This window comes from Neolamprologus multifasciatus, chromosome 3, assembly GCF_963576455.1.
Source record: "Neolamprologus multifasciatus chromosome 3, fNeoMul1.2, whole genome shotgun sequence".
NCBI classification, from domain to species: Eukaryota; Metazoa; Chordata; class Actinopteri; order Cichliformes; family Cichlidae; genus Neolamprologus; species Neolamprologus multifasciatus.
Window position 1 is genome coordinate 26,866,068 of NC_140441.1, and position 241,917 is coordinate 27,107,984.

The 241,917-nt window shown below is 38.9% G+C and overlaps 17 protein-coding genes and 4 long non-coding RNA genes across 37 annotated transcripts; 13 read left to right on the forward strand and 8 right to left on the reverse strand.

Annotated features, from left to right (window-relative positions):
• The first annotated feature begins 1,905 nt into the window (after positions 1 to 1,905).
• Positions 1,906 to 6,839, forward strand: LOC146522348 (uncharacterized). 3 transcript variants are annotated; one of them, XM_085143531.1, is made up of 7 exons: positions 1,906 to 2,270; positions 2,942 to 3,057; positions 3,255 to 4,394; positions 4,483 to 4,719; positions 4,817 to 5,041; positions 5,296 to 5,359; positions 5,738 to 6,839. In XM_085143531.1, exons 1-7 carry the CDS (start codon positions 2,096 to 2,098, stop codon positions 6,811 to 6,813), a joined length of 3,033 nt encoding a protein of 1,010 aa, XP_084999657.1. In that variant the 5' UTR covers positions 1,906 to 2,095; the 3' UTR covers positions 6,814 to 6,839. The 3 variants fall into 3 exon arrangements, with proteins under 3 accessions (XP_084999657.1, XP_084999672.1, XP_084999666.1); XM_085143540.1 differs by lacking the exon at positions 1,906 to 2,270 and adding an exon at positions 2,279 to 2,715 and having other exon boundaries at positions 3,249 to 4,394; XM_085143546.1 differs by lacking the exon at positions 2,942 to 3,057 and having other exon boundaries at positions 2,150 to 2,270; positions 3,249 to 4,394.
• On the reverse strand, positions 6,551 to 10,951 carry LOC146522349 (uncharacterized). Its single transcript, XR_014871223.1, has 2 exons — positions 10,839 to 10,951; positions 6,551 to 10,703 (listed from the first exon to the last, which is right to left on the reverse strand). It is a non-coding gene; the product is annotated as an uncharacterized LOC146522349 (long non-coding RNA).
• LOC146522350 (E3 ubiquitin/ISG15 ligase TRIM25-like) lies at positions 8,262 to 11,318 on the forward strand. The gene is made up of 7 exons (XM_085143576.1): positions 8,262 to 8,513; positions 8,919 to 9,278; positions 9,434 to 9,529; positions 9,956 to 10,189; positions 10,387 to 10,534; positions 10,632 to 10,691; positions 10,789 to 11,318. Exons 1-7 carry the CDS (start codon positions 8,262 to 8,264, stop codon positions 11,316 to 11,318), a joined length of 1,680 nt encoding a protein of 559 aa, XP_084999702.1.
• Positions 11,319 to 20,712: 9,394 nt separating this feature from the next.
• On the forward strand, positions 20,713 to 34,408 carry LOC146522351 (solute carrier family 12 member 3-like). 2 transcript variants are annotated; one of them, XM_085136976.1, is made up of 28 exons: positions 20,713 to 20,836; positions 21,031 to 21,188; positions 21,391 to 21,547; positions 22,056 to 22,166; positions 22,262 to 22,337; positions 22,802 to 22,897; positions 23,182 to 23,321; positions 23,473 to 23,583; positions 23,720 to 23,831; positions 24,603 to 24,733; positions 24,826 to 24,910; positions 25,096 to 25,253; positions 26,525 to 26,632; positions 27,843 to 27,966; positions 28,057 to 28,158; positions 28,492 to 28,650; positions 28,795 to 28,894; positions 29,173 to 29,284; positions 29,452 to 29,586; positions 30,212 to 30,318; positions 30,707 to 30,789; positions 30,939 to 31,007; positions 31,511 to 31,615; positions 32,020 to 32,131; positions 32,486 to 32,572; positions 32,864 to 32,999; positions 33,102 to 33,169; positions 34,112 to 34,408. In XM_085136976.1, the coding sequence occupies exons 1-28, from the start codon at positions 20,780 to 20,782 to the stop codon at positions 34,248 to 34,250; spliced, it is 3,138 nt and encodes a 1,045-aa protein (XP_084993102.1). In that variant the 5' UTR covers positions 20,713 to 20,779; the 3' UTR covers positions 34,251 to 34,408. The 2 variants fall into 2 exon arrangements, with proteins under 2 accessions (XP_084993102.1, XP_084993109.1); XM_085136983.1 differs by having other exon boundaries at positions 21,031 to 21,125.
• An 8,607-nt stretch (positions 34,409 to 43,015) lies between these two features.
• Positions 43,016 to 50,678, forward strand: LOC146522352 (leukotriene B4 receptor 1-like). Its single transcript, XM_085137163.1, has 5 exons — positions 43,016 to 43,151; positions 47,321 to 47,881; positions 48,024 to 48,224; positions 48,343 to 48,383; positions 49,394 to 50,678. Exons 2-5 carry the CDS (start codon positions 47,330 to 47,332, stop codon positions 49,695 to 49,697), a joined length of 1,098 nt encoding a protein of 365 aa, XP_084993289.1. The 5' UTR covers positions 43,016 to 43,151; positions 47,321 to 47,329; the 3' UTR covers positions 49,698 to 50,678.
• On the reverse strand, positions 43,317 to 162,299 carry LOC146522353 (uncharacterized). Its single transcript, XR_014870100.1, has 2 exons — positions 162,130 to 162,299; positions 43,317 to 46,012 (listed from the first exon to the last, which is right to left on the reverse strand). It is a non-coding gene; the product is annotated as an uncharacterized LOC146522353 (long non-coding RNA).
• ltb4r (leukotriene B4 receptor) lies at positions 53,255 to 58,928 on the forward strand. 3 transcript variants are annotated; one of them, XM_085137072.1, is made up of 4 exons: positions 53,255 to 53,724; positions 54,406 to 54,930; positions 55,609 to 55,876; positions 56,256 to 58,928. In XM_085137072.1, exons 2-4 carry the CDS (start codon positions 54,458 to 54,460, stop codon positions 56,409 to 56,411), a joined length of 897 nt encoding a protein of 298 aa, XP_084993198.1. In that variant the 5' UTR covers positions 53,255 to 53,724; positions 54,406 to 54,457; the 3' UTR covers positions 56,412 to 58,928. The 3 variants fall into 3 exon arrangements, with proteins under 3 accessions (XP_084993198.1, XP_084993179.1, XP_084993189.1); XM_085137063.1 differs by having other exon boundaries at positions 53,294 to 53,724; positions 56,135 to 58,928; XM_085137053.1 differs by having other exon boundaries at positions 53,281 to 54,930; positions 56,135 to 58,928.
• Positions 55,313 to 68,917, reverse strand: LOC146522355 (kelch-like protein 33). Its single transcript, XM_085137024.1, has 7 exons — positions 68,430 to 68,917; positions 67,228 to 67,950; positions 65,621 to 66,063; positions 64,523 to 64,765; positions 64,191 to 64,441; positions 61,216 to 61,386; positions 55,313 to 61,036 (listed from the first exon to the last, which is right to left on the reverse strand). The coding sequence occupies exons 2-7, from the start codon at positions 67,874 to 67,876 to the stop codon at positions 60,508 to 60,510; spliced, it is 2,286 nt and encodes a 761-aa protein (XP_084993150.1). The 5' UTR covers positions 67,877 to 67,950; positions 68,430 to 68,917; the 3' UTR covers positions 55,313 to 60,507.
• On the forward strand, positions 69,263 to 82,386 carry LOC146522356 (solute carrier family 12 member 3-like). The gene is made up of 27 exons (XM_085137239.1): positions 69,263 to 71,023; positions 71,274 to 71,430; positions 73,030 to 73,161; positions 73,290 to 73,365; positions 73,872 to 73,967; positions 74,196 to 74,335; positions 74,481 to 74,591; positions 74,700 to 74,811; positions 74,940 to 75,070; positions 75,164 to 75,248; positions 75,486 to 75,643; positions 75,835 to 75,942; positions 76,411 to 76,534; positions 76,662 to 76,763; positions 77,503 to 77,658; positions 77,826 to 77,925; positions 78,277 to 78,388; positions 78,529 to 78,663; positions 78,813 to 78,919; positions 79,143 to 79,225; positions 79,307 to 79,375; positions 79,838 to 79,942; positions 80,129 to 80,240; positions 80,559 to 80,645; positions 80,738 to 80,873; positions 81,068 to 81,135; positions 81,394 to 82,386. The coding sequence occupies exons 1-27, from the start codon at positions 70,842 to 70,844 to the stop codon at positions 81,530 to 81,532; spliced, it is 3,123 nt and encodes a 1,040-aa protein (XP_084993365.1). The 5' UTR covers positions 69,263 to 70,841; the 3' UTR covers positions 81,533 to 82,386.
• On the forward strand, positions 86,837 to 90,743 carry LOC146522357 (C-type mannose receptor 2-like). Its single transcript, XM_085137111.1, has 6 exons — positions 86,837 to 87,264; positions 88,290 to 88,359; positions 88,774 to 88,814; positions 88,917 to 89,297; positions 89,439 to 89,792; positions 90,252 to 90,743. Coding segments are annotated over exons 2-6 (1,125 nt in total). The 5' UTR covers positions 86,837 to 87,264; positions 88,290 to 88,357; the 3' UTR covers positions 90,599 to 90,743.
• LOC146522358 (uncharacterized) lies at positions 100,571 to 101,417 on the reverse strand. Of its 2 annotated transcripts, XR_014870098.1 has the most exons (4): positions 101,335 to 101,417; positions 101,151 to 101,220; positions 100,988 to 101,060; positions 100,571 to 100,837 (listed from the first exon to the last, which is right to left on the reverse strand). It is a non-coding gene; the product is annotated as an uncharacterized LOC146522358 (long non-coding RNA). The 2 variants fall into 2 exon arrangements; XR_014870095.1 differs by having other exon boundaries at positions 100,572 to 100,837; positions 101,151 to 101,417.
• Positions 110,508 to 114,039, reverse strand: LOC146522359 (uncharacterized). The gene is made up of 3 exons (XR_014870092.1): positions 113,802 to 114,039; positions 113,228 to 113,393; positions 110,508 to 113,103 (listed from the first exon to the last, which is right to left on the reverse strand). It is a non-coding gene; the product is annotated as an uncharacterized LOC146522359 (long non-coding RNA).
• LOC146522360 (macrophage mannose receptor 1-like) lies at positions 121,540 to 137,731 on the forward strand. Of its 4 annotated transcripts, none has more exons than XM_085137142.1 (4): positions 121,540 to 121,665; positions 121,831 to 122,202; positions 135,301 to 135,651; positions 135,771 to 137,731. In XM_085137142.1, exons 1-4 carry the CDS (start codon positions 121,632 to 121,634, stop codon positions 136,118 to 136,120), a joined length of 1,107 nt encoding a protein of 368 aa, XP_084993268.1. In that variant the 5' UTR covers positions 121,540 to 121,631; the 3' UTR covers positions 136,121 to 137,731. The 4 variants fall into 4 exon arrangements, with proteins under 4 accessions (XP_084993268.1, XP_084993278.1, XP_084993258.1 ...); XM_085137152.1 differs by having other exon boundaries at positions 135,774 to 137,731; XM_085137132.1 differs by lacking the exons at positions 121,540 to 121,665; positions 121,831 to 122,202 and adding exons at positions 133,831 to 134,415; positions 134,784 to 135,167 and having other exon boundaries at positions 135,774 to 137,731.
• Positions 149,680 to 155,702, forward strand: LOC146522361 (C-type mannose receptor 2-like). 2 transcript variants are annotated; one of them, XM_085137097.1, is made up of 5 exons: positions 149,680 to 149,847; positions 151,584 to 151,624; positions 152,004 to 152,369; positions 152,507 to 152,854; positions 153,039 to 155,702. In XM_085137097.1, exons 1-5 carry the CDS (start codon positions 149,804 to 149,806, stop codon positions 153,383 to 153,385), a joined length of 1,146 nt encoding a protein of 381 aa, XP_084993223.1. In that variant the 5' UTR covers positions 149,680 to 149,803; the 3' UTR covers positions 153,386 to 155,702. The 2 variants fall into 2 exon arrangements, with proteins under 2 accessions (XP_084993223.1, XP_084993212.1); XM_085137086.1 differs by having other exon boundaries at positions 149,683 to 149,847; positions 151,515 to 151,624.
• Positions 162,300 to 162,375: 76 nt separating the features above from the next.
• On the forward strand, positions 162,376 to 172,269 carry LOC146522362 (protein mono-ADP-ribosyltransferase PARP14-like). 2 transcript variants are annotated; one of them, XM_085136952.1, is made up of 15 exons: positions 162,376 to 162,649; positions 163,663 to 163,826; positions 164,575 to 166,641; positions 167,203 to 167,439; positions 167,522 to 167,746; positions 167,896 to 167,962; positions 168,265 to 168,408; positions 168,531 to 168,590; positions 168,682 to 168,855; positions 169,040 to 169,178; positions 169,281 to 169,336; positions 170,286 to 170,990; positions 171,163 to 171,296; positions 171,392 to 171,569; positions 171,676 to 172,269. In XM_085136952.1, exons 1-15 carry the CDS (start codon positions 162,475 to 162,477, stop codon positions 171,954 to 171,956), a joined length of 4,806 nt encoding a protein of 1,601 aa, XP_084993078.1. In that variant the 5' UTR covers positions 162,376 to 162,474; the 3' UTR covers positions 171,957 to 172,269. The 2 variants fall into 2 exon arrangements, with proteins under 2 accessions (XP_084993078.1, XP_084993088.1); XM_085136962.1 differs by having other exon boundaries at positions 162,377 to 162,649; positions 163,663 to 163,811.
• A 90-nt stretch (positions 172,270 to 172,359) lies between these two features.
• cbln11 (cerebellin 11) lies at positions 172,360 to 174,517 on the reverse strand. Its single transcript, XM_085137214.1, has 3 exons — positions 174,052 to 174,517; positions 173,045 to 173,173; positions 172,360 to 172,901 (listed from the first exon to the last, which is right to left on the reverse strand). The coding sequence occupies exons 1-3, from the start codon at positions 174,425 to 174,427 to the stop codon at positions 172,618 to 172,620; spliced, it is 789 nt and encodes a 262-aa protein (XP_084993340.1). The 5' UTR covers positions 174,428 to 174,517; the 3' UTR covers positions 172,360 to 172,617.
• A 1,272-nt stretch (positions 174,518 to 175,789) lies between these two features.
• On the forward strand, positions 175,790 to 182,884 carry LOC146522364 (kelch-like protein 33). Its single transcript, XM_085137016.1, has 4 exons — positions 175,790 to 176,874; positions 176,954 to 177,902; positions 178,004 to 178,174; positions 178,898 to 182,884. The coding sequence occupies exons 1-4, from the start codon at positions 176,055 to 176,057 to the stop codon at positions 179,415 to 179,417; spliced, it is 2,460 nt and encodes an 819-aa protein (XP_084993142.1). The 5' UTR covers positions 175,790 to 176,054; the 3' UTR covers positions 179,418 to 182,884.
• Positions 182,885 to 183,995: 1,111 nt separating this feature from the next.
• LOC146522365 (kelch-like protein 33) lies at positions 183,996 to 193,051 on the reverse strand. Of its 2 annotated transcripts, XM_085137005.1 has the most exons (5): positions 186,817 to 193,051; positions 185,432 to 186,368; positions 185,176 to 185,343; positions 184,849 to 185,042; positions 183,996 to 184,725 (listed from the first exon to the last, which is right to left on the reverse strand). In XM_085137005.1, the coding sequence occupies exons 1-5, from the start codon at positions 187,889 to 187,891 to the stop codon at positions 184,520 to 184,522; spliced, it is 2,580 nt and encodes an 859-aa protein (XP_084993131.1). In that variant the 5' UTR covers positions 187,892 to 193,051; the 3' UTR covers positions 183,996 to 184,519. The 2 variants fall into 2 exon arrangements, with proteins under 2 accessions (XP_084993131.1, XP_084993123.1); XM_085136997.1 differs by having other exon boundaries at positions 183,996 to 185,042.
• Positions 193,052 to 193,432: 381 nt separating this feature from the next.
• Positions 193,433 to 201,962, reverse strand: LOC146522366 (uncharacterized). The gene is made up of 7 exons (XM_085137226.1): positions 201,707 to 201,962; positions 199,878 to 199,982; positions 199,310 to 199,399; positions 198,978 to 199,052; positions 196,027 to 196,097; positions 195,771 to 195,942; positions 193,433 to 194,632 (listed from the first exon to the last, which is right to left on the reverse strand). The coding sequence occupies exons 2-7, from the start codon at positions 199,944 to 199,946 to the stop codon at positions 194,423 to 194,425; spliced, it is 687 nt and encodes a 228-aa protein (XP_084993352.1). The 5' UTR covers positions 199,947 to 199,982; positions 201,707 to 201,962; the 3' UTR covers positions 193,433 to 194,422.
• Positions 201,963 to 207,206: 5,244 nt separating this feature from the next.
• LOC146522367 (FH1/FH2 domain-containing protein 1) lies at positions 207,207 to 215,258 on the forward strand. Of its 2 annotated transcripts, XR_014870070.1 has the most exons (11): positions 207,207 to 207,855; positions 208,043 to 208,527; positions 208,658 to 208,798; positions 208,935 to 209,117; positions 209,760 to 209,879; positions 209,955 to 210,116; positions 210,241 to 210,491; positions 210,853 to 211,081; positions 211,176 to 211,284; positions 211,472 to 212,289; positions 214,593 to 215,258. XR_014870070.1 is itself a non-coding variant. In XM_085137041.1 (10 exons), the coding sequence occupies exons 1-10, from the start codon at positions 207,849 to 207,851 to the stop codon at positions 211,498 to 211,500; spliced, it is 1,716 nt and encodes a 571-aa protein (XP_084993167.1). In that variant the 5' UTR covers positions 207,207 to 207,848; the 3' UTR covers positions 211,501 to 212,847. The 2 variants fall into 2 exon arrangements, 1 of the variants encoding a protein (XP_084993167.1); XM_085137041.1 differs by lacking the exon at positions 214,593 to 215,258 and having other exon boundaries at positions 211,472 to 212,847.
• Positions 212,185 to 227,028, forward strand: hnrnpcb (heterogeneous nuclear ribonucleoprotein C b). 4 transcript variants are annotated; one of them, XM_085137174.1, is made up of 10 exons: positions 212,996 to 213,012; positions 214,593 to 214,626; positions 217,250 to 217,295; positions 217,942 to 218,213; positions 218,950 to 219,022; positions 219,112 to 219,159; positions 219,289 to 219,461; positions 219,552 to 219,665; positions 220,050 to 220,201; positions 223,238 to 227,028. In XM_085137174.1, exons 1-10 carry the CDS (start codon positions 213,004 to 213,006, stop codon positions 223,331 to 223,333), a joined length of 1,017 nt encoding a protein of 338 aa, XP_084993300.1. In that variant the 5' UTR covers positions 212,996 to 213,003; the 3' UTR covers positions 223,334 to 227,028. The 4 variants fall into 4 exon arrangements, with proteins under 4 accessions (XP_084993320.1, XP_084993329.1, XP_084993310.1 ...); XM_085137194.1 differs by lacking the exons at positions 212,996 to 213,012; positions 217,250 to 217,295 and adding an exon at positions 212,185 to 212,289; XM_085137184.1 differs by lacking the exons at positions 212,996 to 213,012; positions 214,593 to 214,626 and adding an exon at positions 212,220 to 212,289.
• The last annotated feature ends 14,889 nt before the right edge of the window (positions 227,029 to 241,917 follow it).

The following is a 241,917-nucleotide window of genomic DNA, read 5'->3' on the forward strand; positions in this document are numbered from 1 at the left end:
GGGAGCTGCTGATAAGCTTCATGGCTGGTTTGTGTTGGTGTTTACTTAGTATAACTGTGGTTTTACTCACGCATTCATGCTGCATCACAATACAAGCGTCCAAAGTTTGTAGATGAATAAAAAGTTGACTTAAGTCTTGCCTTGATTTTTTTCCTGCTTCCAGTCAAGTTGATTAACTGCCAAGGAGGTTATATTATTGGCAGCATTTGCCTGTGTGTGTGTGTGTGTGTGTGTGTGTGTGTGTGTGTGTGTGTGTGTGTGTGTGTGTGTGTGTGTGTGTTTCATTCCTTCTGTCTGTAAATGCCATACCTTGAAAAGGTTTGAATAAATTCTGATAAATCAGTGTAGGAGTGTAGTATGGGGGGTCATGTTAACCATTAAAATTAGACTTGCATCCGGCCCAGTCTCCAAAGCCAACTTAAGGATTTATTGTTGGAAAATTAAACAAAATTGTTACAAATTAAAAACTATGTAACTAAATGTGGTGTGTATTGTTAACATATCAAAAGCCCTATATAAAGATCTAAAATATCATGTCACATTTGATGTTAGACCTCTTCTTCAGAGTCAATAGACTGATCTGAAGGTCAAAGTGAGTTTATTACTGCCATTGTTTAACAACATATGGGCATACAGGTAATGGGGGTTGTAAATATCACATTACTTTGGATCTCTGACCTCTTCTTCGAGGTCAAATAAGGTCCACCTTCCACAAAACATTAGGGAAATGATAACGATATATGAGGATTTTACATATCAAATTATAATTTGGAGGTCACATTTGACCTCTGACATCATTTTTACATTTCTCACATGCCTTTCTTTCAAGTTGACGCCAAAATGTGTTGCAGCTTTAAAGGCAGTATTGTCAAAATAAAGAGAATGAGGTAGTTAAAAACATTATATAACATTATGTCCACTTATTTACAAATAACTCATTTAATTTAAAGAAGGAGAGATTATTAGAAAGAAATGAAGATGATTTATTGACGTACAGAAGTTAGATAGAGGTATTTGGCGGTTAGAATTCAATGGCCCGTCTCGAAGGAAAGGAATCCCAGCGGTGATAGAGATTACAGCAGGGCACCCTGGAGTCTAGACGCTGGTGGTGGAGATGAGACGTGAATGGAGCCTGAGGGATGAAAGGTGGTGAAAGGAGGAGGTGGAATGCATGAAGGCGTTTGCAAAGGAGAATGACAGAGGTCCAGTGAGATTTAAAGTATGCTGCGTGAATGCTGACTGACCGGAAGAAGGCCAGGAAAAAGATGATTGGACCAGACCAGTGTTATTGCAAACAGCTTGATAGTGTGGGAAAGAGGAAGTGATGTGAAGCTTAGATTTAGCAGGCAACACCTGAGAGCAGACAGATGTTAGAGGATCCTCCTAAGGATCTTCCTTACTGAACTTACCCATAAGCTTCGTTACTAAAAATTTAAGGAAAACATTTTACTGATATAAAGGAACGCCCCACATGAACTATATTCACAAATAAAAATTCATAGAAATAACAAAATTATACTCAAAATGATGGCAGGTATATTAAAATGTGTTCCAGGAGAAATAACAAAAGCATGCACTTTTGCTCTTGTTTTTACTGCATTACAAAGTTTTTAAAGTATCTTTTAAAATCACAAAGAAACGAAAATGAATGTGTGCAAAACCACAATAGCATTTCTTTAAAAGTAAATACTGCGCAGAGACTGAGCTGGTTGGTGAAGGTTTGCGCAGCTGTACAAGGCAGAGAAACAACAGTGTAGGGCACCTGACCTTCAAACAGTTGTTTCTCTTAAGGAAAAAAAGTGAATAGGCTTGAAGAAAGAAAATCAAAGTGAAGTTTAAGAAGGCTTAAAGGGTTTATTATAACTTCCACGGCTTGCCAAAGGCTACGCATTCAGTCCAGCGATGTGCCCTAGAGCTGTTTACTTGCTGCTGTTCTAAATTTATCACGAATTTCATGCAGTTGTTTGGTCACGTGGCGCCCGTGACGTACCAGCACTCGTTTTGCGCCTGTGTCATAACGGAACAACTCATCTCTCAGGATCAGCTGTAGATCTGATGCTTGCTACGCGCTCTACATAGCTTTAGTTACAGCGGGATGATGGGTGATATGTACCATTACCCGGTTTTCTTTGAGTGCTACGGTCTCCGCGAAGAGCATATAAAAGGGATAGAAACATATTTCCGTTGCGCCATCTCGGGCGGAGGAGACTGCGGCCCACTGATAAGACTGGGTGAGGACGTCTGTGGTATTGCTTTCAGATATGAAACGGGTAGGTAAATCATTAATTTTAATATGGGTACATATATTTAAATATATGTTGTATGCTTTTTCACGAGACGTCATATAGTTGTCGAAGTATGCAAACGGCCAGTCATAATTATTTGTTTATTATTTTCCTTTTGCTAAGATTTGCTAAAAACAGTCAGAACAACGAGGTTTAAAATTTTGAGGAAAAACTTAATGATGAGCTGCATGAAAGAAAACCTGAACAGGAAGGGTCTATAAGGGTCTATCGAAAGTGAAAGTTAACCATTCAGTTAAGGCTGTGAGATAGAACTGAAACTACTATGTAACTGGTGGTATTTTACACTTTCTTCTCTATGGATGAGCTGTTAAGGAGAAGACTGGAATATTGCAGTACACGCAAGTACAAATGCAGTTTTTGTTGCATCAGTGGAACAAATGTGGGTTGACAGATGTAGTAAAATCAGCAAGTAAGTAAAATCGGCTGTGAATCCAAGTGCAAGTTGTTGAAACGCATTTGTAACATATGACAGGCATGAGATGTAAAGGATAAAAGGAAGGAGGCTTTAAAGAAAATAATTTACTATATATATATATATATATATATATATATATATATATATATATTTAAATATATAAAATTTTTAAGTAAATGTAAAACAAATCCACTGTGTAACTCCAGATGTCTGTCTACAGATCAGCAGCGAGTCCTTAAAAGATCAGAGCATGTTTTGGAGCTTGGAGATCGTCATTTGGTGATCACAGTCCGAGAAAGTCTGGAAACTTACACCATCCCCACTGCTACAATAGCGGTACATTTTGTATATTAATTTAATCAAAGTTTTTAAATGTGGAATAGCTAATAAATTTATAGCTATAACAACACACACAACACACACACACATCATCAAATCATCAATTTATATATACATATATATATATAAGGTGGTTAGGAGGTCTTTGTTGCAGATTGATACCTCCTCTCATTTGCATGTCTTCCCAGGCACAGACTCCTGAGAACATTCCCGCCTCGTCTCTTCCAACAAGTGATGAAGAGTATGAACTACATGTTGATAATTATCTCCTTCGTTACCTGAAAGAATGTCCACATGCTCAGCAAGAACTTGAGAACATGCTTTCCTGTTTAGCATGCTCTGCTGATCTTTACTGTGAGGAGGGGAGAGTTTTAGTCAGGAGGCTCGCTCAACCTGGTGCTGCAGATGAAGTTAGTGATTGGAAAGCTGAGGTAGACGCTCTCTTTGGTGGCTACTTGTGCCATTATGAGGTAAACCCTGACAAAGTTGAAGCTTTGGTTCAGTCCAGCAGCTCTTGTCAGACTGCAGGTGAGGTGAAGGTGTACACAGATGAGTCTGGGATGGCTGTTGTTGTTGGAGAACTGTCTCTGGTTCATGCCAGGTTGTTAGACATCGAGCAGCCTTCAACTTTACTTGACAATATTGCATCTCTGAGTTTGAGTGAGGAAAGCACAACCATTGCTAGCTACAGCCTTTGTGATGGGCTCCAGGTGTTTGTGTGTCAGGGTGACATCACCAAGCAACACGCTGAAGCTCTGGTAAATGCAGCCAATCAGGACTTGGAGCACTCTGCAGGTGTTGCTGCTGCACTGAGTCGAGCTGGTGGTCCTGAAATACAGAGAGAGAGCGATGAATTAGTGAAGTGTTTGGGGAAAATTCCCATAGGAGAAACTGTAGTGACCACAGGGGGTAACTTAAAGTGCAAGAAACTGCTTCATGCAGTTGTGCCATCAGGTGGAAAAGCAAGTGACAGAGATAAGATGTTACTGGAGAAAACTGTGCATTGTGCTTTAAATTTATCAGAAATAATGGAGTTTCAGTCCATAGCCATTCCTTGTATCAGCTCAGGTGTCTCTGGGGTTCCTCTCACTGTGTGCACTGAGGCAACTGTTGCTGCTGTGAAGGACTTTGGCAGTGTGGGAGGTCGAAGTTTGAGGAAAATCATCCTGATTGATAACAGAGTGGAGGCGGTGAGGGCCATGCAGGAAGCATGTGACAGGCTTCTCCAAGGGATAGAGACACCTGATGAAGATACAGCAAGAGGAGCCACTGCCAGAGCTCCTGGAGGCAGAGTCCACATGGAGGTTATTCAGGGATCGATCGAGAGCCAACAGGTGAGAAACGCTGCTGTAATTAAAATAAACAACACCTTGCAATAAAACACATTTTCTAAGCCCACCAAATCTCCTGCTCTTGTCCTAGGTGGATGCTTTGGTGTCTCCTATGGTTGGCCATGATCCTCTCTCTACCCGTGTTGGAAATGCTTTGTTTGAAGTAGCTGGACCCCAGCTGACCACAAGGTTTAGAAAGGAAGCAGAAGACGAAACAATGCCTGGTGACTCAGTACTGCTGGAGGGCTTACCTGGACTTCAGTCTAATGCAGTCTTCTTCCTCAATCTCGTTCCCTGGGATGGTGACCCAGACGGAGTTGCAGTCCAGGTGAGATAGTAAAGGAGTGATTTTATTATTCTGTCTGTTTGTGAGGACACTTTTAATGAAGCCATCTGTCATAATGCAGTATTCTTATGTGTTATAGGTTCTTCGAATGGGCATCAACACAATACTATCTTCTTGTGCGAAGAAAAGATTCAGATCTGTCGCTCTTCCCGTCCTCGGTGCTGGGATGGCCCTGCAGTTTCCTGTCAGTGAGGTGGTGAGGGCTTTAAAGGAGGAAGTTCATGTATTTGAAGAAGAGCGGGGAGGCATCACACCACTCCTGATCCACATCGTCATTCACCCCGATGACGAGGAGTCACACAAGGTAATGACAAAGCACTTTCCTTAAATATTGGCTCCTAACCATTAGTGTGCTGAGTGTTGAAAAACACTTTGGAAAAGTAAAGTTACGTTCCATATCAATATTTGTTTCATTTTACTTTGTGATGAATCTTTTTTTTTTTCACTCTATTACATGAACTACACAAGATAATAATAATTACTTTTTTCATCTGCATTTGCATCTGATGAGTTTTTACAGGAATTGCTATTGATGTTGATACTTTGTTGTCTTTGCAGGCATTTGATGTTTTCCAAAATGACAATTTCACTCAACATGTTCACCAAAAGGTCCACGATCTAGGTGAGTAGAGAATACTGAGAAAGAATGAAAAATAATAATACCCAAAGTGCTGGAGTAATGCATCTAAATTTACTAAATTAACAGCCTGAGGGCAATAGCTCAACCTCAAATTATTCAGACAGTCCAATATTTCATTATCCTTTCTAATGATTTCCTTTTTTAATTACCAGATACTTCTTCCAGTAAACCCCTTTGGCTCTAACACTAGTTTTTCATTTAGAAGTGTGTTTTTTTTGTAAGTAAAACTATAAACCATGTACTGCTTACTGTTCAAAACCTCAAACCACAAAGAAACGTCTCTCTTTGCAGCAGCAAAAAAAAAGGGGAAAAAAAGAGAGAGAGGCAAATGTACTTAACAAAGTCAATTTTCTCCTGTAGAGTCAACAACGATGAGGTTGGTCCTGCTGGGAAAAACTGGATCAGGAAAAAGTCACCTGGGTAACACCATTCTTGGAGAGGAGCTCTTTGCCACCTACCCCTCTCCAAATTCTGGGACAATGAAATGCAAAACAGAAACCAAAACAGTCAGTGGAAGAAGCATCACTCTGATTGACACCCCTGGTTTCTTTGACACAGGAAGGTCTGAGGAAGATCTGAAGCCTGAGATAATGAGCTGTATGACAGAGTGTGCTCCTGGGCCTCATGCTTTTCTCATTGTGCTTCAAGTGGGTAAATTCACAGAGCACGAGCAGGCTGTCGTCACTAAGATAGTTCAATATTTCTCAGATGAAGCTCTAAAATATGCTGTCGTTGTTTTCACTCACGGTGATCAGCTCCACAAAAAGATGAAAATTGAAGATTTTGTCAGTCAGAACAAAAATCTGAGTGATCTGGTGTCAAAGTGTGGTGGTCGGTGCCACGTCTTTGATAACAAACACTGGAACAACAACCAGCCAAATAACTACAGGGGCAACCAGTTCCAGCTGGAGGAGTTTCTGAAAACAATAGAAAAAATGGTGGTGGAAAAAAAAGGAGGCTACTACACAAATAAAATGCTGGAACATGTGGATACGGCAATACAGAAACGGGTAGAGCACATTTCGTACTCAATGCCAGATAAAACTGCAGAAGAGATCAGAAACCAGGCTAAAACTGATGTGTGCAACAGCTTTCTGACCAAACTGACAGGGATTGCAACAGGAGCTTTGCTCGGTGCTTTTTTTGGTGTAGCAGCAATGGTTGGATTAGCTGTCACAGCCATGAATAACGTAATGTTAATGAACGCTGTAAAAAAGGCTCCAGCATTAATGGGAGTGTCGGCAGCAGCAGCAGGAGAAACAGCATTAGTAGTTGCTGGAGCCACAGGTCTGGCAGCAGCAGCAGCAGGAGGAGGAGTATATGGTGGCTTCATTGGAAATGAAGCAGCTAATGACGCTAAGTCCCCATCAGACGCTGCACAGAGAGCGTGTGAGGCTATAGTGGAGAAAGGAAAGTCTCTTATCAGGTTTAAGTGAGATTTTTATAATTATTATCCAGGTAGTGGAAGGGAAAAAAGCATCTTATTATTTCTTGATATTCTTACACTGCACATAATAACTGCATAACAATACTACATTCATCGAAGAGAACGTGTTAAATTATTTGGAATCAGGTTTGTTGGCAAATTGTTGAATACTTATCTAGCAGTTACCTTTTTTGTGGACTTTTTGCATAATCTTCTGAGGGCCTTAATGCATTGTAGTCATAATTTTTTCCTGTGGACGAATGTCTCAGACCGAGAAGCATCACAGACAAATAAGTCAACAAGTGAGTCAAAATGTCATGGAATATTTAGTCATGTTACATATTTCTAAGATATTGTAAAATAATTATAAATTATATTTGACCCTGTTTTGTCCCTGTTGCTTTAAGCAATAAAAAAAAACTAATTTCTGGGGAGTTTTCCATTTTGTCCAGTTCTTCTTTTGTTTTGAGAATAGGTGCTTTTAGGCAGGATTGTTATACTGCACCTACATGCTCTGATCAATGGGGGGAACTCTAGCAAAGAAATGTATGTGTCATGAGATGCCACTACCAGCAATAAGAAGGTCTATTAAGTACAGTAGTTATGTTTGCATATGTGAAACACCCGCAAAGCGGTGAGAGGTCAAGTTCTGGGACTTAAGAGTAAAGAAAGGCAAGAGCAGTGTGTTAGTAGAACATGAAATGTTGGATGTTTGTGGTTTGTACTCGTAGTCCATATATTTACTGTGCAAGACTTGGATAGTTACCTTGTCCTGGATGTACAGTTTTGGTCACCCCGCATTTACATTGTTTTATTGTATTTTTAGCTTAATCTACCAGCATTTAATCTCATTGCAGATTTAGTTTTTCTCCAAATCTGTTTTGCTAGCTTTTTTCACCCTTACAGACTTGGCAACCGTCAGTCTTTAGAACGACTCCTTTGTGGACTTCAGAAAAAAAAAGAGTGAGTTTGTATTTTTTGCATTTTATTGTTACACATGTTTTAAAAACATGCAGTTGATTCTTGGTTATTTTAAGGTTACTTTGTGGTTAACAGTAATGTGTAGGAGATGACACAACAATGAATGGACAACACAAACACCGTACAAAACAAGGCAACAAACAGTACTACAGTGTAAAACTACAATGTAAGCCTTGTTATTCTTCCCCAAGAGCATTCCTCAGACTCTGAAAGATGCAAATGCAGCAGTGAATTATAGACTCTGCATGCTCACTAGTCTCTATGACTGATAAACTGATTTGTTCTATCTTCCCCTTTAAAATGAATCATTAACGCAAATGTGACGACAATTAAAGTGCGTGGACATTGACTGCACTTCAACACTTGACCTGTTTCCACTTCTCCACTTCTGCTGAAAGCAGACAGTTGCTGCTTTATTTGCCAAGATCTTCAGAGATATATCAACTCAGGGACAGTCTTAATAATACCACAACTAAAATGGCTTGCAAGCAGCAAAGTCAGCAAGATGAGCCACATGGAGTTGACCTGGACTGCATTCAGTTTTCCTGTTCAGTGTGTTTGGATCTTCTGAAAGAACCGGTCACCATTTATTGTGGACACAATTATTGTAAAAGCTGCATTGAGGATTTCTGGGATGGAGAGGAGGAGAAGGGTGAATACAGCTGTCCTCAGTGCAGGGAGACATTCAGCCATCGGCCTGTTCTCAGGAGGAACAACATGCTGGCTGAGGTGAGGGGACAGAAATGAACTTTCTGTCATTGCATGAATAATGTAAACTGTCAGAGCACAGACTCTGTAGTTCACAGATAACGTAACAGTCGTGTTGTTGCATAAGAAATTATGTAACAATACCACTTTTTCCCTGTAACTGTGTAAATAATTAAAGAAGTGGAACTGGTTTTGTACTGATTTATACCACCATATTTATTTGAGCTCCAGAGTTGGGCATTTAAACAATGTTTGTGTGAACACACTTCATTATGAAGCCAGCCTCAATTGGCCATCATAGAAAGATGTACTCTTAGACTGTGCTGCAAAGAGAACAGATTTACATTAGATCAGAAACTCAAAATCTCCAAAAACATTCTATTTCTCTTTACAGCACACCATAACATTTTCTGTCTTTCTGTCTAGGTTGTGAATAAGCTAAAGAGTGCCAAATCAACATGTCCTTCTCTGGTCTATGCCGGTCCAACAGATGTTGCCTGTGACTTTTGCTGTGGGATCAGAATCAAAGCCATTATGTCATGTTTGACCTGCTTGGCATCGTACTGTCCCACTCACCTCGAGCCTCACTACAGCGTTGCTGTGTTGAAGAAGCACGAGCTGGTGGAGGCTACAGTGTCAATACAGGAGAAAATGTGCACTAAGCACAATAAGTTAAAGGAGCTCTACTGTGAGCAAGATGAGCAGCTTGTTTGCTCTTTGTGCACAGTGGATGAACACAAGGGCCACGGATGTGTTTCCGCTTCAGCACTCAAGGATAAGGCAAAGGTGAGGGCAAGGAGTCAAGCACATAATGCTACCTTTCAAAGTCCAAATGCTTCTGTGCTCCCAAATGACATGTGGCCATCAGACTTACTCATTAATAACATTACTGATTACTAATATTTAAATGACTCACTGGATGCAAAACTGCCTTCTTGCAGAATCAACTGGCTTTAAATCAAAGGAAAATCCAGGACAAAGTCCAAAAGAAAGAAAAGGAGCTGAAAGAACTGAGCCAAGCTAAGGAGAGTCTCAAGGTGTGGAAAAGCAATGTTTTCAGATCTGATATGTGCATTTATCTGCTGGGTGAATAAGATAGCTGCTGAAATGAGCTTTAGTGCGTTAACATAGTCCCAGTATTTAGCTCTGATCAAACTTGCAATAAGATTTTTACCGGGCAGCACAAGCAAGCACCGCCTTCAGCACTTGTTTTTGATTTGCTCTTTTTCACCTTTACTTTGAGAAACATGCTGTTGATTTTTCTCATCTGATGACTTCAGTTTAGCATTCTCTCTTTAGATGTGATTTGCGCCCCACAGGTGGTTGTTAACAACATATTTTAATGCTTAACAGATTCTCTACAATTGTCTTGGTCTGTGGGGTTCAAAGATCAAGTCGGGTTGTTGTTTTAACTGAAGAAAGATAAACTTTTAACCAAAAACAGATCTGCGATGTGCCAACAGAGTTCTGCTCTGACTTCCCTGAATGACTGTGACAAGATCTTCGATGAGCTCATCTCTTCCATGCAAAGAAAACAGAGTGAGGTGAAGCAGCTGATTAAAGCCCAGGAAAAAACTGCCACCGCCCAAGCGGAGGACCACCAGTTTCAGTTGAAGGAGGAGATTACAAAGCTGAAGAGAACATACGCTGAACTGGAAAAAGCTTCGGATGCAGATGACCTCATATATCTGATGCAGGTATAGCTGTTCACAACCTAGCAAAGGTTTTCTTGTAAAATACCTGATTTCAAAGGCCTAAAAAACTGAGCACAATTCGATCCAAATGGCGAAAATGAACATTACAGCAGATATCGTAAACCTGTATGAGATCGTTTAGATTTATGATGGGTTGCTTAAAAAAATGACCATTTTTGTCTTCTCCTTATATTTCACAGCATCTCTCCACTTCCTGGGATTCTCCAGATGGCTCACCTGGAGCTCCTCCTCAACGCTCCTTTAAAGACATAACCGAGTGTTTGTCTGAGCTCAAAGATAAACTGGAAATGTCACTGAAAGAAACATGGCCCATGATCTCAGCCACAGGTAACAGTTGGAAAAGAAAAAAAGAAAGCGTTGTGGATAAGTTGCTTCATACATAACCAGTGATTTTTTAAAATAACTCCAGTTTGTTTCTTCACAGTTTCATATGTTGACTTCTCACTACCTCCGGCCCCCAGCAGCAGAGAAGAGTTTTTACGTTGTATGAAATTCACTTGAAACATTATAAAATAATATACTAGTCAGTTACAGTTGAAAATAGTGGTAATATTGATCATACTTGCTGTATTTTTTGCCAGATGTTTATCCCCTCATGCTGGATGGGACCTCAAACTATCGTTATCTCCACCTGATATGTGAGAATCGCAGGATGAGGCCTTCACCCAGCCAGGCTTCAGCTCATCCGGACAGGTTCACTAAATTTCCCCAGGTGCTGTGCAGAGAGGGTTTGGCAGACCGGTGTTACTGGGAGGTAGAGGGACATGCTCGCACTCTGTCTGTAGCAGTGGCTTATAAAAACATCAGCCGGACATCTGATGAGTCACAGTTTGGCAAAAATGACAAGTCCTGGAGTTTAGACTGCACAGCAGACGGCTTTTTATTCTGTCACAATAATGTTGAAACCAAAGTGCCCGGCTCTGGTCTCTGCAAGATTGGAGTCTTCCTGGATTATAAAGCAGGTACTCTGTGTTTCTATCATGTCTCTGACCCAATGGTTCTAATCCATAAAGTCCAGACTGCATTCACCCAACCACTTCATCCTGGTGTTGGGATAAATTATGAATGGTATGATACTGGAGTATTTGCACAGCTAGTTAAGTTATGGTAAATCTTTTCAAAGTGATAGAGATGTTAAACATTTTTAAGACCCCATCTCTAAAGGATCCTCATCCATCACTAAAGCGTGGCAGGCAGAGGTGGGAAGTATAAAAATACAAATTCTTTTACTTTTAGCTTTTACATTTTTAAACAAATATCTGTACTTTCTACTCTTTACATTTTCAGCACAGGCTCATTACTTTAGTTTCATTTATAGTGCTTATACTCAGGGGTTAAAGTGGGCCAGAATGAGTGCCGGTCTGTAAGTTGTGGTTGTGGTACTTCAGCATCTAGTTGGTGCTACTGAAAAGCAGGAAATATAAAGGATTTTTTTTTTGTGGTAGGTCATTTCAAATGCAACATTTCTATCAGCTCAACAAGTGTCAGCAAACACACAAACTGTGTGCAGTTTGACGCGCAGTGTGTTAACGCTAAAGGTTCAGCTGCTGTATCTCACAGTGTGACAAAGTGGGTTAACAGTTGGTATACTCATTACCTGTCTCATAAGTATTAACTTTTTACACATTAAGCACACTACTCTCTACATAATAGTGATGGCCACATGGCACTGATTCAAGCGGCTCTGTATTTTTTTGGCCGCCAGATGGCGCCAAATGGGATGTGTTGAAAAGCTTCTGGTAATGAACCATTTTTTGATACACGCTTCAGTTGTTCAGTAAGCTTCATTTGGTCAACACTATTGCAGTTTCCTTGAACAACTGCTCCACAGCAATAAATAAATAAATAAAGGGTGAAGGATAACGTCCCTTCAGGTTCCTGAGTGAATCACATGACTGGTTGAAACCATCGATGCTGTTATGTAAGAAGACAAACAGAAACAGTGGTAACAGTTCCAAACATAAGTTTACATAATCCACAAGAGCCAAGGTGTGAAAACGGGTCATGTGATTAGAGGATCATTAGGGGGTCCTTTTGTCCCTCTTGGGGGGGATACTCCCACTGGGTTTAAATCTGGGGCTCTCTACTATTTGACCCTAGAACTGAAGAAGCTTCTCGGATGAGAGGTGAAACGTCTTCAAGCAACTTAAAGTCCAGACGCTTTTCTTTCCAAGCTCCTTAGACTACGATGACCTGGATGACTGAGAACCTTCACAGACATACTTTTCCATAGGGATGTTTTCTTTTGTTTGTTTTCAGATAATGAAGTGATTTGACAAGACTATGTTTAACTTTTATAGAGCCATTTAGCTGCATATATGAGTTAATTAGGAGAGTAGTGAGCATTATGTGATTCTCAGCTATTTGCATTGAGTTTTAATGCCTATTGGGTGCCATTTGGTGCTCAAAAATACGAAAGGTTGCTTGAATCCGCAACTTAAAATGAACTGCTTCATTATGATTGTCCAATCTAGTTGAGCCTACAGCTTCTGTTTTTTAATGTTGCTTCAATTTTGTGTGATATTGGGCTACCGTTGTGGTGCTTTGATCATGTATGTTTTGGGGATTGAAAAAATAATGTCATATCTATTTCATAAATAAATCATTTTGATGAGTTAACCTTCCTTGTTTAAACATTGGCCATGATGTGGTTTCCCTCATGCTTGACCTCTTGACGTGTGTGAACATAAAAGTTAAAAATCCATCCATTTTCTTTCACTTATCTAATTCAGGGTACGTTGCATTATATACAATAATGTACAACACACACATGCAATAGGTTGGGAGTAACCCTTGTGCTGTAAGTTCCCTGCTCTCCCAGGGTTATGTTACTGTCCAGCGGACAGAAACCTTTATATATAATATAGTATGGTTTATATGTATAGTCTATTTCTGTTGTGTTTTTTTGACCTGTGGGTAGAATTGCTTTATGAATGCACAGTATTGCCCTATTTCTCACACCAAAATACACAATACTCAAAGAGTGCATTAATGATTTATCTATAACTAACAAAATAAGCTATAACAACATCGAAAGAATAGTAGGTCTCAGTTTTCTTACTGAAGGTCAGGGTTAATGATTAAACAACAAGAAGGAAATCAAACAACCATCCCCTGTCCTGTTGAATAATAACATTAACTGGAAATGCTCATGGCTTTTACATAGAAAGTTCCTACTGGTCAAACAAGTAATAGAGGTGACATTTTTTATTATTATTATCTTTTTTTATTATTATTCATAACTGTTATCCTGTGTATATATTCTTGAACCAAAATACAAAAAGGACTTTTGCACTGTATGCATTGCATAATGAAACAGTGATTCATATTTTCAGGAACTGCACCCACACAACAATCTCCTGGACTGATAGGATGACTTTTTTCATAAAAATGTATTGCCATTTCAGTACAAATTTATCCTATTTTTTATAGAAAGTTATTCTTATTGTCCTTGATACAGTGTGCCTTTTCCCCCTTTATGGAAAATGTCTCATTTATACCATGACGTTTTCACAACAAGGACCAAAGTATTTTTAGTCTTTATATAAATAGCATGAAGGTTAGACGTAATCTCAAAGTAAAGGTAACTCTGGCATTGCTTGTGCTCTTGTTTGTTTGTTGTTGTTGTTGTTGTTGTTTTGTTGCTGAAGGGTTAACTGTCTGCATGAATTGAGCTGCAGAGATGAGATTATAAAACTGCCCAACTGGAATCTTTCTGCAACTCTCTATGCCTAGAAATGCTGTCCATAAAAATTCTGAGCAAAATCAATGACGAAGTGAAGCCCTGGGAGTGTGCAACACCCACCAGGAATGAGTGTGAATTAATGGCAGCTATCCTCACCAATCTCCTGCGTTCCTCAAGTCCACTAAGCACACGTAGAATGGTTGGGCACACACCCATGCACTATTTGCAAATTCAAACCCACCCTTTTGAATTTGTGGTTTGTGCTTACTTACAATAAAAGCAACGGTCTCTATATTTTAAAGTTCTTTCTTTTTAATTCAGACAAAATATACATAAAAACTAATAAAAACGAAACATGCCACTGGGTTGAAACAAAACACTCAGTGGCATGTTGGGGAAACTTTTATTTCCAAGCACAAACCAGCTAGAATTCTGGCACCCAAAATTGCAATCAATTAAGCAATCAATGAAAGAAATGTCATATCTCAACTCATTTTGTATATAAAGCACACCTATCCACAGAGAGAGTCTCTTCCACTCCAACTTCTTCTTCCACAAGACACAAGAGCTTTCAAAGGAAAACAAGGACAAGATTTTAGACCTGCACAAGGCTGGAATGGGCTACAAGACTATCAGCAAGAAGCAGGGTGAGAAGGTCACAACTTTTGGTGGAATTACTCAGAACTGGAAGAAATAAAAAATGGCATTCAGCTGCCCTTGTTCTGGAGCTTTATGCAAAATGGGCCTTATATGTTGAGGATTATCATGAGAAAGATGGCCAATCAGGCTCTTATATAAAGATATTTGCATGAATAATGTAAACTCAATTATACAAACCAATGTACTGCTTGAGATCAGCGTGGTATAACATTTAGTGTAGATTATTAATACATTACTGTTATCATCTCTGTGTATTCCTTCTTTCAATTGATTCTCATTCCTGATTTGTTTTACTTAATTATTTAATTTAATTATTATTATTTAATTTAAAAATAGTGATAATTATTATTATTATTTAATTTATTTAATTTAATTATTTATTTATTTTTTGGGTCATCATTTGTGATTTGTATAATTTCTCTTTTCCCCCTTTAGTAGTGGGATCGGGGGGTAGTGCCAGAAAGGCTGGCAGAGCACTTGGGACTGACTGTGTGATCACTCAGTTTCTCTGTGGGAAACACCTACATTTTTTTTTTTCTTCCCTGTCCCGTTTGGCTCTTTTGCCATCAGAATTATTGCTTAAAGGTGAAGAAAGATGCCCAACGGATTTACTTTACCAAATGGATCATCCCAGCGTTGTCGTAATGGTCTATTTGATTCACCTTTTATTGTTTATTTTATTTTATTTTCACCTGTAAATACGTGACAGATGACTTGACTGAGGAAAAGAAGGGGGAGAAAGAAGAGGAAAAGAAAAACAGCGGGGAAGACGGACGGGGATAAAGGGCAAAAAACAAAACCAACATAATAAGCAGACAACATACATATATCAATCACCTGGATCACCTGTTGAGAAAGAAAAAAGAGAAAACAAGCGAAAGAAAAAAAAAAGGGCAACATAATAAACAACATCACGATGATCTATGGGAATATAACAGTAAATACTAAATATTAAACATTATTGTGCAGCACATAAGATCGACAGCGCACAGTGTGCTTTGAGGTAGGAGCCAAAAAGGGTGTAGTTTGTGTGTGTGAGTCCCCGTGTGTGCGCATGGACGGTGTTGTTTTTAAAAGGTTCCTTCATGTAATGATCTACTAGAGGGTGTGGGAGGGCCATAGCCCCGTCCACCAGGGCATGAAGCAGGTATGGAGGAGATCAAGACTCCAGACATCCAGAGGCCCCCAGAACACAAGAGACCAAGGAAGACCAACAGAGGGGCAGCTGCGCCACTATCCCAGAAAGAGCTGAGGAGAGCCCCAGATGAGGGGTCACTCCGCAGCCGAGGAGCAGAAGCCAGGGGGGGTTGCAGTGACGTGCCCATGAGCTCCGCTGGCAGCCAGCTGCGTCAGAGTGACCGAGCCCCAGGCCGAGAGGCTGAGGGCACCCCACCCCCGAAGTGGCCCGAGCGAGCCCCAGGCCCCGGGCCCCGATAAGCAGCCACCAGGAGTGAGCCGGTGTGTACCTGGATGCCCATCCCCAGACACAAAGAACCACCAACGCACCGATGTCCGCTCCAACAGGCCGCAGAGAACGGGGGTGTGAAGACTCCAAACCTCCCTCCGCCCGCTCATATGTAGTGTTGATGCATGTGTGTTCTAAGGTGCATTTAAGACCTGGAGCTACCTGTCAGAGAGCAGCAGGTAAGAGAGAGAGCAGCTCCTGATAGCCCTCAGTGTCTACGTGTATTTAAAATTGAGAGGTGAGCAACGACGCCAGGGGTGAGGTGTACACCCTGATGGTCTTTTGGACCATCATAATACTACATTTTTAAGTATTATGAAGGCCTGTCTCTCTTCCATTTTTAATTCTACAATTGTTTCCTCTAAACAGATGCTGATAAACCTTTATGAAAAAAGTTCATTCTAACACTCCAGGACATTCTTGCTTGGGTGCAATTCCTGAAATATGACTCACTGTTTCATAATGAATTGTACAAAAGTCATTCAGTTTCCTTCATGTAGTTTTGGTTGAAGAATAGGACAACAGTCCTATAACAACAACAACAACAACAACAATAATAATAATAATAATAATAATAATAATAATAATAAAAAGTGTGGCTTGTGGCCACTCATATTATTTGATAAGAAAGAACGTTCTATATAAAGTCCTGAGCATTTTTAATTAAGGCTTTCAAAAGTATTTTTTAAAGGATGCAGGATGGAGAGGGAACTATATTTCTGTAAGTAAATATCAGGTGTAACTCCAGGTTGTCCACATTTACTTCAAGTAGTATTTCATAAGTTAGATTTGTGACTTGAGAGAGTGCATTAGAGTAGTTATATTTGTTGTTTTGAGAGGTTTTATTGACAGAGTTTTGGTTGCACCGTTGGCAGGCCTGGGAAAAAAAATGAGTGTTGCAAAAAGTTTGCAACGCTCATCAGGTTACTGTTAAAGTATTTGCCTTGTTCCAGATTTCATTTTTTGTCACACTGTTTCAGATCAAACAGACTTATTACACAAAGATAACCAAAGTAAATACACAATGCAGTTTTTAGATAATTAAATTTTTATGGGAAAGAATAAATCTAAACTTACCTGATCCTATGAGGGAAAGTAAATAGTAAGTAGTAAGTGCCCCTTAAGCCAACTAACTTGGAAGTCTTCCTCATGGAAATCTGACATGGATGTCATTTTTGCTTGGTTTCTTTTTTTAAATCATAGGCACAATAGAAATATAGCTTTATCACCAGTGAGAACAAGATAAGTCGATACCAGTTTCATAGGTTTAGCAAGAAAGGGTAGATAACATAAGATGGAAAATCCCCATAAGAGATAACAATTCCACTTTTAAGCACCAGTTAAATTAAATACATGATGTGTGCAGGCTGCTTGCCCACTGCAATTATCTATTTTCCATTGTGTTGCATTTCAGTATTAGTCACTTTTGAAAACACCTGCTGCTAGGCCTTCCAATCCAGGTATGCACCTTTTAAAATATTATTAATATGAGTCACTGTGAACCTTTTCATCAAGAAAGTGTGCAGCTAAAAATATGAAAACTCAGTAATATCCCTAAAACACACTGATGTCCAAATCAGAACGACAAATCATCAAACAGCAATCTCAAACACATGGTGTTGTCTGTAGTATGCAACAGTGTAGAATCATTCTTTTCTTTAAATTTTGATTCCCTGTACCTAACAGAGATTTTTTTGTCTTGCTTTGAAGTCAAACGATATCCTGTGGGTCATAAAGTTTAAAAGCACACTTCACTGTAGGGATGAACAAGTGTTATGTCTACACATAACAGAAAACCCACAGCTACTCTCCCACCCACATCCATTGCTGACTGTTTAAGTGAAATCAAGGTCTGGTTTACTCACAACTTTCTTAAACTTAATGGCAATAAAACAGAATTCATTTTAATAGGCACCAGATCAAAACCGACTACAGTTCCAACCAGTCTTTTGTTATCCATTGATAACTCTGTTGTCACACCCTCCCCTCAGGTTAAGAGTCTTGGTGTCATTCTCGATAGCACTCTGTCCTTCACAGCACATATAAATAATATCACTCGGTCTTCCTACTTTCATCTCCGTAATATTAACCGTCTTCGTCCCTCACTCACACCACACAGTACCGCCATACTTGTCAATGCTCTTGTCACATCTCGTCTGGATTACTGTAATTCTCTTCTCTATGGTCTAAATCCCTCCATAAACTGCAGTTGGTTCAAAATACAGCTGCTCGTATTATTTCCAGAACTAGATCCACTGAACATATAACACCTGTTCCTAAACAGCTCCATTGGCTCCCAATTCACCTCCGTGTCAATTTCAAGATCCTGCTTCTCATTTTCAAAGCGCTATAACCTCGCTCCTCCATATCTATCCGATCTTCTTCATACATACTCACCCCTTCGTACACTCCGCTCTTCTTCAGCTTCCCTTCTGTCAGTTCCACCTGCTCACCTGACTACCATTAGACTCAGCCTTTAGTTGTTCTGCCCCGAGACTTTTGAATGCACTTCCACTTGCTCTACGGACCGCACACTGTCTCACCACTTTTAAATCACTACTCAAAACCCATCTGTTTAAAATTGCATACACCTGATCTGTCTTAGGCCATTTTTACCTTGCTCAGTTTTTATATTTGCTTTTATACTTTTATGACTGTTTATGTCTAAATTTTATCTACCATGTTTGCTATATATACATTTTTCTTATGTTTTTTATGGTATTGTTTACGTGCTACTGTAAGGTGACCTTGAGGGTCTGAAAGGCGCCTATAAATAAAATGTATTATTATTATTATTATTATTATTATTATTATTATTATTATTATTATTATTATTATTAAAACTTAGGAAAGAATCAATTTGAAGTTGTATCTTTAGAAACTTTGTTACTAGCAACTTTCTACAAAACTGTGTAATTCAATTACTTTTTTGTAGCCAAGTCTACATAAAATGCCAAAGATAAAACAGTTTGAGATGCATCAAATAATATGACTTAGATGGGACCTAGCTGAAGACTTGGCATATCTCATCATGGTGTGCAGTTTTTCTTTAAATATAAAAATATGACACAGCGCCATCATTTAATGCACGTGTTGTTTGCTGAAGCTTCACAAGAAATGGTTTAATGGAAGTATGGCAGTCAAGAAGCCATACATAACAAAGGTAAACAGGGAGAAAAAAGTTATGCCGAAGTACAAACAGCATCCATCTAGAAATTAAGATTGGCAACAGCTTAATTTTTCAACATGTCGTTGATCCCAAACATATTGTCAATGCAGTGAAAGCACACCTGGAAATAAATAAAATATGATGAACTACTGCATAAATAATACAAATTTAGTCCAAAGCAAAAGCAAATCAGTGACTCCCTAAATCAGTTGCTCACAAATTGCCTGGAAGAACTAGTCACAGCTGTTTCCCGATCCACTGCTTGAAGTTTCTTGGATCCTGGACTAGTCTGAATGAGTAACACTCCGTAAACAGAGATACAATTAAATTCTAGCGTCTGTAACACTAGATGGTACTTGTCCCCCAAAAATCATATGTTAATAAAGACAGATTAATATGCACAATGTATGAAGATAACAAGATATAAAACTGAAAACAGTTGCAGTGCGATAGAAACACTTTATGTTACTAAAGTGAATTAATAATTAAAAAAACCTGTAAAATTTATGTTAGAAACAATGATGTGATTATCATTTTGACCGTAATTGTGCAACACTATCAGTCACCGACCTCAGTGACCTCTTCAGAGCTTGAATCTGAACATTATTTAAGCAGTGCAGGATCATCTTGAAAAATCCCTGTGAAAAATAAGGCTAGAATAGTGTTTAAAAACATGTCTACCTTCATGCCTTAAAGGTTTTTAAATTTCAGATGTTCATAATGAAACTATTGACATTAGGGTGAAACAAAGTTTATTAATCCCAACAAAAGATATATGAACCCCCGATTTTTCCACTCAAATATAAGATGGTAATGTTTTTTTCTGCTATGTGGAAAATACAGTGTTAATAATGTAATGACAAACGTGCAAATTATAGTACTTACAAAACACCTTTCAGACAATAAAAACATCAACCTTGTGGTTGTATCAAATGACAAGGGCACAGTGACCTTATGAGAATGCTGATTGCAGGGTCAACTATAGCATTGCCCTGCCACAATGAAGGCCATGCTGCCAAAGGTTTGTTTCAATTTTAAAACACTCAGGCAGATCTTACTCAGGCAGACAGTAGTGTATGCAAGAAAATGTTGTATATTTCTGAATTACAGGCAAGGAAAAAATACAAAATGGTTAAAAAAAAAAACCCAAAACAACGTAGGAACTTGCATATTGCTGCCATTTGTAAATAAATTAACCATATTTTTTTCCCCCAAGTTTCAACATTTTACTTTTTTCCAGCCTCAATTTTGATTGAAGCTGGAAACACTGCTTGCTCATGAGGTCCCAACAATTCTGAAAAACATAGGCTGATTCAGGTTGGTCAGGTATTACTCATGTTAAACTTAAATAAAATAAAAATAATCATTCATTTATGTTTATATTTTAAATGTTGGTGAGAAACATGACTACATATTTTTGTTTTGTTTTTTATTTCCTACCAATATTATAAATAGATGTTTTGTTTTTGTTAGATGTCACACTTCCTGTGAAGCATAATGCGTAGATTTCTTTTTCAGAACAGCTACCAAAAATGGGAAGAGATGTCACATATCCCACCCATTTCACTCAGAGTATAAAAGCTGAGCTATGAGATGATCAAAGGGACATTTTTTGAACTGCTGATTCTTTCATCAGGAAAAAAAACCCCAGTAAGTATAGTTTTTTTGCTTGTTTTTTTTTAGATATCTTCATTGGACATTATTACATTACACTTACATGATATGAACAAAAGTCTTTCTCCAAGCTTTCAATTTCATTAAATATTTTGTTCAGTGCAAGAAAATAAATAAATAAAAATGAATAACCCTTTCTCATTCCTCTTTTCTTCCATAATGTCCAACAGGTATTAGTGAGACTAGCAATGGGGCAGTTGAAGTCTAAGATTACTGGGTCAGGCCCAGGTATTCACCAGGCAAATCCTGAAGAAGGACCTCCCAGGTACTCCTCACACCATTTTGATAGCAGTATAAATCCAACCTTCACCATCTCAGGCATGTCAAGGTTTGTTAAATGCTAGATTTTTTTCTACTTCAACTGGTAGAATCTATGATCTGTGAAATTTATAAACAAGAAACAAAGTAAATTAATAAATAAAAAAGAAAGAAAGAAACTTTAGCAATCACTGAAGGAAATACAGTTTCAAGCAGTTATGGTTTCATTATCTAATAACTTTTTCTTTCTTTTTTTTCACTGGAACAAAAAGCGCATCGGGACAGAAGGACTCAAACATGGACCCACGGAAAACTTCTATCTATAACACCATAGACACGGCGCCACAATTAGAGTATTATGCGAATACACTGCCCCACCAAGAGATCAAAATCAGACCTTCTCTTGATGTTCTGCGCAAAACATTTGAGGTGAGTTTTCCAGCTGTGGGGAAAACATCTCATTCTTGTGTTGTTTAACTTTGCAATTTATGAAGGAGACAGTTTAAACTTAGAACTTTTGATTTATTTCATAGACGATATAAATCTAGAACCCATTAAAGCAGGATGAAATTGTCATGTGACCCTCAACCATAAAATTATGCTGCAGCAGGAAATTTGTTCCCTCCTGTCATTGCAATGTCCTTGCTCATCAGAGGAGCAAGCACAACTTCCAGAAAGTTCCTTTCAGTGACTGTTGATAGGATTTCCTAATAAACAAACTTGAATTGAATTAAATTTTATTTTTTTGAGTGTTTTTTTTTTTTTTTGAGTTCCACATTATGGAACGTTGGTTTTTTTTTTTACATCCTTTTATTGCAAAATTGAAGCACAGTATTTTGCACCTTATAGAATTAATAACTAGTTTAATCAAAAACTGACATTTGATTATTTTTCTATTCAGAAAACTTTCTTTCTAAATGATTTATTATTATTTTAGGAAGTGGAAGCTGAAAATGCCGCCGCAGATGATGCCACCGCAGATGATGAAGAACCCCAAGGTCCTGAAGGGAAACCACCTACTAGATTTGGCTGGTTTATTGCAGTCTGGGTGAACAAAGCTTCTGTGTATTTAAGTCTACAACATACAAATGGAAAAAAAAACAATTAAAACCAAAAAATAAACTTTTTTTCTTTTGATCACAGATGCGCTGCATGCTGAATATCTGGGGTGTCATCCTCTTTCTCCGGCTAACATGGATTACCTCTCAGGCAGGCATCGGTAAAACAACATTCATTCATTGTTCAGTATATTGGGTCCTTTTTATTCCTGCTTTCTGTTGCCAGCTCTGGTATATATAACTTTCATTGATTTGGGCTGTTAATTCATGATATTAGATTACTAATCTAACAGGAAATGATAATTTGGGGTTGAATAAAATACTCACCTTGGTTAAAATTTGTTCCATTTCATCCTGCAGAAGGTACTTCATACTATTGACATGAGAAATTAAAAAAATCAATAAATAATACAAATTTATATAAGTTGGGAGTAAATTCCTTACCCATTTCTGTGGATATATGACAAAATAAATGCAAAATGTATCATAATAATGGAATTGTATAAGTTCTATCGATACAGTACATGTAAAACATTCTTATTCAAGCCATTTAAATAGAATTTAGTTAAAAACTTCCATGATCATAATATTATAATACTGAGTCCTAACTTGTTTCTTTCTTCAGTTTTGAGCTTGGTCATTATAGCCATGGCTGTGTCAGTGACCACAACAACTGCCCTGTCAATCTCCGCCATCGCCACCAATGGGAGAGTGAAATCAGGTGAGTAAATTATTTTAAACTGGAATGACACAGTATAAGTATTATTGCCACTTAATCTTGCCTTTTAAAATCATCCACTGAATTCCCATTTTCAAACCTACTATCCTGTCCAATACTCTCTATATCTCTATAACACTTTTAATAAATGCTTCCTTTAAGAGTACTCTTACTACATTTATGATAGAATAGTGCCAATGCTCCCGGCGTTGCTTCCCTTCTTCCTGGTCCCCATTCACACACAATATTTTTAACAGCCTTGTTTCTGCATATTTTTCAATATTTAGGTGGGACATATTTCATGATCTCTCGCACACTCGGTCCTGAACTAGGAGCATCAATTGGACTGATCTTTTCCATTGCCAATGCTTTGGCTGTCGCACTCCATACTGTTGGCTTTTCAGAGGTCGTACGTGATCTGATGAGGGTAAACAAATAATAATAATAATAATAATAATAATAATAATAATAATAATAATAATAATAATAATAAATAGGTAACCACATCTTGTAAAATAATGCATTCTAAATCTTTAAACTTTCATATTCCTGTTAATAACTTGTTGATTTTTTTTTAGAGCTATGGTACCATAATGGTCGATGCACTCAATGATGTCCGTATTATTGGTGTGGTCACGGTGACAATTCTTTTGTTCATTACGTTCGGTGGAATGGATTGGGAAGCCAAGGTAAGCACAACCAAATACATTTCACTTTGTTTGCTGGACATGGGTTACAAATATTGTTGTTTCTTATTAATGTTTACTCTTCATTATACCTATTTTAATTATCTCCCTTCATTCTTTCTCTCTTTTACTCTCGTAGGCTCAGATTTTTTTCTTCATAGTTCTCATGGCTTCCTTCGCTGATTACCTTGTGGGAACACTGATACCTCCAAGCCTCCAGAAGAGGTCACAGGGCTTCTTTGGATATAACAGTAAGTTTATTCTTCTCACAACAATCTAGTTTCCAAAACATACCTTTGAAAAAAAAATCTTTTGATTTAATTCCTTCAGTTATCAGTCCTTCTAATAAGTTCTGCCTAACAGTTCTAATGCATTGATCTCCATTCTCTGATGCCAGTTATTCTGGACTGTCACTGACAATATTGAACACATTATAGGATTGACATGAATTAATTATTGGAAGTAATAGCTGGAAGAGCAAACTTCCAGCTACTTGACAAAATCTTGATGCAACTGAGCATGTCTTGCATATGCTGAAGAAGAAATCTAAAAGGGCAAACATTTGAAACAAGTAGAAGTTGAAGGTAGCTGCAGTTTTAACAAGGCATCACCAAAAAAAGGTTCTCAGCAACTGCTATTTTTTTTTTTAATAAATCGTAGACTTCAAGCAGTCCTTGTTTGTAAGGGATCTGCAAAAAAGTACTAAACACGACTGTTATAACATACATAATATTACTTTTTTTCAAACAATATGGTACCCTGGAAAAATAACTACCATATGTATAAATTGAACCGATATGCTAGTTACTTTGAGTCAAAGTGTGGAATGTACACCTGCACTTGAAGAACACCTTTAGATTGTTCAATTTCAGATTTCACACTGAGGAACATTTGTTACTCACATCACGTGGGGTTACTCAAAGACATTTCTTTGTCCCAAACATCATTGAGGCCACTGTATGTGTTTACAATAGGAATGTGTTTTTTCATAATTTTAAGCTAATATCTCGTATGTTCTACAGGGGATGTATTCATAGAAAACCTCACACCAAACTGGAGAGGTCCTGATGGCAACTTTTTCCGTCAATTTGCAATTTTCTTTCCTGCATGCACTGGCATCCTGTCTGGAGCCAACATCTCTGGAGACCTCAAAGTATGACAAGCATGAAGAAAAAGAGAGTTCTTCTACTAAACCCGCTAAGCTTTATGTGTAAGTGATGACTCTAAAAATATTTTCTTTTGCAGGACCCTTCTACTGCTATCCCGAAGGGCACCCTAATGGCCATTTTTTGCACCACTCTCAGCTACGTTGTGATTGTTGTCACTTCTGGTAATTACTCAGTTTACTTTTTTTTCTCTGCATTAGATATGGCTGGAATCTAAACTTAAAAGCTTCATTCAGATTCTGTGGTATATACACATTTTTTTCTTATTGAAACTGCCTGTGAGAAAAAGGTCAGAGACTATGAATGAAACAGTTTTTTGACTCTGTTTTGAAACTTACATTGACTGCAGGTGCAAGTGTAGTGAGGGATGCCTCTGGAAATATGACTGACCTCATGACTGGAAACAGCACAGATGGCTGTTTGGGACCAGCATGTAAACTGGGCTGGAACTTCACAAAGTGCGTCCAGTCACAGGCTTGTTCAGAGGGTTTGGCAAACTATTCACAGGTACTGGTCAGCTAAGAGAGAAATGGCATTTATGTTCATTGCAATGTGAACCAGATTTTATTTTATCATTGATAAGTGGAGCTCTTCATGCTCTGCTAAAATTTTGGAGTCCTTCATTAGGTTGTACTGGGACCTATTCTTTCTTGGTTATACATGCTACCACTGGGCCACATTCTTAAGATATAAAACATTTAATTGCTCTTCTAGCTGGTTTTACACAGCTCTATGCCCCAGTGAGACCTACTGTAATCTTAAGTAATCTTTCCAACCTTTTAAAATGTCTAATGGCTATTTAGAAATCGATGTGTTCAATTAATCTGAGATTTTACTTACGTAAAATAGAAATTCTTATTGGTTGTGACAGGTTGGATCAAGTCTTAACTTATTTTTTCTCATATTTTTTTTTTATCTTTACATGTAAAATAAACCCAGGGTTTTTTTATTCTGATCTCTCCTTTGAGAAGGATATAAACAATGTGCTCCCAGACTTGCTTCTACCACTTTAAGAATATTGCAAGGATCCATTTAAAGATCTGAGTTGGAAACATATTGAGATTACCACACATGCTTTCTTGACTTCTCAGTTAGATTATTGTAATTGTCTTTTAACAGGTTAATCCAAAAGCATTGAATTGACTATAGATTACATAAAACGATGTATCAAGGCATATTAAAAGAATCAATTAAAATGAACATATTACATTGCTTTTAAAGACTTTGTACTGGCTGTCCACTAATTTTAAGATTTAAAATTGATTTAACAATTTTATGTGTTACTTTTTAATTCTTCATTCCCTGGCCCCGAAATATATAGTGCAACTTTTTTGCCCTTATCAAACAGTGTGCAGCTTTCAGATACTCAGAAACCCGTAAACTGTTCAAAATTCTCACTTAAAGAAAAAAGCCAATCGAGCATTTACTAATTGGGTTCCTTGGTTCTAGAATGAGCTGCCTAAGGAAATCTGACGTGCCTCATTCTAGTTTCAATTTAAGTTATTTTTAACTTAAATCCTTATTCTCATTAAAAAATTGCACTTGACTATTGCATGGTCTTGTTTAATTGTTTTGTAATCTTTTTGAATTCCCTTCTAGTTTGTTCTTTTGTTCAGTGTTTCTTTTCTGGAACTGTCTCTTAAAACTGACTTTATATATAAAAACTGCTTAAGAAATAAACTTTATTATTTAAACTTTTTTTAAGTAATTATATTAAATGTGTTTTTTGAACACATTCTTCCAGTTGTTTACAATTTCATTTTGAAAATTCTCTACAGGTAATGGGCCTGATGTCTGGTTCATATTACCTCATTGTTGCTGGTATTTTTGCAGCTACCTTGTCTTCTGCTCTTGGATTTCTTGTTTCTGCCCCTAAAATTTTTCAGGTGAGAACCACCATATGCATCACAATGACTGAACCATATTTTTTATTTTTACTTTTTAGGCAGTAAAATATGGACAGTCTTAACCAATTATCAAGGTTTATTCATTTCAGCTTGTGCAGCAAAAAGTATTAATTTTGCATAGTAGAACAGTGATAGACAAACATCTGACACTACTCTCACAATTCTGCTATTAATGCCATAGAATTTATAAACATGACCATAGCAATTGTGTTAGACCTCATTTCTTAGCCAAATTCACCTTAGCTTTTATTTTTTAAAAATTGGACCTCAGAATTTAACAGAGACACTAAGGAATACTGCCACCTTGTGGACTTCTGACTTCTCAATCGCATGGGGAAGCAAAAACATATTGGGTCTATGTATATCGTAACAAAGAAGCCATGGGACATTTCTCCACATACTTTTACACAACTGGATGCCTTTTTGTCACAACTGGCAGAGAACTGATGATTATTAGAAAGAAATCAGATTTAAGTCATGTTGAGAAAACGCCGGTCTCTGTGATTCTTTTGGTCCTGGTAGAGATCACGCTGAGATGTTTCCAAGTATCAAGGTATCACTTTATTTCCCAATCCCAATACAAATGCGCATTTAGAGATCAACACTACATCCTGTGCAGTCCTATTCTAAAGTTGATCTGAAGGGTTTTACACAGCAGCTACAGTTATAGTCTCTGGTCTCCTCCTCCTACAGTAAACCCCCCACAGTGGAAAAACACTGGTACAGTGGCCAGGTATGTTGACACCCTACCCCCCATCTCCTTTTAAGGAAATGTCCATCCACCATTGTCTGCCCCTCACCCTCAGTATCTCTTGCTACTGTCCTGGGGGTGGGGGTTAGATGTCCCACTGCCCTGCACTCCAGTTCTTTGTTCCCCCCTTCCAGGACTATTTTTATTGTGTATTCCTACATTCTATCTACAACCAAATCCTACTATGACACCCACTAATAAACTACATTCCCTATGACCTCAATACCTAATAAACAATCTATTATTTCTACAGTCACTTCAGCATTACTTCAGCAAGGTTCTGCAAAAAAGAAAAAAACGTCAGTGTTTTGGTGCAAATTCCTATATCCTAACTAAAATAAGCAGAAAAACAATGAAAAATGTGATATATGCATCTGTAAATGTAGTAAAGTTATTATTGTTAAAGAACTTATGTTTGTATTTTATTTCATCTCTCAGTGTCTGTGCAAAGACAATGTATACCCGTACATTATATTCTTTGCAAAGGGTTATGGCAAAAACAATGAACCACTCCGGGGCTATATCCTTACATACCTCATTGCTGTGGCCATCATTCTTGTTGGTGAGTGTAATCCAGCACTGTCATTCTACTCTTATTTGAAATATTGTTTCATATATGTGCTGATTGTTTTTTCCTTCTGTATTACTACAGCTCAACTAAATATCATTGCACCCATTATCTCCAATTTCTTCCTGTGTTCCTATGCTCTTATAAACCTAAGCTGCTTTCATGCTTCACTTGTCAACTCCCCTGGTAAGTTATGTACTCAGCTATTGCACTGCACTAAGACTAGAGAAAAGCTCATGTCTATTCACTAAACAAGAAATTAAGCATTTCACCAGGACAAAAGTGATGTCCAAGACAGGTGATACTTAACAAACTGATACAAAATAATGTGAAGCTAAATGTTTTATTCCTTTGAACATCACTTCAATCCTGTATGTGCTTATGCATAGGGAGGGCAAAAAGTGGGTCTTATAATTTAGTTTTTTTGGAGTCTGTACTGGACACAGTACTGGGGATCTAGGATCAGAACTTTTGCATTATGCTCACTTGTAACTGTCCTTCTCTTGTCATCTCTTGAAGGATGGAGGCCAGCATTCAAATACTATAACAAATGGACAGCTTTGTATGGAGCACTGGCATCTATAGCTCTGATGTTTGCGTTTACCTGGTGGGCTGCTCTGATCACCTGGACTGTCATCTCCCTCCTGTTTCTATATATTGCATACCTAAAGAAACCAAGTGAGTCAAAATCAAGCATAAGTTGGAAGTCAATGTTGCTTTGATAAGAACCATGCCTCAGATGGACAAGTGAAATACATTGTATTTTACCAGTCATTTATACTGCATCTGTTCGCATAATGTTTTTTTTTATTAAATCAACAGATGTAAATTGGGGCTCTTCAATACAGGCAAGTTCATACAACATGGCTTTGTCATTCTCTGTGTCTCTTACTGATGTGAACGACCATGTCAAGAATTTTAGGTAAGTGGTCTAAAATGTTAAAAAGCATTTGGGTGGGTTGTTTTTTTTTTCTTGCTTTTTTTTCATGTGTTGTTTTTTCAAAGAGTATTTGTGTGATCACTGTTTTATCTTCAAAAAAACACCCCAAAACTGTCAAAATAAATCTCACTAACATGTGAAGAACGTTGAAAGGAGGACATTCCCCAACAAATGTAGGCCATATATCTCAAACATTAGGATAATTCAAATAGAGAGTAACTCCCAAACATTATCTTTGTTCTCTGATGTCCTTTTATTAGACCACAATGCCTTGTCATGACTGGACCTCCACAACAGCGGCCTGCACTGGTGGATTTTGTTGGCTGCTTCACTAAGCATGTCAGCCTTATGATCTGTGGAAACATTATAATGGTGAGTTTATTTGTTTCATGTTTCTTTGAAAGTTAAAAATGACAATTGATTAACATTTTTTATCCACTAATTAAAAGTTCCCACACTGGCTTTTTGTCAGAGGTTTTTTAATTGGACATGCTCAGTTTCTTCAGCTTTTCATAGAAGGTTGAAATTGCCTTTTCCAGGAGCCAGAAAAGCAGACCCAGTTTCAGGATTCCACAGATCAGTATGTTAAATGGTTAAACAAGAGGAAGGTTCGCTCGTTTTACACTCAGTTTACGGCTGATTCCCTCAGAGATGGAGTTCGATATCTGATACAGGTATGTCCTCTATTTGAGAAGCAATTGTTGCTCACTACTCAAAAGAAACTAGAAACTAAATAATGGCTTCTTACAAGTTATACTGTATGATTCTCATAATGTTTGATAATGCTAAACTGGTTTTCATCACCATGTGAGTGACTCTATTGTATAACTGCTGGAGCCTGACAAATTAAAGGTTCCTTGTTGAGTTGCAGAAGACACAAATACCTTTGGAGGTGTGTCAAAAATGGCATTCTGTTTACAAATGTGCTTTTGGTTTGTAATTATGGCATATCATTCCTTTTTTTTAAAAAAAATATAACATTTTATTATACATTTCAGTACTATAATACAATTGAAGTAAGGAGGTGGCATTTAAATTGCCTGTTTTTAAAAAAATTAAATGCAGTAATTTATATTCTTGTTTAGGGGTGGCTTTGTGTGTTTTTCTTGCATCTTATTTATGGTGTCATTTTACAATTCCATTATCTTGAAAATATCATGAATTTCTTTTGTAAATTTGTAATTGTGGCTCTTTGAATATAAATATCTAAGAGTTTAACAATGTTGAATCCCTAAAATCCCTAAAACATTTGGATGTCTCTGATGGATTGCTATTGTTATTATTATTTTTAAATTCAAGGCTTCTGGTCTTGGCAAGCTGAAGCCTAACACGCTGGTCCTTGGCTTCAAGTCAAACTGGATGGAAAGCTCTCCTAAAAGCATTGAAGATTATATCCACGCTATATAGTAAGCTTATCATTGTTTTCATATGCCGTGTGTGTGAGTGTCATTCTATTGTAAACATCAAAGATTTTTGATGATTAAAGATTTTTTGAATTAATTCTGAAAAAACTTGCAGGGCAGTGGTGGTACATGATGTTGTAGGGTGGGGTCCCGTTGCCATCCATTTAAATTTGGCTTACTTACACTGTAGTCCTAAAGGTCAACTGAATGATTTATTGGTCTAAAATTCATAAAAAGCCTGTTGGCATTCTTAGCATATTGAAAGTACCATACAATATTATGACAGCTTCTACTTAACACTTAATTGAATGCTACACTTTTTTTTTTTTTGCTGACAAGAGTCCTTAAAAGGTTTTTTGTTGCTCACACACTCTCTCTTACTGTTTTTCAGTGATACATTTGACTCCAAGTACTGTTTGTGTATCTTGAGGATGATGGATGGGCTGGACATCACTGACCATTCTGATTTTAAAGGTTGGATGCATGGCTTAGCATGAATTTCTAAAGCATGTGACATTGGCAAAAAAAAAATAATAACAAAGACAAATTATGACAAATTAAAAAAAAAAAAAATCCCAGCTTGCCCCTGCGGTGGTCAATCCTTCCTTTATTTTTTACTTTAGAAAACCAAGGCTTTGAGCCTGATGAAGCCATTGAAAACAATGACCATCAGCTTCCTGAGAAGGAAACAGGTAAACAAGCACTTTCAATGCTTCAGATTTTTTAATTTCAATCTCACCCAAAATGTATATTTTTGACCAATCATTGTCCTGCATTGATGTTAAAAGTTCAATCATCTGATTTAAAAAATATATAGAGAAGTTCACTATTCTCCAAGTAAAAGTCAATATACATATAACCCTGCACTGCACATGGAGGAAATTTGTCAGCTAAAATGTACGTACATTTCTAAATGTATAAATGTCTAATTTATACATGAACAATTTTTGTTGAAAACAGTCTGGGGGACGAATAAGGATTCTCAATTAATTCAAAGATATTTACATGTCGATGAAATAGTGTAAAATAAAGATTTGATCATACCATCTCTTTAATAGTATTTCCATTTACAGATGCTGCTTTTAAAATGCTGCAATGGAGATGGTTGTCATTAATGTACATAGAAAGCATATAGCTTCTTAAGTATGAATATGGAGTAATCCTTATGATAACACATAATTATCGCTTTTTGCAGCTAATGACATTTCTGAAAACATCAACAGCAATCAGATCAAGACTGTGTTTAAGAATGCTGGGGGAAAGAAGACTATTGATATCTACTGGATAGCTGATGATGGAGGTGAAACACTAGGCACACTAGTTATATCACAATTTAATAAGACGTGTGTAACACTTAGTTGATATAAAAGTTGATATAAAAGTGTGTGGATTGGGTATCTGGTCAGAATTCCAAACCAACAGTTTGGGATTCTGACTACTTAACTTTGGTCATCTAACTATGATGTCTCTTGGACACATTGTGGTGGTACGCAAATCCAAGGAAGAGTTGGTCTGTGAGTTTATCTGGAAACACCTAGATCATTCAGTAATCAAAGAGAAGGAGGACTCAGCATCTCAGCTTAGACTAGTGGATGGATAGTTGACAGATGTAATTTTAGTGCCGGTATTGGCTGTAGTCAAAACTGAATCTTCACATATAATTTTGGATATAAAATTAACCACTACTATCTTGCTCTTCTCTAGGACTAATTTTACTGGTGCCTTACCTGCTCACCAGAAGAAAATGTTGGCGCAGTGGTAAGATTAGGGTTTTCATATTGGGAGATGAAGAAAACGTGGAGGAAAGCCGTGATGCGTAGGTTTATTCTATTTTAACCTATGTATTGGTATTCGAATATTTAAAAACCTTTATTCATAGATAAATTGAAATTGAAAGGCGTGCAGGTAAACATTCTTCAATTACATTTTTATTTGTGATGTAATCTTCATTGTTAAATAAAGCACAGATGAAATTAATGTAATTTTTCTTTTAGAAATTTTTAAACCAGGATATTTTAGATGTACAACACACAGTCACCTAAAGAGCATTTCCCTGCATGCTGTTCAGACTGGGGTGAAAACGTTTAGGAATGTTTCAGGTTATATGACAAGGTGTTTGATTTTCAGACACTGAAGTGCTTTAAGACTGCTTTTTTTTGGTTTCTTTCAGAATGATCGCCCTGCTGAAGAGATTCCGCATCGATGTTACTGAAGTTGTTGTCATGACAGACACTGAGAGGAGTCCTCAGTCCAAAAAGTATGAAAAACTTGCCATCTTTTTCACCTAAGTCACAGTATGCACTAAAATCCTTTTACAAAACCCCTGCAAAGCTTTTAACCTCAGAAACAAATGAAAGGCGTGACATTTCACCTAAATGTTTCAATTATGAGTCCCAGTTTCATTTAGTGAAAAAGACATTTTTAAACATGATGTTGAATTAACTGTAATAGAACGCTGAAAGTACAGTTATTTAGAGCATGTTTAATGATAGCAGGTTTTTTCTTTCCTTGACAGCAAACTCATTTGTGTCTTTTTCATGCCTTGCAGTATGAATAGGTTTATGGAGAGTGTTGCGCCCTACAGGCTATGTGATGAACAGCAGGAAGGTGTCTCAGTTCAGGAACTAAAACAGAAGGAACCATGGAAAATATCAGACAAACAGTTGGAGGCCTTTAGACTTAAGGTCTGTCTCTGTACTTCATTTCTAACCAAAAGAAGAAATGACATGCCTATGATCGTCCACCAAATTCATTTAAAATTTTTTTTTTTACAATTTTATTTACAGTCTGAGAGAAAAGTAAGGCTGAACGAAATCATCCGGAAGAATTCACAAAATACCACCCTCGTGCTTGTGTAAGTTGACTTTTTATATTACCGGTGAAATTCAGAACCTTTTGTTAAATTTGTTAAAATCTTTTATATTGCCATTGTTCTGGTGTATCTTTAATCCCAGAATTGAGGCAGTTTTATTATACATCCACCATTTATCATTCCCCAGATGATTTGTACTATAATGTGGTGTATAATATATTATAAGACAAGGCAGGTCAAAAATAAAAGGGGATCAATGTAATGCATACACCAATGCACCCTAATGAATTAAATGACTCTACATCTGTTTACAATCACAGTATATGTTTAAAAATTTTAAAACAGAAATTGAATATTTCAGCTATGACAAACATGGTAACAATAAGAGTGAATATTGAATAAATATTTTTAAATACATGTCAGTATAAGAGACCCAGTGTACAGTATCGGTCAAAAGTAGATTTTTTTTTTTTTTTTTTTTACTGCAGTTGCTGATTTTTACTATGTTTTTATTTCGGAGTGCAAAGACAAATTAAACTACATAATCCTCAATATAAACTGGAAAAACTGTGGTGTTCTAAAAAGTTTGACCGGTAGTGTACAGTTACAATAAAAAGAAAGGGAAAAGAAAAAAAGGATGATTTTATACAAAACCACTATGTTCTTTAGAATGCAAGATTTGAAATACAAAACAAGAACAATCTATTTGTTTTAATAGTACTTCACTTATTTTGATGCAAAACCACAAAATAGAGTGTGTTTTGAAAAAGATTATTGTCTTTTTCAAAACACACTCTATTTTGTGGTATAGAAGAGGTATGTGGTATAGAAGAGGTTCATTTTCTGTAGTTGCTGCAAAAAGAATCCCCAAGCAAGGTTATTTTTTATTTATTTTGCTGTTTTGTTATGTTGATTGTAATTCAATAATCTTTACATATGTGAGATGACTGGCATGTTTTTTTTGTTATGAATGAATTCTATTAGGAGTCTTCCTGTACCACACGGCGACTGCCCTAGTGCTCTGTACATAGCCTGGCTGGATGCTCTGACCTGTGGCCTCCACTGCCCAGTAGTGCTTGTGCGAGGAAACCAAGAGAATGTCCTCACTTTTTACTGCCAGTAAATCTTGAGTTAGTGCAATGAAATTTACAGAAACAATATTTTTGATACTCTAAAATGATGTCCTGACAATAAAGGGGGAAAAAAATCACACAAGACAAATAAGTACGTAATAAAAAGGGTGTAAATGATGTGCTGTTGTGATCAAAGATGATTAACAAATCTGATGAATAATAAAGAATGATCAAAAACAGAAGATAACACAATTGTGGTTATTCACTTTTTTCTGAATAATTTTAAGCTGTGTATTACACTTTGAGGCAAAATATAACATACAGTGCCAAATCACAACAACAGTTGCCTCAAGGCACCTTATGTATGTATGCATATATGTATATATATATATATTAGGGGTGCAACGATACTCGTATCGATATCGAACCGTTCGATACAGTGCTTTCGGTTCGGTACGCATATGTATCGAACGATACAACATTTTTAATTTATTTTATCAACTTTCCTTCTGATGATGCTGTCTGTGTTGAGCGCTCAGTGGATCTGCGCTCGACAGTGCAGCCTAGGCGGAGTAGTCGAACACAGATTCACTGAGCGCAGGGCAAGCTAGCGAGACAGAAGCTAGGCTAGTTGCAACATGGCAAATTGAACCTCCCCCACCCTCATTCAGATCTGGCGTTTGGAACTATTTTGGTTTTCATGTGATGTATGACCCTGAAGGTAAGCCTGTCATGGACAAAAGTAAAACAGTATGTTGGATGTGCCAGCAATGCTCAATTGGTGGGAACTAGTGTGTTAGCGCAGTTAGCTCGTTAATGTGTTGACGTCTTCCAGCCCCACTCATGAGGTGATCCGCGGTAGCTCGTTAACGGAGATTTGCCGTGTTGTGACGTTAATGTCATTTCAGATTTACGCTGACAGCACTAGTGGGAACACAACCAATATGACTGCACATTTACTCCGACATCATCCTAGTGCAAAGACAAGTGGAAGCAGAGAAAAACAACAAGCAGCATGCTACAAACTTTACCCGAGTCATTTAGACAGCCGTTAGCACACGATTCTCCTTATGGGGACCTGATATGTTTAATATGCTGCTGAGAATATAGCCCAGAAGAAGCGTATAGTATAGCTTTTATTTTGGAAAGAGACATTTCTCCATAATAAACTCTCTTTTCCAAAGATGAGTGATTCCTCAATCAGATACAGGGCTCGCAAAATCGCTAGCCCGACGGGGCTTTTTTCCAGTCGGGCTACCAAAATCTATCTCTGCCCTGCCCGTCGGCCTATCCTAGGAAGGAAAAATATATGTCAATGCTTTTGCATTCTTTTGGAAATGTAGCTGGGTAATTATGTCATTGGCATCGGCCACTGTCAATATGTGACATACTGAAATCGCGTTTGAATTTGCGCTTGTTTTTTGCTTTCACTTTGCAATCGCGTGAACTGTGTATAGAGAGCGACAGTACTGATTGGTGAGTGATGATAATTTGCGCACCAATTCCTCTGACATCGTCTTATCAATCGTTAGCTTACTATGCAAACATGACAAGTGAAATCTCCCGCAGCTTAAACATGTGAGAGGTTGATCGCGCAGAGAATCGCTGAGCGTTATGTTAGTGCGTGTGTAAAAGCAGCAGGATATATATTTTAGTTCTGCTGAGCCAAATAAGACAGGTCAGCGTGAAGAAGTGACAGCCAAAGAAAAGCTTACCACAAAACGGAAAGGTTATGACAAATCAGACTATAAGGAAAAAAGAAAGTGCAGCTTTATGGTTTCATGGACAAAAGAATTTCTGTGGCTGCAATATGACGAGCTAAATAACCAGGGCTGCACATAAGTGGTCCGCAGGTGCGCATTCGCTGTCAAAATAAAAACCCGCACAAGATAAGAAGTTGCAACGCGTGTTTGCGTACATAAGATTTTCAGGAGGACAGACATTTGTTTAGAACTCTTAAAGATGTCGAAGAAGCTCCTTTAAGCAGTTACTGTGATGTTCCTCCACCTCCAAAGAAATGTCAGAAGGAGTCCGAACCACAAAAGAAGCGCGTATTCTCTGAAAAGTGGTTGCAGGAGGTGAGCTGGCTTCAAACAAATGATGAACGCACAGAGATGTGGTGCAGAATGTGCCGTGAAAATTTAATAAATGACAAATTAATAAAAAGGCATGAACATTTTTTTTGTATCGAAAAAATATCGAACCGTGACACCAAAGTATCGAACCGAACCGAACCGTGAATTTTGTGTATCGTTGCACCCCTAATATATATATATATATATATATATCGAAGAATCCATAGGGTCCTCATCCTATTCATGTAGCCCCATCCGCCGGGGTTACTTGCGTAGTAGCATTCCAACAACGCCCTGTTTTTGTCTCTTGCCCACCGATGCCTTCTTGTTCCAGTAGCCCACTTCTCATCAGGGTACCCTGGTTCCTCAACACCTGACGCGGACCTTGTTGATCCGGGCGACGTCCGAGCCGGCATGCCTTCATATTTGTCATATTGTCTGGCTCAGGCTCGCTTAGCATAGGGGGTCTAGCCTTAGGACCCTTACTGGATACAGACGTGCCGTGCTCTATCACACCAGATGCCCCAGAGACAATCCAGCACATAACAGCAGGGTGCAAGATGCTAGCAGGCAAGGCATACATGGAACGCCATAACCAAGTGGCCAGCATAGTGTACAGGAACATCTGTGCCGAGTATAACCTGGAAGTCCCGAGGTCAAAATGGGAGATGCCCCCAAGGGTGGTGGAGAATGACCGAGCTAAGATCCTGTGGGACTTCCAGATACAGACGGACAAAATGGTGGTGGCTAACCAACCGGACATAGTGGTGGTAGACAAACAGAAGAAGACGGCCGTAGTGATCGATGTAGCGGTTCCGAATGACAGCAATATCAGAGGCTCCCAGGCCTCTGGTAGAGGACCCGAGCTTGAAGGATAAAACCGCCCGCAGGGGCGTGCTGGGTGTTTTTTTATATGTATGTATATATAGATATATATATGGCCTGGATGCCTCTCCGTTGTGCAATTTCAGACCTATTTCAAAGCTAAAAAAGTAGTGTCTTCATAGCTGTAGCCTTTTAAAAACACTTTTCTAAAGCAGTTCACAGCACAGAGTCTGCACTTTTGAGAGTTTTTAATGATATTTTATTAACAGCTGACTCTGGGGACTGCCTCACTTGTGGTTTTGGATTTCACAGCAGCTTTTGACACAGTAGATCACAACATTTTAATTTCACATCGTGTTGGAATTAGGGGCAATGCCTTGGAGTGCTTCAAGTCATACCTGTCTGACAGAAGTTTCTCCATCTCACTTGGTAAATTCTGTTCTTCCTCTGCCTTCCTCCCATATAGTGTACCTCCAGGATCCATCCTCGGGCCTCTTCTTTTTAGCATTCATTTACTTCCCTTGGCCTTATTATTTAAAAAAAAAACATAATGTCTCGTTTCATTTTTATGCAGATTACTGTCAGATTTACCTACCCCTAAAACATAATGATCCTAGCTCTCTCAGGCCTATTTAAGAATGTCTTAAGGATATCAGAGTATGGCTGGCTCTGAATGTTTTACATTTTAATGAAAACAAAACTGAGGTCATTCTATTTGGCCTCTTTACTTTGTTAATTTTATTTATGGGATATTTTATTGTCTATTTCATTCATATTTTACTATTTAGTTTATTTATTTTTAAATTTTCTAATTGTCTTTGGAAATTACTTTGATTAACCATGTTGTTTTTAAAGTGTTCTATAAATAAAGTTGGATTGGATTGGATATACAGCACAGTTAAAGACCTTCAATCTTTAGAAAGAGCTCCAGAAGTTTTTGAAACGATGAATTGACAACACAGCAACAAGTGAAATAAGGCAACGATTAATATTGCACTACTAAAGTGCAATATGAGCCTTCTTATTCTTCCTCGGAAGATAGCCTTCCTCTAAAAAATCTATATAAAGCAGCAGGGAATTATAGACTGTGTTTGCTCAGTAGGTATTATGGCTGATAAACTTGTTGTTCTTGTGATTTGTTCTATCTGTCTCATTAAAAGGATTCATCAACACAAATGTGAAAGACAATTAAAGTGGATGGACACCGACTGAACCTCACACTTGACCTGTTTAGTCTCTCCTCTTCTGCTGAAAGCAGACAGTTGGGACTTCATTTGCCAAGTGCTGCAGATATATTTCAACCCAGGGACAGTCCAGTTCTGTTAATTAATAATACCATAACTAAAATGGCGAGCAAGCAGCAACATTAGCAAGATGAGCCTCATGGAGTTGACCTGGACTTAGTGCTGTCAGCATTAATATCTTTAAAATGACGTTAACGCCATAACCGCATTAACTCCCTGACGGAGTTATGGCGCTAACGTCATTTTAAAGAGATTAACGCTGACAGCACTACCTGGACTACATTCAGTTTTCCTGTTCAGTGTGTTTGGATCTTCTGAAAGAACCCATCGCCATTTATTGCGGACACAGTTATTGTAAAAGCTGGATTGAATAATTGCTGGGATGGAGAGGAGGAGAAGGGTGAATAGAGCTGTCCTTTCCATGTGGAGCCTCCATGCTCTGGCGATTCTAATCTCTCCAGGGATGTGAGGTAGCTTAAAGCATTTTTAGGGGTAAGACTGGATAACTCCAATATAGATGCCCATCTGTTTCAAAGAAATGAAAATCATTGTTAGAAAAAATGGAAGTTCAGTTCATTTAAACTCATTATTTACAGCTTTGATTTGATTACCAAATGAAAATCCCACTTTCTTGGTCTGTTGAGATTGAAAGATCAGGCCAGAAAAAAAGTTGAACAGATTTGAGCCAGCACATTTGTTCTTAGATTTCATTAACTTTGCTGACTGGGACAAAGTCATCACTGAGCTCATCTTCTTTTAGCAAAGAAAACACAGCTCGATGAAGCAGCTGATTAAAGCCTAGGAAAGGACATAACCAGTGATGTTTAAAAATAAGTCCTTATTACTGTTTGTTTCCTCACAGCCTCATTACCTCCGGCCCCCAGCAGCTCACTTGAAACATTTTAAATCAGAATCACGATCAGAAAACTTTAATAATCTCTAAGGATTTTACGTGGGTTACAGATGCTCCAAGACAGTAATGGAACTAAACTATTAAACTAATTAAATGAACAACTAATTAAATATCACAATATATTACAAAGTTTACAAATTTAAGAAATAGCACTAATATATACAAACTATTAAATTATAAATATCAAGAATATTAGAGAGGTGGAATATATATGATTGACATTTAACTCTAACCTGTGAACTTTGTCCTTATCTTGGACAACATCTACTGTCAATAGAAAATTGTACTTAGTAGTCAGTATAATCTTTTAGTGATATAGGTTTGCATATTATAGAATACTGCATGATGACCCTTTTATGACTGTTGTTGGAATCAAGACTTGCTTTATAAATTATTTCTCACAGTGATAATAGCTGAGCAAGCTGTTATCATTTCACTCCTGCCAGGACGAGGGGAGCTGGATGCTCTTATCTTCAAGAAGAGGGGCAACGTCCTTCAGAATAACACACACACACATACACCTGAACCACTTTTATCTTCACTCCCTACATACTAACATTCCTCTGTTAATGAATAGACGTATTCACTGTTGTATTACTTTTGTATATAAATAAAGGCAAGTGCAGGAACAAAGCGCACATCACAGGGCCCCCACTCTGGTGTGAGCGTTCTGTGATCGCCCTTGCAAGTAAAAACTGCAGCGTCTGTGTGTTTCTACCTTTAGATTCTTAGCTGAAGAAGTGTCTTTAGAATAAATCTCTTGACATCTGCCCCTCATATTCTTCATATAGAAGTCATTTATAGTTGAAAACAGTGGTAATATTGATCATACTCACTGCATTTTTTAGCAGATTTCCATCCCCTCACACTGGATGGGACCTCAAACTATCGTTATCTCCACCTGATATGCGGTCACGCTTCAGCTCATCTATACAGGTTCACTAAATTTCCCCAGGTGCTGTGCAGAGAGGGTTTGGCAGACCTCTGTTACTGGGAGGTAGAGGGACATGCTCGCACTCAGCTGTGGCTTATAAAAACATCAGCCGGACATCTGATGAGTCACAGTTTGGCAAAAATGACAAGTCCTGGAGTTTAGACTGCACAGCAGACGCCTTTTTATTCTGTCACAATAATGTAGAAACCAAAGTGCCCGGCTCTGGTCTCTGCAAGATTGGAGACTTCCTGGATTATAAAGCAGGTACTCTGTGTTTTTATCGCGTCTCTGACCCAATGGTCCTAATCCACAAAGTCCAAAGCAAAATACTACAAATATTTAGCACAATGCTCCATGAGAAATCAAGGGACACATGCTAGATGGGAAAACTTTTCTTTTTTAATATAACTGTCTTAGGCTGTACATTAGACACACGGATTCCAGTCTCTTTTTGCAGACAGATCCCACCTCATTGAACATGTTATTTATTTTCCATATGGAAAAAAAATATTTGTGCTGGCAGTTGAATAAGAGCCAAAGGATTGTCATCACTGGAAAAAAAGAAAGCAAAACATAAAAACATGCAAGTTATTACAGGCCCTAAATCCTTACAGTAACTCTAATTTGGAAACTTTGCCATTTTAAATAACTGGAATTAACAAAATAAAATAAATGAAAAGACACAGTACATATAAAGATTGCATCGTTGTTTTCAAGCAGAAGCTACTACTCCTATTTTGGACATTGTTAAAATTTGGTGTTGGGTCTTCATACCTGCATGTGATTTCTTGGAATGATCAACTTCTGCCTTAATCTCCAACACTGTGAAAGTTTTTCTTCTTTTTTTTTTTTTTTAAATTATTACTGCTACACCATTTTTTAAGCACAGGTTCACTCTCTAATCCCAGTCATTTTTAACATTATGCATTTGCCCTTTAAAATGATGGCAACATGCCCAGTTTTCACCATGCACATCTGGGTTTCTGTAGAAGTTTCTGCAGAAACACTGCTCAGTGAGTTTCACAGAAAAGTGTCAGTGATTTCTCTACCAGAGAAAGTAAGACGGTTATCTTTGTATTTTAATGTTTCATTTCTAAAGGATGTTGTAATCGATGCCCGAGGCGTAGCACAGTACTCTGTGCCCTATAAATAAAAGGCTTCTTTGGGCCTTTCTTCCTTCCTTGATCTATATCTCTCACACATCTTTGGATTTTTTTTTTCATTTGAACTTGAAGCAAACCAGGAACTGTGTAGTGCTAACAATGAATAAATTGTTAATATACCATATTTAAAAAATAAATAATCTATGATATGTCCTCACATTTCAACTCTGATTTCCTAACATACTGCACAGTTATTCCACACCTACTTTGAGTTTTGTTTAAAGTATCAAGCTTAAGAGTGCTTCATTTTCTTCATTTTTATTTAGGTATTTATCTAAGTAGTGCTGGATCCTCACTTTGTATTCCTTCCTCATCCTCATTCTTTCCATTACCCTCAGGACAACCTTAATTTTCTCTGTTTTCTTTACTTGCATTTTTTGTTGCTCACTATCTGCTAGACAAACACATTCTCTACAAAAATAAAGCATAGAGGAATACTTACTTTATAATAGTCATATAATGGTAAATGGACTGATTCTTATATAGCACTTTTCTACTCTCCTGGAGTACTCAAAGCGCTCTATACAACATGCCTCATTCACCCATTCATACAAGAACTTCTAAACTCAAGTGCAAACTAAACTACATTCACACACATTCATACTCTGATGAACGCATCAGAGGGGAACTTGGGGTTAGTATCTTGCCCAAGGATATTTGGCATGCAGACTGGGGAAGCCAAGGATCGAACCACCAACCTTCCGATCAGTAGCTGATCTGCTACCAGCCACAGCCAGGTGGTAGAGCCTTTACTGTATACGTGAAAATTATGCTGTTTCATCTGGCACACCAGATGAAACCCACTGTTCCAACATACAATCAAGCTGTTATTTGAGTGCAGTATTGCTAAGATTTCAGTTATCAATATAAATTATTTCTTGGAATAACTTTTAGTTGCGACATGAGTTCAGCTTAAGCTTGATTTAGACTTCAGCTTGAAAGAGTCCCTTCCATTACTCAGGCTTTGGGTAGCCAGACCAACTTTTTCACCTAACTATGTGGATCACATAACTGATCCAAACATATTTACATGTGCAGTACTAGAAATATATATATTTTTTAAACAACAATGTGCTATAACAGTGGAAGCAATCTTGGAGTTTGCTTTCTTGTGCATAAATACACAGTTCTCTCAGTCAGAATAGCTTAATAGTCTTGGCTTCAACCCCATTAAACCTTATTGGAATAAACTTAAATGTTGAAAATGTTAATTTGGCTGTTAATGTTGACTGCGCAACATTAACAGCCAGCTGGTTGCTGCTGAGTAGGAACAAATCCCTACAGGCCTGAAAATCTTGCATTAATGGCCATAAACCACAAGATAAGTCATATGGGCGCAAGGTGTGTGTCTTTGTAGTAAAGCTGAAATGTTGGTAAAGTTTTGACAAGATATGCCTCTGAAACAACAACTGCTGCTTTGACAGCAAAGATGAAGAAACATGTCATATGCACAAAACTGTGGAAATGAGATGAACAGTGATTTGAATGAAATATCCTTTTACTGGTTTGCTTTTGGGTTTATCTGCTTGAGAATGTTGATGAACTGCTAGGACCGAGGAAAGAGGCGAGGTATAATTGGGACACACCTTCCTCTGCTCCCTGCATGTTACAGCAAGCATGACAAGTCAATGGAGAGAGGGCTCAGAGAGAGAAGCAGAACGAAAGTAGGTAGGGGAACGTGAGGTAGGACTAAAAGGTTAAAAGAAAAAGAAGAAACTACAACATCTTTAACACATTCAGACTCATTTTCAAGCACATGGTGTTTTCTTTTCTGTGTTGGGATTTACAGTTAACTTGGTAAGTCTTTTCTGTCTTTTTTGATCTGGGATTTGTTTGTTGTTTTTAATGATTCTTTACAATAATAGTTCATTTTCTGCAGCCTAGTGAATCATATATATATATTGAGAATGCATGGCATGTTACATGTTTCCATGGGTGATACTGTTCTTATGTATATTAGAGTTTAAGTATGAATATGTCAGGTACAGCTAAATTTGTGGACACTTACGTTCCATGTGTTGTACCATTTCTGCACGCGTACTCTTTCTCTGTGGGTGGAATAGGTATGCATGTGAATCACAGAGCACACAAACACACCCTCTAAGTCAGGCATGTTTTTATTAGTGTTGTGGTTTAACAGGAAGGTCTGTGTATGTAAATGGTAATAAAAATAGAGATTAAGATGACAAAGACCAAAGAAAATAGAAACACTGTAACAACAAGCATAACAGAAACTGGAAAAAAAAAATCTGCCAATTATTCACGACCTGGTTATAGTTGTAGTTGTTGCACAGCTCAACAAGAAAAAACAGTGTCAGCGTCCACTGCTGCTTGGATGCCACTGCCCATGAGGTTTGACCAGCTCTTTGTAAACAACGGTCATGTGGTCACATTACTTCTGCAAAAAGCAGAAATCAACTGAATCTTGTGTGAGCCTGCTTCCCATTAAAACCAACTGCACACTTAATGACTCTGTAATAAACACCAATTACAAGACAGGTTGCTAAGAAATATCAAACAGGTTTGTTCAGCAAGTGTAGGTGTGCGTACCTGATTATACGCAGAGACATACTGACACTGCCTGACTGGAGTGATAGATAATGTAGAGCATGTAATGACACGTTTTTTTGAAAAACATTTTTAGTAATGTGAAAGGACTCTGATTCTTCAAGTTGGGGAAAAAGAAACAGAGAGCATATTCACACATTTAAGTGTTTCTGCTAATGTATAAATGTCTCAAGGGGTGTAAATATTAGATATACATAAACATTAGGGGTGCAACGATACTCGTATCGATATCGAACCGTTCGATACAGTGCTTTCGGTTCGGTACGCATATGTATCGAACGATACAACATTTTTAATTTATTTTATCAACTTTCCTTCTGATGATGCTGTCTGTGTTGAGCGCTCAGTGGATCTGCGCTCGACAGTGCAGCCTAGGCGGAGTAGTCGAACACAGATTCACTGAGCGCAGGGCAAGCTAGCGAGACAGAAGCTAGGCTAGTTGCAACATGGCAAATTGAACCTCCCCCACCCTCATTCAGATCTGGCGTTTGGAACTATTTTGGTTTTCATGTGATGTATGACCCTGAAGGTAAGCCTGTCATGGACAAAAGTAAAACAGTATGTTGGATGTGCCAGCAATGCTCAATTGGTGGGAACTAGTGTGTTAGCGCAGTTAGCTCGTTAATGTGTTGACGTCTTCCAGCCCCACTCATGAGGTGATCCGCGGTAGCTCGTTAACGGAGATTTGCCGTGTTGTGACGTTAATGTCATTTCAGATTTACGCTGACAGCACTAGTGGGAACACAACCAATATGACTGCACATTTACTCCGACATCATCCTAGTGCAAAGACAAGTGGAAGCAGAGAAAAACAACAAGCAGCATGCTACAAACTTTACCCGAGTCATTTAGACAGCCGTTAGCACACGATTCTCCTTATGGGGACCTGATATGTTTAATATGCTGCTGAGAATATAGCCCAGAAGAAGCGTATAGTATAGCTTTTATTTTGGAAAGAGACATTTCTCCATAATAAACTCTCTTTTCCAAAGATGAGTGATTCCTCAATCAGATACAGGGCTCGCAAAATCGCTAGCCCGACGGGGCTTTTTTCCAGTCGGGCTACCAAAATCTATCTCTGCCCTGCCCGTCGGCCTATCCTAGGAAGGAAAAATATATGTCAATGCTTTTGCATTCTTTTGGAAATGTAGCTGGGTAATTATGTCATTGGCATCGGCCACTGTCAATATGTGACATACTGAAATCGCGTTTGAATTTGCGCTTGTTTTTTGCTTTCACTTTGCAATCGCGTGAACTGTGTATAGAGAGCGACAGTACTGATTGGTGAGTGATGATAATTTGCGCACCAATTCCTCTGACATCGTCTTATCAATCGTTAGCTTACTATGCAAACATGACAAGTGAAATCTCCCGCAGCTTAAACATGTGAGAGGTTGATCGCGCAGAGAATCGCTGAGCGTTATGTTAGTGCGTGTGTAAAAGCAGCAGGATATATATTTTAGTTCTGCTGAGCCAAATAAGACAGGTCAGCGTGAAGAAGTGACAGCCAAAGAAAAGCTTACCACAAAACGGAAAGGTTATGACAAATCAGACTATAAGGAAAAAAGAAAGTGCAGCTTTATGGTTTCATGGACAAAAGAATTTCTGTGGCTGCAATATGACGAGCTAAATAACCAGGGCTGCACATAAGTGGTCCGCAGGTGCGCATTCGCTGTCAAAATAAAAACCCGCACAAGATAAGAAGTTGCAACGCGTGTTTGCGTACATAAGATTTTCAGGAGGACAGACATTTGTTTAGAACTCTTAAAGATGTCGAAGAAGCTCCTTTAAGCAGTTACTGTGATGTTCCTCCACCTCCAAAGAAATGTCAGAAGGAGTCCGAACCACAAAAGAAGCGCGTATTCTCTGAAAAGTGGTTGCAGGAGGTGAGCTGGCTTCAAACAAATGATGAACGCACAGAGATGTGGTGCAGAATGTGCCGTGAAAATTTAATAAATGACAAATTAATAAAAAGGCATGAACATTTTTTTTGTATCGAAAAAATATCGAACCGTGACACCAAAGTATCGAACCGAACCGAACCGTGAATTTTGTGTATCGTTGCACCCCTAATAAACATATTTTATTACCTTAGTTTACTTCAACAAATCCTCCCAAAATAAAACTGTCTCAGTACAAAAGGGCCAATTTCTATTGCCCTGCGGTCAGTAACTGCAGAAATTACAAGGTAATTATACTATGAGGGAAGATAGAACTATTAAGAGGTTAAGAGGAAGTAGCAGACAAGGAAATAAAAATGGACCAAGGTATACAGAAGGCATAGAAAGGCACACATAGAAATACTGATGAAACCACTACAAATAATAGACAAGATATGAACGAGAGAGCACAATATCACATAACTGAAATCATAAATAAATGCATAAATAAATAGCAGTCAAGGATCCAATCACCAACTCAATGCGACTTAGGCTTAAATTAACTAACACGGTGTTAAAATGCATTCACTGAAGTTATTATCCTGTTAGCAAATGGAAAAAAAAAAAACTTCCTGGTTTAAGTAAAATTCTGAAAGCTTATTAATACTTATATACTTCACATTTGAACACACCTGTGTGTTAGCACCAAGACATTATATCAACAAGCGACTGTTCATTTCAATGCGATTGCTATGAATATGCTGAGACTGAGTTACTCTCACAGGGCAATGATAAACAATATATTGGACTAATGCATAAATGTTGCAGCTAGTTAAAAAGAGATCATCTCGGTGATTTATTCACCACTTGGCCAGTAGTCTGCGCCACAGCACAGTGCTCTAAAATGAGCATCAGTTTCACATAGTGTTAGACTGTAAACTAATTAATTGTCAGAAAAATTAAAAAGAAAATGATTATCCACATGTATCCACACACTTCTCATACAGTGCATATTATTTTTAGTGTATATTTAATACTATTTAATACTATTTTAATACTTTAATACTATTTTCTCCTGAATGTATTTTGAAGCTTCCCAGTATATTTCTTTTTTTTGTGTTGTGTTTGGGTTTGTTTGCGCAAAAATCATCTTCCGTCAATGACCCTGAAGAGAAGGAGCACAGAAGTCTAAAGTACAATCTCTGCTTAAATACTGACACCAACACACTCACTGGTGCTTTCCACTCATGTCTGGTCTCGTTTGTTGAGGAATTAAGAGTCTCCGTTAAAACCTGTCGCACTTGCGCCACACTCCCACACTTTCCTGCATGAAATCCATGCTTTTAAGCCTGGCACTCGAACCAGATAAAACATGAGGGAGGAGGTGAAGACCTTTACTATTATTTGTTATTTTTTGTTGCCATATTCTTGTTGCAGCCCTGAGATGCTGTCCCTATTTTCTGTATTCTTGTTAAAAGGGAGTAATAAAGTGACCGAATGAATCATTCTCTTTGACAGGAAACAAAGATGGCCCACAGAGATTGTTCAAATTTGATAAACACCACCGGAGGAAATGAAACCATTGTGGATAATCCAGTAGCCACATCTATGGGTGCCTTCATCCTCAGCCTCATCTTTCTCCTGGGCTGCCCTGGAAATTTGTTCGTCATCTGGAGCATCACAGCACGAGCTCGAAAGCAATCTGTCACTACTCTTCTCATCCTTAACTTAGCTATCGCAGATGGCTTTCTAATGGCTTTAACCCCGTTTTTCATTGTCTACCTCGTTAAACAGAACTGGGTGTTTGGGAATATAATGTGTAAGGTCCTCTACTACCTGTGTCTAGCCAACATGTACGCTTCCATCCAGCTCATTATGATGATGAGCCTCTACAGGCTGGTGGCTGTGCTGTGGCCACAACGTGTCAGTGTTATCACCACCCAAAAGACGGTACCCCGTGTGCTGGCAGCGGTGTGGGCACTGGTGATTGCCGCCTCCATTCCTGCACTCCTCTTCAGAGAAGTGAGGGACAAGGGACCTAAGCATGTTTGCGATTCCTTCCACGATTTATGCAGCCATGTGAGTTGAGAAGAATTCTGATAGAGAAATGCTGTTTAAATCTACCTCTCTATCTACCTATCAATCTATGCATACATATATACACATTAGCACCTCCATTCTACACTATTGTTCATCCCTCTTGTGTTTTCTCCCTGTACAGGTGGTCCTACAATACACACTGGAGATCATATTGGGATTTCTAATTCCCTATACTGTCATTGTAGTCAGCTACATATGCATCTTGCGTCGGATCCGACAGACCAAGTTCCGCCGACGCATTCGTAGCGAGAATCTCATCTTGGCCATCGTGGTGACCTTCTGCCTGTTTTGGTTGCCCTACCATTGCATAAACCTGGTGCAAGTATGTCCCACAGTCTTAATTTTATGCATAACACCTTCTTCTAATAATGCCTTTAAAATTCATCATTATGATGATTCTTAACGAAATTATAATTTAACTATTTTTACATTTTGCTCAGGTTGCATGGGCAGTGTATCCAGAGAGTCAAGTAAAAAATATGTAAGTATAATTTAAGATACAAATTTACATTTACTATTGAGAAGAAGTGAGTCAGGTGGTGCTGAAGTCAAAGTGAACTTTTTACGAGATTCCTCATTGAACAGTTTGGAAAATTTCACCTTATATGAGAAAACTGGCAATGCAGCACTAAATGATATGTGTGATGGAACTAAAACTTAATTCCTGTATGCTAAAGTTCCATGACATCTAAAAGCTAAAGTTCATTTACATCATTAGCATTTAAGTATCGCTATAGATATAGGAAAATCAATGTTTGTTTTTTTTACAGAGGCCTAAGAGTCATTTGGGGATTTTTATTTTTTTATATCATTATCTCAAGGGATGTGGTCGTCAACATTTCTGCTTTTACTATCACAGCCTCTGGTCTCTGTCTTTTAAATACCTTGTAAATACTGTAACTATAATCTGCAACAATTCATGTAGCTTATCGAAATGCTGAAATCTTTTTTTTTTGTGAAAGCTTTTTACTCCAAATGCATTTTATTGTTAAAAATACTTCTCATTTTCAAATGTACTTTTACAAAAAAGGATAAAAATGTTCAGTATAGATATATATCTATATAGATATATATGTATTTATTTATGGGTTCCCATTGCAGTTAGTCACACAAATAATTACTGACTATATGCTGACTTTCAATGCAGAAAACACGTTTTTGGCAGATCAGTAAATTACAGCATCCAAGAATCAGTTATTTGAATTTTAAAGTCTCTTTTCAGTGCATGCTTATATCAGTTATTACTGTCAACTTTCAGCTTTTTTAATAATCCAAGGTCACTACCTTTAAGGTCAATCTTTCATCTGTGTCCCAAAAGAAATGCACATGATAAAGAATTCCCCCAAATTTTCTTCCCTTCTAGAAAAATCTCTGCCTGCATTAATCAGCTGTAGGCAAAACCAAGTTATTTTATATTTGATTAATTAATGAATGAATTATTTTTCCCATCATGTTTATGTTTGTATTGTGCTCACCTCTCTTCCCTCACAGACTGCATAAAATATGGACCAGGAGTCGTGCTGTCACCTCTGCCATAGCCTTCATGAGCAGCTGCGCCAACCCCGTGCTGTACTTTTTCGCAGGAAAGTCTTACATCCGACGAGAAGGACTTGCGTTCATGGCTCGCTTGTTTGAGGGCACTGGGTTGGATTCAGTTACAAGGAAGAGTAGACAAAACAGCCAGAATAGTCATGATAGAGACAAAGATGCAGATGCTGTAATGTTAAAAGACAGAGACCCAGATTCTACCACTAACTCAAGTTCTAATATCAAACCAGTGCAGAATGGTAAGTAGACGACATGAGGCAATAGGCCTGATATGGTGCTGTGCCCTTGAAATATTAAAATTATAAATTCTTCATTCATCAAGGGTGAAAGCACATTTTTTAGGAGAAAATTGGAAAGGTTTTAATAACTTGCTAACAGCTGGTTCCTCACTTCTGAAATGAGGATAACAAAGGATACAACTTGACATCGGATTCCTGGAACAGGCTGCACCTGGAAGCATGATACACTGACATATTTTTGAGGTGATTCTTAAAAGAGGAACTGTATACCACACAAATGAGCCTTTCCCAGCTCTGAACTGTCACACAAGAGGAAAAACTGTGAGGAACTATGTAGGATTTTCAGATTCCTACTTACCTCTATTTTCAATTCAACATTTACTCCTTAAAGGAGATAGTGCACTGTACATGTGAATTTTTTTTAAGGTTTGACACTGTTATTTCGTTTATGCAATGATATATTTGTAAAATGCCTAAAAATGGTAAGAATGGTAAAAATACTAAGACAGATCAACTGTTACATTTTATACAGTTGAAAGTTGAGCTGCTGTGACTTAATGGGGTTGACAACTTTAGTTTTGATATTTACTATTAAAATTCACACGTATGTCTCAGGATTCTTTTTTCTCTGTTATTTTTAATTGGACACATGTCATTTTATTAGCAGCTTGAAAAAAGTTTGAAATCTTTTAATTTCTTTTCATTTCATTTATCGCCATCTTTCGGACCCTAGTACCCTGCCAATCCAGAGGTAGAGCCCCTGATATCCATGCAACATTGCAGAAGCATGCCAACCAAGACAGCCCTAAAAGATCCAAAGCCTTCAGGAACTCAGGACGGACCTCATCCACTGCAGGGACCCTGCCACCAAGCAGTTATTTACCCGCCTCAGTAGGGATGGGTATTGATAAGATTTTCACGATTCCGATTCCATTTTCGATTCTGTTTAATGATTCAATTCTTTATCGATTCTCTTATCGATTCTTTTTTTTAAAAAGGAGAACACTAAGGTCGATTAGCTTAGAACTTTGTTTTATATCGTCTCTTTGAACAAGATAGACATTTAGGAGTAACATGGCCTTACAAACCCAACAGTGAGATCTTAAGAGATCCAGCCTACAGCTCTTCAATGGGGTGTCACAGGGTCCCCAAGAAAAAAAATTGTAAATGTAAAATAATAAAATAAATATTCTTCTGTAGCAATAACAAAGTATAACATAAATTATTCTGTAGTAATTACACAAGAATATCCAGTAATGTCCCTGCCTACAATTAAACACATTCACTTACCGAAAATCGGGGGCATCTGCTGTGCAAATGGGTGCAAGCCTTTGACCACAAACTTTGTCACTGCTCGGTGACATTCGTCTATCCTGGCCTGAAAGGAGACACTACCGGTAGACTGCAGTGAGAACTGCCAGCATCTGAGCCAGCCAGACTCTGTCTGTCTCATTATGGTCACCGAAATGCACAGTAATGGCAGGTTTTGTAATAAGGCAGATTGCGCTAACATAATATGCACTGTTAGTTGATTATTTATTGGGACGTGCAAACGTTACCGCTGCTGCTGGGTTGAGATTCACGAGTCCGGAGCGGAATTAAAAACACAACATTCATTTAAGGTCATTGTGTGTTTTTTGAGCAAATGCTTTTGCATATTTGGAGTGTTTCCTCCCTTAAATGAAATATCCACTTTGTATTGCAAGTTGCCCTGTTGTCTTCCGTTCTCGTAAAGTATAATCAAACTTCTGAGCGTTTGAGCTGCCATGTTTCCTGCCAGGTAAATGACGCTCCACAACGTGGTGACGTCCTTCGGGGTGACTGGAATTGATAAGGGAATCATTTGCAAAAATGGCAAACAATTCCAAGGAATTGAAACAGTTCTCAACAAGAACCGGTTTTCTATACCCATCCCTACGCCTCAGTGACCTCACCCCTGGAGATAGGCGACTCATCCCTCTTGTACCCAGACTCTGCTTCCTCCACGGAAAACGTGCCAGTGGGAGTAATTTCTTCTCTAACGGTTAAAATTTTATTTTTGAAGAAGTTCATGAAGTCATTATTTGTCATTATTAATTATTAATTTTGTCAGATTAAAGTTATTTCTGTGACCGTTTCATTGGCCGAAGGGTACCAACAATTTTGTCCACGTCTGTATGAGCTACTTCTTCCATCTGCCGATGGTACATGCCATCCAGGGACCTGTTCTTCCATGATAGTTCCTCTACTTTCTCCTCTTCTTTCTTGGGTTTCTGCTACCTGAGTAGTTAGAAAAACACAAAACAAATAACGTTTGCTCAGATGGGTGGATAGGAGAGAGTCTGTTCTTTATAACAAACAAACAAACAAACAAACAAAGATTTAAAAAAAATGAGAGAGAATGGTAATAGATTAAGTTTCCAAAATTGAATCTGAAAAAACAAGATTACTGGAAGTAAACCAAAGTAGAGATGTTTGACCGTAAAGCACAACACTGCATTTGGCAAAACTCAAACTCAAAGTAAACAACTCATATCAACTGTGAACTGCAGTGGTGAAGGGGTTTTCATTTAGACTTGCCATCACAAGCCCTGAGGACCTTACACTGTTTCACTCAACCATCATCTTTTCTGTACACTAAATTGTTCTAAAGTCAAATGTGAAGCCAGTGTGACCCAAACTATGCTAACATCTTAAATCTGACAAGTAGCTTTGATGCCTAAGTGGGTAAAGATAAAACGATGAGATCATGATAGAGACAATTTATTTGCTTAACAAGCATCCATTATGTCCAAGAATCTAATATTGCCTTGTCTGTTGCATAAAGTCATAGACACCTTATGCACCTCTGTTACACTCCTCTCACTGTAAAAGTCACTAAAGCAGGAAAATAATTTACCTTGATCACTTGATGTCCATTCAATCTAGCACAGATGATCAGAAAATAGGTGAACAGAAAGAAAAGACAAAGTCATAAACAAAAACAGGCATTTCAAGTTGCCAAATTCATCCGCTTCAAGCCTGTGGTCTCACTATCAGGATGAAGGATACATAATAAGCAGCAAGCTGCTACTACTCCATGTAGCCAAGGACTGGTGCCGAGTATGCGATTATTCCTTGTGCATTTTCAGTCCTCCCGATCACATGTAATCATTTCATTGATTTTTAATAGGTAAATCTTTATTACACAACTACAGTTTTACACCTCTTGATTCTTTTAACATTGTAAAATAAATAAATAACAATACAAATTAATCAAAACATGACAAAAACATGACACATAATGCGTGTCATTGTGTAGCTGGATATGTCCTGTTCTCCTAAATAACTTAAGACATTTGGATTATGTGGTAAGAGTTGTTGTACAGGTCTGCCAAAAGGTCTGTTGCAAGAGAAATTGTACAATACACAACTGTGACTTAAAATCGTGTATCAACAAGACACTGAAGGTTTACTGGAATACCCCTCCGTCACGCACCCCACTTACTCACACTTCTGATTTTCCTTCTTTCACAAAAAACACATCATCAATTTCACAATACATTAGGGTACTCTGGCTTTTTCCTTCTTTTTTCTTTCCTTATTTATTTTTAGTTACAGTGAGTTGCTAAATGAATATGTCAATAAACTATGTAAAATTACATAAAAGCTTTAATGTTAGCATTTCATTAACTGTATTCAAGTCTGTTTTCTGAAAGGATGGAGGGCAAACACTGCTCCACAATAGGCAGCAGATGTCATGTCAATATTTCCCATAAAGCCTACCAGTAACACAGCACAGTGCACCAATAAGAATACAGTAACAAAGTGAAAAGTGTAGGAGGAACAGCAGCTACCTCGCAACAGAGTGAGCACAAAGCTGGCTTCCTGTGGTCATTGATTTCCTCTCACATGACACTTCTTACTCAATATATTAAAAAACCTGTTTTCCTCCTCGCACAAGATCTTCAGAGTTAAGAAGGGAACTCTGGAGGTTAGGTGTAAGGTGTTACACAGAGGGATATTATTTTTTTGCTTTTACTTTTCTGACGTTAAGAGAGACACCACCATTTGAAGGTAAGCATGAGAGTTTGATATGCCAAGATTCCCAGCCACTAGATATCACAGAGTTTGGCAAGTTCATTTTTTCCTAATAAAATCTGAATATGGATGTAAAAAGTAACAGAAATCTCAACAGGTTTCCCAGATTATTTATTTATTCATTGTTACACATTCATTTCTAGATTGACATTTTTATTGCTGCTCTTAGGTTTTGATTTGTAACAGAGGAGTTGCAGCTTTCTGTGGAGCACACAGATGTCTGTCTAGCTTCTCAGTGATCTGAACTGGACTTCTTTAATTGCCCAAATGTTTCAGTGTGGTTCAAAAAATAAGTGCATACCGAGTATTTGTTTTCTGTGTTGTCGTGTGCGATGTGTCCAATTTTTCCAATAACCGAAAGTGATTAAACACATATTGTTATCCTTATCATTGTTATGTTAGAGCAAGAAAGAACTAGACTAGGCTAGAACATTTCAGCACATTTTGATGTTCAACATCTCTGGAACTTGTCAAATAATTTCATTTGGTTAAATAAATGTTTGATCATTCAAAGCAGCTCTGGTTTACACACTTTTCTTGTGTTAGATGCAGTTGTGGAAATCAAAATGTTGTGCAATATTTTAAGCACAGATACAAAGTGTACTCACAAATCTTAACGCAACATATCCTGTTTCCTGCCTCTCTATTATTTTTAAGGTTAAGTCAAGTTCACAGCTTTTGGAACTAAACATCTTCAGAAGCTTTCTCAATGGCATCCGACACAAACTCCACCACCTCCACTGCCCCTCTGCCCATCTCAGCTCAGATTGGTATTGGCATCTTGACCCTGGCATTTGTACTGGGCTTTCCGGGGAACCTGTTTGTGGTTTGGTCGGTGGTCTGCCGGGTAAAGAAGCGCTCAGTGACATGTTTGTTGGTGTTGAATCTTGCTGTTGCGGATGCTCTTGTCCTGCTCAGTGCACCTTTTTTCCTGAGATACCTAGCTGGAGGCCAAGGCTGGGAGTTTGGCTCAGCAGCATGCAAGCTGATGCATTACCTAGCAAATGTGAACATGTATGTGTCCATCTACCTTATTTGTCTGATGAGCATGGACCGTTGCCTTGCTGTCACAAGGCCTTTTGTTTCCCAGAAAATAAGAACTAAGCGCTCCCTGCTGTTTCTCCTGCTGGGAGTCTGGATTTTAGCATTCCTGCTGTCACTGCCGATGCCTTTCTATCGCAGGTGAGACCAAAGTTTTTTTTCACATTCAAAGCAATTGTGTATTAATGTGTTTACTGCTGCGGATCAGTGAAGGAAAGTGAAATGATCTTAATGGATATCTGCTCCCATTAGCTTCATGTGGATAATGTAGTTTTTTCCTTTTTTCATATAAAACATATAAAGATAACCTTTTTGTAGTGTATCTCAACTACTCCACTTAGAGACAGCACTACTGGAAAGTAATACACCTATAATAACACGCAATAAAGAAAAAAAAAGAAATTTCGATTTTTAATATCTCCTGCAGATAAATATTTTCAACAATTCATTTCTAAATTTTCTAAAATATTTATTTTTTTCAATCTTTTCATATATAATTTATGATATATATATATATATATCATATATTTTTCCACTTTTTTTAGTGTTTTCTTTTAAAATTATTATTTTATTATTACTGTAAGGGCGTATTGAGTAAACTGTAAAACAGATTTGACTGTAGTCTAACATCTAACCCAAACTACTTTAAAAAGGTCCTACAAATTTATGCCTGTACTCAAACTGTCACAGTTATTTTTTATTTTGCTTTGTTGTCGACTCATAGTTTAGTTCCTACAGCCACACAGAGTCATGTCTCTCATTTTCTTACGTAGTATCTTTTGGTGAATTCATAATCTTTTCCCTTTAATTCTCTGACAGCGTTCTCAAGAGTCCCAAAAACAACATGAGCGATTGTATACTTTACCACTGGGGGAGTGTGGCTCATTCTGTTTTCCAGTACATTTTTGAGACCATTATGGGATGCCTGGTGCCCTTCACTCTCATCAACACCTGCTACTCCTCTGTCATCTGCCGCCTGCGAAGTGCCATGTTCCAACGTAAAGCACAAAGCAGTCGCCTGATTCTGCTCATCATCTCGGCTTTTGCAGTCTTTTGGCTCCCCTACCACATTGTCAACATCATAGAGGTGTGTTATCTATTTAACGCTGGGTTGACGGCATCAAAACTCTCTCTTACTGTGAGACCCAGACGTAAACACTTCAGGCATATGTTGCACTTCTCCAGTTACTCTAGCAAAATTTTTGTCATGCTACCACAGGAGTGACATTAATAGCTCTGTCTGATAACGGAATAAATTCATAAACAATTTACTTTCTTTTTGTGTGTTATTTTGTTTTGTTTTCCCCCAATAATATTTACGCCTCTTTTCTTCTTCCTCATTCAGGTGATTGGTTTATTGATGGGAAGTGAGACAGTGAGCCGTGCTGCTAAAACAGCCCGTCCAAACGTTACAGCCTTTGCCTACTTCAGCAGTGCTGTCAACCCCATCCTCTATGTGTTTGCAGGCAGCTCACACATCCGCCAGGCTGGGTTCAGCTTCATGGGCAAGCTCTTTGAGGGCACCAATTCAGAGAGCAGGACCACATCTTTTTCCCGTAGCGGCCGCAGCAACTCTTCACCAGATGAGAGCTCTGTCCTGCACACACTCTCTGTCAAAATAGGGAAGCCTTTCAAAGGCAAGAACAGAGGCGAGAGCAGGAGTGCAGTGGAGCAGGAGATTGATGCGCCTGAACTAAAGACTCTGGCCACCATTGAGCAGTAACTGTAGCATTTAAAATAATGTGAATTGAGTTAACCCAAACTCGCATATACTAACAATGTAAGCTAACTGGAGTAGTCCAGAAAGTAAATACTGTAAATATAATATTTTTTTATTGCTGAAGCAAATCATTGCAGAGTATCATATATTTTTGCATGTATGTCTGTGTGTGTGTGTTCATATTCTATCCAGTTGTACAGAAATGGACAATTTAATCAGTATTTTTGATGTAATTTTTAATTCTAATCAGAATTTTTCTATAGCGCACAACACACAGTCTGACTGTGAGCTCAAATTCAGTTAGTTAAAATAATGAAAGTTTCTTAATGTTTGCCAATCTCTTATTGTGCAAACATGGCTTGTTTAAGATGTGAGACTGTACTGGTTGCTTTGTTGGACAAACAGAACATTGCATAAAAAACACAAAAGCATCCTTTTTTGTCACGGTTTCGTGCGTTGCTGCCTTCTCTTTCACAACATCTAACTGAACTGCATTACAACACTGTATGTGGTTATTATGCTGTTGAGCTACCATCAAAAGTCCCAAAAAAATAGGTGAGCAAAAAACGAAAAGTGCTCACCTTTGCAGGAAACGAGTTGCAGTCATAGTGACATCAAAGAGTGACACATCAGTGGTTACCGCCATTGTAGGGTCCTGGAAACACAAAACTGTTTACTGTTACTCAACTGGTAACTTATGTAGGGCCTTCGAATAATGTCAAACAGATTGTTTTTGTCCTCTAACTGTATGGTTCTGTTACAACTTATTCATTTTCCTTTATTAATAATCATTTCTCTCTGAGTAAAAACATATAGGTGACAAGTTTGAACTGAAATATATTTGAATTGTGCTGTAGATTTTGTTCAGACTTCTCAGGAGCATGATTATGTTTATGATTTTACATATGGGCTATACAATTCTGATTGAAAACCAAGAAAGCAAGCATTTTTTTCTTGGGTAGTGAGGTTAAATCCTTCTATAAAGCAAATATAAAGCATATATATATATAAAGTAAGAGCAAAAATATGCATAATATGAATGTGAATAATAGAAACAAACACATTTTCTATATGTATTACAAAGATGTTCGTTTCCCTACTTAAAAAAGTAGGAGAATGTGTTACGTTTTAAATACTTGCTATGTTGAGTTAGAGTATGTTGTTTCCTGTTCACCCTGAGCACGTGTACGTGATTTTAGCAGTACAGTTACAGGAAAAGAAAAAAAAAATGGTCACATGAACTTAATCCAGAGTAGTATAGGAAATGAGTTTCACTTAGATTTAAGAAATTTACACAACAACAGAGCAAACTGGATTAACTCAGAACATCTGATTCTGAAAGGTATTTTATGAGACAATAAAGAACACTTGCTGGTGCTGGGTTCGACTTCCCAAAGGTGCTCTAATGGATTGTGATCTGATGACCGTGAAGGCCACTTGAGTACAGTGAAGTGTTTGTGGTGTTCAATAAACCAGTTTGAGATGTTTTGAGCTTTGTGATGTGCTGAAAGCAACCATCAGAAGACAGTAACACTCTGATCATAAAGAGATAGAAATGGTCAGCAACAATATTTAGGTTTAGAAGACGCACACTTGCGATTAAGGGGCCCAAAGTGTGTGGAGGAAATTACAAGACTATCACCAGCAGCCTAAACCACTAAGACATGGATCTGTGCTGTTTTGTTGCTGCCAAGTTCTGACCCTGCTATGCGAATGCTCCAGGAGAAACGTTCCTCACTTTTGTTGACCTATGTGATCTTGAACTTACAATGTAAAAGCGGCTTGAGGCAACTGTTGTTGTGATTTGGTGTTGTATAAATAAAATTTATTAAATTGTAGCTTCAATTGTGAATTTGTACAATAAAACAAAAACAAATAGTCACATCACACTGGGAAGCTGTTTAAATGGAAATTGCTTTACTACATGTACTTTTCTTTTTGTTGCTGTCATCTTGGGTTTTTTTTTCTTCTTCATTACTTAGTCAATATTCATTTGTGACTAAGAAGCTGAAACATAGAATTCAGGTCACAGCGGTGTTCAGTAATACCACTTTAATTCACTTCAAAGACGACAAAAACACAGAAACCTCCTTTTTGCAAAAGTGCATGCCTCAAACAGTACATTTCCAGATGCAAAAAACAGCTTGCGATACAGAAAATTTATCAATAGTAAACAGAAAATAAGCATGAAAAGAAAAAAAGAGTCACAAAGATAGCATGATTAGAACAGACTACAAAGAAATGGAGCTATTCATTGTTTGTTTTTGCAACCTAATTCTGTTACTCAAGATGTGAAGCTGCATATGAAGAAGATGTGTGAAACATCAGATAAATAGGCCAATTCTGTATCGCAATGCAGAAAACTGACTGTTCTGTGACCTCATTTAGTGTAATTTGGACTATTGAAATTTTAATGTAGTTAGCATTTTAACTAAAATGTCAAGTTACTTTTGGATGTCTGGTTTTTTTATGTGTATTTTTAGCATTTGAATGAAAGTTAAAGATTAAAATGTCATTAATCCAATTAAACTGAACATAAATAGAAATCACATTTGAAATAGCACCCGTCCACAATTGTGCAGGATTTTGCATAATATACAGTCATTAGAAATGGGAGACAAAACTCTCTGCAAACTGGCTGAATTAGTTGGGTACAACAGTAAATTCACATGAATATTTCATTGCATCTTTAGGCGGAGGTGGAGCACAGACATCTGGACCATATACAGATGCATTCTCTGTGATCTTAATTCCTTTGTTGAGTCATTTCTCTTGTACATGTTACGGCCTTAGCAGGGCCTGCTGTGATTTTGACCTGTATGGGTGTGTCCTACCATCACAAGTGGGGGCTCATCTGGGCCTCAGATCAATATGTTAAAAAGCATTACATTAAATTAGAATTAGTTTATACATGTGCAATGCCACAACATTTTTATTAGTTACTTCTTGTGATGTTATTAAACAGAAAAGTTAGTGCATTCATATACTACAGTATACTTTGATATAATGACATGTATTAATACCTCAAAATATTTGCAAAAGCATACAAAAATATGTTAGTGTGCTTGTGCTGCCAGAGGGTGTTTGATTCAAACTAGCAAAAGGTAAATAATCACATCCATTGCCTACAAAAATTTGTTTTTATTTGTGTGTCTGTGTGTATTTTAAATGAAGCAGTGTCACTGTGGTATTTGAAAATGCTTTTTCATGCACCTGAAATGCACTGGCTGCTACTTTATGGCAGCATTGATAAGCTTTCTGTTGAAACTGCTCAAGATACAAAATGATTACTTGGAAAACTAGTTTAGTGAGCTTAGATTCACATCTAATCTGAGCTCAACTTCACGTGTTTTGCGCTCGCATTTTCACTCTTGACTCATTAGTTTCAATGATTAATTTTATGGTGTTAGGTTATGCAAGCACATTTTCAGATAGTGTAAATGGCAAATGGAAGGGTTCTTATATAGCACTTTTCTACTGTAACTGAGTACTCTAAGCTTAGATAGAAAGCACTTTACACAACTTGCCTCATACAAGCAACTTTTTTTCTATGGTTTTTCTATGCAAGTGCTTTCTAGCAAACATACACACCCATTCATGGAGAGAACAATGTTTAGAGTTAACAGTTAGTATCTTGAACAAAGATATTTGGCATGCTGGAGCAGCCAGGGATCGAACCACCAACCTTCTGATTACTTCTACCAGTTAAGCTAGCGCCAACCTGTGTCAGAATTTAAAAAAAATGACAAAAGGCAAAAAAATATCTGATGGGCTTCAAGAGCCTTTATGGTTCATGGAAGGAATTAGTATCAAAATCTGCTTGACTTGACTAATGTGGTCCACACCTAACCTATTGTCTGCTTGCAAATGTAATCATTGTTGGATCAGTTTAAATTGTTCTACTATGCAATAGTCTGTTATCAGACTCCTGAGTTTCAGAGCAGATTTGCATGTAACACTCTGAACCACTATAGAGAATCAACTACTACTTAAAGATTTTATTGATGATTAACCACGTCTGGGCATGGCAGTGAACAAGCTGCCAGATCAGTATATGGGTAGGGCATAGCACCCAGGTTTTCCCAACATTGCTCTTTAGGGTTATAGCAATGCACCCACTTGGTATCCCTTGCTGTGTTTGCTGAAGAACCTCCTACTACATACAATTTACCATCAAGTACAGTTCCTCCTGGTGATAGATGAGCTCGAGGCAGAGTGGGAAACGAGGACCAGGAGTCCTGAGTAGGGTCATACAGCTCACACAAGAGCTGATCTCCAAAGCCTATCCAGAGAGGCTGTAGCCCTCCAGCTACTACCAACCGCCTTCCTAATGCTAACATTGTATGGCCTGCACGTCCTGCTCCCACGGTCATGGGTGATCTGGGAAAACAGCCACGGGAAGGATGGTAGCGCCACATAGATGAGAGGCAATGGTGATGGGAGTCAGAACCACCAGAAATATAGATCTGCCCATCCAGAACAGCTGCAGCATGGCCACAAACAGCTGTGTCCAGAGGATGAGCCAGCCTGCAGGACAACAACAGCCAAGTGAAAAGGATCTTTTTTTATTTTTTTTGGGGGGGAGGGGGTTAGTCCCAGTAAGATAGACACAGAACTCTTAAACTAACCTTTTCATAGTGCTTCAAATACATTCTTCCTACAAGAGCTCAATGAATAAAAAAAATGCCATAACTTAATGTATTCACCTCCAGGTGTTCTCCTCAGGACTGTAACATTCCACAGCATCGTGGTATTGATGGTCATTGCGATTTCCCCCAAGAGCAAAAACCTTCCCATCTAGGCACAGTGCGGAGAAGTAGTCCCGTTGATGCAACATATCAGGGAGCTGTTCCCATTTGCACTGTGTCAGGTCAAACCTAAGGGAAATGGGATTGTGCTTGTCATCAGTTAGGACCGAGCCAGCTGATACTAATTTGCACTAAGTGGCAGGATTGCTTTCTGATTGCCAGAGATGGAAAAAGTACAGATATTCTGTACTTAGAAATTAGATAGATACTAACTGCCACAGTCCTGGGTCGGTGACACAGTGTTTTGAGTTTTGCATTCTTATTGAACTTTGATTTTGTCTCTGTCTCCCCTGTCAGCTGTATCCCCTTGTCAAATCCGCATCTATGTGATATGTTTCCTGTTTTACTTTGTCTGTGTCTCATGTCAGTGGGTCTAGTTTGGCCTCCCCTGTTCTTGCTGTGTTTGATTACTCCCAGCTGTGCTCTCCTCCTGTGTCCCATTCCCCTGTTATCCCCCTGTGTATTTTAGCCCTGTGTTTCACTCAGTAGGTGTCGTGTTGTCCCCTCATACTGTGTGTGTTTCCCTCCATGCGCCTCGTCCCTAGTCTCTTGCCTCCAGGTTTCTTAGCGTTTAGTTTTAGTCTCTAATTTTGGTTTGTTTTTGGAGTTCTGTCCTGTAACTGCAATAAAGCAGCCTCTTTGAGTTTACTCCTCTGAGTGTCCTGCATTTTGGGTCCTACATCCTGCTTGCCACAGCCGTTTCATGACACTAATAAATACGCCAGTAAAATTTGAAGTAATGAATCAACCTCTTTATTCTAGTAATAAAAGGGAGAAAGTACAGGCTATGAAATGTATTTAAAGTAGGAAAATACAGCAAAAGTCGTTTCTTATAGAAAAATTCTATCATCTGATTTTATGCAAAGGCAACTGAACCATATTAAAATTGCAATAAAATAATATTAGTAAAAGCGAATGTAACTATTATTCAAATCTAAACTCAAATTAATGTACTCATGTTTAATCTGTAATGTATGACACCAGCAGAAAGAAAGTAAAAAAAACCAACTATTTTTCTGTTGCCTTCATTGTACGTGTACTTTCCCTCCACACCTACACAGGAACATAGTACAATCAGTACAATCAGGGGTAAAATTGAGATCTAGCATGTGGGGTAACCACAGTTTGTGGTGTAGTAGCTCAGCATGGGGAAAAGAATCGCAATACACAAGAGGTTTTAAGAGGACAACACCCAAATTAAAAGGAAATTGAGGCGGGGCAAGACAGCAGTTTTACAAGATATCTTGACCTATTTCTATTTCCTATACTGACACTATACTGTACATTACCTTTATACAAGACTCTATAAAGCTGGTATAATGGTGTAATTCAGTGACTTAATCTAAGCATTATCAGTGTAAATACAAATTAGTCTACTACACTTGATGTAACCTAATACTGACCAGCCACTGTGCACCAATAAAAATAAAGTGAATTCATAATAAATTCACCATATTGCTGGAAACTAACCCATTTATTGTGGACAACACCACCCAGTATTTTCATGCAACATTTGCATAACACAAAGTAACTATAGCTTAGTTTGTTTTGCAGGACATTTTGCAATATAAAAATACAAGATCTATTAAAGCAAATCTTATATAGATCCAGTATGTGATTTGAAATTAATATTAATTCAGTGTCCTTCTTTTCTGTATTGCTAGCTAAATGCTCTGAAGTATTGAAGCCACAACAACACACCTGCACTCCTTCCAGCCCACTTTGAGTTCCCAGTATAAATGCTATGTTATACCACTGAACCTAAAGTAACCAGCCTGTTTTGAAAATGTAAGGAGTAGAAAGTAAAGTTCCTCATTATTACACAAACTAATTTATGAAAATCTGTGGTTTCTTGCATGTATGGATTGGATGGCTTGTTATTGACATCTGGTGAGAATTTCATCTCAATGGTAACGTGTAAAACACTTATTTTACCCACTCTCATGGTGCTGCATATATTCCATAAAAATTTTGGTTCACTGTGAAATGATAGCGATAGTACTGAGGTAGGCCGTGATGTTTAAACAATGCCCAAAGTGTGGAAAGAAATCTCAATCGTACCATTACACCACCCCTACTACCTGGCCAGCATGCAATGGACAATTAGGTCTGCAGAATGGATCATAGGTACTGATTTTCCCTCTATCCAGATCCTTTGAAGGTCCAGGGTTAGATAATGGGCATAAAACATCTTTGCTGAGCGCAAACATCACATCACATCCCTGAAGAACATTTATGCCCCTAGACTTCCCTCACTCTGATGAAATAATCCACTCATGTCATTCAGTCATATGCATATTGCACTACTCAGTTTTGCACTATAGTTTGTATAATTTCTAATTTCTTACTTGTTTTTTTTTCTCACTTTTTATCTCTCTCTCTCTTTCTTTAAACTTGGGCAATTAAGAATGATTTTGATTCAATACAGATCTGCCCAGACAACGGGACCTCACTGGATATTTCCTTTTTTGGGGGGTCTTTTCTGTAAACTCTAGATGTGAATGTGCAGGGAAATCCCACTAGATCAGAAGGTTCTGAGAGTAAAAGACATGTAGTTGTAGTTACAGATTAAAAAGCTAAATTTAACTAAATTTACACAGCAGTTACACAAACATGCACACACATTTCTGCAATTCATTCAAGGAGGAAGTTGCATAATGTATCAGTTCAGTGTTTGTGTGAGCCACTTTAAAAAAAAATCTCTTCTGCCAACGACTGTGCTGTTGATGAGCTCTGAACTCAAACAAAGCTGTTAATATCTTGACAGTTTATATATCAAGCACGTGTATAATGTACAAGAAGAACTCTTTTGCAAAATCAACCACAAACACCTCTGATGTCTGTATGACATTTGTGACCCACACAACACTAACCTCACTGCTGACTTGAGGATGTCCAGTGCTCCGTAGTATTTGCGTCCTCCCAACACATACAGTTTGTTGTTCAAGAGACAGACACAGTGTCTGAATCGCGCAGGTTCAGGAAACTTTGCAAATGGTTTCCATTCTATGCTCCTTCTTAAACCGGGCCCACGGTGGAACTGTTGAGCAAACCACAGGGTCTGGCTGGGAACCCTCTTCATGAATTTATCATCAACAGTGTCCCCACCTACCAAAACCAGGACCTAAAGAAAAGTGGTAATATTGCTTAAACGGACATAGCTTTAATTGAATTCCAAACATCAGTGAAGTAAAAGAGTATCAACCTGGTTTTTGGTGCGAGGATGATATTTAGGCCCTCTGTAATCCCCTTCAATGAGACTTTGGAGGGCTCCCAGTGTTTTCCTTGCACCAGGGCTCCTGAGTAAGATGCTGCAACTAAGGGCCTCCTGAAGTTCAGTATAGCTGAAGAGTGTAATCCGAACATGAAGGAGCAGGCTGGACAGGCATTGGAGTCTCTCTTTAGGGTTGTCCTCCACCCAGCTCACTACTGCCTTGAACACCACAATCTAATTATAAAGAAGAGAAATGCTTTAGAAATATTATTTTACAAAATAAACAATAAATTGCATAAATAGCCTGTGATTACTACTCCAACTGTCCTTAAGAAAATCTATTCATTTTAAATTTGAGTTAATAATTTATATTTTTTTTCACATATACAAACTGAATATTTTCAGTTACAACTACTGAATGCTGCACTTTGGATGGTGTACAATTGTGAGCAATGTCACCTACACAACATTTTGTGAGCAATACATTAGGCTAATTGTATTTTCTCTTCCATTTGTAAATACAAATAATTAATATTTTAATGGTCAAACTTTGCAGTTATAAAGTATGTAAAGACCCCCAAAACAGCACTGAATATAAATGTGTCTTATTTCAATTTTTTGTTCTTTTATATAAGGCTGTTGAACTGTAAGCAGAAGTAACACATTAGTTGTGAAGCTAAAAGCCTATAAGCTACTGCATGTTTCTGGTTCTGCCACAGGTTTCTTCCTTTTAAAAAGTAGTTTTTCCTTCACACTGTCTCCAAGCACTTGCTCAAAGGAGACCGTTTCATTGTTGTTATCTCCCTTTTGTTATTACTATAACAGGATCTTTACCTTACAGTATAAATTGCTTTGAAGTGATTGTTACTGTGCTTTTATGCTATATAAATAAAAATGAAATGAATTACAAACCCATTGCATTGCACATGGATAACAGCTGTTATCCCTGGCATTACTTTTGGAACAGATAAAATGATTGAGAAATTTAAAAACAAAAGTTAGATATGATAGACGAAAGGAGGAACACATGATGAGAAATTTAAGCTAAACACAAAAAGAATGACTGACCACCAGAAATAAAAATACTACCTCACTCTCTACAGACAAGGAGTCCTTCTTAAGAAGCTTGTCAAGGAGGTGAAAGGGAATATCCTTGAACTTTTCCCCATAAGAGACGCACTGGAAGTGGGCTGCAATATACTCGTCGGCTGCCTGCCCTAGCTGGACAAGCCCGTAGGTCTCAGCCAGGACCAGCACATCTAGACATGTGCTTTCATCCATTCTGTCCTGCAGGAACTCAATGCACAGCGACAGCGCCCCCTCCAGCTGGAACTGAAGCATTGCACATGTAAGCTCCCAAATCCGACTCCAGTTCAGTCTGAGCTGACCGGTGTAGATGAAATAGAGCATGGATTCAATCACCCAAGACGACACACCTCGCAGGCACACGACTTCCTGGCAAGACTCCCGTAACCCTCCGCACAGCAATGCCCGGAAATAGTCTCCAGCTGCTGCTAACATCACACGATGTGCTGAGAAAAGTCAGAAGATGATAAAAAAGTCACAGAGAAAGATGCGGATAAAGTAGAAAAAGACACAAGGTAAGCAAACGTTTCTAACTCCACCTAGTGTTAGCATACTGGAAATGCATTTCCAGTTTACTTTCTCCCTCAAAACAATAGCGAAGGATTATTTTCTGTCATGCTTTTTTTTTGTCTTTTTTTTTCTTGTTACAGCAGCACACACATGTCTGGTCAGCATGTGTCACCAAGAAATGACACATTTTTAGCTAAAAAAAATTCCTATATTTGTAAATGACATGATTTTGTGTATATATTTACTTTGTGTTGACATTATTGACATTCCATTTCTCTTACCTGCATAAACAACAACTGACTGTCACACTATGAACTCTCAAACCAACTAATTTGATTGAAGTCTACCACTTCTGTTGAGAAGAGTGGTCAAATATCCAAAAAGAATTATGCCAGAAACATAAAATAAAATCCAAAATAATTTAATTTAATTCATGACAGACATATGATATACCATGATTCCACTCTGGGAAAAGATCAGTTCAAAGAAATCATTAAAAACTCCCAAATTATCATGACATTCAAAACCATAATGAGTTCATGGAAACTTTTGACCACAATTGTATGAAATGTGACCAGATCTAAGAACAGTATTTGTTTCTCTTTTAATGATCACAATAAAAATGAAGGCCAGTATGCATTTGCAGATCTGAAATAAATGCTTTGGGAATTTTCTTGTAACTATTTATTTAAAACAATCTAAATCTTTTCAAAGCACTATAATTGAAAACTGTTTAAAATAAAAGCTTTAATGCCAGTATGAACGTATGGAACTTAAGTTGAAAAATAACATACTCTAGTTTCTGGGGATTTTCCTTTTGAGCATGTGACTAAAACAGTCCCAGCTCTATTTCTAATTCTAGATGTTTCATTGTTGTGTGTTAAGAGATTAAACCCTGTTCCGGTCATATTACCCTGCATCATAATCTCAAAAGCTACACTGGTCAGCTAGTGGACATTCCTCATAGATTACTTTTCATTTGTCACCACTGTAATACCATCCAAGTATTGCTGTGTCGTTATTTATATAGCTATGGTCATATGCCATTTTAGCCTTTTTTTCTAATTGGGATGTCCAAGAGCACTGTGTTTGGGCCTCACCTGAATATTTCTCTCCAGTCTCTGCTTGTATTGTGACATCACATCCTTCTCCTCTCTTCCACATGTCTCTGATGATAGCCAAGCTCTTCTCTCTCTCTTTTGCAGCAGAAGTTTTGATCTTTGATATGCAACTTTCTTTCAGCCTCTCCATCTGGAGACATTGAGAAGCATTTAAAACCTCCTCATTCACCCGCTCTTTACTCAAGTCCATGGCCACATGTCCACAATATGCAAACTCCATGATAGCCCTTAACCCAACTGGTGTCAAACATTGTGCAATTTCTCCCACTCCAAGCCCTGGCATTTCTTTTGAACCTAAAAATGCATTTGGGGTTTGACTGATAGCTGCTAGAACAAGCCGGTGAGCTTGGAAGGATTTTCCTTGAACGATAAAGGTGCAGTCCAGGAGTAATTCTTCCTTGCAAAGGTTGTGTAAGTGAGTGAAGAGTCTGTCTGAGTGTGAAGAGAAGTTGTAAGAGATAAGACCAGAATTCTCTGAGAAACATGAAGAAAAGCCGTGAGGAGTTTCTTGAGCTTTAGAGTCTGGTATATCCTTTGGTGTTTGAAGAATAGTTTTTGAACTTTCTTTTATGCCACCATTGTCCACATGTGTTCCACTTTCTCTTCCGCTTTCTCCACTTCTTCTCATAATGTCTTTCTGTGTGCACCTTATAGACTTGCTTGTGTCAGAACAGACCGCCAGATGTTTACATTCAACGTGCACTCTACAAAGAGAGAAAAGGCAGAACAGCGAGAGTCAGGATAAGTCAGTAATAAAGACACTAGAAAAGTGTGACTACTCTATTCCTGGAAATGTTACTGTACTTATTCACTTTAACATTAGACATGCATCAATAGTCGTCATGACCTCTCAAGTGTCTTTTACACAAAGAAATATTGTCATCATGACAAACTTTTAAGTTCAGGAGGTCAAAAACATGTGAGCCACTTATTAGCAATGCTGTAACACACGAATGTGTCAAGACACAAACATCTGTCTGTTGCACCTGTTCACAGAGTTCAACATGTAACAACTTACAGTTCATTTTGACAGTAAACGTCCTCGTAAGAACAATTTCCCACGAGATATTAGAAATACCAGCAGCATACGACTTATTGTAATTTTGTACTAAGACGAGTCTTGCTTGATTACAATTGGTTAATATCTTATTTTAGATAAAAGACTCTGCATAGGCACCTACCTTGCTTTTCCTTTAGCAGTGTGGGTGGAACAAGTGACTTTGACCAGTGGCATTGTGAGCATGTGGGGTGCACAAGGCACTAGAGCAGGTTTAATTATAGCATGGCACTGACACTATAAAGACTACACTACAAGAAGTTTCCAGTACGCTCAGGAACTGCCTGCTTAAAAAAGTTCAACATGAAGTGAAGTATTTTGAAGTATTACATGAAGGGACTGAAGGTGAAAACGAAGACTGAGAAGATATTATTGCCCAAATACCTTAAATAACAACAATAACACAGCCATTACTGCTGTGTCTAAAGTCTGACAAAGCATTAATGAGTATAAATAAAATACTCTCTCACTATGTCCAGCATACGTTTTTTAAATTGTGCTCAAAGTAACATCAGGAGAATCTATTAACCCAAAAAACAATAATATTTGTTTCATTATGTGTTTAATTCAGTTTTTAACATCCATGTTGAAAAGTTGTTACACAACAGAATGAGAGAGAAGAAGAGTTCCTGAAAACGTTTAGTGCAGTCATTGTGAAAGTTCCTTCCTGTGCATTATTGACACTGATAGCTGATGAAAAGCATGTAGGCTGAGTCACAGATCAGCTGTGTTACTCATCTTGAAACGTATTAACTTTGTTATGTTAGTTCTACAGTTATTATTTTAAATAACACAGTTATTTCTAACTTTTTTGCAAACAAAATTAAAATCGGGTTTTTAGCTCTTTGTTTTTGGAAATAAAGATTTTTATTGGAAATAAAAAAAAAAATTTCCTGTAGAAAAGATCATTGGTAGGGTACTTTGTTACCTAATGTTTTGCTTTTTTTAAAAAAAATTCTTTCTTTTTTCTCTACTTCTGATTAGATAAAAGCCAGAAGATCATTCAAAAAGTATTCTACGAAAAATATTTCGATTTTTCATCTTTAGTTGCTTCAGCAGAACCCAATCACTCTTCTGTTACTCCACACTCTGCTTCTGCATGAAACACAGGTTTCTTATGCTGTATAACCAAGTGTTTTCTAAGAGGACAGGTACTAGAACCTGATATTGAAAATGGATAACAGTAGAGGTTAAGGTATTGAGAAGTATTGGAAAAACAAATATTATTATAATAACAACAATCTGTTAATTTTTATCCAAAACCCAATATAATAACTTATTTGTGTTTCAGATAACACAACTCAGATAAACATTTATGGTGTGTGTGTGTGTGTGTGTGTGTGCGTGTGTGTGTGTGTGTGTGTGTGTAGGCAAGAAAATTAGTGTATGTGTGTGAGTTTTTGCCTGTAAGGAGGGGGATGAGGTAAATGGGAGGGGATGTCACCTACCTCACTGACAGTATAAATTCCAATTATTTCACTGTGAAATGAACAAAGGCTGATTTTCCCTCTTCATTCAACAAGCAAAGAAAGGCACTGTAAGTACTGCTTTTGGTTTAACATTTTCTATAAAGGAGTTAATTTTTTTTAGATGTAAAAGTTATTATGTCAAAGGTTTAACAACATGTAATATTTATACTAATGTGTACTTTTGTGAGTTTTAATACTAAACTAAACATCATTGCAAACAACTATTTTCTCCTTTGACACATAATCCATCAGTCGAAATGATTTCTGCACATATGATCTGTAATTTACACGATACTTTTACCAGTACTTCATTGTAATATATTGTAGCTAGTGTAGTATTTCAACCACATTTGAGAATATATTATATGGGATATGAATTCCAATAATAATGACAAAATACTAACATGAGTTAAGAATATTCTGCTTTGGTGAAGGTTATTTCTTATCCAGGTTCATGTCCTTTAGAAATAAGACATTAGCACACACTGATGTTGCATTTATAACTGAACTATTATGAGAGTAATTACTCAAATGAGCTTCTTTTGTAAGGGTGAATCATTATCTGTACTCACCCACTGCACAAAATTACATCTAATCCTGCTGAATTTTTCTTACAAGCTTTTTTATATTCACAATAAGATAACTTTCATTTCTCAGTTTTCAGTATTTTCATTAAGATGTTTGTTCAGGGATAAATAAAATGACTATAGCATGTGTTGCTTTTTCTACCAAAACGACAGAGAATTAATACCTTATTCTACCCTGCATGCCATATATGCCTAGAATAAGACAATTGGTACAAAGTGCTAAGCTGAAAAGGTTAATATAGTTTTTCAATTTTCTTTATTGAACACAAAGCTAAAGGTAAAATCATATGATTAAATATAAATGTTGATAATATTATTAATATTATACAAAATAATATTAGCAATTATAAACTCCCATTTTGAATGTCTGTTGAAAAATAGAAAACAGAAAATCACACACATTTAAATCTTGTTAACAAATATGAATCAGCACTTCTAACTGCTCTCCATATTGTTCCAAAGGATTTAATTGGTCTTTTAATGGGGCAGTTCACATCCAAAAGTCCCATAGTGGGTCAAGGTACTCGCCACCATGTCCAGTTCTCAGTTGGTGAAGAAGGACCTCCCAGGTACTCTTCACACCATTTTGAGACCAACAACAGAAGAGAAGGTGCAAGCCACCAAATTCCTCCAGCGATCATTATCTCTGAGGAGGGTTCAAGGTTTGTGTTATCAACTTGTGTCTATTTTTATTTTCCACCTCAGCATAATTTCCATTCTGCTGTTTGAAAAAAATGGAACTTGCAAAATTATAATAATAATAAAAAAAACATTTTCAGGAAGGAAGGAAGGAAGAAATTAATAGAATCAAATGTCCATTAAAGGAACTAAAACCTACCATCATAGATATGTTTTCCGCATTTACTAATCTTTGCTATAGTTTCTCAGTTCACATGTTTTTCCCTCTAACAGTACATCAGAGCAGCGGGACTCAAGAATAGAGTTGCGGAGATCTTCCTTCTATAGCACCATAGACCTGCTGCCACAGCTGGAGCACTATGCCAGCACGCTGCCACACCAGCAGGCAAGGAGCAGACCTTCCCTGGAGGTTCTCCGCAAAGCATTCGATGTGAGTTTTCCACTTCTGGGAGCATTTTCTCATTGCTGCTGTCTTTTAAGAATCACGTATTGACAGTAACACCACCTGGGGGGAATTAACCCCCCTAGGAAATGAAATGTTTGGCCTCTACAAACAGTGAAATGATTCTCACAGGTCTAAAAAAAACACAGTAGGCAAGGGATATAATTTTACAGTAAAGTTGTTAATGCAAAAACTTATTTATTTATTTATTTTATTCATTTATTTTGTGACGATTATTAATGAGAAATAAGCGAAACTTTTAACAAAACTGGACATACACGTTCAACAGGGCTTTGGACTAAGCCCTGCCTCTGAGGCAAGTTAGTAAAGAATTGTTATAGTGTTTACCAGTCCTGCAGGGACTGTGGAAATAGTATTAGTCAACACACATGCCTTCTGCAAACAAAAGGTAAATGACCAAAAACCTGTACAATAAACATTTTGTGAATGGGTGGGCACCATAAGGGAGGCCACGCTACTACCCAACTAAAACATTGTCTGCAAAAAGCAGAGACGAGATCCTGAGACCAACAAAGCAGATGTCTTTTGCCTCATAACCTAGAAAATCTGTCCAATAAAATTATGCTCAGAATTGATGATAAAGGACAGCCCTGAGGATGTCCAAAACCCTCCGAGTTACTGCTGGCAATACAACAGGCCAAATGCCCCACACTCCCAAAGCACTTCCCAGAGAATCCCGTGAGTGACATGGTCAAATGGAACCAACACACCTCATTCAAATGCCACAGAGCAAACACTTTTCTATGCTTAAGTGCTTTCTATCTAAGACTCAGACACATTCATATAGAACTTGGGGTTCAGTATTTTCCCCAAGGATACTTTGGCTTGTAGGCTGGAGCAGCCAGGGATTGAACATCAACCTTTCCAATTAGCAGTAAAAACTGGGCTTTCTGAACTGTTCAGCGTATAATCACAAGCGATGTGGTAATACAATTAAAAAATCCATCATCAACCCTGCAACGTAGGGTGTCCTAATGACATGTGCATGCATGAACACCCTTATGGGTGACATAACAATAACAGCAACAGAACATCACTTGGAGTCAGATCAGGCAATCTGTTCTTCCCAATCATGGCACTTCAGGTCCCCCTTTCATTAACAATGTAAGCGTACAAGCCTCCCAGTAGAACAATGGAGTCCCCAGTTGGGGCACCCTTCAGCATCTCACCAGTGAATGCTGAGACTGTCCTTCACCACATAAGCACAAATGACATCCAGGAGCTATGGAGAAACAACTCCCACTGTCCACTGGGGAAAGCCCCAACATACAAGCAGCACACCAGGGTGTACCTACCCCTGCCTGCCATATATTACTGAGGCAACTACAGATTGGAAAAGAGTTCAGCCCCACTCCACCAGAGTGGCACCAGAGTCCAAGATGTACATTGAGGTGAGTCTGAATATGTCTAGCCAGTATCTCTCAACCTCACACGCTACCTCAGACTCTTTACCCATTTAAGAGGCGATGTTCCATGTCCCATGAGCCAGCCTTAATAGGAATACCACGGCCTCTGCCCTCAACTTCTGGTTGATTCACAATGTATTATTTTCTATACTATTTTCAGGAAGTGGAGGGAGGAAACACCAACACAGATCCAGGAGCTTGTGACATTTCGGCCACAGATGCTGGAAGTGAAGAGGCTCAAGGTTCTGAGGAGAAAGCTCCTGCTAGATTTGGCTGGGTTGTTGGAGTTATGGTAAGTAAAACTTCTGGGTCTTTGCATCCACTGGTCCTGCAGAAAGTTTAAAAATACACAAAATCATTGATCTTGATCACTCTTAAGATCTGTTAATTAAAAACATATTACTTTCATTTTGGTCACAGGTTCGTTGTATGCTTAATATTTGGGGAGTAATCCTGTTCCTCCGCCTGTCCTGGATCACTTCTCAGGCAGGCATTTGTGAGTAATCAGTTCATTTGCTCCTCCATTTGTTCAGTTCTTTTCCTTTTGCTTTCATTTTCTTGTAAAAAATTCCCCACGCCTGTTCATATAGTCTTATCTCTGGGTCATGTTGATTTAGTTAGTTTCTTAATCATATCAACATGAGCACATTGTTCGTAGAGCTTTATCATAGGAAAGCGTGAAAGTTTGAAAAGAAGGGAAAAAAATGATATCTAAATATTGACAAATGAAGTCAAGTATAGTAACTTCACCAGGAAATGAAAATATGGGATTGGGAGAAGTGCTAGTTTCCTTGTTTGAAAAGTGAGCTGTTTTTTAAAGTGCTGACTATGTATGAGTCTGGTTGTTTTTTTAGCACACAGTTACTACATTTATTCATTGGGATGAATAAATGTAAGTAAGTATTAAAGTACATATTCTAAAATATATACACTCAGATATGGATTTGCATGTAAGGTAAATGTGATTTTTAATGAGTCCTAACTTTATTCTTCTTACGTTAGTGTTGACCTGGCTTATTATCCTGATATCTGTGACGGTGACCTCAGTAACTGCCCTCTCCATCTCTGCCATTGCCACTAATGGGAGGGTGATCTCAGGTTAGTCACACTTCAAAATAGGAAATCAGACAAATAAACCTCATATACAGTTTGAATCTGAAAATATGAGAATACTTGGGACACCTTTAAAAAATGGTTGGGCCTCTTAATCTGCATAACAATTCTGCAGCTGAGCTCAGAATTGTAATTTTTCAAATGTGTATGTAGGATCTAGCATTGTATTTAGGATATGTTCTAACAATCTTGTTTGTCTGAAATAATTTGCAGGTGGGGCATACTTCATGATCTCCCGCACTCTGGGTCCAGAAATTGGAGGACCAATTGGGGTGGTTTTTTCCTTTGCCAATGCTTTGGCTTGTGCACTCAATACTGTTGGTTTTGCAGAGGTGGCCCGTGATCTAATGCAGGTAAAATGTATTGAAAGTGCTTTGTGGTATTAAATGGATGGTAGATTTGTTTTTGTAATAGAAGATGTCATATTATATATAATGTAAATAATATTTCATACTAAAATGCTATGCAACAGAACCTAAATTTGGTTAATTGATGTAGGAGTTTGGTGTTGTCATGGTTGATTCAATCAACGATGTCCGTATTGTGGGCGTGATCACTGTTACGGTTCTTCTGCTGATTTCATTGGCTGGAATGGAGTGGGAGTCTAAGGTGAGCAGCACATTTTGATATTCAACATGACAGCTGTACTTGGACAAAGTTTTGGCTCTTAACAACTTCTCTTCCTTTTTGATTTCTTTATTTGTCTTTTTCTCTCAGACCCAGATTTTGTTCTTCTTAGTTCTTCTGGTTTCATTATCCAACTACTTTGTGGGCACATTTATTCCTCCCAATATAGAAAAGCAGGCACAGGGTATCTTTGGATACCGCAGTAAGTTTAGGTTTCTCTCAACAATCTATAGTCTTAAAAACCACATCGAATAATTGATTTGTTTGATTCTTCCATCTTTCTTTCCTTCTTTCATAACTTCCTAATATTGTACCTGGTATGTTTTCCAGCTGAGATCTTCTTAGAAAACCTGACACCAAACTGGAGAGGAAATGAAGCCAACTTTTTCCAGATGTTTGCCATTTTCTTTCCCTCTGCTATTGGCATCCTGTCTGGTGCCAACATCTCTGGAGACCTTAAAGTATGAGGGAAATAAAAGAGAAATGCTCCTTAAAGGAAATATATGAATGCATCGTTTCATAATGTTTTATATTAATTGTATTTCCTATCTCAGGACCCTGCTACTGCTATCCCCAAAGGCACCCTCATGGCTATTTTTTGGACTACTATTAGCTATTTAATGATCTCTGTCACAGTCGGTAAGTTACCCAGTTCATACATATTTGATCTAAATAGGTATAAATAATTTAATTAATACAAGACAGAGGCTGAAGGTGTTTAACCTGGCACTCTATAAGTTATAAAGCTGGGGACTTGTTATCTGAAACAGGTTTCCGGTAGTAGCACAAACTGAGATCAATACAGCCTTTTTGGGAGTGAATAAATTTTCATGGTTATCCATGAAAATTATATTAAAATCTGTACTTTTCCTCTAGCATCATGTGTAGTGAGAGATGCTTCTGGAAATATGACTGATATCCTGACCGGAAATCTCACTGATGGTTGTGTGGGGCTTGGATGTAAAATGGGCTGGAACTTCACAGATTGTATACAGCAAAAGAATTGCAAATATGGTCTGGACAACAATTCAAAGGTACTAGTTTATTCAGTTAGCCACATTTTTTTTCTTTTTTTTCTCCTTTTTGTTATTGGGAAGAAAGACACTAAACCAAACAAAAGCACATTTTGGTTAAATCTTTAACTCTTTGTCAATATTCCTGCTATATTCATTGTATTTAAAACTTTATTCTGGTTTGTCTTATACTTAATGATGACTCAAACCAGGTCTTGGGCCAGGCTTCTGGTTTCTACTACCTCATCACTGCTGGGGTATTTGCAGCCAGCTTGTCCTCTGCTCTTGGATTTCTTGTCTCTGCCCCTAAAGTCTTTCAGGTGAGAAATCCATTAACTTTTTTCCTATTGCATTCATTATGCATTCATTTGTACTTTTATTGGTGAACAAAATATGAATCCATTATTATAATTTCAATGTACCTAATATTGCTGTATTAGAGACCAGTTTACCTGGACTTTACAAACAAAACCGCTCTCTTTTTGACACAATAATGGGCACATTTTGAATCTGCTAATGATTTAGTTATAATTAATGATTTTTAAAGTCACCTGCAGTATAAAGGAAACGATTAATAAGGTAAACTAAAGTGGAACAAGCAAACAGCATGATCTCATGTAGCTTTAAAATCATTGCTCAAGTGTATTCACATTTTAAAGGAGCAAAAACATGGAGGACAGTTAAAAAGTCAGCTATCATCTTATAGCTCAAATGTTTGATTAATGAAAGTTTGTGTAAATATAGTAAAGTCTCACTTTTTTGTTTATGTTTTATGTTCTCTCTATCAGTGTCTGTGCAAAGACAACTTATACCCATACATTGGGTTCTTTGCAAAGGGTTATGGGAAAAATGATGAGCCGCTCCGGGCTTATGTGCTATGCTACATCATTGCTGTGGCCTTCATTCTAATTGGTGGGTGTGATCAACATGGCTAACACATTTTCACCTCTTACTAATGTTGTGATTCCCATATAAAATGTCTTGTCAGCTCTAAATTTGTAGTGTGGTTTTAAATACTCTCTTCTCTGTGTCATTACAGCGGAGCTGAACACCATTGCAGCTCTCATCTCCAACTTCTTCCTGTGTTCCTACAGCCTTATAAACTTTAGCTGCTTTCATGCTTCAATCACCAACTCCCCAGGTGAGTAACATATTCAGTAATTAAGCTATACTCAATATTAAACACATTCACATTAAACCATTAGTTTTGGTCATTTCTAAGGTTTAGTACATTTTGTTCAGTCACACTAATAAGAGAGTTTGCTACTCTATAAAAGCATGTGACAGCCAGATTTTCCACAGTTTAGCATGCGCACAAATGCCCACATACACAACCACCACTCACCAGTTTATTCCTGCTTGGCCCCAAAATTAAACAGACCCCCATTATGAGGTCGGAAGAAAAAACAAATTGTTTATATGCAGCTTAGTGTGGAAAAGAGTCATCCATCTGACTTCAGTGAAAACTCATATTGCTCCTACAACCAGTGATGGTAAGACAAGGTTTTATGTAACATTCAAATCAATTCTACCAAAATTGTATTTATCATACCAAGTTATATTGGAGAAATCTCCGTACACAGAGGTCCACATAGATCTAACCCGCTGTGAGATTAAGTGCATGACAGTTCTCTAGTTAAAATTTTGGCAAGAGAGTCAATGTGTTTCTATTTTAACAAAATCAACTACGTACAATTCAAAGCTCTATAACATTTAACAGCAGGTTGCTGGTAATGCCTAAAAAACAAACACAAGAAATCATACATAATGTAAATGTAGGCCATAATGGGTGGACATTGGGATCAGAGTTCTGGCCATGTAGCATTACAAAGTCTCCCTGTGCCACTTCATAATCCTTTTCTCACCGACTCCTCCTGTAGGTTGGAGGCCCTCATTTCACTACTACAGTAAATGGACGGCTCTGTTTGGAGCAGTGATATCTGTGGTTCTGATGTTCCTGTTTACCTGGTGGGCTGCTCTAATCACCTTCTGTATAATCTTCTTTTTGTTTGGATACATCAACTACAATAAACCAAGTGAGTCAAAAACCATAAGTTTTTGAGCGTAAGTTGGAACTGAGCAGTACTTTGGTTAGAATAACATGCCTCAGATTCATAAATAGAATACAATGCATCTAAGTGTACTTTACACTTCTTTTTCTGTATTTTGCATTTCTCATATAAGTGTCTTTTGAAATTAACAGAGGTAAATTGGGGTTCGTCAGTCCAAGCAGGCACATACAACATGGCTTTGTCATACTCTGTCTCACTTACTGGTGTGGAGGATCACGTTAAGAATTTTAGGTGAGTGATCTAAAATTTCAGTTTAACAAGTCAAAGCTTTTCATGAAACATGAACGAGTGCTGAAGTCTATAAGTGTACTCGTTAGTGCTCTCTTTTCTAATTGTATTAATAGATTTATATTTACTGACCTTCATCCATCCAACAGTTTTATTCCATTTACATCTTAGAAAATATCTGTATATTTACCTGTTGTCTCAAGGGGTAAGGAGAGTACATACATATACATATGTATGCGCATATATATATATATATATATATATATATATATATATATATATATATATATATATATATATATACATACAGTGGGCAGGGAGCTTCCTCTTTGATCCCTAATGTCTTTTTTTCAGACCACAGTGTCTAGTCCTCACTGGACCTCCAAACCAGCGACCTGCACTGGTGGATTTTGTTGGCTCATTCACAAAACATATAAGTCTTATGATCTGTGGCGATATTATTATGGTGAGACATCCACTCAGCTTTTTCTACAAGAAAACAAAATAAATTATTAGTATTCTTGTGGTAAAATAGCCACACCAAACACTTTTTAGAGTTATCCTTTGTTGTAATTGGATATGTGAGTTCCTGAGTTCCTTTTCCAGGAGTCTGAGAGGCAGACGCGACCACAAGATGCTACAGATCAGCTAGTTAAATGGATGAACAAGAGGAAAGTGCGTTCATTTTATACTCCATTTACAGCTGAGAGCCTCAGAACTGGAGCTCGATACTTAATGCAGGTATCTAGTTAATATTGTTGTGGTGTAATGTGACTTTAGATGCCCCAAAAGTTACCAACAAATTATTAATATTACTATTAGCATGTTTCTGCCATTAGAACTAGTTTGTATACTTACCTGTACCTGGCTTTTATGCTTTTTGTTCAAAGGCCTCTGGTCTTGGCAAGCTGAAGCCCAACACTCTGGTCCTTGGCTTCAAGTCAAACTGGAGGGAGAGTTCACCTGAAAGCATTGAAGATTACATTAACACCATATAGTAAGATGGTCCTTTAATGGTGCATTTAATAGATATGAAAAAATCATGTATTTTCTTGTGGATTTTTAATTAGTATTTCTATTCTATTTATTTTATATTATGTGTATATTTTTACTGTCTTTGTAAGGCAGTGTAAAATATATTATTTATAAAATAGCCTAAAGAATAGTTGCAATAGAACAAAGTCTTCTCAACTTACTCATCTTCTCTTGCTTTTCTTCAGTGATACATTTGACGCCAACTTCTGTTTGTGTATCTTGAGGATGATGGACGGGCTGGACATCTCTGACCAGTTTGATTGTGAAGGTCTGATGAGTATAAATAAGTAGAACATTCTCTAAGTGCTTAACAGTGGTTGACAACATATTTTTCTTTTCTTTTTTTTAGTAAACCAGGGCTTTGAGCTTGATGAATCTGCTGAAAATTATGACCATCAGTCTCCAGACAGGGAATCGGGTAAGAGCTACAAGTGTGCATAAGTACATATTAGATTACTGTACCAGGTCACGTTAAATTTTAAGTCAGAATCTGTAAATCATAACTACTGTGATTGCAACTAAAGTACGGGAAGGGATTTTTCTTAGAACTGAAAAGGATATCGGATTTAAATAAGATTTCCAGTCTGTAATTTCCAAACTGACCCTAATAAAGTGAGTGGTCTATTTATGATTACATTTCTTAAAGTTCAAGATTAAAGTTTTAAATTGATTTAATTTGACTAAAGTACCTCTAATGGATTGTTCCCTTCCTAAATTAATATGCACTGCAATGGTGCTTAGGATAATATATGAGATGATGAGGACAGTGAACAAGAAATCATTATTGCACTGGCACACCTTAGATTGCATTATAACTTTCTAATTATTAAGTCAGTAGTCACTGCCCACACATAACACACACTTTCTCTTGTGTTTGCAGCTGATGACGTGTCCGACAACAGCAACAGTGATCAAATCAAAACAGTGTTTCAGAACACCCAGGGGAAAAAGTCTATCGATGTCTACTGGATAGCAGATGATGGAGGTGAGCCCACAGAAGTGCTTTTCTTTCTTTTTTCCCCCTGTCCTGCCTGGCAGTGTAGCAATAAATAAACAAACAAACAACGAGGAGTCTCTTTAGTTTATTCTTCTAATAAATAAACAAAAAAATAAATAAATTTGAGTTGGCCTGGTTTTCTTAGCTGCTGTCATGCTCTTCTTCTATTTTCAGGACTGACTTTACTAGTACCTTACCTGATCACCAGGAGAAAGCATTGGCGTAACTGTAAGATCAGGGTTTTCATCGTCGGAGATGAACAAAACATGGACGAAGGCCGTAATGAGTAGGTTTACTCTGTTTCGCCTGGGGGGGAAGTGTTGGCTTTTGCATTGGCAAAATTTGTGGTTATCAAGATGAATTCAGAATTACTCTTTTCCTCTATGAACTGAAAATGTTCAGTTTGAAGATTTTACAACAGACAACAAATTTGGAATTATTTATTTATTTATTGTTTTTTCAAAAAAAAATAAATGTAGGTTTTTGTGCAGTTTATATGTCTATGTTTGGATGTAATTCTTTCAGACCCTTTGGTGGACATAATAGGAAAGGGTGCTTTATGATTTCTGGAACTTGAGAACTTGTGGACTGTTGTGTGTTTCAGAATGATTGCTCTGCTGAAGCGCTTTCGTCTACATTTCAGTGACGTTATTGTCATGACAGACAGTGAGAAGCGCCCTCAAGACAAGAAGTATGTCGGAAAAAAGTTGCAATTACCACCACAAGCCACACCTATGTGAATGTGGTTTTTTTTCTTCATAGCAGTTGTGTTTTGCTTTGCAGCATGACTAGGTTTGTGGACAGTGTCGCCCCCTTCAGGCTGCATGATGAACAGCAGACAGGCGTCACAGTTCAGGAGCTAAGACAGAGAGAGCCATGGAAAATATCTGATAAAGAGTTTGAGGCCTTCAAACAAAAGGTGTGTGTGTGTGTGTGTGTGTGTGTGTGTGTGTGTGTGTGTGTGTGTGTGTGTGTGTGTGAGTGAGTGTATCATTGACTTCCAAAAGGTGCAGAGTAAAACATTTTAAATGTATCTATGCCTTATGATTGTGTAATATCCCCACATTATGTGACACTAAGTCAGTTTCTTACTTGTATTTCCTTTATTTACAGTCTGAGAGAAAAGTAAGGCTGAATGAAATTATCCGCAGGAATTCACAACATACTGCCCTTGTGCTTGTGTGAGTACACGGTTTATATCACAATTCATATTTAATAGAAATCAAAGTTAGTTAGGATCTCCCATTTCCCTCATAGTCCCCATATTTATATGTACACAGTTTACTTAAACCATCATGCGTTAGGATTTAACTAATACTGCACTGAAAATGTAAATCTATTACTATCCAGCTACCCATCTTGTAGCAGACTTTGTTCTTGTTTTACTGTCCCTGCTTATGTAATTGTTATTTAATGATTTTTTTTTCTTCCCCACGTAGGAGTCTTCCTGTGCCACACAGCGACTGCCCCAGTGCTCTTTACATGGCCTGGCTGGATACTCTCACCTGTGGCCTTCATTGCCCTGCAGTGCTCATACGAGGAAACCAGCAAAATGTCCTTACTTTCTACTGTCAGTAAATTGTATTTTATTGTGAGTCAGTCATGTAGGACTATTTTTATGAGTCACAAAACTAAAAAATTCAAGACTTAGAAGTGAACAATAATTAAAAAAAAAAAAAAAAAACAAGACTGAGAGAGTGCCATATTTGCCAAATTAGGGTTTAACAAATCTGGTGAATAATAAGGAGACAAATCTTAAAATTAAGATAGACACATGTTACATGAATGATTCTGAGAAGGTCAATATAAGTACTCTCCCCTAATACAAGTGAATATCACTGTATCTCAACCTAAGCAAGAACATTTTGGAAGCCACCACTTTTATCAAACTGCTAAAGGAGGTGACATCTTTTGGAAAAATTATGTCCATCCTATCAGGAGAGTCCCAAAGGCTTGGAACATCAATGTGAATTAAAGGTCTTCTGGTAACAAAGAAACGAATCCAAGATCTTGATAATGTTTAACTGAACATATATTTGAAACAAAACTGTCTTGTTTTAGCAAGCTAGTTACTAAGTCATTTGTGAAAAATGTAGTATGAAGTATAAAACAACTGCTGACAATTTTAGTGAGTAACAAGAGAAAGTAGCATCCAGTTCTAATGTAAATTGAACAGAGAAGAATATTAGACTTAGTGGACACGTTAACAGTCCGCCACTGATGGGTAGGGAAACTTTTTGCTCTTTATGGTTAAACTTGTACTACATAACCACCAACTTTGTTGTTAACACACGATAATGTAACTATGTTTGAAAACTGAGACACAAATTGTTGATTTGAAAGTGATAATTGTAAGTAAATTTAAATTAAGTAATACATTTAGACTTTACATTGTATTCACTATATTTGTCAATATCTTTTACATTTATATTTGTTTGCTTAGTCTGTGATGTGTTTTGTAGAATATTAAATTATGTATAAACTCTTCTAAGATGAGTTATTCTGTTGACATTTTCCAAAGGTAAAAATTTAAAACCTCTGAGTTGTACTATTTAAATGCTGACAAGCAACAGCAGGAATATAATACTGTAAAAGATTAATATTCTGTTATCTGCTGATAACAGAATATCTGCTGTTCCTCAAATCGCTACTTGACATTTTCCCAAAAAGCAAGTCACCCTCTAATTTTACACCCATTGTAATACTGAATATGAGTAACAATAAAAATAGGCTGCAGTAAGTACAGTTAACCTTTTACATTACTACTCATTACTCAGTTTACCTCACCTTACATCTATATGCAGCATGTGCAACATTATGTGGAATAAACACTGGGGGCATTTGTTATTATTTTTGGCACTAAGCAACATTACTAAAGTCTGGATTAATCAGCAGATGGGTTACAATAACATGGAAATGCATCACCAACAGATTAACTATAAGTAGATAAAAATTACGCAAAAAACGTACTGTAAAAGACCAGTGTGTAGAGTAATGCGCATTGCAGCAAAGCTATTAGTATGAAATACTATATATTAATTTAAATGTCACATTATCAGCTTTAATAGTGTTAAAGATTTTTAAAGGCATCCTTCATTGACAACATTGTGTCTCTTTGACTTCACATAATGAATAACAGATTTTTAATAACAATAAGTTACAGAGTGATAACTTGGATCAGACCATTGATACTGTTAAATACAGCGATAGGTTTTCAGCCTCTTTGATCGGGGGGATTGATCTCCCTGATAGCTGTGATGTAGTTTAAAACAAATTTTGATTAATTAAAAAATAAAATAAATATTTTCTTTTTTTTCCTTTGACATATGCTTATCTATGATATATATGTCTGCTTCATCCAAATCATGAGATTATTGGTTCTTACAGCAATGCAACAGTCTAATTGAACACCTATGCTCTGTAGAAGGTACTGGGAATATCTAAAGCAGATTTAAATGTAACACTTTGAACCAGAAAAAAAGATGTTAATGCTTAAAGTTTTATTGCTAATTAATAATTTTTTTCTTTTACTTTTAACCATAAATTAAAACAATATCCCCAACGTTTGTGTAGGTGCATGTTCAAAGGTGTCTCGTATACTGAAAGATCCATGTGTTTTCCTTCTTACAATGGACCAATACGTAATATTTATGCTAAATCTTATAGTTTGCTTTGGTTCCCAAGAGCTCCCTCGTGAAGAATGTGAAGAACTCTTTAATAGGTTAACTATAATTAAACAGTACATTTATCACAATCCTGTGTAGAAAAGTGTGGGTGCTGGCTGCAAAATGCAACTGATACAGAAGAAATTCCTGGTATTTTGGCATGCTGCATTTCAAATACTGGGATGTACCAAGTCTTTTTTTTCTGGCACATTAAATACGGGATGCCTCACTGTATTATGCTAATGGTAGCTAAACATTTCAAATGATGCAGTGAGTCAACATCAGTTTCCATCTCACTTGAAAAACTGAAGACAAACAGCAACACCGGCCATTAAATGTGCAATATGTGGGGGCAACATCCTAACATGACCTCTTGCTGAGGTCACCTTCTTTAAACAGTGTGCTAAGGCTATTTATGATGTGCACAAACCTGACATGTAATTAGTAACACACTGCTGCTATTTCACAAATATTTGTTTCAGCCCACAGACACAAGTTTACAGATAACTATAAATCACAGAAAAAATGCCACTTTGTAGTTTTTTGGTAATAATAAGTAACGTTTATGATTGCTGTTTTTTTTTTTTTAATAGACAAGTAAACAGTATGTACACCTCCTACGTGTAAAATCACATTTGTACTTTCACTAGTAAATGGTCTTAATCCTTAATACTCTACATCTGTTTATGAAATTGATATTTCCAACTGGCTGAGCAGTTCACCAGTAAGTCATTTAAATCGCGGACAATGACAGGAAAATACATTTTTGAAAACGTATGTCAAAGTGTAACCGACATGAAACTGCCCTGGGACAAACTTGTTGGACTTACAACAGATGGAGCGCCGGTGTTGTGTGGTGAAAAAAGCGGACTAGTCAGCAGGATGCGATCAAAGATGCAGGAGGAGAAATGTACCGGTGAGTTAACAGCATATCACTGCATCACACACCAGGAAACGCTGTGTGGTAAAGTCCTAAAAATGGAGCGTGTAATGATCACCGTAACGCAAACCGTAAATTTTATCTGTTTAAATCACCGTCAATTTCAGTCTTTTATGTGGGAAATAGATTCAGAGTTGGCCGACATTCCTCATCATACAGAGGTCCGTGGCTGAGTTGGGATAAAAATTCTCAATCGAGTTTTTGAGCTCAGCAAGGAAATCTGTCAGTTAATGAACATGGCATGTATGATGCGGTGAAGGCATTTCAAGTGAAACTGTCAAAAATGCACCAGTGCGACCTGCCTCACTTTGTTGAACCAAGTCAGCGGACTTTGCTGAACTGCACCTGTGCAGATTCAGATGGAGCTGCAGTGTAATGATACACTCGAGGGAAAGTACGACACTGAATGGCCCGAAGAGTTTATTAGTTCCATTCCTGAAGCCCAGCTCCGTCTGTGTATGCGGCTCCAACCTTGTGTATGTTTTCATTTATTTTTTCTGGGGTTTTTGGCAGCATGTTCATATTTCTAACTTGCATAATTTTGACAGGATATATTTTTATGAAGAGCAAAATATTTAAAGTTAGAATTTTTTAAGTTTATTTAATCTGGTATAATATTCCTGTTTTTATTCATATTTATGTATAAAAAACATTGTTTTAGTGTTCAATAAATGTTTATCTTGTTTGGCCCGCGACCTAAAGTGTGTGAGTTTGACACCCCTGATATACAGGTACATTTAGTAAAGAAAATAGAGAGAGAAAAAATACTATACAAAATAAAGTCAATAAATTTCAATATCGCTTCTGTTTTAATTCATTTACATGTCAAAAGGCAGTGGGAAGAAGTACACACTTATTGTCTTATCTGTGTGTTTATTGACCACTCTAGCAATTGAGACATTTTTTAACTATTTTTTCTTGGAGTTCTCTGTGTACTTCTGTAGGGTCTTTACCTCACAATATGAAGTGTCTTGAGGTCACTGTTGTTGTTATTTGGCCTTAGATTTTAATAAAAGCACAAATAAAAAACTGCATTGAAGTGATGAGCCAAATCTGGTAGAAGGGAGCAGTGGGACTTAAATAGATCATACTCAACTATCTGCAATGAACTGTGTATTAAGTTACCTCAGAAAATTGCATACTTTATCTTTAATGTTTGACTGGTGGACCAAAGTCGCTTTCAGCATCCACATACTTTTCATTTCTCAGTTAATGGCTGATGTATTGATGCAAACTAGGCAGAGTGACTAGCAACTTCACTTCTGCTTTCAATAAACAAACACATGACACAGTCTGCTTCTGTTTGCCCTCCTCCTACCAAAGCATTTGTCATACTGACTTTGACCTCGAGAAAAATTCACTGCAAGAATAGAATAGAAGAAGAAGAAGAATAGTAAACCTTATTTCTTCTCAAAGTGTTGTGTAATTAATGTAATCTAAAGAAAAAATAGATAACTGTCATTATTCTGGAAAGTTACACTTTATTTGGATACTTGTAAAAACAAAAATCTATACTTTTATCTACTACAAACCTTAAATACGACCTTTAATACAAGACAACAAACCTGGCATGAAGCCCAGATACCAGAGAAAGATGTAAAGATCTAATGAAAGTGTTTGTTTTTCTTGTGTCTTATTTTAAACCATTGCATTAGGTAAATGACCTAATGTTGTGTCATTGTGGAAATAAGAGATTTTTTTAGAAGTGCGGCATTTTTTTTTTCATTTGTTTATTTATTTTTAAACAACAAAAATATTGATTGGATAATACAGAAGTTCTTTGAAGAAGTTCATATCTCATGCTCACAGCATACACACCATAATCAAGATTAAATGACTGACTTTCAATAATGCTGTCTTTATTTGGACTATGGTTTGCATATTTCCTACCACATACCATTCACTTTTGATACACTTTTTATTTGCTGATTGTTGATGTGCAGTGGTGGCATGGTGGTTAGCGCTGTTGCCGCACAGCGAGAAGAACCTGAGTTCATTTCCACCACCAGGCTGCAGTCTTTCAAATAGTAGATATATATGGTAGCATTTTAAAGTAAAAACTTGTGACTTTAAAAGTCAGTATTTTCCTTCTGCCAACATAAACACTGAACAAATTTGAATATGAATACCTATTTAATTATTTACTATACTCAAGAGAATAAAATGAGATACTGCAGGAATCAGCATGGCCAAAGTGTTGACATAAAAACAGTTAACAGTTATTACAAGTGCATGAAAATGACACGTTCTGTTCTCGGTAACTCGGTGGTGCATTTTTGTTTTTTTTTCCCCATTGCATTATATAATTTACGTGCAAACTATCTAAATAATTATCGCATTATCATTTCATAAAAGTAAAACAAAAAGGTCAACTACAGATTGTGAGAAACACAACACTCAACTCAACCTGCACATTTCAGAAAGACACTTCATGGTTTTTTCTCTGGGTAGTCCTCTTCTTTTTTTTTCCTATTTCCACTGCATCATGTAAATGAGTGTAACATAACCTTTACAGAAAATCTCTCCATCTGTGCATCACCATGGGAGTAAGAGATATTTGAAACGTCTGTATTTTAATATTCAAATTCTGACCTGAGCAAAAAGACGTCTCTGTGTTAGTATAAGAAGCAATATTTGTGACAGTCCTGATGAGTGCATCCAGAAGACATATCAAAGTGAAAGAAGAAGAGAAGAATTAACCACGTGTAAGTATAAAATCTTTAACGCCATTACATGCTCATGATGGAATGCAGAGGTGTAGTTTAAAGCTGTATTTATAGCACATTTATTATAATTTTCATCATTACAGGAAATCAAAGGTGGGTAAAAATGATTTTTGGCTAACTGTAACATTTTGAGTGACATGCCAGCACCCGAAAACTTCAGATACTTCATGAGCTGACTTTACAGTGTTTAAAAGATGTCCACACTGCAGAAATGTACTTTTCTTGGGGAAATGATATCTAACAGTAACAGAGACTCCAACTTACTTACCTGGATGATTGAGCATGCATCATGACAGTAACAGAGACTAATAACTGAGTGTTAGTTCATTATTTGTAAAACATGTTTTTCTCAGTGTTACAGAAACACACAGAGTTTATTGTCAGAGTTTTTCACTCTCTGATTTCCTTGAAGAACATAAAGATGAGCAGCACTGCTGTGCACAGCATGTTGGCTCATGAAGTAGATCAGCTTCTACTCACATCAGCAAAGCTAATGTTGGGACAGCTGAGGACTGGGAAAATGAACCCTGGTCTGATAAATGAATGAACTTCAAAATAAAATATTAGATTAAGTTTTGAACTGGACAAATTAATGGACACAGTTTTGTTGGCATACTGTTGTGTAGATGGTTTTCATGATTTGAATACTACAGGATATTTGAATAGGGCATCCTTTTGTTTTTTAGAACACCCCTGGGATCATGTAGAAGAATAAATTATATAACATAGAAGTAATGCAAATATTTTATTTCCCCATAAAAGAAGGATTTTTGAGATGTCTTTAGGCAGCATGAGAACCAGAGACAGACAATGAAAGCAGGTGTCACTGCAAAAGCATTGGTAACCCTGTTAACACTATTATATCTTTATTCTTGGCACCAATGCATGTAATTATGGATCTGCAGCTCATTTCTAATGTCACAAGTTTAATATTACATTTAATTTAGGTTAATATTAAATATTAAAGTCTGATTTTAATGAGGTAATCAAGGCTTACATTACAGCATAATACAGGAGCAAGAAAAGAAGGGCGAGACAAGAGTGAGCAGAGCAAACAGTCAACTGGAAAACCATGTTCTTAAATGTGCCCTAAATATGGTGTTAGAGTTTACTCCACAATGCTAGAAACCTCTCCTTCCACAGATGAAGTCATTACTGTCAGCTGAATGTCTCACTCGTCTAGTTTGTGCTGTAGTGACAGTCTGTGCATTTTGTAGAAAGAACAAACCTGGAAAAATTTACTGAACACACTTAAAATATTTTAAAATCTGAAACTGGAGATTTATTTCAAATGATGTGTCACGGTATACATCACCTGTGTGTCGAGACACTGATACAAAGACCATGTTTAGATGGTGTGGTTGACTTAATTTGCATGTTCCTAACATGTTCTAAATATCTCCACGAACAGAGAAGAATTGCGACATACATGCATTAGTCCAGCACACAAAATCTGTTGGAATCTTTATTTTCATTTTCATCTGACAGGGCTAAGATGCACTGGATATTATTTCTGCATATTCTGATGGGTAAGTAGATAATTGTACCAGTGCTGTCAAGATCGAGTTTGCTCACTGAATGTTTTCTTCTAACAGAACATATATTATACCTATCATATTTCTGTATTTAAGGTCAGTGTTGCTTCTTTACATGCCGCCTGTATGAGTACCACTTTATTAAAGAAAACAAGAGCTGGTATGAAGCACAGAGATACTGCAGAGATAAATATACAGACCTGGCCAAAGTGTTTGACATGACAGACATGAACAGACTCCGTAACTCTGCACAGAATCAAGGAGAAGCCTGGATTGGACTGACCAACACAGGTGGAAACAGGATGTGGCATTGGTCTCTGCCAGGAGTGGAATACATTCAAAATGACAGCAGCTGGGATCTGAATGGAAAAACTAATAAGCCATTAGAAAATAAGCCACCTGGAAACTGTGTGAGGAAAAGAGACAAGCTGGTAGATGTTTCATGTGACATTAATATGTGGTTCATCTGCTATAATGGTGAGGAGATGTGAAAATGAAATATTAACATAAATAAAAAGTATGAAATGTAATGTTATCACATGTGATTAAAAAGGTGGAGGGTTTCTAAAGATAAATTATTGGGGGATGTCTTTGTGTGTTTTTATGTTGGTTTCACAGAAATGAAGAAAGACAATAAAACGTATCTGATTGAGGAGATGAAGAACTGGACAGAGGCTCAGAGCTACTGCAGATCCCATCACACTGACTTGGCCAGTGGACTCGATCAGGTAGACGGAAAAGAAATTGAGGCCCTTATGAAATCGAAGGCAACTCCTTTTAGAGCATGGGTCGGTCTGTTCAGAGACAGCTGGAGGTGGTCCGATGGGAGCAATTCCTCTTTCAGATACTGGGATATGGAGTTATTCAATGATGAACAAAGCAACAAGAAATGTGCTATGACTCTGTTAAACAGATCAGGAAACTGGAGCTCTGATGAATGTGACAAAGAAAAACCCTTCTTCTGTTATTATGGTGAGTTTGTATCAACATGTGTCTGACTGGTTTTCTCTAAAAGGAGGATCACTGGAATCACTGACAAGATCCAACTGAACATGTTGTATATGTTTGTACAACCTATTTATGGATGACGTATGATTTTTTTTTACAAATGAATTTCTAAGACATGAATGAATTTATGAGTTTATGAATGCAGCAGAAATCACTTTAATTATCTGTGGGATAACTTACAGCAACTGTTGAACCACTTTTTTAAAAGTCTCTATTGTCTGTAAAGAAGTTGAATATTTGAGGATCTTGTTGACCTGAGTGAGGATTGTTACTATTATCACACTTCGTTCTACTGAGGGTAGAGAAACACACAAACTTTCCATAGTTCTTTTTTTTTTTAGAACAAAATAAACAGTTAATGGAATTTCTCAATTGTACAGTTCAATAGATTCAATTGAACCTGTTATTTTGTTTTTATGGCAGATAAATTTATCCTGATCAAAGAAAACAAGACCTGGGAGGAGGCCTTGGATTACTGCAGAAAGCGTCACAGAGACCTGGTCTCCATCACTAACCCTCAAGAGCAGGGATGGGTCCAAGACAAAGCCAAGAATGCCTCGAGTCCTTTTGTCTGGCTCGGCCTGCGCTACTCCTGCACTCTGGATCTGTGGTTCTGGGTCAATGACAAGGTGGTCTGTTATGAGAAGTGGAGCAGAGAGGGAAAGACTGAGGAGTGTGGCAGGGCTGTGGGCATGCAGAGAGGAGGACAGTTTGAGTGGTTCAGTCAGAGAGACAATGAGACATATAATTTTATTTGTTCTGTTGAATAAGATTTAATCATAACTTAAATATTTCACTCTGAGGTGAAATTCTTTGATTGTGTAGTTTCATATTTTTTAGACTTTTCATGTTCTTCATTAAATTTGGTTTCCTTAGTTTCTTCTTGACTGTCTGATTCAGTGATATTAGACTAACTTACTTTCTTCAATATTGCTGCATTATTCAGTTTTTATACTTTTATTGTTAGATGTCAGAAAAAAAGATAGTTTTGTTTGTTATATTTGCTGTTATCTTTTGAGTAAATAAATAGCAGTTGAGTTAATATAAATAAACTATTTTAATATTTTTAATCTTTAATGTTTACTATATGATAGAAATCAATCTCACTGACAATTCCAGACAATTTATGTCACAAAAAACTTAAAACTACTCTTTTTTTTATAATTATATATTAGAAGTGACACGTTGTAAACTGATCATCTGTGTCTGTGAAGACAAATAAACACTGAGTTGCAGGTGTAACAGTCTACACTACTAATAGTAGTTCTCTGCAAGGGCGTAGATTTGGTTTTGGCATTGGTGGGGACGGATGATTCAACCACCAAACCCTGCCCTGTTTCCTTTTTTTTTTTTTTTTTTGTCTTTGCTTCTTGATAAAAAAAGAGAAATATACTTTCCTTCATATGCTATTCTACATGCTTTTAAACCACTTAAAATTACAATTAATAGTTTTGTATGTGAATTACATAATGTTAAATTACTATTAAACAAATGACTGACTAAGTATTTTATACTTTAGTTTACTACAGCCATATTCACTATAAATAAGGTATCATATAAAAATGAAAATAGCTTCAAATACAGTCATGACAATAAAACAATATGACTTTAAGGACTTAACAACATTACTTCGGTATTAGTTTAGGGGTGGGCATATTTGTGCAACCAGGTTATTTTAAGTTTTTTATTTTATTTTATTTTATTTCCTTTTTTTTAAAGGTTTCTGTTTGTTTTTCAGATGCTTTGTACATAATAGGTCACATAAAGGTGGAAGAAGTTTTGAAACTATTTGACTTGCTGTCATTTTTTTACATGACGAAAGCCTGGCATTTGAACATGACTGTGTATTATTATGTGCTTGATGTGCCTCACCTTTAGCCCTGGCTCTTACCCTCTGACTGCACTAGGACACACTGCCACCTGATAAAATACCACATTGATTCGTGCCATATAAAAAGTGAGACGTGTCAATTCAGATTCTTTGCCAAATATACACTAATGAAACAATTTACATCAGCAGCCTAACAACTGTCATGATAATAAATACTAGTTAATCAATAGCACCAAATCATCAGTCAGTCACCTGTGACCTCGCCTCTTCACCTCTGTCCAAGCTACAACATGGCAGATCTTGACTCATCAGTAATGTTTGTAGGGTGAGTGCATTTTTAAAACAATTTGTGCAAACTCACTACAAGGTGGAATATTTGCAAAATCATGACTACCTCATGATATTTTGTAATTGTAAAGTGCTTTGGGTGCCTTGAAAAGCACTATATAAATCCAATCCATTATTATTATTGGTGGGGGCATGTCCCTTCCGTCCATGCCAGATTTACGCCCTTGGTTCTCTGAGCACCTATTTCTACACAGATTAACATATTAATATTTATTTTAAATCATTAGGAAACCCAGTGCACTGTGTTTTCAAATAACATTTAAAATTCTCCAACACAAAACTATCCAACACACATACAGAGTGAACTGAAACAGAATTAATGACAACATTTTTTCTAGTGTTTTATGAGGTTTTCCACCAATAGAAACCTTCCACTTGTGTTTTATTCATCGAGAGCTTTCACCTGGGGTGAGAGTTGAATAATTAAGCAGTGATGCTCCACCATTTTTGAACCAACCAACCATGATTTTGAACCAACGGTATGACCAAAGCAAATAACAGTTGGGGTTGTAAGTAAAGAACTTTCTGAACCTGGCTGTGTACCGCGGAGATGGGGGAGGGTCTGTGCTGGCGGACGTTGGTTACCGGCCTGGTAGCCTGGCTGCCCCAGGGTAGGTCTGGGACAGGCGTGGAGACTTGGGGGTCTGGGGGTGTTCCGCCAGACCCCCAATAGGCCCTATAGGCCCTAGGGGGTGGGCACGTTATACAGCGTCCAGAGGACGGTCTGTGTACTCAAACCCACCTCTGGCACTGGTGCCCTACCCTCAATTTTAATTGCATATAGACACTGAGGGTTTTCGGGAGGAGCCGTGCTGCTCTCTGGCAAGAAGCACCATGCCCTCCTGTTGTTTGGGGAGTGTGAATGTGTGTACAGTGTCTATTTGTGTCTGTCTCCAATTCGGGTGAGTGCCGAGTATTTGTTTGTGTATACGGGGGTGGGAATGCACGTTTGTGTCTCCGTGCACCTGTTCGTCTGTGTCTATATGTCAGCTTGGGTCTTAGACTTCACCTCTCTGGGAACATGTCAGGCTCTCCAAGTTATGGAGGCCTATCTCCCCTCACCACACTCCCTGCCAGTGGCTGATGCCCTCAGACGTTGGTGTGTTGGTGGTTCTTGGTGTCTGGGGCTGGGCGCTCATGTATGTACCGACTCACTCCTGGTGGCCGATTGGTGGGGCCTGGCACCTGTGGCCCGGCTGGGCCCCTTCCGGGGGGTGGGGTGCCCTCGGGCATCTGGGCCTGAGGCCCGGTCCTCTCTGGCACAGCTGGCTGCAGGCAGAGCCTGCGGGCACGTCACTACAATCCTCTCTGGCCTCTGCTCCGTGGCTGCTGGGTGACCCCTCGTTTGGGGCTCTCCTCAGCTCTTCCCAAGAGGGTGGCACGGTTACCCCCCGGTGGTCCTCCTTGGGTCCTCGTATTCTGGGGCCCCTGGATGTCTGGGGCCTGGATCTCCTCCATACCTGCTTCATGCCCTGGGGGACGGGGCTATGGCTCCCCACACTCCCTAGCAGATCATTACATGGAGAAACCTTTTGAATACAAGTGTGCTGATCCACACAGGTGTGCACACAGGTGTACACACGGGTTTTCACAGACACAAGCTACACCTTTCTTGGCTGCTACCTCAAAGCACATTGTGCGCTGTCGATCTTGCATACTGCACAATAACATGTAATATTTACTGTTATCTACTCATAGATAGTTTATTGTGATGGTGTTGTATTTATTATGTTGCTCTTCTTTGTTTGTTTTCTCGTCTGTTTTTTCTTATCGTCATACAGGTGATCCAGATGTTTTGTTTGTTTTTCTTTCTGTTTTTTCTCTCTTCCCACCTTTCTTTCTCACCTTTCTCATCTCTTCTCCCCTCTATTTTTCTTTCTCTCCCTCTCTTTCTTTCATTTTTTCTCCCTATCCTATCCCCCAGTCATGTCTGTCCCGTCTGTAACAACCGAAAAATCAAATCAAATAAATACATAATTATAATAAAGGTCAATCAAATGGACAAATATGGCAAGGCCATGATGATCCAATTGGTAAAGTAAATCCGCTTGGCATCTTTCTTGGCCTTCATACAACAATTCTGATCTTTAAAGATCCAAATGGGACCTTCAAAAAAAATAAAAAAATAAATAAAATACTATGTTGGCATTACTTAATTTGCCTCAATGCTTACATATATGTGTAAAAAGAAAATGTACGAGCTGTGATAACTATTTCTGATACAATGAAGAATATTCCTGTATTGAGTGAGAAAATCATACCATGTCATAACGGCTTTAAGTCATACAGAATAGATATCAGAGCCTTAAACAGGCTGACTTCTGCTAAATGGGTCAAACTGGACAGAAAGTATACAAGCACATAACATCCTTATATAATATGATGTAACACTATAGATCAGGGGTCGGCAACCCTGGGCACACGTGCCACAGCTGGCATGCGAAGGGTTAACTGATGGCACGACCATAGCTGGACTGGATGATTTTTTGTTTTTATGGGCCGATGATTTTTTTGTTTTGTAACGGTATAAACAATGAGAGGTGGTGGATTGGCCAGATGCTGGTAGATGTGTAAAAATAACTCAGTTGTTTGGTGGTGGCTATGGCGGAACTTCCACAGAGGCAACAGGTGGATGAGGGAAAGGGGAGGCAGGAGGAGGAGAGACCCGAGGCGGCTGCCGGTCCGAGTGTCAGGTGAACTGAACTTCAGGTAAGAAGTTATAACCTGCAGTCCATCTGGGTCAGATATGAACCAAGTTTAGGTGGAGTTTATTTTTGTTGTGCCGACTTTTTACCGTCAGTTACAATAACTCGTACTGCGTTCTAGCCAGCTTGACGGAGTTTTTATACAGCTGGGTGGGTGCTATGATGTTATTGATAGTGAACTTAATTTTGTTCATAAGGTTAGTTAGTAGAGTTTCCAACGGCTCCTTAAAAAATGGAATGGTCCCTCATTCAGAGAAAATATTACGTGTTTCGTATTTAGCCGAAAAGGAACGCAGTTTGTTTCAGCTAGAATGGAAAAAGACACAAAGCTGGAGATATTCTGTGTCGTTACCAGTGTTGGGTAAGTTACTTTAAAAAAGTAATTAATTACTAATCACTAATTACTTAGTCAATATTGTATTTAAAATACTTATCTAATTACTGTGTCAGAAAAGTAACTTAATTACTAAATAAGTAATTTAACTAAATACTTCTTAAAATCCCTATACACCTTGAGTGGGCAAACAATAGAAATTAAACTGTTTAAATAATAATTTTTTTTTTTAAAGACGGAGACTCTACAGTATGCAGCGGTAGCATCTCTTCCACAATGTAGCCTGCAATCATTTTTTAAGCTCACCTTCAGACGCTTTCTGTGCTGCTGATGAAAAATCAAGCTTTGCCTGCTTAGCAGGAGTTGCTGCAGTGTTATCCATGGATGATGAACAAGGATCACTCAGAACTGTTCGTCTATGCCAGACGTTCCCAAAGTGTGGGGCCCGCCCCCTAGGGGGGGCGCAGAGCCATTGCAGGGGGGGCGCGGCATGAAAAGGGAAAAAAAACCCAAAACAACGCTTGGACACTGTTAGCACGGGCGCCCACACAAACGCAAAGCAGGAGATGAAGCATCGCTGAATATGTTTCAACCAACTTCATTCTAAGCCAAAGACTAGAAAATATGGTGAAGCATATCTTCCCTTTGGTTTCACCTGCACAAGTGCCGTAGGTCTCCCTGCAGAACTGGTTTTCCCTTCGTCGGGAGCAGCGCTGGGCTGTTTAAATCACGGACAAACAGGATCCCACATTCTTGATTTTTAGTTCACAAACACTTGTTGTAATGACTAACTACTCCTGACATTTTGGAGATGTTTGCTCTTTATACAGTAAAGTTACAGTGGGATACAAATAATATCAGGCTGATCCTGCCATGATTTGTTCCCCCGGTTCAAATCACGGACAAACAGCATCCAACAGTTGTTTATGTTTTTGAACCCATTTTGCAGACGGATTTTTTGAAAAATGTATTGATAGCAATGTTGAATATTATTACACAGGAAAAAAAACAACTACATGTAAAATAATCACAGCGTGACGCCTCTGCCTTTGTAAATGGAGGGACAGTAACTGTATGTAAAACCTGCAGATAGTCAGATTAACAGTATTTTGTCTCTATCTGCCATTCTGCAATTCATCTCATGTAAACAATAACGTGGCCACAGCGTGACGTGAAAAAAGGCACATACCTTTGACGTTGCGTGAAGAACTCTATATTCCTCGTCCACACATAAACGCAAAAAAGGAGTTTTAAAAAAATCTTGAAACGCCGTTTACGTGGACGAAACAGCTGCGTGTTCAAAAATACCCGTGTAGGTGCAGACGTAGCGTAAAAGAGTTAGTAGTTTATTTTCTTACTACCTGTAATTTATTGCAGATTACTTGTATTTGCTTAATTGTTTACTAAATGTTTGAGGTGTGAAATAAACCGCAATGGAGCAAAATATGGGTGCGTGTGGTTGGAGGATGTGTTCGTGCGTGCGTGCGCGCGTGCACGCGAGGGGGGCCCGAACATTTTTCTTGTAAAACAAGGGGGGCCCAGCAAAAAAAGTTTGGGAACCACTGGGTTAATCCAAAATTGCCCATAGGTGTGAGCGAGAATGGTTGTCTGTCCCTGTGTGTTAGCCCCGTGACAGACTGGCGACCTGGGATAGGCTCCAGCGCACCCCGCGACCCTGAAAAGGATAAGTGGAAGCGAATGGATGGATGGATGGCTGGACCTGCCCCTTTGACCTAGGTCAGACTCTCGTCACCAGGCTCCTGATTGGTTGTCGCGGCACGAATTGACGCTGGAGTTCAGATTTTTCCAATTCGAGCAGCAGATGCGATATGCGCGTATGCACAAAATGCAACACAAAAACTGACGCGTGTGATTTTATTCGCGAGTCAGACACGCTACTTTGACACACGTTTGATGTGTTTTCACGACGCACGTCTGCTTCTGAATTTTCGCGGGACCTGCAATCGCACGTTGTCGCGCTTCTCCATTGACTTTACATGTGAACCTGACGCTCTGATCGCGTCTATCGCGTTCGGTGTGAACACACCGTTAGTATCAGCTGATGTTTGCTGGAGCCACAGCCGTAAAAGCTGCTGGTCATGATGTCGGTTTGGATATCTAGTGAGAGGGAAACATGAAGATGAAACCAGGAGATGTCCTTACTAAATCATCAGAGCTGAACAGGTGATGGAGAAGCAGGTTTACCTTTTAGGTCACATGAATGAGTTGAAGGGAAGTCATGAACTGTTTGTGAGAGACAAATAACACCAGGATCCTTTTCTACATTGCTAACAGTTAGTAACTGTGCAGGGGCGGGTCTAGCAGAGTTTTCCCAGGGGGCCAGGTAGGGCATTAACAAGGAAAGGGGGGCACAAAGAAATACTTTTCTTTCTTATTCTCATTTAAAATGTCTGGCTTTAATTAAATAATTATCTGAATCTTACAATCAAAGTTTTTATCTGATGTAAAATGTATAGAAATCATTAATAAACCAACAAGACTGTACACCACTGTCACAACAGTGTTTGTTTTCATTCAAAGGCTTTATGGCTTTAATACCTGGTGGGCGGGTCTCTAGTCAAAATGCCCGGGCCGATTTTTTGTCCCAGTGCAGCCCTGGGCACGACACACAGTGAATTAATCTGAGAAGGTGCATTAAAAAATAAATGGCCACGCCAGCGGTGCACATTGCAAATTAGCTCACATAGACACATTAGTTGTGCCGCGCCTTAATGACGGTATCTTAGCTAACAACCCCAACTACCAGATTCAACTTGTAATTGGCTAAAAATAACTTAGCCTACCGGTGATTTGCCTCACATTAACCGCTTGGACACAGAGGACATCGAAATGCAGCCGATTGAACTGAAAAGCTCGACTCTATGGGGGTCAAAGTTTGCAGAACTACGAACACAGCTGGAATCCACAGCGGTGCGTGTTCATGGAGCTTGCACTTTCACCTGCTGGACATCACTACCTGACAAGTTTAACTGTCTTCAGAACATTGCAGAGGCCTTATTGACAGTATTTGGCTCTACATATCTGTGTGAGCAGATTTTCTCTCACACGCAGTGTCCTCAGGTAGCTGTCTGAATGCTGGACACTCGGATACCAGTGTCTCTGAGTGGGAGACCAGAGATCACATTAACATTAACTGGCTTCTGAGGAAATTTTAGATCATCATCATAAAGGTTGCCTACCCCTGCTTTAAAGTAACACAATAGTTACTTTTCCTAGTAATTAATTACTTTTAGAATCTTGTAACTCAGTTACTTTTTTGAAGAGGTAACTAGTAACTATAATTAATAACTTTTTTTCAAGTAACTTGCCCAATGCTGGTTCTTATACATGTAATACATTTACTACCAACCTGAGAGTTTATCCACTGGTCATGACGAATGACTTCTGAGGTCTTAATCCAGCTCCAGCTCAAGATGCTGTAGATTCCCGTCAATAACACTTTCGGTCCGCTGGTAAAACAGAGTTCTATTAATCTGGGCTCAATTACTCAGGAACTGGAACCGGATGTAAGTCTGAACTGAAATTGAATTGTAGAACTGAAATTGAATGGTGAGAAGTGATACTGAAATTATTCAAAAGTTACATTTTTAAAGGATAAAACACAGTTTCAAAGCAAATGAATTAATTTTTAAAATATAAAATTCAATTTCAGTTTAGTGACGATCATTTTCAAACCAATATATTGAATTTCAAATTAGGCTAATTCAAATTCAGTTTTAAAAAGCATTTATTCAAGTTACAATTCAGATTCAATCTGAGCAATTCAAATTTGAATTTTACTTTTTCAAATTCAGTTTCTGATGGCACAAAGTTCTGCCCATAGGATGTTGTCATTATATTTTATTACAGTTTTTGAGTTTAGGAGAATAAAACAATATTTAACATGTTGTTGTGTACTAAGAAGAGATTAATTTAAGAAGTTTTAATTTGTGCATTTGTGAGCCAATGCTGTATTAGTTTGTAATTGTAAGAAATATATGGTTAAAAATGTAAAGAAGTACATTTAATGAGGTGCGGTGAAAAGAAGTGCCTGTAATTAGTAATACAAACAGTTTATTAAATTTTTCTATTAACGTAAAATATTTGTTAATGGTACAGAAAAGATACTGTGAATAAACATAATCTTCCGTTTTATAGTTGAAGGATATGTCTGTAAGTAGCACAGAGAATATACTGTACATAATTTTCAATTTTAACATTTACGGAAAAGTCTATGAACTTATGTAAAAATACAAAAAATGTACTGGCAGAAAATTACCAGAACATTTTGTTTTTTTCTACAGAATTCTTGTTCAGTGTCCCTGCGTCCCTCACTTATTTTCTGGTGTATTTTTAATTTTATACTTTTCAAAGAGCGGCTGTAGAATATGAAATACAGAAATGACGTGTTTTTCAAGTATCTTTATGACTCAGTTCGTTATAATTTTTTGGCCACTTAAAATATCTTTGCAAATTGTAACATTTGTTGCAATTTCTGCTCCCCTCTTAAAAAAAAACATTTTAATGTCAACAAGACTTTTTAAATATATAAATAAATGATCTATAACTAATCTTTGCCAACTAATTGAAGCTTCAACCTTGGGACAGGAATGTTGTTTGTGGCTCAGGAAATGGGTGTGACAGCTCAAACCTGGAGAAAACGGAAGCTCTGCCACGAGCGGCGAGAACAGTCAGCCCACAACTACACCGGTAGAGAGGAAGCAAGACGCAAAATTTAGATGTGGGGGAAAACCCCGGAAGTCCTTGAAATATGACTACTCATTGACTTTAAAGTTCCCAATTAAACAGAAGCAGACCTGAATAATAACAACAAAACCTACTACCATAACCAACAGCAGCAACAACAACAATAGTAATAAAAATCTTAAATCTTATTCTTAAGACTTCTTAATCTCAGTTACAGCTTTCAGATAACTTTCCAACTGTGATCCAACTGCTTACACAAGTAAATGCATTCCTTCACTGCATTCAGCCCAAGTATGAAGTCTGGTTCTTCTGCTTTTCTTGGTCCTATTTTTTCTTATTTATCTCTCATCAACTACAGAAAGTGCCTGATGAAAGTTGGTTAGAGTAAAACATGTGACCATAGACCAGGGGTCGGCAACCTGCGGCTCCGGAGCTGCATGCTCTTTAGTCTTTATACTGCGGCTCTACGTGGTTTAGAAAAAAATGAGTATTTAACTGAAGTGTATTTTATTTGTGTTAGTTCTTTTTAACTTGTAGTTCTAAATTGGAAGATTATTGTGATCTTGAAAGATAAAAATAAAATTATGTTAATATTTTTAATCACTCAAAATAAGCATCACACTTGCACACAAGGATATTTGGCATGCAGCCAGGAGGCAGCCCGGAATCGAACCACCGACCTTCTGATTAGTGGCTAACCTGCTCTGCCACCTGAGCCACAGCCACCCCAGCCACAGAAGTGGCTGGGGTGGCTGTAGCTGTATCGTACAGCCCCGATTTGCAGACGCTGTGTGCTGAGGTTCAGGAGCAGATGTCCCAATGTAAACATACCACGGCAGACCCGACGATGTTTGTGTGGCCCGGTCATGGGGAATGAGACAGGACACAGGAAATACTATTTTGTGGGCTTTTTTATTCTCCGACTGTACTCGGAGGAGCACAGTTTTAATTCTGTAGTTTTGAGTGAAACGGCAAAATTTAACTATTCCACTGGCTCAGCCTAAAACTGCCTTTCAGGGTCTGAGACAACAGTAACTATCATATGTACATGTTAAATTCAAACAGTATAGACAACAGTAGTGACCTGTCAAGAAACAAATACAACAAAAAAGAGAAAATAAAACAAATAAACACATTGTTTACATCCCACAACTTCACAGGTCAACTGGCAATAAAGTGCACTGTAAACTCTCTTTTAAACATACATTTCTATGGGAGAACATCATGAACTCACTTCAGTTTCTCCACACAGCTACTGTGCTAGGACAAGTACACATGCAGGAATCACACAGCAAGTGATCTCCCCTCTGAATCAAACAGAAACATACAGAGTTATGCAAAGTGAATAACAGTATAAACTTAACTTTGAAATCTGTTAGGACACTGTAACTACTCACGCCAACCCGCTCTTCAGTCCCTTTCACAGCACGTGACCATTAAACATGCGCCCGTCGAGCGTTAAGAACTCTACAGAAATGGTCACAAACATGGAGTCATTGCTAAAGAAACTTAGCTAATTACAGTCTACTACAACACTGGTGACAATATTTTGCAGTATGCTACACTTTTTAGCACATTTACCTCTTGTGTAGCTAGCCACAGAATCTTTTGCAGTCTCTAACTCTCCAGTGCTCCCGCTCACAGCGCTCAGTGTGTGACGCAAACTTGAGCAGTGTTGCCAACTCCTCAGTAAGGAAAATCGCTATTGGCTGTCCTAAAAGTCGCTAGAAGTCGCCGAATGACGTCATCACCTACTTTGCATAATTTGTCATGCTAATGTAATTGTAACCTAAGTTGTTGGAGAGAGAAATAACATTGTGGAAGAGACATAACGTGAGTAAAAAACGTCCTAAATGCATTTAGAATTTATTTAGAACTACAAATTAAATTCCTTTTAGCAATTATTGTTTTTTAATGTCACAATTCCAACCCTGCTCCTTTACCCGGGCCTGGACCGGCAAAAGTGACCCGAAATTTGCACTCTGGTGGAGTTACTTTGTGTGTGAGTGTGTTTTTATAAGTAGTTTTAAACCTTGTGATCCACAAAACAGCATAACAGTAAAAGAAGAACTGACTGCGTTACAGTCAGTGCGGGAGCAGCAGCTTCGCTCATGCGCGATTCATTTGCCTTTTGGACGCACAGGTGTGAACATCTCCTGCCCTGATAGCAGCTGGGGGAGGACTATCCTCCACCCGTGAGCGCTTTAGCACGGGTGAGGCGCCCACGGCAGCACCGCTGCTTGTTGAGAGTAAGAGCGATACACGCTTTCACGTCAAAAAGTCGTCATAAATAAGTCTCCAATAACACCAGAAAAAGTCGCCAGATTTGTCGCTAGTCGCTTTTTAGAAAAAGAGTCGCTAAGGGGGTCTGAAAACTCGCTAAATATAGCGACAAAGTCGCTAAGTTGGCAACACTGAACTTGAGTGCATGCGTGCTCTGGCTTACGGTGTCTCTTAAAGGGACAGTATACCCCCAAAATGCGAGGTCTAGTCATCACCATGACAACTCTACAACAAACCTCTGGTAGACAGGCAATCAGTCAAAAACACAATCCCCTCTTTTTAAACCCTTTCCATGCGTAGTATTAGTTCACTTGGCTACATTTGCATAAACATGCTTTTTTCTTTATTGACCACTTTTCACACATGGTTGCTGTAGCCACACAGCCAGCTGTAGCTTTCAGCTCACAGCCCAAAACACACCAACACAACAGCAGAGAGAGCACAGACTTTAAGCCGGCAAGGCTTGATTGCGGATGCCACTCAGGTGCATCCACCTCCCTGCAGCAGCACTGCGGACCACGACTTGCCACACACATTAACCAGGTAAAATACATATTTACGCAGATATTTTGCAAAATATTACTTTTCATTTTTTAGCAGCATAGTCCCTTTTTCAAATTATTTTTAAAATTTAGGTCAAGACTCCACTACAGATCCAGGATGACGGTTCACTACAGTTTTTGTTTGCTATATGAATAATTTAAGTTCAGCTTTTTAATTCATTTAAAAGAGACCTTCAACTGGATGTCTTTCTTTTTTTTATATTTTTTAAGAGTTCAAAATGTGTTCAGTACATAAATTTAATTTAATTTCTCTGTAGCACTTCATGGATTTCATAAGCAACACACTTTAGTTGTTTATACAAAGCATCAAGGTAAAAAACAATAATAATGTTGTCTTTATTTTAGATGTCAAAAAGTATTTGCGGCTCCCAATGTTTTCTTTTCCGTGGAAAGTGGGTCCAAATGGCTCTTTGTGTGTTAAAGGTTGCTGACCGCTGCCATAGACGCTGAGCATAGTCTTTTGGAATTTAAAATCTAAGGCAATGAGACAGTGTTGTAGTTATGGCTCTCCAACAGCTTGTATGCTGATTCAATGTGATGATCATTCCTGCTCTCTTCCAAACTATCCATGGCAGTCTCTAGAAAATCCTCACCCATCACAGACCAAAAGGATTTATAAAATTCAACAGGAAGACCATCTATGCCAGGAGTTCTACCACTCTGAAAACTGATCAGAGCAGAGCCAGTTTTCGATTGGCTTCAGCCACCACATGAGTGAGTCCCTTGAAGAAACCGTGGCACAAACTGGGATTTTCTGAAAGATCACTCCTAAAAAGGTTGTTATAATAGCTGACAGCAAACTTCCTGATCTCAGGAGGTTCTGAGATTGTGGAGCCAATATCAGACATTAGAGAGTGAACAATATTTCTTTGCTCAATCTTCTTTTACAGTCCCAAGAAGAAGTGAGACGGGGCATCCATCTCTGTGACACTGAGGAAACGTGGCCTGACCAAAAGCCCCTTTGGCCGTCGTACCTAACTGTCAGTGCTCCTCACATTGTAATTTTCCCTAGAACTATCACTGCTCGTAAAGGAATGTTTTTCTACTAGAGCATTGGCAGCGACGTCCACCCTAGCAACAGTGGATCTGCCCGCGGTCTCAGCAGGCTCCGCAGGGGGCAATTGACATTTCCCCACCAGGAGCCCTGGCCAGCACCCGCTCTCCAACTGCATCATCCACTGGCTGTGTGTTTCTTAGCCTTTCTGGACAGGATCGAATTAAATGCTCTTCTCCACCACAACCAAAATGGTAAATGGACTGGTTGTTATATAGCGCTTTTCTACTCATCTGAGCACTCAATGCGCTTTACACAACTTGTGCATTCACCCATTCACACCCATTTGCACAAGCACATTTTTCTAAGTGCTTTATAGCTAACATTCACACACATTCATACTCCGATGGACGCATCGGAGAGCAATTTGGTTATCTTGCCCAAGGATATTTGGCATGTAGACTAGGGGAAGCCAGGAATCAAACCTCCAACCTTCCGATCAGTAGATGACCTGCTCTACCACCTGAGCCACAGCCAACCAAAACATTTCACGTTCTCTGAAAAAGCAAAACCATGTCATTGAAACCATCTTTTTTGAAACTGAAAGACAGGTTTAGCTCACTGACTGCCTACTGTGACACACAACATGTTTAAGGAGCACAGATTGGCACAACAAAGAAATCATCTTCATGGGTGAAACTACTTGGCCATACTGTGACAGCTTGTTGGCTGAAGTTTCATTTTTTATAAATGGAGGTGCATTTGAGATGGTAATCTTTTTAGCAGGGCTAACCAAAGAGAGAACAGGCGTGAAAGTGTCATGAATAATGACACCTCTTTCCACCAAGTCATTAACTTTAGATATGTTAACAAGAAAGAACGATCACACCATTCATATGGGAGGCAGATTTTAATGCTGTCATAACCCACCACCTCTCCTACAGCTAAACCAGCCTCCTCCACTGAACAGTTCACAGTTGGTGTGAGTTTGACAGCATGACGGCGTGTCAGCTTCTCAAACTCTGCGTTACCATCAACAGCGGGCATAGTGCAAAATCAAGCCGTTAGCAAACAAACAAAACAACATTCTTGTGTTGAAAAAAACTATGCTAGATAGTGTTACGAAATCAGTTTTACCCCTGTTCTTTTATTCGTCGAAACTTCCAGAGACGGCACCGGAACTCAGTAGTCATTTTACACAAAACTTTTATTCATCTTTATTCATCTTCATTTAAGCATGCACTTCTAGAAGGGAAGACGAGGCCGGTGTGTCCCTCTGCAAAATCTTCACCCCTTTGTTAGTTACAGCCAGCTTTATAGAGGCGTCCCCATCATAAAACCCCCCTACGGTGTGCTGCAAACTCTGTGTCTATGTGAGTGCTCGTGTGTGACTGTGTAGCATACCTGTGTGTATGTGTGTGTGCACGTAAGTGAGTGTGCGTGACAGTTAAAACACTGTGGGTGTAGGTGACTCCCTAGAGGTCATAAAAAACCCATTTCCCTTCCAGACCACAGCTATCCAGGTCAAATGTTGAGACCCCCACCTAAACATTCTCTGGGGAATTTCCTCTCAGGATTAACTCCACTCTGTTTTACTTTCACAGTTCAACTGGGGAGGGTCTCCTATACTCTGCTCCTAAATTCAGGACACCATCAGGCCTTTATTACATTGAGGGCAGTGTCAATGTCTCCACAATAATTCTAGATTCTATGTTAACACATTTCTAAACTCTAAATCAGCTAAACATTTCTACAAATCCCCCTTTTTATCTGCCCTATGGCAGATAAAACTACACTAAATCTTTCACCATAATGTTTTCATACTGTGACTCCCCATTTCCCAAAAGTGGCATCATGATGAGTCTTACGAACAAGGCTCTGATACAAGGCACACAACAACACCCACATGTCACTGATACTGCAATAAAAACAAACAAAGAAACCATAATTGACCTAATGAAACCTTTTCATTGCCCAAAGACAGAGGTCATCCACGTTTCCAACGGGTTATCCAATCCTGAATGCTCATACATTGTGGTGGACAACGTCTTTAGGCCTTCCAGTGCTCGGGTCACAGAGCCATCGGGGGACTGTGTTATTTGGAATAAAAGTACAATACATATCCCCAAACATCGCGCAGACGCCCCCTTTTTCTCCCAATAACATATCTAATGCCATCCGATTTTGTACTGCCATTAAAGATGTTGGACCCAACTGTTCAGCAAGCCCTTGCATTTAATGACAGCACAAAGATCAAATGTATACGAGATTGTGGACCCTTTAACGTAGTCCAATTCTATACTGCCATAATAATCAAAACACTCATCTGATTTACCTGTTTCACTACGTTTGGTTCGCTTCACCATGGCCTGTGATGATGGTATCCCCGGAGTGGACTCAGATCTGTCTCTGGGCAATTCACTTTTTAAAAAAATCACAGTTACAATTACAACAGTCACACCTGACACTACGGTTTCTCTCCAATTCCCCCTCAACCAGCCTAGAGAAGTTGACATGAATTAAATGTAGATGAAAGACTCGTCTGTTTACATCTCTCCCTCACAGAAGGCTTCTCTGCAGAGCATCAAATCTGCATGGCAAAGTGACACACTTTAGATGATCTTCATCTTTGGGAAAAGTGGTGTCAACTATTTCCCAGTCTCCTAGTATTTGTGCTTCACACAGAAACACAATTCCATCGCTGGACTTCCTCTGCGCTGTCACTTTTGGAGCTTGGCACGCTCTCTCCATCCCTCGAGTTGTCACGTCCAACGCTGCTGAAGATTTAAGGCAGAGCACGTCGTACACCTTAGTTGTCTTCCTCAATGTCAACGATGAATCTCTCATTTTATTTAAAATCTTGCTGTGGGAAGTCTCCTCTCAATCTCCTGGAAGCTCAGTAACACAGCTCTCTGTGTGATCTGTGCTGTGCTGAAGATGATCTCTGATCCTCCTGAAGCCTCTCTCCTGGCCTCAGCTCCCATCTTGTGGACGATCCTCTCAGCCACTCCTTCTCGTCATGGCACCTCACGACATCTACAGATTAAAAAATAACACTCCTCTCGCCACATGGCTTTCACCATTTGTCAACTCCCCAATGAGACATGTACAAGAATGTTGCACATTCTCTTTAAAACAATCTCCAGGGTTTCCCACTTGGAGCAGCCATACTCCAACCTGTAACCCTGTGTAAAAACATTAATCAGTAGTTACATGTTCAGCTTATTTAATTCCCAGCTCCACCTGGAGCCTGTATCCTGGAAGACAAATCTGTTAAATCAAACTTCACATTTGCAACCAACTGTAGATCATAAGAGTGATAAAGTATTCAGCATAAAAGACAAGTATCATGTGCAGGTTTTCTCCAATCATTAAATCACTATTATTACCATAATTTGTCCCAAATCATGAATCATCCCAATTTATTCCACAATTTAATCTGTGACTTCCCTTAAACAATGTCACTCCACCCATTTTATCACTATGAGCTCAGTAGTGGCCAGCTAATGAGCTCATATTCAACTATTCCATAAACACTGCATCTTATTTGTTTCCTCATGTCACTTGTCTGTTTTCTGCTGAACCCTCTACATCCACTCTTAGAAAAAACCAACATTAGGAGCACACATAGACAATCCTGGTGGTCAGGCGCAGGTCGATAGGTTCCAGGTGTGCCGTAAAAGGCCATAAAATTAAGCCTGCTGTAAAAGGAATGACACTGGTTTCAACACAGGAAATTTCCCACATTATTCACATCGTCAAAGTAACCTTCAACATTTTCCCAACAACACAGTGTAACAGCATCATCAATCCATAACCTGTAGTAGAGAAACAAACATCAACCAATTGTCCTGTCATAAATCACATCATCAAATCACATGAAGAACTGTAATGCTGTAGAAAAGAGAATGCAAATGTTAGCGCTGCGCAGGTGTATACACACTTTCTCACAGTAACTTCTGTGAGCAACACAAGCCCATGGATAACACACCCCTGGTAGATTCACAAACACAGAAAGTGGCCTTTACAAGTTAAATCGGTACGGCCAAAGCTCACGCAACCTCAGATGTTGCTGTCATCTTTCTGCTCCTGTAAAAAGAAACACATAAATTCATCCACCCTTTTGTCCTGTCTAGGTGGAGGTTAACCTTGAGTCGTAGTCAAGTCTTGTCAGCTTTTACCAGTCAGTCAGTTTGTTTTATTTCCATTCATTCATCCATCCATTCTTTCTTTCTTTGCTGATAGTGGAAACTATCGCCGCATTTGATTTCCACCCTCAGCAAAATGACATCATTTCAAAAAGAAAAAAGAAGAACTTTGGGTCGGATTACCTCGCTGAATCCTTTTTAGGCCGGGACTCTCATTTTCTAATTGTCCCAAATAAGTGGCTTTCTCCAGAGCCCATTTTAATGTGGAGAAACTCACTTGCAACAATTTTCTCGACGACGTGTAGCGCTTTTAATTCCCGACGTGCAGATCTGCTTAAAGAAAAGAAATTCACAAACAGAAATCAGTGCACTGTTCAAAAATAAAAATAAAATGAAAAATAAAAGATAAAACTGAAAAACAAAAGTAAATAAAAATACAGAAGCCCGGTCTTAGGACTTGTCACAGAATATTCTTTCTCTTATAGGTGAGAAAACACCAAATCTAAAACTTGGTGCCATGGTACAACTTTCCCCATACTTCAGAAACAAAAACAAAACAAAACAAAAACAAAAAATCTGCTAGTTTCACTCATTTAAACTCTGGCTGCAGGATTCTGTTCACCCCTGCTATCATCTTCCCCAAAATAATACTGATTCAGTCGTCTATGTATCACTTCTCAACCCACTCAATAAACCAGACAGGATGATGGTAACAGTATTGCCTACTTAAAATTGTCTTTGATCCTAATGAGCTTCATTACGCGTGTGTGTGTGTGTGTGTGTGTGTGTGTGTGTGTTAGTCGGGTTAATACATTTTCTATTTCTATGTATCCTTTTATGTACCTTCCCCCTTTTTTCTGAAACAAAACTCTGTTCACTCCAAATTTTGTTTCAGAAACATCTAAATGAAAAACTCTGACATAGTCAGGCACAGTTAAACCCCAAATGCTTGTAGGTTACCATCGGCAACCACGCTGTGTGTTGTTAACCCCTTCTACAAATACCCTCTTTTGATGTGTGCGACTTTATGTATGATTTTGTGTTATCTCTAGTGCATATTATGTGCATGTGTGGTGTCACCTTTCCATTTCTTCTAACAGTACTCTTGCATACCTCAGTGCTTGTCTTCCTCCCCCTTTTGTGGTGGTCTGGACACTGTGTCAATCCTCCACTTCCAGGCAGTCGTTTGTCTCCCTGGATTCCTTAACCCAATTTGATTCCCCAAACTAAAACAGCAGCCTCAGTCCTCTTCTGCTCCTTTCTCTCCGTTCTTCTCTCCCACTTTTCTGTCCAATGGCAGTCAGTTCTTTTCAGCTTTGTCCCGTGTATCTCTTTGTCCCACTGTCTCTTTCATTGCCATCTCGCTCCAAACATGGCAAATGTCAAACTCAGACAGTCTTCTCAAAAGTCCTTCACACACAGTGAGGTTGCAGCTTGCTGGAAACGCATCTCCATCCATCCAATCTAGATGGTGGATCTTCTCTTTCTGATGTCGTTTGCCCATAGCGCTGCTGGACCTCTCTGCTCATAACTCTGGTATTGTCTCTTGGACTTCTGTCCACTGTTGATGTTCATGCTCGTGCTTCTGGAACTGCACTCGGTGTCTTCAGGGAGAGATTAGCTTCCTTGGAGCTTACTTGTTCAGGATGAGGACTGGAAGCTGCAAAACAATTCAGCCAAAAATCCTGGCTGGGTGTTTCTATTTTTTTTTATTTTTCTAATGATTTTAACCTATAATTTTCTTCCGACTGCTGCCCATGGAGAATTGATCCAGGTCCGTTCCCCACCTGTAATCGACAGACTGAGAGACTTTCATTATTCACTGTGACTGCATATATTTTCATGACTCCTAAAACAACACATCTCCACTCATTTTGTTTTAAACTCTGTCTTTAAACCCCAAAAATGAAATTTTTATTTGGTCTTAACCACAAACACAAAAATCTTCTTGATGTAGTTGTTAATTCTTTTCATCCACAACACTCCAAATTATGTTTTCTTTTGTGTCCAGCAGGGGAAGAAGGTGACCTGTAGTGTCACTGCTTCCCCCAGTTGGAGACAATTTCCCACTCACACTTCCACACTTTTTACTTTCTTTGTTTTCATCATTTTCTTTCTCTTTTTTTTTTACCTCATTGTTTTACACCCACACCTTAACCTGTTAACTCACTCCTCCAACCTCATTTTCCTTTCACCCCAACAGCTCTCATACAGTCAGCAATCAAATTCTCCATTCATCCTTGAATACTTGGTCAGCTTTAAATGTCACTATTAGTTTGATCAATTTATTTATCATTACTTTAACGCTAATCCACTTTTAATTTGCTTTATTTACTTTAGTTCATTTTCTCCTATTTGATAACTACAACTTCTTGACTATTACTATTTCACAGAAAATCAACTAATCTACTTTGTCTCCCTATTTGTCATCAAGGAATTCACACACACACTTACAGGCTGGTCACTCACCCACACCTTTTTTTTCTCTCTCACACACACGCACATTTTACTCTTCGTTCGTTCCACCTGTGAACCCGCCCTTCGAGGCTGGCTCAAAAACACTTCATACTTCTTGCAGTCCCAACTTTCTGCGAGACACTTCTGCTGATTCAGGACAACGCCCTAATCAGAACAAAGAGCGGGTGCCGTCCGCTCTTATACACCTCAACCTAACCAGGACAATTAGGCTCACGATCTTCAGATCGCGCCACAGTTGCCTCACAAATTATTCAAACTGCGCCACGGACTGGATTCTCTCTGGTTTCTCTTCCCCATAAAAAATAAAACCAAATTAAACCCCCCAATTGACTTCACAGTTTGCAACAATTCGTGACACGGCCTCCTGCCGCAATTTCTGCACACCACAAACACACACTTTTAGACACAAATTATTTTTGTTACTTTAATTGACTCCCGTACTTCAGACGAGACGCCGACTCTAACGGCGCTTTCACACACACTACACCGTCCTCCTTCTGCATCAGGCACTGGTTCAACTCAGCTCGGAATCTAACCGGCGAAAGCAACCGATCCTGCTTTTATGCATACTTCAGACTGTGACAGGGACCTCTCCCCGACTTAGTTATTTAAGGAGCCACGAATCCCCAGGTCACCACCCTGGATCTCCTGCCCTCACAGGTCCTAGCCCCGCGTCCGAGACTAGGTGGGGTAACCAAACCCGTGACACACACAGCTCTCAGCTGGCGACAAGGCCTTAAACCCCGCTTTCTAACTAATAGTAACACACGTTTCCTGCTTTAACGCACGGAGGACGGATCACACACCGCCACTTTTTTTCCTAATAACTAAAGACGGATCACACATCGCCACGGATGAAACACCGATTCTATTAATTACTAACTAAGACGGATCACACACCGTTTCTTTAACATACTGAGTGATTTTACACTGAGATACGTTCAACTTAGCGAACAGATAATTTAGGCTTTAAACAATATGCACGGTTCGAAAATAAACAGGTCGTGCTTACCTTTTAATCATGTGAGCTAGCTCTCTGTTCGCCTCGTTTCACGATCTCAGCTCTGCCAATTCATCCTCTCTGGGCCTCGAGCGAATCCCGGGTTTCGGCACCAAAACTGTTACGAAATCAGTTTTACCCCTGTTCTTTTATTCGTCGAAACTTCCAGAGACGGCACCGGCACTCAGTAGTCATTTTACACAAAACTTTTATTCATCTTTATTCATCTTCATTTAAGCATGCACTTCTAGAAGGGAAGACGAGGCCGGTGTGTCCCTCTGCAAAATCTTCACCCCTTTGTTAGTTACAGCCAGCTTTATAGAGGCGTCCCCATCATAAAACCCCCCTACGGTGTGCTGCAAACTCTGTGTCTCTGTGAGTGCTCGTGTGTGACTGTGTAGCATACCTGTGTGTATGTGTGTGTGCACGTAAGTGAGTGTGCGTGACAGTTAAAACACTGTGGGTGTAGGTGACTCCCTAGAGGTCATAAAAAACCCATTTCCCTTCCAGACCACAGTTATCCAGGTCAAATGTTGAGACCCCCACCTAAACATTCTCTGGGGAATTTCCTCTCAGGATTAACTCCACTCTGTTTTACTTTCACAGTTCAACTGGGGAGGGTCTCCTATACTCTGCTCCTAAATTCAGGACACCATCAGGCCTTTATTACATTGAGGGCAGTGTCAATGTCTCCACAATAATTCTAGATTCTATGTTAACACATTTCTAAACTCTAAATCAGCTAAACATTTCTACAAATAGCAAAGAGAGAAAAATCACTCAAAGCAAACCACTCACTCCGACACTCCCATCCGCAGCTCGATTCACTCTGCCATTCACTCAGAGAGACAGATAGATAGATGAAGTAGTTGTATTTTGATGTTCATTTGCACAACTAATCACCTCTATGATAAATATATCGTTGATTTTCTTCAAATACTCACCACTGTTTGCTGAGTTTATGCCTCATTCAGAAAATGCTATAAGATTTTTGTTTAAATTTTTCTTCTTACATTGGAAGATAAGTGTAGTAATGGCACAAACAGAGCTGACATTAACACAGTATTGCACTAGAACAAATTTAAATTATAAATTATAATTTTGTCATATATTTATTTCAGGATATGTAAACACCCTGTACAATCACATACTAACAGAAGAACAAGAAAATGACATAACCACCAAATAATGCAATTACAGATAAGTATGGACGTTCATTACACCTTTAGCACAACACTCAGAGAACAAAACTGAACAGTAATGAAGACTTCTCAGTTACAGTAAAACATGCGTACGATTACCTCTTTATGTTCATTGTGTTGACATATTTAATCAAATTGCTAAAGCCAGCATTGTAAAATGAAAGCAAATTGGATGACTTTGAACATTTACTCTGATTAACTGAACAGTAACTAGACGGTTCCCTGTTAACTTTAATAAACAGGAAGACAGAGTTGCACCATTCAGCAAGCTCTGTAGGATAGATTTATTCACTTATTTATTTGACTTTTGAGCTTGACATTTTATTTGAAAGCCTGAGTGACTAATTAGCACATTAACTATTTAAAAATTGAGTTACTGCAGGGCGTAGTGCTTGGTGTTTGCCTTTTGTATTTCTCAAAATGCACAGGGCGGCATCGATTTTTAACATTATTACATGCCACAATCACAGGCTTATGCTTTTGTATCACATTAAGATTACAACCATATAGAAACTGGATGTCATATACCAGTATGACTGAACTGCTGATACACAAGTTATCTTGTGTATTGATTAGGCGTCGACCATTTTGGCTGCAAATCCCTTCGATATTCACCTGATCACTGCTCTCAATGAAGGACTGCAATGGAGTTCTGCACCAAAGGCCTTTCCTTTTCAAAAATCTAATAATAATGATAATAATAAAAAAAATAAAAGATAAAAATAAAATTATTTTGTTGTTGTCTGTATATTATATTCACATAATCATATAATATCAAGGAGGGAACTATTCATTTTTTAACTCACCTCTCCCACTCAATTGGAAGACTTCGGTCAAATATATCTTGAAGGATGTGTTTTTTGAGAAATTCTTTATATTGACTTGGGGGGCTTGTGTCTTCACAAGGTAAAGAGTTCGCAGTCATGGCTACAGTGACCATTATGGCAGTCAAGACAGCAACATTCATTTTGTCTACAGTGAAAGAAAGAAAACAACATTGACTGAGTAATATGTTTAAAATCAATAGAGCTGGGATGATGAACAGCAGCACTACCAGTCTGTGTTATTCTTTTACCATAGATATCTGATATTATTAGTATAATTTGTATAGTGAGACAAGCAAGGGTGCTGATGAAAACTGAACGTTTTTGTAATAACTGAATCATTTTTCCTCTTACATCTTCGCTTTTTATTCTTCCTGTAAAGTAGGACAACACTTTACATTGTTCCTAATGAAGAGGCACATTTACAAAATTTTAAAAAGGAGTAGAACCTGTATTTAATTTCACACACACACACACAAATCAAAAATAACATTAAATACACGAGGTGGCACGAATATGTAGAGCAATAGAATAGGAGACAGAAGTGTTGGCTTACCTTTCTTTGGTGTGGTGCTGGGGAAAACTGATTGAAGCTTCAACCTTGGGACAGGAATGTTGTTTGTGGCTCAAGAGACGGGTGTGACAGCTGAAGCCTGGAGAAAACTGAAGCTCTGCCACGAGGCGGGTCCATGCAGCGAGAACAGTCAGCCCACAACTACACCGGTAGAGAGGAAGCAAGACGCAAAATTTTGATGAGGGGGAAAACCCCGGAAGTCCTGGAAATATGATGATTTTGACTTTAAAGTTCCCAATTAAACAGAAGCAGACCTGAATAATAACAACAAAACCTACTACCATAACCAACAGCACCAACAACAACAATAGTAATACAAATCTTAAATCTTATTCTTAAAATTTCTTAATTTCAATCACAGCTTACATATAACCTTCCAACTGTGGTTCAACTGCTTACACAGGTAAATGCATTCCTTCACTGCATTCAACCAAAAGTATGAAGTCTGGTTCTTCTGGTTTTCTTGGTCCCTTTTTGTTTTGTATCTGTCATCGACTACATAAAGGGCCTAAGGCACCGATGACAGTTGGTTACAGTAAAACATGTGACCATAGACACTGAGCATAGTCTTTTTGTATTTAAAGTCTAAGACATTGAGACAGAGTTGTAATTATCAATGACTCTCCAACAGCTTTTATGCTGGTTCAATGTGATGATCATACTCTTTTGCAAAGGAGAGAAATAAATACTGATTTTTCTTCAAATATTTTATTTCTAATTTAAAAGTTTGTTTGTGGAGCACAGGTACAAGAATTATTATAGGTACAAATGTAAACTATATTTTTTCCAATGCTACATTATTATCTTAAATATCCAATATTATAATATTAACAAAGTAAATTAGTTAAACTGTCTTCACACCGTGAAGACTTCTTTAAATATCACTGTGTTTGACCCTATCTTTCTTTCCTTAAATGTTTTATAGGTATTGAAATTTCACGTTAATATTGATTTTAAGCTGTGTAGGTTATTCTTTGAAGTGTTCATATTGACAAGTGATCATTTCCAGTAATACTTTTTAGTACACTGAAAAAAAATCTGTTAGATTAACATTAAAAAATATTTACATCGGTTGCACGCAATTAAGTTATGTTTTGTTTTAGCTTTTTATGTTATAACTGCACACAATTTTTTTGGAACATGAACATGATTTTTTATGTTGTTATGCTTTCCACCACTGTCAAATATTTCTAGAAGCCTGCACTCAGAAAAATAAAGGTGCCAACTGGAACCAAAAGTGGTTCTTTAGACTGATGCCATAGAAGAACCTTTTTTAGTGCCACAAAGAACCTTTCAAACAATGGTTCTTTGAAGAACCATTTTTAAAATGGTCTTTCAAATGGTCTAAGGAGCTTAGAAAGAAAAGCGTCTGGACCTCTTTGAGTTGCTTGAAGACGTTTTACCTCTCATCTGAGAAGCTTCTTCAGTTCTAAGGGTCAAATGGTGTAGAGTCCCAGATTTAAACCCAGTGGGAGTATCCCCCCCAAAGAGGGACAAAGGACCCCCTGATGATCCTCTACCTAATCACATGAGCCGAGGTGTGAAAGCAGGTGTGGGTCACAATCAGTCAGGGTTTCGGGTGAGCTCATTTTGAAACCTGGCCCCACCCTATCATGTGATTTCCTGAGGTCTTTGTCCCTCTTTGGGGGGAAACTCCCACTGGGTTTAAATCTGGGACCCTCCACCATTTGACCTTAGAACTGAAGAAGCTTATCGGATGAGAGGTGAAACGTCTTCAAGCAACTCAAAGAAGTCCAGACACTTTTCTTTCTAATCTCCTTAGACTACGATGACCTGGATGACTGAGAACCTTCACAGACGGGTCTTTCAAATGGTTCTTTAAAGACCTTTCTTAAAAAATCTTTTTCTGAGTGGTTCTTTAAAGAACCATTTTAAATATTTCAAAATAAAATGTATCTTAAATTGAATTAACTAGAGTAGGGTAAAATAAATACAAGAACATAGACATATATTAAAGGTTTATTGGCACTTTGTTTTACAGAAAAAAACAAAAAGGCATTTTAACGCTAAGCACAACACCACTACTAATAATAGCATATAAGTCATTCAGGCACGTGCAGAGGGGGTGGCGGGACGGGCTTGAGCACCCGCCCCTTTCCTGATGGGTGTCCAAAGTGCCCTTTTATTGAGGCAATTTTTTTTTTGAATGTGTGTGGGCGTACAGAGTCCTGTGATGTGAGTGAAGTTGGTTCCCCCACCTTCTTTAAATCACACAAAGTGGTATCAAACGTTTGTGCAAGTTTGTGCTGCAAAAATTTTCATTTGTGCTGCTATCATTTTAAAGATATTAATAAAAATTTCTAGAGGTCATCAGAGGTCAACCAGCCCCCCCACATTAATGGAATCAAACAAAACTGTTGTCAATTAACTGTGCTATGTTTGTGCTGCTAAAATTGTTGTTTGTGCTGCTTCTGTTTTAAAGATATTAATAAAAATGTAAAGGTCAAAAGGTCAACCAGCCCCAAGATATTGTGAGGGACACTGTGTTTACTAATGTGCTGTATGTGAAACCTTAGAAAAGTGGTATCTGAGATAGGAGTTAAAAATGTTTTTGCATGTTATTGCCAAGTGCCCTCACCTTTTCTTTCAGTGTCTGTTTGGTTCTCATCAACAGATTTTAAGCAGAGGCTTTTAAGGTTGCTGTTTGGGGCTATTGACACAAGCTTCGCTGCCAACTTACTGAATCCTCAAACTACTTTTTTGTCCACATCAGTTTTAAGTAACATGGAAGCTTCTTCAAGAAGCTAAAATAAAAGATATACATATACATATTAGGATTGTACCATAATATATACCATTATATAGCAAAACAGAACAATCATTACTTCACACATCAATTATCATTAGAGAACAAATTCTAATTTTGCATTTGTTTACTTTAATTCTCAAGTACACAATGCTGTGCAAAAGGCATGTTTAGACTATTCTTCCCAAAAAACTATCAGATGTTAGGATGCCTGGGTCGTTGACCCAGGGTTTTGAGTTCCTGTTTTATTTTGAAGGTCCATGTCTTATGTTAATGTATCTGGTTTTGCTTCCCCTGTTTCGTTAGGAAACAGGGGAAACATTTGCCCCAGCTGTGTTTCCCTCCTGTTGCCCATTCCCTGATTGCTCCCTCTATGTATTTAAGTTTGTGTTTTAGTTTGTTGGTGTTGCAATCTACCCTCATTTATGCTGTGTGTTCTGTCTGCCTGCTTATGTAAGTTTATTTGGATTTTTTGTTACGTTTTGCCATCCAGCAATAAAAGCTGAGTTTTGAAGTACACTTTTGCCTGCCGTGAGTCTGCACTTTGGGTTCACCACTCCTGCCTGCACACAGCCTTCACATAACATCAGAGGCATCAGATTGGTCCAAAATTATCCTGAAGCATGAAGATAAAACCAAACAGAAAGACATAGTCAATGTGGCAATTTCTGTTAGTGTTCTGTTAGCGTACTTTTATTACTCATGAAATCTGTTGATTCAGTCCCTTGTACAGTGTACATTTTAGGACATCGTCAGGTCTCAGGAAAAAAGTTGTCAGGTATCAGTCTCAGACAAAAAAATGTCAGGTCTCAGTCTCAGAAGAAAAAATGTCAGGTCTCAGACTCAGAGGAAAAAATGTCAGGTCTGAGTACTCACAGCCCTGCCAGTCTATCATGTCGGCCAACCTTGTGGGATTTTGAACAGCTGTAGCTGCTTCCTGTTCTTCGATAAGCCAGGTCCGAGCCAGCTCCAATCAGCCAGAACTCTGTTATCGTGGATCCGAATTGGTAGATGTCATTCATTGTCCTCCATCGAGCGTGTCGCCAGACTCACGACGCAACCGACCATCGAGTATCCAGCAGCAAATGTCTCCGTAGGACAATCGGGCTCTCCCAAGACCAGGAGGTTGTCAATTCCGTTACGGCACCAGTTGATCAAATCCATAATTCTTTAGGTTTTAGAGAACAAGACTGAGAAACTCTTTGAGGGTTAGAAAGTGAGACTATACAAAAGACATGAGAAGCCAAGCAGGAAAGATAAGCGAGAGGGAGAGGGAGAAAAATGCAACCGCCTCTGTCAAGAGCCAAGAGATAGCCTTGCACATTCAGAGCATGATCTTCATCTCCCATTTCCAGCACAGAATTTATTACAACTAAAAGCAGAATTAGAGTTAGAAACTCAGTCTAATTTGCATCAATGTACAAATTATTTAAAATTACTCAAGTTTTTATGTATATAAAAGTGCAGTGTAACCAGAAATACATTAATTTATCATTTTTGATTTGATAGTTCAATATCCCACCTTAACATTCCTTGTTTTGTTAAAAAAAAAATGTATGCAGCCTCTCACACACACACAGCTGGAATAACCTCCAGGCTGGCCTGCAAGTCTGAGTTGGATAAGTGTTTAAGAGGATGGATGTTATCTACTCATTTTATGTAATGTTCATGCTCTCCCTGTGCCTCACTCCCAGATTAAGATAATGGATGAAGTTATTAAGCAGCATAAATAAGGAAGACATGTTTTTATGTTTTTGCTTCTTGGACTGTTAGCAGTGCAGCGGCCTACTCTAGCTTTGAAGTCCAATTATTGGAGATGACTTCATCCACGACCACCCTCTGCGTGGTGATTTATTGACCACCTAAATATAGCAAATATTTTATCACAGACTTTGCTGATCTCCTAGGCTCCGTTCTTTTTAAGTATGGTTGTGTTCTCATTGTCGGTGATTTTAACATACACACTTGCTGTAAGGATGACCCATTTGCTAAAGACTTCCTTGCTCTAACGGACTCCTTTAACCTGGCTCAGTGGGTTAATGACCCAACGCATGTTAAAGGACATACTTTGGACTTGGTTTTCTCATATGGTCTGGACATTTGTATCAAGGATATAAGTGACGCTGGGATCTCGGATCATTTCCCAGTTATATTTGATACTGGCTTATGCACTAATGAACTACATCCTGCGGCTCCCCTTCACCCGCTACGTGTAATTAATGCTGAAGCGATGTCAAACTTCTCTATGTCTTTCTTGGATTCTGCATATGTCACTCTCGACTGTTGTTCTTTTCGCTCGATTGATGACTGTGTTAATTCTTTGTTATCGCTATTTTCTTCAATCCTTGATACTGTTGCCCCCATTAAGATGAAGCGCCCTAGAACCTACTCTCAGTGTTGGCTTAATGACACTACGCGCGCCTTACGTCACGTGTGTCGGCGTGCTGAGAGAAGGTGGAAAAAAGATAAACTTCAGGTTTCTTATGACATGCTACGGACTAGCTGCTTAAATTCCAAAGTGCTGCTAAAACGGCCAAAGTGTCCTTCTTGTCCAAAATCATCCTGGCCAATGACCATAACCCCCGTACCTTATTTAAAATTTTTAACTCTGTGGTTAACCCTTCCCCGGACATGCCTTTAATTTATTCTCAGGCTCTTTGTGAGCGATTTCAAATTCACTTTTTAGAGAAGGTCTCATCTCTTAAGTCCTCCGTTCCCCCTGTTTTATATCCTCTCCCCATTCTTGAGTACATTTCAACTTTCCACCAGTTTGAGCCTGTGTCACTTTTGACTCTTAAGCGGCTAGTTGTTCAAATGAATAACACCAATACTGTGCTTGACATTCTTCCATTTCGCTTAGCTAAGGACTGTTTTGATGTAATCGGACCTAGTATCCCATTTCTTATGAACTTTCCTTGCTCTCATGCTGTGTTCCTTTGGCCTTTAAGCATGCTGTAGTCCACCCGATTCTTAAAAAAAGAAACACTGACTGTTATGACCTTTCAAACCGATCTCTAAGCTTTCGTTCTTGTCCAAGATCCTGGAAAGACTAGTTCTCTCCCAGCTCCAGGCGTACTTGGACACGAACAATATTGCTGAGAAATTTCAATCTGCCTTTAAGCCATTGCATAGCACTGAAACAGCGTTGGTTAGAGTTCTTAATGATATTCTTGTAATCACTGATACTGGACACTCTATGGTCCTAGTTTTACTGGACCTCTCTTCGGCCTTTGATATGGTGGACCATAACATTTTATTACTAAGACTAAGAGCACACTGTGGGTATTAGAGGCACTGCCCTCGACTGGTTTAAATCATATCTCGCTGATAGATCCTTATCAGTTAACTTAGGCACCTTCTCCTCTTCCTCCGCTCCGGTCTGTTGTGGTGTGCCTCAAGGATCAGTTTTGGGCCCTATTCTCTTCTCATTGTATTTGCTCCCTCTAGGCGCAATCTTTGAAAAATACAATATCGCCTTCCACTGTTACGCCGATGACATACAGATCTATTTTGAACTCACTGACGACCTTGCTGTGTCCCTGCACTACTTTCAAGAATGCATGCGGGAGGTCAAAGAATGGTTCCTGAGTAATTCCCTCGTTTTAAACAATAAGAAGACTGAGATTGTGGTGTTCAACAGTAAAATCCCTCGGGCCCAACTCTGTGCTGCCCTGGGTTCCTTTGCTAGCTTTTCTTGTGACTATGTCAGTAACTTGGGTGTACTGCTGGATAGCTCGCTCAAACTCGATAAGCAAGTGTCTGCTGTAGTGAGACCTAGCTTCCACCAACTGAGCCTTATCTCTAAGGCTAGGCATTATGTTCCGCATGAGGACCTGGAGAAGCTTATTCACGCTTTTTTGACCTCCAGGTTGGATTATTGTAACTCCTTGTACTACGGTCTTCCCTCTTCTCTTCTTCTTAGACTGTAAACAGTCCAAAATGCAGCAGCCCGCCTCTTGACTGGTACCCGGAAATTTTGCCCTATTACTCCTGTTCTAGCTAGCTTGCATTGGCTGCCCATAAAGTACCGTATTCAATTTAAAATATTACTCCTTACATTCAAAACTATTAATAAATTAGCACCAAGTTATCTTAGCGAACTTCTCAAATCACATACTCCTGCTAGAACACTCAGATCTGCCACTCAACTACTTCTGACCCAACCCAGATCTCGGCTGAAGTCCCGGGGTGACCGTGCGTTTGCTCTGGCTGCCCCGGTATGTGGAATACCCTTCCTCTCGACCTCCGCGCATCTGATTCCATTGCACTGTTAATAAGTTAATGTCTATTGTTAGGTTTTGTATTGTTGATTGTCATTTATGCTTAGAAATATCTACTTATATACAGTATGCTTAGAGTTTTATAATTAGTTGTAGATTGGTAGAGGTTTGATCCTTAATAGTCTGCAAACTTTGTGTGCATTCCAGAGCACTCTGGGAGCATGGGAGAGGTCGTACCTTGTCTTATTGTTTTATGGTAGGATAAACGTAGCTATATCTGTTTTAGGCTAAGTGCCTTTTGTTTAGATGAACTGCTGGACTTCCAGACCAGCAGATTTAGGGAAGTCATTTATGGGGTCACACTCTGACCCCACACACACACACACACACACACATACTTACACAACGCACAGGCAAGGTACTCTTTCTTTGTACGTAGACGTCATATGTTAATGAACCTATGTATATTCATGTAACCTCAATAAAAGAGCAGTGTTACGGGGGAGCGGACGAGAGCAACTGGGGTCAAGCGAAGGAACGGCGTTTGTCCGGTTCTCTCCCGTGCACGAGAAACATGAAGAACCTTGCCTACTCGTGTCTTGTTTGGCTGTGTAGCAAATTGTCCTTAATGTTCCAGCGAATAGGTTTATGCTACAAACCTATCATCTATTCTGTCTTATAATGGTTCACATTTATTTCATATTTCATACCATCTTGTATTGATCCATCTTTTCTTTCCTGACATAAAGTGTGCATCAAAGAAGCTCCATTAAAATCTTTGTTTCCTTGAGCAATAAAACATCACTTTCATCTGTCAGATCAAAGATGCAGTGGAGTCTGTATCTGCTTATTCTGATGGGTAAGTGGATTGTTTCACCAAATGTACAGTTTTACATTTAAAATGAACACAGATTAATGTTGGTTCATTAACCATTTGCAATATTTTACCAGAATATTCACTGAATATAGATCATTGTTTATCTGATCAAGATTTTTCTATCATCTAATTTTTGTATTATTTCAGGTCAGTGTTGCTTCTTTACATGCCACCTGTATGAGTACCACTTTATTAAAGAAAACAAGAGCTGGTCTGAAGCACAGAGATACTGCAGAGAGAAATATACAGACCTGGCCAAAGTGTTTGACATGACAGACATGAGCAGACTCCGTAACTCCACACAGAATCAAGGAGAAGCCTGGATTGGACTGAACAACACAGGTGGAAACAGGATGTGGCATTGGTCTCTGCCAGGAGTGGAATACATTCAAAATGACAGCAGCTGGAATCAGAGTGTAAGACAAAACTGGGAACCATATCCTGGGAACTGTGGGAGGAAAAGAGACAAGCTGGTAGATGTTTCATGTGAATATCCCATGTGGTTCATCTGCTATGATGGTGAGGAGATGTGAATAATAAATAATATTATTATAATATCATGATATAAAAATATAATGAAATCACCGAATAGTTTTTGAAGAAAGAAATTACAGAATGTGTTCTTCCTGCTAGCTGAGTGTGAATAATCAAAGCATGTAGCAAATCATAAAATGACTCATTCTTCATAAATAGGAAGACAAACAAAACACAGTACCAGGAGTAAAAAATCTAAGCTGGGGTTCATCATGGACGACAATCATTGATTCTACCAAGCCGCCAGAGAGTTTGAAGCTGACGGGAAAAGTCGACAGCAATTGGCGCGCCTTCAAGCAGCAGTTCCAGTTATATATCGTGGCCATGGGATTTGAGAGCAAGCCGGATGCAAGAAAGATAGTGTTACTGCTTACAGTAGCAGGTCCCCAAGCTATTGAAGTGTACAATACTTTTGTATACGATGAGCTGGGTGACAAAGAGAAGTTTGACGTTGTGCAACTTTGCTACGCTACGTGACTTGATGATCTGTGACCAGATTGTTTTTGCCATGGTGGATAGAAAAGTCAGAGAATGGCTCCTGAGAAAAACTGACCTGACGCTAGAAGGAGCTATACGGATTTGTCAAGTATATGAGTTGGCACAACAGCATGTTAAGACTTTCAGTGAAATTGGTGCCACTGCAGTCAGTGAAGGCGCTACTGTGGGAGCCGTTTCCAGTCAGAGACGGAAACACACAATGCTGTGACCTGACAGCAGGATGTTGGACTGCAAGCGCTGTGGTCTGAAGAGCATGTCCAGTGTCCAGCCCATGGTAAAATATGCGCTGCCTGCCACGGAAAGAACCACTTTGCCAAGCAATGCTTCTCCAAAGATAAAGAGGAACAGAAAAAACGATCAATAAAAACAGTTGAAGATGCTGATCTAAGTGACACATTTTCTGTTGGTTTGGTTAACTGTGAAAATAAGCCAGACACAGAAATAAATGCCATAGTGGAAGACAAGTAGACAGTGCCACTGACAATTAATGGGACACGTGCTAAAGAAAATCTGATCAGTTTATCTGACATCAAAGAAATGAAAGAAAGGCCAAAAATATAGAGAACAAAATCGGCTCTGAAAGACTACAATGGACAAAAGATTCAGCATTTTGGCACATGCAGACTAACAGTGACTGTAAAGGATAAAGCACCACCTATGGTTCTCTGTAGTTGCTGAAGCGCATAAATCACTCTTTGGTAGTAGCTATTTATTTTTTACAATTATTTTAGATATTTTAAGGGTGTAAAACCCCGCACTAAACACTTTATACACTTTTCTCAGACAGTCATGAACATTTTCACACTTTTCTCTCTTGTTTAAAAACGTTCAAAGTTCAAACCTTCATAGAAATATAAGTGCAGTATTATAGAATGAAACCAAAGATCAAACCCTTTTCAGGTCCAGAACATGAGACTAAAGCAGCTGCCAGAGAATTCAATATTAATGAATCAATGGTACGGAAGTAGAGAAAGCAAGAAGAGTGAGCTCTGTAAAGTTTGACTTATCTGACTGTTTTGTTTTGCTTAATGTGCCTTATAATCCTGTGCGCCATATGGTAAAAAAAAAAAAAAAAAGGGTAACTTCTACCTTCTTTTAGCCTGTCCAGAAGTCCAATTTTTTTTGTGTGTGTGATGGTTAGCATCTTCCTCTGCCTTTTGGGTACTACTGCAGGTGCCTTTGACGGTGCAAAACGTTTCATTGACATTGTTGTGTTTGTTGGGGAAAAAACTTACAAACATAGAGTACAGCACTTCACACTGTAGCAAAAATGTAGTGATTCTGTACTGTACAGGAGACACGGCATGGAGGAGATTGATTGACAGTGGTCTACAGCCGATCAGGATGCAGAACACAATGTGCTGTTAAAAAAAAAAAAAAAAAAGCATGCGAAATTGCAGTGAAGTGAGGATGCGAAAGGTGAACCGCGTTATAGCGAGGGACCAATTCAATTCAATTCAATTTTATTTATATAGCGCCAAAGCAAAACAACAGTCGCCTCAAGGTGCTTTATATTGTACAGTATATCCTATAATAATAGATACAAAGAAAAACCCAACAATCATATGACCCCCTATGTGCAAGCACTTTAGCGACAGTGGGAAGGAAAAATTCCCTTTTAACAGGAAGAAACCTCCAGCAGAACCAGGCTCAGGGAGGGGCGGCCATCTGCTGCGACCGGTTAGGGTGAGAGAAGGAAAACAGGATGAAAGACATGCTGTGGAAGAGAGACAGAGGTTAATAACAGATATGATTTGATGCAGAGAAGTCTATTAACACATAGTGAGTGAGAAAGGTGACTGAAAAGAAAAAACTCAATACATCATGGGAATCCCCCGGCAGCCTACGTCTATTGCAGCATAACTAAGGGAGGATTCAGGGTCACCTGGTCCAGCCCTAACTATATGCTTTAGCAAAAAGGAAAGTTTTAAGCCTAATCTTAAAAGCAGAGCGAGAGCGAAGTGCTCTAATAGGGTGATATGGTACTACAAGGTCATTAAGATCAGATGGGGCCTGATTATTTAAGACCTTGTATGTGAGGAGCAGGATTTTGAATTCAATTCTGGATTTAACAGGAAGCCAATGAAGGGAAGCCAAAACAGGAGAAATATGCTCTCTCTTTCTAGTCCCTGTCAGGACTCTTGCTGCAGCATTTTGGATTAGCTGAAGGCTTTTCAGGGAGTTTTTAGGACATCCTGATAATAATGATCTATATATACATATATACATAATACATATATATATATATATATATATATATATATATATATATATATATATACAGTGGGGCAAAAAAGTATTTAGTCAGCCACCGATTGTGCAAGTTCCCCCACTTAAAATGATGACAGAGGTCAGTAATTTGCACCAGAGGTACACTTCAACTGTGAGAGACAGAATGTGAAAAAAAAATCCATGAATTCACATGGTAGGATTTGTAAAGAATTTATTCGTAAATCAGGGTGGAAAATAAGTATTTGGTCACCTCAAACAAGGAAAATCCCTGGCTCTCACAGACCTGTAACGTCTTCTGTAAGAAGCTTTTCTGTCCCCCACTCATTACCTGTATGAATGGCACCTGTTTGACCTCATCATCTGTATAAAAGACACCTGTCCACAGCCTAAACCAGTCAGACTCCAAACTCCGCCATGGCCAAGACCAAAGAGCTTTCGAAGGACACCAGGAAAAGAATTGTAGACCTGCACCAGACTGGGAAGAGTGAATCTACAATAGGCAAGCAGCTTGGTGTGAAAAAATCAACTGTGGGAGCAATCATCAGAAAATGGAAGACATACAAGACCACTGATAATCTCCCTCGATCTGGGGCTCCACGCAAGATCTCATCCCGTGGGGTCAAAATGATCACGAGAACGGTGAGCAAAGATCCCAGAACCACACGGGGGGACCTGGTGAATGACCTGCAGAGAGCTGGGACCAAAGTAACAAAGGTCACCATCAGTAACACACTACAACGGCAGGGAATCAAATCCCGCAGTGCCAGACGTGTTCCGCTGCTGAAGCCAGTGCATGTCCAGGCCCGTCTGAAGTTTGCCAGAGAGCACATGGATGATACAGCAGAGGATTGGGAGAATGTCATGTGGTCAGATGAAACCAAAGTAGAACTTTTTGGTATAAACTCAACTCGTCATGTTTGGAGGAAGAAGAATACTGAGTTGCATCCCAAGAACACCATACCTACTGTGAAGCATGGGGGTGGAAACATCATGCTATGGGGCTGTTTTTCTGCCAAGGGGACAGGACGACTGATCCGCGTTAAGGACAGAATGAATGGGGCCAAGTATCGTGAGATTTTGAGCCAAAACCTCCTTCCATCAGTGAGAACTTTGAAGATGAAACGAGGCTGGGTCTTCCAACATGACAATGATCCAAAACACACCGCCCGGGCAACAAAGGAGTGGCTCCGTAAGAAGCATTTGAAAGTCCTGGAGTGGCCTAGCCAGTCTCCAGACCTCAACCCCATAGAAAATCTGTGGCGGGAGTTGAAAGTCCGTGTTGCTCGGCGACAGCCCCAAAACATCACTGCTCTTGAGAAGATCTGCATGGAGGAATGGGCCAAAATACCAGCTACTGTGTGTGCAAACCTGGTAAAGACCTATAGTAAACGTTTGACCTCTGTTATTGCCAACAAAGGTTATGTTACAAAGTATTGAGTTGTATTTTTGTTATTGACCAAATACTTATTTTCCACCCTGATTTACGAATAAATTCTTTACAAATCCTACCATGTGAATTCATGGATTTTTTTTTTTTTTCACATTCTGTCTCTCACAGTTGAAGTGTACCTCTGGTGCAAATTACTGACCTCTGTCATCATTTTAAGTGGGGGAACTTGCACAATCGGTGGCTGACTAAATACTTTTTTGCCCCACTGTATATAGTGCTTCAGAAACACTTTGCAGGGGCTTGGGTCACCTGAGCAGAGTCACGTGATAAGCAACGTCCGAAGCTTTATTCAGCACTCCACTGCTTTAGTACCTGATCCATTGGTTTATAACAAATTGAATATTGGTGGGATTTGTGCTGTGTTTTGGTGACTTTGTGTGAGAGGGAGCGAGTTAGTTGTGTGTGAGATAATTAGAGACATCTAATAGGCTCTGCCTATTCCCGAATAAAACCATTTCATCAGCAATTTGGCTCCCTGGTCTGAAATCTACATAAGAAATAAACAATACATATATATGTATAATTATAGAAGTTATTTTATTATATATAAACGTGCCTGTCCACTGGTTAATTACATAATCACGTGAAGGAAGGGGCTTCATGGCACAAGCAATCTCTCAAACTATTATAAGATCATGTTCAACATTGTTAATATAGTAGAGAACACACAATGGCACATGTTTCAACAAGGGTGGTTTATTCATCTAAAGGATTTATTATGAAAATAGACATACCACAACCCCTCCCCCTCCAAAAAAGAAAAAGAAATACACGTTCAAAGCACCATATCAGCCTGATATCAATCTAAGTTGTACATTCAAGCTGCTCTTCATATTATGGGCCACCAGAGGTCACCAAAGAGGACTGTTTTGGCAAGTAATGAACCGTTTTTCTATACATGCTTCAGAAAGCTTAATCTGGCCATGACTACTAAAAGCCTTACCGTTACGCCTATCCATTGAATAATTAATTTCCATTAAACACAAGTGGAGGCTAAACATTGATGATGTCACGACAATAAAACAATAAAGAGAGCACAATCATTCATGATCAAGCAACAATAATTTGAATTGGGAAACTGTTCCTTCTCACGTTACTTCTGTTTCCAGTCGAGTGTTCACATTGACTATGAGAGTCAAACAGTGCCATCTAGTGGCTATATAGGTTAGCAGCACAGTAAACATGTATTACATTTTTAATGCGACTACAGATTTGACTGTTACACTTTATCTACAGCAAATACACATAACACACAACACTAATGTTATTTTACAGATATCTACTACAGACTAGAGATGGACCGATCCGATATTACCTATCGGTATCGGTCCGATACTGACCCAAATTACTGGATCGGATATCTGCGAGAAATAAAAAATGTAATCCGATCCATTAAATATCAAAAAAGCACCTCACAAAGCTTGCTACACGGCGTAACTCGGCTCATAACCGTAGCACTTCGCAACAGTATGCCTCACATGATAGAGCCGCTGTGTGTATTTGTAGCCTAGCTAGAAAACCAGCATTTCATCTCCGAGGAAGTTTTCCCAGAGAGAAGTAAAGCAAGTGTGTAAGTTCATCTCTGAATGTTTGTAAAGCGTTCCCACCTTAAGCTTAACAACCGATATATGGAGCGACTGCCTCTCTCTCTCTCTCCTGCTGCTACTTCAATCGTGAAACTGCTTAATGATCAGCTGATCGGCTTTTCTGTCACGAGTCCGTCTCTCTTCTTAGTTTTTGGCCCACTTCTCATCAGAAAGAGGAAACCAGCGGCTGAACAACAGCAGCACTATTAAGCTTGATAAGCTGTTGTTAGAATTTATTTAATATTACTTTCTACACCAGGATCTTTTTCTACAGCTGACAGCTGTAGAACTGTGCAGGGGCGGATCTAGCAAAGTTTAGCCAGGGGGGGCCGATAGGGCATGAACAGGGAAAAGGGGGCACAAAGACATACTTTTCTTTCTTATTCTCATTTAAAATGTCTAAATTTTAAAAATAATTGTCTGACTCTTACACCCAAAGTTTTAATCTGATGTAAAATATATAGAAGTCCATTACTGTATATAGTAACTGTTAAGTCTAATATACCCTAGTAAGCTATACTACTTTTTCCTTTGGGAAGGTACCATCTGTGCAGTCTGCAATTCTGTTGAAGAAAGATGTTGAATCTATTTAATTATTCTTGAAAAATAATTTATTTTTGTGCATTTCCTCCCTGCATCAAATTAAATTTGATTACATCGATTAAGCATCATGAGGTGGAGGGTGGTTCCCTATTTTTTTTTTCTGGGAGTTTGCAACCCTATTAGTTAGGTTGCTTAATATTTCTGCTAAGTACTCTTTAAAATACCAGAATAGGGAGGATGGTGCAGGTTTAAGTTTATTAGATTGATCAGTGTTGCTGAACTATGAAATATTTTCGGCGCAGTGTATTTTTTACATACAGGTATAACAGAATAGCTTTAGTGTTGTTATTTATTTAAACTTGAGTATGAACTTATACAAAATGCAAACAGATATTTAAAAAAACGTTTTATTGATTAAAAAACACACTATATCGGATTCATATCGGTATCGGCAGATATCCAAATCTATGATATCGGTATCGGTATCGGACATAAAAAAGTGGTATCGTGCCATCTCTACTACAGACCACATATGTACCACAGCATCTTTAAAGGTTTAGAAGGAAACAATGGAAGTCTAATGAATACTGATGTAGAAGCCAACAGACAGTTTATTCTCTATGCTTCATGCACATTTGCTGCTGTGAGAGAGGTCAGATTGTTGGAGCTGACTGAAAATCGAACAGGACTTTTTGGGACTGTGCTGAAACATGTTTAACTGTGAGGCTGATAAGGCCAAGGTTATTGTACTGAACTAAAACTATAATCAAAACCTGGAATTGAAAAATAAATAAAGAAAGAAAATAAAAATAAAAACTGACTTTTGAAAAAATAAATAAAACTTATTGAAACAATTTTATAAAGAACGAAAAAAAAGTTATCTATCCATCCACACATTTTCTCCCACTTGTTACCACTTATTTCTCACTTGCACTTCCTACTTGGGTGTGCGGGCTAGAGTCGAGGCGACAGGCAGATTGCATCATATCTGAGTATTGAATTATGTCTCCATAATTTAGATTTCTTTATAAAGAATACTTTGTACATAGTAAAATATAAAATGTATAAATAAAATTGAATTTATGGAATGGAATGTACGTGTACATTTTCATGGGTTTTGATCTTCTTTTAATGCCAATCATTTTATTTTATGTCCTTGATGTCTCTGCATTTCATAGTGAACCAGTCCTATATTGTATTTTTGAATCTGCCATTTTTGTGCTGTAAGAGACAGTTAGTTTTATGTGTTTCGTTTTCAGATTGGAGTTTAGAATTTACTGTTCTTACCTCCTTTGTGTCCTCGTGTCTCATCATTTAACAGAAAACTCTAACAGTGTCACTGAACATTGAATTTAACCTGGAGCATTTTGTAGCAACTATAAATGGGAAAGATTTATGTGTAGTTATACATTTTCTTTCCTCTTCCTGCTCTTGCTCATTCGATATTCAACAGTGAGTGTTATATTTCTGTTTTCCACATGATTACATAAAATCCCCGTTTCATATCTGATATACACACTGGATCATTCTGCTGGAATATTTCAATATTCAAATCCTGACCTTTGGCAAACAAGATCTCTGTGTTAGTGTCGCATACAACCTGCTTTTGACAGCAGTCTTTACGAACACACTGAGGAGCAGTAGCGGTTTTAGATACGGGCGACACGGGCGGCATCGTGGTGGGGGCGGCATCACCGGCATCGGCAAAAAAAAAAAAAAATGCTCGTACTCATGCTGCCCCGACGTCAGCCAGCGCATATTGGGAATGGCATAAGCACCGATCGGTTTTCTATCGCCCATTTGCTGGGAGTAAGGGCGCCCTCCGTTTGCGAGGTGCGCCTGCTGCTTGCGGCACAGGGAGGAGAGGGCGGGGCGGCGGGGGATACTCTGACCGGCTGGAGCAGCATCTAATAACCAGCTCGCAAAATAAAACAAAATAAAAACAAACCAACAAACACGAAAACACCAGACATTATAATACAGACTTATAATTTGCACCGATGTTTTTTCGAAATTCTATATGCGAAAAGTGAGCCCTCGGTGCGCCTGCTTGCTGCTGAAGTCAAAGTAAACTTTATTGTCATCTCCGCTACATACAGTCCAGTATATAGAGAGACGAGACGACGAGGCTCCAGTTACAGCAGTGCAAGTAAACAAACAATAAATATAAGAAGAGTAAGAAAATAAATACACACTTTAGGACTCAGGGGAAAAGGGATCAATAACAATTTCAAATTTACAGTTTGATGATTTAAAGTCTCACACACAAGCCGTCGAAAGGGGAGGGGCCGGCTGCTTCCAAATAGAGCACATTTCATTTATAATGTTGTAAATCCAAACCCATTATGTATTCATGATCTGAATCCTCGGTTGTGTGAAATCTCAGAAATGCACCTTAGACAAAGTGAATCTGTGAACTAAGGTGTTGGTCTGTTAGGTTATGTTGTGGTGATCCTCGGGTTGAGGGATGGGTGTTCATACTGGAGTGCAAAATTAAAACCAATGGAAGATGGACAAGAAAAGTTCAAAGCCATCAGGTCCTCAGTTTAGAAAAAAGAGAAAAGAAGAGGAGGAGAAACAAAAGATACAGGTAAGCAGATGTGTGATTGGATAATGGCAGGTCATCCTGAAACCATCAGAATACTGAGGGCGCCAGAGGGAGTGTTCGCCCAGGGCGCCAAACAGGCTAGGACCGCCACTGCTGTTGAGAGACATCAAGGAGAGAACTAACCAGATGTAAGTTTAAATCTTTCTTAAGTAATTTAATCTCTGTACATATGCACAGATCGAGTGTAGATGATGTCATTACTCAGCATTTCTGACAGTGTTTCTATTTTTTGGTCTTCATATGATTCAAACATTAAAATTAATGAATTTATATTCTTTGACCACATATAAAAACTAAAATATTTTACATGAGTAACTTCTTTAGTACAACTGAGCACTTATATTTTTCCACTACACTCATCTAATATGGACGACTAAAAAAGCTCAAATTTGGGACTGATTGTGGATAAAGTTTCACTCATGATTAGCACAAAAACACAGGATCAGACCAAATCACAAAGTGAGTCTGCACTTATTTAACAAAAAACAAAAAAAATAACTTTTCAAAGGATTATCTTTATATTTAACCATCATGTGTAAGTATGAAAAACCCAAATGCCCAAACCTGGCATTTGGCACTAATTTACAAGCATTTAGCTGCAGCTCTTTTCTATTCTTTCCCTCTGTCCTCTCCTTTATTTCTATGTTATGCTGGGCGACTTATGTACTGTGATGTGTGGAGAGACTTTAAAGTATTTCAGTTATTTTATATTACCTCTATTATAAATGCCTTATCAAATAAAAACAGGGCCTAATTTGGAAAAAAAAATAGATTAAAATAAATATGTTTCTGTGTTGATCGTTTTGATTGTGGTTTACATATTTCAGCCTGACATACGCAATTCATGCAGGACAGAAAAGAGTTGTTACCAAACTGTCTCTATGTCAGCTCAAATATATCTGATATAAAAGATGCTGTGGAGTTTATTTCTATTTATTCTGAGTGGTGGTTCATGGTTCATGCCCCCAGTTCTACTTTTGTAACACTTCTGTAGTCGTTACAGTACACTAGGACCAGTTAGGTTCGACTACTAGAGTAGTAATGAGTGTAGCGTGTAATAAAGACCACAGACCAGAAAATAAGTTTAAATTGCCGGCTTGTTATTTTGAAAAGACAGAGAATAGACAGTTGACACACACACTACATAACACAGTGGTTTGGGAACTACTGTGAACAACCTGATTGGGTGTGGCTGGTCACAGGAGTCACGCTGCAGCGTACCCTTTCACAATAAGACTCTGAACACATATTTTAGCCATTTTACCTGAATAAACACAAAAACACCATGAATTAGCAAGTTTTTTTAACCTTTTAACATGTTTTTAAACAAGTGAAATCCTATACCATGAATTATATCATTGCTGATGTTTTTTAATGAATTTTGTTAACCTTTATGATCTATTTATTTACTATTTATCACCTGTAATATATTTCTTATGACTGTTTTTACTAACAGGCTATGTTAACCAGGGTTGCACTTTATTCCTTTTTTTTTTAACTTATCAGCTCTATTTCAGCTGGTTTCATGAAAACATTTGGACTACTAAGACTATTTATGAATCTTGTGGCTCATTTATGGCCCCATTTGATGAATTGAGTTCATGATTTATCAGATTGCTGACAATCAGATTGCCTTAATTAGCAAAATTATTGAAAGCAATGTCTTCAGTTGTAGGTCAGTGCTGCTTCTTTATGTGTGCTGAACATTATACAAACCTGAGTGTTTGACAGGACAGACATGATCAGACTTTGTAACTACACACAGAATCAAGGAGAAGCCTGGATTGGACTGTACAACAACAACAACAGCAAATACTGTAATGTAGCATCACATCTCTTGGTGTGTGCTTTTATATAGCAGTTCAACAAAAGCAGATTGCACCTGGTGTGTATTTACAGAAAACAGAAGTTCAACTAATATTCACAGTTTTTCAGACAAATTTGGTAAAAAAAAATATGAAGTGTGATAACCTGACAGTATCAAAGTCTATATGCACAATGAGAGTCACCTTTTCATTGAGCATGATATTTGTTTCCCACTCACGGCACAGAATGTGTTTACAACTAAAAGCAGAAGTAGAGTTAGAATCTCATCTAATTTGCATCAATACACAAATGTATTAAAATTACTCAAGTTTTTAAAACAGACACTTTTTATATAATAAACTTTGGTGTAATCAGAAATACTTGGAAATAAACATAAGCAGCCTCTCACACAAACAGCTGGAATAAGCTCCAGGCTGAGTTGGACAAGTGGTTAAGAGGATGGATGGTAACATTATATATTATGAGCACTGTTTATGTTTTTGATTCAATAATCTTCAATTAGTTGATCGGCTGTAGCTGAGTAACTGAAAGTGGTCAAACCTAGAGTTTAGGTTATTGTTATAAACATCATATTATGTCATGGGGGTCATCTCTATGGGGCTGATAACATCCAGAGCAAGTGTATATAAAGTATTATTGTACCTAGACAGACTTGTTTGCTCAGTAAAAAGTTACTTTTCTGTGGAGTTTGGATTAAAAATGAGTAGATATCTTACTAGCTGCAGCTGAAGCTGTGATATATTCTCATTATTGAGTAGATAAAGTTCTCCCTGTGCCTCACACCTAGTTTAAAATAATGGATGAAGTTATTGAGCAACATAAATAAGGACGACATGTTTATATGCCTTTTGTTGATCTACATATTTTATATTCTTTACATTATTTACATTTGATCTTTTACATTGTGTATAATGTCTATTGATTGTATTGTTTATTTTAATATTTGTGTATAGCGCTTTGTGACTGCCTGTCTGTGAAAAGCACTTAATAAATAAACTTTACTTACTTACTTACTTATACGTTCTTGCTTCTTGGATAGTTAGCAGTGCAGTGCTTTTTTGCCATGTTTTCCTGATTGCTCATAAACATCGTTGAATCGTATTTGTAAATGACCCCTTTCAATTCAATTCAGCTGGAATTTTTTGAGAAAAAAAAAAACGCTCTCATCGGTCCATCATTCTTTCAGCGAAAATAGTCACACGCTCGTATTTTAATATTCAAATCCTGACCAGGACAAAAAGAGCTCTCTTTACTGTAGAGAATAAATTATAACATGTAAGTTTAAAACCTGTAATATTTCCTATCATCATATATTAATCAATTTTTTTCTTTCCTGACACAAAGTATCCATCGAAGAAGTTTTGTTCAAGTCTTTGTTTCCTTGAGCAATAAAACATCTCTTTCATCTGTCAGATCAAAGATGCAGTGGAGTCTGTATCTGCTTATTCTGATGGGTAAGTGGATTGTTTACCAAATATACTATACAATATAATATAATGATAATTCATTAAAGATTTGCAATATTTCTAACAATACATTCACTGAATATAGATCCATCTTTATCAAGCAAAGCTTTTATCTGTCATCTAAATTTGTTATGATGATGGGATGATTAGTTTCTTGTATCAGCACTTTTTTTTCTTTTGCTGTTTATAAGTCAGTCTGTCTTCTTGACATGTTAGCTGGATAATAATTGTTTTACTGAAGAAGCTCCTGGAAAGGAATTCAACGATACGTTTGACTGATTTATTTGACAGTTTCAACCTGTAATATTTAATTTCTTCATTCAGACTTTTATGTATATCATTTGTCTGTATTTTAGGTCAGTGTTGCTTCTTTACATGCCGCCTGTATGAGTACCACTTTATTAAAGAAAACAAGAGCTGGTATGAAGCACAGAGATACTGCAGAGATAAATATACAGACCTGGCCAAAGTGTTTGACATGACAGACATGAGCAGACTCCGTAACTCTGCACAGAATCAAGGAGAAGCCTGGATTGGACTGAACAACACAGGTGGAAACAGGATGTGGCATTGGTCTCTGCCAGGAGTGAAATACATTCAAAATGACAGCAGCTGGAATCAGAGTGGAAGAACTGATAATGAGCCACCTAGGAACTGTGGGAGGAAAAGATACAATAATGGAGATAAAAAGCTGGCAGATGTTTTATGTGCTTTTACAAGGTGGTTCATCTGCTATGATGGTGAGGAGATAATTTTAAATAATATTATAATATTGTGATTTGAAAACATAAAGAAATCAAATAATAATTCTGAAAAACGACGTAGAGTTTCAGGAGGCAAATAATTGAGTGTGTTTTTCTGTTTGTTTCACAGAAATGAAGAAAGACAATAAAACATTGCATTTGATTGAAACATCTATGAACTGGAGAGAGGCTCAGAGCTACTGCAGATACCATCACACTGACTTGGCCAGTGGACTGAATCAGGTAGATGGAGAAGAAATGAAGGCCCTGTTTAACAACTATACCTTTAGTGCATGGGTCGGTCTGTTCAGAGACAGCTGGAGGTGGTCAGATGGGAGTGATTTCTCTTTCAGATACTGGGATATGGAGTTATTCAATGATGAACAAAGCAACAAGACATGTGCTATGACTCTGTTAAACAGATCAGGAAAATGGAGCTCTGATGAATGTGACAAAAAAAAACCCTTCTTCTGTTATGATGGTGAGTTTACAAACGTTTTCTCTGTTTTCCAAAATTAAATACCGCTGTCATTACTGAGAAGATTCATTATGATGTGTTTGTGTAGTCATTATTGTCTGTTGTACATTTTGTTTTTATAGCAGATAAATTGATCCTGATCAAAGAAAACAAGACCTGGGAAGAAGCCTTGAATTACTGTGAAAACAACTACAAGGGGCTGGTTTCTATCACCAACCCTGAGGTGCAGGGATGGGTCCAGGAAACAGCCAAGGATGCTGACAGTCCCTATGTTTGGATCGGACTGAGCTACAAATGCACTCTGGGATTATGGTTGTGGGTCAGTGACTACGTAGTCTGCTATGACAAGTGGGCCACAGAGGGGAAGACTGAAGGGTGTGACATGTCTGTAGGCGTGGACAGAGGAGGACAGCATGAGTGGTTCAGTCGCAGGAATAATGAGACGTATAATTTCATTTGTTCCAAACAGTAAGTTTTAAACTTAACCTCACTTACTGATTACCTATAAACCTAAAAAATAACAAATCAAATCACTTAATAAAATCACCTGTAATTATCCTGCTTTAACCAATCTACATTATGCTGATGCTGATGTGTCACACTGGTCTTGAGATGAATGACAGAAAATAGAAAAGGTTCTCTGGTGAGCATGTGGTGTAATCTCAGCTTTTGAATCAGTTCTTTTGAAATGTTTTTCTAAGTTAGTGATGCTTATATATAACAAAGTTATTAGACAAGCAGACAAGAAATAGCCATAAATGTAAAGACTCTTGACAAATGTCAGGCTCAGTCACTATGGTTACAAGTCACTCTGAAACCCTAATGATCAATAAAATATCTTTATTGATTTATATTAATATGTCCACATAAAATAAAGAATGTACTTCAATTCCATAACCTGGTAAAGGAAATATATTGTGTATGTATATAGTGTTTTTACTGATGTAAACACAACAATACTGATACTGACATTTTTTAATTTAAAAACTCATCAATTTCGCATATATATATATATATACAATCTGCCATCAAGGTAATGATAGAGTTTAATGTATAATGTTATGTTCCATGTTTACTGTGGATCAATGCAACCTAGTGGACATTTAAAGACACAGAATAGTTTGTTGCAGGTGAATGAAATGCAGACAAAAACACTACAACAATAAAATTAATGTAAAAGCAGAGTGATTGTTGAAATACTCTGAAATGTAAATACTGCTAAATTAAAAGGAAAATATAAATTAACAAAAGAGGAAGTGATGTGGACGTGAAGACCTAGGTAGAAAGGTCTGTCATGGTCCCTGAGTCTTTGACTGTTTTTAGATTTTCTCTACGTTTGTGTTTTTGCTGAACTTTGGATTATGGTTGTGTTTTCTGGGTTGTTGATATTTAGCTTCCTGTTATTTCCTTTTTATTTTCTTTATAAATGATACAAATGTCTTTGAGATTATTTGATGTCTTTAATTCTGAGCTTCTGTTCCAAAGATCTTCAGATTCTTTCTGTGTTTTGTGGGTTTATGACGTCCTTGTGGTTTTAGGTTTGTTGATCTCCTTTTGTGCTCCATTCTGTTCCTTCAGTCTCATGTTTGTCTTCTGTCTCTGTCAACTTCATATCTTTGGTCTCAGTGTTTTATTTCCTGTTTTATTTTGATGTTCTGTTGTCACTCGTGTTTTGTGTTTAGTTCTACTTCCGCTACTTCTCATTATCTGCTGTGTATTATTGTCTCAGTCTCTCCTTGTCCTTTGTTTCGTGCTCTCGCATAACTGTGTTTCTCCTCCTTTGTGGTTGTTTTGGAAGAGTTATTGTTTTGAATTGTCTGTGCCTGATCTGTGGTGGTTTTGTATCTTGTAGAAGTTCATCATTAAAGATGCTTAAGTTTATGTCAGTTTCCCGAGTCCTGCATTTGGTTCCACATCCTGTCTGCCACACAGTTTTTGATAAAGTCACAGAATCCAGAGTACTGCTGATTGATCTACATCTGCATTTGCATTATATGTTAGCCTGTAGTTGGCAATAAATAGTGCCTTTGGTGACTAATTACCCCTTATGGCATGGCTATTCAACTAAAAGGTTAGTTGGAACAGATTTATCTGGGCCAGATATTTTTTTTGCAGCCAGTAAGCAGCAGATTATGATCAGTAATCTTTTATTCTTTTTTCCCCTGTAAATCTGGTGACCTCTCAAAAATGCACGGCAAAAGGTCCATTTAAAGAAAAAGGGAGCTATAACCAAACTTTTTTTTTTTGCACATTTCAAATAATAACAAAAAACATTTTGATAATTCCCTTTCAAATTAAAATAAATATTTTGCTGACCACTCATCTTTCATGGTTTAGGGTAGGGTAGGCCATGGATGGAGCACCCCGTCACAAGTATACAGACACGCTTCATTTCCAGACCATTTTCCTCAAAAAAAAAGCTGAAATCTTCTTGAACATTAATTCGCCAGCTGTGTGTCCCACAGTAGTAAGCCGAGCAATTTGCCATCCACAAAACGGACATATATGCACAACTGTGCATTATCAGTTCTGTCTGTGAATGAATGTCTGTCCTACTATAGACATTACATCAGTTTTCTTCAGGTCATCTAACAGCATTTCAAGCTCGTCTGAAGCCAGAACTTCAACTCTACGAATATTTGAACATATCTGACAGGGGTACGTTTTCAATAGCAGATGTCACACTTACTTTAATTTTTTCGTCACTTGGGGCCATGGGCAGCATGCAGCATTTCACTGTTTCAGAATCTGTGAAAGGCCTTTTCTTCTTTGTCAAGATCCAGCAAACACGAAGGGAAGCTGCTGCAGCTCTCTCTTAAGCTGTATAGGACCCTCACCATGGTAGCACGACTCCGGTTGTAAGATTGTTAAACTCGCAATTAAACTTTTGCAGCCCTCTCCTAAGATTGCTCTGGAAAGTTTGTGCAGGAAGTCTGGTGTTTGTCATTGCGGTGCCTTCGTAAGTACCGTAACACATTCACTGCAAATTAAACACATAGGTTTGCCATTTGGATTTGGCAGTAAAATTAATAATATTATAGTATTTGTCAGTCCAGGCAGGGTTAAACCGATGGTTTTATTGTCAATTTTACACTTTTGGACTGAGAAAGACACGCTGTTGTCACATCATACATTACGAGGATAGTTTAATATGTTTACATCACGGTGCATTGTGGGTTAAATATTGCTAGGCTACTAGGAGTGTTGCATTCACAGTCTACACTACGCTGTAGGAATTTGTAATTTTTTTTTTTTTTTAATTAATAAATTTTTTGCATTTTCTCTGTTTCTGCCAGGACCACAGGCAGGGCCACTCACAGGTTGCTTCTGGTTCGCATGTGGCCCGTGGGCCGCCATTTGAATAGGCTTGCCTTATGGCATGAAATAGTGAATTTACACTTTTTTTTTTTATATATATATAATTTGTTGAATAATTGTGTGAGTCAGTGTATAAAATAAGTTGAGAAGTAAAATGTTAAATGGATTGGATTGCATTTATATAGCCCTGTTCTAGGCACCCAAAGCGCTTTACAATTCCACTATTCATTCACTCTCACATTCACACACTGGTGGAGGCAGCTACAGTTGTAGCCACAGCTGCCCTGGGGCAGACTGACAGAAGCGAGGCTGCCATATCGCGCCATCGGCCCCTCTGGCCAGCACCAGTAGGCGGTAGGTGAAGTGTCTTGCCCAAGGACACAACGACCAGGACAGAGAGAACAGGGGGATCGAACCGGCACAAGGTTATTATCGTTAACGAAAACTAACGAAATAACGAAAACTAGAAATGAAAAAACATTTTCGTTAACGGAAATAAAAATGAAAACAAGACTAAAACTGTAATGAGTGTTCACAAAACTAACTAAAATTAACTGAATTTATAGCGAAAATGTGTTTAGTTTTCGTTGATGTGTGTGTGTCATACAATAGTCAAGGGTGAAAATGAAGTGTAGTTTCCAGGTTTTTTTTCTTGCTTTGTCTCATTATGCCAGCAGGTGGCAAGTACGTTAGCCGAGTCGTCTGTGTTGCTGCTCCGTCCCACGCAGAATCACGCCAGCAAAAGTCGGGAGAAAGCGCCAGAGTCCAATTTGGGATTACTTTGAATATGATTGTGTTTTAGACAAAGCAAGTATCTTGTAGTGGAAAGAGACAAATTATGCGGAACATTTCTAAAGGGAAAAAAAAATCCCACAAACCTTAAAGTGCACTGGAAAAGCTCACACAAGAAGGCTAACCTAGCTTACCTTGAGAAGGTAAGGGAGCACACTCAACCCTCATCCCCAGAAACAGAAGCTAACCCCAGGCAAGGCAGCGTGATGCATCCCGAGACAACTCCACAAAAAACATTAATGCAGTTGCCTTCAAAAGGTTTAGCGATTCACTTGAACCAAAATTAAGAACACCCGGTGCTGCAAGAGTTAAAAGTCTCATTGGGGCCAAGATATATCTTTTATAGTTGCCTGGTATCAATGGTTGCTCATCTGCCCTAATTATAATTTTTTATTTTTTTTAAAGAACCCATAGGTGGGAATGTGAATGTGGGAATGTGGTAACTGGAATAGCAACATACCCAAGGATAAGCAGAAGAGCATGACTGATATGATGAAACTTGGATTTTGTTACACTTAATTATTGCAAAAACGACTAAAACTATAACTGAAACTAATCAAAACTAAACTGAAACTAAGGATTTTCAAAAAATAAAAACTAAACTAAACTAGCAAACAAATGGTAAAAACTAATTAAAACTGATATAAAATTGAAAATCTGAAGTCAAAACTAAATAAAAATAAAAACTAATGAAAATTGCAAAACTATTAAAACCCTGATTGGGCAACCTTCCGGTTACAGATGAGCTTCCCAACCCCCTGAGCCACGGTCGCCCCTGCTGCTAGACTGCAAAAAGTCTGCTCTGATGATGACCAGGCTGCAAATGAAATGATCAGAAAACCAAAATAGATCTGTGGGCTTGTATCAACTGTGAGTGCTGAGTGTGATGTAATAACGTGGGAAATGTTTTCTTAGACTGCACAGCATATCTGAAAACTATTGGTGACAAAGTGAATTTTACTTATTTAGAGAAGACCTTAGGGTAGACCAGAAGAAAGAAGGAGTAAGAAGACTGACACTTCCTACATGCAGTGAAGCAGAACAGCTTTACGATTATAAATGGGTGTAGGTCACACTCAGCCAAGGTTTCAGGTGAGCTCATTGTGAATCCTAGCCCCACCCTATCATGTGATTTCCTGAGGTCAGGTGGCCGAGGATGTGAGTGGGCGTTAAGGCGTCTGGGAAGGGATCTCAAAACTGGATTATAGATGGCAGACAGTTGGTGTCGTAAACCACCGCCTCTGTTCAAAGATGGTCGCTCACAGTGGACATAGATGTCTTCTTTCACTCCTCTTTCAAACCATCTGTCCTCTCTGTCCAGAATGTGAACATTGGCATCTTCGAAACAGTGACCTTTGACCTTTAGATGCAGAGGGACCTGTGGAGGTGGCTCTTTTATGCTGTGCCATGTGTTTATGAAGTAGCTGTTTGGTCTCTCCAATGTAGAGGTCTGGGCATTCCTCGCTACACTGTACAGCACACACTAAATTGTTGAGTTTGTGTTTAGGAGTTTTGTCTTTAGGATGAACCAGTTTTTCTCTTTTACTTCAGACCCAGCAACACCAGTGTGTTGCTGGGTCTGAAGTAAACTGGGAAGTCACGCTTAGAGAAAACTCTCCTGACTCAAAGAAAATTAATTTTAGCAAAATGCCTTTTAAACCAGCTACACAGAATACTTTTTCATCAAAATTGTTTGTCAATCATACTCTACTTAATACACAATCACATTCTTACTGAATCCTATAGCTTAAATGTCAGAGAGTCAGAGATCAGTGTGTCCTGTGTTATCTCATTCACTCACAAACCCCCTCATACACACTAGGTTTATTTTTCCTTTGAAGCAGGCTAACCCCCTGACAGCCTCCAATGTCAGCCCCGCTCCTTTATCTCCTCTTCATAGAGAATGGCTCAAATCATCACCAAACAACTACTGCCACTAGTCAGGTCCACTCAAGTCAGTTGGCAGCTGGACTTGAGTGGAATCTCCACTGCCAAATGGCTGTGACCTATATCTTACACAAAACACAAAAGGATGCAATAATTGATATGGAAAATAATGCCAAGCCAATGTTTACTGGGAGAGTCTCTCAATTATTCCACCATGACACATTCTACAATATCTCTGTCTTTGCTAACATATTGATCAAATTTATATTTTCATTCATTTTTTCAAGAAAGAATAAAGTTACCAGCAAAAGCACACAAAGAACAGAGTGGTTTACGCTCTATAAATCACATGTAACACTGGAGGTTGAGCCTTTCACTTCACTTCTGTCCGGAGCGATCTCAGTCTCCATGACACTGCCTGACAGTCTGTGTGCCTTACACAAACATAAACATCATTTCACTGAACATGATATTTGTTTCCACAGCACAGAATTTGTTTATGAGCAAAAGCAGAAGTAGAGTTAGATACTCAGTCTAGTGTGCCTCGATACACAAATGTATTCAAATGACTAAAATGTTGGAAGCAGAGACTTTATCCTGGTCATCCAACAGTCCTGCATCATTTCACTAAGCATAATTTATGGAGGGCCAGGGGTGACAAAATGAATTATTTAAATATGCTAGTAAATAATTAATTAAATGTTTCATTCATTCATTTAAATTGAAATTAATTAAATAAATATTTCAGTAATAACTTTTTGTCCATTGATTTCATTTAAAACATGTAATAAATCATTTATGTATTTATGTATTTATTTATTGTCCAGTTTATTAATTAATGATAGGGATAGACTGATCAGATATAAAGTATCGGTATTGGTCTGATCCTGAATTAAATTACTGGATCGGATATTGGAGAGAAAAACAAAAAAGTAATCCGATCCATTAAATATCCTAAAAGCACCTCATAAAACTTGCGACATGGCATAACCTTAGCAGTTGGAGCAGTATACTTAGATTTAGAGTTCTGCTAAAATTTTATATAAAAAGATCAGTATCGCTGAACTGTGAAATATTTTGGGTGCAGTGCATTTTTTGCATACAAGAATAATAGAATAGCCTCAGTGTTTTGTTTTTTTAAAAAGCAGCAAGACATTAAAAAACAGTTTTATTGATTATTAAATGGACTATATCGACTATATCGGATTCATATCAGTATCAGCAGATGTCCAAATTTATGATATCGGTATCGGATTAACTGTGCCTCACACCCAGTTTAAGATAATGGATGAATGTTTATATGTTCTGGCTTGGTGAACAGCTAGCAGCATAGTGTTTTCTGCCCCTTTTTCCTGTTTACTCATAATGACGCCTTTCATAACTGGAACATACAAATCCCTTCATCAGTGGATCATTCATTCAGGGGAAAGTCACACTCTTGTACTTTGATATTCAAATCCGATAGAGTACAAAGAGAGCTCCCTTTTAGTGTATATCAATATTTACTTGAGAGCTGTCTTCATGAAGACATCAAATAGAGAAAAAATGTCTCATGTAATTTTAAAACTTGTAATATAATTTCATGTTTGTGGTACAGAGGTGATGTGTAGAGAATATTTGAGATAGTTTTTGTCTTTGTACTCAAAATATTAGATTTATGTTTCGCAACTCTTACTGAAAAGTGGAACTAGCATAAAATGTTTATCAGCTTGTTCATGAGCTGCTGAAATAATAAAAATGAATGATTGTGTCTAGGGCAACACGGTGGTTAGCACTGTTGCCTCACAGCAGGAAGGCCTTGAGTTCAATTTCACCATCAGGCTGGGGTCCTTCTGTGTGGAGTTTGTATGTTCTTACCGTGTTTGCGTGGGTAGGTTAATTGGAAACTCTAAACTTCCCACAGGTGTTAGTGTCAATGGTGTTGTCAATGTGTTGCGACAGACTGGCGACCTGTCTCTCATCCTAAGACAGCTGGGATAGGCTCCAGCCCTCCCGTGACCCTCGAAAGGATAGGTGGCAGAGAATGAATGGATAAATTCCTATCAATAATGGTTCACACTATTTTTCTTTCACTAGCTTGGTCTTTTTCACATATATTTCATATTTCCTACTGATCCATCTTTTCTTTCCTGACATAAAGGTGCATCAAAGAAGTTCTGTTCAAATCTTTGTTTCCTTGAGAAATAAAATCTAACTTTCATCTGTCAGATCAAAGATGCAGTGGAGTCTGTATCTGCTTATTCTGATGGGTAAGTGGATTGTTTTACCAAATATACTGTTTTCAATTTAAATAAAATTAATATAGGTTACTACTTGACATGTTTTTTTAGTTATTTAAACTTGATATGTTTATGAGATGATTAGTTTCTCATCTTGGATTCACTCAGTCTTCTCATGTCTGACAGTTTTTTTGTTTAATTTCTTTAATCAGGCTTTTATGTATATCATATTTCTGTTTTTCAGGTCAGTGTTGTTGTCAGTGTTGTCCGGTCTGTCAGAGACAGCTGGAGGTGGTCAGATGGGAGTGATTTCTCTTTCAGATACTGGGATATGGAGTTATTCAATGATAAACAAAGCAACAAGAAATGTGCTATGACTCTGTTAAACAGATCAGGAAAATGGAGCTCTGATGAATTCATTGATGAACAAAGAATGAATAAATGTAAAAGACTGAGGAGTGTGGCAGGGCTGTGGGCATGCAGAGAGGAGGACAGTGTGATTGGTTTAGTCAGACATAATTCTGACTTCTTCATTAAAATCCCTTTGGACATAGTAGCAGAGGATGACTATCTAAATTTTGAATTTATTGTCATGTACATGTACATTTTCATGAGTTTGGGTCTTCTTATTTTTTTATCATTTTGTGTTAGTGTATTGTTCTTTCCTTGACATCACATGAATCTGTGAGTTCTGTGCTCTAAGAGAGAGGTTGTTTTGTGTGTTTCGTTTTTTAGATCTGAGTTCATGCATGTTTAGTATTTATTGTTCTTACCTCCCTTGTGTTCTCATGTCCCAGAAAATAACTCTAACATTGTCACTGAACATTGTATCCGCTCTTTAAGTCTGATGTCACTAGCCGTGTCTGGGCATGAATTTGGCTGCAGGTCCATAAGTCAAAAGATCACTGCACCATTACTGAGAGTTGAAACAGTGTAAATTTGTTCATCTGTAATAAAATGATCATTGTTGCTGCTTTACCAGGTGTAACAATTAAGTTTAACATCCAGGCATCCATGAAAATAGAATTTATTCAGTTCAACAGAGTTAACTGTCTGAATGACTACCGTCCTGTTGCACTGACATCCGTCATCATGAAGTGCCTGGAGCGGCTGGTCAAAGGTCACATCTGCTCCTCCCTCCCTGACACACTGGACCCTCTTCAGTTTGCCTATCGGACAAACAGAGCCACAGAGGATGCCATCGCCCTGGCAACGCACACCACCCTCACTCACCTGGAAAAAGGGAATACATATGCAAGGATGCTCTTCATCGACTACAGCTCTGCATTTAACACCATCATCCCCTCAAAACTTGCCACGAAGCTCATCGACCTTGGGCTGGGAACACCAATCTGCAGATGGATTCTAAACTTCCTCACAAACAGGCCCCAGGTGGTGAGAGTTGGTAAGCACACCTCCTCATCACTCATCCTAAACACAGGTACGCCACAGGGTTGTGTGCTTAGCCCCCTCCTATATTCCCTGTTCACACACGACTGTGTTGCTAAACACGAGTCCAACACCATCATCAAGTTTGCTGATGACACAACCATCATAGGCCTCATCACAGGCAATGATGAGACGGCCTATAGAGAGGAGGTGATGGCGCTGTACGAGTGGTGCCTGGAAAATAACCTGACTCTCAACATCAGCAAAACTAGAGAGATGATAGTGGACTACCGGAAACGACCAATCAGAGAACACCAGCCCATCCACATCAACGGTGTCAAGGTCGAAAGGGTCAGCAGCTTCAAGTTCCTTGGAGTCAACATCACAGAGGACTTCTCCTGGACCCTTCACACAGACACTGCTATCAGGAAAGCTCGCCAGCGGCTTTACTTCCTGAGGAGGCTTAGGAAGTTTAGCATGAACGCCAACATCATCTCAAATTTTTACAGGTGTGCAATTGAGAGCTTGCTGACGAGCTGCATCACAGTTTGGTACGGAAGCTGCTCTGCCAGCAGCCGTAAAGCACTACAGAGGGTGGTGAAGGCAGCAGAGCACATCACTGGCACGAGGCTTCCTGCCATTCAGGACATTTACCTCCAGCGATGCCTCCGTAAAGCATACAGCATCATCAAGGACCACAGCCACCCAGCACATCAGCTGTTCTCCTTGTTACCATCTGGCAGACGTTACAGGAGTCTGTCTGCTCGGACTACAAGACTTAAAAACAGTTTTTACCACCAAGCCGTACGACACCTCAACCACAACACTTAAACACACACAACACAGCACTCAGAAGCTACCCTGCAGCTTCACAAGTACTCTGTTTAATCTGCACTGGTCACTTCACTTTATTGTCATTGATATTTATATTTAAAGTGCAATACTGTAATTTTCTGCTGCTCATTCCTGTGCAATATCCCATCTGCCCTCCCGTCATATTTCTTTTCAAGATTTTCCTATTTAATCACTAGTGTACATATATTTATATTTATAGATACATATATATTTAGTCATCTTTTCTCTTTTACCATGTCTCTCTAATATTTAGCTCCTTACTATTTTTATATTTTATTTTATTATATTTTATTATATTTTCTGTACTGTATCATGCTGCTGAGTGACTGCTGCTCGTCAAACACATTTCATTGCAATGTTGACCCTGTGCTAACTTGCATATGACAAATAAAACTTGAAATATGTAGAAGTTGGTGGGAAGTTAGCTCGCTAGTTTCCAGCTAAACATGATATACCAAGTTCTGACTGTGGAGTTTCTGAAAAAAACTAAAACGAACAGCTCTGCTATCACTTCTGACATAATGAAGACAGAAAACAGCAGTGACGTTTCTGAACGCCACTGAAGTTACTGAAGTTGGCCTAGCTGGTATATAATGATGTGCTACATGATGGCTAGCGACACAGCTATGTTAGCATGATATAAACACAGTGAAGGATGAACGCTAACTTTTTTCCACTCAATAAAAGTTAACGTGAGGGTTCCTGATGGTTAGGACCAAACCTCAGCCAGGAGAACAACTCAGATAGTTTGTCCGCAATACCAGGTTAGTCATTAACATACTGCTGCATGGGCTGGGCTGTAGTTACATTGTAAGGTTTTAAAAACTAAGTTTTAAAATGATTAGTGGTAATAAAAACCGAGAGAGACTGACAGTGATCACTGACTGTTTTAGGGGCTCGTTGAGATTAAATAGAATAAGATACAAAGCATTAAAACATGTTAAAAACACAACAGCCTAATTAAAAGCAGGGTAGTTTGGGCCCGGAAGCAAGGTTCATCACGTCATCACACAAGATCAGGTGGTGAAGTTAACTTGAAGCATTTTCGTGTACAACTTTCGTCTAAGTGCTGGGTGTTGCATTCAGTAAAAATGATAAATAGGAAAGATGTATTTCCATTTTCTTTTCTCTTTATGCTCTAAATAAATATTTCTTTGTTGATCTATTTCATTGTGGGTTGTTATTCAGCTTGAGTCTGTCTGGACATCCTCCCCACCGGGAGTAACATAATGACGAGTGTTCCTCCTCTCGCATCCACACAGCCCACTGCCTCAAATGTCCCAACAGCTCCATTTGCTCTCTTCCTCTCTATATGCCTGCAAATATGACGAGAAACACCTGCAGTCAGAAGGAGAAGGACAAGTCCTGAGGGTGAGAGAGAGAGAACCACAACCACACACACACATACACACACACACACTCACACACACACACTATTGACGCTAAATTGTTTGGGTATTTATTGCCTTTTTTTGTCAAGTGCTGATGGGAGTTTTATTTTTGCCACAGAAATAAAGAAAGACCATAAAACATTGTATTTGACTGAAACATTTATGAAGTGGACACAGTCTCAGACCTACTGCAGAGACAGTCACACTGACCTTACTGCTGGACGACACCAGCGAGATGAAGATCTAGATGACCTTCACAGATGGTGAAGCCGGCACACAAAGATGACCCAAAAAGCAGATTCAAAACAGAGGCTTGGAGTGACATGAACAAACTTTATTTACAAAGACATGATTTAAACGTGAGAGACAAATATTAATAAACATGGGCAGGGGGCTATATACACGGTTGATACAGGAGTATGTGCACAAGAACTATGAACATGAATGAGGGGCTATATACAAGTGTGTGACCTAGGTGCTGGGACTAAGAAAAAGACTATATACAAGGACCTGAGAATAACACTATAAATAATAACATGAGCTAGGTAGACAAAGACATGAATGTGGCAAAAAAGGAAATCAGAGCTAGAGCATGAGGGCCGAGTGGAATAAGGGACCTAACAAATAATAAAATAATAATAATAATAATAATAATAATAATAATAATAATAATAATAATAATAAAAAATATGCTGTTTTTTTTGCAAATTTGCATTATAATATTTATTTTCGTTTTTCCTGCAGTATATAAAAATTGGTGTATTTCAAAAATAAAACTATGAAGACACTCAAAATAAATTTCCTGTGGTGGGAAACTATTTTGTGGAACTTTTTTGTATTTACAGTTTTGCGGTATAAGCCTCTTAAATTTCTCTAACTAGAAATATATGTTAAAAAAACAAAAACGATTTTAAATTCTTTTGTAGTTTATTGCACTTTTTTTGCAATTTATGTAATTACTATGCAAATAATACAGACATATTATTAAAATGTGGGCTATATTGGTTGTATTGATGTATATCAACTTGAAATTCTCCCAAAAATGGCACTACAGCATGTAAAAATATAATATATGCTCTGGCGGACTTGGTTCTATGGTAGGTCTTAAAGGGTTAAAGTCCACATGCACAATGAAAGTCTCCTTTTCACTGAGCATGATATTTGTTTCCCACTCACAGCACAAAATTTGTTTACAACTAGAAGCAGAAGTAGAGTTAGAAACTCAGCCTAATTTGCATCAATACACAAATTTATTAACATTACTCAACTTGTGAATCCAAAGACCTTTTATGCATATGAAAGCGTAGGATAATCACAAATGTGTGGAAATAAATGTAACCAGCCTCTCACACAAACAGCTGGAACAACCTCTGAGTCAAACCCAGAGTTAGATTATTGTTATATACACCTTTTTTTTACTGGCTTTTTATACAGAAGTAAAAAGACGTCTACAGATTGTCGATGCTGTACAGACAACAGTGTGTGTTCAGACAGTTTGTGGTTTATGATTTATACTCATTTGTTTATCCAATCTATCTAAATCTAAGAGGACTTTTTGGAACTTTTCTGAAACAAGTTTAACTGTAAGGTTGATGGAACCAAACTTATTATACTGAACTAAGAGTAAAATTTAAACCTAGATATGAAAAAAAAATATAGTTAAGTAGAATAAAAATAAAAACTGGACTTTGAAAAAAATAAGTCAAATATAGTGAAACATTTTATTTAATTAGGAATGCTAAAATAAAACACAGTTGCAGAAAAAATATCAATAAGTTTAGTAATGTTTGGAAAAAAATTATCACAACTTGTCTGACGAGTCAGTGAAAGTGCATGCACTCATTTTGCCTCTGCATGCCGTCCATACAAAACAAGAAAATCCACTCTGGAAACAAACTAAAATTAAACTGAATTCAAAGCAAAAAGTAAAAATGAAATAATAATTTATAAAACTAATTATACAAAACAGAACTATAATAGCAGAGTCACTGGCAGTTGTATGATGAGGTAAACCTGAAGCATTTTTATGTACAACTCTAGTCTCACTGTGACGATTTGCATTTATTATCAACTATAAATGGAAAAGATATATTTACATTTTCTTTCTACTTCCTGCTCTTGCTTGTTCGACAGTCAACAGTGCAGTGTTATATTTATGTTTTCAACAGCATTACATCCCCGTTTCATATCTGATATATACACTGGATCCTTCTAGTGAAATATTTTAATATTCAAATGTTGACCTTTGGGAAATAAGATCTCTGTGTTAGTGTAGCCCATAACATTAACTCGACAGGAGTTTTCATGAACACACTGAGGAGAGACATCAAGGAGAGAACTAACCAGATGTAAGTTTAACTTTATTTTTTTTTTTGTTATTTTATCTTTGTACATAAGCACAGGTTGAATGTAGATGATGTCATTACTCAGTATTTCTGTTTTTCAGTTTTTTATATGATGCAAATATTTGAATTAATCAATTTATATTTTGCGACCAAATATAAAAAGAAAAATATTTAACATTAGTAACTTTTCAGTACAGTCAAGCACTGAAATTTTTCCACTACACTCGTCTAGTATAAAAATTATCCAGACTACAAAAGCTAAAATTTGGGACTGATTGTGGGTAAAGGTTCACTCATGATTAGCCCAAAAACTCAAAATCAGGCTGAACCACAATATGCACTTCTTTAACCAAACAAAACTTTTCAAAGGATTATCTTTATATTTAACCATCATGTGTAAGTATTAAAAACTTCACAGTCAATGAAATATAACACACAATATAAAGCACATACAAGTAAATTACTAAATGCAAATGAACTTGTGTTTTTGAATGACCTGGCATTGGGCACTAATTTACAAGCATTTAGCTGCAGCTCTTCATTCATCTTTCCCTCTGTCCTCCTCCTTTCTTTATTCCTCTACATTACGCTGGGCGACTTGTTTAATGTAATGTGTGGAGAGAGTTTAAAGTATTTCAGTTCACTTTGTATTATAATAAATTCATGTTTTGGAGTTTGTATGAATATGTTTCTGCATTGATCCTTTTGATTGTGGTTTGCATATTTCAGCCTGACATACACTGTTCATGCAGCACATACGAGTTACCAAACTGGCTCTATGTCAGCTCAAATATGTCTGATATAAAAGATGCTGTGGAGTTTATTAATTATTTATTTTATTTATCAGCTCAATTTCATCTGGTTTAATGAAAACATTTGGACTCCTGACACTCTTTATGAACCCTGTGGCTCAAACAGCACAGTATTCATGAGTTTGAGTTTATGTTTGTCAAACTTCTATCTGATTGATTCAGAACTTATAAAATCTATATAATTTGCACAATGAAAGTCACCTTTTCACTGAGCATGATATTTGTTTCCCACTCACAGCACAGAATTTGTTTACAACTAAAAGCAGAAGTAGAGTTAAAAACTCAGCCTAATTTGTATCAATACACACATTTATTAAAATTACTGAAGTTTGGAAAATGGAGACTTTTTTATATACAAGTGTAGCGTAATCAGAAATACTTGGAAATAAACATAACCAGCCTCTCATACAAACAGCTGTAATAATCTACAGGCTGGCCTGCACGTCAGAGCAGGATAAGTGGTTAAGAGGATGGATTCATCTTAACATTATATATTATAAGAACTTTATGTTTTTTTATGTAATAATCTTCATTTAGTTGATAACCTGTAGCAAGTACCTGAGTAACTGTAAAGTGGTTACTATTGTTATAAACACCTGATTCATGGGGCTGATAACATCCAAAGCGTGTGTATATTAAACGTTGTTGAACCTAAAAAGACTTGTTTCGTCAATAAAATACTGTCAGTTTGAGAGGTTTGGATTAAAAATGATTAGATGTCTGAGTAACTGCAGCTGAAACAGTGATGTCATGATTCATAATGGTTCACACTATTTTTCCTTATCAGGCTTCTTTTCATATATATTTCATATTTCCTACCATGATATATTGATCCATCTTTTCTTTCCTGACATAAAGTGTTCATCGAAAAAGCTCTGTTCAAGTCTTTGTTTCCTTGAGCAATAAAACATCACTTTCATCTGTCAGATCAAAGATGCAGTGGAGTCTGTTTCTGCTTATTCTGATGGGTAAGTGGATTGTTTCACCCGATGTACTATTTTAAATTTAAAATGAATATAGATTAATGTTGGTTCATTAAACATTTGCAATATTTCTACCAATGTATTCACTGAATATAGATTCATGTTTATCTGGCAAATCTTTTCTCCATCATCTAAATTAGTTTCTTGCATCAACACATTTCTTTCAGTTTTTGGGGGTCAGTTTCTTGTTGACATGTCAGCTGTATAAGTATCATTTTAGTGAAGAAGCTCAAAGATATTTAAAATGATTCAGCCAAAATGTTTGACAAATCATTGCCCTCATTCTCATTTATATGACAGTTTTAACCTGAAAAGTTTAATTTGCTAATCAGATTTTTTATTTTATCATATTTCTGTATATTAGGTCAGTGTTGCTTCTTTACATGCCGCCTGTATGAGTACCACTTTATTAAAGAAAACAAGAGCTGGTATGAAGCACAGAGATACTGCACAGAGAAATATACAGACCTGGCCAAAGTGTTTGACATGACAGACATGAGCAGACTCCGTAACTCCACACAGAATCAAGGAGAAGCCTGGATTGGACTGAACAACACAGGTGGAAACAGGACGTGGCATTGGTCTCTGCCAGGAGTGGAATACATTCATAATGACAGCAGCTGGAATCAGAGTGGAAGAACTGAACCTGGACCTGGAAACTGTGGGAGGAAAAGAGACAAACTGGTAGATGTTTCATGTAACAATTCTATGTGGTTCATCTGCTACGATGGTGAGGAGATGTGAATACTGCTAAACGTTATTATAGTATCATGATATTAAGTAATCACATAACTGTCATTTCAGAAAAAAGTTTCAGGAGACAAATAATTGAAGGATGTTACTGTGTTTTTTCTGTTGGTTTCACAGGAATGAAGAAAGACAATAAAACATTGCATTTGATACGAACACAGATGAACTGGACACAGGCTCAGAGCTACTGCAGATACCATCACACTGACTTGGCCAGTGGACCCGATCAGGTAGATGGAGAAGAAATGAAGGCCCTGTTCAATGGTCCCATGAGTGTGTGGATGGGTCTGTTCAGAGACAGCTGGAGGTGGTCAGATGGGAGTGATTTCTCTTTCAGATACTGGGATATGGAGTTATTCAATGATGAACAAAGCAACAAGAAATGTGCTATGACTCTGTTAAACAGATCAGGAAAATGGAGCTCTGATGAATGTGACAAAAAAAACCACTTCTTCTGTTATGATGGTGAGTTTTACAATGAGTATATTTTTACAATGCTAAAAATACTATTAATACGAAGTATTTTTTCTACTTATTTTTTGTTTTTCATAATATAAAAAGAAGTAGTGACTGTAAAATAGCCATAGCACTCCTTGCTCTGTCTCCTTTTTTAATACCAATACTCATTGAAGTTATTTATTTTTAACAGATAATTTGATCCTGATCAAAGAAAACAAGACCTGGGAGGAGGCCCTGTATTACTGCAGAGAGAACTACAATGACCTGGTGTCCATTACTAACTCTGATGAACAGGACTGGATCCAGGAGAAAGTCGAGCAGGCCAACTCCACCTACGTATGGCTTGGACTGCGCTACACCTGCACTCTAGGTTTCTGGTTCTGGGTCACTGATGAGGTAGTTGAATATAAAAACTGGGACTCTGACGGAACGACTGATGGCTGTGACATGTCTGGAGCCATGAATAGAGGAAGCCTACATAAGTGGTCCAAACAAGCTGATAATAAAATGTTTAATTTCATCTGTTCTAAGAAGTAAAATCCTCTCTGATTATTGATCAAAAGGGTTTGCATTTATTTACTTTGTGTTTGGGGTGTGTTGATTTTTAAAACGTTTCTTCAAAAGCATTCTGGGAAATGTGTATTCAAGTAGTTTTGGTGGGAGTTTGTATGGTTTGTATTTTGTACCTCACAATATCTAAAACTGCTTGAGGTGACTGTTGTTGTAATTTTTTGCTTGGTAAGTAAAAATGGATTGAATCATATTTTTATACTTTTATAAAATATAGCTGGTAGTTTTTTCTTTGTTTTTAAAAATATAATTTTAGACTTCAAAATTTTAACTTTTTCACTTTTTTTACTTCAGTGTCATTTTTAATAATTCATCTTGGCACTAGCAGCTCAAACCTCAAATTACTGAGGTAAAACCATAATTACAGTTGAGAAGCTGTAATTGTGATTTACTCGACATGAAAGAAGAGCTAAATATCAAATTGATTACAGATTAAGTAGCTTAAAAGATCCAATTTCATAAGGACTTCCATTTCTACATGGAAACGGTTTTATGTAAATGCTATAATGTATAATATTATGAAGTTTAATATTAGTTAGTATATGTTGCATTAAGGTAAAATCCCAAGGTCAAGTTCCTCATCCTTGTACAGCGCACAGTGGTACCTCACACCTGCTGCTTATTGTCTTCATCAGCTCACTGGTATTTAAGAACCTGCTGATTGCACCAGACTGTGTGCATGAGTGATGAGCAGGCTCTTTCTTCTTCTTGTTCTCTTTCAAATTGCAGTTTTTCTGCTGTGAGTAGTTCAGACTGAGTCTGGTAAAACAAGGCTTTATGAAGCTCTGAACCTTGTTGAACCACTGTGTGAAAAGTTGATTGACGCTTCAGTTATTACACTCTTTGGGGACATCTACTGGTAACAGTAGTTGTTGTACAGCCAAATGAAGCCTTACAAATGTGATTGAAATATTTTATAAAATTGTAAGAAACACAAACTTGCAAACATTATTCAAATGTCCTGACTTCATTTGATATGTCTTTGGTGTTTGTATCCCATTTTAAATACTGTCTGAATACGTTAATCTATAAAATAATGAGGAATAAAACATGTTAAAAAGAGAGTGTGAAATCGATCTGTTGATTGTAAATTTCAAGAGAGAGGAAAGATGTATTCTTACAATCCAGTGAGCCAGTAGGTGTGATTGATGTTCTTTTTTAGAAACTCCACACAGATAATGTCAGTTTCATCATCATCATCATCATCATCATCATCATCATCGTTTATTCTATAGCGCCAGACAGACCAAAGTGCTGAAAAACACAAAAACAAAGAAAAGCAAAACATAGTATAAAATAATAGGAGGGAGTTAAAAGCCAGGGAATAAAATGGGTTTTCAATCTGGACTTAGAGAGCTGCACTTAAGACACATGTTTAATATGAAGGGGAAGGTTGTTCCAACGCATCGGAGCCGCAATTGAGAAAGCTCGATCTCCTCTGAGTTTCAGCCGCGACTTAGGGACTGACAACAGCAATTGATCAGCTAAACGGAGCGAGTGAGTAGGAACATGAGGCTTCAACAAATCAGATAAATAAACAGGGGCCAAACCATTTAAAAAATTTAAAACCAATAAAGGACTTTAAAACGAATCCTAAAAACAATAGGAAGCCAATGTAGTGAAGCCAAAACTGGAGTGATACGGTCAAATTTCCTTCTACCAGTTAAAAAACGTGCTGCCGCATTTTGCATTAATTGCAAGCATGACAGGGTGCCTAACCCAACCCCAATTAAAAGGGAATTGCAATAGTCCAAACGTGAGGTAATAAAGGCATGAATAACAGTTTCCAAATTACGTTTGGAAAGTAAAGACTTGACCTTCAATAGGTGTCTGAGGTGATAAAAAGACAATTTATCCACCCCATTTACATGACCATCAAAGGTAAGTGCAGAATCAAAATTCACACCAAGATTTACGATTGAACTTTTCAGATGGGAGGTCAAAACACCAATGTCAGCATCTGGAGAAACAATAGAGCAATGCGGGCTAAATAAAATTTCTTCCGTTTTATTATCATTAAAATTTAAACAGTTATTTGCCATCCACAGTTTAACGTCACTGAGACAGTCAAGTAAAGATTGACAGGGAGAAGTATCCAGGTAGCTAAAAGCTAAATAAAGCTGATAATCATCCGCATACAAGTGAAAAGATACTTTATGTTTTTGAAATATCCCACCAAGAGGAAGTAAATACAGCGAAAAGAGTAAAGTCCAACGTGTGTCCACGTTGTTGAGTGGCACCATTTACAGATTAGACAAAATTAAAAGAATTTACTAAGTCCAGGAAGTCCTTGACCAAGGGCAGCAAACATGTATATTAAAATCCCCAAGCAGGAGGATCTGGTCATAGTGGCACACGCAGTCAGCAAGGAATTCCAAAAACTCGGATAAGAACTCCTTATTACATTTTGGGGGGCGATAAACAATCACACACAACAGCAAAGGCAAATGGCCAAGTTCACATAAACAGAGTGAGTTAAGCGCTTTAATGAACTAGTACCAGCTGGCTGTACCTTTTTTAATGTTCAGAGAGTTTCTGGTTGTGGAGGAGGGCTCGCTAAGGTTTTTAAGACACGTTTGGACTTAAAACAGCTGTTTCCATCAACTCGCTACACAAGCTTTTTTGATATTTAATGGATCGGATTACATTTTTTATTTCTCTCCGATATCCGATCCAGTAATTTAGGTCAGTATCGGACTGATACAGATACGTAATATTGGATCGGTCCATCTCTAGTCAGAACTGCTGCAGATATCTTCACACTGACTCAACCAGTGGACTTCAGGTGGAAGGCAAAGAATTTGCAGACCTGATCTAAGGGCTCGCTGATGAGTGTGTGGATCAGCCTGTTCAAAGACACCTGGAGGTGGTCAAATGAGAGTAATTTCTCTTTGAGAGAAATTGATGAACTGATTAGAACAAAGCAACAAGATATGTGGTATGACTATTTTAAAGAAATTAGCAAAATTGACTTTTAATGCTTGTAACAAGACAAAACCTTTGCTCCATTATGGTGGTAGGTTTGTACAAAGATTTTTCTCAGTTTCTCCAAATGGAGCACCACTGGCATCACTGAGAAGATTCATCATATTGCATTTGAACAGTCATTTGTACATTTATGTTGAAAAAGCAGAAGAATTTTAATCAAATCTGGAAGACAAGATGTATATTGTTCAAGAAATATGAACCTACAGAGGGCTGAATTTAAAGACAGCCTAAAAATCTAAATGAAAATGATCAAGCAGGCTAGCAAGTATTTAAATGCAGTATATTTAGATATTCATCATAAGATAATTGGGCACTAAAGCTGTAGCTTCACTGAATCTACTTGCTGACTCTGTAAACAGTGTTGATTTGCTGGTGAAAATGTTGATTGTCAGTTCAGAGATTTATACTAAATGCCCAGAACACCAAGAAGTTCTTAATTTATTTTTTAAAAATTAGCCTTTAGTAAAACAGGTACACATCGGGAGTTTGAATTTTACCAGAGCCGAAGATGGTGTAACTGCAAAAATAATAGCTCACATATTTCTAGCTATGATCAGCACCATGCACAAGAACCACAGTCAGATTGGAAGAATGGACGCATTTATCTAAAGTGACATAAAGACAGCTGTGATGTCTGAAATAAAAGAAGCAACCAGTCATTTATAGATTAACTGACTGGATGGGGTTATTGCACCAAACAGCGACAGTTATTATAGAATTCTTCATTCAACAATCACTTCCAAAGGACCAGCTTCTACATATATTACACACATATATTGCAGCATGTGTGCATAATCACAAGTTGTCATAAAACATGAACTATCCACCCTTCAGAACGTCACCTTTCAGATATTGTGCTTAGCAAACTGATTGACAGCGTTGCTCAAATCCAAACTGTTGGGGGTAAAGTCATCCTTTTTTCCTCCCTCCTCTCCTTAGCATCGCTTCATTTCCTGCTGATCATAAGATGCTACTGTGCTGACTAACTATTCTATGAGAAGCTTGCCAAAAAAAAGACTTTTTTGGTGCTGGGTATTTAAAAAAATAAAGGTCCATTAAAGGCAGTGAAACACTACAGGCCTCAGCAAAGATCACACAGTAAACCAAGAGCTGTAGCTCACAAGTTTCAGCCAGTGAGCGAAGCAACAGAAACAGCAGAAGTGAGGCAGGAAAGTGCAGTGTAACCACCTCATGAACCAGCAAAAGTGTTAGTGTCTTCAGTTTGATCATCATCTCTGTAAATACTGAAGGAACCTGCAGCAGAAGATGGAAGATACACAGTCAGAGGTACATATGGACAACAAGGAACCGGTACCAGAGCCAAGATACAGAGGAAGTACCTCGATACAGAGATCAAGCACAGCATGTTTACATATATACAAATGTGCTCGTGCAAGATGGGTGAAGGTAGGGTGCATTTAACGAAAGGTGAGCTGTTTATTGAGGCTTGTGTCAAAAGTATAAAACCAAGGAAAATTACAAAATAAAAAGAGAAACTACCAAAACTAGACAACATTGGCACAAGAGGACACAGGTGAAGTACATGAACAGACACTGACAAACGACAGAGAGAAACATAGACAATATATACATAGAGGGGTAATTAGAAAAATAGGAAACACCGGGGAACACAGCTGAAACTCATCAGGGAAACAAGTCTGTGGAAAGTGAAAATGAACACTGAGTGCACAGTACAAAGATTACCAAAATAAATCAGAAAGCAGGAGGACATTAGACTAAAACACACTAACTTGACACAGAAAATAAAAACAAACACAACTGGCTGTTTGTTAGAGACACACAGGACAAAACAAAGGAAGGTTAAAGGAAACAGGATGGAAAATAACTCAATGGAAAAATGACATAAACACATGAATAGTGTTAAATATCAATGTGCCACCATAGTCCCGTCCCACAGGGCTCACCCTTGCGTCCGCGAGCGATTGGGGCAACCGCACCGTAGGTTAATTCTGTTTACTCTTTTCAGTCGCTATCCACAACAGCCAATTAGTTTACTCGGCCTATTTACTTAATACATCCTCAATTTACTTGCTCTAACGCACTGGGACGGATCACACACCGCCTCTTTGTCTACTGCAGCAAATTGACCTGAGTACTCAAACAACTTAGCGAACAGACAGTTTAGATAAGCTCCAATATGCACACTTTAGATTAAAGGTGGTGCTTACCTTTTTAAGATGACCCGGGTCGCTGTTCGCTTCGCTGTTCGCTTCGCTGATCGAACTCCAAACTACCCAATCTGTCTTCCTAATCCCGGACAAGCCACAAATTGTTAAATATCAACACTTCACCGAGTTCTTTTGATTCCTCAGAGGCATCCGATGGGAGACAACACACTGAAACTAACATGGAAACAAAAACTGACTGAGTTCAGGGGGCGCTAGCTAGGGAGGACATACCAAGATATGACCAAGACAGCCTGGGCATGAAAAGAAACAAAATGAGAACCATTGTTGACTAAACAAGGAATGACCGAGAAATAATACAAGATACTGTAGAAATACAAAGAAATCCCATCATAAATCCCAAGCTAAAAAGATTCAAAAGTCCAAAAACAAAACAGTGTGTCAAAGACCCAGAGCCATGACATTCAGCTCTGGAGAGCTAGAGCAAACTAATGCTTGCATGCGTTCCCTGCCTTGTGACTGTTACTGTTCCAAACCAATATGGACATGCTAAACTGGTGACCAACATCAGAACGTTGAGTGCATTTTAGCTATATAAGTAATCTGCAACTTTGAAAATGTGTTGTAGAGTTTGTTGCAGTGCTCACCAGACAGTATTAAGTATATGAGTTAAGAGAATAGACTGTGATCTCATGCGGTTTGATGAGCACAGCACTAGAGGGAGCCAGTCAACAATGTCATGTTCAAGAATAATCACACATTGATTGCAAATGTTATGGAAAAGCTGAGTGTGAGTGTTAAGTGTACATTTTGGGTTATGACCAATGAATTCAGCAGTTATTTTTTATTTCTCTAAGTTAGGGGTAGGTGAATTTATGTTAAATTGTTTTATTTCATTTGAAGTTTTAACGTGGAATTATGTTAATTTAATGTGATTCTAAAGTAAATATGTTGAATAATGAGGGAATGAGTGAAGTGCAGTCAGCCTCCCGTGGCACTGTTTCCTGAACCCACTGTTTCAGAGCTTTCTCTTCACTGAGTCTGATTGCTTGCTCTCCAAATAATGTGGATTTTATGTTGAAATCCTAGTGTGTTTTCAGTTCACAGACACTAAATCCCTGGGACACCTTGAAGTTATTCATTGTTTCAAAAAAATTAACCAATGTATCCTGTAACACAGTCAAGAGCTTGAGTTGTTTTTCTTATTAATCTAAGTTACGGGTATGTGACGATGTAATAATCCACAGTTTTGGTCAAATTGGCTACACAGTGCTCCCTAACCTGTGTGCCACTTGATGAAGGCCCAGATATCCCCATGGCACCAGTAACATTTGCTCTCTGCAGTGACTTCCCTTGTGTGCTCCTAGCCTGTTTCTTGGATTACATTTGCCATGATGTGTTTTGTTTTTATTAAGTCTGCCTGTGGATTCTCGATTTATTCTTCTCATCCATCCATCTTCCTCTGTTTATCCAATCATAAACAGAAGAAGATGGATTGTCATAGAGGTTATTAGAAAGAAATATATTTTCACCGGTCTGATAGTTTAACAAAGGACATCAAAGGACATTTGAAGGGTATTCTTTTTCCATTGTCACTCACCTCTCCCACACAACTGTGAACACATCTCTGAACACCTGACTAACTAGCACTTCAGGGTTATTATATTTCTTCTGTGTCAGACTCTACATTTTGTGCATCTCTCAAGCTAAATGAACACCATCCTTAAGATGATAAAGAGATGTTTCCACCTTTGCTTCACAGATACACATTTTTGGGTTGTCAACAAAAGTCCTCAGGAAAAAAACTTTTTGAACAGTTAACCAATGCAGCCACTTTCCCTAAAACTTTACATTACCAAAGTCATTTACTGCACAACCCTTGAGTTATTGCACCACAACCTATTATTTATTCAGGCTTTACAGTAAGCATCCTATATTTATTCAAATAAAAGTAACCCGTGAGAATTATTGTGTTTGACTCAGAGCACACTAAATTACAGTCACTCAGATGAGCAAGCAAGCAGGCAAGCAGTCTGTTTCTCCTGATTCTGATAGGTTAGCAGATCAGATCTACAGGCATTTTTTTTGTCTCTCGGTGTTAAGTCTGTACCTCAGCTCTTTCACAATGGCCGTGAAGATGAAGGCTTTGTTAAGGCTTTAACTCACTGCAGAGCCTGAGTTTGATCAGTTCAGAAAAATAATAGTTAAAAAAAAGTTTTAAAAAACTGTTTGTTTGCCATGTCTTTAGTTTTATGCACACATACACACACACACACACACACAGGGAGAGAGAGAATAATAAAGACGTCACAGTTTAGCAAAAATACGGGCGACACGGGCGGTTGCCCGGGGGCATCGTGGTGGGGGGCGGCATCACCTGCATCGGCAAAAAAAAAAATGCTCGTACTCATGCTGCCCCGACGTCAGCCAGTGCATATTGGGAATGGCATTGGCACCGATTGGTTTTCTATCGCCCATTTGCTGGGAGTAAGGGCGCCCTTCGTTTGCGAGGTGCGCCTGCTGCTTGTGACACAGGGAGGCGAGGGCGGGGCGGCGGGGTATTTTCTGACCGGCTGGAGCAGCGTCTAATAACCAACTCGCAATAAAACAAAATAAAAACAAACCAACAAACACGAAAACACCAGACATTATCATACAGACTTATAATGTGCGCCGATGTTTTTTCGAAATTCTATACACGAAAAGTGAGCGTGAGAGCCCTTGGTGCGCCTGCTTGCTGCTGAAGTCAAAGTAAACTTTATTGTCATCTCCGCTACATACAGTCCAGTATATAGAGAGACGAGACGACGAGGCTCCAGTTACAGCAGTGCAAGCAAACAAACAATAAATATAAGAAGAGTAAGAAAATAAATATACACTTTAGGACCAGGGGTAAAGGGATCAATAATAATTGACAATTCATATTTTATATTTTGATGATTTAAAGTCTCACACACAAGCCGTCGAAAGGGGAGGGGGGGCTTGCTGCTTCCAAATAGAGCACATTTCATTCATAATGATGTGAATCCAAGCCCATTATGTATTCATGATTTGAATCCTGGGTTGTGTGAAATCTCAGAAATACACCCTAGACAAAGCAAATCTGTGAACTAAGGTGTAGGTCTATTAGGTTATGTTGTGGTGATCCTCGGGTTGAGGGATGGGTGTTCATACTGGAGTGCAAAATTAAAACCAATGGAAGATGGACAAGAAAAGTTCAAAGCCATCAGGTCCTCAGTTTAGAAAAAATAGAAAAGAAGAGGAAGAGAAACGAACAAAAGATACAGGTAAGCAGCTGTGTCATTGGATAATGGTAGGTCATCCTGAAACAATCACAATACTTTATTAATCCCTAAGGAAATTATGTGGGTTACAGTTGCTCCAAGAAGAAATGGTAAAAATAGTAACAGTAACAGATTAAACTCCAAACAATATATTATGTTACAGATTTTAATATTAATTAGTCATTGTCAATTGTTGATTTGTCCTGTTCTCATTGTATGACGAATTATGATGGCTGTTTGGTAGCCGTTTGAATACTATGCATACTCTATCTTTCTTCATATGTGTGTGTACAACAGTTTTATGTTAATGTACAATCCTTAATATGTTTTGTGTGTGTGTGTGTGTGTGTGTGTGTGTGTGTGTGTGTGTGTGTGTGTGTGTGTGGGGGGGGGGGAGGGGGAGGGGGGGGGCGCCAGAATGAGTGTTCGCCCAGGGCGCCAAACAGGCTAGGACCGCCACTGGTTGGATTTAATTTCTTTAAATAATACAGTTCTCCAGTGAGGAAGGAGGAAATGATGCCGTTCACGGCTGGTGACGTCTAAGAAGCTGAGACAGTATGGGCTGGGCTGCTGAGCCTCTGACTGCTGGAAGCTTTCGCTCCAGGTGTGAGTTTGTTTAGTCTTTCCAGTTCACATTATGGGGGACATTTACAAGTATCCCGTTTTCTTCGAGTGTTCCAAACTGAGCACAGAGCAAAGGAAGAGGATAGAAAACTATTTCCACATTCGTCGCAAATCGGGCGGCGGTGAGTGCGGCTCGGTGACGGACGTAAACGATAAAGTTTACAGCGTCGCGTTTAAGGAGCGAGATGGTAAGTCAAGTGAACTGATTTGAATAAGAGTCTTTTTTGATCTCTTAATGTGAAAACTATTTTGATGGCATGAAAATGAAAGTATGGAAAGTGAAAGTAAGCATGAAAACAGTTTATATTAATCGATTATTGTCCATCATTTTTTGTATGTTTTAATGAATGTGAACAGTTTGAATACTACGGAGTATTTTTACTGTGTATTTATTTTTTAAAGTACATAAAAAAGTATCTGTCACTGCGTCACTGTGGCCATTTAGAAAAACAAGAGAGCATAGTTTCACTTTCACTCTTTTTGTTTAGGGCGAGTGTGACAAACCAGTAAGACGTAATCGTCGCTTGTCATATTGAAAGAAAAAACATCCAACACTGTCCGTAAAGATATTAGAATAATTACAACTAAAACTCCAAGAAAGAACATTAGCCTACTGAAGAACAAGCAAACAAACAAGCTGTCATTCCAATTAAAAGTAAAGCAGATGTGGTACGGGCCCTACAACAACCACTTCTCCAGGGAAAGTAAGGAAACGGCACACCACGTCATCTGGGGACTTATCCAACTGATGCTGATGCCGGGGGTCCAAAAACAGATCATTGAAATCCTCATGACTGAGAAGCTGAAACTTCTTATTTTTTAGCTCTACACTGCAGAATAACTGAAATTATTTTGAAGCATCATGTTTTCTCCATTGTGTATATGCAATATCATTCCTGTTATAAAGGTAGTGAAATAGAAGCATGCGGTGGCACCCTGCTCTTTGCTGTACTCAAGTCAAGTGAATATCCTTGAACCTGAAAGGTTTATGTGCAGTAACAAAAGCAAATGTCACCACCTGTCTGTGCTAATCACGTTTATACACATAGATCCACCTGTAACAGAAAGAGTGAGTCTGTTAGCATGCCACTGACTGGGTATCTCATGTTAACACACATTTCATATGCAATCAAAATGTAGCAGTAAAGAATAAATAAATAAAAGCTGGGCTTTAAAGACAATGTCTTCTTTTCTGTTTCAGCTCAACAAAGAGTCTTGCAAAAATCTCGGCATGAGTTCAACTTTCCAGATTGTACTCTGGTTCTGACTTTGAGAGACAGCCCAGGACCTCCCGTCTCTTCTCCCTCATCCTCCTCGTCTCCAGGCCAGCCAGTTAGCCCCAAACTGGATGTAAGCTCTTCACAGGTCAGCTCTGTAATGTGTTATTGCTCTGTAAAGGCAACACTATATAACTGAAAACAAAGGAAAAAAGGAAAGTGATCAATTCTTTTTGTTGGTTAGACACTGAAAAAGTTTGTTTGTTGATTAAAAAAGACGACCCAGCTGTATAAAACTTGCAAAATGAGTAAAAACAAAATGATGCAGAGGTTAAGCATAGATAAGCAACATTAGCATGTTATTTATCTTGTTGCAAGTTCAGCACATGTTTTTGCATTTTTACCTAAAAAGAAAACTTGTATTGCAAGAATGGCACAAAGACACCCAGAAGCAAGTGTGAAAAGACCACTTATGACGACGGAGTCACAGAAACAAAGACCATATAAATATATATACACACAAAGGAGTGACATTCCACAGGGGGTAAACACTTTGGGTGTTGCAGGTAAAGACAGAAAGCAAATCAGCCACAGACAAGCAAAGGAAGAGCTGCTGTCATAATAAACTGAGAACAAAGAAAAAAACTCAATAAACTCTGAAAATAAAACATAAAAGAAACATAAAGTGACACTATTGTAATGGATTGGAATTACATATCACCCCAAGCAACCATTGTGAAAGAACAGAATATGGTTTAGTGTATTTTTCCAGTCTTGAAAACCTCAAATAATATTAATCTTTAAGACTTAAACAAATTAAAACTCTTAATGAAGGCAAAATGTGGAAATATATCTTTTTATTATTAACAGCTGTTATTTGGCATATCTTTCTGCAGAATCAGTCATCTCCTGCATCAAGCCTGACAGTCAGTGGTGAAGAATACGAACCATCTATTGATAGCTATCTCCTCCGTTACTTAAGTGAATGTCCAAAGGCTGGAAAAGAACTGGAGACAGAGCTTTTCTCTGTGGGCTGCAGTGCTCAGCTTTTCCCAGATAAGGTTTTAGTCAGAAGAGATCAACCATGTGCTGCAGATGTTAACTGGAAAGCTGAGGTAGACGAGGTTTTTGATGGCTACCTGTCCCACTATGAGGTGGATGCTCGCAATGTCAAAGCTTTGCTCCAGTCCTTGAACTCTCCAAAGACAACAGATGAGTTGAAGGTGTACAGCGAGCTTGGGTTGACAGTGGTGGTTGGGAGACAGTCTAAGGTGAACGCCAAGTTATTGGAAGTCAAGGGCATAAGAGGTAAACTTGGATCAGCATCAGGTGAGAGTGAGAAGCAAAACAGTATTCGTCGACTGGGTGAGGCCAAACTCCGTCTCCTCTGGAGAGAGATTGAGGAAGGTTTGGGAGAACATTTTCCAGAGGTGAAAGCCACACAGGGTGATGAAGGACAGCTGACTTTGGCAGGTACTGTGGAGGAGATTCTTAAGGCTGGACAGCTAGTATCTGATAAGGAGAAATTGGTGTTAGACCGCACAGTTTCTGACAAGAGCCCACATTTTTTCAGCTTCCTCAGAAAGGTGTATGGAGGGCCAAGGGTGCTAGGTGATTTTTTAGGTGTCGGTGACAAGGTGGAAATAGAGTTAAGAGACACAGAGCTACTTTTCTTTGCACTCTCGGCTGGTAAACTTGATGATGCGGAAAAAAACCTGCAAGAAAAATTCAAGGATGTCAGGTTTGAAGTTCCGAACTGCTCCATTGTGCCACTGGAGCTTCGAGAAAAACTTAATTCCAAGACAAATAAGATGAATCAAGGGCAGTGTAGGGCTCAAGTTGTGTTTACCTCAGACAGCATTGTGTACTTAGTGGGCCACAGCAAAGAGGTTGAAGAGCTGAGCGACATTGTCACACAGTTTATTTTGGACCAGGCAAGTGTAGAAGGACATGTCGCTCTCCCTTTCCCAGAGTTGCTAGAACTCTTACCAGACCTGTTGCAACTGTTTAAGTGTGACTCTTCAGAGGTTACCTTACATCCTTTAACATCTTCCTCTAGACCAGTGGTGCAACTGGAAGGCCCATCAGGAAAAGTGACTGAGTTTAGGAATAAGCTGGGTCCACTTCTTCAGTCCCTTGTTAGGGACAGAGTCAGCATTAGCATGCCAGGGGCAGTAAGGTTTTTTGAAGGTCTCGCTGGAAGAAATACTCTCGTAAGTGTTGGTCAATCCTACAAGTGTCTCATACAGCTTGAAGAACAGAATCATGTTAGTAGACAAAATTCAGGAGTCACCAAATACAACCTTTGCGATGGGCTCCAGGTGTTGGTCTGTCAGGGTGACATCACCACACAATGGGCTGATGCTCTGGTGAATGCTGCTAATGAAGATCTGGAACATGGTGGTGGTGTGGCTGCCGCACTGAGTAAAGCAGGTGGTCCTCAGGTGCAGATAGAGTGCAGAGCCATGGTGAAGCAAACTGGAAAAATCCCCACAGGTGATGTGGCAATGACCACCGGCGGAAACCTGAAATGCAAGAAACTGCTGCATGCAGTTGGGCCTGTTAATGGAAAATGTGGTGGCAAAGAGAGAATGCTACTGGAAAAGACTGTCAGCTCTGCCCTGAATTTAGCAGAAATGAAGAAGTTTACATCCATAGCCATGCCCTGTATCAGCTCGGGTTTGTTCTGTGTTCCTTTTACTGTGTGCGCTGAGGCTATTGCAACTGCTGTTAAAGAGTTTGGCAGTCAGGGAGGTCGAAGTCTGAGCAAAATCATCCTGATAGATAAGAATGGAGAGGTGGTGAGGGCCATGCGGGATGCGTGTGACAGAATTCTTCGAGGGACAAATACCAAACTCCAGCCAAATGCATCTGGCCCAAATACAGCAGGACAAGCCACTGCTGGTGCTACTGGGTGCTGCGTCCAAGTGGAGATCGTTCAGGGAACACTAGAGAACCAACAGGTAAAATACTAGTGAGCCACAATTGAATATTTCTATATAAAGGTTGAATGTACAGTTCTGCAGTAGTACTAGGGGTTTATTTACACCTACATATATCAGCTAATATTAGCCATTTGCTAAAATGCTGGTCTCAGTATTTATGAAGACTAAAAATATGACATGAAAATTTAAAAAGTAAACAAGAGATGAGAGAAACAGGGTTGCACCACATTACAAGTATTAATGTTGCAAAGTTGAGCCACCAGAAGGCGCTCTGTAATGTCCCTGTTGCCTAAATGTTTGTGGAGCATCACAAATATAACCAGCTGATCCACGTAGAGCTGTGAGGCAGAATAAAGCAAGATTATTAGTAAACTGCATTTTCATATTATTTTATTAAGGGCTCACAAATAACTACGCATTAACCAATGTCATGGAAATTTGTATTTGTTTCGTGTATGAAAGGAAGAAGTTATTGGCTGATTTATTCGATTTTTAAATTAATTGACATGATGATCAAGATCTTTAAAACTGAATAAAATTGTTTGTTCATCAATCAATCAATTGTTTTTGATTTTTAAGGTTGATGTTCTCGTATCTCCTATGGTTGCCCATGATCCCCTTTCTTCTCGTGTTGGAAGTGGGCTGTTAAAAGTGACTGGGCCTCAGATGATTGCAAAGTTTCATCAGGAAGCAGGAGGTGCGACACTGCCTGGTGAAATAGTGTTGGTGAAGAACTTACCTCCTCTGCAATGCAAAGCAGTGGTCTTCCTCAACCTAATTTCTTGGGACAACAATCAAAACGGAACAGCAGTCCAGGTGAATTAAGAGGGAATTCTGTGTGCTGTTATAGGTTTTTGTGAATCAGATTTACAACCCTAATGATAAATTAATCTTCCAGGCGCTGAGACAGGGAATCAGAAAAATTCTGGCATCCTGTCAGATCAGAGGTTTTAGTTCAGTTGCCTTTCCTGTGCTCGGGACTGGTGCCGTCCTACAATTTCCTCACAGCGTGGCATCCAGGGTTCTTCTGGAGGAGGTTGGTGAATTTGAAAAGGGCAGAATCAACAGTCCACCTTTCCTGGTGCGTGTTGTGATTCATCCCAGTGACAAAGATTCAAGCAAGGTAAAGGCCATTTAATTACAATCCTTTGTTTAAAAAATACAAATAAAAATGTTTAGCCTCTAAATGTGTTGGTCAGTGGACAACCTTTCACTACCAAGAAGAAATACAACTGACTACTAAAAAGAGCATCACTTTGTTTTTATCTGCAGGCCTTCCAGTCTGTGCAGGGAAATCTGCATCTCAGAGGATTCACAAATGATATTAATCCAGATCAAGGTTGGGATGTTTTCATTTTGAATTTTAAAATAATTAAAAACATGCGTAAATTTCTTCTTTAGAAATTAAATGAATTTATCCTTAAGACCACATTAATTATCTGATTCCAAAGAGGCAGGAAAACACAACATAGGCTAAAATTAAGTGTAACACACTTATGTATAAATAGATATTTTTATTATTTTAATAATATTTTATCTGGAGGCAGAAAGTTGTTTATTGCTTTATAAAAAATTGTGAAAATTGTGACTATTTACTGTATCATATTTAACCATGACTCTTTCTTCTTTCTGTCACTTTAGAGTCCTTTTACCGCCATGTCTCTCTGTCTGATCATGAGGTCACAGCCATGTTGGGTGAGGTCAAGGTTCAGATGCTCCGTGGAGACATCTTAAATGGGGGCACCGATGTCATTGTCAATACGACTGATTTCTCTCACTCTTCTGGTATAATCTAAATGTTGTATTTATTACTGAACAAAAAATGTGAAAACAGGACCACAAGAGTTTTGTTTATATTTTGCTTAAACTGAAAATGACTCTAGGTTTATACCTAACCGTGTCTGCAGGTGTCTCCAAAGCCATTGTGACCGCAGCAGGGCCATCAGTCCAAGCAGAGTTAGCTCAAAGTAAGTCTTAGGAATAACACTAAACATCTTTATAGATTTGTGTTTTTGATTGATTAATCTTTCTTTTTTCTTTCTTTCTTTCTTTGGGAAGGAATTCCATCAGACTGGATGGTCACCACAGGGCCTGGAATGCTGGGATGCAAGGAAATCATCCACGTTGGCTTTAACTGCGATCCTCAGTTGATTCGCAAGTACTGCAAAAAGATACTGGTGCACTGTGAGAACAAAGGCTACAACTCTGTGTCCTTCCCAGCCATCAATACGGGTTAGTACTCCATACCTGTGTGTATACTGATATATGTATATGAGTCTGCAAGTGGACGTGTTTATTTCTGCATCTTATTAGCAGCAAATTAGTGCCCGCTGAAAAAATGTAGAGCATATAATCAATTATTGTAACATTGTATAATGCACATTATTTTCTCAATAACTGTCTTATATCCTATCAGGAGTGGGGGGTATGTCCTATGATAAAGCTTGTAAAGCCATGCTGGATGGGATAGCTGCAGCTATTGCAAAGATGAAACCAAGTTCTCTCTCACTCATTCGCATTGTCATCATGGAACACCCAGTCTTCCAGGCTTTCAGGTTTGAAATAAAACATCTTCACAACATGAGAGTAAATTATACCATAAGCATTGTTTCCCCAATCATATTTTATCGTTTAAATCACCCGCTCTGTGTTTGCAGAAAAGAGCTGGAGAATCGCTTTGGACAAATAACTCCTTGCCGCATCAGTCTGAGAGGTTTGTTGTAATTTAAAATTTTGGAAAGTTTCCTTCTGCACTCCCCTTGCACATTAATGAATTTAGGTTTCTTTGTTAAACCAGCACTCTAAAGAAAAATTAAAAACTATTCAATGAGCATTAGAAATCTTTGACAATTGCCAGTTACAAAAATTAACTGACAATTACAGCTGTCAGCAGTTTTCATGAATCTAGTACATCTCAGAAACTTTCTAAAGAAATGCATGCAATAAGTATTCAAGTTCAAATGCATTTTTTTTTTCAGATGTGAGAATAACTCAAGTAATATTCCTGTGATTCATAGCGAGCTAATGTCATAGGTTGTATATAAAAGTTGGACTTAGTTACTTTGACAGTACTGACTGGGTTCCAGACTCAGCCTCAATGTTAGTGTTTTGGCACTGTCCATGTTGGGTTTAGGAGCCAAGAATGACCACATTTAGCTCAGAGGTTAAGTAATAAGTATACTTATGGAGTAATTAATGTTATACTGTTACCAGTATAAGAAATACTAGAATTTTACCCACTGAAATCTTGAAATAGCTCTACAGCTACCACACAGCAATTCACACGTTTTGTGAAGAAATCCACAAAAAGACGCCACCATGACAGGGATGAAGGCCCAGTTCAGAGATTTAAGCTGGTGGTGATGAAACCTTGTAGACAGGACAGTAGACAAAGTTTCCACAATCTATAGATGTTTCTGGTATTAAACAGCAATATTGTAGCCTGCTAGCTTGTACACATTAGCAAAAGAAAACATTAGCATTAGTAACCTGTGCTTTAGGAATATTGAAAATTTAAAGCAACTTCACAGCAGTCTATCAACCTTATTTGATCCTGAACTACAGTCACAATATGTGTAATAGTGACACTAGAGCAGAAGCTGATACTCACTGGATATTTTCCACAGCCCATTTATTTGCTTTTTTTTTTTTTAATTTTCTAGAAAAAGCCAAACAGAAGCTCAAGAAGTGGCAAAAGAAACAATCAAATTTCTTCTCTTCAATGGGACCACAAGAAAAAACCTTTGCCTCCTCTAAACCTCAGCCAGCTATGATACGTGTAATAAGCTGTGATCCATACATCACCAAGACCATCCAAAGTGAGCTGGAGAGGATCCTGCAGAAGCACCTGATAAAGAGGGAAGTAGACGTGCAGGAATTTTCAGCGCTTGAGCCCATGGAGCTCGAGGCTGTGCAGGCAAAAATCAGAGTCTTTGGAATAAGCCTGGAGCACAAGAAACATCAACATGACAAGAGCAGTGCTGGAAATATGGTCAGACCAGAAGCAAGAGCTCAGACGGGGTCAGGAAAAGATGTCTATGTGCTGGAAGGCCTAAAAGAGGACGTTTTGAGTGTCACTGAACTCATAGGCAGAGCAACCCAAGAAGCACTTTTTAAAGACTTTAAAGATAAAGAAGAAGCAATAACAGCTCTAAATGTGCAGTGGTCTTTGAAGGGCATAAATGGAGCCTGGCAGGAGGTGAGTCTGCGTGACAACTACATGTTGGAGTACGCTCATACGCAGAACAAAATCTTTGTTGACATAGATGGACCAGATGGCTCAAGAGTGACCGTAAACCTGAAGACACAAGAAGCCACAAATGGGGTGACAGGAATGACATACAAGCTAAAAAGGATCGAGTCTGGAGGTTTGTCACATTTTCTAGTTTCTCTTTTTTTGTTTTATTTTGTTTTATTTTAACCATAGTCACCTGTGTTAAGACCATTCCCTTTTGTGATGTAGAAACTTTGCCTCACTACTTATTTCAAGAAAGTATCTTGCCTTAACCATATGCTTCATTTGTTTGGTTTTTACTTTAGCATTGGAGATGCCAATTAAATGGGATCCTATGCAGGAAGAATTGTTCATGAAGGTAGAACTGCAGCCTACCTCACAGGAATATCGGGAAATAGCCCAGGGTTTCCTGAAAACAGCCAAATTCAACATTTGCAAAGTGAGTATTCTTACAAGAAATCATGCTTGCTAAGATATTTTAACATAAAACGCACCGTACATGAGGCAGTTGACTAATTTGTTTTCTGACCTCAGATTGAGCGTGTGCAAAACCTCTACCTGTGGAACGCCTACAGTGTGTGTAAGCAGCGTATACTTGCCAAGAATGGACCAGCAGAGCTAGGTGAGAAGACTCTCTACCATGGCACAACAGCAGAGTCATGCCAATGCATTGAACGGGACCGATTTGACAGGGGTCACGCAGGAAAACATGGTAAGGCATCTTTTATAATATGTCATTTAAATCTCTCAGCAAGAAAGGACATACTCCTAAAATGTATCCTAATTTTTGTTGGGTTTTTTGTGTGATTTCATTACAGCTGCAAAGTATGGAAAAGGAGTTTACTTTGCTGTCAATGCAGCATATTCAGCTAACGGATTTTCCCCAGCAGACAAATCAGGCTTAAAGAGGATGTATGTTGTTCGTGTCCTGACTGGCCGTTACACGGTCGGTAAGAGCAGCATGATTTCACCTCCTCCTCGAGGCTCAGATCCCACTGACTGCTACGACAGTCTGGTGGACAACCAGCAGCAGCCCAACATGTTTGTGATCTTCCATGATGACCAGGCCTACCCAGAATACCTCATTACCTTCAAGTGAGAAAGACTGAGAGAAGTCATGCATCAACACTGTGGGGTCAAAGAAATGTACTATAGTGTAAATGTTTCTACTCTGAGTCAATGTTAGATCTCGTTATTTAGATTTTGTCTTAAGCAATGTATCCCGGCAATACAGATGTAGTAGTTCTTTAAAGTGAATAAGATTTCATCTCAGCTAACTGCGTGTTTGAGAGATTTTTAAGAATGGTTGTGAGTCATAACTTTGCCTCATTTGCTCCCAGCAGCCATTAAGTTTCTACAGTACGTAGTTCTTGTGATGTGAAAAATAACTCCCTCTTCTTTTGTTCTTTTTTTTATTACAAATGTTCTTGAATAGAACTAGAATCATTTATTTTAAATAAAATACTAAGTTTTAGTTCACATAAATACCATTGCATAGACTATTTCTTTTTCTTTTTTTCTTTTTTTTTGCATTTCCCACAATAATTACATAATTACATAGAAATAGGTAACGATTAAGAACATAAGAAAATACTGTATTTATAAGACTTGGGGGGGGGGGGGGGTTTCATGGTTATTAAAACATCTTTATTAGATGGAGTACATCTTTGTCAACCGCACAAAAAAACAAATACAACATTTTCAGAAGACAAAATAAAGTGTACAAAAAATGACACGTCACATTTTTGTCTGATGCCACTTCACATTGGAAAAAGCAAAAATCCAGTGAATGTGCAGTACTTATTTCCATTATCACTGATCTGTCGGTTATCCCAAAGACGAACATTGACCTTGTCTCCAACTTGTAGCATTAGGACTGCACTGTTTGAGCCACTGATGGGATGAGCCTGACTGTGACCATACCATGATACAATCGGGTTTCCATTGTGGTACAGACTGCCACCACTGTTTCCAGTGTTTCCTCCCCACCAGAAAGAAGAAAAGGTGAAATAATAGACTCCTTGAACTGGTGCTGTAAAGTACCCTGCATCGAAAAACAACCATAAAGTAACAGCAATTAATCCAATAATGCTCCTGCTGAATAGAACAAACTGAACAGAAATACTTTTTAGAGATTATAAGGCACGTGCGCGCGCACACACACACACAGCCGCACTGGTTTCTAACCTGTTACTGGACTGTAGTGTCCTCCGACGTTGTACAGAACATGTCTGTACACCAGAGGGTAAAGAACATTTGCTGGCCCAATAGTGGCTTCTGTGGGTAAAGCAGCAGAAAATGCAACCTGACGTTGTCCTAAAAACACCAGAAAATATATTTTAGCTTGTTTCCTCCAAATGAATAAATAAAAGTAACAATAACAAGAATAATCAGTTTTTAAATTATTTAATATTTTCATTATTATACTATAACGTTGCCACCATTCTTAAATGTTATAGAGCTAGAATTGTTTAAACACACAGTGACACCTTTTCTTTTTGTTGTTAGTACAACAGCAGTGAAGCTCACAAGAACTGAAACTTTACTAGAATAATAATAACATCTGTATTTCACCAGATGTAGTTTGAGTCTTGGTTAATTCTGAGCTTTAGTATTTAGCCAGTATTTAATCAGCAGAAAACAGTCACCTTTCACCTCAACTAAGTATGAATTCAATAATATCAGAGAGAGATGAGACAAAAAGAGAAGAAAAAGTTTAATGTGTTAGGGCATATAAACATGTGGGGAATTAAACAAGGGGAGTGGAAAAGAATTGGAGGTCCTCCAGCAGCCTGAGCACTAAGCTTTATAAAAAAGGAAAGTATTAAACCTGAGATTAAGTACTCTGTTCGGACAATATTGTGCCATGAGTTCCTTGTGAGAGAAGGATTTCAAATTTGATTCTGGGTTTTACAGACATCAAATGAAGAGAAGCTAAAATAGAAGAAATCTGTCTGCAGGCACCAAACATGGAAACCTCCCTAATGCTTAATTTTTCGCCTGCAATAAGTTAAATTTAGTATTATAACTAAAATGCTTTTGTAACAACAATCATTAAAAATGAGTAATAAAAGACTATCATGTAAAATAGACTTCATGAAGTCTATTTTACTGTCACTGTGCAGTCATTGTGACTGCACAGTTCATTATTTTTATTCATTCATTCAGTTAATTTTTACCAAATATTTTGTTACCTTCATACGTTGTCCTGAGCTCAGTCAGTGTGCTGTTAAGTGCAGCCACCTTCTTCTCACTGGCTTCCAGCTTTCTGTTTGTTTCTTCAAGAGCCCTCACGGTGGCTTTCTGTCGTTCTTCTAGAGCCCCCAGTTCCTTCAGCACCATATAGATGTTGGGTTCACATAGATGGTCAGTTGTTCTGTTTACTGTCCAAGTGGCTGGTGTTTCAGACCCTGGGTCAGCTGACACGTCGTTATTGTTCTCTGCCTTAGTATCTTCATATGAGAGCTCAGTGATCAGGTTCTGATTGATTTGATTCTGATCACCCCCTTCCTCACATTCAGATAAACCAGCAAGTAAACAAATAAGAATAATTACTGTTACTCTCTCCATTTTCCAGGTTAGATGGTATTTCTCCGATTTCTGTGTTTCACTGAAGACCACAGTGTAAAGAACCTATTTATAAAAGGGTCTGGGTTAATTATTAGAAATAAAGTGATGAAAAACATCATATAATCTTATGATGATGGAATAAACTTTAACCTTTTTCCTTATTGCCAGTTTGTTATTCAGGACTTTTATGAGTTAGATAAAGCATTGGAAATGGAATATACATTTATTACACTCACCAGATTACAAACAGAAAACGTGACTTTATCTTTGACCTGCTTTTTATCTGCACGTGGAATGGGAATAGGGTTGTAGGAGAAACAAGGGGTTGGGTAAAAGTAATTAAAGAGATATAGAAACTATGATAACAGCATGACCACGTTTTAGCTCCTCTTTGTTTTTGCTTATCCCCATGTAAAATATTAACTATTAAAAATGTTTTTTTTTTCTTGTGTATGTGTTGTTTGATACTGCAAATCAATTTCCCATTGGGGACAATAAAGTTACTATTGATTATTGACCACTGATATTGGTGTGTCTTAGATATAAAAACTATGTACCGCATAGATTGGTGACATTTGTTCATGAAAGTACATTTGGTTTTCAGCCATAGACTGGTTGGATGTTTATACCACTGGACATCTGTGTCTGTCCAGGGTTAAGATTAGAGTTGAGTTTTGTTTTGTACAATCATCACAGCCCAAAGCTTACACCCGAAGCCTAACTCTAACTCTTTTATATAATTCTTTATGATACCTTTTTGCAAGGGTATTTATTCATTTAATATATGAGTGGTAACCATCAACCAACCTTAAAACTACCAGATTCACATTGTATCTATTTTAATGTTTTGAATTACAAAACATTGCAAATTTAAGCAGTTTTACTTAAGACTCAAAATTTTAATACATAGCATTTAGAGAATTATACTGCACCAGCAATGTTGTGGAAATCTAAGACTAGTATCTCTTACTACTATCTAATAAAGAGATTATGATAACAAATTGAATAAGTCAATAGTGTGCATCTGTTTTAATGTTACTTATTATTAGTACTCTATGCATCCCCCTGTCAATTACGTGATGTTAATTCAGGTCTGTGCAGTATTGTACAATTTTCCCACTGCACTTAGATCTCCCAGAGATTATGCCATCAAATCCTTCCTCCTCATTGTGTACCAATCCCTATTTCTAAGAAAAAAAAGTTCCATTAGTGCAAGTAACTGGAGAACTGTAAAACATATTTTCTCTTTAATAATCACTAATAGAACCTAACTATATTTAAGGCCAATTGCTGTCATTCAGTTTAATACCTGTTTATGTCAATGTGAAATGTTTGTAGTAGAAAAAAAACTCTATTTTCCTTATTCTAAAACAGTACAAAGCATGTGAAGCCTCACTTGAAATTAAACCTATGTGACCCAGTAGCTATAAATAGCTGCTTGTTTATGCAGAAAGTGAACTTGAGACCAAGACAGAGAACGACAGAGGGGATTTAAAAGTGGCAGAATGGCTTTTGAATAGAAAGTAGCAAAAATCATTAGAACAGTAATTTTTTTTTTTTTGCTGGATGGCATAAGTAACTGAAAAGACAAAAGTAGCTATTGCTCAAAAAGAAAATAACCAATGACATGGAGTTTACAAGGCGTTACTTGCCAATGGAGTGGGAAGAACGGTGGAGGAGAGAGAAGGAGAGAAGGAAAAGAGTTGTTGAAGAAGGTGGTGAAGGTATAGAACAGGACAACCGGGAGCTACGAAGGATTGTTGCTTACAACGATTCAAGAATGGGCTTGACAAGTAGGAGTGACAAAAAAGAGACTCGAGATGGAATGAATGGTACTAGTCAGGAGGGAATTGCGGAACACATAAGCGCTGAAAGCTTGGGAGCTGAAGAGAATAAAGTCCAGGCATGCCACAACAAAACCTACCCTAAAGAGGTGTTTGTAGCTCTGAAAGAATTCTTGGATTCATCTCTTCTTACAGACCTGACATTGACAACTGAAAATCAGAAAAGCTTCCAAGTGCACTCCCTTCTCTTGGCTGCTGTCAGCGGCTTCTTTCTGGAAAGACTACGGGATAAAAGTGAGGAGAAATCTGACAATAGTGAGGACAAAGATGGAGTCCAGAGGTGGTCAATACAATTGAGTTCAGAGGTTGACCATATTGGGCTTCAGGCTGTTGTTGAGTTTGCCTACACTGGGCTTGTGTCATCTTTGAACAATGATAATATAGTCCAAATCAAAGCTGCAGCTCAAGTCCTTGCAATCCCAAGACTTGTGGACATCTGCAAAAACAAGGAAAGAAAGGAGAACAGTGAATGTTTCAAGAAAGAAGCACAAACCATCTCTGCTCTAGAACAAATAAAAATTACTCTTCAGTCCATTGAACAGTTGTGGGCAGATAGAGTGGGGTGTGATGTCATTTTGGACGTGGATGGAACTTTTTTCCATGGTTAGTACAACTGCTTTTGATATCCTAATGAATGCATCATAGTGGTCAAAGTTTAAGCTTTTCTTTTGTCTCTCTTCAGTCCACAGAATTGTTTTGGCAGTAAGCAGTGATTACTTCCGTGGCATGTTCACATGTGGAATGAGGGAATCCCATCAGAGTTGCGTTGCCCTTCCTTTCCTGTCTACATCTGAATTAGAGGCTCTTATTGGCTACTCATACAGTGGGATCCTTCTACTTAGCTGGGACTCTGTTTTTGAGATTACCTGCATGGCGCTTCAGCTTCAATTCCAATCTGCTCTATCAATTTGCCTCAACTTTATGAAAAAAGAGATACAGGCAAGCTCCTGCCTGGATGTGGCATCTTTTGCTGAAGCATATGGAATATCAGAACTTCTTGAGGAGGCCAATGACTTTGTGTTGAGGAACTTTATGGAAGTATCAGGCACAACAAAGTTTCAGGACCTACAAGCAGAAAAGCTTTTAAGCTTCCTTCTCTGCGATGGCCTTTGTGTACCTTCAGAGTTGGCTGTATTTCGAGCCGTAATCTCATGGATTGAGGGTGATCCCGAAGAAAGATTGGCCCATGCAGGCTTACTCATGACTGGAGTTCGCTTCCCCCTCATGACCTTTCGAGAGTTCAGAGAGGTTAGAGCCATTAATCTACGCATGGAGTGTTTTGGCAACAAAGAGGTGGAACTTTATGGTTCAGCACTTAAAGAATTTGGTTTCAGCCTTCCAAAGTCCCAGGATCACTGGCGGATCAGGCGACCAAAAGATACTCTAGTTCTGGTTGGAGGAGACCAACTGAATCCAGATGTTGGTCAGCGCATACCGAGCAGGGAAGTTTGGTTTGCAAACTCCCTACGCAGTGGCACAGGGTTGGTGAAGGACATTGAGTGGAGGAGATTAACTGAGATTCCAGATAAACCAAAGTTTAGGCATGGAGTTGCCGTAATGGATGGGAAGCTGTATGTGATTGGAGGGTGCTTCTTTTATGCAAAGGATGACATTATGAAATCTGCCTACAGGTAAATAAAAACTGTTAGTCAGTGAATATACATCTTCTTGCATTCACAAAAACAGATTGTTACATATATCACATTTTATTTTTTTATTGCACTCATGCTAGTTATGACCCAGTGAATGATTGCTGGAAGAGGCTGGCAGACATGCAGGAGTTCAGAAGTAACCTCTCAGTCGTGGTACGTGAATCGCACCTTTATGCCATTGGTGGAGATAAAGACATCAACACCAACGTAGACAGTGTTGAGATGTACAACCCAGACACTGACTCCTGGAGGTAAAATTAGTTATTTAAAATGAAACAGAATCTTGAATAATGGATGATGGATATTTTAGCTGGGCTTGAATAATATATCTGTTTTTGAATTGTGGACATACCAATCAGCCAACAAAGTTAAAAGACTGAGGCAATATGAAAAGAGTCAAGTTTTATAATAGTTATAATGGTAAAGTTTTTCATGCTTTACCCTTAAATTCAAATGCAGTACCATGATTTCCACAGCAGATGTCAGTCTTGCCCTTGAATTATAGTATGCAATGTTTAAAGAAATTCGTACTTTGCTGTTCTGGTTTCACCAGGTGGAAAGTTACACACATATGGTGGCGCAATTTGCTGTTAGGAGGTTTTTAAAATGTTATTCTATCTTAAACAGAAATGCAAGTTAAAGAAAGCATTCAGTTATAGCATTTGTGAGTTAAAGAATGAAATCTAAACATTAAGACGTTAATGAGGATTCATCCGAGTTGCTGCCTTCACCTCATCCAAAGTCATGCTGTCATCACAGAAATGTAAGCTGGAAGGTTCATGGACAATGCAGCTGAATCACTTTTTGTTTATATTTCACATGATGCTCATTTCTGATAAAATTGTTTCGTTAAAGTTACATATATGTCAAGTAATGCCATTTTGTGGTATATTGGATTCAAGGCAGATTAAAAAAAATATTTTCCTTACAACTGTCCATCTGGACATGACCGCCTGGCTTCTCTTGTTTCACAGCTTTGTCCAACCGCTGGACCTGGCTCTGAGTGGCCATGCTGCTGCTATCATTGATGGAGAGATTTTCATATCTGGAGGTTTCAACTGCAAATATGAGTGCCTTGTTTCAACATGTCTGTACCACCCAGAGAGGGGAACCATCTACCTGGCAGACATGACCTATGATAGAGCCCAGCATTGCATGGAAGCCCTACAGAGTCATCTATATGTTGCCGGTGGAGTCTGTAACCTAAGGAAGTTTTACACTGATCAACTAGTTTGTGAGGTATATGATATTGTGGCTGATTGCTGGACTACTTTTGCGTCACTGCCCATGCCCCATGTTGGTGCAGCCTCCATTGTTATGGAGGAGAAGATCTATGTACTGGGAGGATATTGCCAGGATGACTACAGTGAGTCTGCTCTGGTCCACCGCTTTGATCCCATCATGCAGAGATGGGAGACTATGGGCAAACTGCCTGGAGCTGTTACAGACATCCGAGCTTGTCTGATGCACCTGCCCCAGCACCTCAGACAGTAACTGTTTTATTGAAATGATACACTCCTCAATTAGGCAGTCTGTTTAAACACTGAAATTACTGCAATAATAGAAGTAAAATATTCAAATGTGGATATCTAAGGCCTCAGTCACTCAGGCCTTCAGACCAGTCAGCAAACCTTTTGATAACCATAGGTTGCTTGGAAAAAATATGTATTCTCCAACCAGTTGGTGAGTGGTTGCTGGAGGTTGCTGGCAGTTGCAAAGAGGATGCTGCACTAAGGCTGTTCCTTATGACTATATTGGTTAAAACCAGTTTATCCCAGTCAACCATGGTTTGGATGGGAGATGTTGAGTTGTTTGCATGTATTGTTTAACTTGCAGAGCAGTAGTAAGACTTGAAGTGCAATGAAAATCAGAAGCAGAGACCATTTGTTTAAGTGAAAAATATGCCTTATTGGTTAAACCAACACATTTCAAAAGGCACAAATTTTACTTTGAAGGCAAGTGTTCCCTAATTGAGGTCTGTGTTGGAGCTTTCATGGTTTCACTATCATACAAAGAGCAGTTGGAGAGTGTTTGCAGATAAGATCTTTGATATAAAACTATAAGAAATACAGATAATCTGCTACTGATCAAAGTAATTGCAAGAAAGTTTTTAGTACAGCACCGTATATCTCTTTGTGACCAATTTTCCCTTGCAGCTGCCAGTAGCCTCAAGCAACAATTTCAACAGGCAGTCTTTTTCCCTAGCAGCTTGCAATTATTAGGGGTTCACTGACTGTCTTTTTCAATCAGTTTAAAGTGACTGCCATCAACCTTCATGAACGACTTACGAACTAGTCATAATTGCAACCAGTGGTACTAGAAGGTTGCCAGTATCTAGTATCAGTATCTAGGCCTGTGTGTGTGAATAAGAATGGTATATATGTAAGTGGTAAGAAAATAGATGGAGTTTATCATTTTGAAATTAATGACTACTTTGACCACAGGCTAATCGTAATAGCTAATTCTTAATAACTGTTAACTCTCACTTGGTGCAGCATTTGTGTTTCAGATTTTCCACATCAAGTTGTCATGTTCTAGGTTCTTTATGTTTATCTCACCTAGTTTAGGTTATAGCTTAGTTGCGCCTTTGCCTTTTGTTTTTGTACTGTTTTACCAGCCTTCATGTCACAGAACACAGAGTGTTCAGGTAACAGAACCCCAAAGCAGACTCAGCACACCGCAGCTCAGAACTATGTACACGTTTTATTGAACTGAAGAATCTTTTAACAACGTTAAGGAAACAAAAAACTAAGGCTCATGCCACGGGGGGAAATGAGGAGTGTGGAGCCCAGGAGAACCGAAAACGGGACCGTGGGGAAACTGCAACAGAAAGGGGAGACACAGTTAACAGCACGCAGATTGTCAAGAAATGAACAGCTAGACTTCATAAGTTGCCGAGGCTTACAGGTAGAGCAGGACCGTGGAGCTTGGAGGGGAGAGGTGCCCGTGAAGGGAATCCTAGGGAGGGAGGCAGTCAGGCAGGAGGACAGGCAGGCCACAGGCTTCTACGCCAAATGCTGGTCACACTGGGAGGAGACTTATAGACTGGCGAGGAGAAGCCGTCAGAGCTGGCTGAAGTAGTCCTCCGGTGATTGCCTCAGATGAGACGCAGGTGATTTGGAGGCGGCCCAGGGTGTGGCCACCGCAGCCTCCCACGGCTCCCTGGATGCCGAGCCACGGGCAGTGACACTTCAATAAACAGCTCGCCCTTTGTTAAAATCAAGTTTAATTTTCACGTGTCCTCACTTTGGTCCACCTCCTCAAGAGTGACAGTGCCCAAACTTGACTGGTAGTGTATATATGATAGTCTCTCTCTCTCTCTCTCTCTCTCTCTCTCTCTCTCTCTCTCTCTCTCTCTCTGATGGGGGGCTGTCAAGTTAGAATAAGCAAAATATAAGTGATACAGAGTCGATGAAAGCATTACAACCTAAACCTTTAGATCTGAATAATTTTCAGTGACAGTGACATTTTGAATGATAAATGATCTGGTTTCGTATTCTTACAGGCTTAGCTGTTCAAATCTTTCCAGGAAATGACCATGTGCTTTCCAAACCATCCCTATCTGTGAGTCCAAACAGATCAAACTATCTGAGAGTCTAAGATCACTCCTTCTGTGAGGTTCTAAACGTTTATGTAACAACCGAATGCAAGACAGTGAATTTTTTGTTTGGTATAAACTTCCACTACTAGGGAAAGATATATTGCTTAGTTGACTTAAGGTTAATGCTGTTGTGATTTGAAGTTATATAGTACAAATAACATTGAATTGCTGCTGCCTATAGTGCTGCTAATACTGGTGTTACTGCCTGGGCTTTGACTCAACTTGAAAGCTTTGGTTTTTCCATTTGTGTTTCAACTTACTATATGATTACTATTAAAAAGTGTTGACTCCAATATGTGATGATTCCTAATTTATAAAAAAAAACAATTAAACCCCCTGTACTCTGTGTCCATGAATGTAAAATGTTGCTAAAATGTAAAATGCTGAAACCTTTTGGTTATTCTTTCATGCCAACCTGCGATACGGGAAGAAACACTAGGATAATCTAAGTTAAATACACAAAAAATGTTCAAAATTGCTTTAAAAAAAGAGAGTTGAACCTGGCCCTTTTAGATTTAAATTTGACCAAAGTTAACCAAATTCGACCTGTACAACCAAACAGATTTCTCATCAAAAGCAGATGCCGATTTAGTATCGTACAAAATAATAAATAGTTGATAAGAAGAAACAAGAGGGGCAAATCCATGACAAAAAGGAAACACTGAAACATTTTTCACATGGCTAAACCACAAAAACCAGCTCTCCACAGAATGATGTTGACCCAATAGATTTGCCAGTGATATCCAGTCCTCCAAATTCCCAGGTGCTCATCTGGGAATGCCCATTCTTCCGCAAGATGGCCCCTGAAGTGTAGCTGTGATAGTCAGTGTCATGAAGGTGAACTGGTGAACTATAAAGGACTGCTTGTTGTAAACGGAATTTCTTTTTTTTTTTCCCTAAATCATTTATGGAAAAACTTCATCGGATTTATTTTAGTGTACATGCTGTAAAGCACTTAAAAAATGTTTCTAGGCATAATATATTAATCAAACTGGTCCAAAGTTCTTAAAAAGTTTATTGTAGAAAATGTTGCTTCCAACATTGCTGTTGTTCTTTGATATTTCTTATATGAACTTGTGAAATGTCAAGCAACACAAAGCAGATCATTTTATATTTAATCAGACAAGCTTTTCATGACAACAAGCACAGCATACGCATTAGTGTAAGTGTTACTAAGTATTATAATTAATTAGTAAATATGAATGTTAGTTTAGAAGAATTTATTTTTGTGGGAGTTGTGTGGAAGTTTCTGTGCAAAGAAATAGATGCAAGCAGAGGTAAGTATAAATTTTGAGTTATGATTTCAAAAGTTTTGGTTATCATCTTAAAAGTTTGAGTTCTCTAGCATATCGAGACACCGTGTGGACCCAGGTTACACCGTAACTGTACGTTACTAATTTAGTGCCATGAAATTCTAGGTTTTCAGCTTTATCTATTTTAAGTAATAAGAAACAAACTAAGACGGGACTAAAAAAAACCTCGTAGTTCTTCAGGTGATTGTTGTTGTGATTCTTATTTGTTGACCCAGGATATGGACAGGAAGGCGACACGGACATCAGTGAGTGGATGAAGGCAAAAGAGAAGCTGGTACAGAATTTTGAGCAAGAACAGTATCACGGGTCTAGACACCAAGTTTCATTGCAAGTATAGAAGAGAACTTGAGACAGAGATCTGTAGCTGTATTGAAAAAAGTTTTTTTCATTGCATAAACACATTCAATGCTGGACCCATTTATCACTTTCCAAATACTATATTTAGCATAATACAGTTCAGTATAACAGTATAATTCAAATATCCTGGTTACTATGACTAAATGGTAAATGGACTGACTCTTATATAGCACTTTTCTACTCCCCTGGAGCATTTAAAGCGCTTTATGCAACATGCCACATTCACCCAAGCACTGCTTTTTATATTTGGCATGATCAAAACACCAACCATCCAATTAGCAGATGACCCTACATGATGCTCTACAACCTGAGCTACAGCCAGGGTGGCTGGACAGAAAGAAACCAATATATTCCCTTTATTCTGTTGCAGGAATCTTCACAGCACCAGTGAATGGTCTCTGCTCAGTTGCAGTACTTCCGACTACTCTACTACTCTCACACTCACACAGCAGGTGCTATTCTTGTGAAGAATAATGTCAGTCAAATTTAAACATATGACAGCCCTTCAGCAGACGGCACTGGCAGCAGCAGCAATGCAGTAGCTCTGCTGGTTGCTGTTGATTGGGTGCACGTAGAATTGTGGGGTCAATACAGCGGTGTATAATAATCTAAACAGCCACAAAACCTGTTTTTTTGTTTGTTTGTTTTACTCTTTCATGGTTTATGCATTGTCTTAAAATGTTAAAGCAGCATTAGTCATCAAATCTCTTTATCTCTGTGTAAACTTCTAATGATCTGAGCTAATATTACCTCAGCACTTACCTGAATATGTGCACTTATATTATTAAAGGACTCGGTTCATTGTTGTTTATTTTCAAGTAGAATTTAATGCAAATATAAATTGAGAAACTTCTTCAGAATAGTAAATGCAAAACAACCTTTTTGTGTACAGTTTTTACAGTGACAGCTGTTTTCACCAGCATCCCACCACAAAGTTTGGTAACTGTAAAGACAAGAGGGGAGGCAGAGAGCTCCCTCGTGTGATCGTACCTTGCTATTGCATTCTGCTGTGGAACTCACACACAGTTCAGTTTAATTCATATCAAATTGTGTTATATAACCAAAGAAAATCGGATGCCAAAGTGAACACTAAAAATCTGACACACACACACACACACTATATGAAAATAAGAAAATTCAGATAGATATTTTGACAAAAACTTTCAGAAAACTGAAAAACATATTGTTTAATTTAAATTATTAACAGTTCCAGTTCATTTTCTTTACGCTGTTCAGCTCAAAGTATCTCTCCTTAATTCATATACTTTATAATGATATATTCTCCTCTTGTGATTATAAATAATAATGAGATTTATTACCATGTCTTATAGTCGCAAATGCATTGGCAAACACAGCAGAGATGCACGGATATCATTGTTTGGCCCGGGCATCTTTCCCATGTTCTCCCATTTCTGTGTGGCAGGATCATAGCGGTGCACCACCTTAGTGTCGGTGTAGTCCTCCTGACTGTATCCACCCAGCACATAAAACCTTCCCTCCAAAACGGCACTTCCTGCTCCAACATGCGGCACTGGCAGAGATGCAAAGGCAGTCCAGCAGTTAGCCACTGGACTGTACACTTCACAAGATAGCTGATCAACAATAGTCATGGTATCATCAGTGGTTACTCCACCTGCCACGTAAAGATATTCACCCAAGATCTCCATACAGTGATGAGCTCGAGGTGAAGCCATGTTTGCCAGGTAGGTGCTTCCTGTTTCTGGATGGTACAGAAAGAGGGATGCAACACAGAGGTAATCATTATTTTCCCCTCCTGTTATGAAGATCTGTCCTTGGGTAACTTTTGCTACATGCCCGCTCAGAGGCAGATCCAAGGGTGAGGTGAAGCTGAAAAAGAAAAGATGAGTGATTTGTGACAGCAAACTACAATATTTTGAAAAGTTTTGAATCATTTTAAACAGCTTATTTAGGAGAAATGTAATGACATGGTAATGAACAATGAATGCTCTGCCCAACCTACTTCCAAGAATTTGTAGATGGGCAGTATCTTTCAACACTATCTATAGCACCGGTCTCACTGTGTCCGCCGATGGCATATATCTTTTCATTAAGTACAACCACTGAAAATGAGCATCTTTTTTCTTGCATTTCAGCCAGAAACTCCCAGCTGTTTTCACAAGGGTCATACCTACAGGTGGTGAAATTATGCACAAATAAGAAACAGTTAAGTATATGTTATTATTGTTTTTGGAGGGTTGACAATGAACCGCTCTTACCTGTAAACATTATTCAGGGTGTCACCAATGCCATAATACTTCTTGCCTCCAAACACATACAATCGTCCTTTTAGGACAGCCACCTCATGCCCGAATCTTGGTGGCTCAGGCATCTCTCCCAGCTTTCTCCACTCCAATGCCTTTTTTACCCCTACGTGATTCCTGAGGGAATTCCCAAACCAAAGTTCTCTGCTGATGCTGCGGCTGCTCAGGTCTTCTGAAATCTGGTCACCTCCAATCAGAACGAGACTCTCTTTTGGCATATAGATGCGGAACTGATGCTGTGCACTCTCACTGGAGCAGAAATCTTCAAAGATTTCCTCATACAGCTTTGCCATGTTGGGATTAGACCACATGGTCTGAGATCGCACTACCTTGAATTCCTTGAATGTCATCAAGGGAAACTGGACAGTTTTCATAAGTTCATGAGCTAGTCTGAGCCTTATCCTGGGCTTTGCTTGGATCCAAGCTGCCACTGCTTTGAATATAACAAGTTCAGATGGAACATAAAGTGAGTTACTGTTTAGGTACATCAAGAGCTTTTTAGCTGACAGGTCCGTAAACTTTGAGGTGCATGCCACCATCTGGAAATGCCGGAGGACAAAATCATCAGCAAATTCAAGAAGCTGTGGCATTTCATAGGCCTCAGCAAAAGATACCACATCCAGACAAGTTTGAGGATTAATTTCTTGACACAGGAAATTGTAGCACAAGGAAAGTGCAGGTTGGTACTGAAGCTGGAGAGCAGTGATGGTGATCTCAAAGATGCACTGCCAGCTCATAGGTAGAGCACCACTGTAAGAGCAGCCAATTAGAACTTCTAATTCTGATGCCAAAAGGAAGGGAAGGGTCACAAAAGGCTGACGGGACTCCTTCATCCCTGAGGTGAACATGCCACGGAAGTAATCACTGCTTACAGCCAAGATAACTCTGTGGACTAGACGAAAGACATCAATGAGTAAATATCTCTAAAATATCCAGGTCACATGCTTGTTTTATAATGTACTTCATTAAAGGTGAAGCCTATAAAGGCCCAACGTATGTTTAATACACACTTTGTGCAGAATGTAAATCCAGATTTATTTGATGGTTAAATGTTCCACAATATGGAAATCTGGACCACCCAGTAGTCGCCTTGCAATAAAACAGAAATATGAACAACCTGAAAACTTATTTGGCAGAACTACAGATGCATCTTAAGAAAATGTATATTTGATGGTAAAATTCTCAATACACATTTATCTAATATTGAATATAGTCACTTTTGCAATGAAGAAAGTGATAGTGATAGAAAGTGAGAAAATGTATCACAACACAGAAATTTACTTGAGCAAATAGGTAAAAGTTAAAGTGGGCATCCAGACAGCATTAAATGGTCTACTCACCATGAAGCAATCCACCACAAGCTTCCAGAGTCACATCACATCCCACTCTGTCCATCCACAGCTGTTGGATGGACTGAAGGCTGGTCGTCATTTGTTGTGCAGTAGAAATACTTTCCCTTTGCTTATCCCCTCCAGTTTTTGTGGACTTCTCTTCTTCCTCAGTGCAGAGATCGAGAACCCTTGGTGCACCCAGCGTTTGAGCAGCAGCCTTTATCTTGTTCAGATTACCCTTGTTTAAGAATGGTATTTGTCCAGTGTAGGCAAACTCCACAATCGCCTCTAACCCAACATGCTCTACCTCAGGACCAAGAGAGATTGACCACCGGTGAACTCCAACACATGTGTCATTGTCTTTTCTTTCATCAGCTCTTTTGTTTTCTGCTTTGCTTCTTTTTAGATTATCACAGGTAAGTGAACTGACAGCAGCCAGCACTGGGGAGTGCACACAGAAACGCGTCCCATCCTCTGACCTCAAAGTAAGGTCGGTGAGAATGGATGAACTCCTGAATTCATTCAAGGTGACAAAAACATGTATGGGGTAATCCTCTTTGAAATATGTCTTTATGTCATCTTCATCACTAAAATCCCCATCTGCATCCACTGAAGGTTCTGTTTCCTTATCATCTGCAGAAGCTTCCTCTTCTTCTTCTTCACGATCTTCTTTAGTGACCCAAGATTCTGTGACAGTTTCTTCTTCATCTGTCAATATTTCACCGTTGAATTCTCCATTCCACTCCAGAGTAGTCTGAGTTTCAGAGATATCTTCATTTCTGTGTTTGTTAAAATATTTATCCTCAGAAACTGTGAAATCAGAACCTTCTGTTTCTGAACCACTTTCTCCTTTGTCCTCTTCGGTTTTCTCTGCATCCCTCACCTCCGGTTTTGCCTGCACTTCTTCTTCATCTTGATTTCCTCCTGCTTCATTTTCTTCCTCATTCACATCTTCTTCCTTGCTGTCAGCGTCCTCACCATTCTCTTGCACCCCTTCTTCTTCTTCTTCTTCTTCTTTATTACACACCTCTGCTTTAACCCAGTATCTTATCCTGTCCCACAATCGTCTCCTTCTCTTCTCCATCACTCTCTTCCATACATCCTACTGCTTCTCAAGGCAGGAATTAGCAACTGCCAGAGTGTCCAGTAGACCTATAATCTTCACAGCTACTTTAATCTTTCAGAGCATTTGCACCTCAGGAATCTAAGTCGACTGGTCGACAGGAATCGACTGCAGATCACTTACTTCTTGAGCTGGACTTCGCACTGTGAAACAGCTCAGACCTTACCTCATCTGCAGACAAGAGCTGTGTTGTCTATTTGTTCGTCTCCTGCCTCTCTCTCCCCTCTTGCATGTGAATGTTGAGTGGCATGAGAGTGCATGATTCCTCATATAACCAAATAAGCTGCTGTATACAGTGTAATATATCACTAGGTAGTGGAAATTCTAGACATCATGAGGCTTCAGGCAGACACCCAACAAAAGTCTGAAAATGACACAGTTATGTTTTTATTTACCATATTGTCAAATATTGTCACATTTTTTTTCCAATTTTGTCCTCATTTTATTACTTTGTTTACTGTAATGCACTGATATATCTGCAAAGGATGTGCATTTTATTGTTGTGGTCTTAAATGGAGAACTTTGCAGTCTATTAGTGTAGGGAGTGTGTTCAACAGTTCTAAAATGCAAACTGGAAGAAGCAAAAGCAAGTAATAAACAAGGCAATGACTTGGAGGCAGCTGAATCTCTGCCCATCTGAGTCTATCAACCTCGACATCTCAGGAAGCCTTGGCAGGCTTATTCATTCTGAGGCATATGACTTGGGGATAAATTTTAGATGCCTAGAGGGTCATCAGTGAGATCACATTGCTCCTCCACATCCAAGTACAGAGGAATGTGGGTCAAGGCGCAAGAGGGAGGAGGAGGCCAAGAGGGCAAAAAAACAAACAACACCTGTTGACTTGAAGGCTTTTGTGCTAACAGAGAAAGCAAACAGCTGGGTCACACTGTGTAACCTTGGCTTGGAAAATACCATTCATACATATGCTCTCTCCTTGCATTACCACATTTTTAGAAATGGTAACTGGATTGGCTTGTGCCAGCTATTTGTGAATTTGTCCCGTCACAGTGCTAGGTAGTGTTTAGTTTTGACTAACCAATGAAACCCAAGAAATCTCAAAGCTGTAAACAAGTTTCTTCAAGTCAGTTGAAAACATTTGTCAAATCAGAGGCAATTAGACAGGAAGTCCCAGTTTTAGAAGATCTGTCAATATGTCCCTAATCTGCTAGAATTTTATAAAGATAATTGAAAATATTTTTTGCCTTATTACTAAATGGTCTTCAGACTTAAGCAGGTTCTAAACGTCTAGTTATGATTTAGTGGAGCATAAATCTCAGAAGGTATGCAAACCTAATCACAAGTACCTTTTTATTTCCTTTTTTTAATCAGGTTGACACTGAAGAGAATACAGTGTTAAGGTTTGGGATGTAGTGGGGTATATTTTGTTTTAGGACTAATTGTATTCATGCCATTCATACAAAAGTTTAGAACCACACCTCTTTGTCTTTCATTTCAGATATTTTCAGTCCCATTGCCAAAGGTGTGCAAAATCAGGCCCCCAGTCTGTCTGTACTGCCTTTATTTATTTGTAAAAGAATGGGGCATTCTAAAGAGCTCCTTGAACTCCAATATGATACTGTGATAGGATGCTGCTGATGCAGGAAGACAGTTCATGAAATTTCTGGCCTACTAAATATTTGACCATCAGCTTTAAGTGGATTATTGCAAAGTGTTTGGGCTCCACAGCAACTCATCCACAAGTTTAGTGTGCAAAGTCACAAACACTTGGCTGACTCGGTCACTGCAGACCTCCAAACCTCCTCTGGCATTAACATCAGCATAAAAACTGTCCACGGAGAACTTCATGGCATGGGTTTCCACAACCAAGAAGCTCGTGAAGGTGTAATGTATAAGTCCATAAAGTGTACCATTTTAATCTGATAAGGAAACTGCAGCAAAAACGACTAGGTGCATTTATTCTCATTTGAAAAAACCTTTTGATTTGATCTTTGTCTGTACAGCAGTGTTGATCTCGTTCATGCTAGCTGCTGTTTTTGTCTCTGTTTTGTTTAAATGTGTTTAAGCTCAATATCACTGGTTGAAGATCTTTTATCTTTAAAATCAAAACCCTGCTTCATACATCCACTAAGATCAATGGACGTTTTTTTCACACTGTGGGTTCCTAATAAAAATCTACTGACATGCTTTGAAGTTTCGGGACTGTGAGTAGGTGTGTTGGAAATGAAACTGGTGGGCAACAGATCGCTTAAAAAAAACACTCCTACCTGAGGACACAGTGACTTTGCCTTCACATGTGAGGCATCACACGAACACATGCCTACTATGCATTCACACGCAGAAGGATTTAAACAAGCAGGCAAGTGATTAAGGCCCCTTTTCAACTGCACTCAAAAGAGCACTTGAGTGCTTAAACATTTCTTCACACTGAATGTGTGTTTGTAAGAATTCAACTGTCTGTAAGATGTTTTTTAATGCTTTAATACACCCTAAAAACGTCTCCATTCAGGAACAAGCTGTACAGATATTTGCCATTGTATATACATTCACGGCAGATACGGATACTTCTGTATCTACATTATTACCTACAGTTTAGCTTTGGGCAGCTGCTCACAATCTTACTTATGAAAAGTCTGTTTCCTCTGCAGCCGTTCTGATTGTTACCATGGCAATGCAAGCAGTGAGAGGAGGAGGAGGAGTGAAGAGCGCTAACCTCGTTATTGGACCCCCCTCCCCCCTTCAGGCCCTTTTGTCAAGAGCAGCTACACTGCTGGGACATGAGGGTTGTATTCTTCTTTTTCGGCTCAACAGAGTGAGAGGCACAAGTAGTTCAAGCACCGAGCACTGTCATCTTTTGTCAGAGTGCCTATTCTGTAACTTTGCATGGTCTAAAAAAAAAAAATCAGAAACAATAACTCAACATTTTGCAAAAATGTCATGTGACTGACCTGCAACTTGTACAGCTCTCTCTCTCATTTAGTGTCACCTGGGATGAGCTCCAGGATCACCATGGATGGGTGGGAAAATATACATATTTGCATTGATAAGATCCTGCAAGATAAGATCAATGCAAGCGTAATCTAGATCACCGAGTGGGACAGAAATGAGTGAAGTGAAATATTAAAAAAAAAAAAGGTAAAGTCATAGCGGCTGACCTAAAGTGTTGCTGAGGCTTTTGGAGGTTAACAGATAATCCTATGTGTAACCACCTAAAACTGAATTTTGGACATGAAAATGCAGAAAGTGTGGGCAAAATTGTTGGTACCAGAAGATCAGGTTAGTCAGTTTTTTAGTCAGAGCTTTACTCAACAATCCTGTTTAAACCAGCTTTGGTTCCTTGTTGGTTTACTTTAAGTGGGGAAGTGTGGCATTCATCAAAATGCAGTTTCCAAACCATTTGCTATAGTCTAAAAATGGAAATGTAAGGCAGTCTCGAAAAGGGAGATTTTAGACTATTATTGACTTATTTTATTAACTTAACTGCAATAATAAGCAATGGCAGGCACAAAGTCCAGAACTGGAAAACCCTTATCTACTATTTGGATATCCTGACTACATCGGACATAGTAAAAAAAGAAACCGCTGATGTTCCCAGAGGCTAAGGACCTCATTATACCCACCATGTCCTGCCTGGCAAACAGAACTGTACCACAAAGTTGACGTTAAACTGATATTGACTTTGTTAATGTTGTTATTAGCTGCCGTTTTCACTAACTCGTGCGCCTCTTGATTTTTGTAACTTGGTGTGTTATTCTACTTCCTGCCACCCGGTTAAAGACAGCATGATATGATGTTCGTGTTGTTGTTGGTCCAGGTTCAACACTGCAAGTGACCAGTGACATAGCTGTGATGTCATAGTTTTGCAATGTGGAAACACCATCACAACACACACAAAACCCTAACCCTGACTGCCATCCTATTTTTTTCTTGAGAGTCCATCGGCAGGTTTTTTCCACGATGCAAAACTATGACATCATAACAATGTGATTGGTCACTTGCCATGTTGAACCTGGACCAGCATTTACTACAATAATCCAAAAACAACGCCCAATACGGGGATGTGGGATACAATTGTGTTGGTTTTTACTATTTTACATTTGAAGATGTATGAGTGCTAATGGTAGTAGCTAGGGATGGGTATCGTTTAGGTTTTATCCAATACCGGTGCCAAACCGGTACTTTTGAAACGGTGCCGGTGCTTAAACGGTGCTCAAACCGGTGCTTAAAGAATGGAGAACACAAAATTGGTCCAAAAACCTCTCATGTTCAGCTGTTTTTTTGTAAAAAGATAACAATGTTAGCCTTTTCTGCAGCTATGGGGCATATATGGCATCACTCTTGGCTGGAAGCAGTGCTTAAACAATGGAAAAAACACAAACTTTGTCCAAAAACCTCTCATGTTTAACTGTTTTCCACTTTTTCTTTGGTCATTTTAGCCTTTTTGGCCAGGGTGAAGGGAGTATCTGCCATCAAACAAGACGACAGCCGCATGTAACTACGATGATGTTTGCTAGTTCACCTTACATGCATTAATGTAATAACGTGGTTAGCCTACTCAACGTAAATTACACACGAACAACATTAAGCTACTCACGCAGAGAAGAACGGCTGCTGCTGCCATCATCGTCCGTCATCATTTCTGCTACACTGGCAGGGCTAGGGGCCAGGACTCTCCTCTTCGGGTTTTTGGGGGACGTTGCTAACTCCGGGTCCGGTAACAGGCACCACACCCGCAGTAGATGTGCATGGTGTGAGGTCTCGCAGCAAGCTATCAAATACGGCGCATTTCTCAGCTTTAAAAAAAAACGCTATGCGTCGCCAGGTGTTTCATTGGATTTGAGGTGTTACTCCTTTGACAGTATCGCAGTATCAGCTTAAAACACTTGTTGCAGGCTGCTGAGTTTGCATCTTTTGCTGTGAAGTACAGCCAGACTTTTGACTGCTTTGCCTTGGGCATTTTTAATCTCTAGCTCTGCTCTAAAAGAACGTACGTACCTGGGCCCGCCTACTATCCTCGGAAACGTAAAATGATTGGCTAGAATCTAAAGTGTATCACAGCTCAGGAAAATAAAGCACCGAAATAAAGCACCGAAATGTGTGCTGCTTTTCGGTCTGGTTACTACCGTTTATGTCAGAGCCATCATGGCACCGGATACCGGTACCCATCCCTAGTAGTAGCTATAATGAAGACATAAGTCAGCAGTTTAACCTCATTTCTGCAACCTGCTTGGTTTTAAAGTGGTAGTGGAGAAAAAAAGAAAGAAAGAAAGGCTTTTGTTGTCAAAATACAATCTAGTTTTATTGAATTTCTGGGCCCCATGAAACAGAGATAAACACATATAGAAATAAAATGTAAGACTACTTCATGACAACAAACTAGGAGAGAAAAATCTCTAAAACTAACCAGTTAACACAGTGCAACCTGATATTAACCTAAAATGATCATTTTCTACAGGCAAGCAAGCATCAGTAGTGTGACGTGGGGAAGAAAAAAACAACAACCCTAACTTCAAAACACATACAAAACAACATAAAATGAAATGTACAGTACAAACATAGCCAAAAGATGGCGTTTTCTAGATATTCCAGCTTGAAATAAACAGCATGACTGATTGTCAAGCTTAGTCCTCTTAAATCATAATTTACATAAGCATTCTTAAATATGACTGTAAGACTGTGAGATAGTGTCCAAACTCCTGTAACACACTGCCACCAAAGCTCGTTTTATTTTGAGGTCTGCAGCGCGTAAATTAATACATGTAATTTATTCGTTATAACAGATGTGCTGTAGATCATACACGATGGGAGCTGTATCAGATCTCTCCTGGTAATGCTTTTTAAATTGGGTCACGCTCTACTTTGGAACCATCGAGTCCCTGCATTCACAAACTGTACTCCTCAGAGGAAGAAAAGGGGACGGGGGGCCACGAAGGTGTCGACAGTGCCAAGGACATAGGAGACGTACTCGAACAACAGTTAAGATGCGGCGGTAGAAACAGAGGGATTGCATAGTTCGGCAGCATTGTCTTTCGCAGGTTTTCCTACTGAGCCTCCTAGTTTCCTTTACCTAGTACCTGCAAAGCCATAAAACCTTGCCCCCCCCCCCCCCCCCCCCCCCCACCTCCGTGTCACTCCAGTGGCTTGTTAGATTAAGGAGCGAGATGAGAGGTCTATTTTTACAAATGAGGGGGTGAGGAAAAGTGAGACGGAAGGTGAGATTTTATGAGACAGAGGCAGGAGCTGAGTTTGTGTTGTGTTCACTGTGAGCACATTCTCGATCAAAATGCGCCGCGTTATGAAAGTTTCTCAGTGCCTTTTTGGTTTCGAGGGACGACCTTCGCTTAAAGTCAAGATATTTAAAGAAAGGAGGAAAAGAAACATTGAACACAAATTCAGTATTGCTAATCTATTATTATATTCAAGTCTTTCTGCTCGTTTATAAAGAAATTACGCTATCCACTAAATTATATGAGTCAGTAGAACTTTCTGTAATTTCTGGAATGAAACTAATATCCTGAAGCAGGCATGGCGGGTCAAGCACTGGCCCACGGAAGGAGGAAAGACACGATAAAAACAATGAGAGAAACAGAGAGAGGTAATGACAGGAGGAGAATAAGAAGAAGAGAGAAGGACGACGGCCACAGAGACGTCAGTTTGGAGCCTCGGGTCACCTCATCAGGACTCTTCTGCTTCTCCACGTTTGGCCTGCAAATGATCAGTGGCCTGACCTGTGATATGCTCTCCTGAAAGGCAGACGCAGGAGAGAACTGAGATAGACCTCAATTTCTCTGTTTGTACTTCATTTTTAGACCCTGAATGAGCAGACTAACTAATTAAAGCAACAGAGAAGTAATAGTATGAACCTGGAAAACTCAGAAAGGAGCTACAGTTTTAAATTAGATCCATAAGTATTTAGATAATGACACTTTTCGGGGGGCAATTTTCTTCCTCTGTACACCACATAGTAGATTTAAAATCAAACAATCAATATTCAAGACTTTCAACTTTAATTCAAGGGGTTTAACAAAAGTACTGAATTAACTGCTTTACCATTTCTATAAATATTAAGCCATATTCAAAGGCTCAAATATAATTGGACACTGACTCACAAGCAGCTCGTTATTTCATGACAAATAAAGCAGACATAATATCTGAATTTTTGTGAATTTCAAATATGAATGAATGAATGATACCAATAGCAAAAGGCCTGAAAGACCACAGAAGATGACTAAAAGTGCAAGATGGCAGGATTATTTCAATGGTTAAGAGAAAAAACATCACAACATCTAAACAAGTCGAGAACACTCTCAAGCAGGTAGGTGTATCATTGGGTCTCCAATCAAAAGATGCTTTTGTTAATGGAAACAGATGTTTACAATGAGGTGCAAACCACTGGTTACAGGCTCAAGCCTCAGAAAACATGTGAAAGAGCCAAGTGTACATATGTTTGGACAGACAAAATCAACTCTGACTTTTATCACAATGATGGACGAGAAGGGGAAAAGTTAGTATGTCAAGCACGGTGGAGGCAGTGTTATGACATGGATACACTGTCCATGTCGTGTGTATTGATGATGTGACTGCTGATAGAAGAGGACAACGAATTCTGAAGTGTAGAGGGGGTTATACTCTCTGCTCAGATTCAACCGAATGCTGCAAGCTTGATTGGACAGTGCTTCAAAGTTCAAATGGATAATGATACAAAGCAGGCTGCAAAAGTTTTTCATGGCAAAGAAATAGAATTTTCTACAGTGACCTGATGTCAATGCATAAAATTAATGCAAATTTGAATAAAAACCTCTTAAATTAAAGCTGAAGGTCTGCACCACAATCACATCTTGATTGCTTGATTTTGTTTTTATTTTATTTATTTCTTCTTACCTCGAGTATGGTTCTGCTGTGTGCTCTGTCAGGACTAAGCCTCAGATTCCATCGATGGGATCTATGGCTTCGCCCGCCATCATCCTCGCTCTCCGTGGTGTCTTGTCGCGCTACTCGAGGACGTTTCCGTCTCCGTGAGCTGATTCGCTGGAGAGAACCAGGCTCCTGGAGTCTGAACAAATTGAGTCAAAGGCACAAGGTCAGATACAGTAAGGCACAGCGCAGCACACTGTGTGAATATGAACACGCCGGTGACCTGCAGTCTGTATCCTCTATATCCGCATCTGCGTCACTCTCCCCCTGAGGGTCAGATAACACACACTCCTCCTGCAATGGAGCGAAAAAGACAAGAAAAAATATATAATAACCAACAGAAACACAGAGGAATGTGTTAGCAGCCATTAAGCTGGGATAAAATATGATAAATACAAAAGTGTTTTCAATTTTTTGAGTTTTTAAAAAGAAAGAAACACATAAATCCCAGTGACTCATCACAGACCAACACAGTTTGTGAAACCAAATACCACTTGATGATGGCATTTGTCTGTGTGAGTGTGCTAATGCGTCACTTTTTATATTACCACCATTGTTATTAAGCATGAATCAGCTCACACCTCTATCCATAACGTAATGAAGTCAGAGAGTATTTATAATCCCAACAGTACCAGTCTTTTTACTTCTTTCTGTCACACAGATAGATAGATAGATAGATAGATAGATAGATAGATAGATAGATAATAAACTATATATACAAACTATAAACTATACTGAATAACAGGGATAACTCAAAAATCATTGATTTGTTCCTATTCCAGAACACAAAATATATCACTGAATACTAAACTGTATATTACAGTAACAAGAACTACTGCCACGCTGTACTGAAAATATAAGTTTAGCATTTAAATTTTTTTTTTAAAAATTAGCTATTAACATAATGTGCTGTGTGTTTTTATCTCTGGCCAAAAAATGCAAAAAAAATGCAGTTCCTGTAATGGCCACTTGAGGCTGAATCCAAAAGCAAGTCACCACAGCGCCCTATGTTAAAATGGCTAATTTTGCAACACAACTATAAATTGTTACAGCCTGCTACCAAAAAAAATCTCCCTTTTCAAGACTGCCTTACATTTCCATTTTTTAATATAACTCATAGGTTTAAATTATAGCAAGGCTTACAGTTTCCATTGACTGAGGGTGTGGCCTCAAATGAGCAGGTGGGTGCAGACACAACTATAGCAGCTAGCTGCATGACAGTGATATAGCAATGATTTTCGTACAACACAGTACTGCGATATTTTGTGATTTTTTTTTAAGAATACCAAATATTGATAACTTTTTAAAATATAAACAGCATAGACAAACTAACGTTTTTAGCATTAAAAAAATCACTTTGCGTGGGGCTGCATGGCGTCAACGCAGTTAGCTTGTTCACTCATTAGCACCATGCAGCCCCACACACAAGGTGATCCACGATAACTCCCTAACAGAGATTTGCAGCATTAATGTGGTTATGGTGTTAACGCAATTTTAACGAGATTAACGCTGACAGCACAGCATGTTAGAACAGATGCACTCTGCTAAACAAGCTACCTAGTTCAGGCTAGTTTTAAGTTCAGGCTCCAGTAAACAGATAAAGGCATTTTATTAAATGATTTCATTATATTTGACTTGTTTGGTAAAGTGCTCATGTTTCCCCTTATCTTGGATATTGTGTCATGTAAGGGTAGCTAGCATTATCACCATCAATTCAGGAAAACTGTATCACAAATTAAATCACCCACCTCACTGATTAAAATATTTGCGGTGCTTATTTCCATTTTGATACGTATTAGCCAATTATACAGAGTTGTGCAAAAGTCTGGAGTCCCTCCTAATTTTAACTTTTTGCTTTAAAGAGCCAGAATTTTTATTTTATTTTTAAAGTGGTCTTGAGCAACAGTAGTCCAGCCTTTCTGGAGCTCTTCCACAGTTTTTCTTTGGTACACAGGCTGCTTTTTTCCCTCTTTCTGTCAGTCCAGTGGCTGACACTTTGGTATTCGCAGCCTGTCACAAAACACAAAACTTGTACTCATTTGTAAAATCTGTGCAAGATGCCAGAGGAAATGAACTATTTGTGCACCAAAAAGGGTATTCCCAAAGAGCTATTACCCAAAAACCTGGCATAACACTGGATGTCCTTTAAAACAAATCTGAGGAAGCTAGACAAGTAGAGGACAGAAGAAGTGTCAGGCCTAAAAATCTAACCACAGCAAGAGCCAAACTGAAAAACAATAGCAACAGGTCCGCTGGAGTGAGGAATCCAATTTTTGTTTGTTTGTTTGGTTTTGAGGAAGTCAGGAGAGAGGAACATAAGTGAGTGTGTATGAAGCACGGTGGAGGCTCCATCATGGCTTGGTGTTGCATTTCAGCCAGTGGTGTTGGAGATTTTGATCTAGGACAAAGAAGAACTTTGAATGTCCTTCAAGAAGCTTGGAGAACTATTCAAAAATTAATTAAAGAAAGATTGTCTAAGAGATTTCAAGCTGCATTGAAAAATAAAGGTCGTACTAAATATTGACTTTCAAGCTCTGTTTTTGATTTATATGCTGTATTTACCTGTACGTTTGTCCATGTTAAGATAAGATAAGATAAGATAAGATAAGATAAGATAAGATAAGATAAGATAGAAATAGATAATTCTATTCTAATAGAATAGAATAAAATAAAATACTATATACAGTAGAATAAAATAGAATAAAATGTACAATAGGATAAAAATTAAAAAATTAAAAAACACAAATTCTATATACAACTGAGTAAAAATACAACTTTGTCAGAAAAGTTTCAGTATTTGCCTCAAAATAGGAGAAAATATAGAGATGTCAGGGCTGGCTCAAGACTTTTGCACAGTGCTGTATATCAGTTAGCAATAAATGGTCCAACCCTAGTTTTAAGATACTGAAAATCCTTTTTGAAAATGTCTATCAGTGGCATGAGCATCAATCATCTGGCCTAAGTGAACCCTGGTATTACTCATGTACTGCTCACATGCTGGAATCTTAAAAGCCTATAAAAATGCCAGCTGCCTGCCAGGAAATCAACACAAATATCAAAAAGTCTTATAACGTGTTACATATCTGGACTCCACACTCAGTGCTCTGCAACAGCATTAAGTAGCTGCACACAGAGCACTGTCATAAAGACACGCACACATATGCTACATATTACCTCTGTGCCGTATCCCTCAGAGTACCTGGTTACCATCGCTTTGTTTTTTCCACAGCGTTCACACAGCCGCGTGTCCTGAGAACAGAAAGCAGGAAGAGAGACAGACCTACTGATTAGATTCACACCTTGAAAAAAAAAACAAAACGAAAAGCTAACACGTGATTCGTCGATATCTGTGAACAGGTAGTTTAAAATAAAACAGGGCAGCGACAAAGATGCAGAGAGGTCGTCGGGCAGCATTTAGAGCCTGATTACAGATGAAGAAACACTCTCAGATCTGAGCGGGTTGAGCGACGGCCACAGACACTTAAGTGGAAAGCCTGAGCACTCACTGGCGTAGGCGTGTGTGCTTCTGAATAAAGTGTACAGGGACCGGCCTCGCACAGACACGATACATCTACCTCTCTGCAACTCACCCCCATCTAAGACAGAGAAACAAAGACAGGGAGGATAAACAACTGTGATCTGTTGACTTGATGAAGCTTCTGGTCCCTTTTATCCTTAGACAGCAGCATAATGACAGACATAAAGGAAAGGAGTAAGAAGCTTGTACAAACTTACATAAGGTACAGCAATATCACTGTCAAATGACCTGGGATGAGCCTGGCTGTTGGATATCATTGGCAAAAGTTTTCATATCTCTGTCAGCGGCTCAGAGAAGAGATTTCTAGCTTTTGACCTTATCTGCCTACTCACTTAAAAACGCTTGACTGCCAAGTGCTGAACACTAGAGTTATTAAAAGGAAAAAAAAAATAACACAATTAAGTCAAAAAGTTGAGCTATTACGTGTTCAGCAACTGTACCTGTGGGTTCCTTCGGTTACATTTTGTGTCAACTGCAGCCTACTTTAGAGCCACATGCAGATCTTAGAGGTAGCAGGTATAAATAAACAGCCTCACCTCACAGTCATTGTTGGACGTCTCTCCGAAGGTAAAGAGGCCGTGGGAGTCAGATTCCCTCCGCAACATGACCTCTGACCTGGCTCACGCACTCACATAGATTTGCTGAGACGCACAAACAGCACACAGTCAGGTTCAAAGCTTGTCATCACTTAACCGTGAACACCTTGTACTCGGTGTCTTCTTCTGATGCTGATACTTAGCAATGTGCTGAAAACAACAGAGTGACTAAAAGTAGTTACCCTATTCCTGATTTCTTAGGGTTTTGTTTTTTGCATATTTGTCACACTTACATGTTTCAGAGCATCAAACTAATTCTAATATTAGATATAGAGAACCAGAATAAATACAAAATGCATCCTTTGCAACAAGTCGTCCTGAAGCAGCAAAGCAGCCCTGACCATCACACTACCACCACCATGTCTGACTGTTGGTATAATGTTGTTTCATGAATTGCTGTGTTAGTTTTTTGCAGATGTAACGGGACTCAGACTTTCTAAAAAGTTCAGCTTCTGTCTCATCAGTCCACAGAATATTTTCTCACAACTCTTGAGGATCACCAAAATATTTTTTGGTAAATGTGAGACTTGCCTTTGTGTTCTTTTTGCTCTGCAGTGGTTTTCTCCTTGACCTCTCCCATGCAATCTGATTTTTACCCATTCTATTGCTTATTGTTGTATCATGAACTCTGACCTTAACTGAAGCAGGTGAGGCCTGCGGTTCTTTAATGTTGTTCTGCGGTCTTTTGTGACTTCCTGGATGAGTCGTCCGGGTGATCTTGGAGTAATTTTGGTAAGCCACTCCTGGGAAGGTTCACCAGTGTCCCACTGTTCTCGAGTCCCAAAACCTTAAAAATGGCTTTGTAACTGTTTCCAGACTGACAGATGTCAATGACTGTTTATCAGCTGTTTCTTTAGATCAGGACATGATGTGTTGCTTTTTGAGATCTGAGCCTGCTTCATTTTGTCAGACATCTTCTACTGAAGTGATTTCTTGATTCGGCAGGTCTGGCAGTAGCTAATGAACCTGAACTCGATTTAACAACGCGGGGCAATTCGTTTTGCACACAGGGGTTGGATAGCTTCATTTTTACTTTTATAAATAAAGTCATCATTTAAAAAACTCATTTTTTTTTCATCGCTGTGTAATGTTAAAATGTGTTTGATGATCTAAAAGAAGTAAGCATGACAAATAAGGGGAAAAAATCAGAAAGAGAGTACATGCATTTTCACAGCACTGCAGATATTATAAAAGTATGAGCAACATCAGTAGCAACATTAGACATTTATATATTTTCCAGCTAAAAATACAAGCACAAATCACTTAAATGTTCTTCTGTTTTTAGCATGTATTTGTTCAATGAGGACCTGTAATTAAATGACTTTTTTTTCTTTAAAAAAACAGTAATAATTCAGTCATAGCTGGGTCAACTAACAGCCTGGAAAACCGTGAAGTGTTGTGCTTTGAGTGAATCAGTGAGGGGATAAATGCGTTATTTGGCTACAAACTTGGTGTTACAGGGGTGTGCAAATTACTACGCAAACCGCGAGCTTGTGCTATCAGAGATGTGTCATCACAGGACCTCACTGTAAAATCCGTTCAGCAGTGTCCGCACTCACATTACGTAATAGCACAGCAATCAACGTGGGGAACTTTTCCCATAAAGATACGGGGAAACACGCCGTCTGCGTTTAAAGGTTTCAATTTTTTTAACAAACAAGAATTCAAACATCAGCTACAATTTTCAATTAAAAAACACCGCGAAATAAACTAAATGAATTACAAGTAAAAAGCAGTAATTTAGAAAAGAACAGAGTGACCCGTCTCACCTCAAACGCATCCTGTCCAAAATCGCGGAATAAAGCCATGGATGGTGGTCGTAGTTGTGGTCGTAGTTGTGTAGTATTTAGAGGATGAGCAGCAGGACGCGGCGGTGTTTGTCATTGTGGCGCGGGGAAGCCATGAGCTCGCGCTGCTTGTGAGTGTTTGACATTGTAGCAAATCCTCCGTGTGATGTCAGCGCCAGCGATGACGGGCAGCTACGGTCCGGGAAGCGCGTGCTCACTGGGATACCGAATGTTCCCAAAACAACGCGGGAGCGCGGAGAAGCAACGGCATATAACAGGGATTTCCGTCCGGTGTTTTCAAAATAAATGCCTTTGAAGCTAACCATTGCGTGCCTTTTTCGTCCCACTCATACATTTGAAAATGATGAATCTGTGGACGGAATACTAAAAAACAGGTGCGAACGTTTCCTGAGACAAAACGTAAATCCAGTTGTTGAAAAAAATGGTTTCAAAATATTACAAAGTATATCTTGAGAACCCCCCTGAAAATGGCATTTTTAGTAAAAACTAAATTACACTTAAAATATAAATAACAAGATAGGTATTATTGGATTTTTCAAAAAATCTGATGACGTTTCACAAATATTTTTTACTATCCATAATTCACAAATTCATGTTCGATGTCTTAAAATTTCAACTAACTCAAACCTGTGAGAATTTTTCTTCCAATGGTAAAACAAGTTTCCATACATTTTTATTGCATTTGATCACATTCAAAACTTGAAAGCCCACAATATCATCATGTATGTAGTGTATTTTTGATATTTCTAAAGAGGAGGATGGTGCCTTTTCACTGTATCATACAACAACTATGAACAGCACATCGCTATATTAATGAACTACCAAATAAAACCAAAAACTGGATACACCTGCAATTCATACAGGGAATGAATTGCATGTTAACATCTTAATTATCTTCAACAGGTGTGTTGCCACAATGAATTATTAACATAAAAAAAAACCCTCAAAGTAACCCTAACATTTAACTAATTGACTGTTAGTACTGACTTTTTCTTCTCAAATAAAAAAACAAACAAATTGAGTAACATTACGGATAACAGTTTAAAAAAAATTAATAACAGTCATCTTCGTTCAGTAACAAATTTCACTTCTTTTAGTAAAATTGTATTAATCCAGAAAGAAATAAAGTAATTTAAATTCATCGCATTTCAATGTTTCTCTATTCTCAACTACATTGAAAAATATAATTTTTAATATTCTTATGAGCAAAGTTGCCATTTGAAGGTAAAATCCAAATGGCAACTTTGTCATTTGAATATTGTGACTAATCAGAGTCACTCCAATAAAACACCCATTTCTTGTGAGTTAGTATGAGCTCATGTTATATATATCCAATAACTCAGTGCTCTTAAAACATGACCTGATTCAAATGAAGGTTTTTTTATATTGCGCTTTTCTACAGTACTGGAGCACTCAATGCACTGTATACAACATGCCTCATTCACCCATCATACAAGCACTTTTTTGTATGTCTAAGTGCTTTCCATCTAACAATCATACTCCTCAATACATACTACTCAACTCAGGGTTCAGTATCTTGCCCAAGGATATTTGGCATGTGGACTGGAGCAGCCAGGGATTGAACCACCAGTCTTCCAACTAGCAGATGACCTGCTCTACGTGCAGCATCATATGATAACAAGGTGATCATTTTGAAACAGGTGTTTTGATGTCAGGAAGAAGCAGAAAGGATCACGGTGGTTAAATAAAATAACAATTATAAGCTCATGGTCTTAAATCTGGATTTTTGGTCAAATTGCACATTTCTGTTTTTGAAACAAGGACATGTCCACAGGTATGCAGACATGTGGATATGGATGCAATTTTGTGTGTGTGTATGTTGATGCTTTTATCTACATGTAAACACCATTTCACACCACTGAAAACTGAGCTTTTGATAAAAACTTCTTCCAGAATTTAGATTTTTAACTCCTCCATTTGCAGGTGAGCAAGGAAAGGGGCATAAGTGTGCACCTGTGTCTCCTTTCCTGATGTCAGATGGTGCTCTGTGTTACTATTTATAGGATTTTCATTGGCCGACATCCCTACACAATGAGCTGTTGTCACATGCTACTCTGCCATGCCCTTGACAGCACATGAGGTTGTTTTCTGACATTTTCATGTGGATGGGAGATATTTAAAAAAACAAACAAAAAAAATACAGAAAAATCTTTGTTTTAAAAAATACTTGTTTGTTCGTACAGCAGTCCCTCGCTATAACGTGGTTCACTTTTCACGGCCTCGCTGTTTCGCAGATTTTTTTTGCATGCTTTTTTTTTTTTAAAGCGCATTGTGTTCTGCCTCCTGATTGGCTGCACTCCATTGTCAGTCAATCTCGTGTCGTGTCTCCTGTACTGTACAGAATGCTTTCAACTTGTCAAATTTACATAAATCTTCGATCGCTAGCAGTGTGATTCTGAAGTGCTGTACTGTATGTTTTATCCCCAACAAACACAAGAATGTTGACAAAACGTTTTGCACGGTCAAAGGCACCTATGGTAGCACCCAAAAGGCAGAGGACGATGCTAACCATCGCACAGACAGTTGGACTTCTGGACATGCTAAAGGAAGGTAGAAGTTACCGTATTTTTCGGACTGTAAGGCACGCCGGATTATAAGGCGCATTAAGTAAAACAAAACAGTCAGAAAAGTCAAACTTTGCTCAATTCATTCTTCTTGCTTTCTCCACTTCCATACGACTGATTCATTAATGTTGAATTCTCTCACAGCTGCTCTATTCTCATGTTCTGGACCTGAAAACAGGGTTTGATCTTTGGTTTCATTCCATAATACTGGACTTACTTTTCTACGGTTTGAACTTTGAGAGTGTTTAAATAAGAGAGAAAAGTGTGAAAATGTTCATGCCTGTCTGAGAAAAGTGTATAAAGTGTGTAGTGAGGGGTTTTACAGCCTTAAAACATCTATAATAATTGTAAAAAAAAATAAAGTTGGCTACTTCGCGGATTTCACCTATCACAGGTTATCATTGGAAAGTAACTCGCACAATAAACGGGGGACCACTGTACTCCGTAACAATGATAAGATATGATACTAAACTGTCAGAATATTTTAATCCATATTGTTCTCTACCTCTGGCTGGGTTGTCACACCCTGGTTTTGTGAGCCGACAATACATCAGGTCCAGTAGGAGCAAATGTACCATAACTGGTCACAAGTCCCACATTGCATTGTTGCAATGAATGTGTGCTAGAAAGAAGTGTGATACACTGGTATGTAATTGTCTTCAGAAAAATAAGACCTTCAGTTGCTTGGCGAAAGATGGTGCACATTCAAAGGCATGTGTTGAGTGGTTTGAATGTAATTCCAGGTCTTTTTTTAGCTTGTTCTAGAGAATATTTGGCATGAAGCTGAAAGCACATGCCCAGTTCCCCTTAGATTCAGGTTCAGGATACTTTATTTGTACCTGTAGGTAGATTTGGTTTGCAGTGGATGAGTCATCCATCCTCACATGCACATTTTTCAAGACAACACAGAAAACACAGAGCCCCTTCAACATCATCTACATTTTGTTCATTTAAATGATAGCTGCTGAAAAAAGCTACTTTTACATAGTTTAGATTTTATTGTTCTGCATTTGGGTTAATGCATTTATGGACATAATAATAATATTAAATAATACTGTATCTGGATCAGTAAAACAGCTAAACGCTATCATTGCATTCTTTCTAGAAAACTGTGACATGGTCACTGATATATGCATCTTTATTATCTAACTAAATTGATAAGTCCTAGTTCTAAGTGACCTTGCAAATGAAATATTTAAAGCTCTAATTCCTGACCCCCCACTTCTTAAAAACATCAAACTGGGTATGATTATGGGTCGTTTTTATCCTGATCTTTATCTTGGCACCGGGTTACAGTCAGCAGTTGTGCCGGGACAGACAGAGAAGCAGTTGAAAAGAGATGCACACAGTCACATATACAAACACGACAACACAAATATACAGAGGGAGACATGGAAGTTCCCACTCATTTTAATCAAAAGAACTCACCCGGAAATGCCGTTCCCAAGGGCGATCTGTCTGTTTTTGTACAGATGTCACATGATAACTAGAATATTGTTAGGTTAGGGCAGCTGACATTATGTCTGTTAACTGGGTAACAGTCAACCTAATTCAGCATTTAACTGCAAGTATGAACATGTTTTAGTGAACACACACTTCACTATCGGTACTAACAGATTTTTATTTGTTTTTTTTTAAAGCCCTCAACAGAAATGGTCTCAGTGGAGACGTGGCTGTAAAGAAGTCATTCTTAAGGAAGGAAAAATGGAGAAAAGGCTAAGGTATGCAGAACTACACAAGAACTGCACTGATGAGTGGTGAATTCAAGTGTAAAATCTTTGGTTGATATCAGGAGGAGGCTCTGTCATGGTTTGGAGCTGAATTTCAGCCAGTGGTGTTGAAGATCTGTCAAAACGATTTTTCATGTGTAAAAGTACCACCAGGTTTTTATCCACCATTAAATACCACCTGAAAAGCATTTGCTGCCTTGTTCCGCATTACAATGATCCAAACATACTGCCAATGCAGTAAAAGCATGCCTAGATAGAAAAAAACACAGTGGAACACCATCAGTAATGGATCGGCCTCCCCAGAGCCCGGACCTCAACATTACTGAAGCAGTGTGGGATCATTTAAAGGGGGCCAGCATACAAAGAAGAGCTTTGTCCTAAAGCCTGAAGAACTATTCCTGAAGACTACTAAAAATTTCCCAGAGAGAATTCAGGCAGTGATGAAAAATAAAGGTGGTCGTACCAAATATTGACTTTCAAGCTCATTAGAAATGTACAAACTCTATTTTTGCCTTAGATACTTTATTTCCATATATTTTTATATGCATTTTGATACAATTCAAGAACTTGTTCCACCCATTTCCCCCTTTTCCAAAATGTAAATATGAAGGGTCGTCTGAGACTGTTGCACAGTACTGTATATGCTAAATGAGCTTAACCATTGCAAATAGACCTCATTTTAGCCAAAATGTCCCTTGAGCCCTACTGCTGCTTGTAGACAGCAGGCCCACTGAACAAGATAAAGTGTAATTAGGAGAGGCTTAATGGCCTTGGGAGGGATTCGCATTAGAGCTGCACGTCGACCGTGCAAATGACTCCCTAGAACACAACTGTATATTTTGTGTTTTGAAATGCTATGATATTAACGATTATAACTTACAGCAGTGTTTTTGCAGTTATGCTCACTGAACCCTGTTTTTTAAAGTCATTAATTTGTTTTCATTAATGATTTATTTACTGTTATGAGATGCTGTTGTACCCATGAATATTTTCTCCATTTTAGCACAAGGTTTAAGCAAAGGATTTACAAGCATGCATGGAATAATGGTGCGTCATTGTGTGCTTTGGCCTAATGTCGTGCAGTTACTGTTTGCTGATTTGTTGTCCACAAAGTTGCATGTAAAATGAAAGCAGGTCAACATTTGGTCAGTTGCACTCTTTTATGTGCTCATAGGGGAGAAGGGGAGGCAAAAGAGGAGGGGATATCACAGATCTTCAGAGGCAGATAGAGAGGTTCTGTATACACAAGTAGCAATACAAACAGGAGATCCAGGCTCGATAAGAAAATTAAGGGAAAGGGTGCAACTCAAATAAGCCGAAATTGATACACCAACGGACGAATAAGTCTCTCTCACTTCCTCATGAAAGCGCCCTCGTTGTCACTTGGAGAACAACAGAGGAAGATGAATGTCGAGGGACAGCTACAGAGGCACATCATTTGGATATTCAGACAGGCATTCTTTGGATTTTCTCATCAGATTTGGATACAGGACTAAATACAACCTGTCAAAAATTGTAAGAATTTTCCTTTGTCTGAGGCTGTGAGCTTCTGGCACCCAGACAAGATACTGGTGGACTTTTGGATCAAACACGGCTTGTCATTTTAGATGCGAGGGACAAACGCTACACCCTAAGGCAATTGCAGGTTACGGTGCAGCGAGAACACCCAGAGGTGGTTGAAAAATTGTGACTTGGGTGTGTGAGTTATGCACTTCTGTGGTGGACAAGTGAGGCAGAGCATCCACAGATATTCAGATGGATACAGAGTGTTTGTGAGGTGGTTGTTGAATGCATGGTGAGAAGACAAGAAAGGATTTAAGTTTTGCTTTATGTGAAAGATCAAGACGTGTGGGAGAACCTAATTCCTTTTTTTTCTAATATGAAAAATAAGTTTTCACCTTGGAGTAGCCTTTTATTAAGCAGGAAAAAGTAAGTATAGGTCGCCATGGTAATGGTATTGGATTTTTACTTTTGAGTTACAGGCAGCTTTGAAGGATCAATGAAGGAGCTGGAACAATCCAAAGAGCTGACCTGGGATTTTGACCAATCCTGGAGTTCATTCCTAACACCAGCTGCACGCCTCTGTCTCAACACCTTGGATTTTTCCGACCTCTGGGATGAGGAAGACAGCACAGAGGATGAGGGAACCCTAACAACTATCAAATCATCAATTTGTCTCCGAGCACCTCCGGCGCCCCCTCCTCTTCCTCCCCCACCTCCCCCTCCTCCTTCTCTCGCCTCACCTTTGCCCTCTGCTTCACCTAAAGATGGTACCGTTAAGTCTCGCACTTTGAAGCTTCACTGGAGGGAGCTGCAGAATCTGGCACCGCTCCCCAGGATGACACGCTTTGGGACTCAGACCATTTGGGCCGGACTTGAGCCGGTGAATTTGGATAAAAACCATCTGGAGTACTTGTTTAAGTCTAAAGCCAATGGCAGCAGTCTGAACATTGTTTCAGGGCGGCAGGTGAGACTGATGACAGAGACGTCTTTTTGTTCATTCATCCATGTAATTCTGGTTTTCAAATAGCTACAAACTGATGTGCATTATATAGATTAAAATGGCTTAAATACTTTATTATTCCCCCTCAACACAGAAGCAGCCATCAATATCGGTGTTGGGAGTGAAGCGCAGCAACATCATAACTATTGCCCTGAGCAGCTTGCCCCCTCCGCGCCTCCTCCCACCTGCTATCTATAGCATGGACAGCTGTGTGTTAGAAAGAGAGGACATTCAGGTACAGTAAAGGGTAAATCGCACAGATTTCAAGCTAAAGCATTTTTGTTTGATGAACTACCCAGCAATACCCAGGTAAAATAAAAGGGTTACAGACTAGGTCTGAGATAATCTGTTCTACGCTCATTCCAAAACAGCGTCTTCAGGCACTGATCCCGACTGAAGAGGAACTCTGCCTGATCAAAGAGGCCAAGGCCCAGAACCCTAATGCCTCTCTGGCACCGGCTGAGCTTTGCCTCCTCACTTTGGGGGAAATCCCCCACTTGAGCACCAGGCTTCAGCTTTGGGCCTTTGCTCTGGATTACGACTCCTTGGAGAGGGTAAATAAAAATCCAATCATTTCCCACTCACAGATCATTACATAATGAAGCTTTGCCAAGACCCCTTGGTGCCACATTTTCATGCAATAGGTACTCCTTTAGCACTCCATCAAACATTTAAGATATTCCCATAGACTTCAGTAAGTCTATAAATAGTCTGGTTTTATCAGTGTTCCTGGATGCATAACAGTGATAACCAAAGAACGGAGAGAGAAGCTTGTTGCAGATGGAAGAAGCTTGCATAAAAGTTGCCTAAAAAGGAGCAGCCAAGGCAAGCTCCTCTCCTTGTTTTTCTATGGCACGCCACCACTCCCACCCATGTGCAGTTTTCATTGCTTGCATTCATGCAGTATCATGGTACACTTTGAACAACACACAATATGTCAGAAAATAACACATAAAATGTAATCAAATATGATAAACTACACTTTAGTGCATAGTTTGGAGAACCGCAAATAGTGTCTTGCAAAGTTGCAAGCACTGCACTTATACAAACTAACACAGGTTCTGCAGGGCAAAAACACCACTGTGATGACTTCTCCTAATACATCACCTGACTAAAAATAAAAGATGGATGTGATGGCTCAACTATTCTATATGAACCACCAAAACGCCCTCTAAATGTATACTCCTCTTAAAAAGGAAATTGCTGAGCCTCTCTTCCATCTGAAGTTGGGCATGGAACAACTGACAGCCAGCCAGACCTTCAAGTACATCCTGGCGACAGTGCTAGCGATCGGTAACTTTCTCAACGGATGTAAGGTGAGTGCATTCCGACGCAAGCTTGATTTTATCCATCTTTCCATTATTTCTTACAACACATTGTTTTATCCCAAGGCCCGTGGTTTTGAGCTGAGTTACCTGGGGAAGCTGTCTCAGGTAAGGGACACACACACTCGCCAGCCCCTGCTGCACCACGTCTGCGTGTTACTGCTGCAGCTCTATCCAGAATCCTCTGACCTCTACTCGGACATCACCGCGGTTACTAAAGCTGGAAAGGTGTGTGGCTGCATCTGTGGATTTGCATTTGTCCAACACAGCTGATTCATTCTGAAGATCACTTATAGAGTCAGTTAAACCAGCAAACTGTGGAAAGCACAAAAACCTTCTCTTTTCTTTACAGTGTGACTACTCCCAAGTCCAGTCCAACTTTACCCAGCTGGAGAGCTTGTGCAAAGCATCATGGGAGCAGGTGAAGCTGCTGAATAAAGCTGACGAAAAGAGGAAAGGGGGAAAGGGGGAAAAGATGAAAGGGATAGGTGATGAGGCCCTGGCCCCGGACGGTTCGCTCCGTCACAGGCTTCCGAAGATTCTGAAAGAGTGTGAGGAAAGGCTGAAAGTCCTAAGAGCCGTCCATCGTAGGGTTATCAACAGGTACTCTAATCATATTTTAAATTATATTTGTTAGCAAACAAAACATTTTCCATCTCAGTCCTTACTCACACAGGCCAAGCACTTTTTCAAGTTTCACTGCTACTTCCTGAGCAGTGGGGACTATTTGCACAGAAGTTTTCCATACAAAGTGTACACATCCACAGCAGTCTGCTAGCAATACAAGGAAAAGCACAAGAAGTTTTCATTGCAGCATCTTAGGCTTCTTTGTGATAAATTTTATCTGAAAGTTCTCTAGCAATTGGTGGTTTCCAGGAGGCCATGGATCTGCCAGTGGGTATGGCAGACTGACTTACTCCTCAATCAACAAGTCTTTGCTTACACCATTATTATTTTTTTCTAGGTTCCACTCTTTTCTCCTGTTCCTTGGCTACTCCCGGGCCATGGTGAGGGACACCAAACCGGAGGACTTCTGCAAAACCATCAGTAACTTTTCCCTGGAGTACAGGACCATGCAACAGGCTATCCTACTGCAGAGAGAAAGAGAGCGGGAGCGACAGAAAAATGCGACCGAAAGCCCGGGTCCAAACACCCCTGTAGGAAAAAGAAAAAACCAACAAACTCCATCAAAGGTTATTACACTAAATTAATTTATACAAAAATATTATACAGTCAATTTGGGGGGTATAAGGGCACTATTTTATTAATCCATTCATACTCCTCCAGGACAATGATGAGCAGGGTAGGCTGGAGGAGGTACTGAGTACACCCGAGTCCATGTCAAGATTGGATGTCACTTTGCCTCGAAACCGGAAGAGGATGGCTGACCTCCAAGGTAATTTCATATAATATGCTCATTCCATTTTTTGTATATATATATATGTACATGTATATGTATACCCCCCCCCCCCCCCCCCCCCCCCCAACAGCCCTTATGAATGTCTCCCTAATTCTGAGGCCTCAAGGTTGGCCAGTATGATTGTCACCTGTCACAAATGAATTCCTTTTTGTTTACCTCACAGGTGCATTTTCTCGGAAAATGAAGTGGTGACCCTGCTGATATATGCAGAAGCAATGTGTGATTGTTATTAATGGCATTGTTGTTACACTGCGGCTTTACATTTAGAGCACTATACCAGTAAAAAATTGACAAGCGCATGAGATTTCACATGCTATTCAATGTTAATCCTGATCATCTTGGATAAAATAATGGTTTTGATCAAATACATAAAAATGTATTCATTTCTATCTCTGTCTTAATGGAACTAATTCAAATAAACTACAACTTCAACAATCAATTGTATCAAATCTATTGTGTATACATCATTAAAAAAGAGAAAACATTAACTTAATTTTTCATATTAGCTCCTTAATAAAAAAATAAATAAAAGTAAAGACTCAAAATAGAGACTGGCAAGTGTGTCTGTTTTTAGGACTTCACCCGTGCTGCTCTCAACCAGTAAAACACTACTGTGCCTCGGTTTCGGGTTAAAACAAAGCACAGCCATCAATGTTTTAGAGCCACAAACTAGTGTTGTACCGTCGGATAGTCAATTGATTAGCATACATGAATGTCGTCATCAATGAGCGGCAACGGCAGTGGCAAGAACACGAAACCAATCAGTGAAGAGATTAAACAGACACGGGGCTCAGGATATCCAATCAGAAACTAGGATTCGGAAGCGGGCGTGGCCTTCCCCTGTCGCCAGTGCGAGTCGACGCCATTTCGTGTCCACTGGTTTCAAGGTGATACGTTGAGCCAGCAGCGCTGTAAGCGGATCTTTACCCGTGCAAGTAGAAAGAGCGTTGAATTGTTCTCATTTTTAGTGTTAAACTCCTGGTGAGTATTTTTAAATGAGAGATTTTTTTTTTTTACCTTTTTACATTTTTTTTGTTTTTGTCCTGACTTTGAACCGTCTTTGGGACTTTTTGTTTTTATTTTTAATGTGTTTTTCCTCTCCTGGCTGGTATTCCTGAGACTGTGTTGGCTGTAGTGACGTACATTTTATGATGGCACAAACTGCACAGAAACTAGTTTTAAGTAGCTTCCACAACAACATATAAGCTTATATTTTTTTTCTTTTTTTATTTGTTTTTATTTTTTCGAATACGACATTTTAAAGCCTCGATTTTTGTAGGGATGCCGTGTAAAACTATGATTTATTTGCGTGTGTTCTAATTTCTAAGAAGATAAAATATGGAAGGATTTTCTGGACAGTTTTGCCAGAAAGAAAATAAAAGTGTCGCCGTTTTTCTGGGAATATGCTTTTAAATTTTGCATTTTATTCTGGTCCTGTGTTTTGCCTCCACCTGAAACTTGTTATGCGGTCGTTTACGACGAGTCCTAACGACGTATTTTTCCGTTTTCTGTGTGAATTTGGCGGTGCGTTTGCCGCAGCTGATCTCAGGAGTCCTGTTATTTTGCAGGCGAGATGTTTTCCCTCTGTGAGAAGCGGGGGCGTTTTTGGAGGAACATTAAAGCAACAGTGCTTTTATGTATCACGTTCATGGACGGGGGAGGGAGGGGGGACTGTAACACTAGCGCTACAGAATTATGCATTTGGTAATTTTGATATAATTACTCATTTTTTGTTTTTTAACTATCTTGGCAATGTACTCTGAGCTGTGCAGCTGCTTAGACCTGAGGTGCTCAAGTGGGCCTGCTGTAAGGCAGGCTTATAGACCTATGTGGGTTTTTTTTTAAGCCTTTCATTGGATTTAAAGCTTTATGAATTAACATTTATATACTAATAAACAAACTTATAATCAATTATGCAACATTTTACAGTGGAAAGCCAATTAAGTCTACTTTTTTTTTTGACCCACCTTGCTGTACCCCACTTCCACGGTCCCCAAGTGGGTGTGGTCTGCAGTGAAGTGGCCTTTAGCAGGGGTGTTGTTCTGACCCCTACATGGAGGACAGGCAGGAGGCCAAAAATAAAGGGACCACCCCCCTTTTCGCAGACCACTGATTCCTTTGTGGGTCAGTTTACATTAACATAGAAGCTCAGATAGCAAAATAGTTTTTTGTTATAAATGATAGAGTTCAGTGAAGAGATGCAGATTTAACCCTGGAGAACCAATGGGGTCAGAGCCGACCCCATTGGTTTTCTAGGGAAACCATGGGGTCAAATTTGACCCCATGGGTTCTCCAGGGTTAAAATGTCAATTTCTCCTTCAGAATCCCTGGTGTTAAAGGTAATATAGCAGCTAATCCAGGTTTATCGTTCTGTAGAATGGGAAAAAAAAGTTAAATGTAATAAAGTTGAAGTCCTACTGAGCTCACTATCATGTAATTATTTTTAAATTTCAGGATTTTTCCAGAAGGTATAAAGTAAAAACACTCTCTCTTTGGTAGGTACTAAATTCTTTTTAATGCAGTGCTCACAATTACCTCTAGGGGCTCTTGCACTCAAATTTGATAAACACCGGTTTCACAATATTACCAGAGCTGTTAAGAATAAAATCTTTGTCTTTATTCTAGCTGTACTAAATGGACAGAACTGTACTGTACATCTACAGGAGCTGCTCGGTCATGGTAACCAAGGCCACGAAGCTCCTGGTGCACAGTGTTTGTGCTGATGTTAATGCAAGAGGAGATTTGCAGCTCTGCAGTAATTTGCTTAGCAGGGGATTTGTGACCTTTAAGCATCGGTGACCCCGGTCTGTAACTTTACAAGGTCGGGCACGCTACTACTTCAAAATGCTTCCATCTTGCAATAACACCACTTAAAGCTGATCGTGGAATATCTAAGATCGAAGAAACCTCATCATCAGAAGTCCAGTACTTCTGTACTACCTAAAGTGCATATAGTGAAACAGTCATGAGCTGTAATAAGTATCTTTATTGTAGATGTGATTTTTTTTAAAATGTCTAATCATATTTTTCCATTAGTGTTTTTAAATTTTGGTTTAAGATTAAATTCCTTGGAAAAATTGACTTCTCATATTCCCGGATCTCTTGTCACCACAGTGTGATGTAGAGCTCACAACTTATTCTAAATAAGTGATGAGCCGCTTTTGTAGCATTCATGTTTTTTGCCCTGACGTTTTCTCCCCTGCTTGTTGTGATGACAGCATCAGAACAGTCTGGAAACCTTCTTTTCTAATTTCTACCTTTTTTTTTTTGTTTCCCCCGTTTAGTTTTTGAAGCCACTTTTTTCAGCAGCAGCAAATCGTAAGTTGGTCTACACTTTTTTTTGTTTTTTCACCTCAACTTTTGCATCATTTTTTTTAATATATTACTCCACTTTCACCCCTTTTTGGCATTAGTCTATTTTCTACCCCCCCCCCCCCCCTTTTTTTTTTCTTTTTTGTTTAAAAGTAGAGAGTAGTTCGGGGGGCTTTGGGTGCTGTAAAAGTAGAGAAATCAGCCACTTAATTTTCAAACTGTTTGGCCCTAATGGCCTCGTAAATGAGCCTCCCAGTTTGTGATAATCAGATGCATCATGCTGTTGATTATGAGTGGCCCAGTTTGTGTTGGAGCTGATTGCTGGATAACACCTCTTCAAATCTTCCCACATAAAGTGCTTAGATGAAGGAAAAACACCGACAGAGACCAAAAAGAGGACTGTTTCTCCTTCTTTGGAGTGATTTTTTTCCTGTTCTTTTTGTTGTGAGTGTGCATGTTAATTGACAAATTAAAAAGTGCTCCATTACTTACGTAAACACAAAGTTGCCTGCTCTATAAGAGGCAATTATCTATCCCTAAAGTGGCTTTTTACTGCAGCATGCAAGGGAAATAACCTTAATGAGTGACTAATTCAGTAATCACTAAACACTGATTTTTTTCTGCCCTTTTTTTTTTTTTTTTTTTAAATTCAGATATTTTTTTAACAAGTTCCATTTCGCCTTTTCACCTCCATCATCACTGCTCTGATCTGATTTGGAAAACAAATCAAAAGACCCTCTATGGTGACGACCACGTCGCCACTTTCTGCTCCCTGAATGTGTATTAAAAAAAACCTCTAGCAGAGCTGCTCTTGTCATTTTGTCTCGTCTGTCTTCAAGCATGAATCCTGAGACCTGCAGTGTGTTGTCACAGTTGAAGCACAAACACAAATCCAACATTCACTCGCACAACAGACGTGCAGTAACGACCCCACCTGCCAGTCAGAGGGAAGCTGAACAGTGAACAGGTTTTTTTGTGGAGTCATTGTAAAATGAGGCCCAGATGAGGCAGTGGACAAGAAAAGTTCCACAGAGGTGTGTTGAGCCATTAATGAGTGACTATAATAAGCAGTTGTTCCTGAATAATGAGCCCCCACATGTTGAATTTAGAATTAAATCACAAGGGGACCACAAACTATCATGCAATTGAATAGAACAGTGAACGTAACAGGCCTGCAGTGAATGCTAGTTAAAGGAAGTGAACACAAATGGTTCCAAATATCATTACACATAAAAGACAAACAAGGTCCTCAAATTGATGGGCGTGTGCCCAAAGATTTGAAAATTGCGAAATTGGTGTTTGCGAGATATTTGCCTGTTTCAGTCCAAACACAAGCTTCCCATCCACATGCCTATAATATACAAGGGTTTAATGTTCCTTTCTCCATCTTGTGTGGAAATATAACTTGACTGGCTGTGTTTAGCATCAGACATTCAGATCAAACTAGAGTGCACGTGTGCCTTGATATTCTTGCCTAAATCCCCCACAAAGCTTTAGAAACATAAGCTAAGGAGGCCACAGTTGTCCCTGGCACCTCCTGAACACGCTCCATGTTGTAGACATCCTGTCAGCTCGCCAAACAGTAGACGCATCCTGGCCAAAATCAGTGGCGAGCAGCGCTTTCAGCTGTGGCCGGAATGCTGTAAACTGTAATCCTTTGCTAGGAGTCACCAGTCAGAGCAGAGCGGGGAGAGGCTGCTGGGCGCAGTTGTTTTGGCAGCTGAGGCGTGACTTTGCAGTAGCTGAAGTGGTGGATAATGAGATGAATGACTCTGGGGACTGAGCAAAGAAGATCATTTCCGGCATGCTGGGGTTTAAAGTTTACTACAGAATTGTGACCAGAATAAAATAAAGACTTCTTATGAAATCACCCTTTTCCTGTAGTGTCGCTTTGACACTGCATTCAGGGACTTTTCCCCCTCCCCTGCAGTGTTACATAACTTTGCAGTATTGGCCACTGGTGAGACAGCAATCCAGCAACAGTGTGGCAAGACTGTACTAATTAAAATTAACGCTGGTACGCCACTGACTGCATGCATACACTGTGCGTTTATGCAGAACAGCAACAGGAGAAGCTTCCAAAACTGCACCGATGCAAGTGAAACATGAAGTGATGCAAAACTTTCATGTCAGCAGAGCCGTCAGAGGGGACTCTAGCATATGGCAGCCAACATGGCGGATTGTTACTGGCATACACCGAAAGAAGGGGATCGTACCTGCAGACTCATGAAGTGCACATGACGCAAACTTCCTGGTGTGCGACGATCCAATTTTGATGCAGTCGGCACTTCAGAGGTTGCTGTGTTTATTAAGCTGTACCACGTTATACCATCACAACACATTTTATAAGCTTTGTCCAGCTGCTGTAATGCAAAGAAAACCATTTTAGCTTCTTCACCCTCTGTGGAGGATGAAGGTTATTGGATTTGCTCACGAGTGAATATGCTTGTTTTTGTCATAACAACAATTTATCCCACAGGTTTTTAAAATATTTTAACACCTCTTTTCATTTTAATCCCCTTTCTTGGCCAAATATGAGGAAAAATCAAATCTTTTGGAGGTGTAGCAAAAATCCCCCCCACAGTCTCCATGTTTCATAGCTTCTCGACGATCCTCTTCTCTCCAACAGACACAGACAGGCAGACCTCCACCGACCTGAGTACAGACACAATGGAGTGAGTGCTGGCTGCTTCATGACCCGATCACACTGTCTACTCTGCTGTCTAGTATCTATTTTTAGATGCTCTTGATAGTGCAAACTTCAGTTAGTGTGCAAGGGGTAAGAAGCACAACTTAAAGGTCCTTGTGCGTAACAGTAATTGCAGTGGCATTCTCATATGATTATAATGAGGCTATTATGTAATTACAGATAAATTAACTCATAGTTTGATTAAAGAGAATTAATACCTGTCTTCACAATGACGAAGCATGTGAAGCTTTTCATACACAAAATGCCAAAAATGAGTTGGAACGGCTGCTGGTTTTAACATTTTAGAAGTCAGGTTTTCATCTTTGGATGTTTTGTAAACTATTAGATCAAAAGAAATTCATCAATAATCAATTCACTGACTATCATCCCATTTTAGAGGAATTCTCAAAGGCAGTGTGATTCAAGTCATACCGTTAAAGAACTTGAAGGTTCAACACTCACACTGACCTTTGAGCAGAGATTATCATTAAACTTTAGTACAAGACAAATCTATATCACACCTTGTTTCTCTAAACACTGCTGACCTCCACATGCTGTCTCTGACCTGCTTTTCTTTCCCCACTGCTATCTTCACCCATGCACTCACCCTTCTCTTTCTGCCTCCCTGCCAGTTGGTCATCATCCTCCTCCTCCAGCCTGATGGCCAGCAGCAACGTGACCAACAAGACTGACCCCCACTCCCTCAACTCCCGCGTCTTCATCGGCAACCTCAACACCCTGCTGGTCACCAAGGCTGATGTGGAGGCGATCTTCTCCAAGTACGGCAAGATCGTCGGCTGCTCGGTCCACAAGGGCTATGCCTTCGTCCAGTACTCCAACGAGAGGAACGCCAGGGCCGCCGTGGCCGGGGAGGACGGCCGCATGATCGTTGGACAGGTGCTAGGTGAGATGGAGAAAAAAACTGCATTTTAAGGTGTTGCTTGGTAATGTCACTGAAGAATAAAGCAAGTTAATGAATAATATAATACTATTTGCACTACATTAAAGACATTTGGAAGTGTTAGATGGTATATTTTGTTACCTTTGATCTAGGTATGCCTCCTTCTGTGCAGTGTATATGTGATATAGGTGTTATATAAGTTGTGGCAGTAGCTTTATATTTACTGCACTGAAAGCAAAATCAGTCTTTCTAATTTGGCAGGAAAGCAAATGAATACATTTCCCAACCTCCTATTTTTCTAATCACGAGTGCATTTAGAAAATTGTATGGGGACACAAAGTATAGGCTGTAAATATGTTCACTCCCTTAGTTGTATCTGTTACAATGTGCAGTTTATTTGCTCACCTACAGATTAAAATCTGGGAGGTCCTTCCCATTTCACAGTTTAAACACATGCTGCTGCCCTCTAGTGTTACAATCAAGTAAAGAATAAGGAGAGTTGCTTCATATCCACTCTGAACGAGAGCAGAGGAGCCTCTCTGTTGTTTAGGCAAATAAAAATAAATGTGAGGACTTATTTGCAAATACAGTCTATTAGAGGTAAAATCTGCACTAGTCTGACAAAAATGAGAGATGTGGTGTAATGTGTTTGATGAAATTTCACACATTCTCTCCCATAGCATTTTTCTTTCCTGGATTTCTAGTCCATCCTACTTTATCTCGATGTTTCCTCCTACAGACATCAATCTGGCAGGTGAACCGAAGCCTCATAGATCGAAGACAGTGAAGCGATCTGCAGGAGACATGTACAGGTGTGTTCATGCTGCTTTGCTTTCAGTCACAGTGCAGCAGCTTTAGCACATGTTGCTGGCTAATCTTTCTGTCCCCTCTCTTTTCACAGTTCATCTTTTGATTTGGACTACGACTTCCAAAGAGATTACTATGACAGGTAAGCAGTTTATTCTTTACACATGTAAGAATAATCTGCCTGCTGAGCCGCACATTTTTGGCCAGCTGGGGGGTTGTAAAGCAGCTTGCAGAGCCAGTAAGCTCAACACTTTGATGCTCTCCTTCTCAGAATGTACTCCTACCAGTCCCGGGTGCCTCCTCCCCCTCCCCCTCCCCCTCTGTCCCGCGCGGTCATCCCCTCCAAACGTCCCAGGGTGAGCCTGAGCAGCGGAGGGAGCCGACGAACCAAGACCAGCTTCTCCTCCTCCTCCTCCAAGAGCAGCCAGAGAACTTCACATACAAGTAGGTTCCTCACAGAGTCATCCATGCCATCTTTACTGGTGACTTTCAAAGGTCATCTCAGTAGTGGCTTATCCCATACTTCCCCTACAGTGAAGGCAGATGATCTACAGACCATAAAAAGGGAGCTTACACAGATCAAACACAAGGTGGACTACCTGTTGGAGAGCTTAGACCGCATGGAGAAGGACCACAGCAAGAAATCAGGTGGGTCCTGCTTTGATTTTAGGGCAGCCAGGCATCACATCAACAGCATAAAAACCTCCAATGTGAGACCAAGAATGCATTTACAAACAGACACGTAGACGTGATTATTTACTTGTCAGGTTGGCATTAGCTAATACCAGTTCAAGCAAAGTCCACTTCTTCCAAAACAGGAGATGTCTTTTTTTTTCACAAATATATTCTCTGTGACTCACACTGCACAAAGATGAGTCATGGAGGTGTTTATGCAAATATTAAATATACATTTCATGCACCCAGCGCCATCAATTATATAAACGTTCCAGGTATGGAGCAGACTGGCAAACACAGAAAAATCTGTTTTTTATTTGAGTGTTTTTGTGTATTTTCATTCCACCGTCTACTCAGAGATGAAAAGCTCCAAACCTGAGCCAGGTGAAGTGTCTCCTCTCCACTCATCTACCTCCAGCAAGAAGGAAGACAGTCTGAAGAGGGGCAAAGAGAGCCGGGAGCTGAATGACTCAGAGGAGGAGGGAGACCTGCTGGAGGATGAAGATGAGGTGAGGATAGGGGGAAAAGGAAAGGAGGACATCAGCAGCTCTTTTAAACAAGTTGTTGTATGCACATAGTTTGTTTTCAGCTATTCTCATTATTCAACAGGCGAATTTAGTGCAAAGAACCTAACATGATTTATTTTTAAAACCATAAATCCAAAAAAGTTGGGATGATGTTAAAATATAAATAAAATTATTTCCAAAAACCATAAAACAATATTCCTTTCATAGTAGAGCAAAGGAAATATCAGATGTTTAAAGTTAGATATTTTACTGTTTTATGAAAAATAGGAGCTCATTTTACATTTAATTGCAGCAACACGTCTCAGGAGAGTTAGGACGACGGCAACAAAAGAAACAGCTGGAGGAGCATTTTGCAGCTCGTTAGGTTACCCAGTAAAGAGTCAGTCACATGATTGGGAGAGCTGGTTTTATGGGCTGAGGTTTACCAATGTGCAAAAATCCTGCACATATAGATACTGGAACAATTGCTCAACATAAAATTGTGAATACTTGAATCTCTCATCATCTACAGCAGCGGTCCCCAACCCCTGGGCCTCGGACCGGTACCGGTCCATGAGTCGTTTGGTACTGGGCCGCGAGAGTTGAGGCTCAGGTGTGAAATGTATGGTTTTCAGGGTTTTTATCAGTTTTCAGCGTTATTTTGTTATCGTTTTTATCGTTAACTCAGTTTTCCTTGGTCTTTTCACGTGTGTTATGAACAGTGTTGGGACTAACGCGTTATTAAGTAACGCGTTACAGTAACTACGTTATTATTGTGGTAACGAGCACGGTAACTAGTTATTATGCCAAAATCAGGAACGCGTTAGTCGTTACTGGGATTTAGATAGGGTCGTTACTCGTTACTTCGTGTGGTGGCTATCGCGGAGCTTCCACAGATTCTGTAACATTAGCAAGTGGTGGAGGCAGCAGGTGGAAGAGGGAAAGGGGACGCAGAAGGAAAAGAGACCCGAGGCGGCCGCCGGTCCAAGTATGAACTGAACTTCAGGTAAGAAGTTATGACCTGCAGTCTATCTGGGTCAGATATAAACCAAGTTTAGGTGGAGTTTATTTTCGTTATTCTGACTTTTTCCGTACTGCGTACTAGCTAGCATGACGGAGTTTCTATACAGCTGGGTGGGTGCTATGAAGTTAATCATGTTGAACTTTATTTTGTTCACAAGTTATTAGAGTTGCCAACCGTCCCGTCTGGTATTCAGAGAAAATATTACGCATTTCTTATTGAGGTGAAAAGGAACAGTTTGTCCCGGACTTCAGCTACAATGAAAAAGACACAAAGCTGGAGTTATTCTGTGTCTTTGCTGCACAGCTGCCTCTTCTTCTTTCATTCTCCCCCTCTCTCTCCTGTTTCTACTTCAATCATGAAAACTGATCAATGATCAGCTGATCGGCTCTCTTGTTTGTTTATCACCCACTTTGCGCCAGAAAGAGGAAACCAGCCGATGTCGCGCTAAAAAACAGCAGCACGTTTAAGCTTGATCAGCTGTTGTTAGAATTTATTTAATATTAATTTCTAGTATCAGCTGATGTTTGCTGGAGCCACAGCTGCAAAAAAGCTGCTGGTCATGATGTCGGTTTGTTTATCTGGTGAGAGGGAAACATGAAGATGAAACCAGGAGATGTCCTTACTGAATCATCAGAGCTGAACAGGTGATGGAGAAACAGGTTTACCTTTTAGGTGACATGAATGAGTTGAAGGGAAGTTATGAACTGTTTCTGAGAGACAGATAACCCCAGGATCCTTTTTTAGGTAACTGACAGCTGGTAACTGTGCAGGTGCGGATCTAGCAAAGTTTTGCCAGGGGGGCCAGGTAGGGCATTAACAGGGAGAGGGGGGCACAAAGAAATACTTTTCTTTCTTATTCTCATTTAAAATGTCTAGCTTTTAAAAAATAATTATCTGAATCTTACAACAAAGGATTGATAGATTGATGCATATATACCATCAAAACAGTGAACATCACTGTCACAACAGCGTTTGTTTTCATTCAAAGGCTTTATGATTTTTCCTATAATGGCCGGTCTCTAGTCAAAACGCCCGGGCCGATTTTTTGTCCCAGTCCAGCCCTGTATGCAGCTCATCTGCAGTCTGGTGTTACCTACATCTTCCTATTCAGAAGGCAGAATTTCCGAGTTCTGAGTACAATCAAAAGCACCACGACTGCAGTTTTTGTGTTGGATGTAAAAGGCGCACATGACGCTGTGACGTAGGCTAGAATCATGGCAGCAGTCAATGACGGTCCAGGCGTGGGATTTCTCTCGTGGAAATATGCACATTATCTTTTCCTTTCTATTGGTAGGTGGCACAGTGCACTTGTGGCAAGTAAGCAAGCTAGAAGACTGGCAAAGTTATGGAAGCAACACATTAACAAGAGAATTCTGAGTAAAACCAAAGTTACTTTCCCTAGTAACTAGTTACTTTGAAAGTAACGAGTAACTTGAAGTAACTGAGTTACTTTTGATAGAAGTAACTAGTAATGTAACTAAGTTACTATTTTAAAGTAACTTACCCAACACTGGTTATGAATAAATATTTTTTTTCGGTACCGGTACTAGTTTTATTTTGTTGTATTTATCCGCGACACCTTAAAGGCCGGTCCGTGAAAATATTTTTGGGCATAAACCGGTCCGTGGCGCAAAAAAGGTTGGAGACCGCTGATCTACAGAGCATAACGTCATCAAAAGATTCAGAGCATAAGGCCAAAGACCAGTATTGATCTTCGGGCCCTGAGGCAGCACTGCATTAAAAACAGACATGACTGTGTCATGGAAATCACTGCATGGGCTCAGAAACACTTTTAGAGATGTGGAAAAGCTTCATCAGTGCTGAAAGGTATACAGATGAAGTCTTGCAGAGGCCTTGCATATGTTTTAGATATATAATATTAATCATCATCATTGCATTTGATAGTTATGTTTACATTTTACACACCGTCTCAACTACTGTGGAGTTTGGGCTTCATTTGCTTGATCCATGTGTGAAATACTAACGTTAACCTGTGTGTGTGTCCCTGTGTGCAGACGAAAAGCAGAGGGAGAGAGGACGATGATGATGATGAAGGTGAGCAGGAGGAAGGAGAAGACGATGGCGATAGTGCTAACGGAGATGAATCCTGAATGTGAAACACACACACACACATTTCTGCACACCAGACTTGTACGCAGTGGTTATGTCTGCTGAACTGACTGGACAGTTATTTACATCATATGGTAGCTATCACTCCTCTCATGCACAAATTCACAGATATGAGAAGTACTTGTTTCAGAATTTTCTTTCAAGTCGGGAAGGTAAACTCAGCCGAGCTTAACTGTAACGTTTTATGTGTTTGAACGATTTGTCACAATGGATTAAAGAACTGATTGAAAAATCGAGTCCCTTACCAGCTATTAGCTAGCTAGCTCAAGTGCTGCGGTTTGAACTAGAGTGTAGTCTTTAATGTTGGTGGGCTCCTGCTAGACGTTTTAACATTTAAAATGTATTGCTGATCCAGCTGCTGCACAGCTGCCTCCTAACCAGCAGGTGGCAGTGTGTCCCAACAAGTGGCCCACACAAAGGCCACAAAGAGTACTTCTTTTGTTCTCAGAAAATCTTGGACTTCTGCTTGTCGGATAATGCCACAAGCATGCGCTCGTTTGTGGCCACACAGATCCTCACTGGTCCTGAAATAGTCTTGTGTGCTGCGGAGGTGTGATGACCTTTACTGACCTTGACTTGTGTAATGCAGTGATGCTCCATGTTTGTTTGTGTCCGTCTCTTTTGTTTCCTGTTTCATCTGACTGCACTGGTAAAAGTGAATAAACATGTTTTCCAGTGTGGAGCCTCTGTGAGCCTTTCATACAGTCCAGATGCACACAGTCACTGTGACCTTCAGGTGGGGCTAAATCAATGAACTGAACTGAGAAACTGTGCGTTATGCAACAGTGTGCTGAGTTGACAGGTTGAGGCTGGAGTGAGCAGGATTTTTATAACTAATTTGGTATTTTCTCATATACCTCCAGGTCCATGTAGTTAGTTAGCTCTAAAATTCCTACAAAGGTTTGTTAACAGCTGTGCACACTGACCCTTCACATCACACAAGACTTGTGACTCAGGTGGTCGAGCGGCTTGTCTACCAATTAGAAAGAAAGCAGATTGATCGCCAGCTCCTGTACTCTTCAGTCTGTCTGTGAAGGTTCTCAGTCATCCAGGTCATCGTAGTCAAAGGAGCTTGACTAGCTCCAGAAGTCTTTTCAAGCTCCTTTGACTACTCTTCAGTCTGCATGCCAAAGTGTCTTTTGGGCAAGATGCAGAAGCCCGAGTTGTTCCTGATGCATCCATTGGAGTGAGTGTGTGAACGTGAAAGTGCTGTATACTGTATTTTCCGCACTATACGGCACACTTAAAATGCAATTTTCTCAAAAATATACAGTGCGCCTTATGTTTGAATTCTGGTTGTGCTTACTGACCTCGAAACGATTTTATGTGGTACACGGCGCTCAAAAATCTGTCAAAATTTTTTTTGGTGCGACTTTGATAATCTACGAAGCCGCACCGCTTGATGAATTGTTGGAGCATTATGGCTACTGTAGTCAGGAGCCTCGCGGAGTAATCTGGGTCCAAAACGTCGTCCGCTTCAGGTCCCAAAATCAAACGATCACTCCGGCATCACTGAGTTAAAAACTGTCTAAATTCTTTCATCTTTAATAAAATGATCAGCGTTGCTGCTTTACCAGGTGTAACGATTAAGTTTAATATCCAGGCAGAATTTATTAAATTCAACTGAGTTAGAAGTTAGCAGGAAGTTAGCAGGAAGTTAGCTCACTTGTTTCCACCTAAACATGATATAGCATGTTCTTACTGAGAGATTTCTGAAAAAATGAAAATGTACAGCTCTGCTATCCAGTGTTGCCAACTTAGCGACTTTTTTTTCTAAAAAGTGACTAGCAACAATTCTGGCAACTTTTTCTGGTGTTATTGGAGACTTGTGACGACTTTTTGACGTGAAAGCACATATTGCTCTTACTCAACAAGCAGCGGCTGCTGCCGTGGGCACCTCGCCTGTGCCAAAGCACTCACAGGCAGCGGGTAGTCCTCACGGAGCAGTCCCCCCTAGCTGATGTCAGAGCAGGAGATATTCACTCTTACGCCTACAAAGTGCAAATGAATCGCGCATGAGCGAAGCCGCTGCACCCCAACTGTAACACAGGGTGGGAGCAGTGGTAAATGTACATTTTTCTTTGTCTAAAATAAATCAAGGCACTAAAAGACATCATTCCCATCATTGAAAACTTAGAAATCAGTTTCTATGACAGGTAAGCAGTTTATAAGTAGTAAGGTTTAAAACTACTTAAAAAGACACACACACTCAAAGTAACTGGCGAAAGTGTCTATTTCGAGTCACTTTTGCCAGGTGTTCTGGGAATCCATCCTACCCGTTGTTTCTACGCATGCGCACAACATGAAATTAAGTGGCAAATCATCCTACCTTTGTGAATATGAGCTAGAAGCATCATTTTACAGCTAGAATTCAGTGGCAAATCATCTTACCTTTATTGATAAGAGCTAGACACATACTTTGACGGGTAACATTACGTGCCAAACCATGCTACCTTTGTGAATGTTACCTACAAGCATACTTTAATGGGTAAAATGAAGTGGCAAACCGTCCTGGCTTTATGAATGTGGGCTACAAGCATACTCTGATGGGCAAAGTTAATGGGCAAACCGTCATACCTACTTACATTTGTGCTGGAGTTACTCTGTGACAGCAGAAATGTGCATAAACTACTTACGGTAGGACGTTTTGCCAAAGTAGGACATTTTGTCAGAACACCAGTCCCAAGTCTACAAAGGGGGAGGGTCAGAATTGTGACATTAAAAAAAAACAATAATTGCTAAAAAATATATATGTATATTTGTAGTTCTAAACATATTCTAAATGCTTTTGGGTGTTTTTACTCACTTTAAGTCTCTTCCACAATGTTATTTCTCTCTCCTACAGCGTCTGTTACAATTACCTGCACATGACCAATTATGCAAATTTAGCGATTAGAGTTCTAGCGACTTTTAGGACAGCCAATAACATTTTTCTTACTGAGGAGTTGGCAACACTACAGCTATCACTTCCAACATAAATGAAGACAGAACTAAACAGCAGTGACGTTTGTAGGGTTACTTAAGTTGGACTAGCTGGTATATAATGATGTGCTATGTGATCGCTAGTGACACAGCTGTGTTAGTATAACAAGCACGGTGAAGCTGGAGGATGAACGCTAACTTTTTTCCACTCAATAAAAGTTAACGTGAAGGTTCCCGATGGTTAGGGACAAATGCAATCGCAGGTCAGGATGCTGTAAAAAGACCAAACTTCAGTCAGAAGAACAACTGAAATAATCAACACGAGGTTAGTCATTAATATATTGCAACAACATGGGAACAGAGCAGCTGCGAGACAATTCAACATTAATGAATCAATGGTACGGAAGTGGAGGAAGCAAGAATATTTATTCACTGGATATGAAAGGTGATCTCTTCGAAAAGAAAAAGTCACAACAAGCTCTCCTCAAGGTAGGTACGACTTTTTAAACTTTAATCACTGAGCACCCAGACCTAATGAAGCACACAGGAAAAATCAACAGAAACCGAATCTTATGTCAGACACCATAATCTGCAGGGAGCTATGGAGCCTGTTTGCCCAGAGCTTAATGAATAAGCATCGATGCTGCTTCCTTGTTAATATATGTCACACAGCTTGGAGAACTTAAAGCTCTGTGATAAATGGAGGAACGTGAAGCCGGCAGGGATAAAGAGGAGGAACAACTAATCGATAAGCGACGGGCCTTGTGGTGAAGGGTGAATAATAGGGGGGGGGGGGGGGGGGGTATGGCAGACAAGCAGGGTGAGACTGATATAATGATAGTATAGATGATGGATGGATGGATGCACAGGTCACAGAAGAGTGGAGACAGATGGAAGAGGCGGAAGAGATTCTGTGGCGTGCACAGAGAGGGAAGGGGGTGGGAAAATGTGATAGTGGTCTAGCAGTTAAACAGTTAAAGTGAGTGATTGCAGAGTGGTTTGAGCTTGGAAGGTCCTGAAACACTGCTGCACAGGATGGAAGATGGAAAACATTACTTTTTTATATCGGAGGCTTAAAGTTTTTCTGAAACTGTACTTCCGGGCCTCCGTTTAGATAATCGACTGAAGACAATATCAAACAGCCCCATTACCCAGCAGGTAACACTGTTGCCCTTGTGTTCTCTGCAACAAATGACAGCATTTTCAAGGAAGCTGCGTCACTCACCGCTGCAGCTGTGACAATGAGTTGATCATCAACGCATTTTTGAATGCCCACTCTCTGTTCGCATGCATGCACCACACCCTGTCTTCAGATCAGTTAAAATTTGAGGTTAAAGCATGAACTCGCATGACTTGAGCACCGTTAACATGCTGTTATGTTATAGATGCCTTGAAAGCACTTCAAACTGGTGCAGTGAAGGTGAGTATGTCTAATAACACATGAGGTTCCCGACAATACCTGAAATTGTGTTAAATGAAGCAGTTCAGGTGACGATGTCCGTCTGCACGACCTCGCCCGCATACTGTCTGGGCACGCGCCACACTGTATGACTGTAACTAAGTGAGCATGAATGAAATTAAAGTGGTGACATTGCAGTGGGTTGTTAACACTCTACAGAGGTGTGAGCTCTATTATCTGGGGAACATTTCCTAGCCCAGCAGACTTGGTGGGCCTGCAACACAGAAGAGCTTCTTCACAAGCAGCCGCAGTTGTTCTCACTTTCTGGTTTTGTCATTTATGAACATACTCCGTAAAGACTTCACGTGTTTAGATCGTTGTGCTTCACACATTTGGGTGGCACTTTGTGAAAACACACTTACTTCACTTTGAGTTCCTAAAATCTTTCCGCAGTGCCGTTTATGACTGATTTTCTTACATCAGCTCATTTTTATGCGGTTCAAATACAGTGGAACCCCGACTTACGAATACCCCATTTAACAAAAAATTCAAGTTACGAAGGCACTTAACGGCAATATTTCTGCCCGTGTTACGGCAAAATGCCCGCATAACAAAATCCGCTGGCTCTGATTGGCTGAGCCCAGAATGCTCAGAATGCCTTCCGAATCATGTGACAACCTCTTGGCTTTCGTACTTCGCTGTTCCACTTGTTAGCAATTAGCCTATAGCCTATCGTTCACGCAAAAGGCGCGATAGGTGCTTAGACTTACGAAAGACCCACGGGAACGAATTAATTTTGTAAGTCGGGGTTCCACTGTATTTGAATGTGCACATGGTTAATAATGGATTGCATTTATATAGCGCTTTTCGGGGTCCTCAAAGCGCTGTACAATGCCACTATTCATTCACTCTCACATTCACACACTGGTGGAGGCAAGCTATGGTTGTAGCCACAGTTGCCCTGGGGCAGACTGACAGCGAGGCTGCCATATCGCGCCACTGGCCATCACCAGTAGGCAGTAGGGTAAAGTGTCTTGCTCAAGGACACAACGACCGAGACTGTCCGAGCCGGGGCTCGAACCGGCAACCTTCCAATTACAAGTCGAACTGCCAACTCTTGAGCCACAATCGGTTAATGGTACAGTTGCAGGAAAAACTGGACACCATCGCACAGCCATAATTACGGTGTCTGTGGGTGATGAACTTGAGATCCAAAGACAGATCTGCAACCGTTAACGTCAACTGGCGTCTTCAAAGCAACTCTGATGACAATAAAACAGCAGTAATATAAATTCAACCTGCTATGGGTTTGCAGTGAATTGGATCAAGTTAGTTGCATGCAATCTGTTTGAGCAAATGCGTCAATTAGCCATGAAAAGTCAGCAAAATATTGCAGCTCAATCGCAGATTCAGTTTTTTTCTTTTTCCAAATGAAGGGAATTAAAATAAAGAATAAACATGTACTGCTTCTTGACCTTAGTAAACTATGTGCACTAGGTCGCAGGTTTGATTCCGGCCCATCCAGAAAGAAGTCTCAACACCAAAGCAACAGCTAAATGACTAGCAGCCTTGTTCTCAATTTGACTCTACTGAAGCATTTAGTGCCTGATAGTTGATTAAAAATGTACCTCTGCTTTAAACCATTAAGTCACTGTATCCTGTGACTGTACTGAGAACAATACTGCAGACAAGTCACCAGAAAAACAGCCATAAATCATTGTTGTAGTGGTCATTGTGTCACGTACAACAGGAAAGCTGTTAACAGTGTTCATGAAAGGCTGTAGTGCTTTCAGGTGTGCCAGCTGAGCCCACCTAGAACAAACTGAACCAGCTTTCACAACTAAACTGTGGCCAAGCAATCCATCTTTCTTTTAGCATTGCTTATGCACATGTTTTGTGTTATGCAGTCATGCACAGCCATGCACATATGCAAATATCGCTGTAACCATTGGCCGAGCCAGTAGCATTGGAGTTTTTTGGGTGAGATTTACAGATAAAAGGGGCTCTCGAACTGAAATTCTGCGGCAGTTTGGGTTGGGTGTAAACAATTCAAAAGGAAATAAAAGTGACACAGGTATGAAGAAGGAAAAGACTGAGGGTGAGCGAGGGAAGGGAGATAAAACCAAAGAAATAATTTGAGCCACCGAGAGGTCGTGGGGAGAGATGGGAAGGATGAGAAGGTTGGGGAAAGAGAAGACAGAGGAGAGGGATGAACACGAGCGGCATTGCAGGACTGCACAGAGGTCATGAGGCAAGGAGAGGTGAGGAGGGGAGAGGGAGGAAAGGAGGTACATGGATGGAGCTGTAAGTCTCCAAGGAGATTTCTGTGTCACTGTGAGCTCTTTGTGTGAATGTGTGTTGACTGTAAGTGTGTGTGTGAGCATAAATGTATCTGAGCTGGTGTGAGTCTCAGAAAATCACACCAGTTCATAGTGAGTGAGCTTATTTTTTCTTTTTTTTTTGAATATGTGAGTGTGTGTGTGTGAGAGAGAGATAGTGAGGAATAGATGATGTGTCAGGAAAACAGAATGAAATACAAGTTAAACATCAGGAGATGAAAGTTCACTGCCTGTGGGTGTATTTCACTTTGGTTTCAAGCAAAACAGCTAGCTTTACGTGTGTGTGTGTGTGTGTGTGTGTGTCTGTGTGTCTGTGTGTGTGTGTGTGTAAAACAGGCACCGTGGAAACTGTTTTAATTGTCTGATTTACATGTAATTCCCCATCCATTAGATGCAGTAATAACTGATGCACTAACGATCATGAAGGCTCTGCATTGTAAAAACCTCCTGCCCTGAAAATATTCTCATTCTGCTTTCAGTTTTGGCTTTTCAAACTAAGAAAATATGTCCATATTTGACCTGCTTCCTCTGAGAAAACACCAAATGTACCCCCCACCCCCGCACCCCGTCCTTCAGAGATTCTCTAAAAAATTAATCTAAATTAATCTTTTTTTCTTCTCGTTTTGTTTAAATTCAAGTCAAGGTGTCCCTATTTTAAATACGCTGCTTCTAAAGGGCAGATTTCTCCACCTCCAGGCTCAGTCTTGTGAGCATAGTCAGTGACCTTGAAGCACATCTGGCATAGAAGATGTAGCTATATAAGGCCAGATACGCTGCCACATGTGCCTTAAAATTTATAGATAGTAATAGGTTGCGAAAAGCTCGTTGTCATTCTGAACAACCAGGATAAAAAGTCCTCATAAATTTATCGTAATGTCCCAGGTCTTTGGCAACAGCCTAAAGACCTGTCTAAAGAAACAGTCCCACCCACAGTGTAGGAGACTAGCTCTGGCCTTCAGTGGGATTAAGGACAGAAACAACAATTTACCAGTCCACGTTTTGGATGTTCAGATTTCTTGCTTGCATGACTTGCTTTGGCTCACATCTATGTGGGGTTCATTGGAATTGGTATGGATGTGAGTGTGAATGGTTGTCTGTTTCTGATGATGGATCAGAAACAGACAACCATTCAGGTCACCAATCCTGTCCAGGGTGCAGCCTGCCTTTCCGCAAACATTGGCTGGGGAAACCTAAAGCCAGCAATCCTGTTTGGTTAATTAATTCATAAAAAAAAACAAAAAACTGATAGATGGATGCAATAAATTACATTGAGCTACCTTCCTTGTTTCTGCTTTTGGTCCTGATGGAGAAATAGTAATTCCTGCCTTAGTAAGATGGATTAAAAGTAAATGTATAGTGCTGTGGAAATGTTTAATCTCTTTATATCTTGCTAGGATAATTAGGAAATAGGTGCATTGGCTTATTGAAACATGCATACAAATGTTTACCAATGATATTTGGAAATGCAGTGTATAGCCTCCTGAAAACCAGCCTATTCATTTGTGTCCTCTGTGATGGACATTTGTTTTTGGTCTATACCTTTGACTTATTTGAGCTATTCCTATAAGTCATTATGTACTAAATAGAGAACATTATGGGCTTTCCATTGTTATCCCATGTTTGGGTGGCCTCTTTTATCTCCAAAAAAGTTCAGTGGAAAGATTGATTTTTCCTCGGTTCTCATAAGATTAAGGCAAAAACTGTTTTTATCATTCTAATGAGCTTGAAAGTTGCTATTGGTATGTCCAACTTTATTCTTTAGCACAAGGTTTCTCTTTGACAAGGTTTCTTCTAATTTATTTAAGTAGTCTTAAGGAATAGTACTCCAGGCTTCTTGAAAGACATTCAAAGCTTCTCTTTGGATGTTGGCTGCCTTTAAATCATCCCGCACTGCCTCAACAGTGTTGAGGTCCGGGCTCTGGAGAGGCCAATCCATGACTGATGGTGTTTCACTGTGTGTTTTTCTATCCAGGTATGATTTTACTGCACTGGCAGTGTGTTTTGGATCATTGTCATGCTGAAAAATGAAACTACTGCCAATCAGATACTTTACCAATGATATTTTATGATGGATCAAATCTGATGGTACTTTTCTGTGTTCAGAATACAATCAGTTTTGACAAGATGCCAAGTTTTACCATTGGCTGACACTGATTTTCAGTTCAGGTCTTGTGTTTTTCCCTTTATTCTGGCTTCTTCACCGCCAACCGAGACCATTTCTGACGAGGCCTCGGTGAACAGTAGATGGATCAACTATTGGTCCAGATACATTTCTTGGGTTCTGTCTCAGATCTTTGCTGGATTTCTTAAAAGGTGGACAGTTTTTTGTTGTTGTTGTTGTTGTTTTAGGCCTGTCACTACTACTTTTGTGTCATTTGTTGGCAGAGGCAACACATTCTGTCCATTTTTCCTTGAGAAAATGACAGTTTCTCACTACTACCTTCTGGGAACAGAGCTTTGAGCAGGCAGGTGAGTGCCACATTCAGGCTGATTGAAACTGATTGCTGGCAGTGAAATGTGTTCAAGACTAAATGTGAGTCGGCTCTAGCCTCGTGGTTCTGGAGTGTGCTATGATTTAATCACACCAGAGAATTGGCACCACCTGAGCCTGCACTATTTATGACTGAGAGGTTTTTTCTCCAAAGAGGCATTATGAAGTCGCACGACCTTGAAATGACATCTCCTGAAGACAGAGAGATTTATTTAAAAAAAAATAACTGAAACAAAGATATTGATTCTTACTATCACTGACATTTTGCAAACTTAAATAATTAATCTGTTGTTATTTTCTAATATTTTAAACCAAAAAAAGAAGAATACTACTTGTTGTTTGTTTTTGTTTTTTTTATTTCAGTCTGTTGTGGCTGCACTTGGTTGCCCTAAATTTAGCTTTACAAAGAAGATTCCAACCGTGTATTTGTGCGTATTCATGTGAGTTTGTGTGTGTTTGGAAAAGTAGTATTGTGTGGTAATTGCCCCCTGTGACTAGCCCCCTAGCTGCTGTGAATATAAATGAGAGAGAAAAGGGAGGTTCCTATTGGACACAAATCGGAGGGAGAGAAGAGGAAGAGGAGGAACTGTTGCTTTGAGCTTATTGGGCTCCATTTTAGCAGGAAAACTTAGATTGTTTTCCTCCTCCCATTTCTTTTCTTTCCCAGAGTGTCCCTCTTTCTGTTTTCCTGATGTGTGCAAGCTTCTCTAATTACTACTATCCCCCTGTCTTTATGCTCTTGCCCTACATCTCTCCCTAATCCTTTCCACCACACTTCATCGCTTTCTTTCCATCCTTCTGTCCAATCTGTAAATCATTAAAGACTCTCCCTCTCTTTCCCCTCTATCCTTCCTTCCCTCTCACCCTCTCACTGTTGACTGATCTGACTGTAGCCTCAGATTAGATACGACCCTGCAGGCATAATCAGCCGCCAGCTTTCCTGCTCCTCGCAGATAATCTGCTTGTGTTCAGGAACACAAAAATCTGCCGATAAATCTGTTTCCCACTGTAATACATTTATACATGTACACCACACTGATGCTTCTGCTAGTGGCAGAGAGCACCGAGTGGAAAATACACCATCCTACTTTGCTGAGGTAAAACTAGCAGCATCGCAGTATTGAAACACTGTAACACACATTCTCCATTTTCAACCTCAGTGAAGGGAATAATTCAGCTTGTTGCGAAACATGCTTCTTTGCTTTCTTGCAGAGTTAAATGAGATAACTGACACCACTCTGATGTCTGGAACTGCAGCTATGGGATATTTCATGACTGGGCAAGAAACTCCCTGCAGTAAAACATCAAACATTATTTTACAGCTTCCTATTATTACATTTGAACATAGACAACATACCTGTCCTCTTCTGGTTTTGGGATAGCAGAGTGCTGAAGTGCAAAACGCGTAAACGTCTACAACACTCTGCTGACTAATAACTTCAAAGCTCCAACCTCCTTTGACATTTACATCAGCAAAAAAACAACAACAAAAAAACTGTGCACTCATGGGATCGGTTTCAGTGGCCAAGCAGCTCATGTAGGTGTAATGTGTAAGGACTTCAATATGTTTGTCTCTATACTGTATTCTCTTTACAGGCCTACACGCAGAAGCTGTAACTAATTTGTTTCACTGCTTTTAACATGATGAAGGATTCCTGGTTTAAATTAGGCTAAAGTTGACTGAAAAAGTATCCTTTTTACTTTTAAGAAACTTTTAAGCAGATTCATTGTTATTTAACTTAGATATTCATATACACAGTAAACAACCTCTAACCTTAAAACCAATAGTATATCGAAGACAACTTTTGAATGCAAGTAACTGCAGCTACTTAGTAGCTTCTTATGTCTGTTTGTTCCAGCAAAAAAATTGTATGAATGACACACCAATTTCTTGGAATAAATTATGTTTACTGTCTGTCATTATGTACACACACATATGTGTGTGTGTGTGTGTGTGTGTGTGTGTGTGTGTGTGTGTGTGCGTGTGTGTGTTTGATTCTAGAATACTTTAGTATAAAGAGGAGTTTGTGGTCAATTCAGTGCCTGCAAGGTGCCTAGGTCCTTTGACTCCAAAGCAAGTCCAAATGATCACCCTTGCACCACTGTGTTTGACAGCTAGTAAAAGGTGTTTGTATTTAGATTTTTACAAAATGAATAAGAGAAGAGTCTTTCTCCTGGCAACACTTCCAAGTAAGATATAATTGTTTAGTCTTTTCTAATTGTGCTGTCATGAACTATAAGTTTTCGATGTCCATAACAATCACAATGAGTCTCTCTCTCACGTTTTTTGCAGTTTCTGAGAATTGCATGGTTTGACTTTGCTAGGACATCCGTCCCTGTGGGAGTCCTGTGAAAACGTTATGATCCTATTGTGTAAAATATAATGGGGTCATAACTGAGCCCATCCTATCATTCAAACCTGGTCACTTATAGGGTGAGATTATTAGTCTCTCATACTGTGACAGTAATTAACTGTACAGTAGTGAAAACCTTTTGTCCTAACCTGGGCTGCTTTTGTCATCCAGATGTCAACCAAATGCTAAGACACATCTGACATGCTAAATGTGGCCCATTGGAGAAATGCAGATGTGCAGATGCAACATTTAGGGCAAACATGCAGTGCATTCTGGTCCCTGGCATATAACTATATATAAATAAATGTAAATATTTTGTAAACCTATTGCTTTTATTGTATGCTGGATTAGAATATTCAACCTCACTAAAATTTTTACACAAGCACAGCATCGACCCCCACCCCCACCCCCGTTTATATAAAACCATCACTCCAAAACAGGGTTTTCAGGACCCACAGTGCCTTTCTGTCCATATGGTGGAATCTTGCTGCCTCGTTTTGTCACGTCATTGGGGCCAACGCTGCTTTCCAACACATTAAAATTCATCAGTATCGCTTTAATCTCTAGATATTGGGTTATTGGCAACACAGGACTACTCTCATCTCTCCTCTGTGTCTCATTTTGCTGATGAACTCTTCTCCCGTGTGTTTGCCTCTGCATAATTACAGAAAGGCTTGGAAAAAAGTAATAAATAAGGACCAGAAATATGTGAAGGAAGGAGCCAAGATGGTAAGAGACAGAGAGAAAGGGGTTGTATAACAGACGGGGTATAGGGGACAATGGATAAAAAAAGAGACAGACTGAAAGAGACAGCTGTGACGTCATGGCCACTTTAAGTAGGTCAGGCACGGAGTTGTGATGTCACTCGCGCTGGAATCAACCCACTGGGCCAATGGCATGCGGGGACACACCCCTTTTTCCACCACCGCTGCCACCAGGATAATAAAATGCAACCCCCTCCTCTTCGCCCCTTCTTTTCTGCAGCTGTCTCAAATCACACATATGCACACACCCAGTAACATACACGCATACATTCCTGCAGCTATAAACACCACTGCTGACTGTAACAGTACACTACTGTAATTCTCAAGATGCAGCAGCTTCTATTTGTCTCATCTTTTCTTAGTCTTTTTTCTTTCTTTTTGCACTTGCCCCCTTTCCAAAAATGAAAAGCCTTTTCACTCAGTCAGACGAGACTGAAGGAGGCATCTGTGCTGCATGTAACAGTGGAGCCGCTTCTGGTGTTCTTTTGACTTTTAGCATCAAACAAATCCACTGCCCCTTCATCAAGACTTGATAGCAGCGGATTCTCACATTCTGTTGTATAAGTGTGTGTGTGTGTGTGTTAGATTCATACCAACCCCGAGGCTGAGGCACACCCATATGGAAAAGAAATAGTAAAAACATATATGATTTACTCATGAAAGTGGCCACTTTCTCATTACTTTCATATATTGTTTTAGTAAGTATCCAAAACATACAAGTTTCATTATATAATTTTTCAAGGGATCTTATATCTGTTTTCACTCTTGTATGCTTTTCATACAAGTTTCATACAAGACAGATACAAACTTTATAAGATTTATATATATCTTTTCCATATGGGACATTATTTGTGACAGAAGATAAAAACTTGCCAGTGTAAAGGCCTAATTTGACAATAGCTTTATGTTCCCCAAGAAATTTATACAACATTTGACAGAAACAAAAAGATTACAAAAAAAATAAATAAATAAAAACAGATAATAACTTGGGAAGGATTCTGGTGTAAGCTCCATTAGCGGAGGTCAGACAGGCAGGAAAGCAGTGTGCGGTATTCTCAAACAACATAATGAGACAGTGACACTAACATGATCCTAATTATCACTAAAAATGCACGGCTGAGCTGATTTGTTTTCCCTGTATAAATGTTCTCATTTTCACCTCCTGCACTCAACAAGTAAATTAATCACAAAAAAGTTGCTTGATTGATTGCTTGTGTTTCTTGTTCTTTAAAATTAAAATGTTGTTTACAAGGCTTCCAGTCGGAAAGATTTTTCTTTTGTCATTCTAGTGAGGAAGCTACACTTGGCTGAACTGTAAATCAATCGGGAATAATGGAGAATAGAGTAAGCAGAAAGATTCAGATGTAAACGGTACTTAAATGTAGGGCTGGGCCATATCATACTGTTCACGGTAATACCAGTATAATGTTGGGCAATGATAAGAAAATGAAATATCGCGATAGAATATGGGTAAAACGCGCATGCGCAGTGCCTTTGCATGACGGAGAATGAGAAGGGCGAAAGCGGATTGTTGAATGAATCGGATGAACCAGAACTGGTTTGTAAAATTGCTGCAACTTCACTGGTGTGGAACTGGTTTCGCTTTCGTCCATCAGATACACAACAAAGCACTATTTTTGGTAGGGCATGCTAGCGGGCCATCGTTATTACCGTGTTATTTTGGAAAATACAGCACACTTAAAATCAATCCTTTGATTTTTCTGAAAATCGACAGTGCTCCTTATAATCCCGTGTGCCTTATGTGTGAATTCTGGTTGTGTTTACTGACCTCAAAACGATTTTATGTGCTACACGGCGCTCGAAAATCTGTCAAATGTTTTAGTACGACTTTGCTAAGCTACAAACCCGCACAGCTTGATGGATTGTTGGAGCATTACGGCTACCGTAGGAAAGAGCCTCGCGGAGTGATACGTACTGTGCTTCAACATAATATTATATTGTGTGTGTAGAACCTCTTTTTAATTTTTATGGATATTATACATGGTTATGCTGAGGATATGTCGGCCAATTTCCTCTGTAAATGCCTTTTGGTTCAACTGTCAGCAAGGAATTTGCATTTGCACTGTTAAATTTTTATATAACTTTAATGCACATAAAAAACAGCTGCTTGTTTAAGTGAAAATACATTGATGTTTGTTTTTGTTTTTTGCACAAATAAAGTTCTGGAGTTGTAAAGTATTTTGTCTAGTGTCATATCGTCAGTTATATTGTTATCGCAAATTTTCAAATATATATCGTGATAAATATTTTTGGTCATATCGCCCTGCTCTACTTAAATGTCTTTGTTAGTACTTCATACTTTATCATTACTGTTCTTTTCTGATTCTGGTGTTGATTTAAAAAAAGAACAAAAAAAAAAAAGAAATTTAACCATCTGTGGAAGTTTGTTAGCGTCACTGAAAAGCCCATCCGTAATCATGATTTACTGAAAAGTTTGAGTTAGTATTTTGAAATTTAAAGGTAATAACTCAACGTTTCAACTTAGCTCTGCTTGACATGTTTTTACCCAGTCACAGAAACAAGCTTTTATAATAACCTAAAAAAAGAAGCCAACTTTAAACTGCCTTGATTTAAGATCGAAAAGCCTGCTAAAGCAGAAAAAGTTATGTTGAAATGCTAACTGTTTTTGGTGCTTTAACATCTGTAATTTGAGTTGCAACTGGGCATCTCAATAGTGTTTGGGGTGTTGTCCCATTTTTAAGCTTTTTAATGCAATTATCTGACAAATGACATTCTTTGCTGTGTGGTTAAGCATACTCACTTTTCTTTTTTTTAAATTTTAGCACGAAAGCACCTTGCTAACCTAGCTAGCTAGCTTAATCTAATAACATAGCTAGTTAATGGTGAGACCACACCCATTGGCTAACAACTTGTCAGCCGCAAGCTGTTAGGCCAGCAGTCCCAATCCCCGGGCCACAGACCGAGAGTTGAGGCTCAGGTGTGAAATTTATGGTTTTCATCATTTATTTAATCATTTTTATCATTAACTTGGTTTCCCTGGGTCTTTACCTGTGTGTTATGAATAAATCTTCCCTTTTTTTAAATTTGGTACCAGTACTGGTTTTATTTTATTTTATCTTACCTGTTTTATTAACAAGTGACTGAACTCCTCAATTCAGCAGATAGGTGTTTACTGCCATCATTGCAAAGGGTCATTTTTACATAATTTCATATAGGACTGGATGTCTTGTTGCAGCCTTTAATGGTGGTCATTAAATAGCAGACAGCTTTAAGATGGTTCACTTTTTAGGCACAGAACTTGACAGCCAAAATTTTACTATCTATTGTAGCATAGCGCTCTATGCTCTTGTCATGAGTGGTGCCTGGTGCCGTCGGTGATGGACGTCACTGTGACAATGTTAATCGTTCTATTAAAAGTTGAAATTTAGGGAAAGGTAATCAGACATTCTCTGTGTTTGAGTACATGCTTTAAAAGGGTCTCAATTTCAGTAATAATATTAAAATGAATGAGGTCTTCATTGTGCATTATTTACAAACGAGATCAAATTGTGCTACAACATGGCCCGAACCACTAGACTGGACATATGATATGAAATGTGCAGACACACAGCACTGCGTGGGCGCATATTTCTGTAAGTGAAAACAAGGTGAGCATTTCTCAAACAGAAAAACTCAGTTATATTATTAAGGTCACATGAGTAATTCACACAGTTATATAAGGATGCAGTTTCTGCATCTGTGGACATTCGCCTTAACGGCTGGGATCTATTTTTTTTGTTTACAATCCTTATAAAACATTCCAGTTTGTTTTTGCCCTGATAGATTAAAATTTTCTCCCTTTACACTGTTTTATATCCTTTATCCTGCACTATGTGGAGAAGAAAATCCTCCACCTGAGTTTCAAGAATTCATGCAGACCAGATGGTGTCCTTAACATTGTAGGGTTATAACACATAGAGAGAAGTCTGTAGCCCTGACCAGTGTACTCAGTGTCCCTGTCTTATTACAGACAGGTCACATGACTCAGTCAGGGAACAGGACAAGGTTTCCATCAGAGGAATAGTATGTTCCAATTGTCCTTGAGGAAGAAACTGAGTATCTGCATTGTCAGGTCTGGTGTCTGCAACTATTTGCATTTTATTTACAAGACGAGTACAGTGTAATGCAAAAACAGTGTACTGTACGTTTTTGCAATTACTTTCACACTGGCTAAGAACGTAATCTTATCAACATAACAAGAGTATGATGTGACAATGGGCAAGGCACACATGAATGTGTGTTTGTAAAAGAGTTTGTAAAATCATTCTGGATACGCGTGCAAGAAAATCAAATGTTATTTTGGAGAAAAGTCTCTATTGTGGGTGTTGATGGGAAGAGATGGGATTTAAAATTGTAGTTTAATAAAATTGTTTAATGTTTTATTCATTAATGCATCTTTTGTATCTGTCAAGAACCGCACTTGCGGGATCCAAAAGCAGCAATACGCTTAATGCGAGCAAGTACAGATTTTATTGCTTTAACAAAAGGTGACTCGGAACAACCAAGGAAGCAAAATCACGGAACTGAAGGAAACTGGGAAGACAAATTACACGGGGAAGCCGTAATCGGCATCGTGGCAGGCTGCAACAGAAAGGGGAGAAAATTACTAGTGAGCAGGAAAATTGAGGGACACAACTAAACAGGGCTATAGTAATTTGGCTTACGATCTGAGCCGGACCGTGGGGCTCGGAAGGGGGGAAGCGTGTCCGTGGGAAGCGAAGCCGAGGAGGCAGGGATAAGGACAGATGGTGCAGTTAGAGATCCGAGCAGGCCATCAGGGTGTACACCTCACCCCTGGCGTCGTTGCCCAGCTCTCAATTTTAAATACATGTAGACAGTGAGGGCTATCAGGAGGGGCTATGCACTTACCTGCTGCTCTCTGGCAGGTAGCTCCATGCCTCCTGGGTTTTAAAAGCATGAGGGTGGGAATGGATGTTTGTATCTGTGTGTGCCTGTTTGTCTGTGTCTATATGTCAGGTTGGCTATCAGACGCCACCTCTCTGGGGACATCTCAGGCTCTCCAAGGTATGGAGGCCTATCTCCCCCCACCACTTCCCCTGCCGGTGGCAGACGCCCTCAGACATCGGTGCGTTGGTGGTTCTTTGTGTCCGGGGGTGGGCGTCCAGGTACACACCGGCTCACTCCTGGTGGCTGCTTGTCGGGGCCTGGAGCCTGGGGCTCGCTCGGGCGACTTTGGGGGTGGGGTGCCCTTGGCCTCTCGGCCTGGGGCTCGGTCACTCTGGCACAGCTGGCTGCCGGCGGAGCTCACGGGCACGTCACTGCAACCCCCCCTGGCTTCTGCTCCGCGGCTGCTGAGTGACCCCTCATCTGGGACTCTCCTCAGCTCTTTCTGGGACAGTGGCACGGCTGCCCCTCTGTTGGTCTTCCTTGGTCTCTTGTGTTCTGGGGGCCTCTGGATGTCTGGAGTTTTGATCTCCTCCATACCTGCTTCATGCCCTGGAGGACGGGGCTGTGGTCCCCCACACCCTCTAGCAGATCATTACATGAAGGAACCTTTTAAAAACAAGCGCGTCCATGCTCACAGGTGTACACACGGGTGCTCACACACACAAACTACACCCTTTTTGGCTCCTACCTCAAAGCACACTGTGCGCTGTCGATCTTACGAGCTGCACAATAATGTTTAATATTTAGTATTTACTGTTATATTCCCATATATCATCGTGATGTTGTTTATTATGTTGCTCTTTTTTTTTTCTTCTGCTTGTTTTCTCTTTTTTCTTTCTCAACAGGTGATCCAGGTGATTGATATATGTATTTTTTGTCTGCTTATTATGTTGGTTTTTGTTTTTTGCCCTTTATCCCTGTCCCTCTTCCCCGCTGTTTTTCTTTCCCTCTTTCTTTCTTCCCTTTCTTTTCCCCAGTCAAATCTGTCCCGTATTTAGCGAGTGAAAATAAAATAAAATAAACAATAAAAGGTGAATCAAATAAACCATTACGGGAAGGCTGGGATGGTCAATTTGGTAAAGTAAATCCGTTGGGCATCGTTCTTTGCTTTTAGACAATAATTCTGATGGCAAAAGAGCCAAACGGGACAGGCCAAAAAAAAAAGAAAAAAGATCAGAGCAGGCAGGAGGACAGGCAGGTGGCAGACACAGAAACGCCAGATAGTAACCTGGGCACACGGAGGCAGAATTAACACAGTTGATGTAACACTTACATATATACAAAGCTTAGCGTGGAGCCTAGTTACCACTGAGGGGTGACTAACGGACTGGTGCGGAGCGTCCGTCAGCGGCGGGTTAAACAGTCCT

Coding starts and splice junctions, on each gene's coding strand:
- LOC146522348 (XM_085143531.1), top strand. CDS start 2,096: ATGATGGGTGATATGTACCATTACCCGGTTTTCTTTGAGTGCTACGGT. Junction 5,042..5,295: donor ATGACGAGGAGTCACACAAG/GTAATGACAAAG, acceptor TTGTCTTTGCAG/GCATTTGATGTTTTCCAAAA. Junction 5,360..5,737: donor CCAAAAGGTCCACGATCTAG/GTGAGTAGAGAA, acceptor TTTCTCCTGTAG/AGTCAACAACGATGAGGTTG.
- LOC146522350 (XM_085143576.1), top strand. CDS start 8,262: ATGGCTTGCAAGCAGCAAAGTCAGCAAGATGAGCCACATGGAGTTGAC. Junction 9,530..9,955: donor AAGCTAAGGAGAGTCTCAAG/GTGTGGAAAAGC, acceptor ATGTGCCAACAG/AGTTCTGCTCTGACTTCCCT. Junction 10,190..10,386: donor ACCTCATATATCTGATGCAG/GTATAGCTGTTC, acceptor TATATTTCACAG/CATCTCTCCACTTCCTGGGA.
- LOC146522351 (XM_085136976.1), top strand. CDS start 20,780: ATGATCAAAGGGACATTTTTTGAACTGCTGATTCTTTCATCAGGAAAA. Junction 22,338..22,801: donor TACCTCTCAGGCAGGCATCG/GTAAAACAACAT, acceptor TTCTTTCTTCAG/TTTTGAGCTTGGTCATTATA. Junction 24,734..24,825: donor ACATCTCTGGAGACCTCAAA/GTATGACAAGCA, acceptor TTTCTTTTGCAG/GACCCTTCTACTGCTATCCC.
- LOC146522352 (XM_085137163.1), top strand. CDS start 47,330: ATGGCCCACAGAGATTGTTCAAATTTGATAAACACCACCGGAGGAAAT. Junction 48,225..48,342: donor ATTGCATAAACCTGGTGCAA/GTATGTCCCACA, acceptor CATTTTGCTCAG/GTTGCATGGGCAGTGTATCC. Junction 48,384..49,393: donor GAGAGTCAAGTAAAAAATAT/GTAAGTATAATT, acceptor CTTCCCTCACAG/ACTGCATAAAATATGGACCA.
- ltb4r (XM_085137053.1), top strand. CDS start 54,458: ATGGCATCCGACACAAACTCCACCACCTCCACTGCCCCTCTGCCCATC. Junction 54,931..55,608: donor CCGATGCCTTTCTATCGCAG/GTGAGACCAAAG, acceptor ATTCTCTGACAG/CGTTCTCAAGAGTCCCAAAA. Junction 55,877..56,134: donor ACATTGTCAACATCATAGAG/GTGTGTTATCTA, acceptor TTCCTCATTCAG/GTGATTGGTTTATTGATGGG.
- LOC146522355 (XM_085137024.1), bottom strand. CDS start 67,876: ATGAGAAGAAGTGGAGAAAGCGGAAGAGAAAGTGGAACACATGTGGAC. Junction 66,064..67,227: donor GACTGGAGAGAAATATTCAG/GTGAGGCCCAAA, acceptor GACTTTTCTCAG/CACATCGTGTGATGTTAGCA. Junction 64,442..64,522: donor ATCCTCGCACCAAAAACCAG/GTTGATACTCTT, acceptor ACTTTTCTTTAG/GTCCTGGTTTTGGTAGGTGG.
- LOC146522356 (XM_085137239.1), top strand. CDS start 70,842: ATGGGGCAGTTCACATCCAAAAGTCCCATAGTGGGTCAAGGTACTCGC. Junction 78,664..78,812: donor GAGCTCGATACTTAATGCAG/GTATCTAGTTAA, acceptor TTTTGTTCAAAG/GCCTCTGGTCTTGGCAAGCT. Junction 78,920..79,142: donor GATTACATTAACACCATATA/GTAAGATGGTCC, acceptor GCTTTTCTTCAG/TGATACATTTGACGCCAACT.
- LOC146522357 (XM_085137111.1), top strand. Junction 89,298..89,438: donor GTGGTTCATCTGCTATAATG/GTGAGGAGATGT, acceptor TTGGTTTCACAG/AAATGAAGAAAGACAATAAA. Junction 89,793..90,251: donor ACCCTTCTTCTGTTATTATG/GTGAGTTTGTAT, acceptor TTTTTATGGCAG/ATAAATTTATCCTGATCAAA.
- LOC146522360 (XM_085137124.1), top strand. CDS start 134,382: ATGCAGTGGAGTCTGTATCTGCTTATTCTGATGG. Junction 134,416..134,783: donor GTATCTGCTTATTCTGATGG/GTAAGTGGATTG, acceptor TCTGTATTTTAG/GTCAGTGTTGCTTCTTTACA. Junction 135,652..135,770: donor ACCCTTCTTCTGTTATGATG/GTGAGTTTACAA, acceptor TTGTTTTTATAG/CAGATAAATTGATCCTGATC.
- LOC146522361 (XM_085137086.1), top strand. CDS start 149,804: ATGAACACACTGAGGAGAGACATCAAGGAGAGAACTAACCAGAT. Junction 149,848..151,514: donor AAGGAGAGAACTAACCAGAT/GTAAGTTTAACT, acceptor CCTGACATAAAG/TGTTCATCGAAAAAGCTCTG. Junction 151,625..152,003: donor GTTTCTGCTTATTCTGATGG/GTAAGTGGATTG, acceptor TCTGTATATTAG/GTCAGTGTTGCTTCTTTACA.
- LOC146522362 (XM_085136952.1), top strand. CDS start 162,475: ATGGGGGACATTTACAAGTATCCCGTTTTCTTCGAGTGTTCCAAACTG. Junction 167,440..167,521: donor AAAACGGAACAGCAGTCCAG/GTGAATTAAGAG, acceptor TTAATCTTCCAG/GCGCTGAGACAGGGAATCAG. Junction 167,747..167,895: donor GTGACAAAGATTCAAGCAAG/GTAAAGGCCATT, acceptor TTTTATCTGCAG/GCCTTCCAGTCTGTGCAGGG.
- cbln11 (XM_085137214.1), bottom strand. CDS start 174,427: ATGGAGAGAGTAACAGTAATTATTCTTATTTGTTTACTTGCTGGTTTA. Junction 173,174..174,051: donor GCTCAGGACAACGTATGAAG/GTAACAAAATAT, acceptor TGGTGTTTTTAG/GACAACGTCAGGTTGCATTT. Junction 172,902..173,044: donor ACACTACAGTCCAGTAACAG/GTTAGAAACCAG, acceptor TTTTCGATGCAG/GGTACTTTACAGCACCAGTT.
- LOC146522364 (XM_085137016.1), top strand. CDS start 176,055: ATGGAGTTTACAAGGCGTTACTTGCCAATGGAGTGGGAAGAACGGTGG. Junction 177,903..178,003: donor ATTATGAAATCTGCCTACAG/GTAAATAAAAAC, acceptor CACTCATGCTAG/TTATGACCCAGTGAATGATT. Junction 178,175..178,897: donor CCAGACACTGACTCCTGGAG/GTAAAATTAGTT, acceptor CTTGTTTCACAG/CTTTGTCCAACCGCTGGACC.
- LOC146522365 (XM_085136997.1), bottom strand. CDS start 187,891: ATGGAGAAGAGAAGGAGACGATTGTGGGACAGGATAAGATACTGGGTT. Junction 186,369..186,816: donor TTGTGGTGGATTGCTTCATG/GTGAGTAGACCA, acceptor TCTTTCGTCTAG/TCCACAGAGTTATCTTGGCT. Junction 185,043..185,175: donor CCATCTACAAATTCTTGGAA/GTAGGTTGGGCA, acceptor TTTCTTTTTCAG/CTTCACCTCACCCTTGGATC.
- LOC146522366 (XM_085137226.1), bottom strand. CDS start 199,946: ATGTTGCGGAGGGAATCTGACTCCCACGGCCTCTTTACCTTCGGAGAG. Junction 196,098..198,977: donor CTGAGGGATACGGCACAGAG/GTAATATGTAGC, acceptor GCTCCATTGCAG/GAGGAGTGTGTGTTATCTGA. Junction 195,943..196,026: donor ATAGAGGATACAGACTGCAG/GTCACCGGCGTG, acceptor CAATTTGTTCAG/ACTCCAGGAGCCTGGTTCTC.
- LOC146522367 (XM_085137041.1), top strand. Junction 209,880..209,954: donor ACTTTCTCAACGGATGTAAG/GTGAGTGCATTC, acceptor TTTTATCCCAAG/GCCCGTGGTTTTGAGCTGAG. Junction 211,082..211,175: donor ACCAACAAACTCCATCAAAG/GTTATTACACTA, acceptor ATACTCCTCCAG/GACAATGATGAGCAGGGTAG.
- hnrnpcb (XM_085137174.1), top strand. Junction 219,023..219,111: donor TCTGCAGGAGACATGTACAG/GTGTGTTCATGC, acceptor CTCTTTTCACAG/TTCATCTTTTGATTTGGACT. Junction 219,666..220,049: donor GGACCACAGCAAGAAATCAG/GTGGGTCCTGCT, acceptor CCGTCTACTCAG/AGATGAAAAGCTCCAAACCT.